The 233361-nt window shown below is 33.7% G+C and overlaps 32 protein-coding genes across 48 annotated transcripts; 20 read left to right on the plus strand and 12 right to left on the minus strand.

Annotated features, from left to right (window-relative positions):
- The first annotated feature begins 412 nt into the window (after window positions 1–412).
- LOC123679268 (hydroxyacid oxidase 1-like) lies at window positions 413–29133 on the plus strand. Of its 3 annotated transcripts, none has more exons than XM_045616769.1 (9): window positions 413–434; window positions 23109–23420; window positions 25163–25314; window positions 25668–25788; window positions 26800–26934; window positions 27081–27342; window positions 27418–27534; window positions 28677–28788; window positions 28850–29133. In XM_045616769.1, exons 2-9 carry the CDS (start codon window positions 23284–23286, stop codon window positions 28906–28908), a joined length of 1095 nt encoding a protein of 364 aa, XP_045472725.1. In that variant the 5' UTR covers window positions 413–434; window positions 23109–23283; the 3' UTR covers window positions 28909–29133. The 3 variants fall into 3 exon arrangements, with proteins under 3 accessions (XP_045472725.1, XP_045472724.1, XP_045472726.1); XM_045616768.1 differs by lacking the exon at window positions 413–434 and adding an exon at window positions 15440–15592; XM_045616770.1 differs by lacking the exon at window positions 413–434 and adding an exon at window positions 15559–15576.
- On the minus strand, window positions 10420–14155 carry LOC123679269 (hydroxyacid oxidase 1-like). The gene is made up of 8 exons (XM_045616771.1): window positions 13903–14155; window positions 13692–13843; window positions 12939–13059; window positions 12751–12885; window positions 11907–12165; window positions 11734–11850; window positions 10579–10690; window positions 10420–10523 (listed from the first exon to the last, which is right to left on the minus strand). Exons 1-8 carry the CDS (start codon window positions 14034–14036, stop codon window positions 10465–10467), a joined length of 1089 nt encoding a protein of 362 aa, XP_045472727.1. The 5' UTR covers window positions 14037–14155; the 3' UTR covers window positions 10420–10464.
- Window positions 29134–32132: 2999 nt separating the features above from the next.
- Window positions 32133–39401, minus strand: LOC123679265 (isocitrate dehydrogenase [NADP] cytoplasmic-like). Its single transcript, XM_045616760.1, has 6 exons — window positions 39158–39401; window positions 36672–36932; window positions 35711–35910; window positions 33888–34126; window positions 33553–33804; window positions 32133–32559 (listed from the first exon to the last, which is right to left on the minus strand). The coding sequence occupies exons 1-6, from the start codon at window positions 39243–39245 to the stop codon at window positions 32271–32273; spliced, it is 1329 nt and encodes a 442-aa protein (XP_045472716.1). The 5' UTR covers window positions 39246–39401; the 3' UTR covers window positions 32133–32270.
- Window positions 39402–43345: 3944 nt separating this feature from the next.
- On the plus strand, window positions 43346–53939 carry LOC123679243 (NAD(P) transhydrogenase, mitochondrial-like). Of its 2 annotated transcripts, none has more exons than XM_045616725.1 (16): window positions 43346–43513; window positions 46539–46781; window positions 47323–47477; window positions 47985–48125; window positions 48181–48303; window positions 48623–48810; window positions 48913–49068; window positions 49122–49326; window positions 49405–49620; window positions 49679–49905; window positions 49959–50246; window positions 50305–50471; window positions 50526–50884; window positions 50945–51096; window positions 51151–51415; window positions 51975–53939. In XM_045616725.1, the coding sequence occupies exons 2-16, from the start codon at window positions 46561–46563 to the stop codon at window positions 52334–52336; spliced, it is 3225 nt and encodes a 1074-aa protein (XP_045472681.1). In that variant the 5' UTR covers window positions 43346–43513; window positions 46539–46560; the 3' UTR covers window positions 52337–53939. The 2 variants fall into 2 exon arrangements, with proteins under 2 accessions (XP_045472681.1, XP_045472682.1); XM_045616726.1 differs by lacking the exon at window positions 43346–43513 and adding an exon at window positions 45529–45732.
- Window positions 53940–54605: 666 nt separating this feature from the next.
- Window positions 54606–57243, plus strand: LOC123679253 (alpha-1,2-mannosyltransferase ALG9). The gene is made up of 8 exons (XM_045616745.1): window positions 54606–54848; window positions 54907–55061; window positions 55120–55312; window positions 55368–55567; window positions 55624–55901; window positions 56052–56206; window positions 56265–56440; window positions 56707–57243. The coding sequence occupies exons 1-8, from the start codon at window positions 54748–54750 to the stop codon at window positions 57240–57242; spliced, it is 1794 nt and encodes a 597-aa protein (XP_045472701.1). The 5' UTR covers window positions 54606–54747; the 3' UTR covers window position 57243.
- Window positions 57244–58163: 920 nt separating this feature from the next.
- Window positions 58164–60681, plus strand: LOC123679273 (L-galactose dehydrogenase-like). The gene is made up of 7 exons (XM_045616777.1): window positions 58164–58386; window positions 59059–59176; window positions 59235–59396; window positions 59542–59775; window positions 60093–60224; window positions 60299–60471; window positions 60534–60681. The coding sequence occupies exons 1-7, from the start codon at window positions 58244–58246 to the stop codon at window positions 60616–60618; spliced, it is 1047 nt and encodes a 348-aa protein (XP_045472733.1). The 5' UTR covers window positions 58164–58243; the 3' UTR covers window positions 60619–60681.
- Window positions 60682–61206: 525 nt separating this feature from the next.
- On the plus strand, window positions 61207–63685 carry LOC123679256 (eukaryotic translation initiation factor 2A). Its single transcript, XM_045616748.1, has 9 exons — window positions 61207–61476; window positions 61535–61679; window positions 61740–61958; window positions 62014–62217; window positions 62273–62484; window positions 62544–62974; window positions 63028–63193; window positions 63252–63427; window positions 63487–63685. The coding sequence occupies exons 1-9, from the start codon at window positions 61452–61454 to the stop codon at window positions 63610–63612; spliced, it is 1704 nt and encodes a 567-aa protein (XP_045472704.1). The 5' UTR covers window positions 61207–61451; the 3' UTR covers window positions 63613–63685.
- A 51-nt stretch (window positions 63686–63736) lies between these two features.
- On the minus strand, window positions 63737–108723 carry LOC123679271. 3 transcript variants are annotated; one of them, XM_045616776.1, is made up of 6 exons: window positions 108601–108723; window positions 69939–70190; window positions 67546–67787; window positions 67196–67349; window positions 67008–67144; window positions 63737–65581 (listed from the first exon to the last, which is right to left on the minus strand). In XM_045616776.1, exons 2-6 carry the CDS (start codon window positions 70099–70101, stop codon window positions 65426–65428), a joined length of 852 nt encoding a protein of 283 aa, XP_045472732.1. In that variant the 5' UTR covers window positions 70102–70190; window positions 108601–108723; the 3' UTR covers window positions 63737–65425. The 3 variants fall into 3 exon arrangements, with proteins under 3 accessions (XP_045472732.1, XP_045472731.1, XP_045472730.1); XM_045616775.1 differs by lacking the exon at window positions 108601–108723 and adding an exon at window positions 92828–93225; XM_045616774.1 differs by lacking the exon at window positions 108601–108723 and adding an exon at window positions 80184–80523.
- LOC123679252 lies at window positions 70990–73591 on the plus strand. The gene is made up of 2 exons (XM_045616744.1): window positions 70990–71180; window positions 71523–73591. The coding sequence occupies exons 1-2, from the start codon at window positions 71089–71091 to the stop codon at window positions 73474–73476; spliced, it is 2046 nt and encodes a 681-aa protein (XP_045472700.1). The 5' UTR covers window positions 70990–71088; the 3' UTR covers window positions 73477–73591.
- Window positions 108724–110655: 1932 nt separating the features above from the next.
- Window positions 110656–115641, minus strand: LOC123679251 (protein spire). The gene is made up of 2 exons (XM_045616743.1): window positions 114506–115641; window positions 110656–113835 (listed from the first exon to the last, which is right to left on the minus strand). Exons 1-2 carry the CDS (start codon window positions 115552–115554, stop codon window positions 112797–112799), a joined length of 2088 nt encoding a protein of 695 aa, XP_045472699.1. The 5' UTR covers window positions 115555–115641; the 3' UTR covers window positions 110656–112796.
- A 1582-nt stretch (window positions 115642–117223) lies between these two features.
- LOC123679288 (translationally-controlled tumor protein homolog) lies at window positions 117224–118560 on the minus strand. Its single transcript, XM_045616796.1, has 3 exons — window positions 118401–118560; window positions 117968–118226; window positions 117224–117649 (listed from the first exon to the last, which is right to left on the minus strand). The coding sequence occupies exons 1-3, from the start codon at window positions 118426–118428 to the stop codon at window positions 117418–117420; spliced, it is 519 nt and encodes a 172-aa protein (XP_045472752.1). The 5' UTR covers window positions 118429–118560; the 3' UTR covers window positions 117224–117417.
- A 229-nt stretch (window positions 118561–118789) lies between these two features.
- Window positions 118790–121071, plus strand: LOC123679274 (dual specificity protein phosphatase MPK-4-like). The gene has a single exon (XM_045616779.1). The coding sequence runs from the start codon at window positions 118896–118898 to the stop codon at window positions 119808–119810; it is 915 nt and encodes a 304-aa protein (XP_045472735.1). The 5' UTR covers window positions 118790–118895; the 3' UTR covers window positions 119811–121071.
- A 1813-nt stretch (window positions 121072–122884) lies between these two features.
- On the plus strand, window positions 122885–124496 carry LOC123679275 (dual specificity protein phosphatase MPK-4-like). Its single transcript, XM_045616780.1, has one exon. The coding sequence runs from the start codon at window positions 123108–123110 to the stop codon at window positions 124017–124019; it is 912 nt and encodes a 303-aa protein (XP_045472736.1). The 5' UTR covers window positions 122885–123107; the 3' UTR covers window positions 124020–124496.
- Window positions 124497–125331: 835 nt separating this feature from the next.
- LOC123679258 (beta-catenin-like protein 1) lies at window positions 125332–127540 on the minus strand. The gene is made up of 5 exons (XM_045616749.1): window positions 127382–127540; window positions 127122–127325; window positions 126809–127063; window positions 126039–126752; window positions 125332–125818 (listed from the first exon to the last, which is right to left on the minus strand). Exons 1-5 carry the CDS (start codon window positions 127409–127411, stop codon window positions 125354–125356), a joined length of 1668 nt encoding a protein of 555 aa, XP_045472705.1. The 5' UTR covers window positions 127412–127540; the 3' UTR covers window positions 125332–125353.
- A 589-nt stretch (window positions 127541–128129) lies between these two features.
- LOC123679264 (phosphatidylinositol 4-kinase type 2-beta) lies at window positions 128130–131378 on the minus strand. The gene is made up of 8 exons (XM_045616759.1): window positions 130879–131378; window positions 130705–130823; window positions 130248–130448; window positions 130065–130196; window positions 129185–129443; window positions 128639–128832; window positions 128405–128577; window positions 128130–128348 (listed from the first exon to the last, which is right to left on the minus strand). The coding sequence occupies exons 1-8, from the start codon at window positions 131084–131086 to the stop codon at window positions 128267–128269; spliced, it is 1368 nt and encodes a 455-aa protein (XP_045472715.1). The 5' UTR covers window positions 131087–131378; the 3' UTR covers window positions 128130–128266.
- A 224-nt stretch (window positions 131379–131602) lies between these two features.
- On the plus strand, window positions 131603–133333 carry LOC123679278 (stromal cell-derived factor 2). Of its 2 annotated transcripts, XM_045616785.1 has the most exons (4): window positions 131603–131766; window positions 131866–132228; window positions 132315–132401; window positions 133046–133333. In XM_045616785.1, exons 1-4 carry the CDS (start codon window positions 131697–131699, stop codon window positions 133264–133266), a joined length of 741 nt encoding a protein of 246 aa, XP_045472741.1. In that variant the 5' UTR covers window positions 131603–131696; the 3' UTR covers window positions 133267–133333. The 2 variants fall into 2 exon arrangements, with proteins under 2 accessions (XP_045472741.1, XP_045472742.1); XM_045616786.1 differs by lacking the exon at window positions 132315–132401.
- A 1906-nt stretch (window positions 133334–135239) lies between these two features.
- LOC123679247 (inter-alpha-trypsin inhibitor heavy chain H4-like) lies at window positions 135240–147139 on the plus strand. Of its 5 annotated transcripts, none has more exons than XM_045616733.1 (16): window positions 135240–135394; window positions 135877–136020; window positions 136077–136316; window positions 136540–136743; window positions 137526–137789; window positions 139153–139410; window positions 139471–139710; window positions 139762–140047; window positions 140357–140683; window positions 141041–141094; window positions 141165–141209; window positions 142404–142454; window positions 143538–143582; window positions 145112–145258; window positions 145319–145487; window positions 147046–147139. In XM_045616733.1, the coding sequence occupies exons 2-16, from the start codon at window positions 135880–135882 to the stop codon at window positions 147092–147094; spliced, it is 2520 nt and encodes an 839-aa protein (XP_045472689.1). In that variant the 5' UTR covers window positions 135240–135394; window positions 135877–135879; the 3' UTR covers window positions 147095–147139. The 5 variants fall into 5 exon arrangements, with proteins under 5 accessions (XP_045472689.1, XP_045472691.1, XP_045472693.1 ...); XM_045616735.1 differs by having other exon boundaries at window positions 139483–139710; XM_045616734.1 differs by having other exon boundaries at window positions 135262–135398.
- A 4956-nt stretch (window positions 147140–152095) lies between these two features.
- On the plus strand, window positions 152096–152755 carry LOC123677812. Its single transcript, XM_045614525.1, has one exon. The coding sequence runs from the start codon at window positions 152096–152098 to the stop codon at window positions 152753–152755; it is 660 nt and encodes a 219-aa protein (XP_045470481.1).
- A 1343-nt stretch (window positions 152756–154098) lies between these two features.
- On the plus strand, window positions 154099–164805 carry LOC123679244 (inter-alpha-trypsin inhibitor heavy chain H4-like). 2 transcript variants are annotated; one of them, XM_045616728.1, is made up of 12 exons: window positions 154099–154283; window positions 159291–159455; window positions 159510–159746; window positions 159912–160115; window positions 160169–160735; window positions 160839–161075; window positions 161337–161622; window positions 161725–162192; window positions 163123–163209; window positions 163929–164162; window positions 164219–164378; window positions 164572–164805. In XM_045616728.1, exons 2-12 carry the CDS (start codon window positions 159294–159296, stop codon window positions 164615–164617), a joined length of 2688 nt encoding a protein of 895 aa, XP_045472684.1. In that variant the 5' UTR covers window positions 154099–154283; window positions 159291–159293; the 3' UTR covers window positions 164618–164805. The 2 variants fall into 2 exon arrangements, with proteins under 2 accessions (XP_045472684.1, XP_045472683.1); XM_045616727.1 differs by lacking the exon at window positions 154099–154283 and adding an exon at window positions 154402–154557.
- LOC123679261 lies at window positions 164797–169757 on the minus strand. The gene is made up of 7 exons (XM_045616754.1): window positions 169179–169757; window positions 168878–169018; window positions 167489–167556; window positions 167191–167349; window positions 166881–167136; window positions 165362–165537; window positions 164797–164983 (listed from the first exon to the last, which is right to left on the minus strand). Exons 1-7 carry the CDS (start codon window positions 169697–169699, stop codon window positions 164838–164840), a joined length of 1467 nt encoding a protein of 488 aa, XP_045472710.1. The 5' UTR covers window positions 169700–169757; the 3' UTR covers window positions 164797–164837.
- Window positions 169758–170537: 780 nt separating this feature from the next.
- Window positions 170538–177039, minus strand: LOC123679246. Of its 3 annotated transcripts, none has more exons than XM_045616729.1 (8): window positions 176718–177039; window positions 175702–175962; window positions 175244–175372; window positions 174979–175184; window positions 174474–174650; window positions 173600–173859; window positions 172737–172860; window positions 170538–171810 (listed from the first exon to the last, which is right to left on the minus strand). In XM_045616729.1, the coding sequence occupies exons 1-8, from the start codon at window positions 176984–176986 to the stop codon at window positions 170609–170611; spliced, it is 2628 nt and encodes an 875-aa protein (XP_045472685.1). In that variant the 5' UTR covers window positions 176987–177039; the 3' UTR covers window positions 170538–170608. The 3 variants fall into 3 exon arrangements, with proteins under 3 accessions (XP_045472685.1, XP_045472687.1, XP_045472686.1); XM_045616731.1 differs by having other exon boundaries at window positions 176696–176860; XM_045616730.1 differs by lacking the exon at window positions 174474–174650.
- Window positions 177040–177469: 430 nt separating this feature from the next.
- Window positions 177470–180212, plus strand: LOC123679262 (BUD13 homolog). Its single transcript, XM_045616755.1, has 7 exons — window positions 177470–177657; window positions 177713–177899; window positions 178033–178218; window positions 178283–178453; window positions 178526–178681; window positions 179268–179718; window positions 179903–180212. Exons 1-7 carry the CDS (start codon window positions 177551–177553, stop codon window positions 180073–180075), a joined length of 1431 nt encoding a protein of 476 aa, XP_045472711.1. The 5' UTR covers window positions 177470–177550; the 3' UTR covers window positions 180076–180212.
- A 775-nt stretch (window positions 180213–180987) lies between these two features.
- LOC123679254 (mRNA-capping enzyme) lies at window positions 180988–187941 on the plus strand. The gene is made up of 8 exons (XM_045616746.1): window positions 180988–181347; window positions 181595–181899; window positions 183201–183389; window positions 183797–184160; window positions 184647–184958; window positions 186476–186576; window positions 186644–186834; window positions 187642–187941. The coding sequence occupies exons 1-8, from the start codon at window positions 181156–181158 to the stop codon at window positions 187752–187754; spliced, it is 1767 nt and encodes a 588-aa protein (XP_045472702.1). The 5' UTR covers window positions 180988–181155; the 3' UTR covers window positions 187755–187941.
- A 357-nt stretch (window positions 187942–188298) lies between these two features.
- Window positions 188299–223152, minus strand: LOC123679277 (endoribonuclease LACTB2). Of its 2 annotated transcripts, none has more exons than XM_045616784.1 (5): window positions 223029–223152; window positions 189963–190151; window positions 189198–189364; window positions 188825–189138; window positions 188299–188741 (listed from the first exon to the last, which is right to left on the minus strand). In XM_045616784.1, the coding sequence occupies exons 2-5, from the start codon at window positions 190082–190084 to the stop codon at window positions 188484–188486; spliced, it is 861 nt and encodes a 286-aa protein (XP_045472740.1). In that variant the 5' UTR covers window positions 190085–190151; window positions 223029–223152; the 3' UTR covers window positions 188299–188483. The 2 variants fall into 2 exon arrangements, with proteins under 2 accessions (XP_045472740.1, XP_045472738.1); XM_045616782.1 differs by lacking the exon at window positions 223029–223152 and adding an exon at window positions 196312–196573.
- LOC123679282 (protein D2-like) lies at window positions 190611–191775 on the plus strand. The gene is made up of 2 exons (XM_045616789.1): window positions 190611–190995; window positions 191172–191775. The coding sequence occupies exons 1-2, from the start codon at window positions 190897–190899 to the stop codon at window positions 191709–191711; spliced, it is 639 nt and encodes a 212-aa protein (XP_045472745.1). The 5' UTR covers window positions 190611–190896; the 3' UTR covers window positions 191712–191775.
- LOC123679284 (protein D2-like) lies at window positions 193856–199026 on the plus strand. The gene is made up of 2 exons (XM_045616792.1): window positions 193856–194375; window positions 198325–199026. Exons 1-2 carry the CDS (start codon window positions 194298–194300, stop codon window positions 198868–198870), a joined length of 624 nt encoding a protein of 207 aa, XP_045472748.1. The 5' UTR covers window positions 193856–194297; the 3' UTR covers window positions 198871–199026.
- Window positions 211611–215263, plus strand: LOC123679242. The gene is made up of 2 exons (XM_045616724.1): window positions 211611–215037; window positions 215121–215263. The coding sequence occupies exons 1-2, from the start codon at window positions 211704–211706 to the stop codon at window positions 215228–215230; spliced, it is 3444 nt and encodes a 1147-aa protein (XP_045472680.1). The 5' UTR covers window positions 211611–211703; the 3' UTR covers window positions 215231–215263.
- On the plus strand, window positions 220169–220839 carry LOC123679285 (protein D2-like). Its single transcript, XM_045616793.1, has one exon. The coding sequence runs from the start codon at window positions 220213–220215 to the stop codon at window positions 220744–220746; it is 534 nt and encodes a 177-aa protein (XP_045472749.1). The 5' UTR covers window positions 220169–220212; the 3' UTR covers window positions 220747–220839.
- On the plus strand, window positions 221722–222388 carry LOC123679283 (protein D2-like). Its single transcript, XM_045616790.1, has one exon. The coding sequence runs from the start codon at window positions 221796–221798 to the stop codon at window positions 222339–222341; it is 546 nt and encodes a 181-aa protein (XP_045472746.1). The 5' UTR covers window positions 221722–221795; the 3' UTR covers window positions 222342–222388.
- Window positions 223153–223883: 731 nt separating the features above from the next.
- Window positions 223884–228289, minus strand: LOC123679259 (major facilitator superfamily domain-containing protein 1-like). 3 transcript variants are annotated; one of them, XR_006747370.1, is made up of 12 exons: window positions 227584–228114; window positions 227380–227530; window positions 227200–227325; window positions 226928–227133; window positions 226665–226875; window positions 226367–226583; window positions 226171–226268; window positions 225943–226058; window positions 225519–225621; window positions 225329–225429; window positions 224142–224265; window positions 223884–224085 (listed from the first exon to the last, which is right to left on the minus strand). XR_006747370.1 is itself a non-coding variant. In XM_045616750.1 (12 exons), the coding sequence occupies exons 2-12, from the start codon at window positions 227723–227725 to the stop codon at window positions 224035–224037; spliced, it is 1545 nt and encodes a 514-aa protein (XP_045472706.1). In that variant the 5' UTR covers window positions 227726–227795; window positions 228139–228289; the 3' UTR covers window positions 223884–224034. The 3 variants fall into 3 exon arrangements, 2 of the variants coding, with proteins under 2 accessions (XP_045472706.1, XP_045472707.1); XM_045616750.1 differs by lacking the exon at window positions 225329–225429 and adding an exon at window positions 228139–228289 and having other exon boundaries at window positions 227584–227795; XM_045616751.1 differs by lacking the exons at window positions 223884–224085; window positions 224142–224265 and having other exon boundaries at window positions 225427–225454.
- A 100-nt stretch (window positions 228290–228389) lies between these two features.
- Window positions 228390–229483, plus strand: LOC123679291 (chromatin complexes subunit BAP18). Its single transcript, XM_045616799.1, has 4 exons — window positions 228390–228661; window positions 228718–228809; window positions 228882–228980; window positions 229165–229483. Exons 1-4 carry the CDS (start codon window positions 228644–228646, stop codon window positions 229394–229396), a joined length of 441 nt encoding a protein of 146 aa, XP_045472755.1. The 5' UTR covers window positions 228390–228643; the 3' UTR covers window positions 229397–229483.
- Window positions 229467–230677, minus strand: LOC123679281 (probable RNA methyltransferase CG11342). The gene is made up of 2 exons (XM_045616788.1): window positions 230339–230677; window positions 229467–230280 (listed from the first exon to the last, which is right to left on the minus strand). Exons 1-2 carry the CDS (start codon window positions 230516–230518, stop codon window positions 229762–229764), a joined length of 699 nt encoding a protein of 232 aa, XP_045472744.1. The 5' UTR covers window positions 230519–230677; the 3' UTR covers window positions 229467–229761.
- Between the last annotated feature and the right edge of the window lie 2684 nt (window positions 230678–233361).

Raw genomic sequence — 233361 nt, forward strand, 5'->3', positions numbered from 1 at the left:
CAAAAAAAAAATTGAACAGCTCCTTCTGGGTGCTGCAGTTTCTTTGTCAGTTAGTGTAATTTACAATTCGCTAATAGTTAATTTCATTATTTCCTTCATTTTTCCATGCAATTTAATTGAATGACGAAAATCTGGATAATTTACTATGAACTGAAAAACTTCTTCTGTGGCACTACAAAGTCGTCGAAGTCATATATCATTACTGTTAATTATTAGTTGCATTAATGAAGTTGACTTTTAATAGCAACATTAGCAATATGAAAACAATGAGTTTATCGATTTTCTATTTATGATACCTCAGTAAAACCCAACCTAAAAATTATTGACGATGTATAAGTCTATTATGATAGGAGTTTGTGTTTTCTTTGAAGCATGCATGAGTTACATTTCTCGACACTTTGTTTTATTGTCGTTTTGTTCGTGAAAGAATAGTGGTAAGGGAATTTCTTAATTAGTAAAATGCATGTAATGATTAGATGTGGTCTACGTGCTCTTCAACACACAAATAGATGTAGTAAGTTACGCAATTTGAAGATTTTATGTAGTTACTTACATAAGTTGAAGAATTTGAATAGCCATTGCAGATTTGACATTGAGATTAAGTACGGATTTCCCTTATTCGTTATGCTAGCAATATATTCGTCATTGATAGTTTTTCATTAATTATTATTGATGTGATTAATACAAAATTTGATACTTCAGTTCCCTGGAGGTTCTTCATAATATACCGGGTGATTTTTTCAAGTTGAATCAATCAAAAATCTTGAAAAGGAAACATCTTACGGGAAAATGTTTCGAATCAAGTTATACAAGGTGATGTAGTAGATGAACTTCAGCATTCCCAGATCTGAATTCGCTTATTCATCCTGTTTGAATAAGTATACTGGAAACTAGGTATATTGGAAACTATGGACGAATTGGTTCCATTCCAAAATAATACGAAGCCAGCTCTTACAGTTTTTCAATAGAAACATGCGGAAAAATCGTTGAAGTTCACGGTTAGCACATTTCCAAGAGTTGCTGTAAACATTTCACTGAAACATCAGATTGTGAAAATTTGTCTATTTCAATTTGAACTTGGGTATATTAGTTGTACCCGAAAAAAACTTTATGATCACGATATCATTTCAATCAATCAATTCTGTCTCGCCACTGATCTATGATGTAATCATCGAAGAATTCTTCGGATATTGATCTACAATTCTCAGGTAACTTATATAATTATATACACTGAGTACTAAGGAGCATCATCTGTTTTGGTTTTTCAATGAATTATTCATAGAACATGTGAATGCCAAAAAACAGGGGTATAATCATTTTATTGAGTAATTGGTTTCAATCCAATTTTTTTGTCCAATCGAATATTATTTCTATACAAACGAAAACTAGAATTGGACATATTTAAGATGGAATTCGATGGAAAAAATCACTGAATACCCACAAGGACATGATTACTTGTTAATCAAAATGAAGTTATGAAGATCAATTCGATTTTTTCATGATTTTATTGAATAATTCATATTTTGTTGAATTATTCATCCACATTATGGCTTCAAAAATGAAATCAATTTATAACTGATCAATTAAAAATTTTTAAATAGAATGAAATGCTATAAATTGTATGTAAAGATTTCTCTCTCTTTTATTCTTTCAACATACTTAACAGTTGCTGTTGTTTTATCAAAATCAGTGGCCATTTTTGAAATTAAAGATGACATTATTCAGTTAATCGATTCAATATTCGACGTATTGTGTAGACGAATTTGAAAGTGGCACCAAGTACGACCCAGTACAGTTTCTCTCAAATTTATCTTGTAAGTATACGACGGATAGTCGTTTAACTGAATGATGTTTTCCATGAATTCTTCCTAAATGTTTCTCAATATTCACAAAGAAGCACTGGTTTTAATAAAACAATTTTACATTTCTAACCGTTGTTGAGTGTGTTTCTTACCATTATTAAATGGCATAACTTACTGAACATAATTTACATAAGAAATGTCAAAAAACATTATATGTACTACCTTGCTTCAGCCGTTTTGCAATAGATGGCTGTAGCGGTAAGTGGTAGTCGAAATAAATAGATCGTAGATGTCATACAATAAGCTTAGGTATAATAATAATAATAATAAACATAACGCCATTGAAATATTAGTCGATTTTTTCTGCATCATAAAGTTACGAACCAAATTCTCGTCATTTGCGGGAGGTTTTAATTTTTTGCTTTGATATGACGAAATCTACGGCTGAGGTTCATCGAATGGTCTGAAATACCTATGGTGAGGCCGCTATTAGCGAAAGAACACGTCGACGCCCAAACCGAACATTCACGGTTCCAAGGTTATGCTCAGTATTTGGTGGGACTAGCTCGGCGTAGTGTATTATGAGTAGTTAAAACCGACTGAAAAAAATTACAGGCAATTAATGCGTTTGAGCCGAGCATTGAAAGACGAAAGTGGTCAAGACATACTTGGAAACTATCACTTGTTTCGATAAATGGCACACATCCTGGCTGACATGCACTTCCGGTCTTATGTTTTAACAACGCGGGATTCATACGCAGCCCGAAAGATGGGATAAAGTAGTGGCCAGCGATGGAAAATACTTTGAAGTAGGTATGAATGTACAAACAGCCTCTAATTTCGGAAAAAAAAGGCGGAAGCAGAGTTGTACACCTATGTATGTTATACACTATGTTGTCATTATAACTGTTTCGAATTCTATAATTCCTATTGGAAATCCCTGTACATTGATTGCTATGTCCCGAAAGTTTTCCAAACAAAAGAATTAGATATTGGTGATGATGAAGGTAAATCCTGAATCGAAAGTATGGTTTTCGAATCTAACAATTATTACACGAAGAATTAAGGAACCATAACTATACATACGGATCTAAAAATAGTCACCTCATAGCATGATGTGTATCTCGTTCAGGGCTATCGCAATAACCATAGGCAAATTGAGCAAAAAACGACCTCAAAATTTTCGATCCGCGTGTCAATTCGAATGCGAGTGTGACTTACATTCGTCTAAACCTACACAAGAAACGCCACGACTTCTGCAGAAAAATGAACGATATAATTTATTTCAACACCCGAAGAATATTAATCAGGAACTAGCCTTCGAAGATGACGCGTGAGTGTACCTAGTCTACGGGAAATCCGGAACTATTTGTTTGACAGCTGTAAGTATTTTGAAGAAGTTTGTTTTAAGAAGAATGGAACATATGTCAATGTAAACAATGAAATCTATGATCCTCGAGAAACAACTGATTACACAGGCCAACAAAATGAGAAAAAAGTTTAGTACCGGTAATCCAACAACTGATTTTGAATGGTTTTAATGTGATGATTTCAAAAAGTTTCTAATTTTTTTCTAAACGCTCTTTGCGATACAGGATAATTGAATCAGGATTCAGGATATAAAAACTTTAGAATTTCGGTATCAAGGACAATGATAGACATGATGAACTGTTGGAGCCTGCAGCGCAACTACACAACTCAACTTCTTGCTAGAATGTCATATGAAGGAAAAAAATATTGTAATAGACACACAAATACAATAAATTCTTGTATTTCTGTTAATAAATCCTTGTTTTTTATTTTAAATTGGCAGTAGTAATCGTTACAAAGTGGAATATACACCAATTGTAAATAAGAAATGCTAAATGTAGCCTAACTCAAAAAATAGTTCGGATAGACAAAATCTGAGGGCTATTTTGTATTCTGTACCCAAAAGTTAACCAAGAACTGTTGAACGCGTTCATCAAAATGTCTGTTGACCTGTGTTATTCATCTACTTACCTGTTACTCCACTTTCAGTATTGAGTCTTGGAGGAATTCAGAGAGGGTTATGTCTTCTATTTTTTTCGTTTATTGTTTCCATCAATAAAATTAAGAATGTCTTGACCCTAAAAATTTCCAGTAAACATGATAACTCTCGAAAGATTAACTGTCACACAAGTTCAATCAATGATTCGACTAATTATTTATTTGTCTATGGTTTCCACAGATGTGCAATCAAGAATAAAATGAAACTGAACACAGAAATGTTTGATTATAACAATGTTTGATTATTAACAATTATTGCAGAATTGTGAGACCTCTCAAAGACATTGAGATTTGACAATTTCAGAAAAGGTTTGATAGATAGGACCATAGAGTAATTATGATTCTTACTTCTGAGGATAGGGTCGATAGCATTATGAAAATTTCCACTTTCAATTACAAAATGCCGAAATCTGGAAGCTAATCGCAAAATAATAAACAAAGCGGAATATTTGTCATCATTTGAATGAAATTCGCTCCAGAATTTGATCAAAGACCAATTTCTAAAGGATCTATATTGTTTATGAGGAATTATTTCAAACAAATGGAACGTCATCGTAAACACTCCATTTCTAGTAAGAAAATCTCTCACGTTGAATTAAATGCTTATATTATTACTGAACATTTCATTTGGTCATGTCATTATAATTGTTTAGGTATAGCATATTCGTGTCTGTTATTGAGAATCGCGACAGCTTAAGTTACTTGAAAATTGAATCAACTTCATAAATTTCCTATGAATAGGGTTACTGCTCATTCGCAAATAGTCGCAGTTATGAATTTATAGCATCATAATATCTCTTTACGTAGGTTTATAACTACTATGAAGTTTATTCAAGTTGTTTTGATACTTCAATTCCATGCGGTTCATATACAGACTGACACTTCTTGTATAGGTATTCATCTTTCATAGGGACATATAAAAAATGTATTATTTAACTATAGCAACGAAATGCCCAGTACTGTTTATAGTAGTTATTTCTCTAATTCTGTGGCTAAAACGTTCATTCTGTTACACCTTGTAGAACAAAATCATGCGAGAATATCTTAGATTCGCAAAGATTTCATGGTTTTATTTTATTATTAATAGGCCAATCGAAAAGTCTCCAGTCTGATGCACAGATAGCAGTGCTAGTATTAAATCCATATGATTTTTAGTTAGTGCCAACTTTCAAACTATACGTGTCCAAATTTGACAGCAGTCCGACCATTAGTTTGTGAGATATTGCGTTGTGAATGTAGCTACTTTTGTTATTTGAAAAAAGATGGAAAAAATAATTTCGTGTGCTGATAAAATATTGCTTTTTGAAGGGAAAAAATACAGTTGAAGCAAAATCTTGGCTTGATGACGGGTTTCCGGGGTTTGCGCCTGGAAAATAAACCATCATTGATTGGTATGCTTTTATTTATTTTTTTAGTTTAAACGAGGTGAAATGAGCACCGAAGACGGCGAACGCAGTGGACGTCCAAAAGAGGCTGTCACCGACAAAAAAATAAAAAAAGTTCACGAAATGATTTTGAATGACCGTAAAGTGAAGTTGATCGAGATAGCAGACATTGTGAAGATATCTTCTGAAGGTATATATCATATCCGAATATTTTTACATGAGAAAGTTGTGTGCAAAATGGGTGCCGTGAGCTCACAATCGATCAAAAGCAACAACGTGTTAACGATTCTGAGCAGTATTTGAAGCTATTTAAGCCCAATAAACCTGAATTTTTGCGTCGATAAGGGTCAATGGATGAAACATGGCTCCATCATTTCACTCCGGAGTCCAATTGACAGTGAGCTGAGTGGACTCCACACGATGAACCGAATCCAAAGCGAGGAAAAACACAACAGTCAGCAGGCAAGGTTATGACATCAGTGTTCTTGGATGCACAAGGTATAATATTCATTGATTACCTCAAAAAGACCCAGACCATCAACAGCGATTATTATATAGCGTCATTGAATCGTTTAAAGGATGAGATCTTTAAAAAACGCCCCCATTTGAAGAAAAAAAAGTTGCTGTTTCATCAAGAAAATGGGCCGTGTCATAAATCAATGAAACAATGGCAAAACTGCATGAATTGGGCTTCGAATTGCTTCTGCATCCACCGTATTCGCCAGATCTGGTCCCCAGTGACTTTTTCCTGTTCGCAGACCTCAAAAGAATGCTCGCTGGAAAAAAATTTAGCGCCAATGAAGAAGTAATCGCCGAAACTGAGGCCTATTTTGAAGCGAAAGACAAATCGTACTACAAAAATGGTATCGAAAAGTTGGAAGATCGCTATAATCGCTGTATCGCCCTCGAAGACAACTATGTTGAATAATAAAATCGAATTTTGCCAAAAAAATGTGTTTTATTTTACTATGATAAACCGACTACTTTTCAATTGACCTGTTATATGTTGGTACTCGGTACTATACTGCCATGAAATTATCTATTATCTGTCAAATTTCTGATACAGAAAACTTTTCTGGTAACCCACATTGTTAAAAATTCAGTGAATTAGGGGAAATAATGTATAATACTCGTATGGAAGTCTTATTCTAACACTCGTTCATTTAAAAACTCGTCGGTTTGTGGATCTTTTTGAATTTTGAACTCATGCAAGGATATCAATGCCTTATGCACTTGCAATAACATTTTTATATTATTTTAATCTTCGTTCATATCAATTTCATTACAATTCAAGAGCCAGATTTACCTACATATGTGTTACTTGAAAATATAATTTTCAGAATTTAGACAATAATGATTGGTTTTCCTTAAATGAAATCTTATGAGAATACTTAAACCTGAATCTGTCTTTCTTCAAAGCGCCGTCCCTGTATAATAGACAGTTTTATTTTCAGCCTAGAGTGTATCAGATAATCCGTTGAGGTGTAACACTTCCAGAAGAACTTTCAAGGACCACAACGTTGAATAATTTTTTTTTAATATAGAGATCGATCGATGGTTTCCGTATTTAGATATGGGAGTGTGACAAATTCTCAATTTGTGACCAATTAACCTTTTAAGGATTCAACATTCAAATTTAAAGCACTTGTAAGTGGATGTAACCTCTATTTAAGAAGTGTAAAACATGTTCATTAGGTGTAATTTTTCAAGTGACAAGAATATTAATATTTTTCCCGATATGGTTTTAATAATTGAGGATTATCATAATAAAATGCGACTGCTTTTTGCTCCCAGTCGATTTCATTGGAATTATTTTTTCGGAAACATACATTAATTTAATTTTTTTTTTGAGAGGGGTATTATCATTATTTGCTCTATAAGTAGGAGGAAACGTTGTAAAAGAGGATAATATTCCTTTCACGGTTCCTTTTTAAGAAAACAAGTGCATATTGTTTTTGTAAATTGAATGACAAGAAATAATGTTTGTTCAATATAGAGTTTTTTAATTAACACCGTTCAACAAGTTCCTCGTAACGTAAAAGGATGTTGATTATTTTAGTGTGAAGAATTCGTGAATGATGTCCATTTGAAATAGTTTGTATCACTTCCGATAGTTCATTGCAAATCGGTAATTAATAACAAGAACACCAGGAAAGGTGTAAGCATTGATATACAGGCTGATTCACCGCGATGTCCTATTAGACTTTTATGGAAAACTAATCATAATTTTGTGCTGAAAATTTGCATGTTGGGGTTGCTCCCTTAATTTTTTTCAGATTTTTACAACTTCTAGGGATTCATCAAGCCGAGTAGTTTGTCATTTCAACCAACTACTTGATTGGAAAATCAAGCTCGTGAAAAATTACATACTTGAGCTTGACTTGACTTGATTTTAGGTATTTTTTGCTTGACTTGAAATCAAGCTTCTTGATATTACTTGAGCTTGATATGCAAGCGTCGCACGGCATATATTTCTGCAATCTCATGCGGTCTTAGACCAAATAAGGGGATTCCTCGAGCGCCGAGAGACTGAAGCATTCGCCAGTGTGACTTCATTAGTAGTTTTCTCACATTTCTATGAAATTTATTGGTAGATTTTGGTATTTTCAGAAATATGTCTCCAAACTTGGCTAAAATGGCCAAGGATTTTTTATCAACGCCAGCATCTTCAGCTCCCGTTGAAAGAAAATTTTCCAGAGCTGCTCTTACAGTTACAAAAACCCTCAATAGGTTAGGCGACAAATCTATAAAATAAAATAAAGTGTCTTAGATCCTGGATGGAATTAATTTATGTTTCTATTTCAAAAAATTTGATATTTTCGGTTCTTGTATACAATAAGTCTAATAAATGAAAGTGTTTTTGCAGGTTCTTTTCTCATTGCATATTGCATTGCTATAACCAATGAAAATTCAAAAAGAATATTGAAAACTGAACCCCAAAACCGACGAAGTTGGGATTTCAAGTGTAGAAGTGAATTAACAGTTTCAAGATTCGAGCAAAATATCAAACTGATCATCAGAATTAAAAAAAATCAAGAAGAATATAATAAAAGAAATACTTCCGTAAACAAAAGAGCAGTTGCTTTAAGTTTAATTTTTCGCAATAAAGAACCAATAAATATGAAATTTCTGGTCTGACAAATATTTCCAGATCAATATCTTAGATAATTCGTTAATTTAATACTCCTACCTTCACTTACTCTCGAACATATTGGCAACACTCAATTATATCGGAGTTGACCTCATATTTTCTCAAAATTTGAAGCGATAATCTCTAAAATTCCATATTTAAAGTGGCTTTTAGTGTCCGAACCAGCGACCCTCAAAATTTTATTACCTTATGACATTCACATGAAGGAAATGGTGAAATCAGAAAAATGAGTCAAAATGCAGGTCTCCAATTTCTTCGACTTGGCACTTTCAAAGACGTCATCAGCGATGCCATCGAAGTCCCGCACAAAGACCAGGAAAGAAACTCAATCGGGCTCAAGGTTGAAGTACCCATTGCTGAATATTGATTGAAATCTGTTACCTCAGTAATCAATCCGGTCATATATTAATTAGTTGGATTAGCACCAAGCGCAAAATATTGCTTTCATTGACAACTGCCATCAACTTAGAGACATTGATGGAGAAGCAGCTTCAGAAAGAATGCATATGAATGTTCTAATTGGCTCTGGTTAATGTGTAGAAACGTGGACCGAAAAAGGACAACATCCATCGGAGATTTATGGATATTTTTGCACTGAGGTCAATCGGTTGACTTACTTATGTTGAATCCATTTCATCGGATGATCTTCCTTCCGGTGTCAGAGGCGGCTTCAGCGGTAAATTACTCGACCACTCAAGTACGGTATTTTTCCCATTCAAAGTTCTTCCTCGATAACTCTTAAAGAATTAAATTTAGCTATATACATAGAATTGACTGAAATAATAGAAAATATAGGTTCTAATTTAAAAATCTTGAGAGTTATGATGAGTTTGAGTTTCAAGTTCATGATCTTCTGATAAACACTCTGTACAATTTTGGTCTAAACCGCAAACAGTCTTATATTATAAGTATTTGCGAATCGAAAATGATAAATATTTTTTCGAAGAAAACTTTTTTTGCAGAAATATTAAAAAAAAGTGAGTCCTGGTCGTAACCATTTTTTTCATAAGAATCCCATTAACCCATAAACCGTTGAGTTTTTACTCAAGGTATAACATATTGCTGAAATTGTCTTAAAAAAAGCTATCTAATGATGCAATAATATACTGGGTGTGCAATTCTAAATAAGGAAGTAGGAGTCTGTTTCGGGTATAACCGGAAGTTGTAGAGATCTGAGAAAGATCATTGCCTCAAACCCCAATATGCACATTTTCAGCTGAAAATTATGATTAATATTTGCACCAGCCTCATTTTCTAATGAGTAAGGTCCAATCACACCACCAGCCCAAAAACTCACCAAACAGTGACACGTTAAGGGTGGAGTGGCTTTTCAAGAATCATTCTTGGATTTTCTGAGTCCAAATGCAACAATTCTGCTTATGAACGTAGCCTCTGATGTGCAAAGGGGTCTCAACACTGCAGATGATATTTTTATGAAAATCTGGATCATTTTAATGCATTTCATGGACCCAATCAGTAAAGATAGTGACTATCACTTTGCGAAGAATTCCATTGCCGAATATCGCTCTCATCTCTCAATCTGGCATCGTTGTTCAAATGATGACCTATTTTTTCTACTAGTGTAGTGTTGAGATCATTCACTAATATAATAAAGCAGATGCACAGTGAATAGTCGTGGTTTAAATTTCCAAGAATTTATTGCATCTGAGTAAGTCCATCGATTGTCTTTTATTATTTTTTAGATTTATGGTTTTTCAATTTCAATGATTCATTACAGGTATACATCTGGATGATATTTTCTCAAGGAAGAGTATTCAAAAACGTCCTCGATAAGACAGAATACTTGGAAAATCAAGATTCAAGTTGATCTCTGTTCTTTCAATTTCACGATTTATTCAATTCTTGTCCATCATCTTACTTCACTCTATATGTGAAGTTTATCTGAGAATATCGGCAATGGCGTGAGCTTGACTTGAATTCAAGTCAAGCTCAAGCCAAATAGCTTGAAAATGAAGCCAAGCCGTGAATCCCTATTATTGATTGACGTATTATAAGTATCAAATTAGGGGTAGGCGAACAAAATTAGTATTTCTTCTATTGGTGATCTCTTTATTTCAATTCGATGAAATCATAAGATTTACAACTTGGAACAATGAACTATCATATTAGAATTGATATCACTGATAGAGCAGCAACCTAAAAAAACAATGTAGATAATTTTTGTATGGGAATCAAAATATGTCCTTCTCACCACAAAGTGCTATTGCAGTATCAAACTCTCGTCTCAAAATCCCTAGAACATTTTTCACGCCATTTTCTCCACCGGCAGCTAGGCCCCATAGAATAGGTCTTCCTACGAAAACCTGGAAAAATGATCTGTATATTTGAATCTTGTAGGATATGAAAGTTAAAATTTAGTGAAAAAGGAGTTTAAGTTCAAAGAATAAATTTCTCTGCTCTAACTGACAATACTGCACATATGATATTGAGAAAATGGGGAAAGCACTGACGTGAAGTCAGGAGCTTTTGAGCGCTCGTTCATCATGCGCCTATTTCACGCTTGAAGACCACAGGACAGTATTATGGTAAATGATAGAGCGATCTATTCAGTGACGAGTGCTCAAAAATAAAGTAAATTACTTCATTAGTTATCTATGTGAATTTTTTCTGAAACAATTCTGACTTTGAACATCAATGTTTCGGAAGTCAGTATTTTTGAATAATAGTTCTAGCTATTTTATTTCAACGGTAAAGTGGGTTGAGAAGATAAACGTTCTCCTTGGTTATCATATTAGGAGAGTGTGGATAATTCTGTTAGGTCGAACACATTGAATTATACTTTCAATTTCCAACCTTTTTCATTCCGTACGAGTCGTTAAAATTTATGGAGAATCACTTGGTTAGATTTTTAAGGACATATTTCTTTCAAATCACACTACTCAACCTTACAATTTAGTTATGGTAAGGAAATTAATTTATAGTTCACACTATGAATGTTTGTATATTTCCAGTAACTGTCTAGACTAATTTGATGAACATTCATCTCAATAAAATTTTATTTTCGAATTCTGGTTTGCACAGGAAAAATTTGATTTTTGTCATCTCTATTTTTCTCTCGAATTGACTACCATTAACAAATTGACCTTAGGAATATGATAGTTTGGACAATAACCCACGATCTGCCTATTATGAAAAAAGTACGAAGAGAGTAGATAACAATGGTATTGTGAAATTTGGAAGAAAAACTCAATTAATTTGTATTCATAATTGAGATTTTAAAGAATCTAACTAAGCTTAAATGTCTATGATTGATAAATAACCAATTCATTTTAGATTTGTTTGATATACTGCTCATTGAAATAATTAATTAAATTTTCACCATAATATGTAATTAAACATACTTTACCATTTTTGCTCCTAAGGCTAAAGCTTTGAAGACGTCAGTCCCATCTCTAATGCCACTATCTAAATAAACTTCTATCTTCTGACCCACTGCTTCAGTTATTTCTTGCAAAACATCGATCTGAAATAGGTTCTTACATAGCATGTCATAATTCTATTAGAATTAAAATATATTACTGTTGCTAAAGTACCATCAAGTTGTCTAGCTCCATGGTTGGATACAATAATACCATCAACATTGGCTTTCGCAGCTAAAACTGCATCTTCAACTGTCATTATTCCTTTGAGAATGATTGGTAATTTTGTTATAGATCTCAACCAGTTTATATCTTCCCATTGCAAAGAAGCATCGCTCAAACCATTAATGAAAGCTGCTAGATCCACTTTGGAGTTCTTATTCTTCAAAATTTGAGAAATTTCACGGAAATTTGCGTACCTAGAGAAAGGAAAACGCATGAAGAATCATTTTTTTTTAAAGAAATTATTGAAGGCCGTCTTCGACGTCAAAATCACCGTTCTTGAAGCGTTGAAACCAATCTCGGCACGTTCTTTCCCTAGTAGTGGCCTCACCATAGGTATTTGAGAGCATTCGATGAGCCTCAGCCGCAGATTTCTTCATATTAAAGCAGAATATTAAAACCTCCCGCAAATGACGAGAATTTGGCTCGTAAGCTGATATATTTAAACGATAATAACTTTAAGATGCAGACACAAATCGACAAATTTTTCTATGGCGTTATGGTTACAAATACCTTAGCTTATTGTATAACATCTACGATTTATTTATTTCGACTACCACTTACCGCTACAGCCATTTATTGCAAAATGGCGGAAGCAAAGTTGTACACCAATTAGTTGTTACATGTAAATTAATATAATTATACTCATACACTTGTAATATCTCGTAGTCGTTTGGATTTTATATCATATTAAACTTCCGTTTTTTTTTTCGGATGTCTTCGTCGCTAGTCTATAAATTTTCGTTCCTCGGATAGTTTAGAATGATATCGATAAAACTTACTCTAAATTTTGTGGAAGTGTAAATTTATTCCTTTTATCAGCCAGTCTGATGCCCATAACTGGCAAATCAACTGTAACTACCAATGCTTTGAAACCAGCTTTTTCAGCTCTTTGGATTAAATTCTTGGTCAAATTCCTATAAGTACACGAAGTTAATATTTCAATAAAATTTATGATCACGTCTATCACCTGTCATTGAAGACATACAACTGAAACCACTTCGCGCATTCAGGAGCTGCTTCTGCAACTTCTTCTATTGTGCTATTCGAAGCTGTGCTCAATATGAATATAGTTCCCAGAGCTTCTGCCGCTAAAATGAATAGAAGATTAATTACTTGTAATCATACAGGCTCGTTCACATAAAATATTACAGCCGTATGAGTTCTTTGGAAAACGCCAGGACAGGTCAATTTTTAATTGCAAATTTTTGGGTGACGAAACTCAAAAGACAATTTGGGTCGAGTGACCTAATTTTGATGGTTTTGCAACTCTTGCTAAAAAAATTTTTGTTTTGATCTGTTTTGTCACACTAAGAAGCTAGTGTACATAGCTCTCTGATAATTATTTGCTCGAGAATTGGATTGGAAGAAGAGATCCTATTGAACGGCACCCATAATCTCCTGATGTGACACCTTCAGAATTTTTTTGGTAACTTGACTTTTTTGATTTCACTCACAAATTCGACATCGATTTTTTGCACTGTATGACACGACAAACATACAATTTTTGCATATTCATGACTAGAATTTCAAAGCCTTCAAAAACATGTATGACTCGCCTCCTATTGTTATTTAGATCTCTTGAAGGGGTTGGCACCCTACTTGAAGGGATCATCTTGAATTCTCGCATTTGCAATAAAAAAATGTCTCCCTCCAACTAAAAATTATATGTTGTGGTATGTATCCAATTGGACTGTTTTATATAGGACACTCTGTATATTACCTTTAGCACTTGCTAACTCGCCATCTGGGTGTGCCATTTTCTGCAAAGAGGTTGGTGCAATTCCTATAGGCATTGAAATTTGTTCACCTAAAATTGTTGTTGACATATCTCTTTGAGAAACATCTCTAAGGATTCTGGGTCTCAGTTTATATCTGAAAAAAAAAATTTGAGTTCAAACGGTCTTAAATTTTTTTTTTTTTGAAGAACTCACCTGGAAAACGCCAATTGGTTATCTTTTAAGGTTGTTTCTCTTCCAGCACCGGATTTGTAAAAATCGAAACTTTTCTTAGGCAAAAACGATTGAGCATATTTCTCGTAATCGTCTATGCAAACCAGAGTATCCATTTTCAATGTATTGTTGCTGAGGATGTTATCAACTACTGAAATGGATTTGCTCGAGTTGATAATTTCTTATTGTTCTTCAGAGACGTATTCGATAATTTGTTCACACCTAATCGATTTATCTGTGAATGAACAACGGAATATCTATGAGTGCAGGAAAAGAATTATGATAGCGATGAGGAGAATATTCATTTAAACACCGATCGAGGCGCCAATTGCTCCTTGCAAATTGCAATTGCAAATATATCTATATAACTTTACGAAGCGCCAAAAGTTCCTGACTAATAGATCTTATGTCGCTTTTAACATGACATTTTAAACGAAATTCGAAATTAGTATTCTATACATTTATACACTACGCCGAGTAGGTTCCACCAAATACTGAGCATGACCTTGGAACTATGAATATTCGGTTTGGCCGTCGAAGTGGAAACATGGCCGGAATATCCCCATGATTTTCTGCGCTTGGAATTATCGTAATGAACTCATTTTTTTTCTCTAGTCTCAATACGATGCAGATTCCCTTCCGTTTTTGCCTTAAAGCAGCTTTTTACAAGCAAACAAACGCCGTTCAACATCTCTCAGCTTCAACTCGTACGGCATCCAATTTTCTTGTTACTGAATCATTCCCATGACTTTCAGGCGTTTTGGAATGGCTTATTACGTCACTCCTAATTATTTTGTCAATTCTTATTGATTTTGACACGAGTCTTGATCAAGTAATGCCTCCAATTCTGCATTTTAAAAAACCTTCTATCTTCCACCGCGACGCTGGTCTTCAACGTCAAAATCACCGTTCTCGAAGCATTTAAACCACTCTTAGCACCTTCTTCCACTAATAGCGGCCTCACTAAAGGCATTTGAGAGAATTCGATGAGCCTCAGCCGCAGGTTTTTTCATATTAAAGCAGATAATTAAAACCTCCCGCAAATGACGAGAATTTGGCTCGTAAGCTGATATGATGCAGACACAAATCGACTAATATTTCGATGGCGTTATGTTTACAAATACATAAGCTTATTGCATGACATCTACGATCTATTTATTTCGACTACCACTTACTGCTACAGCCATCTATTGCAAAAAGGCGGAAGCAAAGTTGTACACCTAATATTCTTATTATTATAACAGTTAAAAGTAGGTTGAAATTTAGTTTGTACATCTAAATGAATTACTCAAAAAAAAAAGTCCATTGAAATGTAATTCAAGAGTTATATACATCAGGTCATCGACGCCAGTAAATCCAATAATCCAAAAATCATACTGCATAATTTGACCAAACATTGAGTTTTTCCTAGATACCAGGAAATAATGCCACTACCATATGTTCGTACTTTTGATTACCAGATCCAACCGTGTTTCATAATATCCATTGAAGAGATAAGCAGAAGTATAAATAAAACACTATCAAGGCTTTGTAAGAACACGAAGCATAGGAACCAGTAGGTGACCAGCTCGAAGTGGTTAACAATAAAAAAGTTCATATCAATGTTTTTTTACGGCAAGTTTTCTGACGGCAACAAACGTGTCTGCTGACTTCCCTGTGCGTATTCTGATGGGTGAGGCTTTTACGATAATTTCTATCCCGAATTCTCTATGATTTCGAGAAAGGGACATTCATAAGATTGGAGGTCACTCCGTATGGCAAATGTCCATTTTCGATTGTATGTTGAGTTTTGAAGTTCAAGGTAGTGACGTATATGAAACATTCGGTTTATCTGAATAATTTTGATTCATTATCTACAATTTGCGACAACTTTAACATAATTTTAATTGTGAAATTGACTAAGCTTTTAAACATAGAAATATATTTTCACTCCTACTTCCTTATTTCAAATGGCACACCCAGTATATTAATGCATCATTAGATAGCTTTTTTGATGGCAATTTCGGCAATATGCCATTCCTTGGGTGAAAACTTAACGGTTCATAAGAATGGGGTCTTATAAAAAAAATGGTGGCGATGAGGACTCACAATTTTTTGAATTTTTCGGCAGAAAAAGATTTTTTCGGAAAAATGTTTTTCTCTTTCGATTCTGCAAATAAGTAGTATTATAAGACTGCTTGCGGTTTGGACCAAAAATGTACAGGGTGTTCATAAGAACATAGTTTTTTTCTGTGTTTTCCGAAAGTCACAGATTACTCCACACAGTCATGAATTGCAGTTTTTCCTCATTTAAAGTTCTTCATCAAACTCTTAAAGTATTCATTTTAGGTATAGGGTATGCTTAAGTAATCCCAAATATATTTGTACGTACAATCGACTGAAATAATAAAAAATATAGGTTCTAATTTGAAAATCTTGAGTTTTGATGAATTTGAATTATCAAAGTTCATGATCTTCTCATGAACACACTATATTTTGATCCAAACCGCAAACAATCTCATAATTTGCGTATTTGCAGAATCGAAAAAAATTTTTTTTTGAAAAAAGTTTTTTCTTCCGAAAAATTCAAAATACTATGAGTACTCATAGCCACAATTTTTTCATAAGAATCCCATTAACTCATGAACCGTTGAGTTTTCACCCAAAGTATATTTATGAAATTGTCGGCAAAAAAAGCTATCTAATGATGCAATAATATACTGGGTGTGCCATTCTAACTAAGGAAGTAGGAGTCTGTTTCGGGTATAACCGGAAGTTGTAGAGATCTGAGAAAGATCATTGTCTCAAACCCCAACATGCACATTTTCAGCTGAAAATTATGATTAATATTTGCACCAGCCTCATTTTCTAATGAGTAAGGTCCAATCACACCACCAGCCCAAAAACGGCACCAAACAGGGGTGGAGTGGCTTTTCAACAATCATTCTTGGATTGTCCCAAATGAGACAATTCTGCTTATTAACGTAGCCTCCGATGTGCAAAAGGGTCTCAACACTGAAGATGATATTTTTATGAAAATCTGGATCATTTTGATGCATTTTCATTCAAGGTTTTTTGTGTTTTTGCGGGCTTATTGTATGAAATAGGTAATTTTGTATTTTTTTTTGTATTTTGTTACTAACAACTAAGATTATTGATGTGCAATTTTTCTATATGAGGAAGAGTGGAAGATCGGCTTTGGCCGAACTCTATTCCTTTTGACTAACCTGACATCATGTAGGATTTAGTCAATAAACATTATTATTATTATTTCATGAGCCCAATCAGTACAGATAGTGAAGATCACTTTGCTAAGAATTCCATTGCCGAATATCGCTCTCATCTCTCAATCTGGCATCGTTGTTCAAATGATGACCTATTTTTTTACTAGTGTAGTGTTGAGATCATTCACTAATATAATAAAGCAGATGCACGGTGAATAGTCGTGGTTTAAATTTCCAAGAATTTATTGCATCTGAGTAAGTCCATCGATTGTCTTTTATTATTTTTTAGATTTATGGTTTTTCAATCTCAATGATTCATTACAGGTAGGTATACATCTGGATGATATTTTCTCAAGGAAGAGTATTCAAAAACGTCCTCGATAAGACGGAATACTTGGAAAATTAAGTTGATCTCTGTTCTTTCAATTTCACGATTTCTTGAATTCTTGTTCATCATCTTACTTCACTCTATATGTGAAGTTTATCTGAGAATATCGACAAATCCCAAATCGTGCAGCACGACTTTCCAATGTCAGCATCATATCAACTATAATTTACTAGATTTCATATCCGACCAATTTTTATAATTTAATTGATGTCAGAACAATGAACTTCCAAGCCTTCCGTATTTCTTTCAACTCGGTTTGTCAAAACATCATTTTAATGGTTGAATTGGGGATTTTCAATATATGCATCCTTTAAAGATCTGAGTACTATTCGCAGAAGAAGAAGAAAAATTATTTTTTAGATTCTGCTGATATTTGTGTCTAAAGTACCTACCTTCCTACTTTAGAGTGATACTTCTTGAAATCAACTGCTATTATGAAACTTGTTCCTTCTGATTTATCCATAGAGTAATAAACATAGGTAGAGGCAGTATACGCAATTTTTACATGTCCCCAACATGGTTAGATTAAGTTTTCAGATTGTGATATATTTTCAAATCCACAATTTTACTATATCATTATGAATGTATATTATATTGAATGAAATATATTTATTTGAGTGATTCCTGATTGAATATGCAAATTTGAATATTTGGAATCCGATATTTTTTCTAATTGTCGAATTTCTAATAAGCAGAATATTTATTATTTTCTGTATCCACCTGCTGAAATCCAAGGTTTGGCAACTTTTGCTCTCCTAGTGTCATCGGTTGTTTCACGTCGTTTGGCGCGCTTGAAGTTTTCTGAATTTCTGATATTTTTAGGTACTTATTTCAATATATTTTGAGTTAATATGAAACATTGATTCACTAGGGGACATAAGAAGTGCGTTCTTTGTGGAAAAACTCGCGAATTGAATGAAATATCTTATCACTGATGATATGTTTTCATTTCCGCGCGCTTCATGTTAAATTTGATAGTTCATGTTGGGGACAAAATTTGCTTACTGAAAATGACATATGCTCCCTCTATCTATGTTTATTACTCTGAGGATTTACCCAATCAATGGTCAATAAAACTTCTAAAATACTGAAATGATATATGCCAAACAAGAAACATTTTTTCAATAACTATATCGTACTGTTGCAAAGTTCACTTATCAAGACAGACAGGTTTTATGTTACATTTTTCCTGAATTCATAGTTCCTTGTCCCTCGATATGAAGCTGAATCATAAAGCTGTTTCAAGGAAATCCTTAGATTTTTGCACGTCTATGTTTTAAATATCATATGGGCACAGCGAAATGCCCATATAATCTTTAAAACATTTAGACTGCTCCACCCAACGAAATCATGAAGTGCTAAATCGTGTTTGATGGAGCTGTTGAAAAATTTCTCAAACTCGTTTGTCTACACAATAAAAGGTTTGTCATCATCTGAAGAATAAGATTGCAATTCTCAACGAAATTGCTTCATTTTTGAACTGTCTGTAAAAAATTAAGCTTGAATGTGAATGTCAATATACCTAAGGTTGAGGATCATTGAACTAAAAATTTCATAATAAGAAAATTTCCACGGATTCTTTTAGTCCCCATACTGATTGCTCTATCATTTTGTAACGATATTTGTAATTTTCGAGTTTTGAGCCGGAAATGGAACCAAACTATAAGCTTCGACTATCTGATGACGAATATGTTCTTTAATTCGATTCTGTCCGTCCGGCCGTATACACTTAAAATGTACCCATATATATTTTTTGATTAATATCGGATTGAATATAATATATTCAATCCGATATTAACAAAAAATCTCTGTCATTCTACATATTATGTAGAATGACAATTCGAAGCCTTATAGAATTTTTTTTAAATATCACATAACCATAGAAAATTCAAGAAGGATATCGACAAAAAAGATCCAATATTTTGACCATGACCACTAAACCAACTGACCAAGATTCTGGGTGATGGTATGAAATAACAATTTCAAGCTCCATGTAAAATTTCAAGTTGGACACATCATCAGACCAAAGAAAATACAAGAAGTATATTGAAAAAAAAATAGCCGATATATCCGTAATTGAAAATTCGATTGGATTGAGATTCTGTAAGTATATAAATCATAACCACGTCAAATTAGTGCGAATTTTGTGTTGATAGCGTCATCAAAAATTATCGTAAAAAAAATTTAACTGACAAGAGATACGAAAAAGATGAAATTCTGCATTTATATCAAGTATTTCAAGATTTTAACAAAAATTCTAGCTGGTATCATAATTATAATATAACCATAAGAAAAATAGAAAAAAAATATTAGGTTCTCACTGGCGTGAAGTCGGGAACTTTTGAGCTCTCGTCATTCATTCGCCAATTGCACCCTCAGTCTTCAAGGGAGCAATTGGTATAGGTATGAATGATGGGCACACAAAAGCACCTTTGCTCTTTTTTTACATTTTCACAGTGTTTACAATTTCTGGCTACCTATCTGGTTTTCGATCCAGTTTGATCTGTAACTAATCACAATTCGAGACATATTTCAGGTACCTAGTCGTTATCACCTTGATAATAATTAATTCTTGATTATTACATCCAACTGTTTGGGAACAAACATGGTTTAGTTACCGCACTTTGCCTTCACCAAAACAATACACATAATATAACGTCAATCAAATTCTGATAACAATATACCAACAGAAATCGAATTAACAATAACTTTTTATCTGATATCAAAAGTAAATCTAATAAAAAAGTAGATCACGCTGCTATATTTTTTTGCGTAATTCACGTATGAATTTTCTGTATTAAGGCGAGTCAATAGGTCGATATGTCTTGTAAATTTTGGGATAGGACGAAATCGAGAGTGCTCAGCGTATAAGAGTTGGCCTGGTGAAACACTATCGGATTCACCTGTATAGTCAAAAATAATTTGAGCTTATGTGCTGAGAACTGTTGATTCCGTCAAAATTCAAATCATTCTCCTAGCCCAAAATTTAGTTATCGATGAATCGAGCACTATTGACTCACCCTATACATATATTATGTTCCATATCATTTCGTTAGTTATGAATAAATGGATATGTTATTTCTGCCTTCAAATAATGAAATGTTAACTGTATCAAGTAATTTTTAGAATAAATTCCAAGCCAAACCAGTATTTTCTTCGAATTTCATTTTATACTTATGTCAACCTAGTCAATTTAAAAGTGATACATGTACTCCAAAGCTTCTTTCACTTTTTATTACCTTTTCTGTGGAAAATTCGTTTTTGCTGTCGAAATAAGCTTCAACCTCAGCAATCACTTCTTCATTAAAACAGATTTCTTTTATAGGAACACTCTTTAACTGTTGTCATCGAGCAGAGCAGATTTTGAATAACACTTATCAAACCATTGTACAGTGTTTTATTCCATCAAAAAACAGTGTTTCATCAATACACAAAACCTGTTTTTGTCCATTGTTTTGCGAATAGGAGAATAGATATCTATCAATTAATTAGTTTTTTTTTAGTTTTTACAACGATATAACTTATTTCTAATTGGAGTAAAATTCCAGATAATATGGAAAATTTTCAATATTATGGCACCAACTTTCATGGCCGTAATATTTTTTAAATTGAAAAAAATCTTCTTTAGTTTAGGTGGGAAGTGCTCTTCTAGGTAGAATAATTCTGTTTTTTGGTATAGAACTATAAAGCCGGAAACTATGACATGTAGGCATTTATTGAATACATTATCATTTTTTCATAATATTCTTTATAATATGAACCATTTTAAATTATCATACCAAGTAATCCTGTGAATGAAAATGGGTTCCATAAGATCGGGAATTTGTTTTTTTATTGCAGTTCATATTTGTGGCAGATAAAATATTACCTTAGTATGTAACAAAAAATGATGATCAGATTACTTGTTTAGCATATATTCTCTTCATATCATGACATTTTCTAACTGCACGAATAATTACTCTCAATGCTAATGCATAAATCTTAGACGGGTTTCATTACAAATTTTTATCCTCGTTGAAGATATATTTCATAGTCAACGCCTACTTAATTGAAAACAAGACAGATCACAGCATGATGCTTTTTTCTATAAACAGAAAAATTAAGGTTAGTGAATTATTGCACTTGATTACCCTGATATGATATAAGCATACTCAAAGGATTTGATCAAGGATGGAGGAATATCAACTTATTTTCATCGATCATTTTCAAAGAAGAATTCATTTTTGATTGGTTGTTTCCCCTAAATATCTGAAATTTTTCAATTTAGAATGCTCTTAAAGGATTTGGTTTAGGTACTCACTATGGAAGAATTGGGGACAAAATATTTCATCATACATGAAAATGAATTATTTAAAATTCTGGTTACTACTAAACGAAAATGAATCAGTCCTATATGTTCATAGAAAAAAAGCTGTTCAGAATGCACACAACTAAAATCTGTCAAAGTTTGTCATAGAGCTTGTAGAATACATTGTATATTGACATATATCGAAAATGAAAAAGCGTTCATATACAGGGCGAGTCAATAGTGCTCGATCGGTCAATAACCCTTATGAATTTTGGAATAGGAAATTTTGACGGAATCGACAGCACTCAGCGCATAAGCAATTATTTTTGACTCTGCAGTCTATAGGCTGGTCCGAAAGTTGTGAAACACGATAGGACCCTGATTTTTTCAATGGAAATACCCAATTTTTATATCATACCTACTCATAATCTCCAGGAAATTCTGATTTCGAAATATCCCACTTGTCATCATTCATCTGTGGTGTTTAATTGATATCACTAGTAGTTAGATTTGAGTAATCTTATGCTTTCGAAATTGTATGTGTTGAAAGTATACAGTCAGCACCAGTACAGAACTACATAGTAGAACTAGGCTATCCAACAAGCAAAAAAAAATCAGGACATGCCATTTGAAAAAATAGACTTATTGACATTTTTTAAAGGTCATTCTTAAAAAAATGCAGTTTCTTTCGGACCACCTGTAGAATTTGCAGAAGACTTGACACTTTTCGGGAATTCAATAAGAATAAATCATAACATAATCTCGAACGTTTTCCAAGATATAATCCTTTAGTTTAAACCATTATCACCATGAAATTTTTCGAAAGAAGTGGCGTACGTCAAAAACTACCACAAATGGGGTATGTTTAAATTAGAATTTCATGAGATTATGAGTCTGATATGAAAATTGGGAATTCCCATTAAAAAAAAACAAGGTGAAGGTTGTATCGTGTTTCCCCACTTTTGGACCAGCCTGTAGAGTCAAAAATAATAATTTAAGCTCATGCCCTGATTCCTGAATGCTTTCGATTCTGTCAAAATTTGAATTCTAGCCCAAAATTCACGAGAGTTCTGAGTTATCGACCGTACGAGCACTATTGACTGACCCTGTGTATTATTTTTGAATGGTTTATTGTTTTCTCAAGTAAATGATGAATGATATTGTGTTTCAGTATCACTTTTTTTGATAGGAAGTTTGATACACATTCACCTACTTGCCAAATTCATTTAAAAAATTGTATGAATACACCTTGAGCAATCGTTTTAATCCTCTTGACGTCACATCAGTGTTTATCTCATTTTTTTTTCAGATTTTGAATCCGCAACATTTGGTCCTAGATCCGGTCCTGACCCTAGGTCACGTTCAAGGTACCAGTCATCCTGATAAGTCTAACAATTTCATCAGTTCTTTCAAGTTTTGTCAATTCGAAGTGAGTGAACCGTTGACTTCTGTGCCGTTTCCTGCGAAAAAAGGACTTAACGAAAATGTGTGAAAATCTGGCTTCAGTCGACGATTTCGAAAAACATGCCTATTCTGTGCTGCCCAAAAATGCCCTGGACTACTACAGGAGCGGTGCTGGTGCGCAAACAACATTAGCAGACAACAAGAGGGCTTTCTCAAGGTGAGAGAGTGAAGTATTAGTTATTTTTAATTCTGAAATTCACATTCACAAGGAACTTCTTATCGCTTTCGTCTCACGGCATTGTCGTTTTTTTCAACACCATATAACAGCGTTCATTAATAGATATTATTAATTAACTTGTACCTCTCTTTCGAGTACACCAATTCATTAAATCTCTTTTCAATCTATCAGATACATATTTTTGAATAATAATTCATCATTTTTGTGTGATTTCAATGTGAATTGATACGTTTAATAAGTATGTTATTAATTGAGTTGTCGTATCCATAATCAATCCTGCCTTATTTTATGCATTTCCTATAATTCAATGTTTTAAAACCTGTAACGGAAGCTTAAAATTTAATAGACTTATAGACATTAATATCCTAAGCTACGAAAAATTTTGAGAAATATTAAACACCACCCTTACCATATTTTCTAAACTATTCAAAATATTCCTGAAGTGGTGTTTGTCTCATAATAAGTCCACTATCTTGATTAAAAACTTACCTAATACTAGATATTGGTAGAGCCGGTTTTTCTAAGATACTGGAATCCCGCAAATTATGAATATCATTGATTAAAATTTCTAGCCCAAAGAGACCTCATGCTTTCATAAACTTTTTAACATAACACGTCACTCCCATCATGAAAGCAGATGGCAATACCAATGCCATGACACTTTTTTCTTATTAGTACCAAACTTCAATATTCGGGATCAGTCCGTATCGAGATATTGAAGGTTAACTGACGCTACATTTGTTGTTGTTTGAAAAATGGATGAAAACGTGTTTCGTAGGTTGATGTTTCCTGATTGGAAAAAATACCGTACAAGCAAAGCAATGGCTTGATAATTGTTATACACACTCTTCACCATCGGCAACAACAGTTAAAAAAAGGTCCAGGAAGAAATTTGGCTCTAATGATGAATTGATCGCCGATTATTTATTATTATAATACATGAATCAATTTAGAAGGTGACTATTCTGACGAATAAAAAACTTTGTGTTTTTACTGGTTTGGCATTTGAGTGAAATGTTAAGACAGAAAGTCCAAAAATGTTTATATACCAGCCTTCTCAGCTAATAAAATTACCTACTTACTTATATGCTATCAACGTACCAACAATGTTCATGTTCTTTTAAAAATTTCAATGAATATTTGTAATTAATAATTGAAAGTAGGTAATTATTTACATATTCAGCCAGAAAATTATCGGAATTTGAACCTTTGAGAACCAGACTAAAAAAAATTATTAAGAGTTTTGCCGCTTAGTTGTCACACCTGCCTTCGATACTCACGCTGAGTTTAAGTTTTACCCGCCTTTCAGTTTTATTACAGTGTTTCAGTTCATTTCGAGTGTGTGCAATTTTTTCAATGAACAAGAATGTTCTACAAAGATTTGTCTCAAATAAAGGGTTTCCTGAGTTCGTTAGTCTATAAGACGTTTCTTGAGGACTGATCTTATTTGAAATCTGAAAATTTGATTTATGAGTCTCTTCTATACTAAAATATTCTCACGATTTGTGTAGGTACCTACTTCTGGTTATACAGGATACATATCGTATTGTGGGTTGTGATTCAATTGCTGATTTAAATTATGAATAATAGCGATATGATAGGTAAAGTTGAAACACAAAATAAATGATACATTAATTTATCAGGAGTGTTTCGAGGTAATTCTGTTGGTTGCGATAACTATTGTTATTGTTTCCAAAATTCATATCGAATTTTTTGTACAGGTATAAATTGAGACCACGTATTTTGAGAGATGTATCGAGAAGAGACCTTTCTACAACTGTACTTGGAGAGAAGGTAGCCATACCTTTTGGTATAGCACCTACAGCTATGCAGAGAATGGCAAATCCAGAAGGAGAACTAGCAAATGTTAGAGGTAAATTTCAATATACATACCTAATTAAAATAAAATTTTCGAATATGAAAATCAGCGTTATTATGGAAAATTCCAATTTTGTCAAGGGTTTTTTAAGAAAAAAAGTAAAGTAATAAAATAGTGATATATTGGAGTTGGTAAACATTGAGTGTTATACGACATAACAGCGTCATGAATTGGATCCATTTAGTCCAAAACCACGTTGAGCAACAAGAATCGCCCAGAGGAAAGACATTTTACTAGACATAAGGCTGAAGGACCTTAGGTCGATGGCCATTTGTTTGTTTATGAACAATAAAGTACTGTTACAACTACTACTTTTACTAGACAAAAATATTTGTTTTGTTTCACAGCCGCACAAGCAATGGGAACTGTATATATTTTGAGTACACTTGCGACCAGCAGCATAGAAGAAGTAGCTCAAGCTGCACCTGACTGTACAAAGTGGTTCCAATTGTATATTTTCAAAGATAGGTGAGCATATTTACTTATTGAATAACTATGCTTCGAACGGTTGGTGTAACTAAAAAAAAATGGACAAATATATTACGCCATAAAATAACACCCAAATATTCAAATTATACTTTATTGCAATGTCCTATAATGTACAACATTTTTGGTTTTCTTTTCTGGAGAGAGAGAGAGATAATAAACAGAGCAGAGCAGAGCATGCATCGTACAACTGCTCATGCGAAAAACAGGGCAATTCAAGGTTTATTTCATATATTTTTAACGATTGACCTGGTGATTTATTCATTTTGACGCTTCAAAGGGTGTATTTTGGGTTGCCTGACAGAAAATATATGATTGAATTTAATTAATAATGATTCTTTCTTATTTTATTATACAAGCATTATTGATATAATGCAGAATCATTTAGGAACACGTAATTCTGTTAATTGCGAGAATAAATTATCGAACACATAGTTGTTCAGGTTTCTCGAAATGGAATCATTTTTGTTTCAATTTAACCATCTTCTTTCTGTCAGGCAACCCAAAATACATCCTTCGAAGTGTCAAATTATACTCTATTATTGTTCGCTCGGCCGGAGGAAGGCTTTACTGCGTCTTCGAAAACCTTCTCTCTTCCACCGCCATGCCTTGCTGGTCTTCGACGTCAAAATCACCGTTCTTGAAGCGTTGAAACTAATCTCGGCACGTTCTTTCATTAATAGCGGCCTCACCATAGGTATTTGAGAGCATTCGATGAGTCTCAGCTACAGATTTCTTCATATTAAAGCGGAAACACCCCCCGCAAATGATGAGAATTTAGTTCGTAAGCTCGTAAATCTAAAATTACTTTCTGATGCAGACACAAATCGACTAATATTTTGATGGCGTTATGTTGACATAAACCTAAGCTTATTGTATGACTATTTATTTCGACTATCCCTCACCGCTACAGCCATTTATTGCAAAACGGTGGAAACAAAGTTGTACACCTTATATAAAGATTATATTTTAATGATAGATCTGAATTTTTAGATCTGTGACAAGAGATTTGGTTTCGAGGGCCGAAAGAGCAGGATTCAAGGCTTTGGTTCTGACAGTAGACGCACCAGTTTTCGGCATTAGGCAGGCGGATGTAAGGAATGGTTTCAATCTACCAGCACACTTAAGGTAAGAATCCTATCATTATCATTGCTGCCATACTTCTATGATTGGAAGTTCGAGTCCTAGTACAGCAAATATTTTTTTCTCTTTTCTAATCATTCGATGTACAAAAAAACTTGGGATAACCGAGCTTATTGAGAGAATGATTCCAGATTAGCCAATTTCACGGGTGCTAGTTTGAACAAATTTGACGATAAAGCTGACGGATCCAAGTTGACTGCTTACGTTGCATCATTATTCGATGCAACACTTAACTGGGATGATATCAAGTGGTTGAAGACAATAACCAAGCTTCCGATCATATTGAAAGGTATCTTAACAGCAGAAGATGCTATCCTAGCTGCAGACGCTCAAATTGATGGGGTCGTTGTATCGAACCATGGGGCACGCCAGTTGGATGGAACGTTTGCTACTGTAGGTATAAAAGATGGCAATTATCTGCTTCGTTATTTTATTTGGGTTCTAAGTATGTGATAATTTTGGTTATAGATCGACGTGCTGGAAGAAATAGTGAGAGCTGTAGATAATAGAGTTGAGGTGTATTTAGATGGAGGAATAAGAAGTGGCACTGATGTATTCAAAGCACTAGCACTTGGTGCTAAAATGGTGAGTGTATTCCACCAAAAATTTTCACTTTTGATGGAAAAGGGATTTATTGTTGTTGTGTTAAACGCATCAAGATTGATTAATTTTAGATCTTTTTGTTGAGAACTACGCATTCAACTGAAATTTCTAAAAATGGGATTCGTAAAATTTTTCTTCCAAAAGAAAAATATCGAAAACAGGGTGTTAGTGAATAAGTGTCTCATTTATTCACTTCAATCGATGACCATTTATTTATTTTTGAGCCATACACATTTGAAATTCAAGTAGATAAATTGAGAAATATTCGATACCTACGAATTGGAATCTTGACTATGCAAATTAGACACATATTTAACTTTCACTAGAAAAATTTTGAAAACTTAATAAAAGATGATTCGATATAGATTGATTCATTTTAGCATTGTTACATATCAAAATCGAAACAATATACAGGGTGTTTCCTAAACATGCGGCAAAAATTCAGGGGGTTGTTCCTTGGACTATTTTAAGCATGTTTTGTCCTTGGATGATTTTTGAAAAACCTCTTTGTTTCGAAGATACAGGGCGAACAACATTTTTCATATTTTTAAAATTAATAATAGTTTAAATAAAAATGCGTACCGCACTGTGTTTACTAAGTAGGTACAATTTATTTTTAAATTTGTTTAACAACATTCCAATTACTAAAAACCCTTAGATTATTTCCTATGGGGCCATCTAAAATCATTAGTTTATACCACTCCAGTAGAAAATGTGGAAGACTTGCGAAATCGGATCATTGCTGGGTGTAACTTAATAAGAAATGATCCTGGTGTTTTTGAAAGGGTTCGGCAGTCAATGAGGAGAAGATTGGATGCTTGTATGCTGGCTAGAGGTGGTCATTTTCAACAGTTTTTGTAGGTTGAGTTGAATTTTCATGTAATTTTTCATAATAAAATGTTATTATCTGAAATTTTGTTTCCCCTATATCTTCGAAACAAATAGGTTTTTCAAAAATCATCAAAGGACAAAATATTCTTAGAATAGTCCAAGGAACAACCCCCTGAATTTTTGCCGCATGTTTAGGAAACACCCTGTATAGGCAAATTTATATAATATACAACTTTAAGTGGAAAATCTTTCTACATACGCTAAATTAATTCGATATTATTTTTTTTTTATAGGTATTTCTAGGAAGGCCTGCCTTATGGGGTTTAGCCCACAGTGGAGAGGAGGGAGTTAAAAAAATGCTGAGAATTGTCAGAAATGAGTTTGACACAGCTCTTGCTTTAAGCGGTGGGTTTATATTTTCTTTATTAATTTGAACAATTATTGAATTTGGAAATATCATTTGCAGGTTGTACAAACATTGGAGAAATAAGAAGATGTATGGTTTATTGTGAATCTAAATTGTAGATTTTTCGCAAAAAAAACTCTTGTGTGCCATACCTAGAGATTTGTTGTATTCACATAATCTCTAAATAATTTGAAGTTCTTCTACGTGCAGTAAATGTAATATTCTAATGAGAATCTATTCAATATTCATGGACTATTTGCCTATTATTAATTAATTTTTTGGAAATTAATTGGTTATGAATTGAATATCTATATTCACAAAAATATACGAGATAATCGACCATTTATTTTAGTTTCATATCATTTAAAATCTATCATTATCCTCAATAGGTAGGTACCATAAATAAAATAATTCGCACATATGGAACGTTCATTTCATTCAGATGTTTCCCTGTTTCTTTTTGTGTTACTTTGATTTTCTTACTTCATTAATCATTGACATAACTTCTCTTTGCTCCTTCTGAATAGTCAAAACCATACTTTTATTCTCAGCAATAGCTCTGGAAAGATCTAATGTCAAGTACTCTCTCATTACGATTTTTTCAATATCAGATTTTATTCCTTCAAATAAAGGCAATGATTCGCTGTCACAAAATTTCCCACTAAGTGTTTCTACAATTTTATTCAATAAGCTTCTTCTTTTCTCACAATTTAGCAAATATACTTTCTTTACGTCATATAATATATTCTTCAACTCGGTCTGCTTCTTACTTTTTTCAACTATTTGCTCTTCGTGAGCTGAAATAAGTGAGAATATTGTTTCAGTTGGAGTGCGATAGAGCTCATCTATGAAAGAGACTTCGTTAGGCATTGAAATTGATAACCTCCTAAAAGCCTCTGATATACCATCATCTTTAGACATTGAAATTGATAACCTCCTAAAAGCCTCTGAAATACCAACATCTTTAGACACTGAAATTGATAACCTCCTCAAAGCCTCTGATATACCATCAACTGGTGAAGTTGATCCCTCAGTCCGTGGATTCTCAGAGTTTGTTTTCCTAACGAGTTGAAAATATTCTGCTTTTTTTTCCTGTATCATCTTATCTAACTCAGATTTGTAAGGCTCTCCCTCCGGGTATGGCAACATACCATCCCTTAAATTAGTTAATTTCGAAAGATTATGTTGCTTTAGTTCAGAATAGTTTTTCATTTTCATACGGTTAACTTCAGCTTCAATTTTAACATCAATGTCATTTTTCAAAGATTCGTTATCAGATATCATGATTGTTGTCACTCAAATTCAGACGAGAGTCTTATTTGATAACCAAATGTCTTAAGAAATTTTGTTGTTGTTCTGATCACTATAAAATTGAAGGAAAACTGTGATCTTCAATGAAGAAATTCCAAGGATATATTGAAGAGATTGCTCAAATGATAATCATAAATGTTTGGTCACTGGTGAAAAAGAGCACGATAGAAATGTTTTTTCTTTTCACTTTTATTCACAATATAGAAATGTTCGATATAACAATCACAATGGCCGATTCACACTCCCATATCAATACGTGGACCGCAAAGTACTAAGTAGGCTATGCTATGATGACATGAATTCACAGATAACAGAGTAGAATTTGAAGATATAATTCTAGGTTCATAGATGTAGCTAGAATGCTTTGTGTTCCAAATCAACACATGCAGTTAAATAGTTTTAACTTTGGATATTGAAATTTTGTTCTTTTCTCGCCTATTAGTATCATTCCTCAGCGTACAAGCTTTGACAACCCCAAAAAAATTAGATATAAAATGAACTTGATAGAAAATCAATATCCTTTTGTAATAGAAACTCTATGTACCTACCTTGTCCGTCTGTCACTCCCCTTGCTTGATACAAAATGGGCCTAACCAGAGGCGTAGGTAGAAATTGGGACAGTGATTCACATCAAGTAGCGCGTTTTCCAATAGGAATAATACAATTTGGAATGGTTTAAATATCCACAGTGTTTGTTATTTTTTCACATTTCTTTTTTTTATTCTTGTTCAGTAGGTTATGCCATTTAATCATGGAACAATACACGCTTCAACAACGTTTAGAAATTTTTGAATTCTTTCAACAAAATCAGTGCTCATTTGTGAATACTGAGAGAAATTTAAGAAAAATTCCATGGACGGCATTATTCAGTTAATCGTTGTAGATAAATTTGAAAGTTTCTCTTCACACATTTGAAAATTTCTCTTCACACGATACCAGTACCAAGTACTGAGCTGTACTTTCAAATTTATCTACAGCTTTAAAAAGGAAAACCAATGTAAAAATGAATTACGAAGTAATGTTGAAATAATTACGGATTCAATATTCTTGATATTTCATTGTCGAAAGTCACTTCAAACCACTTTCAGATATCCAAGTTATGAAAAACTTCACTTTCACGTTGAAAATTAGTGCAGTTAAACTGTCTGCGTGAAAATTTGAAGTACACGTCTCAGTTTAGTTTTTAGTGGTGTTTCCGTATAATAAAACAGATTTTTAAAATTCTGATGTAGAGGGTGTTGTTTCGAGCATTCAAACGATTCGTAATTTTTTGTTAACCCGGACCTGGATTTTTAAGGCGGTTATTACATGATACGTTTGGGCTCTCAATTAGGAACATATTTGACAAATATGAAGAAAATATTCCGGGTGATTCGTTTGTAATGGCCTCAGAAAGAAACGGGCAAAATTCATAAAACACCATGTATCTCGGCTACGAAGACAGTAAGACCCAATAAATGGGGTATCTCCAGAACCGCCTTAGTGCCACCTATGCACCTGTGAAGTATTTTCGTTTCCCAATGAAACACCCTGTATTTTATATGTAGAGCATGTAACGTATATCATAAAACTAAATTTATACCTTCAACGTTTACATTTTTATCGTTAGTGATATTTTATAGAAATTTCATTTTAAAATTTAAATTCTTAATAAGTATCGAGTTTTTGAATGAAATTTCACTACTTTTCGAATGTCATTTGAATATTTTGCCGTGATTTTTACTCTCGCTTGGGTTGGGGTAAAAGCTATAGCTAAAGTATACGCTACTCGCGATTAATTTTTTAGTCAAATTATTTTTTATCATTTATAAAATCTAAACTGCTGAAAATTTTTGAGAACTAAGTCAATTGAATAAAAAGAGTAAGATATTTTGTCAATGTTATGTGAAATATTCATAATTTTTCCATTCGAAACTGTTGGTCAATAAAAATGGCGAAAGTTCTAGCGAAATAACTAACAAAGAGTATTTCCCTTTTTCCACCACTTCCTGTTACTGAACAAAAAAAAACACGATAATAAATAAACAAATCCTTCCTCCAAAATATATTTTATTGTATAAAAATATAAATCTTTTACTGTATTTCATTCATGATTTATTAACAAATCATTGAAATTCATTTACAACTCAAAAGGCTTCAACACGTAATCACAGAATAAGTAAGACACAACTCAATGTTTAATCGTTTTCTCTAATTGTTCAGCAATAGCTTCAAGGAAATCTTGAGTATTAAGGTACATATCTGGTTTCACGTTGCTGAAACCTCCATGAATAGAAGCAGCTAAGTCTTTGGTCAGTTTTCCTGATTCAACACAATCAACGCAAGCCTTTTCCAAGGTTTTAGCGAAATTAACGAGATCGGGGGTTCCGTCAAGAATTCCTCTGTGTTCTAACCCTCTTGTCCAAGCAAAGATAGATGCAATTGGGTTAGTTGATGTCTGGTTTCCTTTTTGGTGTTCCCTAAAAAGCACTAGATGTCAAAAGGTATTCCAAGAAAAAGGATAGTTCAAAAATACTTATTTAACATATGAAAACACTAACATGATTGTTACAAATCAATTGGAAGGAATAAGGAAATATGTTAAGATGTAGTTCTATGGTTAGAAATAGAAAGCATCTCAGAGTAATAAACATAGAGGGAGCATATGTCATTTTCAGTAAGTAAATTTAGTCCCCAACAAGAACTATCAAATTTGACATGAAGCGCGCGGAAATGAAAACATATCAGTTATACGATATTTCACTCAATTCGCGAGTTTCTCCACAGAAAACGCACTTCTTATGTCCCATAGTGAATCAACGCAAAATATATTGAAATAAATAGCTAAACATATCAGAAATTCAGAAAACAAACTTAAAGCGCGCCAAACGACCTTAAACAACCGATGACACTAGGAGAGCAAAAGTTGCCAAACCTTGGATTTCAGCTGGTAGATACAGAAAATAATGAATATTCTGCTTATTATAAATTCGACAATTAGGAGAAATATCGGATTCCAAATATTAAAATTTGCATATTTAATCGGGAATCACTCAAATAAAGATATTTCATTCAAAATAATATACATTCATAATGATATGGTAAAATTGTGGATTTGAAAATATATCACAATCCGACAACGTAATCTAACCATGTTGGGGACATGTAAAAATTGCATATACTCCCTCTATCTATGTTTATTACTCTATGGAAAACACTAATAAGACAGTTACAAATCAAGTGGAAGGAATAAGGAAATATCTTAAGATGAAGTTGTATCATTAGAAATGAAAAGCATCAAATGATGGCGTCGAATACGGAAAAAACAGTCGTGTTTCCTATAGCCATGGAATTTTAGAATGAAGAATCATATTTTTAACCATGCTTTTCTGTCAGTCATGACAGAGAAACGTGTTTTAGGTCAATTATCAATATAAAACTTTGATACTCTTAAGGTTTGCAAAAAAAATTACCTGTAATGCCTGGTTACTGTTCCATGGGCAGCTTCAGATTCAATCGTTTTTCCATCTGGGCACATAAGCACTGACGTCATCATGCCTAAGGATCCGTAACCTTGAGCTACGATATCTGATTGCACATCTCCGTCGTAGTTTTTGCAGGACCATACGAATTTTCCAGAAGATTTGAGAGCTTGTGCAACCATATCATCGATAAGACGATGTTCATACCAAATCTTTTTAGCTTCGAACTGCGGTTTGTACTCTCTGAAAAACATAAATTATAAAGTAGTTCTAGGTTGACATTGAAACATAAAAAGCTATTTCATCCAGGGGTTTCAGAAACTCACTTTTCGTAAATTTCTTGGAAAATGTCCTTGAATCTACCATCGTATCTTTTCAAAATTGTATTTTTTGTCGAAAGGTATAGGGGCCATCCTTTGTTCAAAGCAACTTGGAATGATGAATGAGCGAATGCTTTAATACTTTCGTCTGTGTTGTACATCCCCAAAGCAACACCGGCTCCTTTGAAGGTGTAGACATCATATTTTTGAACTTTGCCATCAGTCGAGGTGTAAGTCATTTCAACCTAGAAGTGTATTAAAATTTGCACTCAATTGGATATACAGATTGAATAAAAGGGAAACTGATCATAAACTTTTCAGTTTAACGAAACAAAAGGTTCAACTGATATTAGGCCAATTGAAAAGTCTCCGGTCTGATGCACAGATGGCGGTGCTAGTATTGAATCCATATGATTTTCAGTTAGTACCAACCTTGAAACGATACGTGTCAAAATTTGACAGCAGTCCGACCATTAGTTTGTGAGATATTGCGTTGTGAGTGTAGCTACTTTTGTTTTTGAAAAAAGATGGAAAAGAACAATTTCGTGTGCTGATAAAATATTACTTTTTGAAGGTAAAAATACAGTTGAAAGCAGAATCTTGGCTTGATGAAGAGTTTCCGGGATCTGCACCAGGAAAATCAACCATCATTGATTGGTATGCTAAGTTTAAACGTGGTGAAATGAGCACCGAAAAAGACGAACGCAGTGGACGACCAAAAAGGGCTGTCACCCCTGGCTGGCACTGTTTAAGTGCAATAAACCTGAACTTTTGCGTCGATATGTGACAATGTATGAAACATGGCTCCATCATTCCACTCTGGAGTCCAATCGACAGTCAGCTGAGTGGACTGCACACGATGAACGGAATTCAAAGCAGAAGAAAAAACACAACAGTCAGCTGGCAAGGTTATGGCATCAGTATTCTGAGATGCGTAAGGTATAATATTCATTGATTACCTCCAAAAGGGCCAGACCATCAACAGCGATTATTCTATAGCGTTTCTGGATCTTGAGTCCTATTTTGAAGCGAAAGACAAATCGTACTACAAAAATGGTATCGAAAAGTTGGAAGATTTGCTACAATCGCTGATTCGCCCTCGAAGGCAACTATGTTGAATAATAAAACCGAATTTCGCCAAAAAAAATGTGTTTTAGTATGGCAGACCGGGGACTCTTCAATTAGCCTGTTACCTACAATCATTTATTTAGTTTCTTTTGTTGTCTACTTCGTGTTTCAATGCCAATCAGTCTTAATTTTGATTTTATGTAATTATTTCTATTGAACAAGGTGTTCTAGAAATACGTCAGAAAATTTCAAGAGGTGTTTCCTGCTACTATTTTAAGAAAAAAGTTGGTAGAATTTCAAACTTCAATTCCCTGTATTTTAAGGTAAGGAAGCAATTGTGGAACATTGTTCATTGAAACTTCTTCCTTAAATTATAGTTTGGAAAAATCACGTTTGCAAGTGTCCGTGTACTATGGATGTATCTTAACCTCAATATAATCGCCCTTTTCAACTAAAAAACAATAATATAATGAATAGAATTCTACTTTTTAAAAATCTTTCGAAGTGAACAGAAGAACGTGACTATTGAAGGTAGTGCTTCGATCTCGCAGATCTTTTTTTTTTTTGAAAATCTAGTGCCTATCACTGTGAAACGAAATTGGAATCATGTTGAACCACCCAGTATAACAATTCCAGAATTGAAAAAAAAAATTTACAGCATATATGCTTTGTGAGCAGGTAGCAGTTTTTTTTATATTATTCAGTTCACATATCTACAGGGTCGCATCAAGAAACATGTAGTGTTATGGTCAGTTCTTTACCTTTCCAGGTCCAGGTACCACGAAATCTGTTGCTTTGTATTGGTCACCAAAAGCATGACGACCAATAACAATAGGATTTATCCAACCAGGCACCAACTTTGGAATGTTTTTACAGAGGATGGGTTCTCTGAAGACGGTACCGCCCAAAATGTTCCTGATCGTGCCATTTGGCGACAGCCACATTTTCTTCAACTTGAATTCTGAAAGTAATTTTCAATGTTATAAGATAAAGCATCTTGGAGATTATTTGAAGAATTGAAGTCAATTCCAAGTTAGTTTGTTAATAAGTGATTGGTATCCTCATGGATTAGACTTTTAAAAACATCAATTTGACAAAAAATGTTATTAAATATTCGAAAAAGCTCTATTTTTAAACGTTATTGAAGCGTTTATCTTTCCATGATTAAATGACATAACCTACTGAACATGAAATGACAGAAGAAACGTCAAAAATTATACACACAGCTGTAATTATAACCATTTTGAATTGTATAATTCCTATCGTAAACCCCTTTACTCCCAAGTGACGTCAGTACTTCGCTCAAATTTCATTTTTGCGGCCTCTTTGAAGTTTACTTTTTGATTGCTATACATGCAAATTATTCGCAAATATTTCTGAATAATTTGAAAAATCTGCGAATAGGCTATTGATTGATATATCAATATAAAAATAATCTCTATTCACAAAGGCATAATGATTTTAGCCCATCAATATTTCACATGGAACGTCAAGAAGAGGTCAGAAAATAAAATATGTCAAAAATCTCAAAAATATAGCCAAATGAGATATTCAGAATGTTATAATAATGAAAGCCAATAAGTATTTTTATTTTATCATGCCCTTGAAAGCAATTTAAATCTGGGCACCTTCAAATCAATTCATTTAAAAATAAAGAAGGGTGAATTTCACATTTGGGTATTTTATATCTCCTAATATCATTTTAGCGAGATTTCATCTTACCTTCTACTCTCTGTTCGTCTGGGGTAATTGTGGCACACTTGATGCCAACATTGTGCTTCAAGATAGCGTGGGCAGCATCAATGGTGACTTGATCATCAGTCTGATCTCTGTAAGGTAGTCCTAAGTCGTAGTACAAACATTCTACCTTAACGTATGGGAAGATTAATCTTTCCTTGATTTTTTCCCAGATGATCCTAGTCATCTCGTCACCGTCCATTTCGACAACAGGGTTCTTGGCCACAACCCTGTGTTCTGTTCCATCTATTAATAAACATTTAGTATAAGACAAATTTTGAATCTTGGAAATCATAAATTTTCAGCCAAAAAAATGGCTAGATGCGAAAGACATGCTAGACGACAATCTCATATAAGAGTATGGCTATCCAGTATTTTTAAATAATCCCAGAAAGTTGAATTTGTCGTTAGACAACTGTTTGAGCTTTTCAACGAGCACTAGAAGGTGATGAATTTCCATAGACTTATATTGTTTTTCAAACCACAGTTAGAAAATTTTTCTTAACGATGAATAATTTCAGCAGGATGATCCCACTTGCCATACCGCCCAAGAAATATTTACACACACACACTGTCATAGTTTAGGTTTCTTGGATTCATTCTAGAAGTCTTATATTGATATTTCTTGGATTAAGATCTCGTCTTGTTATCGTTCAAAATGTTTAAATATTTGAGTCTGAGAATATCATAAGTTATAAAAATTTCATTCAAATGAATCTAATTTTTGCATAAAATGCTAATTTTCAATTCATTACGTCATACCTTCTAAGGAATTTTGGAAAACAACTATGTTTCTAGTTTGAAATAAACATATTACATATTATAAGAGCAAATTTGGACCTTTGAGTTTGGAACTGAACGAAAAAAGACAACTACGTAAATCATTAGGTTATCAGTAGGAATGATGAATTCAATTTATTTACTTGTTCACGCATAACTGATTACATAAAGTTTGCCTGATTTGCATTAGAAATATTGAATATTATATGTATTCCAATTATCAATTGTCTATATGAATAAGGAGATTTTCAAAATATGCTTTTTCTGCTGTCTATAAATTTAAATTTGTAACCTATTCATTATTTGATCAATTTCGTACTTATGTTGACATCTATAAAAATGAGTTGAGCGAAATATTTCACGATTAGAAACGATTAATTAAATTAATAGTTTGAGTCTGATTTTCTATAAATGATTTTTGAAAATCAGATAGAATTTCCAAGGTGAAACTTTTCAAAAAAGAGAAATATACCTAGAACAGAAAACGTACAAGTCATTTTACGATTTCGTGCCAACATTCCCAAACGTACCAAATAGAAAAATAAGTATAAATTTTTCCAAAAAAAAAAAAATTTCTGAAATGCATCGCTTGAAAGATTTACTCGTAAAAGATTTCTTTCTGGAATAGGCTTCTTCTCCTACTTTCATCGAAAATCTCAAAGATTGACTTGTTTTACATACTCCTTTCATTTTTTATACGTCCAAGAAATTTTGATGAACACTTATGGAACACGAGATTGTTCTGTAGATGATATTTTGAATATGAGATCATTTATGTGGAATGAGGACATGAAGAATATGTAGAGAAATTAAACTTAATATTATTTCACAATGTAATCACTTTGGTCCGATTATAACTATATTCTGCAAAATATTGACTATTTTACAATTTTTCAAATATCAAATGAGTTAATGAAGTCTTGAATGGAAAAAATGAAGGAGCTACTGCTTTACTTTCCGAAGAAGTTTTCTAGAAGAAAATTATATCGCAAATTTTCGAAAAAGAAACGAACAAGTGGAAAATGAAGAGGTATCGGATATTCTGAAGGTTTGAACTCGCAAGTGAGCGCAATTTTTATGTTTCAGTGAACGTTTTGGCCAACTTAAATACGTAACATAATTCTGTGGGGAACGAGGTTGAAACATTTATTTTTATTAATGAACCAAGTGAATCAAGAACCTGTTATTCAACTCGATCGTGCAAGTGCATTTCTTCATGGATTGGAAATATTTAACCAACCCGAAAATTGCCCCTTAAGAATTTATGTGATCTCTTTTATTGACGCATATTATGCACAAAACATTTTCCTTGACTTAAATTTCAGGAATGGGCTCAGTCAGTATTGGCTAAATCAAAAGGATCATTTCTTCCGAATAGACCATCAGAGGATTAGGTATTTCAATTTTTTGATATATAACTAATCATCTTATCGTAGTCATAAATGACTTATAATTTGAAAATTTAAAAAAAACATCAAAAAAATTTCGGCTTCAAAGAAAATTTTTTTCATAATTTTCAGTGATATTTTCTTGTCAATTAAAATGTCAATTTAAAAAGAAAATATCAAAACACGAATATAATTCAATGGGCATTCCATTTCAAAAACAGCATTAGTGGTAATGTTTCCACACAACATCAATAAATATTGTAGCACCAAACTGCTGTATAATTTCAAATAAATCCTACTTACAAGAGCAACGCGGTGCATTGTTGATGATTTTCCCATTCCTGCTGATTCTGGCTGTTGCCTTAGTGAATTTCGTCAATACACCTGCCATCGTGTTGATTGTAGCTACTTAACCTCTACCAAGCTAATATAGACAGTGACGTCTTTACTGAAACAACCGGTATGAATTTCAAATTGATGCCACACACTGCAACGTCTCTGCACAAGTGTCTAGACTGGAAAGTCTACCAGCTGTATGACCGCAGGAAAGGCAAAATGTTTCATTTTCTTCCCACTCTGACATCCTCAAAGATAACGACTAGCATGTTGTCAGATTTACCCTGAAACATGACTTTTCCCATGTGGTTGGTATTAAAAGGAATCTTTTGACTTAGCTTTGCCTGAATTTGGAACTTAGGCAGGTATAAAGAGGGTTTTAAAATGAATGCCAGCAGAAATTCGAAACCAAGATAGTTGAACTGAACAATAGTTGACGTGCCATGATGAATGTTTTAGAGTTTTTACACATAATATAGTCCATGTTCATCTATAAGGTAGATGAAACAAAATGATGTAGACCAATGTCGAAATAAGTTCCCCATTTAGAGAAGATCAGTTTTAAAAATTGACTTTCGCAAACTTCAGTTCAATTCCATTTTTAATATCAATTTTTTTTAATGAAAGATTAAAATCAGAGAAGTAATTCCAATAACCAAGAACAAATAGTAGGTAACTTCATCAACTAAAACAAACATTCTGTTGAAAAAATTAAAAGAATTGATTTTCTATTAAGCCCGCCTTAAAGATTGCCAATTTTTTTGTCTGTAAGGTGGTACCTATAACTGTCTTCAATACTCAAGTTCAGTTTGTCATTTAGTTTTTAATAATGTTTAATTATCTCAAGGAACAAAATATCAAAGTATCAGCCCTAAATATCGCATTGCTAAATGAATTTTATAGATCCAAGAGCCGAACATGAACAATTTAAAAAAGAAGAAAAAGATTTCGCACCACGAAAATGAATGATGACGAAGTTTTCAAAAAATCAAGAAACTTTAGTGAACAACTAGCGTATATACAACTCGAAATGCATTTTCAAGGCAACCATTTTCACTCAATAGAAGATATAAAAGAACGACGAGGTGAGTATATTGAAAATCTGAATGACAATTGTTTTTATGATTGGGTTATAGATTGGAGGCAATACGATGAATTCATTAATGACCAATACAAATTTTCTTCGACCCTGTAGCTTACAGAATTACTAAAACTTTTTTGAAATAATCTTCTACTTTCCTAATTTTCTCTTATTATAGATTAATGTAAATTGTTATTGTTTAAAATTGTTTCTATTCTCTCGTACATAAATACCATGGCTTACTGGTGCAAAGATTGAACCAAAAAATTAAATCAACTTATTTACACAATTCTAGAAATTTTGGATACTATAATCATTCATCCATAAAATCAAAATCAAGGAAATTGGAATCATATCAAGTAGAAATCGTGTCAAGCTATTAGAAACAGTTTTGGAATGTTAGATTCGTCCAAAAGATAGGCTTGGTGCGTATCTGGGAATTTCAACCATTTCGCTCTATTATATTGACAAGTAGTTTATCTTATCGACAAGACAACACAACTTATCAACAAGAAAATATTATCCTATTCCGGAATTTAGCCAATAATTCATTTCGTTCGAACAGTATGGAAACAATTTCGAAGTTTCGTTCATTCCTGATATATGCGAATTTTAGTAAATGTTGCAACATCGCCTGGGTCCGTATCTTGAGCGCATTCATATTATGTGGAACCGTTGTAACTGCATGGGCAAGGACGTAAAATATGTGGGTGGTTTCAACATGTGACTTTGTTTATAACAACTGCCCTGGTCACTGTTATTGCAGATACAGATTTTAAACAAACGCTATGCAAGCTTATTTCAGGTAGAAATTGAAGCAGTAAAGTTTACCTATAGTTATTATTTTTCTTAAAATTTTGAGATAATATTTATCGGAGTAATAAGTTGTTGAGATAAGACTTGTTTGATTTCCACTATAAGGGATTCTCCAATACAAGTTTTCAGCGATAAGTATTCAAATGTGTGGAAAAAATATCAGAATTGCATTGAGTTTATCAACTCCAATAGAATATTGAGATTGGAATTAACGAACTGGTACTTACTCTTTGAGGCATATTTAAGACAACTATAGTGCTTTGTTATGGGCTAATTTTTGTCAATCAATTTTTCTAGATGAAATTCGGCATTCGATTGGTTATTTCAAATTCGAAAACTTAACTTCAGCCCAATCGTATCTGATTTTATAGAAATAATCATTATTTCTTCTATATTCTGCTTGAATTTTCTATTGAAGCTTTGGCTTGAGCTTGACTTGATTTCAAGTCATATCCCAAGTCAAGTCAAATATTTATTTATCAAGTACTTGAATCATATCAAGCTACTTGATTTTTAGCAGTTTTATTGTAGTGTCACATCAATAAAAAAATGATGAAATGAGAACCTTGCAAAATACACTTTTATTTATTAAACTTACTGTATGAAAGAACCGTAAATATCAACTTTTTTGAAATAGAATAATAAATTAAATCACTATAACAACAAAATAACAAATAATAAAGAAATAAACTTTCTTAATATTGAGAAACCTCCAGGCTTTGTTTGATTTCATAATTTTTCATCCAGGATCTAAGGCACATGAGGCAGCTTATAGGTTTGTCGCATAACCTATTGCGGGTTTTTGTAACTGTGAGAGCAGCTCTGGAAAATTGTCTTTCAACAGGAGCTGAAGATGCTTTATAAAAAAATCCTTGGCCATTTTGGACAAATTTGAAAAGATATTCCTGAAACTAGGTACCAAATCTACCAATAGATTTCATAGAAATGTGAGGAAACTACTAATAAAGACACATTGACGAATGCTTCAGTCTCTCGGCGCTCGAGGAATCCCCTTATTTAGTCTAAGCGCGCACGAGATTGCAGAAATATATGCTGTGCGACGCGTGCATATCAAGCTCAAGTAATATCAAGTAGCTTGATATTAAGTCAAGCAATAAATATCAAGCTACTTGGCTTAATGAATCCCTAGACGAAACCAACATGAAATTTTGCATCAAGCTTGAATCTCGAAACATGGAAATATTGGGTCGATATTAATATTTCGATTTTCTCTGATTTTGATAATGCGATCAATATGAAACTTCGAACGAGGCTTGAAAGTTTTATTCTTAATGTTAATAATATTTTATCCTGCTCGAAACAGTTATTTTTAAATTACCAGGATAATAAAATTTCGAGCCTCTACTTAGTTTCAGAAGTTATCCTTTTTACGGCAAGACAGACAGACAGATAGAATTCTTTGATCATAAAATTGTAATCAGTCAGATTGAGCAGAACTGTATCTTTTGAGACCATTTCTGTCTCAAAATTCTAAAAAAGACACCCTGAGTGAAAAAAATATCATTTTCGTTCTCCTGAAATGTGAGATATTTTAATCAATTCATTGAGAAATTCTATATTCTTCATCAAAGTTACCGAGAAGAGTTCAATTCAAATGATCGAATGGATTTCTAAACCCAATAATTTTTTTGTACCTATTCAAATTTTAAATATTAGAATTCATTTTTGCTTTGAAAACTCTAATTCTATTTAATTGAATAAAGAAGGCATAATTATTGCATACGAGTTATTCACTTCTAATTCATATCCAACTCATTTTAGCGAAACATTTAATAACTGGCAGTCCACGAAAATAAATGTGCGAATACAGGTCCACAAAAAGAGTTGCCCTTTGTCAACAAAAACCTGCTCCTATTTAAACCATTATCATTTGGTTTGAGGTAGAACAGGTACTTCACAACAAAAGATTTACCTGAAAACTTCTAGAATGCTGCAATACATTAAGGGTCAATCTTCCCTTTTCCTCATGTGCCTTTCGATGTTTCTAGAGTGTGCGTAAATTATAGAAGGGCACTGCTTGACTGCTATCGTTAAAACAAAGTGGAAGGTACAGAAAAGTCGAATTTTGGGTAAAAGTCAAGCGTCTTTTATTATATTTCCCCAGAGATCACCAGAGTCATAAATAAAAAGTTATCCAGCTGCACCAGCTTTGGTCCAAAACCAGCCCATTTCCTTTCAAACCCAGTACCATCTGAAGTCCGGCGCTGTTGTCAAATCTACATCGCGATTCCGTATGTTTTACCACTTGTATTCAGTAGCTCGTGGCGTGTAGTATTAGTTGAAGCTGATGGCTGTGTTTTCTCTATGCAGCTGATTTTGGGATGTTTTGTTTAGTGCCTAATTAAATCTGAAAGAGTTAAAGGACCACTGCTTCCAGTCAGAACTAAATCGCAGCTTTTTTCAAGGTATTTGAAGACGTAACAAATTATGTTCTATTAATTTGGATCGAATAATTTTTTATTTTTATCCTTTCTCGATGTTTTTCGAACGGATATCTGTTTGGTTCGCTTCCAAATATTTGTTGTTATTCGAAATATTTTTTTTGTTAGTTTTACCGCGTGCATACCAATCAAAACAAACAGGTTTAGTTTATAAATCGGTGAGGTGCAAGTACGTTGGCACAGTGATGTGTTTTTGCGGTCCTTTTGCGGTTTCGTTTTATTGATACCGGCTACGAAAACTTTCAAGTTACGATGATGATACGTCTCGAATTGGACGACATAAAAAAAATTGCGAGAAAGTTGATTTATTTTTCTTCGATTGATTGGTTCTTTCAGCTCTCTGTTTGCGACAATATGTTGAGTTTCACGTGCTGCAATTGCTAGTAACCCAATTAGACCTAGACAATTTATAAATAGTTTTGCGGGTGAATTGAACTAAATTTGCGATCTTCTGTTTTGTCTAAGAAGGTCCAATTTGTTGTTTGTGTTATTTTTTACTGGGAATTCATGAAGAGGTTTGCAGTTGATATTGATAATGGTTATTGAAATGAACATATATTACGAATTTGCATTGTTTTTTTACTTCTTCAGAAAATTTTTGAAATGAAATAAATATGAAAACATTATATAATGATTTCAAGCTAATTATCGTCTATATGATTTTTTTTATGACAAAAATCCTAGTTTCAACAGGCCAATTGAAAAGTTCCCGGTCTACCATAGTAAAACAATTTTTTTTTGGCAAAATTCGATTTTATTATTCAACATAGTTGCCTTCGAGGGTGATACAGCGATTATAGCGATCTTCCAACTTTTCGATACCATTTTTGTAGTACGATTTGTCTTTCGCTTCAAAATAGACCTCAGTTTCGGCGATTACTTTTTCATTAGCGCTAAATTTTTTTCCAGAGAGCATTCTTTTGAGGTCTGAGAATAGTAAAAAGTCGCTGTGGCCAGATCTGGCGAATACGGTGGATGCAGAAGCAATTCGAAGCCCAATTCATGCAATTTTGCCATTGTTTTCATTGATTTGTGACACGGTGCATTGTCCTGATGAAACAGCACCTTTTTTTCATCAATAGGGCCGTTTTTTAACGATTTCATCCTTTAAACGATCCAATTAGGTTATATAATAATCGCTGTTGATGGTCTGGCCCTTTTGGAGGTGATCAATGAATATTATACCTTGTGCATCCCAGAATACTGATACCATAACCTTGCTAGCTGACTGTTGTGTTTTTCCTCGCTTTGGATTCGGTTCATCGTGTGCAGTTCACTCAGTCGATTGGACTCCAGAGTGAAATGATGGAGCCATGTTTCATCCATTTTAACTTAGCATACCAATCAATGATGGTTGATTTTCCTGGTGCAGACCCCGGACATTCTTCATCAAGCCAAGATTTTGCTTCAACTGTATTATTTTCCTTCAAAAAGCAATAGTTTATCAGCACACGAAATTCTTTTTTTTTACATCTTTTTTCAAATAACAAAAGTAGCTAGGATATTGCATTCACTACCGATAAGACTAGATTTTCATGTGACTTCTTGATTTTCAACATTTAAAATTTTTTGAACTGAACCAAAATAAAAAAATAAAAATAACATGCAGTTTAATTTTTTTCAATAGCTTCATTATTGTAGATAATCTTTAGGAAATCTGATTAAAACTCCATCGTTTTTGCATTCAAAACATATTACACAGGTCATCCAAATAAATACCTCAAATAGGTTGGCAAACAAATTTGATGAATTCTTATCTAATATATACTTGTTCTCATGGAACATATCAAATATTTATCCTAAGTATCTTGTTGTTGTTGTTAGAATTATTTTGAATTGAATTTCTCAATCAACAATCAAAACCTAGAAGTCTCTCAAGTTAATTCTTTCTTCTTTTATTTATTTGCTAGTAGATTTTGCAAACGTTCGTAATATGGACATATATTGTTCTAAATTTGGTTGGCTTTATCATTGTCTATTTGATTATTCCTTGTTCTGCTCTAATTTATCTCTTGCTTAATAAAATACTGATTATACTATGAAAGCGAAAGCGATTGTTTGTGTTCAAATATTGAACGAATAGATTATTTGTCTAATTGAAAAACAGCAGAAGTGAATTATCCTGAGTGTTTTATATAAAGGACATATGAATTTTGATCGGAGATTTTGCCAAGCATCCATTAGTGAGTACCAACTTACAAAATGAATGTGAACAGAGAATTTTCCATAATAATGAGAGTTCAGTTTATGCTATAGAAAACTAAATAAGCAATTCTCACTATTTTGTTTGAAAAACAAAAATTTTGCTCTGTCTCAATTGAATGAATCGGCTCATATTTCGTTCTCTGTTCACCCAATTATTTGAAAACAATTTAATCAATTGTTTAGCTTCTAAACTTCACTCATTCCTAATCAAGTTAAACCTACAAACAAATATGGTTCGAAATGGTTTTGAATGCGCATAACATCAATTTTTCAACAATTTCAACTAAAATTTCTCAAAAAATTAATTTTAATGTAATAATTAGTTAATCCACATTTTTTAGCAAGTAATATTAATAATATATTGAAAAATTATCAAGAAAACTAAGAGAATAGAAGATGATCAATTAATGAGTATGCAATAGATTGATGAACTGTCTTCACTATAAGATTTCTTTAATTTACTTCCGTTCATTTGAAACCTTATAAATTTTGATTAGTACAATTCAAGTGGACTTTAATTTATAGATGAATTTTGCATCACTTGAATCTGTAATTCTTGTATCGATTTTAAATTCATTGTTGTTCTTTATTTTCGGAGAAATAATTTCATTTTGGTTTTCATTTTTTGAAATGTTAAATTTTTCAAGGTTCCACTCCGTAATGCCAAATTCAAAAATCCTTCAATATATCTAGTTAATTTAATCAGGATATCTCATGAAATAAAAAATTGATACATTTTTTTCAAATTTGGAACATTTTTAATGTATTTGCATATTTTTTCCAGAATTTGAAAACAAATACTAACAATGGCTAAGGGATTATTCCAAGGTGCTATCAAATCCAGAGCTCTGTATAAAATTTACGGAAATCAGTATGGCTATTCCAGTAGAATACATTCCATACATAAACAAAAACCTGAAAGATTTTTAAATAGGAATTTTTCAACTTCGAACCCAGAAACTAGAGGAATAGCAGCAGAAAAATTGACCATTGGTGTCCCCAAAGAAATTTGGAAGAATGAAAGAAGGTACGAAGTTAATAGATTTATCCTAGTATGAAAGAAAAATTAAATTATTCCTAATTTTTGAACAAAAATGATACCGATTCTAATGTAACATAGTAGTGTTTATATATCATACATATAACTATCACATAAAAAAACAAGTGTGGCTCAGTTTTTAATCTTTCATTTCCAAAATTTTCTCAAAATAATCATAAAATTATTACCTTTCTTGAAGGCATCTTATCTTCTGGAGTTCGTATGTAGCTATAGTTCAGAATATGATTGAGTTTAGAATTTAATAAGACGATATTAGGTAATTTGTTGATGCGTCTGTTGTGTGATGATGCTCATTAACAAAATACATGTTTGGTGAATAAATAACAAAATAATTTACATCTTCAGAATGTGTGAAATAAAATCTGCATAATAGAAGCTAATAGTTTTGTTTCTCGCAAATTAAAAAACTAACAATCGAACAGAGTAAAACAAAATATTCATAGTGGAAATTAATGCAAATTAGTTGAATTGTCTGAATATGAAGCATAGTAATGTGAAAATATTACAGAGTGGCCCTTACACCTTCAGCAGCTGCTACACTCATCAAAAAAGGATTCACTATCAATGTAGAAGAAAACGCAGGAGTTGGTGCGACCTTCAGAAATCAAGATTACCAAGGTGTTGGGTGCAATATTAAAGATAGTTCAGCTGCATTTAACTCAGGTAAAATGATACTATCTATCAAAAACATAATATTAACACCGATAGAAGTTTCGTCGTATTGAAAAATATACACTGAACGAACTTAATTCAATCTCTTTAAAGTTGCTGTTACAATATTTCCGTACAAACTATACTAATCCATTTCAATCGAAATATTATTTATTCATCCTAAGTTGCAGAAATAACTAATTGTGGGTAAAAATCCATTGAAACAAAGATGAATTCATGAGAAAAAGTCGAAGATCAAACCACTTATATCCTAGAGACGATTTCAACAAATAGTTTATTCATAAGGTTTAATAATGCGTCCTTGATTCCCAATAAAAAACGTTTCAATATTTATTGAAATTTATTTTGGGATATCTGACTCAGTAGCGGTGAAATCCATCCAAATTGAATTCGATCTGCATTTGTAACTTATTATCTTCCACTTTTCTATGATAAACCAAAGAAAATTTACCATCGAGTACTTTGAACTTCAAACCAAACATTTATTTTTATTTTCAGATATTGTTTTGAAAGTGCGACAGCCACTAGAAAATGAAATCGAAAAATTCAAAGAATATTCAACGCTTATATCATTCCTTTACCCTGGAAATAACACATCCTTGGTTAACCAACTGGCGGAAAAGAAAATAACAGCGTTTGGTAAGTTTCGATTTTACAGTATATTCTGTGAGATTGAAGTTAAAACTTGTTTTAGCTATGGACTGCATTCCTCGTATCACTAGGGCACAAGTTTTCGATGCTTTGAGTTCCATGGCCAATATTTCTGGATATAGGGCAGTTGTAGAAGCGGCAAATCATTTTCCAAGATTTTTCTCAGGTAAGTCCAACATTTTCGAAAAAACAATAACGAATATCAGAAGCCTTCGCATTTTTATCTTCATATTTGCTTGGAAACAAGATGCATAGAATATCTATGCAAGATAGATATTCTATGCATCAGATCATAGAATTTTAAAACATACAGATTTAAAATATTCTAATTTATGGAACAAATTCAAGAAATATGTTAAATAAGAATCGATATCCTGCATTATCGATTCTAACATAATCTTTGATGGTCATTTTCGGCTCATAATATGTAAATTGCAAACATTTAAGTGGCATACCGCAAAAACTGATGGCGATATTTTTTCTAGGACAAATCACAGCTGCAGGTAAAGTACCGCCTGCAAAAGTACTCATCATTGGCGGAGGAGTTGCTGGTTTAGCAGCAGCTGGTCAAGCCAAAGCTATGGGTGCAATAGTCAGAGCTTTTGACACGAGATCAGCTGTTAAAGAACAAATAGAATCGATGGGCGCTGAATTTCTTACCATCAACATCAAAGTGAGTCAATTAGTGTCATGCCTTCTATGCATTATTACTGATATAATCCTCTTCGTGCAAATCCAAAATTGTTTGAAGCCTAATAAGCGTTTATAAATTTAGGAAGAAGGTGGTACTGCTGCTGGATACAGTAAAGAAATGTCCAAAGCATTCATTGATGCTGAGCACGCTCTATTCGCAAAGCAATGTAAGGAAGTTGACATCATAATATCTACAGCTTTAATTCCAGGAAAGAAGGCCCCACTTTTGATTTTGAAAGTAATAAGTTTACTCTTGATAATATTCCCACCACCTAATAAAACTTCTTGTAGGAACATATACTATCCATGAAACCAGGTAGTGTCGTCGTGGATCTAGCTGCAGAAGCTGGCGGTAACATTGAAACAACAAAACCAGGAGAAATCTACGACTTCAACGGCGTTACCCACATAGGACTAACAGATTTGGCTAGTAGATTACCCACTCAGAGCTCTACTTTGTACGCCAACAATGTATCCAAATTTTTCTTGTCGATGTGTGAGTGAAACTCCAATTTTCTTTAATTTCAAGTTCAAATGGAATCGCAGATCTTTTGAAGCTGTTATTATTTCACAGGCGAAAAAGATCATTTCAACGTGAACTTAGAAGACGACGTTGTCAGGGGTAGTATAGTATTGCATGAGGGAAAACTGCTGTGGCCGGCTCCTCCCCTAGCTGTGACTTCAACTCCGCCTCCTTCGGTACCAAAACCCAAAACGGCAAAACTCAAAGAAGAGCAAAATCAAAACCCTCTCTTGGCCAAAGTTCAAGAATCTCTTATTTGCACTTCAGGTAACAAATAATCTAATTTCAAACTTATGCAAGATATTTGACTCTGTCTTATCTTCAGGTGTTGGAACCCTCCTCGGTTTGGGAGTTGTATCACCGAACGCAGCATTCACATCTATGTTGACCACCTTTGGCTTGTCTGGAATCGTAGGATACCATACAGTGTGGGGCGTTACACCAGCTCTACATTCTCCTCTTATGTCTGTAACTAATGCCATCTCTGGAATAACTGCTGTTGGCGGTATCCTCTTGATGAACGGAGGATACTATCCCACCAATTCAGTAGAGGTATTTACTCTCACATATTCCTGAGACAACAGATCATTATGATTTTATTTCAGGCCTTGGCTGCTTCTGCCGCATTCATCTCCTTCATCAACATATCCGGAGGATTCTTGGTCACCAAGCGGATGCTTGACATGTTCAAGAGACCAGGAGATCCAAAAGAATACAATTACCTGTACGGTATACCTGCTGCAGCATTTTTAGGAGGTTATGGTTACGCCGCACTTTCAGGATTACCAGAAATCCATCAAGCAGCCTACTTGGCGGCATCCTTATGTTGCGTTGGAGCTTTAGCTGGTCTCAGCTCTCAGAAGACAGCCAGATGGGGAAATAATATCGGAATGGTTAGTATCAAATCGAATCCACTTAAATTTCGTTTACAAAACCTCTAAATAATTTCAGATTGGTGTAGCTGGTGGTATAGCTGCAACTCTAGGCCAATTGGATCTCACACCTGAAGTATTAGCCCAAATTGCAGGTTGTGCCGTAGGAGGAGGAGCTTTAGGAGCACTTATAGCGAAAAAAATCGAAATTACTGATCTACCTCAATTGGTAGCTGCATTCCACAGGTAGATACCCAATAAAGTGGACCCAGACAAAGTACTATATTCGTTTTTTTGCAGTCTAGTCGGTCTGGCAGCAGTACTAACGTGTGGAGCTACCTTCCTTCATGATTTCCCAACATTCGAAACCGACCCAGCTGCTAATGTTGTAAAAACAGCTTTGTTCCTTGGAACGTACATCGGCGGTGTAACATTCAGTGGTTCTCTTGTAGCTTATGGAAAACTCCAGGGTCTTCTCAATTCATCTCCATTACTTCTACCAGGAAGACACGCTTTGAACAGCGCTATGCTGTTGGGAAGCTTAGGAGCTGGAGGTTACCTCTTCTACGACCCTACTCTTGCAGGTGGTTTGGGCGCTCTTGGTACAACAGCTGCTCTTTCAGCTGCTATGGGAGTTACCTTGACTTCAGCAATTGGAGGTAAGTGCTTCGACCAATATTTTGCTCTATTCATGAATTGACGTCAATGATTTTTTGCAGGTGCTGATATGCCAGTAGTCATAACTGTCTTGAACAGTTACTCTGGCTGGGCTCTATGCGCGGAAGGCTTCATGTTGAATAATAATCTGATGACCATTGTTGGTGCTCTGATTGGATCTTCCGGAGCTATTCTTTCATATATTATGTGCAAGGTGAGTGTATAAACTTCATGCTATATATTCCAGGATGTATTTGAATCGTTTTAGGCCATGAATCGTTCTTTGCCGAATGTTATTCTCGGTGGTTATGGTACCTCGAGTACCGGGGGTGGAAAGCCGATGGAAATCACTGGAACCCACACTGAAGTCAGTGTAGATGGAGCTGTAGAAGCCATAAGAAACGCGAAAAATGTCATTATTGTACCTGGTTATGGTCTTTGCGTGGCTAAGGCTCAGTACCCGATTGCCGAAATGGTTAACACGTTGAAGAGTCAGGGCAAAAATGTCAGATTCGCTATACATCCTGTGGCAGGTGAGTAATCACTTTTCTTTATTGAAGCTATAATGAATACTGTTATATCCAATGCAGACTATGCGAGGAAAGAGTTTGTTTGAAATGTGACGTTTTAAAAATATTCCATTAAAAATACTTAATTTTCGTTTGGAGTAGAATTCCCCATTCTGACTAGTTTAGTTCGAGAGTAATTTATTGCTGGTAACCATCAGACGCTATGAACTATTGGTGTTTTTTCTCTCCTGTTGATGTTATTGTAATGCTTGTATATATTTAGATAGCTTCCATAGTCACCTACCAGCTTGATTCAATCGATAACATCGTTTGTGTTCCTGAACTCTGATTCGGAATACTTCTTTTTGTGAATTTTTCCAAAATAAAGGTATGCTAAGGAAGCGATGAATCAATTTATCCTCAGCACTTCTTTAAACTATACCAGTTCTTGAAAAAGACCTTTGGTCAGCGATCTGAAGCCTAGTACCAAAAGGGTCTTGTAGAGCTAGTTGTCCAATCGCCCATCTTAACCAGTTGGTCTGCCTCTTCTTCCTCTATGTTTATAAGATGGATTTTTCCCCAGGTCGTATGCCAGGACAATTGAACGTGCTCCTTGCAGAAGCTGGAGTTCCTTACGACGACGTATTCGAGATGGAAGAAATCAATGATGATTTCCCATCTACTGACTTGGTTCTAGTCATAGGCGCTAATGACACTGTTAACAGTGCTGCAGAAGACGATCCCAATTCTGCCATCGCAGGCATGCCTGTACTGAAAGTATGGAACTCTGAACACGTGATCGTGATGAAGAGATCCCTAGGAGTGGGTTATGCTGCAGTGGACAACCCTGTATTCTACAAACCTAATACCTCTATGTTGCTGGGAGATGCCAAGAAGACTTGTGATCAGCTCTTGGCCAAGATAAAGGAAGCAAGCGAGGACTAGATTTAGGACGATGAGGATTTTCAAGACTGAAACTCTTAGTTAGGTTCAGAGCTGTTTATTATTATATATTAAGAAGATAATATTTTCGAAGCGTTATAGACTGCCATTGTATTTTATCGTTGATAAGGTCGATTTTATACAAATTTTAAGGAGTAATTTTCTACGAATGTTTTATGGTGTTTAGAAGTTTATGACGTGTTCTGTGATTTTCAAATTTTAGCACGTATATTGATGTGTTGCAATTATTTAGTTTAAAGTTTATCTACAGAGAATTTGTCCTATTAATAAGTTGCTTCTCGATGATGGCTTCATTCATTATTAGCAGTGTTCACCGCAATTAGAATTCTGTAGAAAGGCACGTTTTATGGTGTGAAAAATTCCTACAAGTTGCTGTAATTAATAGGCAATGTTGCCTACACACAAAACGAAGTTGACGAATCTCATTATTTCTAATTGATTGAAATATAAAAAATTGTTCAACTATACTCAGTTTCAGACTTGAGTAAATAAATTCATACCTAGTAGAATTTACAAGTTTTTGTTTAGTTTTTCATTAAAATAAATATTGAAATCGAGTTTCATCACATCCATATTTTCAATGAAAAAAAATTTCGATTTTAATAGCACAATAAGGCATGTGATACCAATTTTAAGCTATTCACAATCAGTTTTGCATTTGATACGTATTTTCTTTTAACAGTAGGTATATTTCCTTCATTAATTCTACTATAATTGGCTTACCTACATCATTTATTTTTCCCTTGTGTAAATATATTAGACAACCAGTATTTTGGTTGAAATTTCATGGCTAATAGAGATAGCTATGAATTAGAATTGAACTTACAAATTAGAAATTGTGATATTCTTATTTCAAACTGGTTAAAATTATTGAATCAATAAAAATCTTATTTTTTTTAGATATTATTCGTATATATCTAGCATAGTTGTTCAATTGTTGATTTCCATGTAGTTTAATTTTTTTTCAATGTAAAATCCAAAAGTTGATAATAATTCAATTCACCAATTTATCCTTAATGTTCCAAAGAAATATGTTTTCTTCATGTGCACTTTTTTGATAACTTGGTAATTTGTATAGGTAGTTGTTCAAAAACATATTGAAAGTTATTTGATTTTATTCATTTCATACATGAATATGAAGTTATTTGGGAATTATCATGACTGCATAGTATTCCAAAAAGACATAGGTATTCAATTATAAAAAATGTTAATACGAATAGGTAATTATTTACCATTGTATATGTATTTGCTTGAAATCATTTTAGAATAGATTCTCCTAATGTGAAAGTATTATACATACTTTTTTTAGCAGTCCTAGATTACTCTACTATCGATAAAGTTTAAAGGTTATTTTATTGATCAAATATTTAATTTTTACCTATTAGATTTTAGCTTATTCTATGCAATGCTTTGTTAAATAATTAACTCACCTTCGTTTGCACTAGAATTGAATATTTTGTTCCAAATACTAGCTCTATCTTTCTTCTCGTCGATTGTTTGTATCCATATTGAAATTTATCCAACTATGTTGGTATATTATAAAATGAATTGAAGTGAATATTAAAAAATATAAATTGAAATTTCATTTTTCATTGCTATTCTCCCGATTCTGATATGATTTTTATATCGATAAATACATCTAAGATGCATCTTAAATACATCCAAATCAATGACTTTATTAATATCATAGATTAACGAAGTTTAGTATCACAGACTAACTAGTGACTAGTAATCTGTGTTAGTATATTCTATAAACCATGAAATATTGTTTTACCTCAATACTCAATGATAAACTAAGAAATCTAAAAACACTGGTGTGTGTACTGATTATATTTTGTTTAGAATGTAGAAGTAGAATGTTTAGATAATTCTGGCGACTTGAACTTGGGAATTCCGATAGTTTCCTTTCCTTCCGTAAGTAGCGCTATTCAATCAAATGGGAACGGCAGCGGATGAGAAACAATGAGGAAATCTAGTAAAGTACCGGAAATATCCGAAAAATCCAAGAAGACTGGTGGGTTTGAAAGTAAGCAAATTCGATAGCTTTATCTCAAACTTTTTCAAGAATGTGGGCACACCAGTATTTCTAGACAAGTTCAACAACAAGAATATCAGTATATATGACGTCATGTATGGTCACAGTTGGAAAAGTCATTAATTCAAACGTACATCGCGGAAAAACGCTAATATACCACAGACAACCATATGAACCATAATATGATGTTCAATTCAAATGGGACATTTAATTTTCAAAACATTGATCATGAGCTGTCAAACCTGACAATCTGATAACAACCTACACAGGCGTGATTAGGAATTGCCATTTATTCAATGTCCACATTCTGAATTAAAATGTGAAAACTTAAATAGAACCAAATTCATAGTTATTTAAAATGGGTCGTGTGACCGCATCTCTAAAACTCCGACAGAATGCAACGAAAACGAGAAAAGAGATTAAGACTAAAGATACAAGGAGAAGTTCCAAGCAGCAAACGTAATACTGATCATTATTACCTTGATCAATTTGAAAAAACGGTGTAAACTTTTTCCAGGAAACCCCCTGAAACTAGTCGTTCTCCACTGCTATTTCCTGCTGGGGATACTGCATTTAAAGCAATATTGTCTGCAAGGTTTAGTGCAGCTATTTGGTCTCATATCACTGACTGTGATGAAACTTTCAACTATTGGGAACCAATGCATTTTTTGAGTAAGCAAGTTACAAAGAAGTCATCAAGTAGTAAAATGCTTACTCATTTTCATTTTAGTATTTGGAAAAGGATTACAAACCTGGGAATATAGCCCAGTTTATGCTCTAAGATCATATACATATATACTTTTCCATGCCGTACCTGCTCTAATATATCAAAAATTATTTCAACCTAATCCATTGCTCATCTTTTACTTCACAAGATGTCTTTTAGGCTTACTTGCTGTATTTTTTGAAGTATATTTCTACAAGTAAGATTCCCATAGATATTTTTAATTCGTCATTCCTTTTTTAATATATTTCCAGAGCTGTTTGTCGAGAATTTGGGATACATATAGGTAGACTGTGTTTAGCATTCTTATTATTCTCACCAGGAATGTTCATTTCTAGTACAGCATTTTTACCATCGTCCTTTGCTATGTATATGTTTATGGGAGCATGCGCAGCATGGTGGGGACGAAAATATAACTTGGCTGTCTTTTTCACAGCTCTAGGTTCTCTCTTAGGTGAGGGTTTATATATTACCTACTTTTAGAGCAATATGTGACTGGTAATTTTTTAGGTTGGCCTTTTGCTGCCTTATTGGGAGTTCCAATTGCATATGATATGCTAGTCAGGCAAAAACTTTACAAAGATTTTGTAATGTGGTCAAGCATTTCAGCTGTAGTTATATTGGTTCCTATGACTATCATAGATTCAATGTATTATGGAAGGCTTGTTATTGCCCCTCTGAATATTGTTAAGTATAATGTCCTAGGTGGTGCGGGACCTGAATTATATGGTACTGAGCCATTTTCATTTTATTTCATAAATGGATTCTTGAACTTCAATTTTGTTTGGGTAAATATATTCATTATTGTTACGAATTGCATTTAATATGTACTCTACAATGGTGTTGAGTCTAATAAAGACTCTTGTGAATTGTTTTGTACTCAGAATAATAATTCCTCAGCTTTAGAGCAGTTGCCATATTTCAATGTGAAATTTCAGGTATTGGCTCTATTGAGTCCTATAGCTATAACTGCCTACTATTTATTTGTACCAACAAAACAGCCAACAACTTTTACTCTACCATACTGGATTTCTTTGAGCCCTATTTTACTATGGATGGTTGTGTTTCTATTACAGCCACATAAAGAAGAAAGGTATTTATTGGAATTTTTATACTTTCATGAGAAAAGCCAAATATATTTTTTTTTTCAGATTTTTATTCCCTATTTATCCCATGATTTGTCTATGTGGTGCCATTGCACTTGATGTTATACAAAAATTGACGTTCAGAGTATGGACAATATTTAACACTATGCCATCCGGTACACATTACCTGGATAAGACAATGTTCATCATGTATTTTACAATAATTATCACCAGTCTAATGGGTGAGTATACATGTATAGCTATATGGCTGAACTATCAAATAAATAATTTTATTGACAAACACAAAGCGAAATTTATTGAAATAACATGTCATTCTCAATCGCTGAAGATATTTAACCGAAAAAGTTTTGGAAAAAAGTATTTTTAAAATAGTTTGAAGGAGGAATTCAGATGATAAAATAAATAACCATCACATTTTGTAGGGGAATTTACATTAAAAAATGAAGAAGAAGAAATAACCAATGTTTTGAAGTAATTTTTTTTTCAGGTATATCAAGGATTTGCGCTCTTTATACATACTATCATGCCCCAATGGATTTACTGATGGAGGTTAACAAATATCCCCTCGATTTCAAAGTACCTGAAAAATCTAATATAAATGTCTGCATTGGAAAAGATTGGCATAGATTTCCTAATTCCTTCTTTTTACCCAACACACAATGGGACATACGTTTTATCAAATCTGAATTTGATGGTATGTTGCCCGCACCTTATGCTACGACAGAAAACGCCACAAGTATCGTTCATGATTATTTTAACGATCAAAACTTGGAAAATCCCAATGTGTATATCAATATCAACAAATGCCATTTCTTGTTGGATCTGGATTTGGGCAAAGAGACTACTTTGGAGCCTAATTATGGTTCTATGAATAATCGATGGAAACTGATTTCTTCTTACACTTTTTTGAATAACGAAAAATCCAGTCAGTTTTTCAGAGCTTTTTATATACCTTATATAAGTTATAAGTATATCGAATTTGGAAACTTTAGTCTCTTGAGAACGAAATATATATGGAAGTGATCTCTTGTGTTTCACTACATATTGCCCTGTTTCAAACCTTTACTTCCTTTGAATAAGTAGGAGTGAACCAGTTCCACAGAAATTATAATTTCTGCTATAGTAAAAGAGTAGTACATACATATAACATACTTTCTAATAGTGGCACTTGTAATTTATCTAGCAAGTGAAAAAACAACTATCAAATTTAAGGGTTATTGCAGCACCACCTCAACTGAGCTAGGCAATCCAGAAACCTGTCAAAAGTATTATTCAATATAGAGGCAATTGGATTACTGGTACGTTATATCCATTAGTTAATGCATATCTTGTAATAGCAGGATTTTTCACCATGTTTAAACACCACTATAGCTATAAACTTAAAAACGGCTACAACAGAAATATATGCACATTGTTTGTGTGTGTGCCAAACAGCACCATTAAAAATCATGAAATTAGAGATCATGTTGATTACAGTAATTATTCTCAAAAAAAAAAAAAATTGATCATAATGTTTGGCAAAGGTGATAATCATCAAAATACTAAAACCAAAATTATTCGATGAGAAGTACAATCTTCAGTTGTGTTGTAATGTTTTTTTAATTTGATGTCTATATTTCATAGCTTTTTGGATATTCGAACACTGCTAAAAATTTTGTATAGGTATAATTATTTGTGAATAATATAAGTTACACTAACGAATCCCAAAAGAGAATTTTAAAGCCTGAGAATAATAGAGATATTTATTTAACATAACATCATGAAATTGAAGAGCAATAATTGATTTTGAAACTAAGATTGAAAAAATATCGTAAAAAACCTATTGAAATCTACTAGAGTTGAAAGAACACAAGGTAAGAAACCACCTTTTATGCATCTTATGCCTATCCTGTTTCTTTATAATTTATTGAATACGGACCTGTACCTTAAAACGATTGACAAATGAAGTTGTTTAAGATACCAACAAGCAAATCGAGATAGCCAATTTCGCTTTAGTTTCTCATTGAGAATCATTATCATTAATAATGTTGGATAATCCACCTACTTTTATATATAGCTTCCATGATGAATATTCATCAAGAAAAATGAAGTACAAAAAATTGGGAAGTACGGACCTGATTGTATCGAATTTATCTTTGGGAACTGGCGGATTTAGTCATTTTTATGGGTAATGTAAAGTTTTATGCATATATTCATGTTATAAAAGTTTTATACAATCCTCGAACATATTTGGTTACCAATAAATTGATTAAATTTCAAGGTCAAGTTCAATTCTGTCTGGGCAGCCTTCGCTCTTTTGTAAAAACAATAGATTATATAGTTCGAAAAAAATCCTATTAACCTGAAATTTTCAGATATTGTAACACACTGACCAAGTTCGTTAATGAGCGAAACACGTCTGATAGTTTCTGAATTTTTATTTTTTCTTCTATTCAAAAATAAAAATTTTACCCATTCGAATGAAAACAAAATTTTTGAAAAATATTTACCGCAAAATTCTAGCCTAAATAGTTTTGAACTTTGAGCCATGCAACTTAAGAATACGATTCATTAATTTCAAAGTATAAATATCAAGAAATTTAATGAAAAAACAGTTTCTCTAGAATTATACAATCATGAGATTGAAACCCAACCGCAAGATATTCGTTATTATATTTCTTTCTTATTGATATTCATTGTAGGGGGAGATATTCTTCAATAAATGAGAAAATGTTAAAACAAAGTACGAATTTTGCAATGTTTTTATTAGTATATATTTATTCTGATCTAGAGAAGATCTTTATAACTATAAAATAGTTTGATATTCTCCATTTTTCAATTAACAAAGATATAATTTTAGAGACTGCTCTCTGGATGAATGCAAATTGTTGGTAGAGGAAGCTTTGAAGTCAGGAATCAACTATATTGACACTGGGCCATGGTACGGTCATGGAACATCAGAAAAAATTTTGGGCGAAGTTAGCATAATAATACTCATTCAGTTAATTTCAGCTCATCAATATTTTTGTGTTTTAGTGCCTCAAAAACGTTCCGAGATCATCCTATTATATTGGAAGTAAAGTTGGTCGGTATGAAGCCGATCCAAAATTAATGTTCGATTTTTCTGCGAAAAAAACTAGAGAAAGTGTTGAAACATCATTGAAAAGGCTCAAATTGGATTACATTGATGTGATGCAGGTACATTTTTTGAACAAACTATTGTTTTTTTTGAAAGGTTGTCATCTTTTAGAAATCGAAGGGAAAACAACCTCTATAAAAAAATAGATCATCTGCCGTAAGAATCAGAAACGTTATGATCTAATTATCGTTAATACTTTTTCAGGTTCACGATGTTGAATTTGCACCATCCTTAGATGTAATCCTCAATGAAACCCTTCCAACATTGCAAGAACTCTTAAATGAAGGAAAGATTCATTATATTGGCATAACCGGATATCCAAACTCAGTTCTGAAAGAAGTTATTGAAAAGAGTTCGGTTAAAATAAGCACAATACTTTCATATACTCGACTTACTATGATTGATCAAAGTTTAAACGATTTTATTCCCTTCTATAAGGTAAGACTCTGTTCTCATGTACAATTTAAAGAGACAACTATGTAATGAATATAATAACAATATTATAGGAGTTGGGGCGTTTGTTAATGATATTTCCACTTCCATTATTTTTTCTATGTCTGCACAGGTCAAAACTACAATTGCACTAATTGCAGTTGATTATTTTTTTTCACCTTTTTTCTAACCTCACAAATGCAGAATCACAGATTTATAAAGGAAGGAATACAGAATAGAGCGAAAATAGGCAACCCAAGTTACACAAACTTGTATATAATATAATATAAAACAAAATTCACATTTTAATAATTTTTTTTTAGTCCCATAATATTGGTGTTATAAACGCTTCTGTGCATGGAATGGGACTGCTTACAAATGACGGTCCTCAGCCATGGCATCCTGCTTCAGAACACTTAAAAAAAACTTGTGAGAAAGCAGCGGATTATTGTAAGGTAGAGATGAGCATCAATTTTCAACGTGTTCATTAAAAACAAACATTTATTACTGAATGTATCTTGTGTTTAAGGAAAATGGTGTTGAGCTAGGAAGATTAGCCCTCTATTTCGGTTTGAAACAAAATGGACCAGATACTATTTTGACCGGAGTTAATAATCGTGTTTTATTACAATCAAATTTGGATGTTGTCCAAAATGGGTTGCAAGAAAAAGAAATGCGAGTCTTTGAGGAAGTTATTAAAAGGTTTGTATTGTGTTACTTTTTCGATTCGATGTCGAATTGATACCTGATTGTTTTTTTTATAGATTTTTCACTGGATTGAAGGAAACCCAGTGGGAAGGAGTAGAATTGAAAAAATTCAAGGAAAATTCTTTTTCTGCTTTTTTGTAGTGGTATCTACAAAAATATAAAGTTCTCATAATTGTACTTCGTTTTTTAATATATCGATATCTTAATTCCTACATTATTTAGAATTCCAGAAATATATGCGGTATGCGAGAATTTTTCTCGGAGAATCAGTATATTTTGATATTAGGACCATGATCAAAGACTAATAATCTTTTTTTTGTTTATGTCTATGGATTTTAACCACTATTGCATTTACCGTGGTTATGAATTATTGTAAAAGGGCCCAAAATTATTTTATAATTCGACAAAATCGGACCGAATATGCAATCTATGCAGGGAGCGGCAAACTAATAAACTGTTTTATAATGTGGTGCCACCTGACATAAACAAAAGCAACTATTTGTTGGTGCTGCCATCTGGCGAATAATCGCAGAACTATGTATTTTAGTACTCCCATCTAGCGGACCGAAGTTGCATTATTCTTTTTAGCTGCCATCTATTAACGAATGGTAGATTATTTATGAATTTGTTGATGATGTCTTCTTTGAATTTATTGTTTCCGCCGCTAGGTTGCACCAAGTGTGGAAAAATACAGAAAACTATTTTGTGATTCGATAGTTCATGGTTCACAAAAAAGATAAAGATTTTCATCAAATATCCTAAGTTTTGTTTTGTGTTATAACGTTTTTTTGTCATGTCCAGTTGGAAAGATATAATTGAATGATGGAGTTGGTGAGATATAGGAAAATGCATAGGACCGTTTGACGAAGTCTCTTCAAAAATTAAACGTTTTTTCCTTGAATAACATCGTTTGTAGATAGAAATATGGAAAAAAGATCAAATTAAAACACGTGTAGAACATATAACCTACAAAGATGTCTGTACCGATACCTCTGACAAGTACGTTATTGCATGAAATTCATGACACATACATGAGGACTACGTTATTAATTTTCAGTTCGAAGCTCCTTTGGTATATCAGCTATAGGAGGACCTCCGTCACTTAAAGCATTAGAAGGATTTCAAACTGTAAAAAGCAAAACTTGTAGGGCTCTACTTTTCACCCCAAATGGAGATATTCTTGCATATTTGAATGATTCTCAGTATGTGAATCTTCAATTTCTTTTCAGTTCCAATATTGTTTAATTATCTAAAAATTTTAGATGTGTATTGCTTGATACAAATAACTGGTCTACCAAAGCTGTAATACAGCCATGTAAGGCCTATCAAATAACTTTCTCTCCAAAGGGAACTTATTTGCTTACATGGGAGCCGTTCACTGTTACTAAGGATAACCCTAATGGCAGTCCAAATCTGCATATTTATGAAACACAGACTGGAAAATTAATCAAAAGTTTTGAACAAAGAAAGCAATCCAACTGGTGAGATAGTATAATAACTCTTGAAGATCAAGAATAACAATAGGAAGAATTTTAGGCAACCACAATGGAGCTCTGATGAGAAATTAGTGACAAGACTTGTCAACACAGATATTGTGTTTTATGAAGATCTAAATTTTGATAAAATCGTTACAAGATTAAAGTGTTTTAAAGTAAGATCTTATTGTATCTCACCTAATCCTGGAAGTTATTTTTTTATATGTCATACCCCAGGAAGTCCTGGCCAACCATCATTTGGGAGGTATGTGTGTGATTTATTTGGAGGACTATAATTTATTGTGAAAGTCCATTTTCAGATTGTTCAAATATCCCCAACTTGAAAGTCAAGATGCTATTGCTAATAAAAGCTTTTTCCAAGCTGATATGGTTGACTATATATGGAATTCTAAGGGAAATAATGCTCTTTTACTTACAAGTACAGAAGTTGATAAAACAGGGGGATCTTACTATGGTAAACAAGGTCTTCATTATATTGGCTTGAATGGGCAAACTATGATGTTAACAATGAGTGAGTATATTTGTAATTTTTATTAAATGAGTTAATTTAAAATTTCCCTTTTAATTTAGGTAAAGAAGGACCAATTTATAGTGTTGTATGGTCTCCAAAAAATACTGAGTTCTGCGTAATATATGGCTTTATGCCACCTAAGGCTACGGTATTCAATTTAAAATGTGAGCCAGTTTTTGAACTTGGTACTGGATCTTTTAACACAATTTATTACAATCCACAAGCCAATTTGTTATTATTGGGAGGATTTGGCAATTTAAGTGGAAACATCTACACATGGGATACAGTCAATTGGAAACAGATAGGTTCTTGCTTAGCCCCAGATACAACATTGCTGGAATGGTCACCAGATGGCGCACATTTTTTTACAGCCACAACTTCACCAAGATTAAGGGTCAACAATGGATTTAAAATATGGCATTTTTCTGGTGCACTTCTCCTTGAGCAACCATGTGTCGTCAATGAAGAATTATATGATCTAGCCTGGAAGGTGATACTTAATTCAGTTTTATCATTTTGTGGGTATTTACTTTTTGTTTTCAGAAATATCCCAAATATACTTTCAAAGAGCCAAAAACTTCGGAAAAGGTTCAAGGCATTGCTTCCTCTCAACCTATAGCTTCAAAGCAAGCTTATGTTCCTCCGTCCCTTAGAAACCGACCAACTAATTCCAAACTTCATAATGTTGGTGAAAAAGCTCATAAACCAGGTTAGTTTGAGTTAATTCTCTTTCAATTGAGGCTTATCAAGCATTAATTCATTTTAAGGTGGTGATTCTGCACCTTCAAAGGCTGCATTAAAACTTAAGAAAAAGAGGGAGGCAAAAAAGGCAAAGAAAGTGGATGACGATGCAGAAAAAGATAGTGTAACTGCAGTCAGCACAGTTCAAATAAATTTAAGTGGAGATCCAGAAAAAGACAAGAAGTTGAAGAATCTGAAAAAGGTAAAAACCTCTTGGTTGTTCATAAATGAGTTGAATTTTATGCAATAATTTTTCAACAGAAACTGGATGCAATTAAGAAGTTGAAAGAACAACAAGCCCAAGGAAAACTTTTGGAAATCAATCAATTGGCTAAAATAAAGGGGGAAGCTGATTTAATCAAAGAATTGCAACAGTTACAAGTGTGATCGTATACATGAAAATTTATTCATTTCTATTGTTGATTTTCTTACAATAAATTATATTTTGATGATTTCCAAATTTGTGTTTACAATTACTCAGAAAAAGGTACTAGATTTAAAATCAAAGACCTTTCACCTCATTAATTGAATTTTAATTTGGTTCATCAGTTTTTATCTAAGATTTGGACTATGGTAAAAAATTCTTTACTTCCAGAGGTTTTTCATAATTTTTATAAAAGTGTATTTTATTTATTGAAGAGTAATAAAACACAATTGAACTGAAAATTTTTTTATTAAATTCAGAACATGCATATCCAAGAATTTTTCAATTCATTTTCATTCACTATTTATAAAACTAAACATCAAACTAATTATATAAATTTTCTATTTTGAAATTATCCTAATAAACCTTCAATCAGCAGTTAAAAATATATTGAAGAATTAATGTGCAATAATCTCATATTCTAGTACATGGATAATCTTCAATTACAGTCTTCTTAAAACATGTGTTTTTCAATACTAATGATATTATAGTTACTGACAATTAAAACCTTACTTCAGTATGTGAATATCACAGTTTTCTCGTTTTTTTCATTCTCACAAATAATTTAAAGTACATTTTATTTTATTATCATGAATTTATTAAATTTAAGGACCGATTGATGTTATATAATTGAAAAAACAAAACAATCAACAAGAGAAATCAATTGAATGATATTCAGTTAATGTTGCAGAATTATTCTTCAAATATCATTTGTGATATTAAAAAACGATAAGTTAATAATTGCTCAAAAATAGAAAATTAAATGAATATATTTATGAGTATAAATATAATATTTATCGATGATTATTCTTCTGAAGTTGAAAAATAATGTTTGACTGAATATTTTCTATACTTCCAAAATTTTTTGGAAAATCCATAACAAGTTAAAATATCACCCTGTATCAAATATAAGAGATATAGAGAAAAAATAGGTACCCACTATAAGAAACTACAACTTATGTAATATAAATAATTTTTAGGCCGATATACCTAAAATGCGACTGCATTATTGATATAAAACTTCCGACAAATTATAGGAAGATAATTTCAGTCTTGTCGGTCTGATTTGAAATTCTTCAATAACATTTCATGCTAATTTTTCTATACTTTTATAAAGTTTCATTTAAGTTAATCAAAGGCACCGAATTTTTACATCAAACCTTCAAAAAAAGAACATTCACTTAATTTTGATTCAAAATAAGAACAGGCGAACAGAATTTTCTAATCTATATGTTCTACTCATATAAACAATGATACGTTTCAGTGCCTTCTACTTCTTGTTGACCTAATAAACATTATGATATGTTAGTCGAAATGTTGAATTTTTGTTTTATATTCTAATTTTGTGAGATATTTTCATTTTCTTTACTGAAGTAAAGTGGACCAATATAACTATTTCCTATAAAAGCTATTGATTTTATTCAATTAATACATATACAAGTGTTACATAAACTGAAAATGAGTTTATAAAATTCAGATTAAAAGTTGTGTGGTTCTTCAAATTCTCAATTAATATTGATCAAGTTAATTAAAATTTAATATTTTTTTGGAATTACTACAAACTTGTGAAAAATATGATGTTTCAGAATCTACGTCATGTTATAACCACATTTAAAATTCAAGAAATCATAGAAAAAAATTAAGGCGTCTCATTTTTATGAGCAAATTTCAATATTTACAAAATTATTTCTTCAACGTTAACATGATATCTAAAATGTCATGGGGGTAATTACCATACCAAATTCTTTATTGTCAAACGAAATATCTTTAGTTTAATTATAGAGCAGTACGTTCATCATAAACGATTACAGCTTCATTATCAACTAATGAGTCAGTATCTTTGTGCAGAAATTGACTTCTGGACTTGCTTAAGGCAATAATAGCTGCCTCATCATTTCTCATGCGGTTTTTTCGCTTCTTACTGAAGTTTACCTGCGAACGAAGAGAAATATTTCCCAATAAATATTTAACCAATAATTATTTTGAAAACTAGCCTTGCTCATTTTTTTCTCTAACTATTAGGTGTACAACTTTGCTTCCGCCGTTTTGCAATAGATGGCTGTAGCGGTAAGTGGTAGTAGAAATAAATAGATTGTAGATGTCATCGAAATATCAGTCGATTTGTGTCTGCATCGTAAACGATCTCGATTAAACATGTCAGCTTACAAGCCAAATTGTCGTCATTTGCGGGAGGTTTCAAATTTCTGCTTGAATATGAAGAAATCTGTGGCTGAGGCTCACCGAATGCTTTCAAATACCTATGGTGAGGCCGCTATTTGTGGATGAACGTGCCGAGAGTAGTTTCCACGCTTCAAGAACAGTGAATTTGACGTCGAAGACCAGCATGGCGGTAGAAGAGAAAAGGTTTTCGAAGATGCAGAATTAGAGGCATTACTTGGTCAAGACTCGTGTCTTTCAACAAAAATTGGCAGGATCATGGTAAGTGACGCAACAAGCCATTTCAAAACGTCTGAAAGTCATGGGAAACAAGGAAATTGGGTGCCGTACGAGTAAGCCAAGAGATATTGAACGACGTTTGTTATTTAAGAACAGCTGCTTGCAAGGCAAAGACGGAAGGGATTTCTGCATCGCATTTTGACTGGAGAGTAAAAATAGGTTTATAACGATAATCCCAAGCGCAGAAAATCATGGGGCTATCCCGAACATGCTTCCACGCCGACGACCAAACCGAATATTCAAGGTTCCAAGGTTAAGCTCAGTATTTGGTAGGACCAGCTAGGCATAGTGTATTATGAGTTGTTAAAACCTACTGAAACAATAACAGGCGATTGTTATGGAACGCAATTGATATGCAATACAACGAGAGACATGATAAAGTGATTTTACAGCAAAGCAATGCTCGACCCCATGTTGCGAAACCGGTCTAGGCATACTTGGAAATGTTGAAGGGTCCACCCACCGTATTTTCCAGACGTTGCTCCCTCTGACTATCAATTGTTTTGATCATTGGCACACCGCCTGGCTGACCAGCACTTCAGGACATATGAAGAAGTAAAAAATTGGATCGATTCGTGGATCGCTTCAAAAGATGACCAGTTATTTCAACGCGGGATTCATACACTGCCAAAGAGAGGGGAAAAAGTATTGGCCAGCGATGGACAATACTCTGAATGATAAATGTATAACCAGTTCTTTCCAATAAAGCCTCGAATTCCGAAAAAAAAACGACGGAAGCAAAGTTGTACGCCTATGTCATTCATTTATATTTGTTCTGAACTGAACTTCCTGGATAGTATTTAAGTATTTTTTCTGTTTTCAGTAGAGAATAAAAACAACCAATCAGCTATTTTTCTGTTATATCTATTATCATTGACGAATAGTTAGTTCATATTATTACCTTGGCATAAAGATCGTTGAGGTCATCTTCTGTGGACAATGGTCTAGGCTTGGATCTGACCCAAGCTGGTAAACTACGTGTTTTGAGCGTTGGTCCAGATGATATGCCATCATCTTTCGTTGAAACTTCATCTAAAACTGAATAAACTTTTATGTGAATCCTTAAGCAATTGATAGAATTCAACTCACTACTACTTGAAGCATACTGGACACCTTGTGGTGAGAATTCACATATTTCTGGCATTGGCAGATGTTTTGGGACTATTTCCCCATCAGATATTAAACTGGAAGCACCTAATTGAACTGGCTGGCTCATAGGTCTTGGCTTTCTAGAGGATTGTGACTGAAATTATGATAATTCAATATATGAATTTTTTCCTTTTACTCATTGTCATGGATATTTTTTTTTTATTTATTGAATCACATATTTATAAAGGTAATATCAATTGTACTCATTACCCATAGGGATTTCGAGTGTTGTTTTCTATTTAGTTTGTTTATAGTGTGAAAGAGGATCAAATATTCGTATAAATGCTTACTTGAGTTGATCCTCCAGGGTTACTATTGCTCCTTGGCACAGGACAAATTCCTGGACATTGTGTACACTGCTGTCCACCTATCCTGGGAATGTACCATGGTCCACCTTGTACAGGAGTTACAATTCTATTACTATATCCCCATCCATTTCCTTTTTGCTCAGCATATATGGCAGCCTGTGAAGGTATGGGTGTTTGTATGTGCGATTGAGCACTCGAGGAATTAGGGTCTAATTTTCTTAAACCTGAAATGAAAAAGATCAAATGACCAACCGAGCCATACCAAGAAGCATCAGATAGGGACTATGACAACTAGCTCTAAGTAACGGTTTTGGTACTACCAGTACACTATATCCAGAGACAATTTACAGGGTGATTTATTATTGAGTTCACCGAAAGGCTTTGCCGCATGAAATATCTTGTAATTTTAACTAAAAAAGCATTATGGAAACATATGTCAAAGTTACTCGGTGAGCTAATAAATCACACTGTCGATTTTCTTCAGGAAGGGCAATACAACATCGCAAGTTGGCTCAATTATAAAAGTATAGCGTTCCCTCCTTTTATTATTATTTTGAATCAAGGTCTTTGCAGCTCGATCAGCCTTCTGGGAACTCCGACCACAAGGATATTTTATTCTTAGCCCTACCCATTCATTAAAACCCAAGGAGGCATTCGATACTGTTAACAAAATTGGCAAATTGGTCTTTAGAGAGTTTTGGCTGTTACCTCGTGAGTATCCAGGACTGACTTTTCCATATGAGTGGTATTTAGGCCAGTCAACCCTGGACATTTGCACACCATGTGTTCAACTGTTTCTTCCTCCCTTCTACAGAGCCTGCAAATCTTATCTGCCGACTTTCCTATATGGCACAAAAGATATTTGCACCAACAGTGGCCTGTCAGCAGTCCTACCATTACCCAAAAATCAGCTAGTGGCAGCTTCAAAAGTTTTCTTCTGGCATAGGACGGTGAAAGCATTTAAAAATTCTTTGCCTGAGCTAGACCTGGAGTGTTCCTCTATTATCCAATTTCCATTGATCGAGACCACAAAAGCTGAGGGCCAACTGTTATTTGTTAGATAGTTTATTGGGATGTTTCTATCATCTATTTGTGTCTCTTTTTGTTCCTTTGTTCTCTCATAACTCTTCTCAACAGCTTCCATGATTCTTTCATAGTCCTCTGCGCTTGTTCTGCCTCGTATGCTTGTCCTGCTGCCCTCACAAGTTTGAATTAGGTTAGCATTGTTGAACCGGTGATAGTTGAGCCTAACTCTTATAAATACTTGGCTTGCTCTATTGGAGATTATGTCTGCCCTTCTGCCCTTGGGAGTTTACTCCGAGACCCTTAGGAACAAGGTTGCGGTATCTGGAAAGGTGTAGAAACGTTAGGTGATTAGCTTCTTTGGCAAGTTTAATTGAGGTTTTCTCATATTTCCTGACCTCTTGATATAATTCGGGCCCATACCGAATTTCTAATTGTTGTCTTGATAAGATGATGAAAACAGCTCAATAAACTATCTAACATATAGTCCATCATCAATATCAAACAGGTATTTACCTGGATGCTCTTTTCGCAAGTTTATCGGCTTTTTCATTTCCTTCAATACCACAAAGCCATGGTAAATTTATTGCACTGAAACGGCCACCAATCACTGTTTCAAAGATAGTTGGCATCACACATGATGATTTTTCCAAGAGGTTTGAGTCTAATTGATTCAATATCCTCATATGCCTAATCCAGTTTCTAGGTAGGAGCTTCCCGTTGCCATATATTCTTAGCTACTTTTTCTCTCATCTAGAAGTAAGGGAGGCAGATGAGAAAGCTTTGCTCAAAATGGGTGCCGCACTGATAAAAAAAAACCCATCTTAGATTCCGAACGCCGTTTAGAGCTCTTTAAGCGGAATAAACAACATTTTTGAGGTCGATATTTAAAAAAGAATTCATTACTACCATTCTAATAAACCAAAACCTCAAACATCAGCTGGCAAGGTTATGGCATCCGTACATTGGGACGTGCATTGTACATTGTTCATTGACTATCTTGACAAAAGTGAAACCATCAACAGTGAATATTACATAACGTTCTCGGATCGATTGAGTGCAGAAGTTAAGAAAAAACGTCCTTAAACGCAAAAGAAAACGAACCCCTGATACCTACATCATCACAGAATATATCTCTTATAATTATATTCTGTGTACATCACAGTCATTGAGTATTACTCTTAGTTGTCACTGTCAGTAATAACCATAGAGTAAATATGTAAGGGATGTTCATTTGAACTACCAAGGTAGATAAAGAGTGCTTGACTAGATATCTGTCGCCATCTAGACTAGGTGTAATTATGCATGCAATAATTTTAAAGAATTATCATTTCTCATCGAGTGTTACTTACAAAAATGCTTCTCTCTACGCGGCATGACGCAGCACTTGTAAAGTACAAAGGCGCAAAGTAGACAGACAACGACAGCAGCACCGCAAAAAACAGCAGCCAACAGTGGTAATCGTTCTGAAGACACTCTCCAGCCCCTGGGCGAGGCCGTTGGCTCCGGCCACATGCTAGCCGTCAACGTGACCCATTGCTGCTGCAGCACCTTACCCCCGTAAGGGTGGTGCACACCGCCACCGACGGAGCCGTCTTCGTCATCTGAAAAATAAGGCAAATCTAAAACACTGCAAATTTTATACTATAAATTGATTATTTTCTGATGAAATATTTCAAATCATTAAAAAAAGGTTGAAAAAATTTTAAAAAATATAGGAACACGGTGGACTCGAACCCAGGTCTTCCTGCTTTTGCTTTTATAGTATATTAAATTTTAGTATACAGGGTTAGAACTATTTAGAGGGCCACTATAGGGATATCAAAAAACGTTAAAAAGGCAGGGTGGCTTAAATTACGAAAAAGTTGCGTTATTTAGGGATGAGTGTGTTGGTGTGAACAGATCCGAAATATCTCCATTGGTTCCCGAGATATCTGGAAAAAACTGAAAATCTAGATTTTCTTTTTTTTTCTGTATCCTTTGTATCATTTGTTTTTGGAGATAATTTCACGAAATTTGATTTATAGCCATTTTCCAATTCGAGATATAGAGGTGTCTTCAGATTTTTTCTGTTTTCCATTGTTTCAGAGACGCGATAGTTGAGTGATGATTTCATATAACACCTCTTCAAATTTGCGTACCTAGACTCTATATTTTTGTAGAGTGTGATACATTGTTGAATTCGTCATTTTTTTGTTTATCACCTCATAAGGAAAACCAATATAGCGCCCATAACAAAAAAATTTACTATCGCGTCTCTGAAACAATGGAAAACAGAGAAATATGACGACACCATTAGAATCTCTATATCAAATAATGATCACAAACCGAATTTCGTCAAGTAATCTCCAAAAACAAATGAGTTATACAGAAAAAAAATCTTGATTTTCAGTTATTTCGAGATAGGGGAGAGCGGGGCTGAAAGTGCCGCGGGTAAATTGTGCCGACGCGAATATCTCGTAAACAGAAAGAGATAGATATAAGATAGCAGTTATTCACGTAATGCCTAACAGTCCGGGACATGCGCATGCCAGTTTAATTCCGTCCGCCGAAGGGACAGGGTGTCAGTGCATGTGTGTGTATTCGAGCTCTACGTAAGTAAATATTTTCGTCTCAATACTTTTTGGTCACAAGCTGGCATTTTTCGTCCTTTTAATATGAAAGTTTTAGTAAAATGTTTGTCGTTTATCCTAGTTTGTTATGCAGTATGATTATAATGCTTAGAGCGCTTTGATATTTATATGTAGGGCAAAATATCACACTCGCATAAACGGGGTAAAATGTGCCGTTCATGGGGGGCTGCTTGTGCCGCGGCACAACCAACCCCACGGCAACCTTCATTGTTTCTGTAATACTTAAGTTTATGCGAGCACTTGTGGAAGATATAAAATACTTTTTGCCATGATACTTCATCCTGTATTTATTGTCTTTGACAGAATGAGGAATTACAAGCGGAAAACTCAAAGGGGAACTACATCCCAAGATCTTCTAAAAAGAGCGGCTGATGCAGTCATCAAGGATGGACGTAAATTAAAAACAGTTGCACGTGAATTGGAAATTTGCCATACAACTCTTCAAAGGTATGTCAAAAAAATTAAAAGTGGACTTACTCCTTCGGTTGGTTTTAAATCTAGAATGGTGTTTAGTGAAGATCAAGAGGCACAACTGTCTGAGTACATTTTGAAAAGTGCCTCTATTTATTTTGGTCTTCTACCAGAAGAAGTACGACAACTTGCTTACCAGTGTGCCGTGAAGTTTAATGTTCAACACATCCCACCATCTTGGCATACCAATGGTAAGGCTGGCAAGGATTGGTTTACAAACTTCCTGAAGAGGAACTCTACTCTTGCAATAAGAACACCAGAAGCTACCAGTGCCGGACGCGCGAGCTCGTTCAACAGATATAATGTAAATCAATTTTTCGAAAAACTTGGCGACTTGATTACAAAATATAATCTTACTCCTTCACGTATATGGAATTTGGACGAGACTGGTGTCACAACTGTGTTAAAACCGAAAAAAATTTTGGCTGAAAAAGGAACAAAGCAAGTAGGAGCAATTGTTTCATCTGAACGTGGAACTTTAGTCACTGTTGAGCTAGCGGTGAGTGCTCTGGGAAACTCGATTCCGCCGATGTTTGTTTTCCCGCGTTTGAAATTTAAGGACCTGTTTATCCGAGGTGGTCCTCCTGAGTGTATTGGGGCTGGTAATCAATCCGGTTGGATGACAAACAAAGAGTTCTTAGTGTTTATGGATCATTTCATAAAGCATACTAAGCCTAGTCCTGATGAACCAGTGTTATTACTACTAGACAATCATTCATCTCATATTGATATTGATGTGATCGAAAAGGCCAAGAAAAACTCTGTTATATTATTATCATTCCCACCACACTGCACCCACCGTCTGCAACCCCTGGATGTTGGTGTCAACGGCCCATTCAAAGCATACTGTTCTAAAGCTCAAAACAACTGGCTGAGAACTAATCCCGGGAAAACTATGAGCATTTATGAAATACCAGGTATTGTAAAATACGCTTTGCCGCTTGCAGCAACTCCTATCAATATAAGCAACGCATTTAAAAAGGCTGGCATTTGGCCCTATGACCCAAATATCTTCACAGACAAAGATTATGCGCCGTCTTCTGTCACTGACCGCCCGATGCCAGAAAATCGACCCTCACAAGATACAGACCACTTTCCTGTCCCTCTAAACAATCAAGAAAGGACTGCTGAATATCTTAATGACTCAAATAATGTCGGCTGCAATATAGAGATTGAGACTACTCCATCAATTCTACAGCAAAGCGACTGCAGCGTTGAACCATCAGGTAATCCAGAACATGTGGGACGTCAATGCTCTCAGGAGACTACCCCTTGTTGCAGCTTCCAACTTCCTCAATCATCAGCTGATAACAACGCGGGAGATGAAAATACAATAATTTTCTCACCAGACCTCATAAGACCACTGCCTAAAGCACCTCCTCGATTAGTTGGACGCAATAAAGGACGTAAAAGAAAGACAGCTGTTCTTACGGACACTCCAGAGAAGGATGCTTTGGCCGAAGAACATGCTAATAAAAAGAAGAAAAAAGAGATTGAAACTACAAAGAAGGGTAAAGGAAAATGCACGGGACAAGGTAAACAAGCAAAAAGAACGACTAAGAACCCCGCTAAGAGAAGAGTCTTGCAAGATGATGACACTTCTGATGAGGAACAAGATTGGTATTGCATCATATGTTGTGACGCATATTCTAATTCTGCCCCTAGAGAAAAATGGATTCAATGCATAGAATGCAAGAATTGGGCCCATTCACAATGTATTGACGATGAAGAAAGCCCAGCATTTGTATGTCCAAATTGCTATTCTGATCAGTCATCTATAGAGTAACTGGTTTTGTTTTCTCTAAAAGACCAAATATAAGTTTTTTAATTTACAATTCGGAAGAAATCTTCTTTATTTTTTTTAATGTAGTCCTGAGAGACTGATATATTCAATAATTGATCTCATTTGTTCAAAAATAAGTTCAAATTGTTGACTGAAATGTGTTTTTATATTTGCAATAGCTAAATAAGTAAAGATATTATGTTTTTCTTTATTATTATGCTTATTGTTATATATAACTGAATTTTAAGTTATGTTGATTAGTTAAAAGTATAAGCAATAAATATATTGTTGAAAAAAATTGTGTTTTTAAATCCTAAATTAATTTTCATTCACGTAAAACACCTTTAATTATCAACGGCACAACCGACCTCAGCTACGGCACAACTCGCCCCAAAGTGGGGTTGGTAGTGCCTTCCCGACTTTGCTTAAAAAAATGACCTTTTCTTGAAAACCATTGAAATTGTGTCAAATCTGTGAGTGAATTCTTATTGTAGATTAAATTTGGCTTATGATGAACTACTTCTTTCAGAAATAGTACTTTTCTTATCCGAATCATATGAGAATTTGTCAAAATCGGCACGTTCAGCCCCGCTCTCCCCTATCTCAGAAACCAATGGGGATATTTTGGATCTGTTAACACCAACACAATAATCCCTAAATAACGCAACTTTTTTGTGATTTAAGCCACCCTGTATCAGAATAGAGGACAGTGGGCAGAAATGAGGGAGGCCTATATCCAGCAGTGGATGCAAAGGGCTGATTGATGATGATGATGTATCTCTAACGGTTTTCGATATCCCTGTGGTGCCCCTCTAAATAGTTCTAACCCTGTACACGTGTTATAATAGTTTACATCATTTGATGTTTCATATTTCAGTAGTTCCTATACATGATTTACCTACAATAAGAATAATTTTTTGGTTGGAGGCCTTTAGATTTGAAGAGATTTTGTTGTTTTTTTTTTTTTGGAATAAGAATTGAAGAACATAACAGATCAATTCTTCAAAATAAGTCAACAACTGGTCTTTGCAATCACTGTATTGCTTCCAATCACGTTATTGATTTCAATCACTTTATTGATTTCAATCACTTTATTGATTTCAATAAGACAAAAATTTCACATAAAGGTGTTAAAGGCAAACTTTTAGACCTCTTGGAGTTTTTGGAAATATCCTCAGCTCAAAAACAAAATCTCCCAATTGTTAACGATCATTTATATTTCCGCCTGTCTCCACCTTTAACATCTGCCACCTATTAATCTACATGTACTTGTGTATATTATTTTACATATATTCATTTTTGAGAATGGGATGAAACCAAAACATGCATGTCCACAAGAAGAAAATGTGAAACGTATAGTTTTTTTATTTTTAATTTTAATTATTTTTTTTATTAAATATTGTAATTATGTTTCACAAAGGAATAAGCGAGGAATCAATTTCGAAAAAATGTATTCTTGATGCAAAATGGCGAATACTCTCGTCTAGTACAACCTTTTCTATCAACCTTCCAGATGTAACAAATATGCAGAAGAATGAAATAAAATATTCTCGTTCTCGGAAGCTCCACAAATTCATTAAATACCCTCCTACAACCAAGGAAAGAATAAGATTACGTAAAGCATCCTACGCTTTGCAGAAGTGGATATTAAATTTCGTTTCCTCACAGTCACCGAATTATCTGAATAAATACGTATTCGATGCAACTGTAATCCATTAATCCTGTTATTAGTTTCAGCAGGGAAGTAAATCCTGTGTAGGAAAACAGACGACATGAAATGGAAGGTTATGTCCTCCGAAATTTGGTTTTGTGCCCACACACAACCAGTTCATGCCTTCCAGTGTAGGATCGTAAAAATAACATAAACACGAGATCTTAAAATTCTGGATTCAAATAGAAACATTTATTATCCGGCACACGTTTTTTTTTTGGGGAAATTGTTCGATGTAGGTCACAGATACGGTTTGATATATTGATAGAGTCTGTGATTGATTCTAGTTGTGTCAGTTGTGACACTGTTTTTAGTGGATTCAATTCAATCAAGTTTAGCTCTTTTCTACCAACCTCGTTCGAATGGTTATATGTTATACAAGGTGTTCCTAAATTGGAGGTACATACGAAAATGACACATTCCTTCAATCATTTAAAAAATTATCATTAGAAACAGGGTGTTAAAATTTGTTTTTTTTATCATAGCATCTTCACAAGATCTTCTAATTTAAATTTGGCATATATCTTCCAATTTAAAGATTTCATCATGTGATATGCATACAGGAAGAGTGTCAGGAAGAGTGCCCACTTCTTTTCTCTAGAACTCTCTAATGGTGAACCACTGGTAGTTTAGAAAAATGTAAAAAGAAACTTTGATCCAGTACTACACTTTTTAGTTTCTTGTAGTTTTGTCGTATCTGCTACCGATTTCGAGTAGTAGTAATTTTCAGGAAAATCCAAATTATTGTAAAAATCCAGTTAGTAAGCTGTGATGAATAAATTAATCTTTAGTTTTGGTATGGTCATCTATATTGTTTTTAATTTTAAGAAACAATATTTAATTTAAAATTTGATAATTCGATATAGACGATCCATAACAATTGGTGCCCCACGTTGGGCGCCAATTGTTATTGGATCGAATTATAGAATTTTAAATTGAATATTCTATTATGAAATTAAAAACAATATAGAGGATCCATAACATTATTTACACGATATAGATATAGACGATTCATAACAATTGGTGCCCCACGTTGGGCGCCAATTGTTATTGGATCGAATTATCAAATTTTGAATTAAATATTCTATTTTGAAATTGAAAACAATATAGAGGATCCATAACATTTATCTACACGCTAAATTTCAACTCGGTCGACTCGATTAAGTCACTGAGATATCGAATATTATTTTTTCGTTATTCTTCCCAAAATTTCTCTGGTTCTGTTGACGCGGTCAACATGAAATTCAGCGTGGAGCTTTAAATCGTTATACAACATTCAACACAGAATTCCATCTCTCAGAAAACAAAATTTCGAACGAACATTTTCAAGGAACCCCTAGTTTGATTCTGACAATAAACTTATTCAACCACAACCACGGCATTAGATACACGAACATACCCTCAAAATTTTGGGTTTATTGGTTGTCTCGTTCGAGAGTTATTGCTTTTACGGACGACTGGACGGACAGAATTGAATTTGAGCACAAATCTGTTATCAGTGAGTGGAACCTCATCTTTTGAGGCCATATTCTGCTTAAAATTCAAAAATTTCAGAGCTTGTGACCCGAGAAAACTATTACTGAACCCTTTTCACAGCTACAGAGCTGCAGATCTTTGACGCCGGCCTCTTTCTTTGACAGCCTGTATAAGAAACCTCTGAATAGGGTTGGTTCATCTAACTTTCAGATAAATCTGTTGGCCCGCATGTATGCGCTTGCCATATGGTGTTTCCCTCCCATACTGCTATAAAATTTAGAGTCATTATAAAATATGCATCAGATCTGAGGAAGCTAGAAACGCACCGCTGGAAACGTGTTTTCCCTGTACCATTACCGAAAGTGTTATGGGTGTAGGTTTTGTCGCTAAAAACGCACAAATGATCGTTGATCTTTTCCAGGATGGAAAATTTATGATAACAGTTTACGGAATTGAACGTCGAATAGGAATTGCAAATTGAAAGATATCTTGCAGACTTTACGATTGTATGTTTTTTATCAGACCGCTTTTAGGTACATGTTCTGGGGTGGAATTGGAATTCAGTATAATAATCCACTTTGATTTATTATTTTGAACTTTCGGTTTCATTCGTCGATAAAAAAATTATTTGGCACGGGATCGAAACGTTATTTCACATTTACAATCTGAATTTCGAACTGATCTCGGCGTTTTTTCAATAATACGCTCTAATTTAATATGGTTTTGGATCACTAGCTAGGGATTCATGGCTTGGCTTGATTTTCAAGCTACTTGGCTTGAGCTTGACTTGATTTCAGGTTAAGCTCAAGTCAAGTAGTAGTTTTTCAATCTCAAGTCAAGTCAAGTATGTATTTATCAAGTACTTGAATCATATCAAGCTACTTGATTTTTAGCAGTTTTATTGTGTAGTGTCACATCAATAAAAAAATGATGAAATGAGAAGGAACCTTGCAAAAAACACTTTTACTTATTAAACTTATTATATAAAAGAACCGATAATATCAACTTTTTTGAAATAGAAACATAAATCAAATCCCTATAAATCGAAACAAAATGAAAAATAATGAAAAAAGATTCTTAATATTGAGAAACCTCCAGGCTTTGTTTGATTTCATAATTTTCGATCCAAGATCTAAGACACATCTTATTGATTTGACGCCTAACCTATTGCGGGTTTTTGTAACTGTAAAAAGAGCTCTGGAAAATTGTCTTTCAACATGAGCTGAAGATGCTGGCTTTGAGGAAAAATCCTTGGCCATTTTGGCCAAGTTTGAAAATATATTTCTCTAATTCTGTGGTTATTCCGTTCATTCTTCCACATCTTGTAGAACAAAATCGTGCGAGAATATATCAGAAACGCACAGTTTTCATGGTTATATTTTATTATTCTATGTTGGTACTCCGAACTTTCCGCCACGGCTTTATCTGTCAATTCATCAATTTGCCTTAAAGAAATCAGTTCTGCCAACCAACATTTTTCAAAGCAAAAATCACTAAAATATATTTATGGAAATATTTCATTAATTTCAATGAAAATGCAATGAATTAGAGAAAATAATGTATAATACTCGTACAGAAGGCTCATTCTACCACTCGTTCATTCCAAAACTCGCCACTTCGTGGCTCGTTTTTGAATTTTGAACTCGTGGAAGAATATCAATGCCTTCTGCACTTGTATTATAAATAACTATTCTGAAACTACCAAAATCTACTAATAGATTCCATAGAAATGTGAGAAAACTACTAATAAAGTCACACTGGCGAATGTATGGAGGAATCCCTTTATTTAGTCTAAGCGTGTACGAGATTGCAGAAATATATGCCGTGCGACGCGTGTACATCAATCTCAAGTAATATCAAGTAGCTTGATATCAAGTCAAGCAATAAATATCTACAATCAAGTCAAGTCGAGCTCAAGTATGTAATTTTTCACGCTTGATTTTCAAGTCAAGTAGTTGGTTAAAATGTCAAGTTACTTGGCTTGATGAATCCCTGATGGTGGGCTTTAGGGCAGCAGTCTCCCCTAGCCCCCAAAAAATACCAAAAATTCAGAGAAAGTTTGTCAATGGAAAGAACTTATGTATTTTCGTTAATATTTTTTAAGACGACGAAGTTACCAAAGGATGGTGGGATTGCTCGGTCCTAAAAAATATGCAATTATACTATATTCTGAAAAGGTTTCGAAGGAATAGAAACATCTGGCTCCAAAATTTCTATTTGAGTAAAAGATTTTTCAAACATCAATCTGTTTTATCATCATTCATCTGTTTGATTGATTGGAGAAATGACTCTTCGCTTGATTTAAAAAAATTAACAAAATTATTTGAAATGGCTTTAAAAACAGCTAACGAAATAACTCTTGAATGTGAATTCAAGATGTGGAAGAAGAAATTATCGAGAATTCCTGATTCAAAATATATGGAATATCGGTACTTTAGATATAATATGATGTGCAATTATTTCCTAACACATCTATATTACGCAAAATATTTTGTACGTTACCAGTACCGACGGTCATGCTGAAAAGTACTCACATTCATTGAGAGTTCAAGAAACGGAAAACATATTTAGAAGTACAATAGGAAGTGAAAGATTGGCTCGCTCTGCTGAGTATTTATTAAAATTTTTAATTCGATATTGAGATTGTATTGATTATCCTTATATTGTCATTTTTGTATGGCACAAATTTAATTGATGCTTTCCACAAATAAATCTGCTGTAGATTCATGTTATTAGCTTGTGTATTATTCAAACTTTTTTTTGATGCATTTTGACATTTTCATGTCAACCAATTCTCTGAAAGAAGAATCGCAAATGGAACACATTAATGAATGGTTTTTTCAATGAGACATTGAATACTACTTAAAATTTTGAATCACACTTATAATTATTTCCAGAGAAGATACAAAAAATACATATATAAAGATACATCACCCACGTGATAAGAGTGTCATATTCAGCAATTAACCATTGGCACTGTACACGATAACAGCAAATCGTAATTACAATGATTAATCTCCAGGAAGCATGCCATGCTAATGGAATATATGCAGTATATGCAGCCAAATACCATGTAAATGAATACTTTAGCAATTAATTACAAGAGGATCAACAATGGCGATAATAATGAACATTGCTCAGATTTCACGAATAATTATAATTTGTTCTTCGAAAGTAAAATGAAAAAAAGGAACCTCGAGAGATTATGTTTCTGCAGTTTCCTTCCTTTGTCTAGAATGCTTTTGCAAATTACACTTGAGGGATTCATAGAAACTTCGTCACATTAAACTGTCGACGCTAAGGCTAGAAGGTAGAAAGGTGCTTAAAAATAACTAGAGATTATCTCCTCGTTTATTACTTGCACTTGAAACTTAGATGATATATACTAACTGACAGAGAAACTGCAACACCCAGAAGGAGCTGTACTTCATGTCTCAGAGCCGCCTATCGTTTGAATTCCTTTAGCAGAAAAAATAGCTTCGACTTCTAGTAAAACAGTATACTATTGTATTTGTATACGTACCATCTTCATGAGTTATCCAATTCTCCTTTTTCCACTTTGTCAGTTGATGTTTGACATTAAATGTCATGTCATTTCGAAATGGATCCTGATATCAAATGCGCAGTGTATCTTTTCATCATGTTGTACGTTTTGAACATGTTTTTAGGACAAAGACACGTACATTATGTGGCTTTCGATTATAACCAGCAGAAGGATGACCAATGTGACGTTGAAGACCCCACTTACTGATTAACAACTATATCTGTCATCATTTTTATAAACGTATCTATGTGCATCTATGGATTGAACAGTTTTCTTCTTTATATTTGTAGTTAATAAACAACCAGAAAATCGCTTTCATTTACTTGAAATATCCTTTGAGAAATGCTTCAAACTGAAGGACTGAAAGGATTGTTACCGAAATATACTAAACTAACAAAGAAACTGCAATACCCAGAAGAAGCTTTATTGGTAAAACATAGATAGTATAGAAAGGAGTAAACGATTTAATTTGGAGAAAGAAATCGTGAAGCTTTTTTCATGTAAACAATTTTTGTTACTTAAATATTGTGGTAGTTTTTCAAATTTTACAAGAAACCAGTTGTTCGAGGAGATCCAAAGTCGATGTTCAGTTGTTGGGGAAATGCCTAGAGCACGTGTACGCGGAATTTAACGCCAGCTAAATGAATTCGAAAGATGTTGAATTATTGGGAGGTGTGGTTGTCATTTCGAGAAATCGCTAACCGTACGAAAAGAAATCCAACTACTGTTATGAGATGTTGTCAAGCGTGGTTTGATAATGCCCAAAATCGAAGAAGAGTTGGCACCGGACGTCTAAAACTTATGGCCATTAGAGACCGATTTTCGACAACTCGATCTTTGGCTGATGGATGGTTAGGAAAACAAGGCTATCGTGTAACTGTCCGAACGGTTTACCACCGGATAAGGTCTTTTGGACTGCAGCATTATCGACCCCATCTTGTGATACCTCTGACGGTTGAGCATCACCGGCAACGATTACAGTGGTGCAGAGAACGTCAACATTGGAATGTGGAATAGCATCAGGTCGTCTTTTCTGATGAATATCGGTTCTCTTTTGGTGTACATGATGGCCGAAGAAGGGTTAGTCGACGTCGGGGAGACAGTGAACCTTAGATTTATGTTGAGCGTCATGTACACCGGACAGTAGGCGTTATGGTATGGGGTGCTTTTGCACATGCAAGTAGGTCACCTTTAGTCTTTATTCGAGGTAACATGACAGCACTGCGCTACCTTCAAGAAATAGTGGAGCCATATGTTCTCCGTTACCTTAACCGCCTCGAGAATCCAATATATCAAGATAATGCCCAACCTCATGTTGCCAGAGTTGGTTTAACTTTTTCGAAGCGACCCATGTGAATCTCTTGCCATGGCCGCCCAGATCCCTTGATCTTTCGCCCATAGAGCATGTTTGGGACATCATGGGTAGAAGGCTTAGAAATTTACCCCAGACCTCACGGAATTTAGCTGCTCTGATAGTATCTCTCAAGAATAAATAGACCATCTTATTGCATCAATGCCAAGACGTGTTGGGGAGTGTATCATCAACAAATTTATCAAAAAAAATTGTAAACCCTGCGATTTTTCTCCAAATTTCAATCCTTTACTCCTTGCTATACTATCTATGTTCTACCAAAAAAAAAATAAAATTTGAACAGCTAGGGTGTTGCAGTTTCTTTGTCAGTTATTATATAATGAAGAGAATATTTGCAAAATAATCCCAGCACAGCTGAAGAATTCAGAAAAATATACAACTACATTTCTATGGTTCTGTGGAAAGAGTAAACTTTTTGAACTGTGCACAAAATTCTGTCGAATCAGTGAATAAAAATCAGGCAGTCTATGGATTTGTGCGGTGCAAACATAAATGATTGTAATTTTACCAAATTACGAAGTCCAACTAATATTTACACTCATTCGACTCACTCTATCTAACTTGAAATGATTCAGTGTTATGAATTCATTTATCGCCACAGCAGGAATATATGAAATTTGCAAGAATAATTCTCTCGTGATATTATTTTAAATGAAAAAAAAAATCACATAAAGCACATTTATAAACAATTTTCCCAGAATGAAAAGCTTTGCAGTTCATTTCCTCTTTCATTTCCCCCATTTTATGACTATTTCAGCAGAACGTATAAAAAATCTCTTAGGTATTTACTCTGAAAATTCGGTGATTCATAGTCAACCATGAAAAATTCTTCAAACGTTCTTCTACACGTTGAATATAGATTGCAGATCTGGATTATACGTCACAAATACATCTATTTTCGGCAATAAATTCGGCGTTAGAAGTTCTGAAAGACGTTTATACCATCAGAAAGAGATATGTTTATGCTCCTACGGTTGAACGAAGTTCAGAGTGAAATTAATGTGAAAAACGTGGAGTCTGAAAATGGCTCCAATGAACTTTCATTAGATTCAAAGGTGAAGGTATAGCTATTTATTTATATCTCACCGAGGAAGATATATTTAAGGCGAATATATCAAATATTACTCACACAGGTCGTTTCACTTGGGATCGTTGAGTTTCAAAAGTTACTCATGAAAGTAAATACATAGTATACTTCTTTCCCAAAAAAGTACCGTGAATTCATCAACAAAACATGAAATATGTAGGTATACAGGGTGTTCCTAAAAAGGAGGTACAAAGGAAAATGAGATTCTTTGGATAATTCAAAGAAAAAAGTCCTATAAACATGGACACGCAAACGCTTTGTATTAAGCCAATTGAAAAGTCCCCGGTCTGATGCACAGATGGTGATGCTAGTATTAAATCCATATGATTTTTAATTAGTAACAACCTTCAAACGATACTTGTCGAAATTCGACAGCAGTTCGACCATAAGTTTGTGAGATATTGCGTTGTGAGTTTAGCTACTTTTGTTATTTGAAAAAAGGTGGAAAAAAATAATTTCTTGTGCTGATAAAATATTGCTTTTTGAGAGGAAAAAATACAATTGAAGCAAAATCTTGGATTGATGGAGAGTTTCCGGGGTCTGCACCAGGAAAATCAACCATCATTGATTGGTATGCTAAGTTTAAACGTGGTGACATGAACACCGAAGACGGCGAACGCAGTGGATGCCCAAAAGAGGCTGTCACCGACGAAAAAATCAAAAAAGTTCACAAAATAATTTTGAATGGCCGTAAAGTGAAGTTGATCGATATAGCAGACATTGTGAATATATCTGAACGTGAACATCATATCATTCACGAATATCTCTACATGAGAGACCTGTGTGCAAAATGGGTGGCGGGCGAGCTCAAAATCGATCAAAAGCAACAACGTGTTAATGATTCTGAGTAGTGTTTGCAGCTGTTTAAGTGCAATAAACTTGAATTTTTGCGTCGATATGTAACAATGGATGAAACATGGCTCCATCATTTCACTCCAGAGTCCAATCGACAGTCAGCTGAGTGGACTGCACACGATGAACTGAATCCAAAGCGAGCAAAAATACAGTCAGCTGGAAAGGTTATGGCATCAGTAATCTGGGATGCGCAAGGTATAATATTCATTGATTACCTCCAAAAGGGCCAGACCATCGACAGCAACTATTATATAGCGATATTGGATCGTTTAAAGGATGAAATGGTTAAAAAACGGCCCCATTTGAAGAAAAAAGGTGCTGTTTCATCAAGGCAATGCGCCGTGTCACAAATCAATGAAAACAATGGCAAAATTGCATGAATTGGGTTTCGAATTGCTTCTGCATACACCGTATTCGCCAGATCTGGCCCCCAGCGACTTTTTCCTGTTCTCAGACCTCAAAAGAATGCTCGCTGGAAAGAAATTTAGCGCCAATGAAGAAGTAATCGCCAAAACTGAGGCCTATTTTGAAGCGAAAACAAATCGTACTACAAAAATGGTATCGAAAAGTTGGAAGATTGCCATAATCGCTGTATTGCCCTCGAAGGCAACTATGTTGAATAACAAAATCGAATTTTCCAAAAAAAAAATGTGTTTCACTATGATAGACCGGAGACTTTTCAATTGGCTTGTTAGATTAGCATATATTATATTATAAGAACTTTTAAATGGAATATCTATGGCAAATTTATGTTGAATGTCTTTTGAAGGGAAGGTGCTATGAGAAAAAAACTTGAAGAAAGAAATCAAACTTTAATACTGGTATAATCGTCACAAACAAGTAGGACTACAAGAAACACCCTATATCTCGAAACCAGGTTCATGTTCTAAGGCCTTTTTTTCTTAAAAAGTTCCAAGGAATCTGTAATTTTTGTTCGTACCCCCAATTTAGGAACAACCTGTATAACTCACATTCTCGAAATGTAGTTCATTTGATTCGTACTATATCCCCTATAAATAACTACTTCAAAACAAAAAGGATGTCATCTTCATAAACACAATTTCCCAATACCTACTCATTTCCTCGCATTAAGATTTCAGTTTTAGGCATAATTTGTCTTCGTCAATTTCAGTGTAACATTCTCGGAAGGAAATAAATTAACGTTTCGTGGATACCTAAAATAGGAAACAAGAGCGCCTTACCCATTAATTATTTTCTTGAGGCAGAGTCATTAACCTCTCGTAATTTAAAATGAGTTCTATTCGACTTGCATACCCAGTTTTCGATGACGACAAAAATTATCGAATATTCTCTTCTACCCCCGAGTTAATCTTAGTCGTAGTAAGCGTAATGCCAAACAGAAATTTCTGGAGTTTGGAGCACACCTGAGACGTGACAGTTTTGATAAACACGACATAATTATTATGAAACAAAGTTTCAAGGTACCCAGACTAGGTACCTGTAATTTATGAGTCGATTGGAAACAGAGAAATAGGTGGATTTGTCTTTTGTAAAATATGAAATTCTAATCTATGGTTGGTACCTAAAACGATATATGCAAAAAAGATACACAAAAGAGTCGATATTTTGTATGTGAAGAGAAATTTAACACAAGGCCTAGAATACTATTAACATAGGGTTTTCCAATAAGAGGTTTCATTTTGGATAGCCCGCTATCTGAGCAGCTGTCACTCTTGAAGCTGTCAACTTGTGACATTTGACATGTTAAAATTATGCCATTACTGGAAATGGAAAGATGCATGCTTCCACAATGCATTGAAATGGTAAAAATTGACTACAAAGAAGGTGAAAATGTTGCAGACACAGATCGCAAAACTAAAACACTTTTTGGTCGTCGTAAAGCACCTTCTCAAACGGCAATGGTGAAACTGGTAGAGAAATTTGAGCTGTGGGGACAAGTTAGTGATGTGAAAGATTGAAACCATGTGCGTCGCCCAAGAACAACTGAGAATATTGCTGCCATAACCCGTAGTGTTGACGAGAACTCAGGTTTGTCGATCTTCCGTATTCTGCATAAAAATTTAAGGCTTCTGAAGTTCAGTCAACTAAATAACGTCAATAGTAACGTCGTATCTTCGCTGATTGGGTATTCAAAATGCATCGAAAAAATTATATTCGATGAAGAGATCCATTTTCACCTCGGAAGCTATATGTTAATAAGCAGAATTGTAGCATTTGAGGCTCTGAAAATCCATAAATAATTATTGAAAAGCCTCTTCATCAACAACGTGTCATTGTTTGATGCGGTTTTTGGGTTTCTATGATTTATGATTTTTTTATGGCGGGAATTGGAAGGTATAGATGTGTACGACGTTTATTATCAACAAGACGGCACTACATGCCATAGAAGCAACGAAACAATCGCAATTTCGCAAGAAAAGTTTTCTGGTCGTGTTATTTCTCGAAGAGGTGATTATAATTGGCCACCAAGATCTTATGATTTATCACCTTTAGACTTTTTCCTTTGGGGCCATGTGACAGGGTGTATGCCAATGCTCCACAATATTTTAGATTTGTGCAAAACTCACAGACTTTTGAATTAATATTTTTTAGAGAATTCAATTGGATGTTTAATGCTACTGGGGAAGCATAAAAGTATCATCTGAATTTTAAACATCAACCAGTCTATGCGTATTTCATCTTTAAAGAAACATTATCATCAAAAAGGACTATATCAATTTTTAATTGGACCAATCGTCTTAATGATACAAAAATATTATTATACTGACTGGTCCAAAGAATAAATCCAAAGTTATTTAATGAAGACATTAATTCAATGCTAGTTTGGGATTCTATTCAGCAGCACTTATCAACCTGGTCACCAAATTTATATCTACCATTTCCATATTTTATCTTCTAAACGACCAGATGAAAAATTGTGATAGAAAGAAACGAATGGTTGGCCAAGAGACATAATCCTATAGACATAAACGAATGGCGGTGTTGGCTCAATACAGTTAAAACTATTCAGGAGAATCATGCATCTGACATTTTAATGTATCTTCCCAAGCATCAGGAAGCTTTGATGGGGTCTCCTGAAATATATTCATACAAAGCGGATTTATATTCCCCAATACCACATGGCTTTATAAGGGTGAAGAATAGTGTGTGGAATGAAAAACTAACCAAGGAAATTATTTTAGATTTGTGCAAGCCTTTTGAATTAATATTTGTTAGAGATTTCAAGTAGGAATTTAATGATACTGAGGAAGCCTAAAAATTCTCTTCTGAGTCTTAAACATCAACAACTCTATGCGTATTTCATCTTAAAAGAAACATTATCATGAGAAAGCCCTTTATCAATTTTTAATTGGACTAATCGTTTTAATGGTAGAAAAATCTCATTATATTTACTGGTCCAAAGAATAAATCCAAAGTAAAATACGATAGACATTAATTAAATGCAAGTTTGGGATTATATTCAGAATTCAGCTCTTATCAATCTATTCGCCAAATTAATATCTACCATTTCTATATTATATCTTCCGAACGTCCAGATGAAAAATTGTGATAGATATTAGGCCAATTGAAAAGTCCCCGGTCTGATGCACAGATGGTGGTGCTAGTATTAAATCCATATGATTTTTAGTTAGTACCAAACTTCAAACGATACGTGACAAAACTTGACGTGTCAAAATTTGACAGCAGTCCGACCATTAATTTGTGAGATATTGCGTTATGAGTGTAGCTACTTTGGTTATATGGAAAAAAATTTTCGTGTACTGATAAAATATTGCTTTCTGGAGGCAAAAAATTAAGTTGAAGCAAAATATTGGCTTGATGAAGAGTTTCCGCGGTCTGCACCAGGAAAATCAACCATCATTGATTGGTATGCTAGTTTAACCGTGATGAAATGAGCATCGAAGACGGCGAACGCAGTGGACGCCCAAAAGAGGCTGTCAACGACGAAAAAATCAAAAAAGTTTACAAAATAATTTTGAACGATCGTAAAGTGAAGTTGATCGAGATAGAAGACATTGTGAAGATATCATCTGAACGAGTACATCATATCATTCACGAATATTTGTACATGAGAAAGCTGTGTGCAAAATGGGTGCCGCGCGAGCTTACAATCGATTAAAAGCACCAACGTGTTGATGATTCTGTGTTTAAGTGCAATAAACCTGAATTTTTGCGTCGATATGTGACAATGGATGAAACATGGCTCCATCATTTCACTCCGGAGTCCAATCGACAATCAGCTGAATGGACTGCACACGATGAACCGAAGCCAAAGCGAGGAAAAATACAACAGTCAGCTGGCAAGGTTATGCCATTAGTATTCTGGGATGCGCAAGGTATAATATTCATTGATTACTCCAAAAGGGCCAGAACATCAACAGCGATTATTATATAGTGCTATTGGATCGTTTGAAGGATGAAATCGTTAAAAAACGGCCCCATTTGAAGAAAAAAAAGTGGTGTTTCATCAAGACAATGCGCCGTGTCACAAATCAATGAAAACAATGGTAAAATTGCATGAATTGAGCTTCGAATTGCTTCTGCATCCACTGTATTCGCCAGATCTGGCCCCCAGCGACTTTTTCCTGTTCTCAGACCTCAAAAGAATGCTCGCTGGAAAAAAATTTAGTGCCAATGAAGAAGTAATCGCCGAAACTGAGGCCTATTTTGAAGCGAAAGACAAATCATACTACAAAAATAGTATCGAAAAGTTGGAAGATCGCTATAATCGCTGTATCGCCCTCGAAGTCAACTATGTTGTATAATAAAATCGAATTTTGCCAAAAAAATGTGTTTTACTATGGTAGACCGGTGACTTTTCAATTGGCCTGTTAAAATCAAATGGTAAACCAAGGGATATAATCCTATAGACATAAACGAACGGCAGTGTTGGCTCAATACAGTTCAAACTATTCAGGAGAATCATGCATCTGACATTTTAATGTATCTTCCCAAGCATCAGGAAGCTTTGGTGGGGTATTCTGAAATATATTCATACAAAACGGATTTATATTCCTCAATACCACACGGCATTATAAGGGTGAAGAATTCTGGGTGGAATAATAAACTTGGCAAGGCGTTTGCTAGCTGCAGATATGAGAATGAAATTTAAAAACCCACGTAGCTATGTGCACGTCTACGCGGAAGACTGCTAATGATGAGGGCTCATATTTTCCCCTTCCAAAAGGCCAATTCAACCTACCCCACATTGGACCTTCTTGAATTATGAGTTATAATAATTTCCTGTTCTCCCCCCACCTTTTAATGGTACTCTGGAGTATCTACGTTAATCGAGGAATTTTATTAGCATAATACAAGGGGTTGTTGATTTATCGGATAAAGGGGGACATACCACTTCGGAGTTATTCGCGAAATTTGATCTTTGCTATTTTGGAAAATGCCTCGTAGAAGTTGAGAGGAGTTGATGCACATCCGGTGAAACATAAGAGTTTAATTGATGATGGTTTATATTTACTACTCTTCCATATAATTTTCCAAGTAATATTATACTGTTGGGTTATTAGGTTATTTGTTTCCGAATTTCGGTTGAAACGTCTGAAAACTCTCAAACTCTGCTTGAGTACATAGGCGTACAACTTTGATTTCGCCCTTTTTTCCGAAATTCGAGGCTTTATTGTGAAAAATTGGTTACACATTTATGATTCAAAGTATTCTCTATCGCTGGACACTACTTTCTCCTATCTTTCGAACAGCGTATGAATTCCGCGTTGAAAAAAGTGGTCATCTTTTGACGATCCACGAATCGATCCAAATTTTTACTTCTTCATAAGACCGAAAATGCTGGTCAGCCAGGCCGTGTGCCATTGATCGAAACAAGTGATAGTGCGAGGGAACAACGTCTGGAGAATAAGGCGGGTGGGGTAGGACTTCTCATTTCAACGTTTCCAAGTATATCTTAACTACTTTCCCAACATGGGGTCGAGCATCGTCATGCTGTAAAATCACTTTATCATGTCTCTCGCTATATTGCGGCCGTTTGCTTTCAAATCTCGGCTCAAACGAATTACTTGCGTTCGATAACGAGCACCTGTGATTGTTTCAATCGGTTTTAACAACTCATAGTACACTTCGCTGAGCTGGTCCCACCAAACACTGAGCGCGACATTGGAATCGTGAATATTCGGTTTGGCCTTCGACGTGCAAGCATGACTGGGATGTCTCCATGATTTATTGCGCTTGGGATCATTTTAATGAACCCATTTTTCGTCTCACGTCATTCACAATTCGATGCAGAAATCTCTTCCGTTTTTGCCTTGCAAGCAGCTGTTCACAAGCACCTAATTTCCTTGTTTCTGAATAATTCCTCTGACTTTCAGGCGTTTTGAAATGGCTTGTTGCATCACTTCCAATGATCCTTCAATTTTTTGTTGCGTTTGACACGAGTCTTGATCAAGTAACGCCTTCAATTCTGCACCTTCGAAAACTTTCTCTCTTCCACTGATCTTCGACACAACATCACCTTTCTAGAAGTGTTAAAACTACTCTCGGTGCATTCTTCAACTAATAGCAGTCTCACCAGAGGTATTCGAGAGCATTCGATGAGCCTCAGCCGCAGATTTGTTCAGATTAAAGTAAGTTCGTTAGGTGACATAGTTATAATGGCAACTATTATTTTTTGACATTGCTTATGTCATTTGTGTTCAAGAGGTCATGTCATTTAATCATGGTAAGATACCTGCTTGAAGCGTTAAAAAAAATTGTGTCTCACTGAAAAATATGTTTTTTTTTTTATTTTTGAATTGTATTATTGCTATTGGAGAACCCATTTATATAGCCTTATTTACTATTGATTTATCAATTCGTGATTTCAAATGAAAAATTGTATTTATCAATAACATTGAAATTGTATGTAAATACAATTCAAATTCTGTTATTGAAGAAGGAGAGGGAGTAAATTCGAGTTATCTCATGTTATTATTATTCCCTGAAGGAATAACATGTAGAAATTAAATATAAATTTATAGTAAATCTATAAACATAGATGAGAAATTGAAATTAAATCAGACCAGTGTTATTTCTGAATTTTTGGTGAAAAGTATGAGATATACTATGACGCAATATTTTAATTTCATTCCCTCACTCTGTTATGTTGGATTTTTAACCTTTTGTTCAATTATCAACTTTATGCAACTTTTTTCCAAGGGAGCCAAGTAATATAATTCAGGGGATTATGCTCTACTGCTTCTCCCACAATGGGGAAGGGTTTTCTGCAGAAAAACCAGCTGAGACTCTATTGTTTCTATATCCATTTCTCATAACGAATGGTTCCATAATTTTGAATAGTTATTCAACACAACGACATTGTATACCAAGTTATGTCTGCAGGCAGGTCCTATTGGGGATGATAGACTTGCAGCCTACTTTTTTGTTTCAGTTATAAATGAAACAAAAAAAGCTGGCATTCTGTATATATTCTTCAAATTGATTCGTCTTTTTCTGATCGAAGCGTATGCTTCGCTTGTTGCATGGAAATCATGATGAAGGTAGAGTATTTATTTCAAATAAATCCTGTAGAAAATTGATACTTTTACTCCTACGTATCATCCAAACATCGTTTGAACGAATTTTCAGAAACTGCTTTCCCATCAATTATCTTTTATGTGTCCTATCTGTTTAGAACGGTTACCTCCAGGTGGTAATTTGAGATTTGGATAGACGAAATAGTCGACTGGAGTCATATCATGGGAATATTGTGGTTATTCGATAAGATTTGATGACTTTTTGGCTAGAAATTTCATATTATGTCTTATTTGTGTGATATGCTTGAGGTTTTTCCACATATCTGATGTTTTCAGACGACTTATAGAAAATTTTCAGCTTTGGCATACAAGAATCTATTTCCAATTTGTTCGATATTTCATACAATGTCGAAATCGTAAAATTTACTCTAGCGGAATTGACAAAATAAGGCTCTGGTACAAACGAACTACATATAGCTCCCATGTGAGTATAGAAGACGGTAGTGACTGAGAATGGAAATCTTGATAATATTTAAGAAATAGAAAAAAAAATGTTTTGAAAATTTTTTTTCATATCTTGTATAACCGGAAGTGCCGGAGCTTCGAAAATATTTAGAGAAATCGCGAATAATAGATATACTCCCATTTTTCAGATCTCAAATAGGCCCCATTCTGCATCAGAAATGTCTTATAGGCATGCAAACTTGAAACACCCTGTGTATAAATATTTTTCATGTATTTCGAAATTTAATTCATTTTGGTATGATTGTAATCAAGCCCATGTAGGGAGCCAATTCAAAAAACACCAATACACTCTATATCTGTGGGACAACCTATATATAAATTGATTAGAATTATACAATGAACACAAAATTAATTAAATCTCGAAATAAATGTACAATATTTATATAAAAGGTGTCCCATGAAAACAACAAAGTCGAAAAACTCAATATCTATGAAACGGATGACATTTTTGAACAAACTTTTCGACAAATCAGTGGCTAAAATACTGCGTTGAAAAATATAGGGTGTCCCATTTGATAAACACCAACTCTCCGCTTTATCTCTTAATCTTCCATCAATTTCTATGATCTATTATGAGTATCATATAAACAATAAAAATTACTGAAAAAAACTTTTTAGAATTTTTTGAATATCTCAAACAAAAACCAAGATATAGCGAAAAATTTGAAACATTTTTCAGGAACGTTTTGTAACTCGATATCGAATCAAGATATCTATGAGCTGATTGCTGCTAACTTATTATTTTGAAAAATTAAATCGGGGGTTCTTGAAAATGTTTTTTTTAAGTCTTATAGTTCTCGAGATGCTTTCAGTGAGCATCGAAAATGGGACACCCAGATGTACATATTGGGTAGTTTATTTTCGATATTTTCGAATTTCTTCAGTTTGAATTCCTGTTCCTGAAAATACAAATTCAAATAGAATTCTGATTATTGAAGCGCCAAAAATAATTTTCAGTCACCTATATTCTTTGAAAAAAACCTGGTACTTTTCAACATAGCAGTTCGTTCAATTTCATTTGAAAATAACATCAGTTGAAGCGATGATGAAACACATTTAAATGAGCCCGTAGAAATCCTTGTCAAGGTTGAAAATTGATAAACAACAATTTTCCAAGAACATTCCGAACGTTTATAGTCGCTTTCCCCACGATTATTTTTAATAGACTCCTATTGTCATTCTGAACCCGAAGAACCCACAATTAACATACCAATACACGTGACAAGACTAACATAAATACATTAATCGCGCCAATAACAACGCAAAATAACTTCACCGATAAAAACACACAAAACCCATTAGTGCAAAATTTTCTTTTCACCTTCAAATCGGAGAATATTCTGCCTGGAAGCCATAGAAAGTTATAAACCGACGACCATTAAGTCCTAATGACAGTCAGTTCCACAAACACATCAAACCATCGAGTCACATAATACGCTATCACAAAACCACGGTATCCCAACAGCTCAAACTTCGAAATCGCGTGCCACTGTTTACAAATCTAATTTTTCCTTGGAACAACCATTCGGCATTGGCCTTTTCCACCGCTGACACACATAATAGAACCCAAAAATTACAAGCGCTGTTCTATTTTCATCCTTTATCAAAATTCGTATCGCGAAAACTGGGGCGGCCGTGAAACGATGCACTAGCGCGCTATACCCGCGAACAATTGAACGACGATGCGGTGCCGAGCGAACGAGCGCAAAGAGTGGGTGACCACACACTAGCGTCTCGACGTCCGACGTCGCTGAATCACGCCGATGACGTACGGAGGCCAGGGGAGTGCGTCCAGAGGGATATTAATTATCTAAGGAAGAGGAAGACTGATCTATCTTTGGAGCGTGAAGAGCTTGTGGATGTTCCAAGCGGTGGAGAAAATGAGATAACAATCATGTTGATAGATTTCGGGTATTCGGCTGCCCTTCTCCTTGAGACAACTGCGTTGAGGCTTTGTGTTCACCCTCTCAATAACGCTTCAAAGGATTGTTTATGTCTTGATGGAAGTTTATGGTATTCTAGGAATGCTTATGGGGCTATTATTTGAGTTTGGAATGAAGCTACCTAAAATATTCTGCACGCTGAACGCCCTACTGAAGGTCTTTTTTATCCTGATTATCGGGCCGTAAACAGCGGCGTCTGGCCTGTTGAATATACATACATAGACGTGCAACTCTGCTCCCGTCGTTTTTATTGTAAAAAACTGGTTATACATTTATGATTCAAAGTATTGTCCATCGCTGGCAACTACTTTCTTCCATCTTTCGGGTAGCGTACGAATCTCGCGTTGAAATCTTTTAAAGCGATCCACGAATCGATACAATTTTTACTTCTTCAGAAGTGCTGGTCAGCCAGGCCGTGTGCCATTGATCGAAACAAGTCATAGTCCGAGGGATCAACGTCTAGAGAATACGGCTGGTGGGGTAGGACTACCCATTTCAACGTTTCCAAGTCTTGACCACTTTCGCAAATTGGAGTCGAGCACTGTAAAATCCTTTTTTCATGTCTCTCGTTGTATTGCGGCCGTTTGTCTCTCAATGCTCGGCTCGAAGGCATTAATTGCGTTGGATAACGATCGCCTGTGATTGTTTCAGTCGGTTTTAACAACACATAATACATAATACACTACGCCGAGCTGGTCCCACCAAATACTGAGCATGACCTTGGAACCGTGAATATTCGGTTTGGCCGTCGTAGTGGAAGCATAGCCGGGGTATCCCCATGATTTTCTGGCCTTGGGATTATCGTAATGACTCAATTTCTCGTCTCCAGTCATAATGCGATGCAGATATCCCTTCCGTCTTTGCCTTGCAAGCAGCTGTTCATAAACAAACGCCGTTCAACATCTCTCGACTTCAACTCGTACATCACCCAATTACCTTTGTTTCTGAATCATTCCCATGACTTTCAGGCGTTTTGAAATGCTTGTTGCGTCACTTCCAATGATCCTGCCAATTCTTATTGCGTTTGACACGAATCTTGTTCAAGTAATGCCTCCAATTCTGCATCGTCGAAAACCTTCTCTCTTCCACCGCAATGCTAGCCTTCGAATTAAAAAAATGTGCTGTTACTCATACGGCTTCACATCACTAATAAATAGTTACACAAGTCCTGACAGTCGACCATGTTTGTATCATCTGTTTATAAAAAGTATTCATCCTGTGGACTCGAACATCAGAGTCATTATTCTGCCGAATTCAATCACTGATCACTATCCAATATTGTTATGTACAGATCTGAAAGTAACAAAAAATATACCAAAAAACGAAATGAAAGGAAATATACAAATTATGCAGAACTGAAAAAAGCGCTGAGAGATGAAAATTGGACACCATTATATGAAAATGAAGATGTAAATGTCGGAACTGAATACTTCACAACCATTATTCCTTAAAAGAAGAATGAAGAAATCAGAAAAGAATGGATTACTCCAAAAATATTGCATGATATAAATGAAAAACAGAATCTCTATGAAAAACGCGAAAATTACTCAGATAATAATGAACTAAAAAAAATATATATTCTGATTATTGTTGCGTCACTCTCAATGATCCTGGCAATTCTTGTTGCGTTTGACACGAGTCTTGTTCAAGTAATGCCTCCAATTCTGCATCTTCGCAAACCTTCTCTCTTCCACCGCCATGCTGGCCTTCGAATTCAAAAAATGTGCAGTTATTTTTTTCGTGGTGAACTAATTTAATCACATGGTGCGATATGGTACCATTCACATGTTAGGAACCCGTTGTACGGATCCCTAAGATTTTTTTTACTTTCAACACTCATTAGATATGAATGTATCTAACGTTAAGGTATATGTTCTAAGTACTAACGAAAAAAAGATGTACGGTACTGGCAGGGCAATCTGCGCGCCAGGCCCGTAACTTATTAATCGACTCATTACTTATCGTTCTACCATTATCAATTTTTACTTGTCAAAATATATTAAGTAGAACTAGTACAGAAAAACTGACAGGGATCACTCCTCAAAGCACAAAAAAAAAATATTGGCATCAAACGATTTCAACTTCCAGAATGATATCAGTTCGGGCCCTTTCTCGAGCATATTGCGGGCGAAAAAGTCATAAGAAATTACGTTCGAAATACTCCTCAGGGTAAAAACATCCCAACCAAGCGACTATCAATTTTAGGGAGATATGACACAATTCGAGGCGACACAATTTTCTTTTTATTTGCCAAAAAGATTGATGCTGCCGCTTTCCCTAATAATTTTCGCATCCATTTGAAGAAAGTTTTGACGTGGGGTTGGTTTGGTTAACCCCGTAACATATTTCAGCAACGATTTACGATACTCTTAAAATCAATTCGATCTCAGATATAAATTGAAGAGGCGTACATTTCTACTACAAATATAAGGAGTGAGTTTATAAATATTTACCTTATGAGGTGAAGTAATTGAATTACGAGGGCTAATCTCAGTTGGTTCTGATCACCAGCTGAACAGACGCGGAGCGGATTGCCCCCAATGTTGCGAGTGTCTCAAAGGGACTTTTACGCGTGTTTTGTACTCTATTTTTGAACAGTTTTTACCCAAACATTACTATTTCATCATGATGTCTGTGTATTTTTTGAGCCGAAAATGTTCTCAACGATAAGGTTCGACTTATGGATGATTCACTCTGTCCGGTCATATACGATAACTCTCGAAAGGAAGAACTTAGAAATATGAATTTCCAGGGTAGGTTCGGATTTCCAAAGCCGCGTTGGAATTCGTTAACGCTCGACCAAAAATACTGCTGCTCTAAGTGAAAGTGTGGAAGATCCTGATTTACCCATTCCTCGGCGCGCACAACATTTAGGCCTTTCTTACGGCACGCTATGGAGTATTTTGCACCTGGATTTGCATCTTTATCCTTCAGGTGGCAAATAACAGATGCCACCTCATGGTAAAAAACTGTTTCTTTTTTGAACTTTAATACCTTTTTATCTCGAAAACGAAGCTAGTTAGGATATATGTTTGTGCAATTTTTTTAAAAATAGTTGTCCCTTCCGATGCTTAAGTTATTGCACTAAAATCTGGCCCAACTTGTATATATACATAGGCGTACAACTTTGCTGTCGTCGTTTATTCCGAAATTCGGGGCATTATTGTAAAAAACTGGTTATATATTTATGATTCAAAAAATTATCCATCGCTGGCCACTACTTTTTCTCGTCTTTCGGGCAGCGTACGAATCCCGCGTTGAAAAAGCCGGTCATCTTTTGAAGCGAGCCACGAATCTATCCAATTTTTTACTTCTTCATAGGATCGGAAGTGATATGGTCAGCCAGGCCGTGTGCCATTGATCAAAACAAGTGATATTCCGACGAAGCAGAAACGGTTTGGGGGGTAGGACTTCCCATTTCAACGTTTCCAAGTATGTCTTAACCACTTTAGCAACATGGGGTCGAGCATTATCATGCTATAATCACTTTATCTTGTCTCTCGTTATATTGTCGCCGTTTGTCTTTCAATGCTCGGCTCAAAGGCATTAATTGCGTTGGATAACGATCACCTGTGATTTTTTCAGTCGGTTTTAACAACACATGATACACTACGCCGAGCTGGTCCCACCATATACTGAGCATGACTTCGGAACCATGAATATTCGGTTTGGCCGTCGAAGTGGAAGCATGGCCGGGGTATCCCTATGATTTTCTGCGCTTGAGATTATCGTAATGAACCCATTTTTCGTCTCTAGTCACAATGCGATGCAGAAATCCCTTCCTTCTTTGCCTTGCAAGCAGATGTTCGCAAACAAACGTCGTTCAAATATCTCGGCTTCAACTCGTACTGCACCCAATTTCCTTGTTTCTGAATCATTCCCATGACTTTCAGGCGTTTTGAGACGGTTTGTAGCGCCACTCCCAATCATCTTGCCATTTCTTGTTGCGTTTGACACGAGTCATGATCAAGTAATCCCTCCAATTCTGCATCTTCAAAAACCTTATTTCTTTCACTGCCATGATGGTCTTCGACGTCAAAATCACCGTTCTTGAAGCGATGAAACCACTCTCGGCACGTCCTTCCACTAATAGCGGCCTCACCATAGGTATTTGAGATAATTCGATGAGCCTCAGCAGCAGATTTCTTCATATTAAAGCAGAAAATTAAAACCTCCCGTAAATGAGGAGAATTTAGCTGACATATTTAACTTTATGATGCAGACACAAATCTACTGATATTTCGATGGCGTTATGTTTACAAATACCTAAGCTTATTGTATGACATTCACGATCTATTTATTTTGACTACCCCTTACCGCTACAGCCATCCATTGCAAAACGGGGGAAGCAAAGTTGTACACCTAATATATCTTGATAATTATGCCAACAGTGCAGTTGAACTTCAGGAATTTTGGCTAACTATCAAAGTAATGTAGAATGAAAGCAAAGTTGTACACCTAATACATATCGTACTTGCATACTGGGCTAATAACCTAAGGCTACCGCCCATGACACGGTGCACTCAGGTTCAAAACCTTCACCATGTCTAATAACCTTTTTTTTTATTTAAGATTCTTCATAAAACAGGAAGAATTATAAAACCATAATATGTATAAAAATGTCAAGATGTTACATTTTATTTTTACAGCTTCATCTAAAACAACAAACCAAAAACAGCAATCCAACACACGTCACAAAAAATATGCATCAACAGTACGAACAAAATCGAGTTCTTCTAGACGACAAACGTCATCGCTTAATGAAGTGAGAATGACACTTTGAGGGAGGAACTATCAAACTCCTAACAGTTCGTGTAGGAGTTGGCTTGGGGGGGTCTATCTAGACAAACCTCCCACATCTAAACTTCCAGGGGCAAGATTAAAAGGGCGTGAACGAACGGTTGGATGAGCAGCTGGGATGTAGGAAGGATTAATTAATGCGGAAACACTGTGTAGAGTCCAGAAAAGGGATCGTAAAAGGTTGACTTTGAAGGAACCCCCAGCATTTTATGTAGTTTTCCTAAGTTATTCGGTATTGTCCAACGTTGTGCTAAGCGACTTTGAATTTCGTATACTCAGCCACTCAATATGCTTTTAACGCTGAATTTTTATGTGGTTTAACGGAAACTGGATATTAGTGGAAGGTTTTTAGGACATAAGAGAGATATTCGAGGGTTTTCTGAGCTTTACGGTGATTCTTATCTAATTCTGTAACTTTAACATCGCAGACAATTTTTTACTGATTATAATCTTAAATTGTAGCAAATTTCGACTTAAATACCCATACCTAATTTCAACAACATCAGACTTATAAAACAGGAAATTTTCATGAAAAAACCTACAACCTGATTCAATCTTCATACCAAAGAATTCCGAACACTCTATAAGGGAAAGTTGCCTCCTGTCAAATTGGCTGGATTTTTTAGTCCAAGTTAGTTTGACTTGATATTCAAGCTACTTGACATTGGCTCGACTTGAAATCAACTCAAGTTCAAGTCAAGTTGTAGTTTTGCAATGTCGAGTCAAGAAAATTACTACTTGACTTGAACATGACTTGATTTCAAGTCAAGTAGCTTGAATATCAAGTAAAGTAACTTGAATATCAAGTTAAGTAGTTTGAATATCAAGTAAAGCCGTGAATCCCTAGTCCAAGTCTTTCCAAACAAAAAGTTTCATACGCAAAAGTTTTTCTATAGGCTAGTTTTGACGTTAGAGGCCCCTGTTAACTCTCATTTGTTCTCAAATACAAAACGTTAACCTGGATGATCATCACTATTCTCAGTAATCAAGATATGAACAGCCATTGATATGAGATATTATTAAAAGCATTGTTCTTTGATTTAATTACATTTGGTCAATTAAACAGTGTATCTAATGACGTGCTGACTGATTTTCTGTTTTTTTGTTGTTTTCAGAAATTAATCAGCTAAACATTGACGACTTTTGGTTCCAACAAGACGGCACAACTTGCCATATAGCGCACGTAACCATCAATTTATTACAAAATCAATTTGGTGACAATTTTGTTTCCAGAAGTGGTCCTGACCCCATCTTAAGTGCGACTTACCACCTCTCTATTATTTTTAAAGTCGCTTGAGCTTGACTTGAAATCAACTAAAGTTCAAGTCAAGTAGCAGTTCTTCAATGTTAAGTCAAGTACCTAATAAACGAAAAATTGACTTGATATTGAAAAACTACTACTTGACTTGATCTTGACTTTATTTCAAGTCAAGCTCAAGCCAAATAGTTCGAATATCAAGCCAAGCCGTGAATCCCTACCAAAACCAGCAACTCTTGAAGCATTGAAAGTAGAGATTCACGACTTGACTTGAAATTAATTCAAGTTCAAGTCAATAGAAGTTTTTCAATGTCAAGTCAACTACTTAATAAATAAATACTTGACTTGATATTGAAAAACTACTATTGACTTGAACTTGAGTTGATTTCAAGTCAAATAGCTTGAATATCAAGTCAAGTCGTGAATCCCTACTTTCAACTTTACTATTCAAGCTATTTGGATTGAAAGTCAAGTAGTAGTTTTTCAATGTAAGTCAAGTACCTATTAAAGGAATGATTGACTTACATTGAAAAACTACTACTTGACTTGAATATTCAAGCTATTTGGCTTGAGATTGACTTGAAATAAGGTCAAGTTCAAGTCAAGTAGTAGTTTTTCAATATCAAGTCAATGATTCCTTTATTAGGAACCTTAACTTGACATTGAAGAACTACTACTTGACTTGAACTTGAGTTGATTTTAGGTCAAACTCAAGTCAAGTAGCTTGAATATCAAATCAAGCCGTGAATCCCTAATTGGAAGCCACCATTGACGGCATAGGGCCAGATTTATTGGAAAAAGTAGTGAAAAATTGGACTGATCGAATGAACTCGTAGCCGAGGACGACATATGCCAGAAATCATATTTAAAAAAAAATGCCATATAATTATCTACCAGATTAAAACAAACAAAAAATTCATTCCAACAATATTTCTTTCTTACTTAAAGCTCTCAACCTCTTGAAAAAACACCCATTGCATATGCTGAATTATTTTGAAATTTTTTTCGTTGAATTTATTGCTCTGAATTTGTATTTATCAACTTGATAATCTGAGCCATGTTTCCGTGAGGGTAAAATCTACGAAAATCTCGCACAAAATATCACATCGAGATTCAGCGCAATATCCTCACTGATTCCGGAAAAAATTGCTATTACCCATTCTATAAAATAGATTTATTACCCTCATGGGATTTAGCTTATCTTCCCCTATATTTTAAAAGATTCCTGATCTCTACGGACCTGGTGAGACTGATAGGGACGATTCATTTCAATACAAAAAAAATATTTTGTTATTTTCGTCCAATTTTTGGTAATGCCCAGAGGTTCCTATCAATTAATTATTACATGAAATTCTAAAGTAATTTTCATCGTTTCAATTAATACAAAGACGTGAAAGCAACAAACGGTTTACCTCATAGTTAAAACTATAATGTGGTTGGGCATTATCTTAATTGTTGAAAGTTGGAAAAGTGGTTTGCGTACTGTGGTTTTTGCAGTGACATTCTGTGTTACTTGTTCTTGTTATTCGGCCTTCTCAGAACTAAACTTGACAATCACAGCCACAGGATTCAGAATTCTATTCGTCCTGAAAGATTTTCCAATTACATAGGTACTCTGAAAAAAAACTAGTGACTCAAATCCACTATCCTAACTTCACCAAATTCAAGTTGTTTTATCTACTGTGAATTAATTTTAACAAGCCCATATCAATTTTGAAAGGAAAAACATTTTGAGGTATCCTTATACGATATAATGGTTACGTGTTGCAATAAGGCGAATGCGCCAGTTTCAGATTTCAACCATGCCACAAACTTTATGAGAATATACTCAACAATTTTCCAAGTTTTCATAACAAGAGGAATGGTGAAAGAACACATAAATGGGGAACAGACGTAAATTCATGGTACGTTGTTCATTTTTTAATAATTATTTTTTTTTTAATTTTGATTATAGGCTTTGAATCTTCAAAATTTAGTCGGTTTCTCAAAATATACAGGATGTGCCACGACTGGATGTGACCCTCTATTACGGTTCAGCGTTGAAATTTTGGAATTTTTTTTTACACAATAACATAAGGCTCCATTACAGCTTTCTGGAATTGTTTGGAAATATATTGTACAGGATATACGAAAAAGGATAAACCAAAAATATGTTTTTTGTAATAGCCTGTTTTTATTGAATTTTTAGATTGCTTGGAATGAACCCAAGTTTGTTCGAAGTTTCATATACTGTTTTTGAAATATTTCTATTTTTCATAAATTGAAGGGGATTTGGAGGAACCTAATAACTTCGGAATGAATGAATTTATTTGAATGAGATTTTGAAAGTGAATACTAGAAAAACGAAGGTAAGAAGTATTGACTTTTTGATAATCATTAGGAACTCTTCTTCCAAATTGATGACTCATTCAAACGTTAATATCGGGCCAGCGGGCCTATTTGGTAGAGGATATTTCGAATATAATAAATTTACTATCCAATAAAAATATAAAATATAGGGTGTGCAATTTGGAATGAGGCCGATATTAACGTTCGAAATAGTCATCAATTAATTTTGTCGATTGGAACACCCAATAGAGTTCTTAAAAATTAAATAAAAGTCAGTACCTACTAACCACCATTCTTCTAGTATTCACTTTCAAAATCTCATTCAAATGAATTCATTCATTTCAAAGTTATTAGGTTTTTCCAAATGCCCTCCATTTTATGAATCGAAATATCTCAAAAACGATAGGTTTTAAGCTATGAAACTTCAAACAAACTCGGGTTCATTTATTCCATGCGATCTGATAATTAAACTGAACAGGGTGTTCCACAATAAAAAAAAATTTGGTCATTCACTCTTTTTTGGTACATCCCGTGTATTTCCAAACAATTTGAGGAAGCTCTAATGGAGCCTAGAAAAAATTCGAAAATTTCAGAGCCTAACCGTAATAGGTTGAACAGCCTGTGTAACAACAGATTTTTTTATGTATTTAGTTCTTGAAATAAATCGAAATTGAGTAGCCAAACATTGAACTCACTACTCTAACCAAATAATGATAGATATTAATCAAATATTTTATTAGTTCTCATTTGAATATCAAAGAATTATTCTAGCAGGAATAGTATGAAATGAATTATTGGAAAATTTACAAATAATTTGATCTTTCTATAAAATCGACCAAATCAATTTGAAAACATCCTCAAACAAAAAAAAAAATGATTGCGAATTCAGAAATTGCTCACATTTCCAGGCAATCAACCTAATTGCAATATGTAGTTAGGTGATAAATTGAGTGTCTACATTAGCAATTACTCGTCAGATGTTCATTAAAATTAGAGGGATTTCGATTTCGAGCTATAGCCTCCCTTGATTTACAACCCCTGACGAAATCAGTTAATCGTAATGAACCAGAAATTGAATCCAAAGTCCCTCAATGAAAATTCTTCGTAAAGTTCATCGTTCGTAAATGGAAATTGATTGGATGAGTGTAAAATGAATACAGGTGGTCCACATTTAACATCCCAACTGAATATTTACCGTAAGGTGGAAAATCCCTAGAGAGGTCAACTTTTTTTCTTGGTCGATTTCAAAGGTGGAAATAATGAACAAAAATTGACCTCATTTTTCAAAAAAATTGTATTTATGAAAATATTCGGCTAGATTGTTTTATATGGGTCACTCTGTATGGAGACATCACATATAGTAAAGTGTTTTCCAATGAAAGGTTTCATTTTGTTATTATAAAAAATGTTTGGATAACTAAATTTTACATTTCATGAATTATAATTAACTTTTCGTTGGGATAGTTGAGAAATCCATAAACAAATACAATTTTCAATTACAAATAATTCATTACAATTTTCGAAATGTCAAATTTAGTTATGGAAACATCGAATTTTAGTTACTTTCTGTGTTCCGGAAGTCACAGACTACTCCACACAGTTATAAATTGCGGTTTTTCCTCATTTAAAGTTCTTCCTCGATAACTCTTGAAGTATTCATTTTAGGTATAGGATTTGCTCAAGTAACCCCCACTATTTTTGTACGTAGATCGACTGAAATAATAAAAAATATAGGTTCTAATTTGAAAATCTTGAGTTTTGATGAATTTGAGTTGTCCAAGTTCATGATCTTCTTATGAACACCCTGTACATTTTCGGTCCAAACCGCAAACAGTCTTATAATACTGCGTATTTGCAGAATCGAAAAAGAAAAAATGTTTTTCGAAAAAAGCTTTTTCTGCCGAAATTATCTCAAAAATGTTAGCTCTAATTACAAAATCTTGATTTTTGATGAATTTGAGTTGACCAAGTTCATGATCTTCTTATGAACACCTTTTACTTTTTTGGTCCAAACCGCAAACAGTCTTATAATACTACGTATTTGCAGAATCGAAAAAGAAAGAACTTTTTTCGAAAAAAGCTTTTTCTGCCGAAATATTCAAAAAAATGTGAATCTTCATCACCACCATTTTTTTCAGGAGAATCCAATCAACTTATGAACCGTTAAAATTTAACCCAAGGTATGGCATATTGCCGAAATTTTGGTCGAAAATGCTATTTGATAATTCAAATTATATACTGGGTGTGCCATTTGAAATGAGAAAATAGTAGTCTGTAGACATCTGAAAATATTTTAGGGAGAAAGATCATTGTCTCAAACCCCAACATGCAAATTTTCAGCTCAAAAGTATGATTAGTTTTCCATAAACGTCTACTAGGCCATCCCGGTGAATCACCCTGTTTTATTCATTAAATATAATAATAGAGAAATAGTTTGTCACAAAGTATATTAGATACAAAATCACAATACAGAAAGTTATAAATTAAATAGAATTAATATAAAACACACTGCATATCGCCATCAACGGTTTGAAATTGTGAAAAATGGTATTTCGAAGTATGGAATCATCTTACGATGCCTGGCTATTACGAGTATCTCAAGTCAACATTGAATTGTACTTGTAAAAAAACTTCGGCCGTTTTCTAGAAAATTAATATTACAAAGATGAGTGAATCACCCTGTACTGTAATCAACAGAGTTGAGATCTAGTGTGTTTTTCTATAGTTTGGAAGTAGAGACGAGTAAACTTAGTATAACATTCAAATATTATACAGGGTGGCCATTTGAAAACGAAACAGACGAGATTACAGACTAAATAAAGTTTTTAGATAGAAATGCTCGGACAGGTCGATTTCTGTTTCGAGGGGGGCAACTTAAGATGTAGGTTACGGACGCATAGCGCTTCAACCCTTGCTGCTACAACCCCCACCCCCAATTTTTGAATAGGGAAGATGGGGTGAGTGATACCTCAATTTAAAGGTATTTTCATACTGATTTCAGCACAGTAATTGTTTTTTCATTTTATGCATTAGTTCTCGAAATATTCATGCGTTAGTTAGTTAGGAAGGAAACCACAGTCATGGTTGTTTTGAAGCTCAAAATGTCGATTTTTCACAAAACACTACAAGTGCCATGAAAACACCACTTCATTTTCAAATACTTAGTTAAGAATATTTCGAGAACTAATGCATAAAATGAAAAAACAATTACTGTGCTGAAATCAGTATAAAAATACCTTTCAAATGAGGTATCACTCACCCCATCTTCCCTATTCAAAATTTGGGGGTGAGGGTTGTAGTAGCAAGGGTTGAAGCGCTATGCGTCCGTAACCTACATCTTAAGTTGTCCCCCTCGAAACAGAAATCGACCTGTCCGAGCATTTCTATCGAAAAACTTTATTTCGTCTGTAATCTCGTCTGTTTCGTTTTCAAATGGCCACCCTGTATATGAATATCAAAGTTTCTCCATTTTCAGCTCATCCGAATATCAAACCTATAGAATAGCGTCGAACAAGAATTCGAAACGAAAATCTGCAGTGTAATTAGAAATGTCGGAGAATTCACAATGGAAACGAAAGAATAGAGAGATGTACAATGTTTGGTTCAATTTAGAAGCGTCTTTTCGCCTTTGTAGAGTTTTCCAGCAACTGTTAGAGAGAGATCCACTCTCATATTTTCTATTATGTTCCTAAATTCTTATCGTGTTTAGAGTGCTTTTACAGTTATTGAAAACGTTACAACATAAAAATTGGAATGTTCTGATATATTTCTGCACGAAAACCAAACCAAAACCATATTTGAATTAATCTTAATCTACCGAAATTGGGTTTCCTGAATAATTTTCAAACATCGTTATATTATTCTCTAAATTAAATTTACCACATCCTTCCTCAAACAAAAGTTCATTGGACCATAAGAAAAATAAACTCAAATTGCGTGGTTGTGGATTTCATCAAGTATTTTAGGGTCAACAATCCACCGATCGCCCCCCACAAAAAGATTTAATTATCTTTGTAGGCAATAATTTACCGAAGATAAATTTCTACATGATTCAGCAGAGTGGTGAACCTGAGGGTTTTGTCGATATCAGGAGGAGGGTGTTGCTATAAAATGGACATTTTCGCAAGTTTCAGCAAACTTTCTAGTGGAAAAAGAAGACATTGCATGTTTTACTCTAACCCATTATTTGTTTTTTTTATAATCACATATACTAAGTGACAAAAAAACTGCAACACCCAGAAGAAGCTGTTTAAATTTTAATTTTTTTTTTTTGGAAAAACAAATAGTATAGCAAGGAGTCAATGATTGAAATTTGGGGAACAAACGAAGGGTTCACAATTTTTTTTTGATTAGTTATTAATGTGTTTGTCCAAAGCGAATACCTATACACTCCCAAACACGTCTCGGCATTGATGCAATTTACAATATCAGTCTTATGATTCTTACAATATCTGAAACGATAGTATATTACAAAAAATCACTTCAAAAATGACAAATTTATCAACATTCTATAGCTCTCTGCAAATCTGGCATACAACTCTTTCCTCACAGGGGCAGAGAACTTCATAGAAACACACAGCATCGAACTAGCAGCAAATAAAACGTTGTATGCAACAACAACATATAACTCATCCAGCCATTCAATTCTTCCAAAATCACCCAGCAGATCAAAATTGGTTATTCCTAAAATCTTCAATAAAACTGGGAGTGCTGAACTGAGGATAAGCACCAAGGCACAGTTACCTATTACAAGAATAAAATATGTGCTTTTGGGGGTTGGTCTGATTCTCCTCATCAAGGGCGTGGTATATAATCCAATGAAGGAAGTAGCCACATTAAGATGGTCTATTTCTTCTTGAGGGATACTATCCCAAACTATCTGTACTTCATGTCTCAGAGCCGCCAAAGTCCGTGGGGACTGGAGTTAATTTCCAAGCCTTCTACCCATGATGTCCCAAACATGCTCTATGGGTGAAAGATCAGGAGATCTGGGCGGCCATGGCAAAAGATTCACATGGGTCGCTTCGAAAAACTTTAAACTAACTCTGGCAACATGAGGTCGGTCATTATTTTCTAAATATTGGATTCTCGAGCTAGTTAAGGTAAGGGAGAACATATGGCTCCACTATTCCTTGAAGGTAACACAGCGCTCTCATGTTACCTCGAATAAATACTAAAAGTGGCCTACTTGCATATGCAATAGCACCCTATACCATAACTCCTATTGTCCGGTGTACATGACGCTCAACATCAAACTGAGGTTCACGTCTTTCTCCCCTACGTCGTCTAACCCTGTTTCGGCCATCATGTGCACCCAAGGAGAATCGAGATTCATCAGAAAGATGACCTGATGCCATCCCACATTCCAATGTTGACGTTCTCTGCACCACTGTAATCGTTGCAGGCGTTGCTCAACCGCCTGAGGTAACACAAGGTGGGGTCGATAATGCTGCAGTCCAAAAGACCTTATTCGGCGGTAAACCGCAGGATGGCCTTGTTCTCCTAACCACTCATCAGCCAAAGATCGAGTTGTCGCAATCGGTCTTCAATGGCCATAAGTCTTAGACGTCGATCTTGAACTTCATTTGTTCCTCTTCGACGTCTGGTGCCTACTCTTCTTCGATTTTGGACATTATCAAACCTCGCTTGACAACATCTCATAACTCATAATTCACTTAGCTGGCGATAAATTCCGCGTACATGTGCTCTAGGCATTTTGACAACAACTCAACATCGACTTTGGATCTCCTCAAGCAGCTGGTTTGTTGTAAAATTTAAAAAATTTCCAAAAAAGGACTACAATATTTAAGTACCAAAAATTGTTTCGCCGAAAAAACCTTAAAGAGGTGAGATGCTGACTTTAAAAGAATCAACCAACAAATCTGATCGCTCGATTTAGGCAATTGTTTCATCAGAAAACATCAAAAAATTCCACGATCTAGTTTTGAGCGATCGTAAATTGAAATTGAGTGAATTGAAGATATTAGCAACCAGTGTATTCATTATTTTGCATAAAGATTTGGCCAAAAGAAAGTTTTGATCGAAATTTTCCTTCAAAAAGGAAATAATAAAAACATCATAATGAAATTTGTATTGTTTTAATTCAATTTTTTCATTCAACACATTCGAAAACTAAACTGTGAAATTTTAAGAGGGTTCAAATTTTTTTTAATGAATCATTATTGGAAATATATATATATATATATATATTATCAAAAAACCCAATTACCATGAAAATGGTGTAGGGTATTATTGGAAATAATGAACCCAAAATTCATATAATGCACTAAGTTAATTATGACTTTTGAAAATATTACAGATTTGTGAGGTTTTTTTATTGTCATGAGACGATTTTCGTTTGGTATGGAAACGTATATATGACACTGGAAAAATCGATAAATTGAGTAAGGGTATGGTTCTGGAATAATGGAATTCCTTGAAAGGACTGAAACTGTTGATTTCGATATCTAAGCATCAATTTGTTTTCCTACAGAATTAAATCATAGGAATTAATAATCAACCTATACCCGTACGCTTTGAGATATTTAATAAAAATAATGGAACCAGAAATGACTGACCTATTATTAATTGTCTATTGATATCCCCAAAACATTCACCACATTAGAATGTTCCATAAAACTTCCTTCTGTGCATTTAATAACATGAACGATTTAAACATATTTTTACTTCCTTCTAATTAATATAGAAAAATAAATATTTTCCCCTTTTAACCATGCACTTATAACCTCATAAATAAACACTCACCTCTTCAGAAGAGCTTTCAGGGTGAGAGAAATCGAAGGAAAACCTTCCTGACACGTTTTCTAATTCAGAAAATCAAAAATGATCGGGATGTTTTCAAAACTCAAAGAAACGAGAAATATGGGTATATATAAACCACAGAGGAGATGTATTGTGCCGAAAATAATAAGAAGAGGAGAGGGATTATCACAGACGGCAATTGTGGAAAACGTCAATAACGGTTTCGTTATATGTAACGGGGTAGTTCGACAAGGAACCAAACCGATTATCTTTATAGAAATTATGAAAAATCGTTTATATATACACTATGCGATGTCATATGATCGTTTCATCGATGAATGAATATTGAATAATCTACTGTCCGTTAGGTTTCCGAATTTACCGAAGTTGAAGAAAGATTGTTCTCCAATCTTAAGATTTCTGTAATGAACAACTTTAGGTTCGTGTCTATCTCTTTAGTAAAATTTAGTTCACTTTATATTAATAAAATACTAGCTGCCCGCCCCCGCTTCGCATGTTTTGTCAGGGAACCCAAGATACATCCTTGGAAATGTCAAATTATACTCTATGATTGTTCGCTCGGTCGGAGGAAAAAGGAAAGCCTTTTTCTTTTTTTTCTCTAATTCTGTGGTTATTCCGTTCATTCTTCCACATCTTGTAGAACAAAATCGTGCGAGAATATATCAGAAACGCACAGTTTTCATGGTTATATTTCATTATTCTATGTTGGCACTCCGAACTTTCCGCCACGGCTTTATCTGTTAATTCATCAATTTGCCTTAAAGAAATCAGTTCTGCCAACCAACATTTTTCAATGCAAAAATCACTAAAATATATATATGGAAATATTTCATTAATTTCAATGAAAATGCAATGAATTAGAGAAAATAATGTATAATACTCGTACAGAAGGCTCATTCTACCACTCGTTCATTCCAAAACTCGCCACTTCGTGGCTCGTTTTTGAATTTTGAACTCGTGGAAGAATATCAATGCCTTCTGCACTTGTATTATAAATAACTATTCCGTACGTTTTTTCAGAAGTCTTTTGTTGTATAAACCTTCTCATAACAGAGTAATGAACACAAAAAAAAATATCCAATTTGGTGCATTCGTTTGATCGTGATGCCCTTACATAATATCCACAGATCCTTTTTTTTATATATATATATATATATATATATATACATAGATACAAGTATAGAGTTGACAGTGCGCAAACAATGTAAATGATTCCGTAGAAATAGCTCTCTCAGTCATGCTCATGCGCAAATGTGTAATTCCCGGGAACTCGATATTTCGAGATCAACTTGTCCGATGTTGATAAAATTTAGAGTGGGTATTCAGATAGATTTAGAATTAGATTTGAGTGGGGTTTCCTCGCACCTCGATCTTATGGTCTATTTGTGCCCCCATCACAGAGGTTCTATTCGTCGTAGTTTACTGGGCGCCCTCCAGTTCCAGAATTCTAATGAACTCCAGTATCTGGGATGGCTTCAAGAAGGTTACTTTCTCACTTCTACATGTCTCTTGTCCAAAGCTTTTTTTGGGTTGACTAGTGCTGACGAGGCATTCCGTCTCCAAGTGATCCAGAGTTTCTTCCTCCTCCCCACAGAATCTGCACTTATCTTTTTCTGCTAGACTCATTCTTATGAGGTGTAAGGAATCTAGTGAGGAGGTGTAGCATATTCTTGCTATGATCCAGATACTTCTTAGATCTCGCAGTATCAAAGTATTGAAGAAACTTTTTGGAATAATTCAACCCAGGAATATTCTGCTAGAGTGTTCTTCTTTCGTTATTTTCTTCTTCCGAAACTCTCTCTTCACCTAAACCACAGAAAGGTTCTGGGCCAATGAAAGCATTTTGTGCTCCTTTTCAGGCAAGTGTGTTGGCCTCTTCATTTCCCATCTTCTTTTCTACTTTTTTTTCAGTATCTTTGAAAGATATTTCAATTATTTGTATTAATTTCAACGCATTTATTCTGTATAGAACTAAGTTACTCTTCAAATTTTTGAGAAATCAGGTTTCAGTACAACACTAATTGAAATGAAAAACAATATGATATATTTGCTTTATTCTTCGTTTCTTGATGAATTCACATGATACCTTTGCAGAATCATTGAAATTAAACAAAAAAATACAAGTAAAAACATTAACATATGGTAAACATTCAACCTTAGCTAATTTCAAAATTTTCTCCTTGTGACAACCATCGGTCCTCATATCAACTTTTTTCCTTATATTTGACAATTAACACAGAAACATTTTGTAAAACTCACATACAATACAAAGTACATGATACTCCAATAGTCAATAAACTAATTCACTTAATTATAGGCGTTGCTGCATTTCAATTCAATTTCACTATTTAATATCTTTGGTAAATAAGGAATGGTTTAAAATATTTTCAGTCTAGGTACTGAGAAATGGTTAAAAATAGTGAATGAAAGTCAAAGAAGTAAAACTAAATAACATTAGAAGTCGTTCACAAGAGGTTAATTCAAGAAAAATTGTGCAGATCCAAATTTTAATACAATTTAAAAAAATTAATGTCAGGACTTCCTTGTTGAGAAAATATATTCACTATAAGACTTTTAGTTGATAGTAATTAATTATAACTAAATATTTAGGTGAATATATCCTTCAAATTATAAAAATTTCAAGGATGTATGTTAGTATAACTTTATTGATTAAGATACAAGTGGAACAATTGTAGCTTAGAACTGAAAAAACTGATGAGAAGTGTTTAGTAAATTCAAATGGCATTTCAATGAGATGCCTATTCAAAACTATCTAATAAATTCATTTACATAGCAAAAATAAAGAAAATGTCGATGAATAATGTTCCATACTTAAACTGAACTTAACTCCAATTTTTTTGTAGCTTTGTGTGAAACTCTCAGAAACCAAAAACTACTTATTTAATACAGAAAGAACTAGTATCAGGAAGCTATTTGACAGTGTGAAAAATATTAACATCCCCATAAATTAGGCAGAAAATTTGAGAAAAAATATGCTGTTAGATAACTAAAAAGATCTGAAAAACTCAAAAAACCACGTTATGAGAAACGTGTTATTTGCCATCTTGTATCATTGGCTTCTGGTCAATTTCTCGAATTTTGACATTTTATAAATATGCTAGTTATGTTGTGCCTGAACAGGTTTTTCTCTATAGAAAGTTCAATGAAACCTTAGGCCATTTAAAACAACATTGAATTCTAACCTCAAACTAATTTCTAAATTAAGAATATAAGAAATCAAAGTAATATTTAAAATTACTTACATCAAACTGATTTTCCCAGAAGAAAACGAGAAAATGGTCGAATCAATAATGAAAACAAACACTTTCTTATATGCCTCTTTAAATTTTTACTATTTGATTGCTATTTACTTGAAATGAATGAGTCTTTACTTTTTATGTACCCAATAAGCATCACTGGATAATTTGAGAGGATTTGAAAAATTTGTCAAATAGCCTATTCTGCGTTCAGAAGTTGATATTTAATTGGCCGCCCATTGTAGATTAACAATGAAAAATAAATACTCGATACTAAACAGTTTAGTTTCGAATTGAAAGGAAAATATTATTTCTATATCATAAGTTAGCTAGGCATGAAATGGAAGTCCTGGATGATACAAAATTCTATTAGAATTCATAAATTGTCATCAATAATTCAATTTAAGTAGAATTGTTAGGAAAATTCAAGAGAAGATGTTAAGTTACGTCTTTTTTCTACTTTTAAACATCTGATATAATAACAATGGTCCTATCAATCACTATTCAATTCTCAATATATACGTTATGAACAAAGAACTTCAGCTTAAGATACAAGTCAATAACAAAAATAGGAACCCTTTACTGAGGTTTGAAAATCATTATATACAATTTGTTTACTTTTTAAAACTTTTGCAGAGAAATTTATAACTGAATTACAGTATAAATAGAAGTAACACAATTACTGCAAATATTGTTCTACAAAGCAAACACAAACAAAAAATCAATATGCAAATACTAAAAATCTGAAAATATTCAAAGTAGAGGTAAATTGTGCTGTCCTCAACATTTAATTACTTAATAATATAATATCATTTTTCCTATGTTTAGTGCTAAAATGTACAATAATCGATATCACAAATAATTAATTAAAATAAGAAATGGAATGTTACTTACGATTTTATTGATTCGAAAATGAATAATTCAGAAAACTGGTGATAAATTCAATGTCATGTTTTGAATTGTTTTATTACGAATAGCTGAGCGATTGACCCGAGCAGACTGTATTATCTGTAGGACCATCCTCTTACAATCGTGACATACCACCATTTGGTTCCCCGTTTTCAATTTACTCATTACTCTAGCAGCTCGACTGGCAGTTGTAGATTTAGCTTCAAACATACCGCTTTCTTTATTTTCCTCATTACTGACACTAGTACTTGGACTATCTTTATTCAAAATACCCTCAGCCTCTTTCATTTTGATTACTAAAGATCTAGTGAAACTATTATTAAGCTCATCTTCAGGAGTTGCCATAATGCTAGGACTTAACAACACCACAGGTACAGTGGAAAAGTATTCCATAGGTATATTCATTTTAGAATAACATTTGGAACATATTGTGCGTTTGCATAGTGTGCATCTCTGTCCCCAGGGACCAAAAATTCCAAATCTGGTCTTGAGACAGAGAAAACAAACTTTTCGAGCTTCAACATCATGTCTTATCCGTCCTTCAGAAGGTAAAGCGTCCAGTTCAGCCTTAGTAAGAACTGAACGAATGTGAACAATTTCAGATAAAGTTAAAGACAATCTATCATCTAGAGATAGGCTTTCTTCCCATTTCTTCATATCCATCAACCCTTCTTGGATTAGTTTTGCCATCTCTGGTTCTAATTGTACAGATTCCGCTTCTGAACTATTACATGACTGTCTGGAGCATGGTCGAGACTGGGGTACAGAGTAACACCCCAAGTTACTGTTCAAGACACCCAAAGTATGTCTACGTACATTTGTTCTAGAACCCACATCCTGAGTTGCTAGATCATACGGTTCTAAAGCAGCATCTGTTGTATCGCAGATTTGTGAATATTCAGAAGACCATAAACCAGGTTCTGAGATATCTGGACTATCAGAATCATCATCATCAAAATCCTCCAATTGACTGAAGTCGACTTTGATCAGTTTTCTAGGTCTAGGGAACCCTTCTTTAGACCCTTCTGCAGTAGACAATGTGCGGCTTATTCTGAAAATAATGGGAAAAAATAAGAAAAGCGAAATAGATCCTAAGATTGCGGTGCTATGTAACCCTTTACACAATCTATCAAACAACGCACACTTAAGTAAGGAGCTTATTGATGTTTGTTCAAATTCATATTCATGTAAATATTTCAAGAAATTTCTCATGCACCTTTTACTCATTTCAGTCCTTTGAACTCAAACCAAAATCACTTTCTTGGAACTTTTTTATTGAGGAAACGAATATAACATTAATAATTGCCTGTTTTGAGAGGTTCAATTTTCATTCTTATTGTAAATCAGTCATTATAAATCGGTATCAAATCATCAAAGAAGAAAATTCTATATGCAATTTTGTCGTTTCTGGATGAATTAGATCTTTCAATTGAAATTTGCAGACAAGAGTGTTCATGGCTTTCTAGCCATGGTCTAGTTGATTGAGCATCTTTTAATAATTGAGAAACTCCAAATCATTAATACCCTTATCTGCTCAAATTTAAACATTAATAGACATTTGGGCGAAAAGTTCCATTGGATTAAGCACAAAATATATTTGAAATAAACAAACTCAGCTTACTCATTGACCAATATATATTTTGGGATCATTTAATATCATTCTGAATAAAATACAAAGATCAGAAGTTCATAAAACTGGAGACACATTTTTTACAACATACCTTGGAGATGGAGTTGGCCTGAGTTTCTTTCCCAGTCTTATGGAATTGAGTAGTTTTTCACGTGGTGTGAAGCATTGTGGTTGATCAGGTAATTTTCTTTCTGAAGCTTTTTTAAGAGGCGGACGAGATCTAATGAATTCTAAGATAATAGCATGAGCATCTTTTGTTACTCTTGAAGGAACATTCCCATTAATCATTATTTTTCTTAAATTATATCTACAACTTCTGATGTCTTTCATTAATATTTCATAAGGTGTCAGCTCATATTCAATTGGTGCTTTGCTATAGTTCACTTTCTTCAATTTAACACCTGTTCTTAATTCACTCATAACCTGAACCCAAAACTTGGCCCAGTCAGAGAAATTTAACTGAGTTAAATTTGGATTCATAGCACTATTTGTTTGTAATGAAATACTTCCTTGTTTTACCTTTTGAAGAAACATTGTCAACTCAAGTGCTTCAGTTACAAATGCTCTAACTACAGCTTTATAGTGGGCTTCCACTTGATTTTTTGTTAGAGTACCAAGATGAACTTCACAACGTTTCAGAATTTCTTCTAATGTTATTTGAGTATTGACCCTTGAGGGCCCAGCTTCATCTGCCTCTTCTGAGTCCCTTTCAATACCTTCATCATCAGTTTCATGATGAGCAGTATCGTCAGGTATCATATCACTAATTAGAGACTCCAAATCTTGACTTATCAACCTTTCTTCTCCATTTTCTGTACCCTGACTCAGTGTTGTGTATATAACAACTCCTAAAGAACCAATTATGTCATGTTCATTTTGTAATAATTTTCTAGATTCACCCAATGGTTTCGTAGTGTTTTCGTGTACATTACCATCGGTTTGAAGATACACATGTTCAACTTCTTTTATAACGAATAAATCTCGTCTTCTAGAAGAAAGACATTCAGTAAAATATTTTGCACATTGATAACACAAAGCCCAAGCATGTTCTTCACGTATGGGGGAGTTGAAGGAATTGATAATTTCTTTCAAACATACACTGCCGTCCGAGTTCACTTTACAATTTGTTTGATTAGACATTGTTTATATTTTATGTTCTACTTCGAAAGTCCCATGACATAACTTAACCTAAAATCAATGTCTTGTTAGAAATGAAATTTTAACTGACATAACCGACATAACTTAGACAGGCGCGTTTACGTTGACATTTGAATTTCATTGATTTTTTAAAAGTAGGTCATTTGATTCAGATATCTAATATCTATTACTATTTTACTTGATCTCTTCATCATGATGGAAACATTAAAATCGTTAAAAAAGAATTGAGACCTCACATTTAGATGATTATTTCTCTTGAAAATATGGATGAATAGAAAAAATTAACGTTGATGGTTTCTTGTAAGAAAACTGCAATAGGGCTTTAGTGCTATTCTTAAGTATTTACTTAATCCCTTTTTCTCCGAAGCTTTCCATAAGCTCATATTATGTAAGGTAAAGGTACTGTGTAGGAGTTGTTACTGTGACCTAATATCCTTTCGGAGATCAGACTGTTGTTTTGTTTCCCTGTCTATAGCTTTGAGGAGACGATGATTGGTTGGACAGTTCCATCAAACCAGTACATTTCTTTCCTGCCTGAGACTAGTAGCTAATAATCACATAATAGTAATAATAAAATCCATATTATGATCTTTGTAAAGATTAGTGGATATTACTTTGTTATATTATTTTCTCTATACTGAATTTCCGTCAAGTAGGGACAGAATTCATTAAATAATATTATCCATAGTCTGAGCGTGATAGGAGTACAAAACCTCCTAGACCATAGTATAAGAAACTATTCTTTATATAATGTCAATCAAGAATTCAAGGTATTACTCTCTATGAACTCCATGAGTCCATGCAGCCAAAGCAAATTTGGCATACATGGAATATTCTAAAAAAAAAATCACTACCGAAATACTATTGAAACGTTCGTTATCAGCTGAAGAAACATTAAGAGACGCTCTTGAACATTTACTATATGAACTAAAAAACAGTCCTGAAGGTTACCTTGCTAAAAACGCTCTTGGTTATTTAAAAAAGCTAAGAGAATCAATACGTAATATAAAAGAACAATTAATAATGGAAAATAATGTTGATACTTCTTCATCAAAAAAGAAAAATAGGAAACATTTAGTTCAAAAGTAAAGTAAATTTCTTTAATCAATGTGAAGGCCACCTTTAATGGAGACAAAATGATTCATTCTGAAGATAAGACGATGTATTCATTACTTCTACGAATGGCAGAATTCCCACATTCAATTGGAAATATTTCTATTCCATTTCAACGAGAATGAATTCATTGTATTCAATAAGAATTTTGTAGACTGAAAGTGATTTTGCAGATTTGATGCAACCCTCAATTTCAAAGCACCTCTTTAATTATTCACAGATGTGAAGTAAAACTTCTAAATATAGATTGAGTAAACAATCTGAGTATCTTGTTGAATAATTTTAAATAATTAAAATTGTTTTGAATATCTCAAATTTATATCAACTACTGAAATAGAAATGAACAAAGGAAGTTGCTCAATAGAGGCTCATTCAAAGCTCAGGAAAAATGTATTTATTCCTATCTAGAGCACTACAAGAAAGATAAGCTTTTTAGAGTAATTCTCATATTAATAGTAGCTATTACCTGTTATTTCAATTTTTTAAATCTTATTCATGATAATCTTCTTCCCTTTAAAAAGCATAAGTAAAAGATCCATTCAATTATTCATTATTTATTTCCGCACAGCAGGAATATCAAATAAAATTCATAAATTAATTCGAAAAACCAGGCGTATTTCGATTTATTCTTTAAATATATAAATATATTTCCGGTGGTTTAAAAAATAATGAGCATTTCACAATTGAAAAAAGATGGAATTGTCATAAATAATATTTTGCTGCTAAAATCATCTAGAACTTTTCTTCCTCCAATCCATGTTTGAATGCCATTAAAACTGGGACAGAATCTCCATCAATATCACGATATTCCAACATAGCCACCATGCCTTCAATTTCCATCGATTCTCCAGTGAAGAATTGGAGTTCCTTGAATCTGCCTAATATATCCTTCATTACTTTATTCATATTTGATTTGAAAACTTCTACTTGGTCTGGGGCAGTTTCTTGTAATTTAGCTACAAGTCTGAGAAAAAAATATTCATTAAATAATTATATTTATAAATAGATAGTTGAAAAATTAATAAATGGATATGTTGATAATTTCAATAATTTGCGACAAATAATTGATCTCAAATATTGTATGAAATATACAGTTCATTTTGCATGTATTGCTCTGAATGAAATTTAAACATGTCATTCAGTATTAGATCATGCGAAAAGAGTATAATAAACAGAACGTACTGTTAACTAAGAATTGCAATATGGATTACATTCCATAAGACATAACTAAGTCGTACTTGCCATACAACTGATTTAGAATCAATTAATTTCTAGTACTCACTTTTTCATGTAATCCTTAAGGTAGGAAGTGTAAGATTTCTTATCATGGAAGGCAAATGTTTCACACAATCGGTGGTTCAAGACAACGTCAACACCTGACTCGACAGTCGATTCACAATCATCGGAAGCTTCCTCAGCAGATGGATTTGCACCATCAATGGTAATGTCATCTGATTTACGTTGTACAAGTTTACCGTAAACCTCATATAGTACCTCATCGACCAATTTAATTTTATAAGAGTCAGAGAAGATCTCGTCACCTGAAAACCAAATATGATGTCAAATATTTATAAAGAGAATGACTTAAGGTTCATGAACCTAGAAAATAGCGATGACAGATCTGAAAATTTCATGAATATTGTAAAATATTTCTACCTAATAAGATAAAACTATGACGAAAATTTGATACTAGAGGCAAAATAAAATTTACATACCGGTGAAAATATCTTTGTAAATCCTCATTTTGGTAGATAAATTTGGATTTTTATAGTTTTATAACCCTAAAACGTCCAACCTATGCGGAGGAAACTGTAAAAAGGAAGATCAACTTTCTGACATAAACGACGGAGTGACTCTAAATTCAAATGCCATAGAAAAAAAATTATTGAAGAAGAAGAAAAAATGTTAGTCACAAAATTTCGAATGTTTTAAGATATCAATAAATAATTGACCATGTAATTAAAACGGCTGGTACTTGTTTGATTAACCAGTTGTTAAAAGTGATATGGTTTCACTACATCTTGTATCAGTCTTGTCAAATTAAAATAACTTGGCAAGTTACAAGTTATAATTTTATTCTGTGTTTGGCAATCGTCGAAATTTAATTAAATAAACAACAACTGAGAGATTTTAGCCATTCAGTTTTGCCTAGCTTCTTATTTGATATAATTCTTAACTGCTCAGTTTGTGATTCAAAAGCACGTTAAACAATGCTTCAAGTGTGTGATACAACTGTTGGTCCAATCAGTGTTGATTTGATTGAACCTAACCTCTATCTTGGGGGCTTAGCCGCAGCCAAAGACAAGGATACGTTAAAAAAGTTGAAGATAAGTCATATTATAACCATTGATACAGACCCTCTTCCTAGACAAATTGTTGAAATGAAGTGCTTAACTATCAAATTTATACAGTTATTGGATCAACCCAAGGAGAATATATTGAGCTATTTTGATGAAACACATAGTTTCATCGAGGAAGGTGTTTCAAAAGGAAATGTCCTTGTACACTGTTATTTTGGAGTTTCTAGAAGTGCTACTTTGGTTATTGCTTATTTAATGAAGAAATTTAATTTGAAATTTTCCGATGCATTTGAGAGGGTTAAATTGAAAAGAAGTATTGTATATCCTAATCCAGGATTCGTTTCACAGCTCCTTCTTTTTGAAAAAATGAAATACATTATTGATAAAAATAACATGGGATATAAAATATTTCGTTTATCATTGGCAGCTGAGGAATTTAAAATTATTAAAATTTTACCACAGAATTTTCTTGAATGTATAAGAAATGATCCTGATTCAGAAAGAAGCCTACTTGGGCCCAATATATTCAAATGTAAAAAGTGCAGAACGGTAGTGGCAGGATTCTCAAACTTGATAACTCATGAAAATGAGAATCAAGTATGTAAGAAGAGTTTTTTTATTGAACCATTGGAATGGATGAATGTCACCCAAGTACCTAAGGGTAAACTATACTGTCCCAAATGCCAAAACAAATTAGGTTCCTTCAGTTGGATTGAGAGTTGCCAATGTCCATGTGGCAAACAAATTATTCCAGCATTCTACATCAGTCCTTCTAAAGTTGATTTTTCAAATTTACAATTAAAAAATTATCTTTTGAATGTTTAACCAGTAAAATTGATTTTGATAAATGAATTTACTTTATAGATATTGAGATGTCGTTTACTGGTATAACTTCACATGTTCCAACACATTGGATTCAGGTTTCTTTTTAAAACAGGATTACTCTTTATATATTCAATAAAATTTTATGTGCTATGAAATGAGTTCTGAATTAGGATAAATGATACTCCGTTTGTGTATGTTTAGACTCTCCTGCCAATATTGTGCATTTGTATAATTATTATAGGAAACAATTGATTTTTCACCTTAAATATTTTCAGGATTAATCCACTCCAATTCTTCAGCCACTCATAGAAACTTCAAAATAGTAGCAGACAAAACGATTCACCTTGGAAACTTCGTTTTCAATGAAAGATTTTGAGTCAATGGTTAATAGACGACTTTTCCAAATTTTTTTAGAATAATTTTCTTTTTGGAAGTAACTAAATCACCAATATAGAGGAACAGCATAGAGAAAAGTAAACTGGAGCCATACTCCTCCCAAATATTTTTGTAGTTCATTTATCAACTTAAATGTTTTTTTGAGTATTTTCACAAGTTGGATGCTTCCCATGCTTTCTTAAATTTAGCAAGAGTTAGTTTGGTTGTGTTTGCTTTATTTCAAAAACTTTATACATCAAGTGAAAAAAAAAGATTTTATAGTCTTGTGTCTAGATGTATAAATTGTAAAAGGGACATGAAAACTTCCAATCTTCTGGGTACCAAAAGGAATTTGAAAGGTACAAAAAAGTTTCTAGGTCGTTGCTTACAATTCCAATAATTTCATTTTTCAGAACAAATTATTGTTTGATTGACTGTTATTGTGTGTTCCGCTCAGGTGCAAGGATTTGGATATGTCTAACACATTTTGGGAATGAAATAATTGAAAATAAAACAAAAATTGCTATTGTCTGGAGCATTACTGTCCATTTTTTCCTTCATTGAAAGGAGATATAAAGATTTAGAGTAGAATGAGTAGAAATATGTCCTGAAAATATTTATATAATAGTTCATATTAATCTAATTGTTTTTAACAAGTCGCTCAATAAGCCCCAGGCCTGGCGCGGCCACAGCATTACTATTTTTATGTCTCCTTGGTACCAACATTCAAAATATGCGTGATAGAGTTGAAAAGCTATTGTTATAAGCTTTCATATAAGATATAACATGGTTAATCTTCCCTTCTTAAAATTTGAGAGTGAATGTCCATTAAGCTATAGTTGGGTAGAATGGTGCAAGTGGTCATTAAAATTCCATCTTAATTTTTAATATACAGTCCATTCAGGAATTATTGACATCCCGGGTGGCTTTGGAAAATCGAAATTAAGTTGGTACTGGCTCATTGAGTAACATTTTGAATTGCAGATTTCGGGTTGGCATTGGAAATGTCATTGACAAGAGGTTAGATTTCAGTTTGTGTTATTGGTTTTGATCGAAGAAATTTTGAAACTTAAAAGTTGTATCAATTTCAAACACACATTGATTAGTTTATTTGAGTATTTCTCACAGTACTGTTTGAAAAAAGAAGAAGGCAAGTCATTACAACCTGGATTATTAGTGGAAGAAAACCTGTGCAATACGATTTCACCTTCAAAGAATCATTGAATGATTTGATTGTTATCAAAAGCCGAGCCAAAAGCAACCAATATATCAGTCTGGATGAAATTTGACCAAAAAGCATCTGGATTTTAATCAATCAAAGACAACATTACATAAACTTAATTGGTTACAAGTTCAAAACAGTTAACAACAAAATTGCAGTTGCAACAAAATGTGAAATTCATTAATCTGGAGGAAACTTGGTTATTTGAAAATGCCAGCATTATTCAACAGTGGACTCTAGAAAGAAAACAAAATGTTTTCCAAGTATATTCAAGGGTAAAATTAGAAGGAGCACTATTTTGAATGCTGGATATTTGGATTTTTACCTGGATGTTTTATTTTGACAGTGGTGATCATAAGGATTATATAAATCTATGAAGAGAGAATTATTTTATGATTGGATTGCTAAACAAAGTCTTGGCATTGCATCTATAGTTAATTTATATTCAATATTGAAATTAAGTATTGTTATATCTGTTTTTTGTTCTTCAATGAGTAATTCAAAAATCTAATAAATTCCAATTGCTCTCTAGAATTTTTACTGAGTATTTAATTGAAAAATATATTCAGAAGAGTAACTTCAAGAATTTCTTCACCTCTTACCCCCTTGTAGATAATAATAGAATGCAATAAAATTTTAAAATTCACAAATTAAAAATAATTTCATGCAAAAATGCTTTAAGTGAGGGAGTTAAAGCTGTTATGGGCAAAATAATTTATGTAATTTAATAGAAACTAGTATAAAAGCATTTCAATAAAAAACAGAAAACTCGAGTACAGATAGTACCTATATTTTTCATACAAGTTTAATCAATCATTCATGTCATGAACAGTTTCAATAAATAGTGACTTTAGAAAGTAATTTACACATCGGCTGATAAATTGGTTCCAATTTTGAAAGAACAACTGTGATGTCAAAATTTTTCATATACTAAATGGGTTCTTTGAATTTTATTTCTGTCCTATTATGATATGGCTCTTCCATTCACTAAGCTACACTATTTAAATTTATCAACCAGTTTTTTCTGTTTTCTTCATCAGTTTAGAAACCACAGTTAAAATGATCCATAAGAGTTATTTGATAAGAATTTTGCAAGCAGAGCCTTTGGTGAAAAGGAATATGCATATTTTAATGATCTTCAATGGGATCTTTCATGAGCGACTCTTAAATGAATAGATATCTCTTCATTGGATTTCCTTGAAATGAGATAGCATTTCACTATATTTTCACGTTATATAATCTGAATTTCAATTTATGAAATCATGACTGTATGCGTCCCTTCGTAATGATCGTAATTTCGAAAATTCAGGATCTTCCGGATACAAAAATGATGAAAATAATTTAAACTGGTCATTTCTATGATGAACCATAGCAATTTTTAGTGATATTTTTGTAACCAGAAATAAAGCCGTGACTAGACGTTCATGGCCTACTTCGATGTCAATAATTCCTGAATGGACTGTAACTGCAGATTTAGTTCATATTTTGAAACATTTTTCAGTAGTTTCACCCTAATTTTTAGGCATATCTTATACATCTATGCTTTTAGGTAGGAATTTTTTATTTTGTAAATAATTCTATGGGTTAACATCATAGGTAATCTGACATTGTGATTATGAAACAGGTCGTTTGAATTGAGTTTGTTATTCTCCATTGATTCAGCACACAAAGAAATCGATTTCTGAAGCCTTGAAAGTAATATGCATAAAGTGTGTGATACAACTATTGGCCCAATAAGTGTTGATTTAATTGAACCTAACCTCTATCTTGGTGGTTTAGCTGCTGCCAAAGACAAGGATACATTAAAAAGGTTGAATATAAGTCATATTATAACCATTGATACATGCCCTCTTCCTAGACAAATTGTTGAGTTGAAATGCTTAACTATCAAATTTATACAGCTATCGGATCAACCGAAAGAGGACATATTGAGTTACTTTGATGAAACACAAAGTTTCATCGAGGAAGGTATTTCAAAGGGAAATGTCCTTGTGCACTGCTATTTTGGAGTTTCTAGAAGTGCCACTGTGGTTATTGGTTATGTAATGAAGAAATATAATTTGAATTTTTCAGATGCATTTCAGAGGGTAAAATTAAAAAGAAGCATTGTTTATCCTAATCCAGGATTCATCTCACAGCTCCTTCTTTATGAGAAAATGAACTATGTTGTGGATAAAAATTACATGGAATACAAAATATTTCGTTTATCATTGGCAGCTGACCGATTCAAAAAAATTAAAATTCTACCACAGAATTTTCTTCAATGTATAAAAAGTGATCCTGGTTTAGAAAGAAGCCTACCTGAACCAAATGTTTACAAATGCAAAAAGTGCCGAAGGGTACTGGCATGTTTTTCAAATTTGATTACCCATGATAATGAGAATCAAGTGTGTAAGAAGAGTTTTTTTATTGAACCATTGGAATGGATGAATGTTACCCAAGTACCTGAAGGCAAATTATACTGTCCTAAATGCAAAAATAAATTGGGTTCTTTCAGTTGGATTAAGAGTTGTCAATGTCCATGTGGCAGACAAATTACCCCAGCATTCTACATCAATCCCTCTAAAGTGGATTTTACTGATGTTGTCAAAAATGTAGAAGTAACATTTTGAATTTTAAACTTGTAAATGACCAAACTAAGCAGGGTGTTAAATATTCTTCACTAGTTGAAGTTTTATTCTTGTTTGTGTTCATAGTGATAGTGGAGATTTTATTATTAATTATTTTTTGAAGATATTGTTTTGTTATGTATAAATTGTTTTAAGTTTAAATTATTCTACATTTAATTTTTAATGTGCCAAAATAAGTTGATGATTTGTTGATAATTTCCACTTGTAGAGATGTTATAAATAGACTTATATAATGTGTGTGTGTCTATAATGGTGTACAGGTAACTCAAAAATATCGCATTAAATATTTATTGGGCGACTGTATTAAAATAAAAAAGTAATATTTTACTCTAATTTTCAATTTTGTGATATGTACTTTCATGTGATTAATAAGCTATGTGTATAAATGTATATTTTTTCAACGTAAAATTAGTTTGTATTTCAATTAAATATTGTTTCAATAAATGACTATTAGACTTATTGTTCTCTGATTTGAAGAGTAAAATAACATTTATTCTTCTTAGAAACCTTAATAATAATTTCTGAGTACAATTATTACTGGGATGAGTAACAAATTTTCGGAATAATCAGTAAACTGATGATAGAAAAGAATGTTTTATAACACTGCATTAGGTCACCAAAAATATTCCATCGAATGAGATGGCTGAAATCATATTTAAACATTAACGTCATGGAATTTTCTATCCAATAAAGACTATTTCATTGATATCAAAAATATATTCGTTTTTTTATGATTTAAACTTGACTAAATGTGAAAACTCTTGTTATTAGTAAGCTGGATTCGAGGTGATATAAACATCTGCAGCGTTTTCCTTCGGAAATAACGAGAGAAAGATCAGTGGTTTAACTTACAGTAAAGTAAAAGCCATTCGAAAAATGTTGATTTATTTACACTCACCATATTTTGTTGGGACACTGTTAGTGATAATTAGGTTAAAAACTAATAATTCAAATTGTGGAAACTACTGATGTGTCCACATCAGATCTTTATGGAGTCGCTCTGTATTAAAAAAAATCATATTCTATTCTGATTTTGGTTAATTATATCTAAATAAACTTTTGAAATCGTTGAAAAAAAAAATTTCTTTTCAGTTCACATACATGAAAAAAAAGAATGAAAAAATCCGTCTATCTGCCGTACAAAAATTTGTCATACCTCATTAAAAAAAAGTCAAAGGAACAATTAAAAAAAAATCATTTCACGGAACATTAACACAATACTATCATGAAATTGAAAATATGTGTTTAATACACTGCTCAAGATCTTAGGATTATTTTCAAATATTTAACAAAAAACTTCTTACATTTTATTTAACTTAAAACTTATCAACAAGATTCAAGATATGTTGTTGTTCTTGATTTTTCGATTCTGGTCCCGCTTCATCTCCTAGATTTCCAGCATATTCTCTCATGACATGTCTTATAGTTTTTAAAGATGCTCCTCTAAGGTTCAAAATTTGCATCACCCTTTGTTTTATCGAAGCAGGTCCTGCGGCACAAACTTCAACAATGATGAAATCTATCAGTTGTAAAGTGAAGAGTCCAGCATTCAACCTTTTTAAGTAATTGGTATTTTCATCTTCATTCTCGTCTAGAATATCATCTATGGCTTCAACTTTTTCTAAATATTTAAAATGGAGCTCTAATAAACGATCTACTTTTTCATGATCATTTTCTGTGAATTTACTGATCAGCCTTTGTCTTTGGGAGCCTCGACAATTTTTCAACATTGAAGCTATAATTGAGGTTACATGCTCTTCATGTTCCTCTGTTGATAACACCTAGAAAGTAAAACTTAAAATTATTAACTTCTCATACATACATATGTTGTCAAAAATTATCCATAAATAATCAAAATATTTGCCTTTGTATTGGAAATATTTAACCAAAATTGTCCAACTTAAACGATAATAAAACTAAGAACTACATCAGCAAAGGCAAATATAGATAAAAATTAAAGTGGATATAGAGTATCATTACTTTTCTCCAATTAAGGATTACCTTTTTTCTGTTTTTACTTGGAGTCTTCATAAATAAGGGAAATATAGTCCTCAAACCCAGAATATCCACAAATTTATTGCAATTGTCCTTTCCATGAGGGCCGGACATTGCATAATCTAGAACCTTCAATGATCCATTCCTGGAAGTCTTTTTTTCTCTTAGCATCAAGTTCATCAATTGCAAACCTTCACCCTTTAAGAAACGATCCCTATTTTGTACGACCATCAAGGCATTACACAAACAATCAAATAAATTCTCCATCAATTCATGTTCATCTGCACATCCCGGGTCATGACGTTTATAAAAAGCTAATTGTTGAAGTAAGGTATCAATTCCTTCTATTTCTCCTAATAAAAGTCTATTTTTATCGTTATCATGCAGTAATATTGCTAAAATTTCACTTGCATATAATTTATTGCCATCAAATGGTGCTTTTAACTTTAATCTTTTCAGCAACCAATGTAATAAACCTTGTTTAGCTGCTTCACTACATATATCTGGATTTATTTCTGTTAAGTTTTCAATAATTGCTAAAGTATTATGAACTCCCTCTGCTTCCTCTTTCACAGTTTCATCAAGACGGTCTAAATTTTGAATTAGGAGTGCAATAACTTGATGCTCCAAAAGTGATGCAATTAAAGCTTCCGCTCCTTCTTCTGATTCATTGAGGATATCTACATCACTGAGTTCTTGTAGTAATTCTACAGTGGCAACCTGAAAAATTCACCTTAAAATTTTTAAGCCTTTATGTCATTTGGTGCAATACTCACTGCAATATCTGTATTATCATGTGACAATAATTCTAATAAACTAGATATAACATTTAGTTTGACGAGAAGGGGATAAAAATCAGGAGCAGTTGCAAGAACTCTCATCTCCTGTAGTACTTCATGAAGTTCCAGTTCACTTTCCATAAACTTTTCAGGAGCATCTGGGAATTTTATTCTCATTTCTCTATTCTTCAAAATCCTCTTCTCAAAATTTAAAATAATTTTTTTAATTCCAGCTTCATCAAGTACCTCTCCCTGCCAAAAATGTAGAATTAGTAATATATGTAAAAATTATCAACTAGTGTTTTTTTACCTGTGTTTGTTCAACTTCTACATATTTAATGATTTCTTGTCGTTCTTCTTCGCTTATTTCATCAAGAGTATGTACAAGGGAACTTGTCGATGCAGGTTTTGACATCTGATCAGCTTTTGCCCTAGCTAATCTCCTCATTTTTCGCTGTTTTTCAACACTCGAATCCAAATCATCCTCAGTTACTCTCTTGAGTGCTTGTGGAGGCTAGAAAAAAAATGAAAAACCAATGTGCGGAATTTGTATATTCAGTTTTAATTTACCTTATAATCGAGCAATTCGACTATATCCATGGTGATTTGAAATATTTCCCTTTTTCTTCAGAAATAGGATTATTATTATTGAAAAAGTAATAAAAAATCCTAGTGTTGACAGTTACTTTGATTATTGTTATTCATTAGACCTACTCATAGACAAACTAATCTAATTTATCTTTAGATCTACTATAGCTGAAAAATCTTAGAGAATTAATTTCTATGATATGTTCTAATTCTAAGAAAAAATGGATATCCTATAATTAAAAGAAAAAATATATGATATACGATTTTATCGAGAAGATTACATGAATTATTTTTATCCCAAATCAAATAAGATGACACAGATGTCAAGGTTATGTACAGAGAAAATGTTTTCAAATTTTGTCATAGAAATTATTGTCTCTGTTTTCTGTCATAAAGAGCATTAAGGTTATGCAATAAAATAAGCGAATTGAGCAAAATGGCATCAAAGGTTGGATGGTTGAGAAAATTATGGAATGAAAAACCAGAATTAGTAGGCAGCTCTTTCATGGCACTCGTAGGTGTTGCAATAATGGCGGAAACATGTAGAATTTATTTTCGAGATAATAAGGATAATCGTAGATATCGAGAGAAGTACACAGTAATAAGACATGATGATCCCAGAGCAAGTACCCTACGACAAGATTATTATGGCAATATGTGAATAAATCTATCAACTGGTTCAAATGTTAAAATATCCTTGTAGCTTATAATAGAAGAAAGAAAGATTGGATTAAATAAATAAATTATCCATTTAATTAACGTGTTTGTTTTCAACTGTATACAATAAAATTATAATAACTTTATTTCATGATCACAAATTAAATTTTAAAATTATAATTAAAAGGAAATGTAGAGCAGATAGTCATCTCAACACCACGAGAAAAATGGACTCTTATCTTGGAAGCGTTGGGTGAAGTTGAAAAATCTAGAAGTATGCTGACTCTGAGACCTGAAAAAACAAAATATAAGTAAATTTAAGAATAAAATCAATGTGTATAATCATACTTTTCAACAACAACAGCAGGCATTTGTACTAATTGTACCGGTGATTTTCCATCTTTGAGAGCTTGGGTTAGATTCAAAATTTGGCCCCTCATAACAGACATCTGTCTTTCATAAAAACTTCGATCAAACCCTTTATCTTGTTTAAACAGTAGGTACAAATCATCACACAAGTCCTAAAATTAATTTTAAATAACAAAATAAATAAATTCAACTCTGATAAAAAAGGTAAATTACCTGCACAAAATTCATATCGGAGAGCAATGGTAACACCAAGTCTTTAGTTTCTTTGCTGAAAGGAACTTTTGCTTGAGATAACCAGGCCCAATGATAAGGATAGGCTCTCCAACTATCTGGGTGTTTATATGGGAAGGCAAGACCATTATCTATAGCAGCAATGCTAATTTCAGGTAATTGAACCAAATTCCATTCTGAAAATAATGATTATATTACAAATTGACACTATTTTGAATAATTTAATTATTTTCCCATGTTGATTATGAATGAAAATCAATAAACAACTTGAAAATCTGAACTAAAAATTTTACATTTTCTATTGGCGATATTTTGAATTTAATAATAATAAATGACAGCGTCCGTCCATGCTCATATTTAGCAATTACTAAACGGCACCTTTACCAAGTGAACTCCAAAACACTTGAATCATTTTTTTCTTGAGTTCCAACAAAATACTTTGAAGTGATTCAGACTATGCATTAAAAATATGACTATGAGTAATGTGTATTTTAAAAATTTCTGGAAATATTTAAATTTCATATTCACCTGTTGTATCAATCAATTCAACTTGGGCACTAACAGTGTTCGCAGAAGTTCCATTGGCTAATGTTGGACAGTCATATTTTATGAGCCAATTATCGTTACCGCGGTCAGTGTTACGTATAATATAATCTAAAACCACCAATCTTTCGAACTGCAATTGGAACTTTTGGGCTAACTTAGGAGGTAGGGGCTCCTGTTCGAATCTCCTAAGCCAGTAATCTGCATCTTTGTAACCATCAACGAATAATTGAAATGATCCATTCTAAAAAAATTAAATTATTCCCATGTTGTTTGACCATTCCAATATATCTTCTGAGTGAAGGAAGACTTATACTAAAATCTCGAATTTCCATTCTATGTAGCATAACGGATTTCAATAAGAATACTGACTGCATTTAAAAATAAATTTTGGAAATTGTGAAGAATCAGTAAATCAAAGGAAAAACAATATCCTTTCCACTTCCATAAAATTGAATTTCTGGCAAATTTGAAACATTTTTTAAGTTTGATCATTAAAAATACACATCTAGTTTCATTAAGTATCTTGTTGATACAAACTATCAAGATATTAACTTTAAAACTTTTTTCTATTCCATGAAACTCATGCATTTGTTGTCTAGATAATCCATTGAAAGAATTAAAGGGACATTGGAAATGAATGATTTTTTTTCAGGAATAATTTGATACAATAACATTGATAACCCTGCTTATCATAGAATGACAAAAATTTCGTAAACACCGCATTTTATTCAAATAATAGAAAAATACTTATTATGTAGAAGAAAAAAATGTAATATTATTTGAAGAATTTTCAAGTGCATATATTTTTATCGTATGAAAATAGTTTGTGTAGAATATGATTTCTTTTTCAAATTAAACTTACTTTGGGAGGTAGGCCTATTCTATTGAATCTCAACCCAACATTTGGAAATTGTTCCATGATAGCCCTTTTCATTCTCGCTTTTTGTCGATCAAACCTGGGATAATTGAATGTTGCTGACACTAACTTAACAACCTGAAAACATTCAATTAAAAGATGAAAACATTAAAATTTACATCATATTACCTTTGTTTTTGGTACGATATCTAGCTTGAGCTTGGCATCAACTAAATAAGCTGCTGCCTCTGATAGATACCCTTGATTAGGTATCAAACAAGACCTGCCAAAACAGCATGGACAACATAATTTATGCATCCATTTTGTCCATTTAGGATTGAGACGACCATATGGCTCTTCATCTTTTGGTTTAAAAACTCCAATGCTCTTCTAATGAAAAAAATGTTCATTTAGAGATTTTGATACATTAAAATGTTTATTTAAAGATTTTGGTACATTATTGTTACAAATTTAGTAATGTACAAACTAGAACAAAGAACCTTTTGGTTTTCTTAGAAGAAAGTTCTCCCCTCCAAATAGTTTGATATGTTTTATGCTTCTTGATAAACATTCTCTAATCTGTAGAGCATGTGCTCAACAAGGAAGCAATCATGAAAAAAATTAAATTATTCTTATTCTTACTAACCCCTGCTGGATTTTTGACAAAATAAGATCCACTGGAGCCTTGAGATATTCTTTCTGGGAAAATTCCATTGTCAATGGCCACTTCTGCTTGCCATACCAAATCGGCAAACGAGGGATCATCTAAAAATTTTAGCAATACACTTTAAAGCTTAACAATATTTCTCACAATGAATACCTGGAAAACTATTGTAAGAGACATCAAGCCCTCCCAGAAGTGGCTGTGACTCTCTTAACCCTGGGGAATCCAACGTAGATTCGAAAATGACTTCAGGAACTAAAGGAATGTCTTCGGCTGAAATATCACTACCAGTAATGGATAAAGCACCATGTACTTCGTTTTCGCAACAGGTGTTTACCAAAGTTGCAGTTTCATTGGCACTCATCACCTAATTTCACAATTAATTTCTGCTGTACATGCTAAGATGGTGATATGATTATCCTCTTATTTTATCGAACCTTCAACTACAGGCTCATGTTTAATTGACTAGAATTTTGTGTTTATCAAAATAAGATATATAATATGCTACGAATTATGACCTAACATTACACTCAAATGAAAATGATAAATTTTTGTTCAATAAACGAAGTCACATTGCAATAAAATTTGCTTTATTGAAACACTATATTTTTGTTGAGTATCACAGCCACACAAAAAGCAATGTCAGATGCTTGTCATTACTAATATGATTTTGCGTCGGAGGTTATTTTGCAGAAATGAAATTTTGCTAAATAATGAAAAATAATATTCTGCTTTTTCCAACTCAAATTTATACATAAGCATTGGATTAATAATTGGATGCCATTATCAATAATTGCTAAATATTAATGCCAAATTGTGGAACACATCCGCAGTAAAGTGACGTTTTTATGGTAAACGTGTACTTTGACGATTCAGGTTTATTTGAACTACTAATATCAATTTACGATAGTGATCAAGTCAGAAATATTCTGAATATACAATAAATATTCCAATTTTTTTGAGTACATGTTAAAATGAATTTTCCCTTTGATATTTATTTGACAACTTTTTTATTAATTTCTCTTAATTTAGTTATTGTGTTTGGTAAGTTTGACTATAAGTTCATGTTGTGGATTTTGTTTGAATTGAAATGGTTATATGCCGGTGGGAGTTTATAGTATTATATTACATTGCATATTCCAGGTGCGAAAGAAAGATATGTAACCTGTGGCTCGGTAATAAAATTACTTAATACAGATCACAGAGTAAGATTACATTCTCACGATGTAAAATATGGTACGGGTAGCGGACAGCAATCAGTTACTGGTATCGAAATTAAAGAAGATGTTGGTAGTCATTGGGTAGTGAAGGCTGCTAATGGTAAAATATGTCCGAGGGGTCAACCAATTAAATGCGGCTCCTTGATAAGACTTGAACATTTAGAGAGCAAAAGAAATTTGCATTCACATATATTCTCAAGTCCACTGAGTAGCCAACAGGAAATAAGTTGCTATGGAGAAAATGGAGAAGGGGATACTGGAGATCATTGGAAAGTTATTTGTTCGGGTAAGTTGAAAGAGAGAACTGGTTCCGAAGCCTGGTTAAAAAAAAGAAATAATATATGTATATATATTCTATTTTATTTATTAAAGGATATGAAGCAGAAAGTCTATTTGAAAAAGTATCAAATTTTGCACAAGGAGTGCTGGGTACACCTAAAGAGCAAAAAGTCAGGGAAGGTTTGTATATTTGGTGAAAATTTGTCAACTTAGATGTGATACACGTCAGGGTTTTGCTTCATGCTTTGTTCTGTTCAGATGTGTCTTTAGAAAAATATTTCAATTTTCTTGCATTCTGCAAGCCTCAAGGGAATACAGTATGATCACAATTTTCATTATCATTGAATTCCACACTTTGTGCTGTATGTTACACATACAATTATTTTGTACTTTTTTGTTATTTGTATGGATTCTTACCATCACGTGAAATTATTTTTTGATATGCAGGAAAGTTGATTATAATTAAAGGTAATGGGGTAGTGATTTATTTAAAATTTAGCCATAGGTTATTCCCTATTTTTTATTTCTTGGAATAAAGGTGAACACATTAAAATATCAATTACTTCAACATAAAAACCAATTCTCATAAAACTACCAAAAGTCTGGAAGTACATGAACATTTGTTGAGATGTTCATGCTGGCTGCAGATAATTTGAATTGAATTATCTGCAATCTTGAAGAGGTTGAATTTAATTCAATAAAAAACCAGCTCACAAGTAGCCCATTTATCAAACAAGTAGACTAGAATATTTTAAATTTGGGTATACAGAGTGTAGATATATTAAATAATAAAGGTACCTGGAACATTATTTTTCTTTTCTCAGGTGAAAATTGGCTCAGAGATGATCCGGTTATGTTGAAACATGACGACACAAGTGCCTACTTGGCAACATCGGGACGCACTTTCGGAAGACCAATTAATGGGCAAGTGGAAGTTGTGGGCATGAGCTCTTCAACAGGCCCAGTGCACTGGCAAGCCATGGAGGGTGTCTTTTTACACAATCCAGATATATCGGCATCCCATCATGTTCATACCGAACTTTAGGTTCAAGTCCTATTTTGTATTTATTTATGTGTATATTTGTGGAAGAAGAAAGTTGATTTGTTATTAATTTAGAGTTTTATTCAAGATCAAGCTGGCATTAGAAAAATACTCAGGAAATAATGTATTAATATCAGATAAGTTCTCAAAATATTAGTTCATATAGATTCATAGAAAATGGTGAGGAATATTGAGCAATGTTACACACTTAATTATTTTTTCTGAACTTGAGCACTTATTGTGAATTTAATAAAGACTGAAAATTATCAACTTCAATATGGTGATTTGTATAAATGCTTGTAGTTTTGTCTCTTGTATTTGGAAGAAAAAATTACCAGTTAATCAAGATTATCTTGATTTTGGATTTGATAGCCATCTTCAGTGGAAGGCAACAAATGATTATTTTAATGCAATAGTAGTGTTCTAATATAGCAAACACATTGCAGTGTGAGACTGACTTCAAAGATTGGTTTCTACCATTGGACAAAATTATGATGAAAAAATTTGAGTGTAAAGAGGACAATATGTTTATGATTTAATAAACTATATTATTATTATTATCCATAGAGTATAGCGTCAAGTGAGTAGAAAGCAATCGTTAGAAGACGTCTGAAGCGACCTAAATCTTAAACATTAGCTGACAAGCTTATAACGTCCATATTTTGAGGCATGTATTGTATATTGTTCATTGACTATCTTCAGTTCCGTCGCTATCGAAACTGGCAAACTTAGCAGAAGAAGAACCTTATGGCGATTAGGTTTTCAGGATTGAAGAGTTTTTGTAATAAAAAATTTTGAAGCTGATTAGAAACTTTTCGTAAAGTATTATCGTATTATCAAATGCTCTTTGGGCGGATGCGCTCAAATATAGCGCATCCACCAGATTTATCTAGTGACATCTAGAAAGAGTAGCTCGAACCAAACTTTGGTAGTAACGTTAACATGACAGGATTCTACTCCTGATTGGCTACGGAAAGAATAAGTTCAAAATATTTTGTATAGATGGCTTACGAGCAAATTCTCTACAAAATTGAATTTTTGAATTTTAAAGAAAAACTGACATAATTGATGTGCCATCACTTCTGTTTAAGGCCTGAGTGCATACACCTATTCAAGGTGATAATTAATTTTTCTCTGGACCTTGAGGATTAATGAGGTTCATCGGTAAAATAATTTTCCAATCAAAACCCCTTGAAAATTTTCCTACAACACTCGAAAAGTCGAAATTGTCAGTCACCTTTTAGGAGTAAACTGGTTGCAGATTATGATATTTGTATTCGGTGTGATCAAATTTTCAGGCCAAAAAAATGTGTTATCAGAATTTATCAAAATTTTCTGAAAAAATCGGCTGATCGAATTTGAACATATTTTGCTATAATTAAGGGGTTTCAAAACGTGGATTCTGAATTAGGCATCGACTTGTCTTATATCATGCAAATGATCGATTGGACTCATAAATTTTATTTTTATATTATTTTTATTCTCACTAGAACAATGTTTCTACCTATAAAAACGACTAAAAAATATTATACTTCTTATATTCCTTTTAAATGATAATATGGAAATGAAATTGAACCGTTTCTCTAATATTTTGCATTCTTCTGATGAATCAAACCTAGCAATATTTGACTCGTAGATATTTATTGAATAAACTTGACTGAAAAACCACATAATATAATATTTTTTTTTTATTACGAAACATTCTTATCAAAAAAATGATGAATTATGTTTATAATTTAGGCTAATGCGATATTGCCGATTCCTTGAACAAGTATCACTCGTGTTAGAGATGAGTGTCGAATAACATCCCAATAAAAAAAATCCTTGATTTTTGCCAAAGAATAACTCCTGTAATTATGACATCCCACCTTTTTTCTTGTTTTGGAAAACATAATGATTCAGCAGGCGAAAAAGGTCAACTCTTATCATTCTCAAAAGTAATAAATCCTGGAAATACCACCATGATTAACTAGGAGAAATTATCTGGAAGGAGTTGTTTATCGAAAATCTGTAATTTATTATATAAATATGCAACCAATATAATAATTTTGATTATTAATATTTGAATCTTATAAATGTCCCTTAAGAAGTAAACCTGAGTTTTGTTGGTGCATCTTTTCCCCAGGAACACGTAGGTATTTTTCAGTGATGTGAAATAATCATTAATCATGAATTAAATTCAAACCTATTGAGATAACTCTACCTTTTATTAATTATGTTATCCATATAAGTCTTATCAAATCATCTTGCAATCAATTAATTCGATTTCAAACCCTGTTGCTGGACAATTTATTCAGTCTTTCATAAATTGCTGATTTTCAGTCGATTACTCCAGCCTTTTACTTGATAGAAATTGATCTTGAAATTATGAATGAAAACATTATAGGAAAAAATTTGCTCCGTCGAATGATAGTGTATCGACAAAAAGGTTTTCAAACATGTTTTTCTCACTAGTGGTGATTTTTAAGGGAAGTCGTATTTTTTTTTATACATAATCATGTTGTTTTAGATTAAGTATATTCCTTTTTTTTTGTATTTAAGTACTACTATCTAGTGTTAAGTAGGTACTATTCGAGGTGGGTATTTCAAAACATACTTCTATCTCATTTTCAGATAATGAAGTTTCTAACGACTCTACTTATACCCTTTTTACACTTAACATATGTATTTGGAGCTCCATCATCGACAGAAAGTTGGGTAGCCACATCCACCAAGTCTCCATCTACAAATAATTTTATTGGAAGAGATGAATGCCAGGTATATAATTAAATAGTTTTTCTTAGTAAGTTTACAATAATTGTCGATTGTTCTAGAATGCTCCGGATGTGCCAAAAATTTATTCCATGAAAGTTAACAGCAATGTGACCAATCGTTTTGCCACAACTCGCATCGTGAGTAAGGTAAAAAATTGCGATGTTAAGCCTCATGAAGCCACATTTTCCGTGGTTCTACCAGATACAGCCTATATTAATGGTTTCATTATGGAAATAGACGGCAAAAAGTATGAAGCTTATATAAAGGAAAAAGAAGAGGCTAAAAAAGTATACGATCAGGTAAAGTAAAGCCAGAATCGTTTCATTCTTAGAATAGATAAAATGTTTTACTGAAACACTTGTTCAACAACCTATTTTAGTTAGATCATGTCCCCTAAATGTTGTACTTGGATATTCTGGTCTTTTCCATGCAGATTTTTTCGAAGGAAAACTTAGAAATAAAACTCCTGATTTCTCGTCAGTGTTTTCCTAGAATTTTTTAACGTTAAGTTTTTTTTTTAAGGCTGTTTCCAGAGGACTTGCAGCAGGCCATGTAGCCATCAATGCAAGGGATTCCAACAAATTTACGGTTTCTATCAATATAATGCCAGAAAGTAAAGCAATATTTTATTTGACATATGAAGAGTTATTATCAAGACAGAAAGGGTTGTATGATATTGTGATCAACTTGCGTCCAGGACAACCAGTGGATGAAATGGAAGCCCAGGTATAAAATATTTTTTAAATTAAGGGATTTCCAATAATTTCAATCAAATCAAATCAAAAAAAGAGTATATTTCATGAAAATTCAGTGAAGGTTTATTTCTTTGTGAAAAGGGAGGTATGACATCAAAGATGGAAACATTTCGCACATTTGCTGTGTTATGTTTTTGATAACTTCACGAATTCCATCTTTGAGGTTTTGAACCGATTGTGGAGCATTGGTGGGTACCTTCTTCTTTATGTGACCCCCCCAAAAAATGTCTGAAGGTATTAAATCCCAAGATCTCGTTGGCCAATTATGGTCTTCTCTTCGAGAAATAACGTGGTCATGAGACTTTATCCAGATCGACTAGGAATCGACAATCTGGGTTTTCGTCAACAATACGAGCTACAGTATCAAAATTATCAATTGTTCTTGAGAGACGCACACGGTTTCGATTCTTCACATCACTAAATTGTCCCAACAGCTCAAAATTTTTCCACCAGATTCACTATTGCGGACCGAGAAGTTGTTTCATTATACCCAAAAGTGTTTAACTTCTATGAACTGTGACTGCAAAATTTTCACCATTTTCATGGTGAATTTTAACAATTTCTAGAAGTATATTTCCATTTTTAGCAATGGCGTAGGTTTTGCTTATCAAATGTCAAAATATGCCAGCTTCAAAATATGATAGCTGCCCAATTATAGCGGTCTATTCAAAATGAAACGTCTTATTGGAAAACCCTTTTCCTAAGCCATTAGTTTGTGTTTTTTTATCATAAATCGTTGAAATTCCATTTCAGGTGAACATAAATGAAACTAGGCCATTAACTACAGTTATAACTCCTTCTTTAAGATCTGGTAACGAGTTAACCAAAAACAACGAAATAGTTGAACCAAAAGCGGAAATTAAATACATAGGAAAGAATTCAGCAAAAGTTATATTCAAGCCTGATATAATACAGCAAAAGGAATTTGCGAAAGAATTGGGAACAGAAGAAGAAAATGGGTTCGTAGGACAATTTGTTGTTCAGTATGATGTTGAGAGAGATGCACAGGGTGGAGAGGTAAATAAAATTTGTTATTTTTAAGCATTTTTCGGCTGAAATGGTCTCAAACAATGTCATCTCATGACTCATTATAGTTATCATTGAAATTTAATTAAGAGGCTCTTTTCCACAGCGACCTAATGGTCTATTGTGCCCCCTATCAGAGCTATTATCGCGATAGCGTGATCTATAGCTCTTCTTCCAGTTCCAGAGTTCTAATGAACTCCAATATCTGGGATGGCTTCCAAGAAGCTACTTCATCACTTCTACATATTTTTTATCCAAAGTAGATTTTGCGTTGACCAGTGATGGCGAGGCATTCCGTCACCAGGTGATCTGAAGTTTTCTCCTCCTCCTCCACACAGAATCTTCACTAGTCATTTTCTGCTTTACCATTCTCATGAGGCGTTTTCGATGGTAACAATGACTTGTGAGGAATCTTGTGAGGAGGTGTAGTATATTCTTGATAAGGTCCAGGTTTTTCCTACACCTGAAACTTTTTCTTGTATGTAAATTTGCCTATATCATAGAAAGGTTTCTGACAATGAAAGAAGTTTGTGGTCTTTTTCGCGAGTATGTTGGCCTCTTTATCCCTTTAATTCCCGAGTGGCCAGGAACCCAGACTAAGAAGACCTTGTTATTCTTGCCTATTTCTTCGTGTTTTCTTCGGCACTCTAAAATCATCTCAGAATCGATGATATGTGAGCTCAGTGCTTTGATTGAAGCCTGGCTATCAGAATGTATCGCTATATGACATTTCTGTTAGTTTCTTGCTACATTAGTTTCCACACATCTTTCTATTGCAAGTATCTCTGCCTGAAAGACACTTAGACAGCGTCCTAACGTCCCGAAAACTCCAGCGCCAGTCCCCGTCCTGGATTAAGAACCATCCCTGGATAGTCTTAGAGTGTCCTCATAAGCTACTCTATCTATCACAAGAGAAAGAGGTGTGAGATCTGTAATGATCTTTAATGTTCTACAGTTGGGCACGTTCTGATATTGTATTATGTCAAGGGCTCCCCTCAGCATTTTCTGACCTGCTCTGGCATGCTTCATAGGTTATCATCACAATCATGACGTAAATCCATCGCAGTATCTTTGGGTTACATCCCCAAGTCTTACCAGCCAGAATTCTGCACGCCCTCAAGGCCTTTGTTGCTTTATTAACAGTAAGCTCAAAGTGCTTCTTTCACAGAAGCTTACTATTCCCAGATATTTGACTTCAGAATCCATTTAGAGAGAGGGATTTCATAGCTGGAAGTTTCCTTTTCCAAATGAATGGGATTATAGTGAACTTGGATGAGTTAATATTAAGCCCCACTGACCAGCACCATTGTTCAATAATTTGATAGTTATAATAGTGATTCACAATCTTTTTCAGCTTCTATTTGCAGATGGTTACTTCGTTCACTTCTTTGCTCCCAAAGATGTAAAACCAGAACCGAAAAATATAATATTTGTCTTGGATACTAGCGGAAGTATGTGGGGTACTCCAATAAATCAACTGAAAGAAGCTATGAACGGTATTTTGAATGAACTACATGCTGAAGATTCCTTCAATATAATCCAATTCAGTAGTGGGGTCACCGTATGGGATGTAAGCAATTCGAAGAGCCAATATCTGAATTTTCCTGAGGAGGTAAGTTCTTCTACCTTCCAGCATAATAATTAAGACTTACTCTTACTCGATTCGATCTAGATTCTGTATAAGGCTGAAACTTTACCTGGAACTTTCGAGGCGTCCGAGGAAAACATTAGGAAAGCTAAACAAAGTGTTAATTCATTTTCTGCCTCAGGACTAACTAATATAGATGCAGCTTTAAGAATAGCTCTGAAATTACACTCAAATAACAAGGAAAAAGACGAAAGACAACCTATCATAATGTTTTTGACAGACGGCCAAGGAACAGGTGTTCGATCTGATGTCACCCTATCTAGAGTATGATTTCGATTATGTAGACATCGACACTTGATAATATGTCCATTTAAGGTTAGCGAAGAGAACACTGACGGTATACCAATAATTTGTGTTGCATTTGGGGAAAGAGCTGATATGGATTTCTTAGAAAAACTGTCTCTCAGAAATCATGGTTTCACCAGGCATATTTATACAGGAGCAGATGCAGCCATCCAACTCAAATCATTTTACGAAATCATTTCTACTCTTCTACTCAACAAGATAACTTTCAAATATGCCTCAGGAAACGTTTCAGAAGTTACAAAATCGATTTTCCCAACCTTGTTCAAGGGAGCAGAGCTTGTGGTTGCTGGCAAATGTAAGTGAATCAAAGAGCATTCTATTTGGACAATGCTTCTTAATACTTGTCTCATTTCATTATTATTATTAACGGCAATTGATGCGTACCAAGTTTTGTCTACAATAGTTCTCAAATTCAACTACTGATGACTTTTTCTCAGCCTGTAGGATGGCGCCACATGCTGCGTAATACTCGGGAGTATAGAGCCGCACGGAATATATAGAATCATCCACGAAATGTTATAGATTCACCTTTTAAACATCTATTTTCATGTTGACATCATGCTGAACTTTTATAGGAAACACATTTTGAATGCAATAATTTCAGATAGGACACCAGCGATAGATCCAGGATTTTATCCAGGAAAATCTGTGTTAGATTTGTCACCCATGGTGAATTGCTTTTCCAAATCAGTACCAAGAGAATTCAAACCTTTGCCAGCAAGATCTTTGGGAAGCTTGGAAAAACACTGGGCTTATTTGACTCTGAAACAGATTTTGAAAGAAAGAGATGTTAGTGATAAAAAAGAAGAATTGACCAAAAGAGCTCTTGATTTGGCACTCAAGTATTCATTCGTAACCCCCGTTAGTTCTTTGGTTGTAGTGAAGCCGAATGGGACAAAATCTGAAGCAGATTTGAAAGATGCCTACAAAAGTGAGTCAATTATTTTTCTTGTTTTTTTCAGCGTTTTATTTTATTGTATGTATTTTTATCAAAATTAATTCAATAACTCTCGAGATGAATTATTGAATTGACATAACTAACATTAGCGAAATAAGATGATGACTATCAAACTCCGTATGAGTATTCAGTATTCGCAAAGATACGTCTCGATAGAGCAGACATCTAATGCTAAGACCAGATTAAAAAATCCCATTAGTTACATAAAGAAAGTATGATGCAGTCATTTGAACAATTTATACAATTGCAATAGATTGGAATTCTGTTTGGAAAAACAAATCTAGAGGTTTCTATAAAATAATACTAACATATAGCTGTATCTTATTATAGCACCACATTGGGGAACATCTTCATATTCAACATCTGGAGTCAAATTTTCTCCGAGTAAGTGGAAAAAAACATAAAATTAGTCGAATTTTTTTCATCAACTTATAATGAACTATATTTTTCACAGGTTCATACGGGACAAACTTTTTGTACACTAGGTATTATGATTCACGTAAGTAGAAAAACCCATGAATTCATGAATATTGGATCATTTCTGAATGTGTTCTTATAAGGTTCTTTATAAGAGGTATCATTTTGAATAGCCCGCTATCTAGACAGCTGTCACTAGAAATTGTAATCATTTGCCATTGACATTTTGACATCTGAAAAGTAAAACTACACCATCACTAAAAATGGAACTATACACGCTTCAACAACGCATTGAAATTGGTGAAATTTACTGAAAAAATGTTGAAAACTTTGCAATCATAGTAATTTGGGTCATCGTGAAGCACCTTCTTGGCTGGTCGTAGTAAAGCTGGTGGATAAAATTGAGTTGTTGAGAAAAGTTTGCGATTTAAAGACTGGTAACCATGTGAGTCTCTCAATAACAACTGAGAATATTGCTGCTGACGCCATTAGTGTTAATGAAAACACAACTTTGTCGATTCCCCGAAAATCTTGGGAATTAGCTATGATTATATATTCTTTTGAGAAAGAGCAACACAAAAAATTGTTAACTTTAAACGATAAAGCATGTGTAGATAGAAAGTTATTGACCCATTCTAAAGAAGAATTCGAAATTGAATGGACAGCTTGAAATTCATAAACTGAACAACTATTGATGTGGACGACGTTTATTGTCAACAAAATGGAGGTACATGCAGAACAAGCAACGAAAAAATCTAAATTTTGCAAGAAAAATTTTCTGGCCTTTTCATATCTAGAATAGGTGATCTCAATTGGCCACCGAGATCATGTGATTTAACACCTTCAGACTTTTTTCTTTGGGACCTCGTGAGAGGTAAGGTTCATCGATTCAAGACCTTAATGATGGAATTCATGAAGTTATTGAAGACATCCAGCCGCAAAGTACTATATCCTGGCGTCCATGAGGCTGATATCGGTTGCCATAATTAATGGCATAGCTTCCTCTTTCTTCTTCTTCTTAGTGTGCCCCTTCCTCTTTAGAAAGAAATAAACATTCATCGATTTCTCTTGAAATATATTTCATTATCGAAATAAAACATCTTATTGGAAAATCATTCATTAAGTTACTTCCTATATAAAGCTTCATACATGAGAACATTCATTCGACAATTTTTGCCCAAATTTATCTTCGATTAAGTTGAAAAATTGTTGAATTCCATGATATTTAGCCTGTATCTTCATGCTAACATTTAGTACCTATACAATTTTATTACAGCTTCACGCAGAAGAATATCTCCGTCCAACTATGTTCCACAATTATCTTCAAGTAAGTAGAGGTGACATAAAATTCGAAGATATTGAGCTACTTATGAATATGTATTTCTATATCAACATACTCACATTCAGTTAATAATAAAAGTGAAAAATACAATTCCGTTACAGCTCAATACTTATAAAGGGTGTTTTTTTCAGAGCTATAGAACTTTAAATTGCAATAAAACAACGATGGATTATTCTATTGATATGAATTTTATTTATCCGCAAGATAATCTTGTGGCATTACATTTTAAATATGATTTCTGGCATATGCCGCCACGGCTGGCTCGGATGTAGTCCAATCTGAACGTCCAATTTTCGATGACTTTTGCCAATATTTGTGGCCGTATATCGGCAATAACACGGCGAATGTTGTCTTCCAAATGGTCAAAGGTTTGTGGCTTATCCGCATAGACCAATGACTTTACATAGCCCCACAGAAAGTAGTCTAGCGGTGTTAAATCACAAGATCTTGGAGGCCAATTCACAGGTCCAAAACGTGAAATTAGGGGGTCACCAAACGTGCCTTTCAATAAATCGATTGTGGCACGAGCTGTGTGACATGTTGCGCCGTCTTGTTGGAACCACAGCTCCTGAACATCATGGTTGTTCAATTCAGGAATGAAAAAGTTAGTAATCATGGCTCTATACCGATCACCATTGACTGTAACGTTCTGGCCATCTTCGTTTTTGAAGAAGTACAGACCAATGATTCCATCAGCGCGTAAAGCGCACCAAACAGTCAGTTTTTCTGGATGTAACGGTGTTTCGACATACACTTGAGGATTAGCTTCACTCCAAATGCGGCAGTTTTGTTTGTTGACGTAGTCATTCAACCAGAAGTGCGCTTCATCGGTAAACAAAATAAAATGGACGTAGTGCGCGATACGTATTCCGCACAGAATCATTATTTTCGAAATAAAATTGCACTATTAGCAAGCGTTGTTCAGGCTATTCATGATGAATTGTCAAACCAAACTGAGAATAAATCACTTGACAGCTGTTAAATCTTGAACAGTAATTCCAACTTAAAGTTATATACCTCGAAAAAAAACACCCTTTACATACAGTTAACACATATATTCTATTACAGCATTGTACCTGAGAAACTATGATCTGCACATGACAACCCCAGCATGTACGTATGAAACCCTTGAACTTTCAAATGTGTTAACCTTAACTGACATAAAGCTATATTTGTTACATCTTTATTCATCTTTAATCATAAGTTAAAAAAAATCGTAAAATTCAAATTGCAATTTTTCGTTGAATTACATTTGTTATGTCATTTTGCCTTGCAATGCTGCCATTGGGTACTCAATTCACAACGACGGTAAAGGTCCAATGTTAAGGAAGCACTAATGGTGGAAGATATACAAGGACTTAATTGATCACAGGTCTATAACTCGACAATGAATTTCTCTGAACTCTCTTCAATAAAACGAACGCTCAGTGTTAAATCTACCTTATAACCATTAATCGACTTGACGCATAATAGATAAACATTCTCGTAGAGCTAGTTGTCTGAAATGCCATCAAGGAATCTAAGTAGACAGACCGATGTATATAATATAACCCAAAATATGCCCAGCAAACATTGAGTCACTTGTGACAAACCTTCTTACCAATGGTTATACATAGGCGTACAACTTTGCTTCCGCCGTTTTTTTTTTGAAATTCGAGGCTTCATTGTAACTAATTGGTGATACATTTATGATTCAAAGTATTGTCCACCGCTGGTTACTACTTCTTCCCATCTTTCGGACAGCGTACGAATCCCGCGTTGAAAAAACTGGTCATCTTTTGAAGCGATCAACGAATCGATCCAATTTTTTACTTCTTCATAAGACCGGTAGTGCTGGTCAGACAGATCGTGTGCCATTAATCGAAACAAGTGATTGCCCGAGGGAGCAACGTCTGGAGAATACGGTGGGTTGGGTAGGACTTCCCATTTCAACGTTTCCAAATATGTCTTGAGCACTTTCGCTACATGGGGTCGAGAATTGTTATGTTGTAAAATCACTTTATCATGTCTCACGTTGTATTGCGGCTATTTGTCTATCAATGCCCAGCTCAAACCAATACCTCCTAGACTAGTCCTCGTTTTCTAGGAGGTATTGCTCAAACGCATTGATTTCGTTCGATAACGATCGCCTGTGATTGGTCATAATACACTAAGCCGAGCTGGTCCCACCAAATACTGAGAATAACCTTGGAACCGTGAATATTCGGTTTGGCCGTCGACGTGAAAGCATGGCCGGAAAACCCCCATGATTTTCTGCGCTTGGGATTATCATAATGAACCCATTTTGGTTTCCAGCCACAATGCGATGCAGAAATCCCTTCCGTCTCTGCCTTGCAAGCAGCTGTTCACAAGCAAACAAAATCTCGGCTTTATCTAGTAGGACACACAATGTCCCCGTTTCTGAATCATTTCCAAGACTTTCAGGCGTTTTGAAATGGCTTGTTGCATCACCCCCAATAATCCTGTCAATTCTTGTTGCGTTTGACACAACCATTGATCAAGTAATGCCTCTAATTCTGCATATTCAAAAACCTTCTCTCTAGCACCACACTAAATACATTATATTAATCATGGTAGCCTTAGGCATGATAATTCCTCATGATATTTAAGGACATACGAAAATGATTTGTTTAATTTATTAGACAGAAATTCCATTATTGATGGACTGCCAATCCTAAGTAATTCCAATACTGATTTCCTAAAAAAAGTTGAAAAAATGAAGAAGGAACTAACCTGGTTCAACGATGCGTACAATGCTGAAAATGCAACGATTGATTTGAAGACTCTAGGTAATACCTCCATAATGAAAAATATATTGTTATACTTTCTCCATTCTTGTTTTTTTAAAGGAAAATTCTCAATTGGAAATGAACACCAAATCACGAAACCATATGCGGAATGTCCAAAAACACCGCTGAATGGAAAAGGACATTGTGTTCTTCTGGGTGACTGTCCACAAGTTTATCCCCTACTCGATTCCTTGACATCCTATATTCAATTCTTCTGTCCACTTGAAAAGTGAGTATAAAATTTCAATCTATGTAGTTCAATTACATTTCTTAAAAAGATTTATGGATAACACTTTCAGATGATTCTGAACAAATTTATCCAATGAAGGTAGGGATTCACGGTTTGGCTTGATTTCCAAGCTACTTGGCTTGAGCTTGACTTGATTTCAAGTCAATCAAGCTCAAGTCAAATAGTAGTTTTTCAAACTCAAATCCAGTCAAGTATTTATTCATCAAATACTTGAATCATATCAAGCTATTTGATTTTCAGCAGTTTTATTGTGTAGTGTCATATCAATAATAATAAATGATGAAATGAGAGGGAGCCTTGCAAACAACACTTTTATTTATTAAACTTATTGTATAAAAGAACCGAAAATATCAACTTTTTTTAAATAGAAACATAAATTAATTCACTATAAATCAAAACAAAATAAAAAATTATAAAAAAAAATAAGTTTCTTAATATTGAGAGACCTCCAGGCTTTGTTTGATTTCATAATTTTCCATCCAGGATCTGAGACACATGAGGTATCTTATGGATTTGTCGCCTAACCTATTGCGGGTTTTTGTAATTGTAAGAGCAGCTCTGGAAAATTGTCTTTCAGCAGGAGCTGAAGATGCTGGCGTTGATAAAAAAATCCTTGGCTATTTTGGCCAAGTTTGGAAAGATATTTCTGAAACTACCAAAATTTACTAATAGAAATGTAGAAAACTACTAATAAAGTCACACTGGCGAATGCTTCAGTCTCTCGGCGCTCGAGGAATCTCATGTTTTAGTGTGAGCGCGAACGAGATTGCAGAAATATACGTGCGACGCGTGCATATCAAGCTCAAGTAATATCAAGTAGCTTGATATCAAGTCAAGCAATAAATTTCTAGAATCAAGTCAAGTCAAGCTCAAGTTTGTAATTTTTTTTTTTTTTTCAAGTCAAGTAGTTGGTCAAGCTACTTGGCTTGATGGGTCCCTAGATATAGGCATCATATATTGCGCTAAATCACCCAAAACTCCAAATATCTTAAAAACATAAAAACCATAACAACACATATTTCAGACTTTTTAGAATTTTAAATTTCATGGTTGAATTCACTGATGGAGAGTTTTGGGTTCAAATCAAATCTGTCCTGCCGGCCGTGCATGCACATAATAAATTTTGAAACAAAAAACGATAGTATATTTTTGAATGAATCTGATATTTTCGCCAAATTACATGAGGATAGTGAAAAATTGACATATTTTTCTTTCTCACCAAAAATGATCGATATCGATAAGTTTTGTTAATTTTAGCTTTTATTGGTCCCTTATCAGAAAGGAATATGAGATTAGCTTTTCTGGGCCTGGCCCCACTTTTTGAGACTTCGCAGAGTGTTCCTCCTAATTCCCAGAAAATCTGAGGTTTTGATAATGATCCAATAATAAGGGCACATCTATGTGTAATCAAATCTTTGAACATTGAAGTTGGCAACAAACTTCTATGGAATTTGATATAAGAGATTCTTAAATTCTGAACTACTTTATGTGCTCTAGATTAATTCGTGTGATTTAAAATATTTTTTTCTTTTTACAGATTCGCAGGGGTATGTTGTCCTACAACAAATACGACGAAGAAAACCTAGTAACTATTATACTTTTTACCAATCTGAAATACATAGTTTTTTCTAGTTTATGTTTTATTTCAAATTATTATCCATAATTGTTATAAATCATCACCCTGAAATATTCCATTTTTCTCGACACAGTGTCACTAGTACTTTTAGAGCTACAGTCTCACATTGTTTGGAAATACATATGGCTAAAAGTGTAAATGTTTCATTGAATTTTCAGATTGCATGGAATAAATGAACTCAAGTTTGTTTCATATTCTCAAAACATACCGTTTTTGAGATATTTCGATTTTTCATAATTTGAAACCTAATGACTTAATGAAATTATTCAAATGAGATTTTGAAAGTTAATCCTAGACGAATGAAGGTGAGTACCTATTGACTTTTTGATAATCATTGAGAACTCTACGAGGTGTTCAAAATAGACCGTCGCGTCAATGGTGGAAGACCCTGTAGAATAAGCCGTCGAATATAGGTAATTATGTCAGTTCACCAGCGTAGAATAGTTTTTTCAACTTTTTGTAGATATCACTAATAATTGATCTAATGATCTAATCATTTCATTAGATTATTTCTGTTAACCATCCAATAATACCAATTGATTATGACGATTTCAATGTTCTATATCATTCTGATTGGCTCTTAAAATTATTATTAGTCAGTATTCAATTGATTGAAAGAATTGAAATTAAAACCGATTCATTTGAAATTGTAACGCATACTCAATATCTTTAATATTACTTATTTTGTACAGTAATGTACAATGTACCTACTAAATGTTGATTCTGAAATTTTTCTGTCTATGAAGAAAATGTTGATAGTGTAGGTAATTCAGTTTAAATGATCCTAACATGTGAATTGAAAAAGTTTAAATCAGATGTAGGTAAGTACAATTCTCGTCAAAACATAATTTCAATGAATGCAAATCTAAAATTCTATCCACTTATAAATATACATATGGTATAGTTCACAATTGTGGAAGTGGTGTACTGGCAACAAACATTGACAATCAGAATGAATGACAACATCGGTAATTCCAGCATGACATACTTCCATAAAGATCGGGTAATAATTTATTTCCTCCTTTTGTTCGATTTTCCTAGTGTATTCTAATGAATTTCTATAGAGTATATCTACTATAATTTATGAAGATACATACGATTTATGAATGAATTATGAAAAAGAGTTAAGGTTTTCAAATGATTATTTCGTTCAGAATTTGCATTATGAGCAGGGCCGTCTTTAAACTATTTGAGGCCCTGGGCACATTAGGATCATGGGGCCCCTATGACCTTGAGAAAACACTATTTAGTTATAATATATAAAGAAAATAGACAAACAAGGTTCTAAATTTATTTTTATTTAGTTACTAACTATAAAAAAATAGGATATATAAAAAATAATCTACAAAAGTAACTCGCTTAGCATAAAATCCTTAGATTAATTCTATGTTGATTGCAAAGGTACCCTTCTAGATTTAAGATGAGCAAAATCGTTAATCACTTCTTCAAAATCTATGGTATTGAGAATATCACATTCTATGGACATCAGCGACAAACTAGTTAATCTCTCTTGAAGCATTGTACTTCTTAATTCATTTTTTATTCGTTTCAATTTGGAGAAGGAGCGTTCTCCGCTGCAGTTAGTTATCATCATGCTTAAAAATATTCTCAATGCAATACATACAGCCACATATTTTTTACACCAATAGATATTTTGTGTTTCCCATCACTGACCCATCTGTCAAAAAGTTCAAGCTATGTTGTACAAGGTATAGCTATGCGCATGCGACAAACTAAAGCTAATAAGCGTAGGTATTGAAGTAGGTCATTATCATCAGATTTTTCAAAATTAATGTTTTTCGGTAATACCTAAATATCGGTTATCATTTGGTAATCTGGCAGGAACTAGGGGGCCCCATTCGATCGCGGGGCCCTGGGCACGTGCCCATAGTGCCCAGTGGAGAAGAGGGGCCTGATTATGAGATATAAAATTCATTCGATTTTGATTCGGAGTCTACCGGAAGAATAGTGGAAAAAATTACAAAAATTCCACTGACATGTTTTTCAAACCATTCTGAACAATTTGGTTTCGGGTCTATATAATCTATACCAATGATTTAATTCATGTAACATCCAATGATATGGTTATGTTTGCTGATGATGTGTCAATGATTTTGTCTCGTAAGACTGTGACTGAATGCAAGGATCAGCTTGAATGTGACTTGAAAAATCTTGAAGAATGGTTTAAAAGAAATGAATTGGTAATAAACATCGACAAAACAAAATTGCTTGTCTTTAGGGAAAGAAATAAAGATGCCATAAGCTTGACATACCATGGTAAAACGATCAAGACAGAGGATGCAGTACCTTTCCTGGGGATATATATCGATAGGGATTTGAGTTGGAAAACACAAATTGAAAATCTGTCTACAAGTATTGCAAGATATTGCTATGCTTTGAGGATATTGACCAATACAATTAGTGAAGAGGCGGCCCTGACAGCTTATTATGCCTATGTTCAGTCCAAGCTCAGGTACGGAATAATTTTCTGGGGTAATTCTGTTGAGGCTGAGAGAATATTCATAATGCAGAAGAGATGCTTGAGAACTATCTTCAAAATGAAATACAATGAGAGCTGTAGAAATATATTTATTGGTAATAACTTATTGACATTGTACAGTCTGTTTATTTATGAATGTGTTATGTATGTAAGCAACAACTTCAATGATTTTAAAGAATTACTGTTAAGTCATGAATACAATACCAGAGGAAAAAATTATCTCAGTAGAGAAAAAACAAATTTTAGTTATATACAAAGGAATGCTGTATATTTTATAATCACAGTATGGAATAAATTTCCTCAAAATTTTAAATGCATGCCTATTGCAATTCAAAGAAAAAGATTAAAAATGTTTTTGGTTAGTAAATGTTATTATAGTGTTAAGGATTTTTTAAGTGAAAAGGATTTTGATTCATTATAGTGTTCATATGTATTGATATGTATTGACGTGATCTACATCTGTTGATATTTGATCAAATAAAGGATATTATTATTATTATTATTATTATTATATCTTTGTCTGTCTGTGTGCACATCCTTGTATCAGCCATAACTCTTACAATTTTTATCCGATTTTAATGAAATTTGGAACGATATTCAGTTTGACTTGTGGATAAACCTATAAAATTCAGCTTTCGCAGAGGAAGGGTGGACGTTCAGAATAGAGAATTCTCCTCAATTATTGATTTCATTCATGCATTTTTTCAAATTATTTGCAGGAACTATTTGAATTCAGTTTTCAAAAGTGGTTGCTTGTACAACCAATCAAATGCAAAATATGATATGACATATATGAAGTATCCTATTTTTTTTTCTATTCTTTGGTCATTGGCTTCTACTGTAATCTTGATCTTGAATGAAATTTATTATGAAACGATAATAATCTAGGAATGCTGACTTTTCATCAGAAAAATATTAAGAAGCATATTGCCACACCCATTGAAAGATAATTTCTTAGTTCCAAATTTGTATTTCGTCAATATACTTTTCAAACAAATTTCAAAAGAATGCATTCAGGGAGATTTTATCTTGTCTTCTACAAGATTGACTTGTGGTTAGGTTGGTACTTATATCTTCTGATACGCGAAGAAGTAGAGCTATATCAATATCTCTAACCATGTGTGGTGATGAAACTTCCGGAACAAATGCAATTTTTCGGTTTTTTCCATAATCGATAGTTTTTATAAATATAAATATTGTTGAGTTCATTTCCTACCACAGTTTCCTTTTCATGACACTTGATCACATTCGATCTTCGTCTTTTTTCGAATACCATCCTTCTAAATCTAAAGTGATGCAAAATCCACGATCGATGAAGATAATATATACCCAAGAGACTGTTCAAGTTCAATATGAATGACAGCCCAATTGCCCAAATTAATATCTAACACTTCACTCCACAAGTCCCGGATCTAAACAGAAAAAATACATTTTTTCTTGAAAGTTCGACATTCAGGAGTAATACATGTACCCCAAGGTTCCTCTAACATTTCAATAATTTTTCTGCAGAAAGATTCATATTTGCAATCACTTCTTCATTAAAGATGATATAGTTGGAGCAGAGTCTAATAAAACATACCAAGCTATTGCTTTGCTTGCACAGTATTTTTTCTCATCAAAAAACAGTACCATATTCCGAAATGTTGACGCCACTTCTGAAGCTTGACACTAACAGAAAAAAATATGTGGTATGGTACTGGCGCTGGTATTCGATCTCTTGATCACTGGAGATGCTAACTGCAGATGAGTATCACCTTAATGAAAGACAAGTTTAATGAAAAAACTTGTAAAAAATCAATGATGTTAAATCATGAGCGTTCGAGCGCTTGGCATTCATGCGCCAATTGCACCATTGGAAAACTACCACAAATATGGCGGTGTGGTACCAGTTTGGGTGCATAAAAGGTGGTGGACGTGGTGGGGAATTTTGGCTAACAACCATATACATACTTCGTAATTGTAAAATTTATCTTGAGTCCAAACTCTTCACTGATCTGGTTTGTCAGTTCCATAAAGAATTCAAGTTCTTCTTATACTTGCTAATACCATCGAGCTATCTGATATTGTTACCATTTACTTTGATCCCGATTTTCTTTTCTTGTTATTGCTGTCCTGAATATCTCACCAGTGTAGATGTTGAAATATGTAGGCGAGAGGTCGCAGCCCTTTAAAACACTAAATTCCTATATTGTCAGAAGATGTCAGAATCCTAATCTCCGCTGTTTGTCTACAATAGTAATATCCTTTCAATATCTTACAGTTTTTCCGAGTATTCTCATGGATTTATTATCAAAGGCTTTTGGGTAATCAAGGAAACAAGAGATTGTGAAACAACTCAACACTGATACCTCTACATATATATCTGTAAACCAACATCTAACTGAAGAAATTCGAACCCCTACGGGTATAAGACAGGGAGATTCACTAAGCCCCTTTCTCTTCAATATCAAAATGGACCAAATAATACATCGCGTCAAGAATTCTGGAATGGGTATTAGACTAAGCACAGGAGCTATAAAGATCGTTTGCTACGCCGATGATGCGATGATCTTGGCAGAATGCGAGGATGACCTACAGAGACTGTTATATTCATTCTTCCTAGAAGCATGCAAATTCAACATGCAAATATCGATCCCAAAAACAAAATCAATGGCCACAAGCGAAGAACCAAAACGATGCAAACTTGTCTTTGCAGACCAACCTATAGAACAAGTTATGTCGTTCAGTTATCTTGGCGTGGAGATATCCTCGAACCAAGATAGAACACACGAGGTTCGTAAGCAGGCAGATAAAGCATGCAGGGTTGCTGGTGCACTCCGCGACGTCATATTCAACAACAAACATATAAGTAAACATTCGAGAGCTAGGATCTACAACACTTGTGTTCGACCCATAGAAACTCGAGCAGATAAAAAGAGAACAAAGTCCATCTTAAGAACGACGGAAATGAAGATACTGAGAACCATATCTGGGTACACGCTGAGAGATAGGAAGGGGAACACAGCCATCCGAGAGGAATGCCAGACTCAGGTCATAGTAAAGTGGGGAAGAAAACGACGACGATATTGGAACGACCACGTCAGCAGAATTGCTAGGATAGCCCGAGACTGAATCCCAGGTACCAGAAGACCAGTCGGCAGACCTCCTAAGCGCTGGAAAGACTCCTGGATATCTACATCCACCGAGGAATAAAGTGGAATATACAAGCCCTAGGCTTAAATTGAGAAGAAGAAGAAGGTAATACATGTACACATCCTTGCATTTATGTAGCAGCAATGTAGTGCGAAGGTTTGTACCATATATAAGATATTTGGGCACGAAAATACGATAGGGTTTCTAAGAAAATCAATGACCTCCGGAGGTTAGATTAGATTTAATTAAGTAGGTTCTTTTTCACTGTACCCTAATGGTCTATTGTGACCCCCCCCCCCCCCATCAAAGCTATCCACTCCAAAATGTGAACTACAACTGGCCTTTCAGTTCCAGAGTTCTAATGGACTCCAGTATCTGGGATGGCTTCAATGAGGCTAATTCTTCACTTCTACAAGTTTCGTGTCCAAAGCAAATTTTGCTTTGGACAACTGGGAGAGTGTACTACTTTTTCCAATCTTCTTCTCTACTTAGTATCGTAATGAAGATTTTTTCGATGCTAATTTTCTTTATCATCTCGTCACTGGGAAGGTTAGCTGATGGTTTGTTATTAGTCAGGGAGGATCAGGCTCTCTTATTCCTAATTCCTTCATTGTCGGTACTTTGCCTATAGATAGTCTTAGGACCTCCGGAGGTTAATACTTTCTTCAAGTGTCAGATGGTAGTGTTGGTTTATTAGATGATTGCCTCATCTCAACCTCCGTCTTTGAGGTGCACGATGTTCCTGTGAGACTAAATGTTGTCTAGTTTCAGAGCAGTCATGTTTCAGCTATCATTTACTTTTAATGTAGTCACTATTTTCAAAAGCATTCAGTATATTTCGAATGGCAGTTCTCTAAACGAATTGAAGAAAAAGTTTCGTAGGCAACTGCTGTTGACTCAGCTCAGTTAATTCAATTTTAGTTGGTGCTTGGCCTGTTGTGGGATTGATACGTTTATTGAATACAAATCTTTTATTTGAGTTGATTATTCGAGTATGTTGACTCATTATCTCATGTGTTATGAATGATTTTTATTTTCTGAAGTCAAGCTAGACTTCGCCTCGATACTGTTCGTAGTAATACGGGCACTCTATTATTATTATTATTTTCATTGTTGCAGGAAATGTTTTTCAATTCAAATTCACCGAATGAATACAGTTCTGATGAGAATTCCCAAATCCGATCATCAGCTTCTTTCAATCCAGACGTCACAGTTATGACATGGACGATCATCGAATGTTTTTATCGGTAGATGTGACCGGAATACGTATTTTACAGATCTTAGCCTGCTTTCTTAACGAGCACGTCAATTCTGTAGAACTTCGTCTGGTAATTCCCTGAAAATTCAGATTAGTACTCTGGGATAAGCGAGGTCATCAATATTTTGATGATGGTGGGAGATAACTTAATACCGGTTCAACACTGTTAAGAGACATTCAGACCATAGACATTGAGGCATAGCAGGAATTTGTTGAGTTTGTGTTCAGTGGCGAAGCTTATCTCTTTTGGTGAGTTTCGGTGAATCATTTTGTTATTCTACGAATTTTCAATATCATGTGATCTTTTTTGTTTATGTGATTCGGCTTGGAAGTTGAAATACTCAACTTACCGCTCGGTCTTTGCCTGAAAAAAGAATAGATGTAATTTGTGAATTCATAGAATATGTTTTGACGAATATACCTAAGTTGATATGTTTCTTTTTATGTATTTAAACTATCACTATTATATTCAAGTTTTGCAAGTATCTTACATGGAGAACTTACGAAAACTATGATCTTTAAAGTGAGTTAACATATAAAATTGATTCAAAATCTGATCATTTTACATGCATTTGGAGATTCATCAGACCATCAAAATGTTTCTAGTGTTTTTATTCACTTAGGCTTATGTAGTCCTGTATGACCTCTCAGAAATGATGATTTCGTTGTTTATAGTAATAACACTTTTAAAACATCTTTCAACGTCGTAACATTCTTTTTAGCCTTTCATGATTATATGGACTGTTTATTTATGAAAGAATCTTAATCATAAAGGAGTCAAAAATTCAAATCAATATCGATCTGATACGCTTCTGAACTATATCAGTTTGAACGAATGGTGACACAACATGATAATAAATACTATAAACAAAAATAAAATAACTCTTCAATAAATTAGACCCGGACTTAACCAGTAATTTCTCAAAAATAATTTCATTCGTCAACAAAGTCACCTTCAAAAGTGATAGATGTACTCCAATTTTTAATCCTTTTTCTGTAGAAAGTCTTTGCTTTCGAAATAGGCTTCAAGATCTGCAATTATTCCTTCAATAGTGCCGAAGATCTTTTCCTGGAGCACCTTTTAACCGTTTATGTCTAAGGAGCAGTCTGAATAACACTTATCAAGCGATTGCATAGGTAGCTTGCACAGTATTTTTTCCCATCAAAAAACAATTTTTCTATCATCAATATACGGTTTTTATCCATTTTCCAAACAATAACAAATGTAGCGTCACTTAACCTTCAATATCTCGATTCATGCTCAAATTCATGTTCCAAAATTTTGACACGCTATACAGGGTGAGTTTTTGACTTCATTTCAACCGAAGATTTCTGTGATCACAGGAAACACTTTGTTCCTTTGCAATTTTTTCCGATTCGGCTGGATTGAAAAGATACTGGCTGTTGAAAATCCATAAAAAATTGAATTTTTAGTTATATTTCCCAAATAGGATGGAATCGAAAGAAATGATTTTCGGAATATAGTTTTTTATTGATGTGATGAATCTTTTCCTAACATAAAATTCCATCAAACTCCAAAATGCCCGCTACACTAAGTGAGAAAAAAAAATCGAAAAGAAGAAAATGGTAAAGAAAAAAAGTGTTTCTTTTGACCTCAGGAATTTTCGGTTGAAATATATGAACAAGTCAAAGACTCACCCTGCATATACCCTGCAGCATTACAGATTTAACGAGAAATATCAAATTTGAATTATATCGAATTTTTAGAATGAGTAAAATCTGGAATGAAAAAAAATTGAGACATTTTCATTTCAATATTCGGAAATAACAAACAACTCCATATATACAAGAATAAGCGCGCAAAAAAATTAATATAGGTTTGTGTAATACGCAATATTTAATAACAATAGTTCTTGTTAAAGAGTATTAATCGAAAACGACATGCCTAGTTCTTGTATTTGAGATCTGATAAGAAACAAGATCCATTACTATCGCTGCAAAATCCGTTTGAATATTCCACGAAAACAAGAAAAATAAGATCCATTCATCGTTAAATTAACACGTTGAGCATTTAATAGTAATTTGCCAATTAACTTTGTTTACCATTGTTACATAATCTACGTTTCTAAGAACTTCCACAGTTCATTAGCTGCCGTTGGCTTTATTGAACCATTCAAAGGAAGGCTTTGTCGGATAATAATATTGATTCATTATCAGCTAAATTCTGTCGAATTACTGGTCGAAAGAATTTCGATGAATTGATTCTTTATCGATTGTCGAAGATGTTGTTTTTCGTGAGGTATCGAATTGCTTATGCAATATCGGGTTTGGAGGTCAATAACTATTCGAAATCCTTGATCAACTCAATTAATTTATACGAATAGAAGTATAAAAAATATTCGCGAGCGATCTTCTTCAGTTGATGTGGATAACAGGTCAATTGGAAAGACCCCGGTCTATCATAGTAAAACACATTTTTTTGGCGAAATTCGATTTTATTATTCAACATAGTTGCCTTCGAGGGCGATACAGCGATTATAGCGATCTTCAAACTTTTCGATACCATTTTTTTAGTATGATACAATATCTCTTTCGCTTAAATAAAGGCCTCAGTTTCGGCGAATACTTCTTAATTGGCTTAATTGGTCTGAGAACAGGAACAAGTCGCTGGGGGCCAGATCTGGAGAATACGGTGGCTGCAGAAATAATTCGAAGTCACATTCATGCAATTTTGCCATTGTTACCGTTGATGTGTGGCACGGCGCATTGTCTTGATGAAACAGCACCTTTTTTTCTCCAAATGGGGCCGTTTTTTAACGATTTCATCCTTTAAACGAACTAATGACGCAATATAATAATCGCTGTTGATGGTCTGGCTCTTTTGGAGGTAATCAATGAATATTATACCTTGCGCATCCCAGAATACTGATGCCATAACCTTGCCAGCAGACTATTTTTCCTCGCTTTGGATTCGGTTCATCGTGTGAAGTCCACTCAGCTGACTGTCGATTGGACTCCGGAGTGAAATGATAGAGCCATGTTTTTTCAATTGTCACATATCGACACAAAAATTCAGGTTTATAGCACTTAAACAGCTCCAAACACTGCTCAGAATCATTAACACGTTGTTGCTATTGAGCTCACGCGACACCCATTTTGCACACAGCTTTTGAACAAATATTCGTGAATGATATAATGTCCACGTTCAGATGATATCTTCACAATATCTGCTATCTCGATCAACTTCACTTTACGGTCATTCAAAATTATTTTGTGAACTTTTTTGATTTTTTCGTCGGTGACAGCCTCTTTTGGGCGTCAGGTGCGTTCGCTGTCTTCGGTGCTCATTTCACCACGTTTAAACTCAGCATACCAATCAATGATGGTTGATTTTCTTGGTGCAGATCCCAGAAGGAATCTTCAATCCAAGATTTTGTTTCAACTGTATTTTTCCCTTCAGAAATCCATATTTTATCAGCATTTTAGGCACATAAATTCAGAGAATGTTTCGAAATAAAATTGACCATATAAGATAGGCATATACTGGGTGAGTCTTTGACTTTTACATTCATTTCGACCGAAGATTCCTGAGGTCAAAAGAAACCCTTTTTGCCTTTACTCATACATTAAACATTTTTTTATGGATTTTCTACAGCTTGTGTCTTTTCAACCGAGCCGAATCGGAAAAATTGGTAAACGTAAGTGTGAACATAAAACCGGAATTTTGGGTGTTGATCTGAAGTTCCAAGTTGGTCACAACATCGAAACCATAGAAATTTCAAGAAGAATATTGAAAAAGAATAACCCAATATTTCTGTGATTCTTTCATTCTAGCGCCAAATGCAATCTTGGAGACCACATAAGTTACAGTTCTGGGTTCTCAAAGGAAGCAATTAGTGTATGAATAAACGAGCGTTCAAAAGCGCCTAAATTTATGTCAGTACTTTCCCCATTTTTGTATTATTCATAGGGGAAAACTGATATTTTACTATTTAATGCGCCTAAGGATTTGATCAGCATAAGAAAAGCTCCAAAAACTTAATTTAAAAACCTCCGAATTTAGGTGATTCTATAAAATACTCTGAGCTCATATGTTGACAATAACAACAGAATGCGATTTCGCAAAATACTGCAAACAAAATGACTAATGTCACTAAGAGTTGAATGACACATGTGATTAAGTCCATGGAATCAATGCATCCGTTAATTTAGATCTGAATCAGGTTCATGAAATTATTGCCGTTAATGTTTGTGAAGAAATTATGTAACATATAATAATTTAACGGTAAATAACAAGCACGCATAATTTAACGAACGAAATTTGCATATTTTATCGATTTTTTATGATTCCTTTAGCAGTCGTCACTTTTTTATGGTGATAAAGTGAAAATTCGCACTTGTGAAGTTATCATCACATAAAATGTATAATATAAGAATAAACCTTGTACATTTTTCAAGGAAATTTTCACATTGAAAATCAACACTTCATTTAAAATATTTTCTATGTCATACCAGTTTGTTATTTTGAGTTTATTGTTTACTTACCTATGCCATTATGCCCTTGGGAGTGAACTAAATACTTTATTACCCTTGGCCATGGTTTTATTGACAACAATATAACAAATTTTAAACACCATCAAGTATTCCGTTAATGTTAGATTGCCTTCAGCAAACTTTTTTGGTTATCAACTTTCTGTAGAGAAACACTAGACTCAGAAGGTATGCTTGCAAGCATTCTTGAAGCCTCATTTTTTGAATATATACTGTCCTCTATATCTTTCAGAGCTGTCATACTGGCGCCAGCTACTACCAGAAGAGTTGCTGATGTTTTTGAAGACAAATATCTGAATATTTTTCTTGATCGCACAAACCTAAATACAAGGAAATTTTCCAAATGTGATTTTTCCAATTTATTTTATAGAACAATGGCCACGTCTATGGGTCAGAAAAATCCTTTTTTCTGGACAATCCCGTAAACATGAATACATTTATTCTCTTATCTATAAACGATTGTATTCGTCTTCTTTATTACTTGTGATAATTGGCTTTTCATCCGTTTTTGTCTCTGGTATATTTCCAAAAAAAGTGATTTATTTAACATTTTTACAAGTTCTTGCCGTCATGATTAAATTCTCTAGCCGGAACTATTTTGGCTGTTATCCTTCTGGTCTTTGCTTCAAATCAACAATTTGTAATTATCGATGTTCGGAATTGTATTCTGTTATAAAATGTATACTTGTATTTACTTCGTTTCGAACTGTTGAATATTATATTAATGCTTTTATGTTGTTACAGATAATGGGGACTACATCAAGGTCCATCTTGATATTTATACAAGCTGCTGTTTTAACATGCAGCGTTCTTGCCGCCCCTCCTATTTCCTCTACTGAGAGCTTTGTCTTTGTATCACCAGAAGTACCGAAAAGTACAAATGTTTCACAAAATGCTGAGCAACCAAAGGTATAACCGAATTATCATCTAATGATCCATTTCATTACAACCATTATATTTCAGGTTCCTAAAATCCCGAAGATATATTCAATGAGAGTTGACACGAACGTCACAAATCGTTTTGCAAAAACTCTAGTCACCAGTAAATTTAAGAACCTAGATGAGAAATCTCAAGAAGCTATTTTCGCTGTAGTTCTACCAGAAAGCGCTTATATTTCTGGGTTTATCATGGAGATAGATGGCAAAAAGTATGAGGCTTATATCAAGGAGAAAGAAGAAGCCAAGAAGATTTATGATAACGTAAGTGGAATTCGATATAACTAATGTACTCAAAAAAAGCCTCAACAAAAGTTAGATCAACAAGATCTATATCCAAACAATGGTCATCAATCAGGCCAGATTTCACCTCGACAGACATTTTACTCTGATACCTCAAATTCAAATAATTGATCATATGGTTTTTAGGCCGTTTCTAGTGGAATTGCAGCTGGTCATGTTGAAGCCAACGCAAGAGATTCTAATAGGTTTACTGTCTCCGTTAACATTGAACCTCAAAGTAAGGCTATATTCTACTTAACTTATGAAGAACTCCTAAGAAGGCAAAATAGTGCTTACGATATCGTTGTCAACTTACACCCTGGTCATCCTGTTAAAAATTTAGAAGTTCAAGTGAGTGAAAACCTTTCTTCTGTCGATTGGTGTATTTATAAGATTTTTTTCAGGTCAATATTAACGAATCCAGACCATTGTCTTTCGTTAGAGCTCCATCCATGAGATCTGGAAATGAGATAGCCAAGAATGATGAAAAACGCGATCCAAAGGCCACCATTAAGAATATTGATATAAACAGCGCTGTGGTGACATTCAAACCAGACCTGGAATTCCAGAAAGAACTAGGACAAAACCTTGGAAGCAAAGAAGGAACAGGCTTGGCTGGACAGTTCGTTGTTCAATATGACGTAGAAAGAGACCCACAAGGTGGGGAAGTATTAGTTTCTGATGGTTATTTCGTGCATTTCTTTGCTCCCAGCAGTTTGAAACCATTGGAAAAACACGTGGTGTTCGTTTTGGATACCAGTGGTAGTATGACTGGAACAAGGATAAGTCAGCTTAAACAAGCTATTAAGAGCATTCTTGGACAACTCGGGGACAAAGATCTTTTCAACATAATCGATTTTAACTCTGTAGTCAATGTTTGGAATGTATCAAAGGTTGAGATACAATATGTGGAAGGAGATAGTTATAACTACTACTATGACGAGATTTCCACAACACCAAAAAATAAGATAGTAAGTAAAAAATTAGATCTATCCTGGAAGTTTCTGAATACCCTGAAGGGTTTTTCATTTTCTTGTGATAGACTCCCAATAATATCATCAATTTAATTTTCAGACTCAGAATATACCGGGGGCTTTCCAAGTAGAACCAACTAATATCGAAAAAGCCAAGGAAGTTATAGAAAAACTAGATGCAAATGGAGGAACAGACATAAAATCTTCACTGGTTGTAGCTCTTCAACTCCTCAATGAAACAAAGGCACAAAGAGGTGAAAGCAAGCAACCAATTGTTATATTTTTAACTGACGGTGAAGCAACTGTTGGAGAATACGGGGATCAAGCAATCAATTCTGTAAGTATATAATTTATTGGAATATCAATGCATCAACATTTTCAGCGTGTGATTTTGAAGTATGATGAAAATTGCATTCAAAAAGTTCACCGTTTTATTTTTGTATTTTAATATATTCTTCGATATAAAAATTCAACATCATTTGTGTGGTATTTTTTTATGGCAAAGATACATCTCAGATATACATCAACAACCAAATGAAATCACTCTGAACATCTTCATTTTGGACTTGGAAGATTAAAACCAATTTAAATTTTTCAGATCACTTCTGCTAACGTAGATGAGGTACCAATATTCTCCCTCTCTTTTGGTGATGGTGCCGACAGAGATTTCCTAGAGAAGTTGTCCTTGAAGAACCAAGGATTCGCTAGACACATATACGAGGGTGCAGATGCTTCTCTTCAACTAGAAGAATTCTACAAATATGTTTCATCCCCACTACTCACCAAAGTCAATTTCAAATACGTCTCCAAGGCTGTTTCTAAACTCACCAAAACCAAATTTCCAATCATGTTCGATGGATCTGAAATTGTAATCGCAGGTCAAAGTAAGTGAAATAATTTTCTTTGAATTTATCATATGAATTCACTTGGTAAGCAACAATTCCAAACCCCAGTACTAACATCAATATTCTTTTCTTCTTCCCCAGTTGATCCTGATTTCAGCAGACCACCAAGGGAACAGTTGAATAGCAAGTCCACAACAGAAACTCCTATTAAAATCGACGACGATGGTCTCACCAACGCCAACTACACTGGTAATCCAGATGATTTCGTCATGGAAACCACTACAGAACCCCTAATCATGATTGACGAAGGTGGTCTCATAGACCCATATTACAACTTTGATCCTGAGGTTATTGCTTTGGGTGCCGATGGTGCAGTAGACTTGATACCCAAGTATGCAAAATCAGTAGGAAGTTTGGAAAAACACTGGGCTTATCTCACTCTTAAACAGCTTTTGGATGAAAGAGATGCAGCTGAAAACAAGACTCAGTACACGAAAAAGGCTTTAGATATTGCTCTTAAGTACTCATTTGTGACACCTGTGAGTTCTTTGGTTGTTGTAAAACCGAATGACACTAAGAGCGAAGCAGTTCCAGAAGATGCTTCCAAAAGTGAGTTGAAGATTTTTAACTATGAAGTTTGATATTAAAACAGGTTTTTTCCTAAATTTCTGTAATTTTGTCTAAATATGGAACGAGAATTGTGTTGAATGGTTCATTAGACTGACTGATGGAGAATTTTGTAGATTTCAGGGGGTTTCATTACACCACGACCTTAAGGTCTATTGTGCTTTTATCAGAGCTGTTCTGGCAATTAGTCATCATAGTCTTCAGCTCTCCCTCCAGTTCCAGAGTTCTGATGAATTCCAGTATCTGGGATGGCTTCATGAATTACTTCTTCACTTCTACATGTCTTTTGTCTAAAGCATTTGTCACCAGGTGATCTGTCATCTTCCTCCTCCCCATAGGATCTGCATCTGTGTACCATTTGATGGTATTCTTTTTGAGAACTGAAATTGTGGACTTCCTCTCCTAATCTTCTTTTCTACCCAGCATCGTAGTGAAAGTTTTCTCGATGCTAGTTTTCTTTATCATCTCTTCGCTGTGAAGGTCTATTGATGGTATGAATTGGTCAAAGAGGTCCAGGCTCTCTGATTCCTAATTATCTCATTGAGAATTATGTCTGTACGTTTGGTCAATGTGAAATTTGATTTGATTTGTGAAGAAATATAGAAGAGGGATGGATTTGACTTAAGGTATCGAGACATCGAGTTCATATCAAGACGCAATTAATTCTAATAGAAGAAAAGATTTCATATCAATTGACAAATTTGAATGCGGAATATCCTTTTTAATTTTGGTATCGCTATATAAGAAAATAGAAAAAACGAGTGCTTCTTCAACTTCTAAAGGAAATTGTTCCAAAAAAAAGATAATTTCGTGAAGAACTTATATGAACACGAATTTGAACAAGCGTAGATAAGTTCTTGACCTCACGTCAGTGCTTTTTCAACTAATAAATCGACATTTAATATTTTGCAGGTCAAGACAACTTCCCATCATATGCCTTCGCTTCAGCTTCAGTTCCTGGTTCCGTGCAATACATGTCAGTTATTCCATTATCGTTAGGTGAGTAATGGTTAATTTGATAATTGCAACACTTTTTTTTAAAAAGCCGTAAGTATTCAAAATGAAACTTGCTTACACATTATGCTTTGATAAGTTTTCTCAACAAATAGAAAGCTACATACTGGCGAATGCGCCGCGCCCATTTAAGATTTCTTCCAGATTGTGTTTCTGTTTTATATGTTTATGTTGTACAAACTACTCCAGAACCTTTGCGGTAGTGCCCTCAACAACTACCCAAAGTTTCATGGCAATTAAACCAATGGTATAGTAATGCTAAATGGACAAACATACGTACTTTTCTTTTTGAGTGCTCGTGCCTGAGCAGATCGTTCTACCACTTCCTTACAATTTCGAATTTTGAGTCAAGAGTGAATTCAAACGATAAGCTCCGACTTATTGATGAAGAATTCGTCCTCAAATTCGATTCTGTCTATCCGTAAACACGATAACTCTCGAACGGAAAGTTTTCATATCGTTAATATGATCAAGTCCTAAAATTAACATCCTAACATATTAATGGATTATTTATTCAGTTGTGAGTGAAATGTCCTCACAATATATATTATTTTTTTCACTGTACAAAACAGATACAGACAGATACGGGACATTTCACTATATATAGTGTGTTATAATATAGTTTAAAAAATAATTAGGTTTTTTCAATCATCAGAAAACACTTCCATAATGTTCACCTTAAACATTTCTCAATTTTTTTTTAGGTGAAAGCAATCAAGCCTTCGCTGATTACGATTCAGTAAACAGTTATGCAGCTCTGTCAACTCCATTCGTGGATAGAATCTTCACAACAAAATCTCAGACTACAGCGCTTGGAGCAGGATTTTCTTCATTTAACAGCCCTGCCAATGAAACTGAATCTTTAGCATTACTCAAATCAAAGCTACCTTGGTTGAAAGACATTTTGGAAGAAGATGAAACTTTGAATCTGCCCAACGGTAAGACAACAACGTTTATAATAGGTATTGAAAGTAAACTAATGTTTCATTTTTAGGAACTTTCAAATTGGGTTCATCAGCTAATGTTAATGCAACATTGGAATGTTCAACAAATAAAACAACAGGAGTCTGTACTTTGATCAAGGATTGCCCACAGTTGTTCGATGTATTGACAGATGTCAATATTTACAAGGATTATTTCTGTTCTTTGACAGAGTGAGTATGACTTGTTGATAAAATTCGGTATCCATTACACCTCTTAAGTCGAATTTTTCGTCACTTAATAGAATATTAGTTGAAAAAAATGTTTATTTTTATTGGATTTTTTGACATATAGAAAAGCATTCTGATGTTTAAATGAAAAAGCTATCGATGAAGAAGAGGAATCATTTCGTTTAATTTTTTTCAGATACGCTGGAGTTTGCTGTCCAAAAAAGCAGGAAACAACCCCCTAATTTATTTTAGAGAATCTATTTTGTAAATACTTTACCTAGTTCCAGAATATTTATGATATTAGAAGAGTAGAATAGGCTTAAAATGAATTCATTTTACGATGTTCTGAAATATACAATTTTGTGATATGTGAGACTTCAATAGCTTGTTTTGATATCATTTTTATATGAATAAAAAACAATTTTTATAATTGACATTTTATTTCTCAATATTTTTATACATTCACTTATTTTCAAAAAACTTGGGGACACTGTCGACGGGAGAAAACTTTACTTTCCTTTCTACTGGAGGTTCAGTTAATTGTGTTTTCAACATTTCATCACATACTTTATCTTTAGTGGGGTTCACATCACCGTCAGTTCCTTTTTCTAAAAATAGTTTCATTGTATGAATAGAAAAAATTCACTATAGTGAGATATACCGCTAATGAAAACTTTACACTTCTCTTCAACATATTACTGCATACATCATAGGCAGATGTACGATGTTTTTTCTATAGGAAAAATCATGTGCAAGCAAAGTGAAAATGTCTTGAAAATTGTTATTCAGCCACTGCTTCATCGACGGTTAAAAAGTTGGCTGATTTTAAACTTGGTAAAAAACAGCTTGGTGCTTAGTGTTATGTAACAGAGAGAGAAAAATCGACGGGTGCGACCTATTTTCCATATTTCCATTTTGAATATGTGCATAAAGTTTTCTTTGGCTCATACTGTATCTAACCATTCAATAAGATAATTTTTACTCACCATCCTTCTTTTCTTCGATCTCATTTTTTGGCTCTTCTACACCATAGATTGCACGTGTGACACAAAATTCCGAAGTGTCTACAATTATTCCGACAATATGATTCGCAATATTTTCCAACGATAAGGATTCATTGCCCAGAGGAAAAGTACATGGCTTCTTCATAGACCTATGTGAACTGAAACACGATACTTCAAGGTAATCTTGGTATGAAATCATTCCAACCTATTAGGCCAATTGAAAAGCCCCCGGTCCGATGCACAGATGGCGGTGCTAGTATTGAATCCATATGATTTTTAGTTAGTACCAACCTTCAAACAATACGTGTCAAAATTTGACAGCAGTCCGAGCATTAGTTTGTGAGATATTGCGTTGTGAGTGTATCTACTTTTGTGAGAAAAAGAAGAATTTCGTGTCCTGATAAAATTTTGCTTTTTGAAGGGAAAAAATACAGTTGAAGCAAAATCTTGGCTTGATAAAGAGTTTCCGGGGTCTGCACCAGGAGAATCAACTATCATTGATTGGTATGCTGAGTTTGAACGTGATGAAATGAGCATCAAAGATTGGACGCCCAAAAGAGGCTGTCACTAACAAAAAAATCAAAAAAGTTCACAAAATAATTTTGAATGACCGTAAAGTGAATAGTTGATCGAGATAGCAGACATTGTGAAGATATCATCTCAAAGTGTACATCATATCATTCAGGAATATTTGTACATGAGAAAGCTGTGTGCAAAATGGGTGCCGCGCGAGCTCACAATCGATCAAAAGGAACAACGTGTTAATAATTCTGAGCAGTGTTTGAAGCTGTTTAAGTAAAATAAACCTGAAATTTTGCGTCGATATGTGACAATGGATGAAACATGGCTCCATAATTCCACTCCGGAGTCCAATCGATAGTCAACTGAGTGGACTGCACACGATGAACCGAATCCAAAGCGAGGAAAAACACAACAGCCAGCTGACAAGGTTATGGCATCAGTATTCTGGGATGCGCAAGGTTTAATAATCATTGATTACCTCCAAAAGGACCATCAATAGTGGTTATTATATAGCGTTATTGAATCGTTTAAAGAATGAAATCGTTAAAAAAACGGCACCATTCTAAGAAAAAAAGGTGATGTTTCATCAAGACACTGCGCCGTGTCACAAATCAATGAAAACAATGGCAAAATTGCATGAATTGGACTTCGAATTGCTTTTGCATTCATCGTATTCGCCAGATCTGACCCCCAGCGACGTTTTCCTGTTCTCAGACCTCAAAAGAATGCTCGCTGGAAAGGAATTTAGAGCCAGTGAAGATGAAATCGCCGAAACTGAGGCCTGTTTTGAAGCGAAAGACAAATCGTACTACAAAAATGGTATCGAAAAGTTGGAAGATCGCTACAATCGCTGCATCGCCCTCGAAGGAAACTATGTTGAATAATAAAATCGAATTTTGCCAAAAAAATGTGTTTTACTATGGTAGACCGGGGCCTCTCCAATTGACCTGTTAATCTAACCAAACCTAACCTAACCTACCTGAAGTATGTCCCACAAGGAAGAACGATCGTGTCTTCATCACATATAATATGGAATTTTTTGTTAGCCACTTCAATCATACATTTCCCCTTGGGAACAGCCTCGCAAACTATACTTTGAGTTTGGGTACTCTTGCACAACTGGCACGTGGTGTTGAATTCTTTGTCGCTCAGCATCTCTAGGACGAGTTTGGCGCTAGGCTTGGTGGCGCAAACTGTGGCCGGTACACCGGGCGTATGTCTGGAAGCTGAGAAGGCTGAAACGAATGGTTATCAAGTTGATATCTGCAGGAACGTCATTGGTCACTTACGTTTTTGTACTATAGTCACGTGTATACAGGGTGAATTCGATGTGGGATCATTCACATTTATCACCTCGCAGTTAGGGATGAAATTTTGTTCTTGTAGCCTTGCGACAGACTTGTCGAGCTCTTCATTTGTCTCCACTGTGTCTATTGCTCTATCTGAATCTGTACAAAAGAAAGTGAAAAGTGATCATTTGAATCAGTAACGATATTGATATTTTCCATCATTTTTATAAAATATTTTTATTATCTTGTTCGAAATCATTGCAGCATTTGATTTAATTAATGAGTTGTAACAGCTCACCTTGTTCAATTGGTAGAGATCTTTCTTCTAAAACAGATACCGTCTGTTGTGTTGTCTGTTTGAATCTCCTAGGAAAATAGCACATATGTGATGAAGATGATTTATCTATTTTATGGAAATTTATTACAAATGGAAAATATCAAAACACTCCTCTCGCATTTACAGGAATACTTTATTTTCATTAATTATAACCGGTTTCGACTGCTTAGTAATTTTCAAGTAGGGATACAGACTGTGTTTAGTGGAATATCAGGACCGTCTTAAGGGGTGAAACAGTGAAGCGACCATTTCAGGCACCTCTATTTGAGGGGCGGCAATTCGGCACAGTTTTCTGGCCACCATTTCATATTTCATCTTTGATTTTCAATTTACTGCGTTTGTCAATATTGTCTGCAATAAAAATCTCCAAACCGCCTTTACTAAGCCGCCTCTATAATAAATAACACATGGCGGCCCAATCAATACAAAGAGAATTCCCGATTACCCTCATTGAAAGAGGGATAAAATCATTGTGTATTTCACGAAGACGAAAAACACTACCTTCGGTTTAAAATTCTTTGGAAGCCGATATTGACATTTTCAATTCGAAAAACGTTACTGTTGAATGACAAATATGTTCAGCGGAACACATATTTGTAATCCCAATTCATCAAAGAAAAAAGTTCTGTGTTATTGGAGCAGAAGCTATTTTTTTGGGGTGGTTATAAGGGAGATCATTGTTATTGATGCTTTTTCAGCAGGGGGGCTACTTAGTTCATTGATTTCCAAAAGGTTCGTTTTGTCCCTTTGTCATAGGTGTGAAGGATTTCGAGATTGTTGCTAAGGGTAAGCACACTACAACCATGAACAATCTGGAAATCTTTAACACAGATGACAAAGGGCGAAAAATTAGCCTTTTTGGAAAGCTTGAAATCAACAAACTGCAAAAAGGGTCAAATGTTCAAATAACCAATTCAATCTAGCACACAACTCTTCAAAATCTGTAATACCAAAACCCGATAGGATATATTATATTTCTATGAACAGTCTGTATTAGTACCTGAAGATGACTTAACAGTGAAACCGGTTGTAATTACTGAACATAAATTATTATTGGTAATTATACAAGAGGGTTTCAATATTTCTAATTAAAAATGTACATATTCCTCTATTTGTCAACGAATGAACATGAACTGAGATGAAAATTATCACTTTTTTCCTTGCAGTTTTCTAGCATTGATTTTTCTCCGAACAAAAATATATAATGCTGCTGACCATATTATTTTGACTTGTCATATACATACATTGTGACGTCCCAAAGGATCAATAAAATTATTATTATTATTTTTTATATTCTCTTTTCACGTTTTTCTTCGATATAATTACCTCATAGGTTTTTTTATGACTTACACTTTTCTCTGCTTTTTTGCTGAAAAGATTGAAAGATACGATACGTCATCAAATGATTTTCCATCTGGTAAAGCAACGTAGAAACCCCTATGGTGAATTTCAGAAGAATTTTTCACTTTTTCTCCGAATATAGTGTAGAGGCTGTAAAAATTAAATCCTCTTTTCACTTACATATAAGAATTCCTTAAAATATGTATGCATTTATGCAATCTTTATACATGATGTATCAATTTTATGTATTGATTCAGATGTAAGATATTATTGAACTTGTTTTTTCAAAGGTGAAAATAGAATTACTTACCTCTTCACACTAGTATTAATTTGTTTTGAAACTATAGTAAGGATAGTGCTCCAATGTTCCAAATCGGTTTTCAACAAACTGATTTTATTTGGTTTGGTCCTTTGTCCATTCATAAACACATAAATAGTAATTACATCCATCTGATTCGTATCAGTAAGATATTGAATGTTACTTCCTATGGCTGTCATTATCTCAGATGAAGAAGTCTCCTTTAGATCTTCTCTGATCTCTATTTCTGAGTCTGTTCGATACCCTTCAGGTAGTGATATAAGATGTTCCTTTCCACAAGCTACATATTTTCCATTGTCCTCAAGTTCTTCGTATGAATTAACAAGACAGCCATCTGTTCTCCTCAGTACTTTAATTGGGCCGTGCTGAGGTTTCAGAAGATCAGCAATAAAATTCATTATGGAGGACCAGCTCAGTCTGCATTTTGGATGTATGAAGAATATCCTTTCTGTTGAGTTGCCATTAACAAAAACATGTATACGCTTCGGTTTGAGCATATAATCTGAGCCCATGGTCAAAGATACGGAAAATTTTGATGTTATAATTATTTGTCATAATAATCAATTAGACAATTAGTAGAATATTGACAATCAGTCATAGATTCAAAATTTGCAAAAACAAATAAAGAAGCTTCATTATGTTGAAGCCACTGAAACTTTCATTCAATTCATAGCAGAAAAAAATATATTCCCATGATTTTCTGCGCTTGAGATTATCGTAATGGACCCATATTTCGTCTCCAGTCACAATACGGTACAGAAATCCCTGCCGTCTATGCCTTGCAAGTAGCTGTTCACAAGCAAACAGACGCCGATCAACATCTCTCGGCTTCAACTTGTACGGCACCCAATTTCCTTGTTTCTGAATCATTCCCATGACTTTCAGGTGTTTTGAAATAGCTTGTTGCGTCACTCTCAATGATCCTGCCAATTCTTTGTTGCGTTTGACACGAGTCTTCCACCGCCATGCTGGTCTTCGACGTCAAAATTCACCGTTCTCGAAGCGTTGAAACCACTCTCGACATGTTCTTTCACTAATAACGGCCTCATCATAGGAATATGAGAGCATTCGATGGGCCTCAGCCGCAGATTTCTTCATATTAAAGCATAAAATTCAAACCACCCGCAAATGACGAAGATTTGGCTCGTAAGATGACATGTTTAATCGAGAATAACTTTATGATGCAGACACAAATCGACTAATATTTCAATTGCGTTATATTTGCGAACACCTTAGCTTTTTGTATGACATCTACGATCTGTTTATTTCGACTACCACTTACCGCTACCATCTATTGCAAAACGGTGGAAGCAAAGTTCTAACACCTAATATCAGTCAAAATAATACAAACACTAATGAAATATTTTTATTAAGTGAAAACTGTATGAAATCCAGATATTAAATTAGCCAGAACTGAATAATTACAGTTGAATTGCAAAATCACCCTTCAATTGGTTCAAACTAGTATTTAGAGCAATCTCAATTTTCATCCTCAAAAAACTCATCAAAGATTTTCTATCTTCTTCAATATCCCTCTGTCTAGATGAAGGAACTACACTCTCAATCCTAATACCTCTATTCTCTTCACCAAGATCCAAAGTAATTGGATTTTTGACTACCGACTCATTTTCGAAGATACTATCAAGAATTGTTTCTAGCGGATTAAACCAAGTGCTCATTGTTTCAATACTTGACGGATTTGAACAGGAAACTCCAGCGACTTTAGACTCTAGGTCATCTGTTGGCATCTCATTTAAAACAGGAATATTGACTAAAGACTGTATTTTTTCATTGACGCTTTGTCTTTCACTCTTAATGGTAGATTCCTCACTTCCAGTTCCGATAGATTCTGTATTTTTTGTGAAATCTTCGATTTGAGACTGTTGACTACTAGCAGTTTCAATGTGCTCATTTTGATAATGGTCTTTCACGAAATCTTCACCTTCAACATCTTCTTCATCTTTTTCGCTCAAAACTGATCCAGAATAATTTCCTTCTTCATCCAAGCTTTCTTCTCCTCTATCGGAATAAACATGGTCTTCAGAGAAAATCCCGCTTCCTAAATTTTCATCAGTGCCCATTTCCTCATCTTCCATTTCCTGTTCTTCCATTTCTTGTTCTTCCATTTCCTGTTCTTCTATTGCCTCTTCTTCCATTATGCCCAAATCCTCTAGAATATCCAGTTTTTTCCATCCTTCCGAATCCTCTTCCACATCTCCTTTCTCTGAAATAAGATGCTTAGTCCCAATCTCATTTTGTTCGGTTGGTATACTGTTTTCCTCCGGATATATTCCAAGGCTATCCTTCTTGAGGTGTCTCAACAGGGTGCTTTCTTGCCTTGTCAGATCGGAATAGTCTTCAACACCCTGCAAATACATTATCTCCTCATTATTGTGAACGGGTGTTAAAGGTGTAAATTCTCTGTCTAAAGCGTGAAGCTGAATTTCTCCGTCTCCCAATTCAGGATTTGGATCTTCGTAATAATCTTCAGAATACAGTCTTCCTATAGGAACAGATAGTCGGAGTGATCTATCCTTGGATGAGAATGAAGAATACAATTCACGGTTTTGTGAAGCAGTCGGTTGATCTGTATCATATTGGTGCCTCTTAGGTTGAAGGGTATCTGAAAAAAAATTGCATCAATGCAGGCTGTCCCGATTTAATTTTAAAATATTTTGGGGAGTGGTCTTGTGCAATATCTAAACCATACAAGGTGACCTTCATTATACCGTGCAAACGAATTCCACATCACTTAAAAAGTCCCAAAATCTACCTCTCTTTTTTCGGTAGTACCAAGCTCTAAAAGATGCGCGTCAAAATTTCAGAACTTATACTTAAGTCTGGACTCTGGATTGAGTAGAAAGCAGTCTTTGGAAGTCGTTCAGAGGGGCCAAAATCTAAAACTTCAGCTGGTATGGTTATGGCGTGCGTATTTTGGGATATTGTTCATGGACGATATTGACAAAGATAAAACCGACAGCAGTGGATATCACATGACTTTATTGGATAATTTGAGTGCAGGAATTGAGAAAATCATCCACAAATGCAAAAGAAAAAATCTCTTTCACCAAGACAATGCTTCTTGTAACAAATCTACTTCCAACTGCTTGACCACCCAGCTTATTCTTCAGATCTGGCTCTAGTGATTACATGCTTTTGAAGACCTCAAAAGAATGCTCTAAGAAAAAAAAAATTGGTTCTAATGAAGAAGTGATTGCTGAAGATGAAGTCCAGATTAAATTCGGAAAATTGAAATCTCCACATACTAGAACAGATTCACCCGCCAGAGATACATGATTTTTCTGAAATTTTTCAGAGAAGTAAAACCTAGCTTTATCATTTCTCCATTCCATTAGCATTATCAATTTCTCCTGGTTTATCTGATAAACCAAAATTGACCTATCTCGGTATGTTGTCTTTTCATGTGGGCCACCCTGTATATTCGCTGTTCTGTGTGTTCAGGCTAAGGTTAATGAATTGAATTTACAAATGATGAAATTTAATGCATTCTGAAAAAATTGTTATAGTCGTTTTCAGATATTTTCTCACCAGGTATAAGCGATACTTTGCCATCGCCCAATTCCTCCATATGATCTCCGAAAACTGATCTGTTAGCAATTTTTTCTGACATATTGATAATCACTCCAACTACAGCACCAGCTACCCATTCGATCTGAAATGAGTGTGCATAAAATACAAGTTTAAATATAACTGTCTGCCCGAGAGGTGGCGTTAGGAGTATCGCCGCGTTGTAGCAGAGTCACCTCTCCACGATGGAGCGAAAGGGTGTCTTGGGCAGAGATCGCTGGATAACCAAACTGTGATTTCGGGATGAAACACCACAATCCCTAGAGACGCACCTACGACATTTGGCTCGACAAAAACTGGACAAAATGTTTTTCTCGAGTTGCTTTTAGGAAATAATAAATTGTTCCTATGTAGAAATTAGTAAATTTTTTTTTCGGCAACCGTCCGGGAAGTGCTCACTTCCCGGACGCTTTTTCTCTGAGAAAGTAGCATTTCCCGGCCTAGTCCGGAAAGTACGTACTTCCCGGACTAGGCCGGAAAAGAATCATAGAATCCATAGCAACCGAGATAACGGCTGACAGTTCATATGAAATTAGTTGTCAAAAATTTGCATGTTTTTTGATCGCAATCGCAATAAAATATTGAAAGCAGCAGCGATAGTGTTATTTTACATGGTTGCCGAAAAAATATTGTACGCAACACGCCCGAAAATGGTTTTTTTGGACTCACAGACTTCCAGGACTCGCTTACGCTCGTCCTGGAATTTTGTCTATTCGTCCAAAAAAACCCTATTTTCCGGACTTGTTACGTAAATTACTATTTTTATGATTTTATCGATATCCAACCCCTAGGCTGCTGAAAAAAATTCCCTTGAAAATACGTACCTCGTCCTTATTTTCCTCATAGATCTCAGTTTGTTTCTCTTTCAACAAATCCGGCAGTATTTCCAAATACCATTTGGATTTATCAATATCGCCTAATTTCTCTAGTTCACTTTCAGATACCAGAAAGTATTTTTTCTGCTTCAAGATCAGAGCGTTGTCTTCATCGTGGGTTGCTTCGAGAAAGATGCCACTCGTCTGTGTGTGCTTCTCTTTTTGCATATAATTTGTTATAAGTATTTCGTTTTCTTCCATATCAACATCTGAAATGAGTTTTTTTTTTATATTTCTAATCCGAATCCTAAAGTACTATTGCATCATCTCTTGATGGGCAGATTCGAATTCTTAGAAGAATTGAGAATTTGTTCTCGGAAACTTTCAATAATCGAATGATCACTCGATTACTTACAATACGTATTATGAATGGTATTATTTCTGCTATAATTTTATCAAATTGTCCCGAGTGAAGTTGATGCGTTCCTACTTAATTTTTTTTAGGTTCACGAGGAATTTCTTTTAATATGTCATTTGTTTTTTGGCTCATCCCTCTCTCGAGGGATAGCGCTTTCTTTCCAGGATCAATGATGGAATCATTAGAATGGCAACTCAGTAGTACCTGCCTATACACCTCTACATAGCGAGAATGGTTTTTGTCTCAAACGGTGTTGTTCTGCCGAGAATAACGTAGGGTGCGGTGCCATCTCTTGAGCTAGCAAAGAGTCATCACAGCTTGATCAAACCATGTTACCGAGGTACGACTGAAAATCAGAAGTTCTCGAGATCATATGAGAATCGAATGATCTCGAGAAATGGTATTCGATTCTCCCCATCAGTGATTGGTAGCAATTTATGAATATTCAAGGAAAAATTAACAGACCTGTGTATTTTTCTGTGTACTGGTTATCTTGAATAACCGAATCAAAATCGTGCTGGTTCAACGTTTCTGGCGTTTCTGCTCTTTGGGCAGCTCCGAAGAACAGTGTGCCAGGGTAACCTGTGACACGTTTTTTCAAGAAATTCTTATATTTCTCATTGTGTTCCCATTTTTGTTTGCCTGCACAAAAACGCTAGCTGGAGGAAAATAATGTCATATAGGTTTTTCTATTTTCAAAATTGGTATAACTACGAGGTGCTTCTGTATTTCATTCGAAACTAGTGTTTATTCAGAATATATTTAGCCACCGAAAAGTCCTGAGAGAAATACTGCAAGGTGTCTCAGGTCCAGAAATGCAATGGGAAAATATGTCGGTCTGTCAGTTGATAGATAAGTCTGTTGTCTAATATGAAGTTTTGTTATTACCAAAAGGCAAGAGAAGTTTCTTTACGATATAATATGGCAGTTACACGTGCTTCAAGTATATTTTTTTAAAACCCAGACAGACCTTCCTTTCTTTTTATAGCACTTCTGCTGATAGTGACATGGTGATAATTTTCATCCTGAGTATCTTGAGTTTCCTCTTCTTTGATATCTTTCACTTTCATCGGCTTCAATTTGATTCGTTTACCTTGTATTCCATCCAAAGTTGTACAGTGTTTAGCTGCAGATATATACACGTCTTTTGTAACCATTGGACTAGATTCGTGATAACTGAAGAATAAGGAGTTTTTTGACAAAAATCGAACAAGTTAAATCGACAATAAAATCACCTCTTGCTCCTTTGGAGTATGTGGTACTTTATCTGTTTGAAATTTGAGCCAAAAGGAATAGCGACATAGAATCCTCCATGTTGGACCTCATAAGGACTGCATAGGGGTTGACCAAATACAGTATACATCCTGAAAACATCAGACGCAATCAGGAAAGTAGATTGGTCGTTTTGGTAGGAAATTCTATTATCTTTCGGCAATTCTGAAATCTGGTTAAGAAGATATACATAGGTGAAGCCAATAGCGTTGAAAGAGTAAGAATTGCCAATGGAATTCGGTAGGGTAAGCCTTGCTTTTTCGCTCTCACAGCTCGCTAGTGCTTTCTCCTCAGGGGCGTATTCGGTACTGGCAGGCGAGTGTGTGGTAACCCAAATTAGCTGAGAAGGCCTCATCAAAGAGTTAACAATAGTTGAGTGAATGATTTTGATGTTGTCATCTTCAGGAAACAATGATCTTACCCTTTGACTCCCTCTGGGATATCCAAAATGATTCCAATGTGCTTGAGAATGCTATCCCAAGCCTTATAGTCGGATCTGATCAGCACAATCTTTTTCGGATCAGATCTTTTGCCATTCGCGAACACGTATATGATGGTCCTGCCTTTTCTCATTGTTTCTATCAAGCAAGGATATTTCCTTCGTTCATCTGGACTCAAAAATTCCGCTGGATAATATTCACTTGTCTTGACTTTCTTGGTAAGTTCTGAACTTGTGAGATAGCTGAAAACATTGAAACTTAAAAAGTTACGATTATTTCGAAGTTTTCATTTAATAGTAAAGTCATTTGAGCTGTTGCAACAAATTAGTGATGTGCAGAATCGAAACCGAGTGCGACGCTCAAGAAAAATTGAGCATATTGTTGCTGTAACCCTTAGTGTTGACGATTTCACGTCGATCTTGGGAATCAGGCATTCAACAAACGACATTATTGGACTGTATTTTGCATAAAGACTCAGTTCTTAAGGTTTTTTTCAACAATCACAATTTTGCAAAAAAAGTTTACTGGTCGTGTTCTCTCGAAGAGGTGACCACAATTGGCAACTGAGATCTTGGAATTTAACATCTTTAAACTTTTTTCTTTGGGGACACATGAAAGATGAAAATCTCCAAAAAAAGGAATACGTGGAATTATCGCAAATGTGCGAATTTCATCAAAAGGATATGGTTCTGCAACCGTAGCCGTGGCAGCCATTTGGCTGAAATTTTTCTATTGTTAATAGCATATCTTCCTCTTTACAATGAAATAAACATCCATTGATTTCTGTTGTTTCTTGGGTTTCCAGACCCAACTCCACTCAACTGTATCTATTGAGGAAATTGTAACTTATTTTTTGCGCTGAATCACAGGACTGCATAGGAGAAAGTCCATTCCCAACCATAAAAATATTTCACAAATGTACGAATAGCTAGATACTTATAATAGCAGAATCTCTAATGTTGTGTAACAAATTACCTAAATACGAAAAGATTCCTACCCTCCTTTGATAGGTCTGAAGGCCTCGATTCCACAAGCTACATATTTCCCTTCGTGTTGCAAATCGTTGAAACCTTCGATGACTTTGCGACCATCTACAGTTTTTATTACGCGTATAGCCCCGAAATATGGCTTTAATGTTCTGGAAAAACAGTCCAGAATGGCGTTCCAACCTAGTCGACATCTTGGGTGAATATAGAAGGCTTTAGATTCGGGATGTCCATTGACAAAAATGTGAACCCTTTTCGTTTTAAAATATACACTTTGCATTTTGAACTTTTCTGAATGGAGACTTTAATTTTGAGTCATTACTTGATCATTGATTTTTCAATGTCAAGACTATGATCAGAAGAAAATAGATTCTGTGGTTGATGATTTTGTATTGTACATGAGCTGTGTCCAATTGTTCCTCGCACCCGAGGAAATATATTGAATTAAAAGAGTATACAATCTACAATCCGGAGAAAGTCGCCGTTACATGATACACAGAGGTGAATAGAAAATATAATGAGATACAGGAGCTGTTAACTTCATTAGGTGTTCGCATAGAGTAATAAACTCTGAGGGTTTTCCTTAAATATGGTAGTTCAAAACTGCATGATATAAGGTCTATGGTTCTAATAAGAAGACTCAATCCATAGATAAATACAAAAGTAGGACTCCTTGTCTATGATTTAACCATAGACTTAATATTATTTGATACGCATAGACCTAATATGGATATTAGGTCTATGGTCTATGGCATAGAGAAATGTCTATGGTCTATGGACTTAACCTTTACATGATATATCCTCCAAATAATTTTCAGTTTTGGTAAATGAAAAGTTCTCAAAAATGGCTGCAATCAAGCAAAAAGAATATTTAAAGAAATATTTAAGTATTGGTAAAGATAAATCTGACAGGAAAAAAAAGAAAAAATCTAAATCAAATAATGTAGCTAGGTGAGAAAATTTTTGAAATGTTTTGAACATATATGCAATATGTTTTCATTTGCAGATTAACAATTATCGATGATAATGCTGATACATTTGAAAATGCAGTTAAAGAGGACTTATTGGAAGATGAAGATGCTCCCCAAATTGTTGCTGTGATTGATGATAGACCACCGTCCTTACAGATTGATGAGAAAAGCAAATCGAATTTATGGATACCCATAGGAAGCAATAATGATGACTCAACTGAGGTTCATAATTTTTATTTGCAATATGATATAACGAATCGGTTCTAGATAATCCCTAAATACATTAATAATTTTACTACTACGATTATTGGACTAACTATTTTGTATATTATAAATCAACTAGATGTTTTTTCAGTTATATATGAAGAGTGAACACACAGAAGATTTATCTCCACCTAGATCAAAAATAAAATTCAAGACAAAAAAGACAGAAGCAACAATATCTTCCTCTAGTAAAAACAATTATCCAGATAAGGAAATTAAGATTGAAAAAGATATATCACCACCAAGAAATAGAAATGAATTCAGCCCTCCTAGAACAGTAAGTTGTGGAGAAATCACAATTTATCAGAAAAATTACTTGATCTCACTCTTTATTATTTCAGGTTGATGCAGTGCAAGTAAAAGTTGAAACTGTAGATTCAGATGTATCTCCTCCAAGACAGCGATCATTGAAAGAGGTTACTGTTGATAGTGAAAAACATTATAAGAAATATAATGATGATGATGATTTCTCGCCCCCACGACCAAGAAAAAAGAGTTTAGCGTCAGAAATGGTATGTTTGCAAAAATTTTATTTTCAGTTATTGTTGTTGAAAAATTTTTTTCATAGTTCATATAATTTTCAGCCTCGTAAAAAAAGAAGTAGATGGGAAAACGAAAATGTTCATGAGTCTCCTCCAAGCCATCATCATAAACAAAAAGAAAAACATGATAAACGAATTGAAAGGGATGATGATATTTCCCCTTTAAGAAAGAGAAATAAGTCAACACATCCAAAAATTGTATGTAAAAAACAATTTATATATCTAACCTTCATTCTAATTTTCTAATACCTATAGCGTATTCAACTGGCTGCACCAGTTCGAATTAATTCAAGCTAATTATGTCATTTAGCACTACAATAACTCGAATTAATTCGCACTGCTGCAGCCAGTGTAGTTGCTTATTATAACTAAAAATTATTAAAATTGTCAATGTGTTATTCATATTTGAAATTTCATAAGCTAGCTCATTCGAAATAGATATACTTAGTCTAAAATCCAATTGCAAGTTAGTACGGTCATCGAATATTTAATTAAAGTGCAATTTTAAGTAAGTACATTAATTTGTAATTTCTGCTTGCTTAGTTTTCGAAAAGTGTCTTAAACTCTTATTGAAAATTACAACCATAATCATCTAAGATCATCGTAAAGGATATAATCATCGGCAAAGAATAGAATAAAGAAATGATTAACCGTTTTTTTTAGTAAAGATCTAACTCTGAGATTGTGTGTAAATTTGCTGTTATTTCTGAATAAACTATATTATTATTAAGAAGAAGCTCCTTTATTCTGTGGTTTATTCTTTGCATACATTTCTTCTTTACAGATGAAAACTACACTAGACGGAAAAACTGCAGGCTTACAGAATGCTAAGCAATTGGCTGCTGAAAGTATAATTCTCAAAGAGAAAGAGATGGAACTTTTCAATAAGATGTCCAGTGAAATTTCTGGAGCCAATGCTGCCACCATAATTCGAGATAAAAAAACAGGAAGGGTTAGAAATCTGGAAGAAGAAGCAGCCAGACAAGAAGAGAAGAAAAAGAAGGAGCATGTCAACAAAGAGAAATATTCAAGGTGGGGAAGAGGTCTCAAACAATGTGAAGATCAAACTAAAAAAAGGGAAGAAGCGCTAAATGAGATGAGCAAACCACTTGCGAGGTATGCAGATGACGAAGATTTGGAGAGATATCTTAAAGAGCAAGAAAGAGAAGGAGATCCCATGTTGGCCTATTTAAGGAAAAAAAAGAAGAAGAAGGATGTAGAAGAAGGAAAGCCAAGTGAGTTGATCATCAATTATCAACTTTATATACAAAAATTTAGATTGATATTTGGTTATGAGAGGTTATTTTGAAATGTCAAATGTTGATAATTTTATGTCAGTTCTCAGAATGATTTTTTTGATTATTTTATTGTCCTCACTCTTAAAAATTCTCATATTTATAATATCCTTTTTTCTCCTAGTGAAACCTGAGTATATGGGAGAGTTTATGCCAAACCGGTTTGGAATAAGACCAGGCCATCGTTGGGATGGTGTTGACAGGTCAAATGGATATGAAAAAAAATGGTTTGAAATTCAAAATTCCAAAATGGCCCAACAAGAAGAAGCCTACAGATGGGGAATTGAAGATATGTGAGGAGAGATATGTTTTTGAAATTTTGTAAATATTGTAAATAGAATATTCATAAGATTTGTTGTTGATTATAGCAAAATATCATGAAAATCCATAGAATTTTCTATAAGCGTGTAAAGAATAAATAATTTCATATTAAATATCGTTTTAATTGAATGCAATATTCATATTAGAATAAAGATTTTTTTGATCAATGAATTAGATTGGAATGTAATTATTTCTCCATTAAAGAAGTAATGAGATCTAGTTTTAAAACTGAACAATATGTGACCATTAATTTTTTCTAAACCAATGACATAATTCAAGAATATTTTTATCAATTTAAGGCACATTTAATTCTAGCATTTCTTGAATTTAGCAATAAGAAGATATACAATGGATTATAATAATTTGTAAATGTGATCTACCACAAATTCAACCTCATTATTCGTGGATCTGGCAACGTCCATCCAATTCCAAATAAATATATAATCCAAAGAACTTCTATGTTTAACATTGGGATTCCGCTCAGGTAAAAACTAAAAAGTTATAAGCATTAATGGTTTAGTTTCACAATGGGCTAATACAATCCTGTCTTTTCGATGTTAGCACCACAGAACTCCATCATTAAGTTCTATGGTTCAAACACCGAAAGGGCAGGAGTGCATTAGCTCAATCTGTAAAAGAAAAGAATACATGTAGGGCTGAGTAAAAATATGATTTCTAGGACTACTCTATTTGGAAAATACATCTGCAAAATTTCATTTATTCATCTTGGCCCCGCTAAGCTTGCTGCAAATGTGAATTTCATATTTTAAACCTCATAATTAATATATCGTTGTCCAAAAACTAAATTCACAAAGAAGATAATTTCCAGAAGAAGAAGAAAAAATGAATTTTTAGGTTACTGGAAAATATCTTTCAGTTGTCAGTGACAGTCGACAGATCAAAGACTAGAAAGAAGTCTGTGAACAGATATTGTTGAATTAATAATTAATGTATTTTAATCTTTGGACAACATTGGCCGTATAAAATAAATCAATGGGTAGAGTATAGATAAAGTTTCATCTATTTCATATCCTGTTCGCAAATCCTCATTAAACAATGAGTAAGTACGGAAATAGTCCAGGTCCTGTACCAGATCGATGGATGTATTGCCCTAGAAAAGCAGATCAATTGATTATAAAGAAATTTATGGCATTCAAGACACCATTATCTTCAAGATTTGATGATGATGTACCTCCAAAATGTAGATTTGCTCCAAGCATGGTATTTGATGCATGTCGAACAAATAAGGTATTGATTATATCTACATATGAACCATTATAGTTCTCTTCGTCCATTATAATATAATAGAAAAGCAAATGTAGGGAATAGGACAATATTTTTCTCCTTTACAAACTCCTTCAAGCCAACATTGTAGAACAAAACTGTTCCTTTTTTAAGGCTTTCGAAATTTCATATACGAAATTTATACATACAAGTTACAATTATTTTTATTTTCATTTCATGTTTGATATTCTTATGAATAATTTTTTCTTAGGTTAAACTTGGATTATGGATAGATCTAACAAATACTAAGAGGTTTTATGATAAGAAGGAGATAGAATCAAGAGACTGTAAATATATGAAGCTTAATTGCCGAGGGCATGGTGAATGTCCCTCACCTGAGCAAACTACAACTTTTGTTAACATAGTTCATGATTTCATATCTAAAAAACCCTTGGAAATTATTGGAGTTCATTGTACACATGGGTTTAATAGAACTGGATTTTTGATAGCTTCATATTTGGTATTAAAATGTGACTGCAGTGTAGAAATTGCCCTAGATATGTTTGCAAAAGCTAGGTAAGTATTTTAAAATTCTATAAAAATTTATTCCACCTACATAGGAAAATTTGGAGGACAATAATTTTCTATGAATATTCCCAAATTCAATAAATTTCGCTAATTACATTTTATGTAATGTCAACTTGAAATTGACAAGTGCCAATTTGATTTTGTTTTTTGTCAATTTGAAGTCGACTGCCAATATGATTTTGAATAATACCAGTTGGAGATTTTGACTTACGCCATTATGATTAGCACCAAATTGGACTTGAAATCGTCTAAATCATCTGAATTTTGTATCAGACCACTTAGAATGTACTTATACAAAATTTCATTATAATTAGATAAGTATTTCAGAAGTTTTACAAGTATTTGCAAAGAGAAAGACATGGCACCAAAAGAAGAGTCTATCTTCGTTAGACTTGGAAACAATTATGTCTTCTTGAATAAATCGATCTTCTTTGTTGATGTTATTTTCATTTGAAACCTCGGGATATTTTTTAATTTATTCAAGAGTCAAACAAATATTTGCCACAACTTAGTTAATATTAAATGATTTCAAAATAGTATATTCTAAAACAAGTTGCAGAATGGGCTCCTATCCCAACACGAATGCGAAATTCGAAAACGAGCGATGAAGGAGCGAGTTTTCGAACGCAAGAGTGTTGGAATTGCCTTCCGCAACGAGTATTAGACGATATTTTCTCTATTTCAGTCAAGCTTTGTGAAATATTGTCGAAATTCAATGAAAAATTCAAATTTTACATCCTAGTGACTTTTGTATTGTATCTTGGCAGTTGGTGACTGTTACGAAAATTGACAGATTACGGAATTTGAATCGTACATTTTGAATTTTCAAATAATTGAAAATAACGCATTAAATTCATGAATTATGGGAGAGGAAATCGATTTAACACCACCTGAATTAAGAGAAATTGCGAATAATGCTGCAAATCATTTGACTATATCCAAATTATACATTATGTTGACAATTATTGACGTTTGTTGAAATTTGATAGGATTGGAAGGCAGTAGAGACAACCACAAAAAAAGAAAAATATAACTTGATAACGATGGTGTAATGAGTTAATTACAGCACTGTTTTTAGAACTGTAATGACCTCATTACGATACTGAAATAGAGAAATAAAGTTCTCAAAATATCAGTTTGATTCAACTGGAATTTTTAAATGTTTTGTACATATCTGTATTCAGAAGGATCCAGATTGTTATAGAAATGAATAAAGTATTATGAATATTTAATTTTTTATTTGATTATAGTTGTTCATTCTTGTGAATCATAACTCCCAATTTTTCCAGACCACCTGGTATATATAAAGCCGATTATATTGAAGAATTATATAGGAGATATGACAGCATTGAAGATGCTCCTCCACCACCAGACCGACCTGATTGGGAAGCTGAAGAAGAAAACGATACAAATGGAACAGAATTTAGCGATAACAGAACAGAACAAGGCAACAACATGGCATCTACTTCATCTGGAAGGTGAGTTTTTGACATACAAGTAAAAATACAATCATAATTCAGAGGGGTAACTCCAAATAGAGTATTAAGGCAAAGACACACTTATATGTGTTAAGTTGCCAATGCGCTATCGAATTGCCAGGTTGAGTTCTGCTTTGTGGCATGGCGACAGAAAAGTGTGTTTGAAAAAGTTGCCTTTGAACTGTACTCAATGATTCTGAGCATGTTGGGGCACTTTGTTTGAAACCGAACTGATAATGAATCTATCCCTGTTTGCATTGCAATAATAAAAAACTCTTGTGCTTTTATTTTTGATAGATTTTATGCATTATATATTGAGAAATTTCATTTATACAGGTGTACATATTGTAATAATAATAATTTGAATGGTGTTGTTTTGTATTCAATTGTTCCCTCTCGATTTGAAGGTCGAGTAACAAGAAAAAACAAGAGCCCAAATTTATGGAAGGTGTCCCAGGAGTTACTGTATTCAGGGAATACCCTAAAATGTTAGATCTCCAGAAGAAGGTCCAAAGAATGTGCGAATGGAAAAGAAATGAATTTCCTGGTTCCCAACCGGTAACAATGAGTAATGAAAACCTTCATTTATTGAAGGAAAAACCATATATGGTGTCTTGGAAAGCGGATGGGATGAGGTATTTGATGCTGATTGATGGTAAAGATGAGGTGTACTTCTTTGACAGAGACAACAATGTCTACAAAGTGTCAGATTTGTCATTCCCGTTTCGCAAAAATTTGAGGGATCATTTGCGAGACACTTTGGTCGATGGGGTAAGTCAACATTCATAGTAAAGAATTGTTTATCGAATTATCAATTGAAAATGCAACTGGCATTCGCTAACGATGATCCTCAAGAAGTAAGATTTTTTTATCCACTTTGATTTTTGTTCCGAAACAAGACACGTTTTCAACAACCAGAGCTTTTAATATTCCCAAAAATAGTTTTGCCAACACTGGTTCTTCAGGTTTATTTAAAATTTAAAATTAATCTGAAAAAGGCGAAACAATTGTTGTTGAGATTGAAATGTTTGTGGAAATTAATGAAGTTTCATTTGATATTGAATTTCCATCATTTACATGTTCTTATCGTTTTGATAGATGAATCCAAAAAATAAAAAAAAATTAAAATTCAACTGCTCTTGATTTATAAATTTATGTAACTGACCGGACTTTGTTTCATGTAGAATAATTGATAATTTGTATAACGCTTGTGCTCCTTGAGATGGCTAAAAGTATCTAATTTGTGTTGTTTCTCAGGAAATGGTAATTGACAAAGTGAATGGAGAAGACATACCTAGATATTTGGTGTATGATATTATTCAATTCATGGGTCAGGAGGTTGGCAAGACTTCTTTTCGCTCAGTTAGATTGCTTTGTATTGAGAAAGAGATTATTATTTCAAGAAAAACTGCAATGGAAAAAGGTTTGATAAATAGAGCCAATGAACCATTTAGTGTTAGAAAAAAGGAATTCTGGGAAATATTCCAAGCTGAAAATTTGTTAGGTCCAAAATTCGCAGCCTCTCTATCTCATGAACCTGACGGACTGATTTTCCAACCTGCAGAAGATGTGAGTACATGCATTATTTGTATTAATGGATTGTATGCATAGTTAAAAAATATTTTTATATACGATAAATGATGATGAGATCTATGTGTAGAAATTAAGTGACTTTTTAAAGGTTTTTCCTTACAGAACTAACTTGTTTGAAAACAAGACTAGTTTCATCTTTATCTTCATCAGGGCTCTAAAATTGAAAGAACGAGAACTAAAACACATCATTTCCAAAATTCGAATTCCTGTCTACGAAACCAAACAAAGAAAAAATGTTAGTTGAGTTTTCTATTTTGAGAAATCATAATGCAGAAAGTGTTTAGTCACTTGTGAATTTATCTGTTTTTTTATTTTTGAATCATATTTTGGTAGTTTGAGTCCTGATTAAGATTACAAAATAAAACTGAAACTGGTTTTGTAAAAAAAAACATGAACTATAAGCCTGTGAAATGTCACTTAATTTCTACATCTAGGTCTCAACTTAATTTCCATCTAGAATTGAAAGTAACGGGTGTTTTTTTTTCGAGGTATGTAACTTTAAGTTGGCATTACTGTTCAAGATGGCGACCGATTTAACAGCTGCCAAGTGATTTATTCTCAGTTTGGTTTTGCAATTCATCATGAATAGACTCACGCCTGAACAACGCTTGCAAATAGTGCAATTTTATTTCTAAAATAATGGTTCTGTGCGGAATACGTATCGCGCACTACGTCCATTTTATGTTGTTTAGCGATGAAGCGCACTTCTGGTTGAATGACTACGTCAACAAACAAAACTGCCGCATTTGGAGTGAAGCTTATCCTCAAGTGTATGTCGAAACACCGTTACATCCAGAAAAACTGACTGTTTGGTGCGCTTTATGGGCTGGTGGAGTCATTGGTCTCTACTTCTTCAAAAACAATGATGGCCAGAACGTTACAGTCAATGGTGATCAGTATAGAGCCATGATTACTAACTTTTTCATTCCTGAATTGAACAACCATAATGTCCAGGAGCTGTGGTTCCAACAAGACGGCGCAACATGTCACACAGCTCGTGCCACAATCGATTTATTGAAAGACACGTTTGTTGGCAGCCTAAAATCACGTTTTGGACCTGTGAAATGGCCTCCAAGATCTTGTGATTTAACACCGCTAGACTACTTTCTGTGGGGCTATGTAAAGTCATTGGTCTATGCGGATAAGCCACAAACCCTTGACCATTTGGAAGACAACATTCGCCGTGTTATTGCCGATATAAGGCCACAAATGTTGGAAAAAGTCATCGAAAATTGGACGTCCAGATTGGACTACATCCGAGTCAGCTGTGGCGGTCATATGCCAAAAATCATATTTAAAATGTAATGCCACAAGATTATCTTGCGGATAAATAAAATTCATGTCAGTCGAATGATCCATCGTTGTTTTATTGAAATTTAAAGTTCTATAGCTCTAAAAAAAATACCCTTCATTGATTTTCTTAAATTTTGAATGGAAGATCTTCATTACATAAAATGAATCAATATTATTTCTAATGAGCAATATTTTTTCAGCCCTATGTTGCTGGTCGATGTGATAGTGTGTTGAAATGGAAACCAACTGAGTTGAATTCTGTTGACTTTAAGATGAAAATTGTTAGAGAACAAAGAGAAGGGTAAGTGTGAAGATTCATGTTTTTTTCGTGAATTTCATTGAATAACTTTTATTTTTCATTTTCACAGCTGTGTACCCTGCAGAAAAATTCAGCTTTTTGTAGGACAATTGAGTGAACCTTTCGACAGTATGAAGTATAATAAGGAATTGAAAGATCTCGATGGTAAAATTATTGAATGCAAATATCAGAACAATCAATGGGTGTTTATGAGAGAGAGAACTGATAAATCATTTCCAAACAGCTATGATACTGCTTATTGTAAGTATAATATTGCTATTTTTGCTCGCTTGTTTCTGAAAAAGGGTGGTCTTTTATCGGAATGTTGGTAACTTTCGAATTTTGAGCCGAGAAGAGTCTCAAACGATTAGATTCAATTCACTGATTTAGAATTCGAGGCCAAAATCGATTATGTCCAGGTATCGGAAATATAATAAACAAAATTCAATTCAATATTTTTATGTGATTGTAGATTTGAAAAAATCAGATAATACAATTTATGTCAGAATTCACTAATATTTTGTGTGTAAATAAAAATCATCAAAAAGGAAATTATCCAAAAATTCAGCTTCTGCTCGAGAAAACAATAATACAAATTTCCTGATCTGCTTTCTATCTGAATATCTTTCGTAGAACTAAGTTGTGTAAAAATTTTTCGGTTATTTTGAGGAAATAAAAGAGAAATGCCAGGATGCAAGAAGATATAAAAAGGACAGAGTTCACAAAGAAAACAGCATTTATTAGAAAACTTGTAAATTTCAACAGTGAGATCAATTGATTCCACAATGGACAGATTTGAATGCAAACTGCTTTTCTTCTATGATCAAGAAGTTTTGACTTTATTAAGTTTCTTCTTCTTCATGTGCCTTGTCCTTTTCGAACGTTGGCTATCATCACAGCAATTTTAACTTTTTTGGCTGAATTTCGGAACCTAGTATAGTGAAGCTAAAATCTGCATGCTAAATTTCCGGAAAAATTACATGAATATTAATTTAACAAGCGCGCAATTTTTCTTGATTTACGAGCCTTTCTCAACTTTTTTTTTATAATAAAATATTTTCATTTCAGCTGTTTGTCAGAGTATACGAAAACCTCTCACTAAAGAAGCTTTATTGGAATACATCCATTATTTGTATGATAGGAAAATTATGCCACCTCCAAATAAAAAGATAAAGAGATGACCAGGTCATGTCATCAAAACTTATTTATTCCTTTACTCTTCATACAAATCATCTGTATATATTATTTCTTTTTGTCATTACCTTTTACAATTATTATTGTAGAAGGTAAGACATTGAATTGTACAAAGCTTGCATGATGTAATAATTAATTATCATTAAGAAGAAGAAGAATAAATTGTCATTCGAAGTTATAGTTTTATTATTGATCTATGATAGATTCTGTCAAGAATTGATCTGTGCTCTCTTCAAGTTTCTGTGCCTCTTCTGGATCCATAGAATTTTGAAGAAGACTGCTTCCTGTTATTGATCAATGAATTACTCTCAATCTGATCAAAATTTTGTATTTCATATGAAATTTGGTGCGTTGAAAAAGTTTGTGAAAAAAACATTATTTTACTTCACGATAATCACTTTCTAGTGAAAAACTCAACAAATCCTATAGAACAATGTCATTCTTTGATACCAAAATATAATTACAGAAATCCTCAAACAGATAAGTTGGGTAAATGTATCTTTCAATTAGGAACAAAAGAAATGAACTCGATTATTAAATTTAAATATTTAATATAAAAAAGCAGTTAAAAAATCACTGCATTATGTAAATACTCCTAACAAATATAACTAAACTCATAACAGTAGACACCTTAAAGCCATAATCTTACAATATAAATTAAAATACTTAATAAAGTTATTCAGCAGCCTTATTTAAATCACAATGGGATTATACTCTCAATCAAGAAAATTATCATTTAGTCTCCATTTGTTGTCTTCCATTACGACTTTGTTTTCTTGCAAAAGCTTCTGCAAATGATGTTTTAAGGTTTGTTCAGCAGCTTTGTGGAGTTTTTCGGGAGTATCCATGTAAATGATTTTGACTAATTCACTTTCAGAAAATGCTTTCTGTCTATTGTTATTGAGTGTTTCCATTATTTGAGTTTCTCTCTCCATTCTATGAGAAATATAGTACTCAATAGTTTGTGAGGGATTCTGAAATTAAAAAATATTTTTTTATATTCTACGAGTATGTACTCTGATTGAAAAAAAATAGCATTTTGTTCATTATTACTTACATGGATAACATTTCCATGTCCAGGGTAAATTACGGCTGGTTTTAATTCTAACAACTTATTCAACGATCTCATGAAATCATACAAATTTTCGAAGACGGTAGTTCCCTCTCCTAATATACAATCTCCACTGAAGATGGCATTATCTTCAAGAAGGTGGAGCACAACATGGTCTGCAGTGTGTCCTGGTGTGTGAACCACACGCAAAGTTGCGCCCTCAACACTAAATTCTTGGTTTTCAGTTAAATTTTCGATTTCTATGTTAGTATTTAAGTCTTTCTCTTCAGTTGTAGGAAATTTCCATACTTGGGTGTTAGCTGCAAAATCGTCAAATTGGAATATATTTATATTAAGCATTTCAACCAAATAATATTACCTGTTTTACCCTCGATAGACATTACATCGCATAGACCACCAATATGGTCATGATGCCAATGAGTTATCAAAATATGAGCTAAATCAATCTTTTCATGTTTTAGAACACTCTTCAAATGGTTCAAGTATTGTGGAACATCAGAATCTCCAGTATCGATAAGGATGCGCCTGAAAAATCAAATAATTGAAACATTTATTGTCACTATTGGTTTGTTTAAAGTGTGTATACAGTTTTTGCAACAAAACGTTTTGATTTTATAGATTTCCAATGCCAGGAATAGATATATAAGATATCATTAGTTAAATAAATATGTTAGATCCGGTAATTAGGACAATTCTCCTTTCAACATCGCTTTGAGAGAAGGGAAGTAGACGTAGGGCGGCCCCCCCAGATAAATTTTTGCTAATTGGACCCATATTTATGGAAGGGAAATGGGGAAAACGTTTTCGTTCTCCGTTTGACATTCGGCTACTATATGCATCTTTTTCTAACACATTGATATTACAGCTTAAGGTATCAACTTGCCAGCACTCTAATATATGTCCAAAATATATTTATTTACTGGTTAGCTATTTGAATGCGCAAGGTAAATTAGCTAGTATTTTGGAATGACTATATTCTTTATATATGCTTTTTATGTTTGTCTGTTTCGATTAATAAAAATATAGTGGTTCAATTCTAAATCTGTCCTTTAAGATATCCTACTATAATGTCAAATTTAGAATATTTTATCGCTTATTCTCATCTCTTAGTTACTGAAAGTACCTTTTTCCTGTTCCAACGATGTAAGTATTGGTTCCTTGCAATGTCATTGTGCCAGGGTTGCATCCTAGAATTCTTATGATCCTTGGAGATATTTTAGTTACTGCTGGTATGACTGCTGCCATTTTTACTTTGTGTCAATTCCGCGTATGACACTGACACCTTGATCACGAGGACACTCCAATTATCAGACTGTAAAATATTATATTATCAGAAAACAAATAAATGAAAGTATGCATGAGTTAGAGAATGAACAGAACCACAAATGTACTTGATATTTATCTTTACTGCTTTTCTCCGCTTCACGGAGAAATACAAAGAGCGTTTTTAATTTTCTCAGGCTTATGTGGATTATTCAATTTCAAAGTACTATCCATTACAATGTTGGTATAGATAGTTAAAATTTTTTATAAAACCAGCACTTGAACAAAATTACCAATCGAAAAACTTTGTAAATGTATTGGAAATCCCGTGAAATTTAGATAGGAGAAGAAAGGATCATGATATGTGAAATTGCATACGATAACCTTTTCGGAAATCCGATATTCCGAGATTGTCAAATTGGAAAAATAGATGAAAGAAACATATTTTTTATCAATCAGAATTCAAAAGTGTTTTTGAGCGGTCGTTCTCCTAACAGATATTGCTCTATTTTATTTCATATTCCTTGAAAAAATTGTTCTGATTCATTGCTCACATTGATGACACTTACACTTGATCTCATATATGACCAATTTTAATAAAAATTGCAGGAAGCTATTAATTTGCATTTGCAATGTAGGTATGAAAAAGGTTTCAACGAATTAGTTATATCCCACGGAATTTCAAAATAAAAATGGTATCTAAAAAACTAATGATGATTTAATAGTATGCTTGAACTTTTCCTATAAATCATGGATCGAAAGAATATTTGTATCAGTGAAATTGCTGTGGTGAAATGAAGGTTATAATTTTTATATCAATTTTTGGGGTGGCTTTCGCTAATCTTGTAGAAAATGGATTGGATAACAAGGAAAACCTAACAGCAGTGCAAGAAGTAGGTAAATCTTTACAAGTAACAAAGCAAATGGAAATTCAGCTATCATTTTTTTTTAAAGCAACAAAACTTTTTCGTTTTTTTTCTATTCGATTTTCGTATTTTGAAGAATAATAATAAACTGTGGAGTGGTAAAAAATAGTAGAAACACATCTACAATCAATTTTTTTTTTCAGGCGTTCATAAACCACGGAATAGACACAAAGTTGCCACATCTACCACCAAACAAACTCATCGTGCATTATGATACAGACACCAAAGTAAATTTGGGAACGGAATTGAGCTTTGATAAGGTTCTCAAAGCTCCAAATGTGATCTTTGAGGCGGAACCTGAAGCGCATTACACTCTGATTATGATCGACGTAGATTCCCCAACCAGGGAAAAACCGTTTTTCGGGGAACTACTGATTTGGAAAGTGGTGAACATCCCTGGATCGAAATTACAGAAAGGAGAGACTATTGCTGAGTATTCTGCGCACGCGCCTTGGAAAAAAGGTAGCTCGCACAGATATGTAGTACTTTTGTTCAAGCAACATCAGAAGCAGGTTTTCAGCGATAGATTCCAATCAGCCTTTCACAGTTTTCACCACAGAATAGGATTTTCATCAGTGAAATTCTCCATGAAGTACAGACTTGGCAGGCCTATCGCTGGGAATTTTTTCCAGTTGAAGCACGACGATAGTTTCAGAAATGAACTTTTAAGGCATCATCACTAAGCAATAGTAGTGACAATCTTATTTTCTATGTAGTTTGATTAGATTAAAATATACTGAATTGAAACGTATTGTTTTTATTTCATCATCAACATACAGGTAATCAATTGCCGAATAGTCTTTCAAGAAATTAAAATGGTATTAAAAATGTCGATGTGTTAGACATAACTAATTTTTTTTTATTATGAAGATATTGAGTAAAAATTTATTGGCATAAGCCTACTTTAAAAAACCCCAAAGCCCACAGGTGTCAAATTGCAAGAATATTGCTGCCAATTTATGACAACAAAAGGAAATTGTGCTACGTCTCAATTGTTTCATCAATATTTCTCGGGCGGTATGAAAAGTGTTGCCGTCCTGCTGATATCACTTGTTGTGGAGAATAATACCTTCCAACCGAGGCACAAAAAACAGGTTTTTCATGCAATAAACATTGGCCATTCATTATTACTGATTCATCATAAGGAATAAAAAAAACAAAGGAAATTCATGATATTGATAATCAATTTTCCCCATTGTAGTGAAGTGAAATATTTATATTTACGAATTCTGCTTCTTACAAACATTTAGCCCAATATTGAATCGAAGTTTAATCTTTCTCGATAATTCTAGCTATATGTGAATATTATCAACATTTTCCTCTCAAATACTGTATAATATGTTGTGAATAGCAATCACTCAATGTTGATAATTATTCAGCGTCATTTTTTTTTAACAATGTGTGGTAGTCACCTGCGTTCTATATTGGAATTGTTATCTTATCGTTATACTGTGGCGGCAATACTTTGATTAGGAACGAAGAGCATTTTCTGGATTATGTTAATTTGTCAGGTGTTATCGACTTCCTAGGAAAATTTTTGGGGATTTGGAATAATTCGAAAGAGTAAACTTTTTGATATAAAAAATCCTATAGTTTAATGATTCAAATTTAATCTTATCTCATTATTACATTAAAACATATCTACCTTCTACAGCACAAATAGAGGATTAACATCGGCTTTATAAATAAGAGAATTAAAATGGTAATTAGAAATAATCTCCACATTTTCTTGAAAGGCGGTGAATTCAAGAATAGAAAATTTAATTTATGGAAATCTCAATTGATTACTATCGGCAATTGGCAGAATAATAATTAAGATAAGAAATTCCCATCTGAGTATGTTTATATAACACTTTTTCTATCAATGATATTAATGAGGGTCATGTGAATCCTTGACATTCAATGCGAAAACAGGAAAATCATTATTATCTTGATTCCGTTTAGACAGGCAATTCTGCACTAGATACATCCAGAATGGTAATTGAAAATATAGTTATGGTAATTGTTATTAATCATGACTTTGTGGTATGCACCACACTTTGAATATAATTGTCTAAGAAGTTTATTAATTAAAAACATCGTTTACACTATTTTATTCTGGATTAAAATATCCTAAATTTCAGAACTGAAAAACTTTTAGGAGTAGAACTTTAATTTTTTTAATTTATTGCTTTTGAAATCTATGAATCGGATTAACAGACTGGAATTTAGGAACAAACATAGATGTACCTATTAGGTACTTCAAAAACACAATCGATAATTTGTATTTCAGAATAGCAATACGTAATTCAGAAAAAAAAAATTTCAGAAAACATAAATTGGAATTTGCCAATTTGGAATTCAGAATTAGTTACATATACTTCAGAATTACCTAATAAAAATGAATAGCCATATCTATGTATAATGTAATACCTGGGTTGCTTATTGTACAGGTACTGTTCTGAATTATATATTACATTATCTGAAATTGAATAAATAACCTCTGAAATACAATTTTGATTTTCTGAAATAAGTTTATTGTTTCTGAAATTCAATTCACTAAACTGTATTACAACTTCGATTTCCTGATTTCTAATTTTCTAATTTGAATTTCCATTTCGTTTTTCTAAAATTGAACTAACTATTCTGAAATCCAATTATTCTTTCCTGAATTATATTCTCCTATAATTTTTTTGATTTTCTGAACTATAATTGGAAAAGATGTGGAAATCTAAAAAAGTTTTTTTGGAGAGATCAATATCTCAGAAACTATTGATCAGACAAATAGAATTTGTCGCGAATGTCAATAAAGCAATCCCTTAAACTTCTATGTTCCATTAATCGAAATATGTCAGATAAAATATTTTCATTTGGTGACTTCACGTCAGTGTTCTTCTAAAATTTTTTCGAATCAAACAGTCTACCGCATTAAGATTAATTATTTACAACTCCAATATCACAAAACGATTAAAATTAGTTATCGGCCACAACCAAAAAAACATCCGTTACTTCGATCAATCTTAATAGCTGTCACGTTTTCTTCCCAATCAATGCATCAGCTACCTTGCAGGTGTTTGGAGATCTTTAGGCGAAGGCTACTTTAAGGTTAAAGCCCCTGAACTCAAGAAACCGCAATTTTTTTACGGTGTTCTTTTGAAGCGCAGAAAAATCTTTTGAACACAACAGGTGGTGGGATTTAAGAGCTGGTGCAAGCGCGTTATATAACGATAGTGAAAAGTTCGGACCAACAGAGTGAGTGCTAACTCATATCAAACAGGTGAACCACAACGATGAAAACATTGGTGTACTTCGCGGTTATCGCAGCCTACCTGATTTCGCTCAGTTATGCTGAGGAAGATGTTGAGAAGGTTAGTAACAATTCAACAATTCAATGAACTTTAGAATTGTAAAAAATTACACTTACATGATCGAAATGTAAGTTCGAAAATTTTTCGAATCATTTGTTTAATTTATTGTCCGTCTTACTACGAATGAGAATAACTTTGAGGTCAGAAAACAACGTAGGAATACCAATTCGAGATTTAATGTTCGATGACTAATGCATGTCTAGTTGTTGGTTGTTATTGTAAGATTTAATTTCCTTTATTTGGAATAATAAGTCGATAATGTTGTGTTTACAGACATAATTATTCAATTTTTTTTGGGCAATTTCCTGAATGGATTATTCATGCAATTTTAAAGTAAAATTTAGAAGCAACATAGTATGATCAAAATAAGGGAAAAAGTATATTCATATTTAATGTTAGTGGCGTTAGTGCTTTTTATATCATCGCATTTTCTATATCGTTTTTTTGGGTAATAAAGGGTTTTCCAATGAAAGGTTTCATTTTGATAGTGGATTTCAAGAGAAATCAACGAATATTTGTTTCATTGTAGAGAGGAAGCTATGCGATCAATGGTAGAAAACGATATAAGCCAAATGACCACCATGGCTATAGTTACATCACCATATCTTTTTCATGGAATTTTCTGTGAACAATTATGTAGTATATTTGCGGCTGTATGTCCTCGATAACTTCACGAATTCCATCTTTGAGTTTTTGAATCGTAGTGGAGCATTGCCATAGACCATATCTCTCACGTACCTCCAAGAAAAAATTCCAAAGGTGTTAAATCACCAAACCTCGGTGGCCAATTGTGATCACCTCTTCGAAGAATACCAAGGCCAGGAAATTTTTTCTTGAAAATAGCGATTGTTTCGTTGCTTATGTGGCACGTAGCGCCGTCTTGTTGAAATTAAATATCAACCACATGAATATCTTCCAATTCCGGCCATAAAAAAATGATTAATCATAGCCTACTTCCTAAGATCCACGAGAAATCGACAAACCTGAGTTTTCGTCAACACTACTGACTACTGTAGCAATATTCTCAATTGTTCTAAGCGACGCACACGGTTTCGATTCTTTACATCACTAACTTGTCCCAACAGTTTGAATTTTCCCCCAGTTTACTACGCAAAAGTGCTTTAGTTTTGCGAACTGTGACTCCAAACTTTGTATTTTTGTGGGAATTTCAAAAATTTCAATGTTGTTGAAGCGCGTATCGTTCCATTTTTAATAATGTCGTAATTTTTATTTGTCAAATTTAAAAAGTGACAGCTGCATAGAAAGCGGTTATTCAAAATAAAACCCCTTATTGGAAAATCGTTTAGAGTTAATGTCGAATTAATCTAGTTACCTCTAGATCATTCGATTTTTCGAATTCTTAAAACAAATTCGTTTCCTATTCTTCTTCTTTATTTTTGAGCTATCCCAAGATCTGGCCACCTCGGAGACCATGATCTAGTTCTACCATAGTAAAAAAAATTCTTGTTTTTTATACTATGGTACTACATACTTACTATCCATTTAAAAAAACCCATAAAATTGCAAAAGCCTGCCAATGCAAAAATTTGTTCGAAAATTTTATTCTGAGTAAAGAATATGGAATACGACTTTTGACGATTGAATTTTCTCACCAAAAAATTATTTATGTTATTTTTAGTTTAGCTTGCATTAATATTTTCAAAAAACTAATTTTTCCAAAAAATGAATTCACGTTTTTTATTGATTAATATTTTAAGAATCTAATATCACACACCGTATTGTGTAATAAATTCTATTTAAAAAAAAATTGTTTATACGATCACTTTTTTACACGTAGCGTACCTATACACTTCATTTATTCATACGATTCAGAATTCGCGAACAATACATTTCTAATGAAATCTTTATTAATTCAACAACACTTCCACATATCTGCGAATTGGAAACTTCAAACATACACAAAATATAAACTTACATCTGAAGATCAACTCGAAAAAAAAGTTGAACACAAAACACTATAAAAACGGTTAGGAGCTTCTTGAAGCAACACAGATTATGAAATGTGCAACTCACAAATTTGATTTTATATAAAATTCGAGACTATAGCCTAAATAAAAACATGACAGATCATCCGCGATCGCGAAGTCTATTGGCTGATCTCCGATAGCTCTTGGAATTAACAATCACACATGATAAGAAGCTAAAGGTCGATACACTAAAGGTCGCGTCTCGTTATAATCTTGGGCTGCATCTTGCGCGAAGCGAGCCACTATATCCGTATATTGTTTTGTGTCTTTTTCTAGTTTACAAAAAATCACGACCTGAAGATAGTGTCTTAACCGGATTGATCCGGTTGATATATGATTTTTGATATGGGTTTTGGTGCAGGCGCACTTCACCAGGATCACGAGTAGAGTTGGCGGTATTTTGAAATAGGAGATTATAAATTTAGCGAGGAAATCTTTCGAGAAAAATACTACCCTACAACAAGGTAGTATAAGCTATAGGCTTATCCAATGAAAATGCAGAACTACTAGGGATTCACCAAGCCAAGTAGCTTGACATTTTTACCAACTACTTTACTTGAATATCAAGCTTGTAAAAAAGTACATACTTGAGCTTGACTTGACTTTAGATATTTATTGCTTGACTTGATATCAAGCTACTTGATATGAGCTTGATATGCACGCGTCGCAGTCGCACGGCATATATTTCTGCGCGCTTAGACTAAATAAGGGGGTACCCCGAGCGCCGAGAGACTGAAGCATTCGCCAGTGTGACTTTATTAGTAGTTTTCTCACATTTTTATGAAATTTATTGGTAGATTTTGGTAGTTTCAAAATAGTTATTTATAATACAAGTGCAGAAGGCATTGAATGAGCCTTCTGTACGAGTATTATACATTATTTTCTCTAATTCATTGCATTTTCATTGAAATTAATGAAATATTTCCATAAATATATTTTAGTGATTTTTGCATTGAAAAATTTTGGTTGGCAGAACTGATTTCTTTAAGGCAAATTGATGAATTGACAGATAAAGCCGTAGCGGAAAGTTCGGAGTACCAACATAGAATAATAAAATATAACCATGAAAACTGTGCGTTTCTGATATATTCTCGCACGATTTTGTTCTACAAGATGTGGAAGAATGAACGGAATAACCACAGAATTAGAGAAATATCTTTCTCTAATTCTGTGGTTATTCCATTCATTCTTCCACATCGTGCGAGAATATATCAGAAACGTTATATTCATGGTTATATTTTATTATTATATGTTGGTACTCTGAACTTTCCGCCACGGCTTCATCTGTCAATTCATCAATTCGCCTTAAAGAAATCAGTTCTGCCAACCATCATTTTTCAATGCAAAAATCACTAAATGATATTTATGGAAATATTTCATTAATTTCAATTAAAATGCAATGAATTAGAGAAAATAATACTCGTACAGAAGGCTCATTCTACCACTCGTTCATTCAACAACTCGCCACTTCGTGGCTCGTTTTTGAATTTTGAACTCGTGGAAGAATATCAATGCCTTCTGCACTTGTTTTATAAATAACTATTCCAAGCTGGGCCAAAATGGCCAAGGATTTTTCATGAACACCAGAATCCTCAGCTCCTGTTGAAAGACAATTTTCCAGAGCTGTTCTTACAGTTACAAAAACTCGCAATGGGTTAAGCGACAAATCTATAAGATGCCTCATGTGTCTTAGATCCTGGATGGAAAATTATGAAATCAAATAAAGCCTGAAGGTTTCCCAATATTCAGAAAAAAAATGTTTCATTATTTTTTATTTCATGCTTTATGATTTATAGTGATTTAATTTATGTCTCTTTATCAAAAAAATTGAGCTTTGAAAAATTGTCTTTCTACAGGAGCTGAAGATGCTGGCGTTGTTAAAAATCCTTGGCTATTTTGGCCAAGTTTGGGACGATATTTCTCGAGTCTCCCAGTATTAATATAGCTGCTTCTCTTTACAGGCATTCAGCAGCAACGAAATCGACAAGGATGTTATAAAACCCTTACCCAAACAGAAACTCCAGATCCACTATCCAAAAACCAAACAGATAGTCAACCTTGGCAACGAGCTGACGCCCAAGAACGTAAGGGAAGTCCCAGAAGTCACCTACGAATCGGATCCCAAAGCCTTCTACACCCTATCCATGTCAGATCCAGACGCTCCGAGCAGGAAGAACCCAACTCATAGGGAATTCCAACATTGGTTGGTGGTGAATATTCCCGGTTCTGATTTATCCAAAGGGGAAGTATTGAACGAGTACGTGGGATCAGGGCCACCTAAGAACACCGGTCTTCACAGGTATATCTTCCTGCTGTTCAAACAGCCTGGTAAGGTCGACTTCAAGGAAACGAAGCACTCCAAGACCGATGGGAATAGAGGTAATTTTTCGGTGAAAAAATTCGCTGAAAAGTACAATTTGGGGAATGCAGTAGCTGGTAACTTTTTCCAAGCCCAGTATGATGATTCAGTTCCAGAATTACACAAGCAGTTTAAGGGTAGAGCTTAGATTAATGTCTAATGTGTTATCTTAATTTATTTTGATTGTTGAAGTAGGGCTGTAGTTGGATGGAGTTTCCAATTGTTGAGAAGAGCTATTAAGATGTTTAGTATCATATAACAAAATGTTCCATTTTTGTTCTGAATAAATGCAACATTATGCCTATTTTTTGTTTGTTTTTGACTTATGAATGTCGCTTCATAAGGTGGTTCATTATTCATTTCTTTAAAATGTCTCAAATCATCAACAAGGGGGTTTACTTAATGAAAAAACCCTGCCAATGGATGTGGCACTAATTTTCCTAATTTTTCCCCCTCAAAAAGTCAGCATTTCACAATACAGGGTGTCCCAATTTAAAAACACCAACTCTCCTCTATACAGGGTGATCTAATCATAACTAATCATAATTTTGTGCTGAAAATTTGCATGTTTGGTTTTAATACAATGATCTCTCTCCCTAAAATATGTTCATACTCTACAACTGCTGGTTAAAGCGGAAACAGACTACCACTTCCTTATTTTAAATGGCACACCCAGTTATTATTGAATTATCAGAAAGCTTAGTTGATGACAATTTCAGCAATTTGCCATAACTTGGGTAAAAACTCAACCGTTCATGAGTTAATGGGATTCTTATGGAAAAAATGTTGGCGACGAGGACTCACATTTTTTTAAATATTTCTAGAGAAATTTTTTTTTTGAGAAAAACTTTTTTTTATTTTCGATTCTGGGAAAACGTATATCATTATGAGACTGTTTGCGGTTTGAGCCAAAAATGTATAAAGTGTTAATCAGAAGATCATGAACCTGAACAACTCGAATTCTTCAAAACTGAAGATTCTCAAATTAGAACCTATTTTTTTTTATTGTTTTAGTCAATTCTACTTATAAAAACAAGGGTAGTTACTTGAGCAAACCCTTTAACTAAAATTGATACTTCTAGAGTTGTCGAGGAAGAACTTTAAATGAGGAAAAACCGCAATTTCTAACTGTTTGGAGTAGTCTGTGACTTCCGGAAAAAGAAAAAACTAAAATTCGATGTTTCTATAACGAAATTTGACATTTCATGAATGAATTGTAATCAATTATTTGTAATTAAAATTTTAATTGGTTTAAGGATTTCTCAACAATTCTAACGAACAATTAATCACAATTCATGACACATCAAATTTAGTTATCGAAACATCGAATTTGAATTTCTTTCTGTGTTTTCCGGGAGGTGGAAGGTGTATACAGCAGGGACCACCGAGTTGCCACTCGAATGATTTCATCAGTGATCCCAGGATGAACCACCGGAAACAGCCGAAAGAGGTCTCACTATAAAAATTGGTTGAGAACGCTTCACCAAAATAATATAATACTATAATATATACAAAACTTCAACTCATTTTTTTTTGCTTTCATAATTAATCGATTGTGCTGACTTCTGTATCGAATTTCATGCGAATTCTAGCTACATTATTTAAACAAACTCACAAGGATCTTAATAATTATGTAATAGATCTCTTCATATTTGACACTTCAGAATGAAGATCATCCCGAGACGGAATGAACTGAAAAGAGGAAATACAAATTGATAGACGAACCAATAACGATTTATATTTGTCGCATTATGAGATAACGGATCGAGTTGAAAGATAATAATAAAAAAACAAAAACAAAGACATGCTTTCGGTCACATTGTATCTTGCAATGCGACCTTGTGTTCTCCGTTACTGCTATGCTTCTGAAAACGTGATCAAATGGTCAAAGAGAGAACAGAGGATGAGATGATATTTCGTTATTTTTTTTAGAACAGGCTAATCATAAAAAGAATGTGAGGTTCAATAACAAAATAAGCGTTTACTAAGGTACTTAGTTTTGAAACTTTGAACCCGGTGTTATTTGTTAAACGAATTCCGATTAAAATTTTCAAAATTGTTCTACTCCTGCAGAATCTAGTCACAATGTTAGTATTTTGTGGGATTTTAAAATATACAATGTCTGTGGTGCCGTAACTCATTCGGTAAACATAGTAACATTAGAGACTTGATTTTTCAAGGTGAGTAGTCTGAATGCTATGTAATGGTTTCGAAGTTATGGTCACCCTAAATATCAGTTTTCCGATAACTCGAAAAATACTGATTTGATTGAATTAAAACTTCAATTGTGAAAGAACAACTAGAAACCTAGAAAAAATATTGTTTAGAATGAGTTTTGAAAAGTCTGAAGCTTTTGAGACACCACTTAACTGTGTAACAGTAGATATTGGGTGTCCAAGAATGCAATTGGAGCTTGAATGATATAGCGTTCAAAAGCTCCTTACTTCACTCCAACGCTTTCTTTGATTCTACGTGAAATATTGCATAAAACTTAAAATTTATATCTACTTGCAAAAAAAAACTCAGTGGAATATGAAATATAAGTCTTTTTTAATATTAAGTATATTCTTCTTCAACGTTCAATGTTCTTGGCTTGAAATTTTGTTAAAAATTGTTATTTCGTATAAACACCGAAAACCCCGAAAGCTTTCAATTATCATTTTATATCCAAAACCATATTTCCATTCAGATCAAAACTGCAATTTTCAAATTAACAGAAAAATATATTTTGCACGACCAAAAATTGTTAGTATAGGTATGAAATGAAATCAAAAATGAAATGTCTAGTGAGACTATAGTACCAACTAAAAACTTCTTGTTATTTCTAGAATCTTTTACAAATCTACTTGCTCCACTATTGCCATCAATGCACGGTGTTTCCGATGTGTCATTCTTATTGTAATTCAAATCATTTAATTGTTTGAGAATTGGTTTGGTTTGTAGTTCGAATTATATAACATTATGCAATACTATGCAAATTCGATAGTTTTTCTAAATCGAAGACAAAATTTCAAAAATCAAATCCTGAGTGTATTTCAAAAAATATAGGGTGTTCCAAGAGGTTTCATTTTGATATTGAAAAAAAAGAATATGATTTGAGAGAATGGATGTTCATTTAATTGTAGAGAGGAAGGTATGCCACTAACGATGGAAAAATATCAGCAAAATTTTTCACGTGGTCCCAAAAAAAAAGTTCTAGATCTAGAGATTCTTGATGGCCAATTTTGACCACATCTTCGAGAAATAACACTACCAGAAAACTTTTCAGCATAATTGTGATTGTTTCGTTGCTTGTGTGGCACGTAGCACCGTTTTGTTGAAAATAAATGTCACCCACATCAATATCTTCCAATTCCAGCCATAAAAAATTATTAACCATAACCAAAGCCTAATCCCCAAGATCGACTTTTTCTCGAGTAAAAATACGTATTCAATAAATTTCAATCTGCAATAGAATATCAACCATACCGAGATTTCTACAGCTGTTGAAAAAAACGCCTTGTGACTTATAACAAAGATTTCAACATCTTGTCCAAGACACAGTTTTATCCAACTCTAGGAAATGATTCACAATTACTTATAATCAAAGAAATTGTTGTTATTATCAGATGAAGGCTAGTCTCATGGCTCAGGAATGTGCTTAATGATGAGAGAGATTAAGTTTTCCCCATTTCAGTGAATGAAGTATGAGAATTATCGTCTGTACTTGTAATACTTGAAAAAAAGTGCGATAACACTGAATCGAATACAATACAATATTAATAATCTCTCGATACAGAAAAGAATTATCCAGTTTTTGCTGGATCCAAATTATCTGGAAAATTTCACACGCAAATCCACTTTTAAGTGTTCATGATTCAAGGAAACGGAAAATCGATTTCAATTGATATCTCGACAACAATTGGATGTACCCTATTGATTTTTTTCAAGTATGCTTGAAAATGGAATGAATATTATCTACAATGAAACGACAAATTAGAAATGTATAATTAAAAAATTATATCTTGAACTTTAGATGTTTCTACAGTTTTATTATTCAATCTTTGAAAACAAATATTTTATGTGGGTGTGTCTATTTTAGTTGAATGAATCCTTGATTCCTTTTGTTTTCCACAAAAAAGATATTTTTGAAAGAATTCAATAATAAATAACAGAATACAATACAAGGTGTTACCAAATAGGGTTTTAGAGGATGAATTTTTGTCAAAAATTAAAGAAATTCTATGGCCTTATATCGAAAATGTTTTTATTCTTGAAATTGCAGAGGGTTGAAGGAATGGAATTTTGAAGGCAAGTTAAAATAATTCAAAGGCTACTTTAAAATATAATTTCAATTTAGTTGTTTTTTTAAAGGTGTGAAACATACAACCCCCATTTCATTTTTCAATTTAAAAATGTGTTGAAAATAACATCACGCATGAACTGATCTTCTGTAAATGGAATTGCAAAAATCAGGATTTTTTCACGTTCTTTATCATTGTTATACATGAATCATGATCACAAAATACTATGGACTCCATGGTATGGATTCGTATGAAAATTGATTGTGAGAATTTTGTTTCACTATTGAAAACATATTTCATTTGCATACTTCTTACTTATAAATATCCACCAATCTGTTTTGTTTCTGAATTATTTAACACGAAATGGATTTTTCTTTAAAGTATCTTGAAAATAATTTCATTCAATTCGAAGCAGCGTAATTCACGATATTTGTGAATACTCTGAACTGTTTATCTATAATTTGGATATTTAAAATATGGATTACTCATCTTGTGAAAATTATGTTCAAAACAAATAGTATATAAATGAGTAAAAACATCCGCCTAATTGATATGAGTTTGATTAGCGATCATTATTAAATCACAAACATGAAAATTTAGTATAGTCTGATATGATTTAATACCTTGTTTTGAATACTTGAAATGCGACTTTTTAATGCCGAAATTTCATACCAAAATTATAATTTTCATCTTTCGAATGCAGAACAATTTTTTTGGTTCAATTGCAATTCCATCCTATTATTTGATCGGCATCCAACATGTCTGTCAAATAATATTCTGCAACTTGAAATCGATTCTTAAAGTTGGAAATTGGTTTTCCAATAAGAGGTTTCATTTTGAATGGTCCGCTATCTGTGCAGCTGTCATCTTTTGATATTTGACAATTAAAAACTACACCATTACTAAAAATGGAACGATAGATGCTTCAACAACGAATTGAAATTGTTAAAATTCGCTACAAAAATGGAAAAATGTGTTGAAATTAACACATTGTGTGAATAATAAGGTTGAATTATTAACACATAATTGTTTTTTGCACAGGGTATAAATTATTTATTATCTCTTAAATGTTGAAGCGGAAAGTTGATACCAAATGTATACACGAATACTATCATTATTCATTATCCATATCCATTATAAATTCGGCTCTCACTTGATTTGAATTCATTTGAAGTCGAAAAGAACTTAATTCCAACAAAATTATAATATAAGAATAGGAAATTAGTTTCGTCATTAAGGCTTTAACAGGTGGGTATTTATAAAGGGTGTTTTTTTCAGAGCTATAGAACTTTAAATTGCAATAAAACAACGATTGACATTTATTTATCCGCAAGATAATCTTGTGGCATTACATTTTAAATATGATTTCTGGCATATGACCGCCACGGCTGGCTCGGATGTAGTCCAACCTGGACGTCCAATTTTCGATGACTTTTTCCAACATTTGTGGCCGTATATCGGCAATAACACGGCGAATGTTGTCTTCCAAATGGTCAAGGGTTTGTGGCTTATCCGCATAGACCAATGACTTTACATAGCCCCACAGAAAGTAGTCTAGCGGTGTTAAATCACAAGATCTTGGATGCCAATTCACAGGTCCAAAACGTGAAATTAGGCGGTCACCAAACGTGTCTTTCAATAAATCGATCGTGGCACGAGTTGTGTGACATGTTGGGCCGTCTTGTTGGAACCACAGCTCCTGGACATCATGGTTGTTCAATTCAGGAATGAAAAAGTTAGTAATCATGGCTCTATACCGATCACCATTGACTGTAACGTTCTGGCCATCATCATTTTTGAAGAAGTACGGACCAATGATTCCACCAGCCCATAAAGCGCACCAAACAGTCAGTTTTTCTGGATGTAACGGTGTTTCGACATACACTTGAGGATTAGCTTCACTCCAAATGCGGCAGTTTTGTTTGTTGACATAGCCATTCAACCAGAAGTGCGTCCATTTTATTTTGTTTAGCGATGAACGCTAAACAAAATGCGCGATACGTATTCCGCACAGAACCATTATTTTCGAAATGAAATTGCACTATTTGCAAGCGTTGTTCAGGCGTGAATCTATGCATGATGAATTGCCAAACCAAACTGAGAATAAATCACTTGACAGCTGTTAAATCGGTCGCCATATTGAACAGTAATGCCAACTTAAAGTTATATACCTCGAAAAAAAACACCCTTTATTACAACTCATAACCAACAAGGAATTGCACCTAAACTATACTTACTAATAAAGATACAAACAGGCAATTGATATTGAAAAGAGATATAATAAAATTATTTCATTGAATTTTTTCGATGTTTTGTTAATTATTGCTATTAACGACGTAAGCAAATCCATGCAAAGATCATGCAAAAAAATTCCAGGATTCCTTGAAGGAATTAACCTAATTTATATACCTTATATATAGATTATATTATAGATATGCTTTACTGCAACAAAAATCCTGACCACAATTCTATTAATGCGCAGTAATGATAAAATGATTGTTCCAATTGTAAATAATGAACCTTCAATTGAGATATGCATTTTTTTCTACTAAGAAAATCTGATTACACGTCCCAGATAAACCAGATTGTTCAGTTGACGTCCTTCTTAAAATAAGTCGTTCATAAAAATGTTTTCATTCTATGATAAATTTAGTTTTTATTTACAAACTCTTTGTTCGATATTGAGATTGAATGGTCACTAACAATATGCGTGACTTTCAATAATGCGTACCTAATATCCAGTTTCTTCGAAAAAACACATGTTTCAATTTTATGATTGTACCTATATAATTGTAATCGGTATATTCAGAACAGATAACCTAGATTTCAAATCAAACTCGTCATACTTACATACTGACAGAATTTTAGGTAATTTGAGACAGTTTTTCAATAGTCAAATGGTGAAAAAAATTTTTGAAGGAAATAATTATATTCCAAACTAAAAATCATTTTTTAAATGCTCGTTCAATTTGTTAAGAAAAATCTTTGCCTTTCTTTGATATTTATTCAAAAAATAAAAAATCTTATTAGGCCAATTGAAAAGTTCCCGGTCTGATGCACAGCTGGCGGGGCTAGTATTAAATCCATATGATTTTTAGTTAGTACCAACCTTCAAACGATACGTGTCAAAATTTGACATCAGTATGACAATTAGTTCGTGAGATATTGAGTTATGAGTGTATATACTTTTGTTATTTGAAAAAAGATAGAAAATAAAGAATTTCGTGTGCTGATAAAATAATGCTTTTTGAAGGGAAAGAATACAGTTGAAGCAGAATCTTGGCTTGATGAAGAGTTTCCGGGGTTTGCACCAGGAAAATCAACCATCATTGATTGGTATGCTAAGTTTGAACGTGGTGAAATGAGCACCAAAGACGGCAAACGCAGTGGACGCCCAAAAGAGGATGTCGCCGACGAAAAAATCAAAAAAGTTCACAAAATAATTTTGAATGACCGTAAAGTGAAGTTGATCGAGATAGCAGACATTCAGTGACGGCTCGTCAGGGTCGGCAGGGTCGGCCGGGCCGACCCAAAAATTATCGGGAAATAGAAAATAATTCTAGCTATTCAATTCATTCAAACTCAATCGGAGTTATCGATTTCGATATCCAAATTCCCTCGGTAATGAATATTTCCACTCAGAACAGGAAAATATAACTTATACCGGCCAATATTTTCTTTCGGACCCACCTAATATTCGATTTCCAAAGCATCCAGCGTTGTTATTCCCTTTCATAAATTGTAACAAACCACAATCGTAAATGGTTACTTTTCGTAACATCACCCCAAACAAGTTATTCCAGAATTGTACGTAACACCGTAACATTAGGTCTGAAATGTAACACAAATGTTACAATTATACAATTGCAACTCCTGGAATGTCACTGAAAGCATCTCATCACGTTAGGTCGGCCAAGAGCCGATGGCGGAACCAGCGCTACCGAGAGCGCTACGTAAAGGAAAAGATACTACGACATACGCCCAGAATACGACCACTCAGTAGAACGGCACAACAACTCGATGTTAGGTCGCTTCCCAATACACAGGGTCGGCTGGCCGGTTATCCTATTGCAGAGCGTCAAGCAGCAACGTTTTTCACTAAATCAAGTAAACGCACTAATATTCTAGACGAAATTTGCAAAAAAAGATTACCCTCTAGCTCGGAAACTTGTTGGAATTTCAAATCTCGCGCTGTAAAAACAATATTCGATAAGAGAGAAGAATTAATTGAAGTATTTGATCATATCAACGACAATTTAGATGAATGGGATGATATTACAATACGTGAAGCTACCGGTCTGAAGAAAATGTTGAATGATTTCGAATTTTTGTTCATTCTCCACTCTTTTAATTTGATTTTTACATACACAGATCCCGTTTTTTCTATAATCCAGCATAAGTTATCAGATATAACTTATTGCAACGCCAGAATCACTTCTTTATCATCGACTCTGAAAAAATTTCGCACAGAAGATGAGTATTTCATTCGCTTATATTCAGAAGTAGAAAAACTCCCAGAAGTAATGCCACCGAGTGCTAGACGTCGAAAACGTAAAATAGATTCCGAAATTCAGCTCACGGATAATTCCTCAATGAAACGGCTTTTTTGTGAAATTCTGGATTTAATTATAACTCAAATTGAAATAAGGTTTAAAGACATTTCATCACTTCATTTTTTGGAACTAATGAATTTTAATAAATTTGATATATACGTTCGTAATTTTCCGGAAATACCTTTCAAATCTTTGATCGATAATTACAGAAACTTTTTCGATAAGGATAAACTCAAACGTGAATTACAAATTTTGTACTCGGACAATGCTATCTTCGGCAATTCAAATACGCTGAATGGTATTACGGAATTCATTTTCTCAAATAAATTTGTTTCCGATGTGTGGCCGACCCACATCTCGAGGGCACGAGCCGTCACTGCAGACATTGTAAAGATATCATCCAAACGTGTACATCATATCATTCACGAATATTTTTACATGAGAAAGCTGTTTGAAAAATGGGTGCCGCGCGAGCTCACAATCGATCAAAAGCAATAACGTGTTAATGATTCTGAGCAGCGTTTGAAGCTGTTTAAGTTCAATAAACCTGAATTTTTGCGTCGATATGTGACGATGGATGAAACATAGCTCCATCATTTCACTCCGGAGTCCAATCAACAGTCAGCTGAGTGGACTGCACACGATATGAACCGAATCCAAAACGAGGAAGAACACAACAGTCAGCTGGCAAGGTTGTGACATCAGTATTTTGGGATGCGCAAGGTATAATATTCATTGATTACCCCCCAAAAGGGTCCCATTTGAAGGAAAAAAAGGTGCTGTTTCATCAAGACAACGCGCCGTGTCACAAATCAATGAAAACAATGGCAAAATTGCATGAATTGAGCTACGAATTGCATCTGCATCCACCGTATTCGCCAGATCTGGCCCCCAGCGACTTTTTCCTGTTCTTAGACCACAAAAGAATGCTCGCTGTAAAGAAATTTAGCGCCAATGAAGAAGTAATCGCTGAAACTGAGGCCTATTTTGAAACGAAAGACAAATCATACTACAAAAATGGTATCGAAAAGTTGGAAGATCGCTATAATCGCTGTATCGCCCTCGATGGCAACTATGTTGAATAATAAAATCGAATTTTGCCAAAAAATGTGTTTTACTATGGTAGACCGAGGACTTTTCAATTGGCCTGTTAGCTCTCTGTTCGAGGAACGAGTGCATAAAAACAAATGTACACCGTGAAATTGAAACTGTGGCAGACTGCGCCTTAATTATTTTCACGAAGTTTTCATTTAATCGTTGAAAAACATTTTCCATAAAAATTTAAACCCAAATTGAACTCCAGGAAATGAGATAGCCCGTTTTTGAGATTATTCCAGCGAATCCGATTAATGTATAGATAGGCGCCAACTTCCACAAAATGCATTGCACAATAATTCGTATCAGTGAACGGTTTGGTTGTTGAATTTTGTCCAGATGAAAATCTAATCTAAGGAAAAAATTGATTATCAATAAGTTGCCTGTTCCGATATTAATGAATTTAACAATGTGAATTTTAAAATATGGAAATGGCGATAAAGTCAAGGTTTATTTTCAATAATAATTATCGTAAACAGTCCTTGATTTCTGAGATACGCGATGCATCGTAAATCGAAGAAAGTGAGGGAAAACTTCAAGTTCATTGAAGGTTAGCGAAAGATAAATAAATCTGGGAATTTCATATTACTCGTTCTCGGAGATGAAAGAGAAAAATGTGAGTTATTATTCATAGTTCAAGAGAGAAATTTCCACTTAAATTTAGGAGAAATTTCCGCTTAAATTCAAGAGGAGAACAATTAAAAAAAATCTGAATAGCAGATAGAGATTGATAAGTATAACAAGTTTCAAAAAATGAATTTTTTCCGGCATAAAATTCGAAAATTACCGACATTGTAACAAAATGCTAAAGCAATCGGTTGGAAGAAAAAAAGCTTAAGATCCTACCTTTTACTTAATTAAAAAATCTATCACAAAAATACCTGAAAAATAAAGAATGCCTATTCTTGAAAAGCAAATCTTATGCTAGAAAAATACATACAGGGTGGCCATTTGAAAACGAAACAGACGAGATTATAGAGCAAGAGCCCGTGAGTGCCAGACCTTCGGATTTTCATAAAAGCTGAAAATTTTTCTATGTGTGTCCCTAGTACAGGTAAGAATGATCCCCACCCATGAAGCTGAGGCAGCGGTGGCTTTGGCAGGTAACAGGTAACAAAGGTGTATAAAATTCCATCTCAAATTTATCATAAAATAAAACTTAATTTTTTTATATTTGATTCATAATAATATCAAAACTCGCGTCGCTCATTGCCAGACAGTTAGTATGGTTGCAACCCTCTGCCGGACACCCTTAAACTATTATAATTTATAATTATACTTACGTTATATTATAAAATCTCAATTTTATATATAATTTTTTGGGGGCCTATTAATCTATGTTTACATGATAGCCGGACAGTTTCGACGGTTCTATCATCTTGCTAGACGCATTCAAAGTGAGCATTAGTTCGGGGAGCAAGGAGCGTATACAGTAACTAGTGCGAGTGAGACAGAGCGCTTGGTCTATTGCGGCCCTTTACTGCGCATCAGCTGTTGTTTATTGTAACTATCTGGTGAACGGCTATGCTCATAATAAATGTATTATTTTTCTGTGCAGTTTATAAAATAAATGTGATCAGTTGTAATAAAGTGCTATCATGAGTGACGAAAAAATAGTTTGCTTTGTTTGTAAGAAAAGTGATGAACACATAATATTATTTTCTGAAGAAACTTTAAAAAAATGCCAGACTATTCTTAAATTACGAAAAATACATAAGCTAAAATACAGAGACATTACTTTACCTAGTGAATACACCGAGAGTGGTTATCACAGAGTATGTTACAAGGTATTTACAGGTCTTATGAAAAAATATTTCACCTCTCAACCATTAAGTGCTGAAAAACAAAAAGGAAAAAAACAAGAGAGTTGTGTAATTACAAGCAACTCATCTTCAACCTTGTCGTCGATACGAGATTTGAGTTCCGAACTACCTGATCTACAATCTTCGTCAACAGAATCTTCATCTCAACTAATTTTACTATCCCAGTCCACAGAAACACAACCTTCGACATCTGAAAATGAATCTCATTTACAGTCTGTACCCTCAGAATCTCCCACGACATCTCAGCCAGCTCCAATTTGTGAATCAATAGGTCTACAATCTGCAACTCTTCGAGATATTGCTGACGTTTTCGAACCAGAAGTTATTGATAATAATTTTGTAACTCAAGATGTTAATATTTCGACTGATAATATTGCTGGTAAAAATGATAATGAAGTTGTTTGTATATTTTGTAATAAAAAGAAGAAAAAAGTGCGATCGAGAATGATTCTGCTTCATGCAGCTGATGTTCAGCAATTTAAAGATAGTGTCAAACCTAATATTGAAAGTCATGAAGAGTTTACAGATTTTTCTAATAAATTGGATAATTTTTCTGGCTCAAAAATCTATTATCATACTGAATGCCGAGTTGATTTTAATAATAAGTTATCTTCATTAAAAGCAACGCCTAGCAAAACGGAGTGGCATTATCACCGGGAGTATCATCAAACAGTTTTTAACGAAATTAGTACAATCATTAAAGAAGATGTGATTAAAAAAGGGCGGTGTTTTTTATTAGTGTATTTACATGAATCATATATCGATTTATTAGAAAAAATTTTTCAAGAAAATTCTATTCAAATGACAGCTACTTTCACAGCACACCACCTTGAAGAAAAAATTTTAAAAGTATTCTCTAAGGATATAAAATTCTTTACTGTTCGTAATAAAAAAATACTAGCTCCAAAATATCTAGAAGCCATCGATGATTCAGTACTGGATAATTTACAACAAGAAAACATTTTACAAAAATCTGCATTGATTCTGAGAAAAATAATACTCCAAATAGAAAAAAAAAAATTATCAACAAAAAATATAACATCACAGCATTTAATATCCGGAGAAGTTTCAATACCAGAAGAATTATCAGACTTTTATTCTACCCTTCTTGGTGGATGTAACCAAAAACGAAAGACTGGCCAAAAATGTTCTCGTCTAGTTCGTTCTTATTGTCAAGATGTTATTTTCGGAGTTCATGATGGTCGAGTTAAAACGTCAAAGCATATCATGTTAGGTATGACTCTAAAAAGCTTAACAAGCAGCAGAAAAATAATTGACATTATAAACAGATATGGACACTGTATTAGTTATCAAGGCGTTGAAGAATTAGAAACTGAAACTACATTTACATCAATGAAAAAGTCTAGCTTATGTCCAGAAAAAATAAAAAAAAAACCAGAGCTTTTTACTGGTGTGGCATACGATAATTTTGATCGTTTTGTTGAAACTTCTAGTGGTAAGGATACTTTACACGACACAGTCGGAATAATATACCAAAATATCGATGCAGATACAACTGACGAGCCTGAAATGTCCGAAGTTTCAAGTGAAAATACTTCGCCGAATAAAAAAAGAAGAAGAAGAACATTTGATGAAATAAATATAGATGAAATGCCATACCCTAAGAAACCCAAAATGACAAGTGAGTTACAATTATCAGTCGATGATATAGAATGTATAGACTCTCAAATAAACACGGAAATTGACAACATATGGATGATTAGTCACGCTTTAGAATTACCTGATGTACCTATGTGGGTTGGTTTCAATAGTCAGATTGATGATCAGGATAGTCCACAACAACATATATCTTACTTGACGCCGATAAATGCATCTCCAACCAGTACACCAATCGTATTAGAAACTATGAAACAAAGCCAAAAAATAGCTGAAGATTTACAGCAACCCTACATACAGGTAACCTACGATCTAGCTATAGCTAAAGTAGCGTTACAAATACAAGCTACAGAAAAACCAACATTTGATAATTTATTCATTCATTTAGGACCATTTCATATAATGATGGCTTACTTCAAAGCTATCGGTAAAGTAATTAATGATTGTGGGTTGACTACTGTAATGGTTGAGAGTAATTTGCTGGCAAACGGTTCAGTTAATGGGTTTTTAGAGGGAAAACACTTTAATCGCTGCAAAAGATTGCATCCTTTAGTAGCATTAGGACTAGAAATACTACATTTTAAATCATTTTTACAAAATGATAACATTACCTTAACTGAGGATATAATAGATGAAGTTAAAAGACTCCAAAATTGCAAAATTTCTTTGTTTGAAATTGAAAATGATGGCCTTAAAGAGCTGATAAATAACTACGGTATCTACAAACAACAAACCCTTAACGGGGAGCATGGTAAAACGTCACAATTTTATCTAATTTATATAAATCTTATACATCATTACTTGGACTTGTCTCGAAGTATTCGTGCTGGAAATTTTCAACTCTTTAAATCAGTGTTACCTAAAATTACAAGCATTTTTTTTATATTGAATCAACAAAACTATGCTAGGTGGAGCGTCAAATATTATGATAATCTACTGCAAGTTGACAAAACTCATCCTGATTTGTATGAAGGATTCCTAAAAGGCTGTTTTGGAATTAAAAGAACTACCAAGCCATTTTCAAGACAACCTATTGACCTGGTTCTAGAGCAAACTATAAATGCAGAAGCTGCAAGAAGGCTGACAGGTGTTATACACTTCACTAACTCAATTTCGGCGCGACAACGGTGGGCTCGAAACCATGATGTGAGATCTACAATTATAAGTCAAGTTTATCTTGAACTTGGACTACAAAAACATCAAGATATTTCAGCAGATTTGAATCCCCATAATATCAGGAAAAACGCCAAACAATTACAACAATTTGTCGCAACTTTCGATCAATTTATCAATCCTTTCAGTTTAGAAGTTCCCAAAGACCAATTAGTAAATATTTCATCAGGAAAGTCCGCATCACTGCCAGTAGAAGAATTTCTATTAAATTTAGAAGCTAACGGCGATAGCCTTCGAAAAACATTCATTTCTGAATGCCAATCTGATATTACGCGATTTGAAAAAGCTATTAAAAAAAAATCTATTAATAATTTTTCTAAAGATTATGAAAAAAAAAAAATTAAAGTCGGTGGACAAATTCAAGAAGTTAAAATTCAAAGGGATTTATTTGGACGTATGCTGGGAATCTCAATGGATTACAGCATTGACATTTCAAAAATCTTATCCTACCCGATTACTTCAGTACCGTTGTCAATGTGTCATTTGGATGGGACCGTTTGCAAGACCGATAAATCTGCTTTGATGAAATGTTTAGAGAAAGAGGCCGAGCATGAACAGCCATCTCAAATTGATATTCTAATAATTGACGGTTTTTTTTTGTTACATACAATGAAAAATGTTCCTAGAAAATTCGGAGACATTTCTAAAAAAATGTTGCAGATGGTAACTCAATTAAAAGCGTCAAGAATTGATGTCGTTTTCGACCAGTATTTTACCCCATCGATAAAAGGATACGAACGTTCTCTGCGATTTGAATCTGCACAATTGGAGTATACTATTGCTGGTCCTGAACAAGTCCGTCCTAGTGACTTTGTCAAAGAATTAAAAAATTCTAATTTTAAAGAAGCTCTAGTTGATTTTTTTATTTTACACTGGGCTTCTGACGAAATGGCGCCGTTTATTGGCAATAAAATGATACATATAAATTTCAGAAAATGTCATTCGTTTACTGTTAATGAGGCCAAAAAAGTGATGTCAGGTGTAAATGAGGAATTGTCTTGCCCAGAGCATGAAGAAGCAGACACCAAAATAGTGTACCACGCGTGTAAAATTAACCATGAAGCAAACATTGTGATTCGAACTGTTGACACCGATGTTGCTGCTATAATGCTAAGTCACATGCATCGTCTTAATGATGGATCACATGTTTGGATGCTTACAGGAGCTGGAAATAATTTAAGATATGTGGACCTAACTAATATACACGCCAAATTAGGAGAATCTATTTGCAGAAGTTTACCTGGACTACACGCTTTCACAGGATGTGATTACAATCCTGCATTTTACAGAAAAGCAAAATTAAAACCGTTTAAATTGTTAAAAAAATATGTAGAGTTTCAACAAGCATTCATGAAGTTTGGTGACAGCAAAATCATCGAAAATAACAATGAACAAGTATTAATCTTCGATATAATTCAAAGTTTTGTATGCTATCTATACAATATGAATGATATCAATGATGTTGATGCTGCTAGGCTACAAATGTTTATTAATTCGTATACAGTATCTGATGTGAACGAAGCTTTTAATCGAAAAAAGTTGCAAAATTTCGATGCTAGCTGTTTACCACCTTGCAAAAGTGAGCTATGGCAGCAATTTTTGCGAGCGAATTACATATGTAGCATATGGAACAACGCTCACTTACAAAAGCCAACAGCATATAAACCAGTAAATAATGGTTGGATACTGGAAAATGACCACTACTATTTTAAATGGTTTGAAGGAGATCAATTACCGACTTATGTCAGCGAATCTCTAAAAACAGTTCCAGGTATTTGATAATTATGTTAAATTATTATACATTAATTTTGGACTATTTGTAATTAAATTAACTTGGTTTTTTTACTATTGCAGAAAACAATGAAGAAGGCGATATTGAAGACGATCAATCCACAGAATGGAATAATAGTGACGAGGAATATGGATGTATTGACGACGACGATGAAAATGATGAAAATGTTTAAAGATTTTATTAAAATAAATATATTTTTCTGTAACTTTTTTATTTTAAAAAAAATTTGCCCTTTGATATAATAAACAATAAAATTTGATTTACTTTATTTAATTTCATTCATTTAATTCATTGGCTTTACAATTTTGATAGAATTGAAAATAATAAACTTCGTAAAAATGAAAAATAATATAAATAAAATTATTAGAGTTTCGATATGATTGGAGTTGTATTAGAACAATTTTACTGAGTACTGTTTTAAATATTTGTTATTCAAACTGTAAAAATTTATTTAATGAAATTTCTTGACTAAGAAAAAAATAAGCTGCACAATTTGAACTTGATAACAGTGGATGCGCAGTGAAGGACCGCAATAGACCAAGCACTCTGTCTCACTCGCACTAGTTACTGTATACGTTCCTTGCTCCCCGAACTACTGCTCACTTTGAATGCGTCTAGCAAGATGATAGAACCGTCGAAACTGTCCGGCTATCATGTAAACATAGATTAATAGGCCCCCAAAAAATTATATATAAAATTGAGATTTTATAATATAACGTAAGTATAATTATAAATTATAATAGTTTAAGGGTGTCCGGCAGAGGGTTGCAACCATACTAACTGTCTGGCAATGAGCAACGCGAGTTTTGATATTATTATGAATCAAATATAAAAAAATTAAGTTTTATTTTATGATAAATTTGAGATGGAATTTTATACACCTTTGTTACCTGTTACCTGCCAAAGCCACCGCTGCCTCAGCTTCATGGGTGGGGATCATTCTTACCTGTACTAGGGACACACATAGAAAAATTTTCAGCTTTTATGAAAATCCGAAGGTCTGGCACTCACGGGCTCTTGGACTATTACAGACGAAATAAAGTTTTTCGATAGAAATGCTCGGACAGGTCGATTTCTGTTTCGAGGGGGACAACTTAAGATGTAGGTTACGGACGCATAGCGCTTCAACCCTTGCTACTACAACCCTCACCCCCAAATTTTGAATAGGGAAGATGGGGTGAGTGATACCTCATTTGAAAGGTATTTTTATACTGATTTCAGCACAGTAATTGTTTTTTCATTTTATGCATTAGTTCTCGAAATATTCTTAACTAAGTATTTGAAAATGAAGTGGTGTTTTCATGGCACTTGTAGTGTTTTGTGAAAAATCGACATTTTGAGCTTCAAAACAACCATGACTGTGGCTTCCTTCCTAACTAACTAACGCATGAATATTTCGAGAACTAATGCATAAAATGAAAAAACAATTACTGTGCTGAAATCAGTATAAAAATACCTTCAAATTGAGGTATCACTCACCCCATCTTCCCTATTCAAAAATTGGGGGTGGGGGTTGTAGCAGCAAGGGTTGAAGCGCTATGCGTCCGTAACCTACATCTTAAGTTGTCCCCCTCGAAACAGAAATCGACCTGTCCGAGCATTTCTACCGAAAAACTTTATTTCGTCTGTAATATCGTCTGTTTCGTTTTCAAATGGCCACCCTGTATATTGAAATCTAATGAACTGATGTACCTAGTGTAACGGCGTCATTGATTAACATTAAGCAGTATACAGTAATATCTACACTGTGTCCGTAAAGTATGGAACAAATTCATTTTTAGCTAAACAGGCCATTTTAAGAAGAATCCTGAAACACGTCGATTTTTTATTTCAATTTACCGTATTTTAAAATAATAATCTAATAACAGGGTGAATTACTTTCGAGTAATGACGTCACCGTAATTTTTTTAAATGGAACACCCCCTTTTCGTCTCAATTTTCCGATTACTTTAGCTGAGCTGATTCCAAAAATGGATCACATGTTGATTCCAATTGGTACAGGGTGGACAAAAATACAATAGTTTTGTGTGTGCTCATAAAGTAACGCGTAACATTTTTTTATTTTTTTTATTAGTTAAATTAACAATATTATCAAAAATACTTATTGTCTAGCGGCAATTGGTTTGACTGTAACACCCTGTAGTTTGTTACATTTTTAAATTAATAAAAATGTATAAAAATAAGAAATAATTTCTTTCATATTCTGCCTGCTAGACCACAAGTACCAAACATGTTTGGAAACAGCTCATTTTTATTGATCTAAAAATGTAACAAACTACAGGGTGTTACATTCAAACCAATTGCGCCTAGACAATAAGTATTTTTTATAATATTGTTAATTTAACTAATGAAGAATGTTACTCGTTACTTTATGAGCACACAAAACTATTGTATTTTTGTCCACCCTGCACTGCACCAATTGGAATCAGCTCAGTTAGAGTAATCGGAAAATTGAGACAAAATTATAAAAAAAAAATGGCGGTGACGTCATTACTCGAAAGTAGTTCACCCTGTATATTAGATTATTATTTTGAAATACGGTAAATTAAAATCAAAAATCGACGTGTTTCAAGATTATTTCTTAAAATGGTCTGTTTAGCTAAAAATGAATTTGTTCCATACTTTACGGACACAGTGTATAAATATCAAGAAATGAGATTTGTGTATAAATATCAAGAAATGAGATTGCAGAAAGGTGCTCTAACCATTTCAAGCAATTTGAATTTCTTGGACTATTCGATATGAGCGATTTGACTGTTGTGACTGAAAGGTCTCATAGAGCTTGTTGTTCACTCACAAACAAAATCTTAATAATTAACCTCTAAATTAGAAGTAAAAAAAAACCGCCAATGGGTCTGGGAAAAATTTAAAAAGTGAAGACTTTTAAGAGGATTTGCGAACACATAGAACGATGAACTGACACAAAACCAGAGTTGAAGGCCAAAATTTTGTTCAAAACTGATTACAAAACTTCGGCAATGCACCAAGATTTTTATAGTAACATTTATTATTAAATTATTGGTATATTGCGGAATCATTTCTCATATGAGACATTATTTATCCACTTCATTTATGTATGTTACATAATTCCAAATGGCTGACTAGACTAAACATTATCCGTTTACACAAATTTGTCGCAATACATGAGCATTTTGCTCCAGATTCAGGCTTTACAAGGAAAACATTGCAATTTTTAAACAATAGAAAGATTTTGATTTTCCAAAATGTGGGTATCTACCCTCCCCATGAGTCGACTTTAGTTAACCCACTAGTAGGATTTGAAGCCGAGGTTATTTGTCCGGAATTCAGAATGACATATGCAAAATTCCATAAAAGATGGTAATAGGAAATTTCGATAAAAAATATTTCACTTAGAACTATCATAGATGAGTCATTTTTATTTCACTATTTTTCAATAACGATTCTTTGATTTTTAAAAGCTGTGAAATAGCAAAAATATCAACTTATGAATTTGATTATTGTTGCAAATTATGAATCAAAATTGTAAAAAATTTGAGGCTCTAAGTCTGTTAGAAACAACGTTATTATGACTAAGCGTTTTGAAATAATTCATCGTATTAATCCAGTGGCTCTTATAATCAATGTAATCAGGGCAGAGCATGATATAATTTTTCATGAAAGGCATTTTTTATTGGGGACAGAGCAACGTTCGATTTATACTTCCTTATAACATTTTTATCTAAGGCAACCTCGTTATCTAACTCAAGAGAGGTTAGGATTGTGATATCCTCTAGAAAACGCTCAATAACATTCGGAAACGGCAAAAGGTCTGTAATCAGTATCATTCAGATATGCAGATGGTACTCGAAACTAATCGTTCTGAAAACATTTGTGCAAACTCGGATTTTCCAATTTACCTCCTAGTTTATAATTTTCAGAATTTTTCAACAATTTGTTGGTCTAAATTCTATTGATTTGAATCCAATTATCAAAACTTGTTCATGAATTCACTCTAGGTATATCCAGAAATTGACTCCAGTACTCGTGACAATTTTTTGTCCGCCGGAGCCATATCAGGTGAATACGGTGGTTGTTCAATAGAGATAGACGATTCCTTGTCAATCTTGTGAATTAAGCTATAATCAATTATTTTTATGGTAGGAATTGAAAGATATTGACGTCCCACAAAAGCAACGAAACAATCGCAATTTTACAAGAAAATTTTTCTATTCTTGAAACAATCGCAATTTTACAAGAAAATTTTTCTAGTCTTGTTATTTCTCGAAGAGGTGATCACAATGGTCCACCGAGATCTTTTGATTTGACACCTTTAGCCTTTTTTCTTTGAGGCCACGTAAAAGATAATCTTAACAAAAGGAAACGGTTGTATCAATAACTGAAAAAAAACCTTTCAATACCTTGTGGTTCAAAGGTCTGGAAACGGTGGATTTATTTCGCGCATAGGTGGAAAATCGGAATTCTGATACTGGGGTCTTTCGATTTCAATCAATTCGGATGTTTCCCGCTGAATCCGAATCTGCAATAAAAAAGATGGGTTTGCATTTGAAATTTCAAAGTTGGGCCCCATATCTCTTATAAGGCCCTTTTGGGTCCAAAATCTGATGGGCCCATTCGATTCCTCGGGCGAAATTACTAAAGACCCCAGTATCTGCGCAAAATAATTTCTAGACATTTGAACCACCAGGTATATCACTTGAATGTTTACACTTTGAAGTGATCTTAAAGAAACTACGTTGGTTTAAATTTTTTGACTGCTATTATTTTGAGAAATATTTTTGCGAATTGAAAATATTCACTTTTTATGTGCTCAATAAACATAAGTGAATATTATGAGGGGATTTGAGAAGCCTACTTTGCAACATAATTAGTCCCTTGAAAAGTCACCTTATTAACAAGCACTTAAAAAAATTTCAGAACTGAATACTTTTTTTTTCTTTATGTTGATCACCCTATATATCAGTTATAAAGCGAAATAGTAGACTATTGCGTTTACGATGAATTCCCTACAAATTTTAAAAACTTCGTAAAGTTTGACCGCTAAAAGTTGAATCACTATAAATATATACTATAAATTCAATAAACTCGTTATTAGATGCGATTGCTACTGATAAATCGATGCAATTCTACAAGGTACCTGCGCTCAAACAACATTCCGTCAATCAAAATTTCAAAATGGACAAGAACGCAGTTGTTCCCGACGTAATAGAAAAACTTCCCGAAAAAAACCTGAAAGTGAAGTATGGTACGATCCAATTCACTACTGGTGACACCTTGAAGCCGGCGCAAGTAAAAAACCCACCAGAACTAGACTGGGAGTCCGATGCGAACGCCCTGTACACAGTTTGTATGACAGACCCAGACGCGCCAAGCAGAAAAGACCCCAAATTCAGAGAGTGGCACCACTGGTTGGTGGTCAACATACCGGGGAAGAACATCAAGGATGGAGAAACTTTGACAGAGTACGTTGGGGCAGGACCTCCCAAAGGTACGGGGTTACATCGCTATGTCCTGCTGGTTTATAAACAGGACGCTAAAATAAAATGCGATGAGAAACGATTGGGCAATAATTCTGGAGCTGGCAGGGGAAAGTTCTCAATCAAGAATTTCGCTAAGAAATATAATTTGGGTAATCCTATAGCTGGCAATGTTTTTTTGGCTGAGTGGGATGAGTATGTCCCAAAGCTACAGAAGCAATTATCTGGATAATTTTTAAACACTTAGATTATAGTTTTGAAATACTCATTCACCTGAGATGTAATGATAATAATTAACAATAAAGAGATTACAAAATGCAATCAACAAACCGTGTAATCTAACAGGTTTTCAAACTATCAATTCTTGAATATAAAACTCATTGTATCAGTTGGTCTTCTTATCTTCATTTTCTAATCGAATTCCGTGATATAAAAATAAATTACACAATTCCCAATAAAATCATGAAGATCTATTGTGAAAAGCGAATCATTGTGAAACGTAGAAATAGTTTTTTTTTCTCTGAAACTTGATAGATTTCGTTCTTACAGGAAAGTAAGTATCAGGTTTCAGATCACATATGCAGAATCTTAAAATACTACCTTCTTGATTGCATTTTGGTGATCTGAAATTAGTTTCTTAAAGCTATAAGAACGAATCTATAGCACATGCAATTTAAATACTTTGTCACCACATAACGTTTATTTTTCGATCTCCCGAAGAGTTCTAATTTTATAATGCGCAACACGCACCACATAATCAAAAGAATTCCTATGGAACCATTTTTATTTTTCACATTTACGCATGCTCAAGCGCACACTATGGCTTGAAAAGTTGAAATTCAAATGGTAAATCAGATACCTATACCAAATTCCTTTAAAATCAGATGAGAATTGGAGAAGTTGTGGCTGTTACATGGATTTGCGGACACAAAGGCAGACAGACACGACAACAAATATGTTCAGAATGGTCTGAAATACGAACATATTAATATACATAGAAAACTTTCTATGTATATTACTTATGTATGTAATATTACTTATTTCATTCGGTTTTAACAACCCCGGGTTCAAATCATGCAATAAATATACCGCTGCATATTTATTGCATGATTTTTCAAAAATGTGGACACTGGTGGAGTGTTCAAAACTAAAAATTGGTTTTGACTTTTCCTCAAAATTTTGGTTCTAGTGACAAAAATGTCACAACAAATTTCTTGTGACTCACTTCCAGTCCGAAGAAACTTTATAAAACACCTAAATAAAATAAACTCAATTTTACGAATGGATAAGTTAGATTTGATACCCGAAGTATTGGACGAGGAACCTATAAGTGTTCTAAAAGTTAAGTTTCAAGGACGCTTATTGAAACCTGGCGACGTTTTGAGGCCAAAAACTGTTAAGTTGGTTCCTGAATTGGAATGGTTGAATGATGAAACAGCCTTATACACAGTTTGTATGATCGACCCTGATGCCCCAAGTAGGAACGACCACAGGTTCAGAGAGTTCTTGCACTGGTTGGTTATAAATGCACCTATCAATAGGGTCAAAGGTGGAACAACTGTAGCTGGTTACATAGGAGCAGGTCCTCCCAAAGGAACAGGATTGCATCGTTATGTCATTCTGGTTTTTAAACAAAGAGAAAAAATAAAGGTGGAGGAAGCGAAAATATCCAGATATAGCGCTTTTGGAAGGGCCAGATTCTCCAACAAGGCTTTTGCAAGAAAATACAATCTAGGACAAGCGGTTGCAGGAAATATATTTTTATCTGAATGGGACGATTATGTTCCAAAATTGTACAGAAGGTTGGAGTTTTGTCCTAATCATTGATTTGGTTTTTCAATCATTTTCTTAAGGAATAAAGTGCTAAATACGTTTGCTTTTATTTCAATGAGTAAACTCAAACTGAAATTCTGATTCTATCTTAGACTATATCAACATAACTGGTGCTATATCTATGGATTCTATCAAGGTCTAGGTGCTTTGACTTTGGAGTTCCTAAAATCACTCACTATTATAAAAAATATGTGCTTTATATAATATTAATTAATCCTGTCCCTTTAGAAGGCTTCAATCCCAAGTACTTTCTCTCGTCTACATCTCATTTCACTAATCTCGGTATACCATAATCTCTGCTGGAGCATCAAGATCAACCACAAGAAGATAGTTTTTGATAGAATCAATTTCCCGACTAGCTAAGTGTTCGTCATCAATTCTCTAGGTGTTAATCACTTCTCAAAATTGAATTATTTATCACTGCGGCATTTTAAATACTTATCAGATGTACACATTAACGATAAATAGTTCTCATTTTGTGTCGGTAAAACAAAAAATGTGTATATCCATTAATGCTAATCTCAATATATGAGGATAATACCCAGAGTAATTTCATAATCTTGCCATTCGTACCTACTAAAACCAGATTAATAGTGGTGATGCTATTTGATATTGATAATACGATTGTCTGCCTTCAACTTAGTTAGGTAAATCATAGCTTTTTTGACAAATCAAACTCACCAAGAAATCTGGAAAATTAACAAGAAAATTGGAAACTTAAACAAAATAACAACTTTTTCATACAGGCAAATCAGCTGACAAAAATGACAACCGTCATGTGACTGGGATAAATACAGGAACGGACCGAAAGCATTTTACGTTCAATTTTGGTTTATTTCCGATGATGAACACTTCATTCAAGTAAAAAATATTCAACCCTCCTCGATAATTTCAGTTTACATTTTGGAACGTATATAACCCAAATATCGATCTTTCCCAATTGTTTTGAAGGCAAAAAATCAAATTAAAAAATTATTTCTGTAAAAATTGGCAACACATATATTTATGAAATTGGGGAAATTTATCGCTATTAGGTATGTCCTTGATCTTATAGTTTCGGAGTTGAATTTTTGAAATTTTATTGTGATTTCAGAAGGAAATACAAGGTTTTCTAATGCCGTCCATAGATATTCATTAAATTCTTATTGATGAGAAGATATTTTAATCTCACCTGATACGTATGATAAAAACTGTTAAATTTTGTTAAAAATGTATATTTCATTTTTATTTTTAGTATTTGCAAGTTGCACGATCAATGTAAAGAAATTCGAAATATTCTGTTTTTTTTTTTAATATTACGAAAAGGTTCGTGAATAACTAAAACTTTTTTCATTTAAAATTCACTAAATTTATTTTAAACATATTTTTCTAAAATCCGATAAAAGAATAGTATACAAAAACCATCTCTTTTAGGCCCCATAATTAGATGAAATAAATATTTTTCATTTGAAAAATTAGGGGATGAATTATATTCCTAATATATACATACCAAAAATATTTTACATATGACATCACACAAAATAAATTACATATTAATATATTCAAGAGATCTATTGAATAAATTGAGCATAATTCAAAAAGAGCAATTGACATCATATTCTTAAAAAAATAGTCTAAAGTATAAAATTGCCTTAAATCTAGATATCACGATTTTGTACAGATCAATATCACGACAGAGTATTCCAGGTTATCTCAGATATGTAAGTGTCCTTGGAATTGGATTATAGGATGGTGGTAACTGAAAAAAAATTATTTATTAATTTAAATTTTTGAGGATTAGGAATTCATTCTTACCTGAGCTCCTATTCTTGACAGGTACCTATTTCTTATATAAAAATTGGAATTTTCACCAAGTTCACTACTAGTATCCTGGGAACTCTGTACATTTAATTTTTCCCTTTCTAAAACCTGGGCGGCCCTAGAAATAAATTAATATTTGAAATATAAGACATAATTTGAAATGAAGTTCCATTATTTTATGTAGATTCTGTCAAGAAAGTACCAGAAATAAATTATTAAAGGACGTAAGTTTAGGAACTGCTACATGCTTGTTCAAATCTGTATTAATGTAATTCGCACTGTTTTTGAGGATCATGTTATTCAATTGGAAATTCTCCTCAAAATGACTGTTAAAGCAAATTTAAACTCTTTCATAATAGGTTTCATTGATGAGTTTCTCAAATTACCTACAGAAACTATTTGAATTAAGTTTTTAAAAATACCTTAGTTTAAAACAAGTTCTCGGTTATAGGAAATACATGTAAATTTTCAAACATATTATAACTAAAAATGGTTGAATCCCTTCGTTACGGCTACACAAAGTGACAACAGCGCCTAAGTTGGGAGCTTGTACAACCAATCCAATGCAAAATATGATATGACAGCTGAAGTTAACCTAATTAATCAACGTAACAGTTTTGATATCCTTCTCTATCCAGGTAATCTGCAGTCGTTGTTGCCATATAGTGCAATGGAAACTAAACGCATTAAATTTTAAATGCCCATTTCCATTTTTATTTTAGGTAATTAAAATTTTATTGTAATGAAAAGTTTAAATGTGGCATTTTGACGATATTCTAAAACAAATTTCCTATACTAATTGTTTTTTAAGTGTGTTTGCGATTTTTAATTAATTCATTGACATGAAATGGATTATCTTGCATTTCATTGACCATTTCATAGTACTTTTTTGACATATCATGTAGTGACATAGATAAAATGCATATTAATTGTAAAAAGCTATTTTGAATGCTATTTTACTTATAATTACAAGCATGAAAATGGTATGGACGATATTTTATGAGATTTTTTTTACCCTTCACCTGGACCCAATATTAAATTATTTCATGCTGTTATTACATTTGATAATTTTTAAATGTATAAATGAAAGAAATGGTAATGGAGCTGTGAAAATTCGAAGTGGATTTTCCATGATAAGTTTGTTGAAGCAGGAACAATTTGATCACTTCCTTTGAACTTACCCTTATCACTAATCGAGGAATCTACAACCACACTTTTCAAAAAAATCAAATTAGAAAAAGCTGAAGGACTCCTCCATACCAATTCCCCACTTGAGCCATTACTAATGATAATATTAAAATAATAAACTGTTAGATTCATGCAAGTTATTCTTAAGATTAAGGACCACCATTTTTCTACTGAAATACTTACACCATCCTTTGTTGATGTCTCAATCTAGCTTTCGGAGTCATATTCAATACATCATTCTGCCAGAAGTCCCATACAAGCAACACCAGCGCAGCTAGTAATGCAACTAAAAAATCATAAACAAATTAAAATTTAATTATCAAATTAACAAAAACACATTGACTAAAATTATTCAAGACTACTCTTGACTCGAAATTAAAGAATCACAGACTATTGGCCCAATATTCAGAACAAGTGTGCAAAAAATGTAGGTACAAAAAAGTCAATAAACATTGTTGAATTTGTATCATCACAAATATGCATTATCATTTAAATCATGAACTTTATCTCAAGTTCACTTTTCAATGTCAGGTAATATCAATTGGCGTTCACTGATTTGGGTCACAACTGCAAACAATAAATGGGATAAATAGCTTTGAATTCTTACCTGATAAACAACCAATAAAGAACAGTTCCGACCACAGGTATGAAGGGTCAGCATCAACAATGATACCAACAACAGTTGTGAATATTGCAAGTCCTGAGTTTTGTAGTGCAGAACAACTAAAAAAAAAGAATTGATGAGATAAGCAGGTTTATTTATTGATATCCTAAAAAAATAAACAACACATTTTGAGATGAGATTCTCGCTACTTCAGAATAATTTGCTACTTACACTCCATATGCAGTTCCCAACTGATTTTCAGGAATAACAAGAGATATCAAAGGCCACAAACTGCTGGCTAGAATGGAATATGATGCACCCATACAAGCCTAAAAGTATGAATTGGGAATTAGATTAGCACAACTTTGAAATATAACTTTTTGCAAATCTTCTCACTTAAATAACCCAATACTAAAAAATTTCATACCATACTAATGTAAGGATTTATCCAAGTGAAAAAGGAAAGACAGCAGTGAGCAGCAATTGTATATGAGATTCCTACAGTAATCCATAAAAGATTTCTTCCCGTTAGATCGATCATGAATCCTAAAAGTGGTGACACAATACCAGAAATTAAATATACTATACTACAAATGAAGTTAGCATCTGATTCATTCATGTGGTATTTCTTCATGAAAAACGATCTGAAAAAACATGATATCAAATAAATTACATTATATTACACGTGAAAATAAATGATAATATGAAAAATTCTTCGAACTTACTTTCCAATAGTGAAGAACGGGAATATTGCAACATAGAAAAATATGATGACTACATTCAGTAACCAAAACTTCCCACTGAAATATCTCACATCAGACATTCTCACTGGGTCAGCTATTACAGCGTCATTCACTCTTAAAGTACGTTCCGCTTTTTTATCCATAATACCCAAAATTAATGAGCATACAAAAGAAAACACACAGGTGATCGTAGCTAAAAAAAAGTTTTATCAGCATATGAATTCAGTAAAATTTTCTATACTAACCCAAATAGAAGGTAATAGCAAGTCCGTCTATGCCTTTAAATTTTTCCTCAACTTTGTTGTAAATACCTTCCATAACCATAAAATTAACTGTGCTTCCAACTCTTGCAAAACTCAATTGTAGTCCGAATACCATATTCAGTGCTTTTCCTTTGAACCACAAAACAGCATAATTATTTTGAGCTACAGCAAGAGATTCAGCACCAATTCTAGAAAAAGGAACTTGAAACTTGTGTTTCTTTCATTCATTACTTTAGGGTTGAAAGAAAACATACCCAAAAATAAAACGTCCAAGAAGCATCATCCAATAAGCTTTCAACCAGACACCTGTTGAGAAACATAGTTGGCCTAATAGTGTTAAACCCATATATATGTTAGTTCCCATACGAATGCCAAAAACTCTGAAATTCTGAATTTGTAACATATTCTTTTTCAAAATTCAATAAGTGTAATACCTATCAATTAAAAACCCTCCAATGAAACCTAAGAAGACATTTGGCCATGAATAAACTGAATACAACCAGACATATTCGGATGTTGAAATGTTGAGTGCATTTTCAATTTTATCTTGTAAAGCTGCAGGGTTGTCATAGCAAAAGTAAGAACCTAGAACAACATTCAGTAAGAACACAAAACAAATTTTGTCTTTACTATCTCACCAAAGCCAACGAAACAAAGTAAGGCTAAACCAATTAACCGAAAAACGAGACCAGATGGATGAGTAACTGAATGAAGAAGACTTGTTGTAGAGCCATGGTAGGATACATTTTCATTTTCTTGCTCAGAGTGTTCACCCTCCATTTCACCATTAATTTCGTTTAACTTTCAGGAGTGTTTTCCACTTTTCACCATACACCACTGTATCCACCCACTAAATGTATTTGATATCAGAATACCATATATATTATATTTGCTATCAATATAACGAGAAAAGATCAAACTCGTAATCAGATAATTCAAATATCTTTGAATGAGATAAAAGTCTTTGGCAGATTTAAACAAAAGGATTCAATGATAATGCTATTCACAAAATAGAAGAAGATTGGACAAAGTATTTCAGGAAATCTTATCGGAAATAGGTAGATTTAATAATGATAGAGCGTTTTGAAATTAATTTCTTTGCTAATTTCTCCGATTAAAGTTCATGCTATTTTAACTTTGAATCAATTATAGTATATCTATTTCATTGATGACAAATTTGTTTCTTTATTTACCTTAATTGACATATCAATAATATTTACATTCACTGTGGATCAATCATGTTTCACTCAATTGTATGGTTAAAAAAATATTTTCCCATGAAAAATGTAAATATGGGCAGAAAATGTTTATGATTGAATCAATTCAATTCAAACAATTCTTCAAAAAAGCACCAAAAGCCGCTGAAGGAATCATAAATAACTATGGGTGTTTCTACAAGAACAACAAAAATGTCAATAATGTCAATGAAACTATGATCTATGGTTACAATAAACGTTATTCTGCTCAGATGTTCACAAATATTTTTTATTTAATTTTAATATCCACTCCTTCACAGAATATTGATTATTGAACATATAATAAAAAAATAGTAATCGTGATATTATTCACAGTAAATAATCCGCTGATTACAGAGGCTCTTCTGGCTTGTAAATCACGTTTTTATTGTTTATATTATTTGTGCTTAAGATCTCTATCCTGAACCCTGAATTGTTTTTGTTTATTATCTAAAAATTCAAAATGAGTTCAGCTAGTAAGGTAACATTTATCATGATCTAGTTTTGTAAATTATATTTAAAAACGACTCATTTCAGGTTGGAGAAATTTTTACTGCAGCTGGCCAAGCTTTCACCAAATTGGGAGACTTGACTATGCAGTTGCATCCAAATGCAGATTCTCCAACAGGGTAGGTGAAGTGGTTTTTTTTACTTGATGACATTATTATACTATCATCTTTTCATATAACAATTCTGTCTAGCAAATGGACCGATGAAGAAATTGAGATGTTACGTCAAGTAGTTAAACAGTTTTCAGATGGTTTACATCAGCTCAGTGAGCATATCAAAAGAAGAACAGTGTAAGTTGTATTTCTTACAAAATTGAAGAGAATTTTCATATTCCTCAATTGATTTCTTATTTTGCACATTTCTATGCAGACATAACATGTATTTTTATTAGAAGAATTATAACAAAATCAACATTCTCTTGTCAAAGGCTATCCCAATTTCTTCATTGTCTTAATTTTTTTTTATTAATGTTAGAACCCAAATTAGAACAGCTCTAAAGAAGAAAGCTTTTGAAGATGCAGGCCTACCAGTTAGGCAAATCTCTGTTCCAACATCCCAGTTACAGTTGCAACAAGTTCCACAGACTCATAAATCAGAAGTTACTCTGAATATGCTGAATGCAGCAGAATCGGAAGTTGATGTGGAAGGTTTACATGAAGAAGTTAAACTAGAGTTTGAAGGAGGAGATGAAAATGTAGCTTCTTAATTTGTCAATGTATTTTATTTTGTTTTTGTGATATATTTCTTATTGTACAAATTACTCTCTTTGATAAGAATAAATTTTATAACTTTATTATGTGCATTCATGGAAACTTATGTCCCAATAGATAATACAATACAGTCAGTATTTATTAATTTTTAGACGACTTATTATTCCTAATAATAATTAAGCCTCAACTTTACATTTGAGATGGTAAAGAAACGGACTGTAAATTATAAAAATATCTCAACACTTTGGAAATTTTGTTCATATTACGAAGGAAATAAACAATCTTTGTGTATATTTTGAGAGCAAATTCCAATTATGCAGTTAGCATATTCACAATTCCAAATGAGAACTATGCCATTTTATCACCTGAAGAATAGCGTCTTTCTACCCCACTTAGTATCTTCAGTTTCTGTGATTTTGATTCTTTTACATTGTTGTATTAAGATATCTTCTATATCTTTAACTATATTTTCTCTATATTTAAGGAACTGGAAATGCTGGAAATTATTTTTGCTCTTCTTCATTCGTTTCACAGCACTCTTATAGCATTTCCAAGGTTGTGCTTCAATAACTAAAACTTCTGCAAGATTTGACATACGTTCAAGGAAGGTTTTCAGTCCTGCATCACCATGGTTTAAATGAATCCACATTGTTACTGAGAAACATGTTACTATTTGAAATTTTTTCAAACCAATATTATTCAGATATGTTTGGATAAAGTCGTACCCATCAGAACTCATTATATCAATACAGACAAATTTTATATCTGTAGTATTTTGTTCTTTAGCTCGATCTATTAGTGTTGGATCTATATCTATTCCTAGAATTTTATTTTGATTTCCATATCTGCATAAGAAAGAACTGAAAGCTTGAGTCAAATCCTGGAAGAGAAATAATTTTCATAGTGATACAATATGATAAATGAGAATATTGACTTACACCTGTATTGCAACCGACATCCAAGCAGTGGTATATTATATCTTCTGTTTTCCAGATGTTTTTTGGCAAACGTTCTATCCGTTCGTTAGGCGGATAGAAACTGTAATAGTTAATAAAATTTCCGAAACGTACAGCTCCAGGGTCATTTCCTTGGAATTTTAAGTCTTTTTCTAAATTCATATTTTAGGCTACTTGTAACTTTGGATTCCTTTGGAAGGAAATGAGGTGCAAATATGCCACTGAACCTAAGGGAGAGTATAAACATTTATTATTTTTCTGAATACGGAACACTGATACAGAACAGAACCACTCTCTAAAAAATGTCACTATTGTTTTTGAATGCACTGTTTATTATTGTTACGCTCATTTTGTATAATGTGTTGCATACATCAAGGCGTTAAAACTCGTACTTTTAGACATTTTATCCAAAAAATTTCGAAAGTTTTTATTTTATTTTTTACCAAAGACAAGCAGATATATCTAAAATTCCGTGAGATTCATCACATGGCAATATTTAGTTGTATAGTTCGAGCCATGAGATTCTGTCAATGAGCAAATAAAAAAAATAACGCAACTTGCCCCCGACCTAATTTTCAACGAATATATGACGCATTTTTATTCATTTCAACGATTACATCACCAAACCCACTGCTTATTATTAATGGAATTCAATAGTTTTGGTTTCGTTGTGATATATCTGTTGCTCTCTACGAAAATAACTGCGTCATCAGAATTATCAAATTTCAGTTTGATATGGTGTAGTTATAGTATCAACTGATGAAATGAGAAAATCAAAAGGAAACGAATATCTGGAATAAACGAATAAAACATGAAATTAAAAATCTCTTAAGATACGATTATGCTAAATATACAATTTTTCACCATAGTTTAGGAATTTTGATTATATTCGAAATCTACAACACAACTTTTTTGGCGCCTTGGCGGTTAACATGGATTATCGTCACCTCTTGATAGATTGCTCTTTACGCTAGTATGCCTTGAAATATGGATAGTACAAATTTTTTTTCATCACAATATTTTCTTATGAAAGAAAACTGGAAATTTTCACTTTTTATTATGGGGTACCTATAAAGCCAATTGAAAAGTCCCCGGTTTGATGCATAGATGGCGGTGCTAGTATTAAATCCATATGATTTTCAGTTAGTATCAACCTTCAAACGATACATGAAAAAATTTGACAGCGGTCCGAACATTAGTTTATGAGATATTTCGTCGTGACTGTAGCTACTTTTGTTATTTGAAACCGAATCCAAAGCGAGGAAAAATACAACAGTCAGCTAGCAAGTACGGCATCAGTATTCTGGGATATTCATTGATTACCTCCAAAAGGGCCAGATCATTAACAGCGATTATTATATAGCGTTAGTGGATCGTTTGAAGGATGAAATTGTTAAAAAACGGCCCCATTTGAAGAAAAAAAATGGTGCTGCTTCATCAAGATATTAATGTGTCACAAATCAATGAGAACAATGGGAAAATATCATGAATTGGGCTTCGACTTGCTTCTGCATCCACAGTATTCGCCAGATCTGGCCCCCAGCGACTTTTTCTTGTTTTCAGACCTCAAAAGAATGCTCGCTGGAAAAAATTTAGCGCCAATGAAGAAGTAATCGCCGAAACTGAGGCCTATTTAATAGCGAAAGACAAATCGTACTACAAAAACGGTATCGAAAAGTTGAAAGATCGCTATAATCGCTGTAGCTCCCTCGAAGGCAACTATGTAGAATATTAAAATCGAATTATGCCAGAAAAATGTGTTTTACTATGGTAGACCGGGAACTTTTCACTTGGCCTGTTACATAAGAAAAGTTCTTAATTTAATCATAGTTGAAAGATAAGGGAAATGAACTTTTTTCGGCAACCGTCCGGGAAGTGTTCACTTCCCGGACCCTTTTTCTCTGAGAAAGTAGCATTTCCCGGCCTAGTCCGGAAAATACGTACTTCCCGGACTAGGCCGGAAAAGAATCACGTCGTTCGTGTCATTGTGAATATGAAAATCTTGGTAGGTATATTTTTAATTAATATAGTTGATCATAGCAACCGAGATAACGGCTGACAGTTCATATAGAATAGAAAACATTTTATTGATTTCAACATTTACAGAGTTAATATAAATTTTCAATGATAATTTATTGCACCTAACTCCTGGAAGAGTTGTTTTGTGCCCGATTTGTACAATTTTGTTGGTTCAGATGAAATTAGTTGTCAAAAATTAGCTGGTTTTTTTATCTCAATCGCAATAAAATAAGAAAAGCAGCAGCGATAGTGTTATTCTACACGGTTGCCGAAAAAATATTGTACGCAACACGCCCGAAAATGTTTTTTTTGGACTCACAGACTTCCAAGACTCGCTTACGCTCGTCCTGGAATTTTGTCTGTTCGTCCAAAAAAAACCTATTTTCCGGACTTGTTACGTAAATTACTATTTCCACAGAAAAAAAAAAAAACAGAAGTCGTTTCCCCAGAAAATTGATGTACCTACCTAATAAAAATTGTATATGAAAAGGCTTGAGCAGAGGCTTTTTAGCGCTCGTTCATTTGAAATTCAATTCTTTGGTTCTGATACTTCTGATGACAAAATCTTCCTGAAATTTGGGATGAACATTTCAGTTGATATATTTCATATACTACCTATAATAAATAATATTTGAACTAAAAAAGTCTAAAAAAATCCATACACCTCAAAAACGGAAGTAGTTATTATAGTATATGAAATTTCGAACAAACTCATTTATTCCATGCAATCTGAAAATTCAATATAAAACATATGGTAATTTACACTTCTTCGGTACATCCTGTGTATTTACAAACAATTCATGAATGTAGCTTTGATGGAGCCTAATGGTTCTGTATCGAAAAAATCGAAAATTTCAGCGCTTCACCGTAATAAAGCGTAACAGCAACGGTAAAACACCCTGTACATTGTACAGTTGTAAAGATAGGACATATCTATGGATTTATTTTAAAATTTACCGCTTTGTCGATGATGTCTTCCGCTTACC

The sequence above is a fragment of the Harmonia axyridis genome, chromosome 4 (genome assembly GCF_914767665.1).
Source record: "Harmonia axyridis chromosome 4, icHarAxyr1.1, whole genome shotgun sequence".
NCBI classification, from domain to species: domain Eukaryota; kingdom Metazoa; phylum Arthropoda; class Insecta; order Coleoptera; family Coccinellidae; genus Harmonia; species Harmonia axyridis.

What these genes read in the sequence shown, in the direction of transcription:
- LOC123679269 (XM_045616771.1), bottom strand. Translation starts at nt 14,036, where the DNA reads ATGGATACTCTGGTTTGCATAGACGATTACGAGAAATATGCTCAATCG. An exon ending in TTGTATGTCTTCAATGACAG is followed by an intron (nt 12,886 to 12,938) that starts GTGATAGACGTG and finishes GTGTACTTATAG; the next exon opens with GAATTTGACCAAGAATTTAA. An exon ending in TTGATGGTACTTTAGCAACA is followed by an intron (nt 11,851 to 11,906) that starts GTAATATATTTT and finishes AACCTATTTCAG; the next exon opens with ATCGATGTTTTGCAAGAAAT.
- LOC123679268 (XM_045616769.1), top strand. Translation starts at nt 23,284, where the DNA reads ATGTGTGAAAATCTGGCTTCAGTCGACGATTTCGAAAAACATGCCTAT. An exon ending in AGAACTAGCAAATGTTAGAG is followed by an intron (nt 25,315 to 25,667) that starts GTAAATTTCAAT and finishes TTTGTTTCACAG; the next exon opens with CCGCACAAGCAATGGGAACT. An exon ending in TGGATGGAACGTTTGCTACT is followed by an intron (nt 27,343 to 27,417) that starts GTAGGTATAAAA and finishes TTTTGGTTATAG; the next exon opens with ATCGACGTGCTGGAAGAAAT.
- LOC123679265 (XM_045616760.1), bottom strand. Translation starts at nt 39,245, where the DNA reads ATGGCAGGTGTATTGACGAAATTCACTAAGGCAACAGCCAGAATCAGC. An exon ending in CAATGCACCGCGTTGCTCTT is followed by an intron (nt 36,933 to 39,157) that starts GTAAGTAGGATT and finishes GTTTATTAATAG; the next exon opens with ATGGAACAGAACACAGGGTT. An exon ending in TGGTACCTGGACCTGGAAAG is followed by an intron (nt 34,127 to 35,710) that starts GTAAAGAACTGA and finishes ATACACTTCTAG; the next exon opens with GTTGAAATGACTTACACCTC.
- LOC123679243 (XM_045616725.1), top strand. Translation starts at nt 46,561, where the DNA reads ATGGCTAAGGGATTATTCCAAGGTGCTATCAAATCCAGAGCTCTGTAT. An exon ending in ATCCCACCAATTCAGTAGAG is followed by an intron (nt 49,906 to 49,958) that starts GTATTTACTCTC and finishes ATTTTATTTCAG; the next exon opens with GCCTTGGCTGCTTCTGCCGC. An exon ending in CGCTATACATCCTGTGGCAG is followed by an intron (nt 51,416 to 51,974) that starts GTGAGTAATCAC and finishes ATTTTTCCCCAG; the next exon opens with GTCGTATGCCAGGACAATTG.
- LOC123679253 (XM_045616745.1), top strand. Translation starts at nt 54,748, where the DNA reads ATGGGTCGTGTGACCGCATCTCTAAAACTCCGACAGAATGCAACGAAA. An exon ending in AGAAGTTCCAAGCAGCAAAC is followed by an intron (nt 54,849 to 54,906) that starts GTAATACTGATC and finishes AACTTTTTCCAG; the next exon opens with GAAACCCCCTGAAACTAGTC. An exon ending in AATTATCACCAGTCTAATGG is followed by an intron (nt 56,441 to 56,706) that starts GTGAGTATACAT and finishes TTTTTTTTTCAG; the next exon opens with GTATATCAAGGATTTGCGCT.
- LOC123679273 (XM_045616777.1), top strand. Translation starts at nt 58,244, where the DNA reads ATGTTGGATAATCCACCTACTTTTATATATAGCTTCCATGATGAATAT. An exon ending in AAGCAGCGGATTATTGTAAG is followed by an intron (nt 60,225 to 60,298) that starts GTAGAGATGAGC and finishes CTTGTGTTTAAG; the next exon opens with GAAAATGGTGTTGAGCTAGG. An exon ending in TTTGAGGAAGTTATTAAAAG is followed by an intron (nt 60,472 to 60,533) that starts GTTTGTATTGTG and finishes TTTTTTTTATAG; the next exon opens with ATTTTTCACTGGATTGAAGG.
- LOC123679256 (XM_045616748.1), top strand. Translation starts at nt 61,452, where the DNA reads ATGTCTGTACCGATACCTCTGACAA. An exon ending in GGCCAACCATCATTTGGGAG is followed by an intron (nt 62,218 to 62,272) that starts GTATGTGTGTGA and finishes GTCCATTTTCAG; the next exon opens with ATTGTTCAAATATCCCCAAC. An exon ending in TATATGATCTAGCCTGGAAG is followed by an intron (nt 62,975 to 63,027) that starts GTGATACTTAAT and finishes TTTTGTTTTCAG; the next exon opens with AAATATCCCAAATATACTTT.
- LOC123679252 (XM_045616744.1), top strand. Translation starts at nt 71,089, where the DNA reads ATGCCTAACAGTCCGGGACATGCGCATGCCAGTTTAATTCCGTCCGCC. An exon ending in TGTGTGTATTCGAGCTCTAC is followed by an intron (nt 71,181 to 71,522) that starts GTAAGTAAATAT and finishes TGTCTTTGACAG; the next exon opens with AATGAGGAATTACAAGCGGA.
- LOC123679271 (XM_045616774.1), bottom strand. Translation starts at nt 80,250, where the DNA reads ATGACATTTAATGTCAAACATCAACTGACAAAGTGGAAAAAGGAGAAT. An exon ending in ACCCTGGAGGATCAACTCAA is followed by an intron (nt 67,350 to 67,545) that starts GTAAGCATTTAT and finishes TCATAATTTCAG; the next exon opens with TCACAATCCTCTAGAAAGCC. An exon ending in CCAGTATGCTTCAAGTAGTA is followed by an intron (nt 67,145 to 67,195) that starts GTGAGTTGAATT and finishes AAGTTTATTCAG; the next exon opens with TTTTAGATGAAGTTTCAACG.
- LOC123679251 (XM_045616743.1), bottom strand. Translation starts at nt 115,554, where the DNA reads ATGTCTAATCAAACAAATTGTAAAGTGAACTCGGACGGCAGTGTATGT. An exon ending in AGGCCAACTCCATCTCCAAG is followed by an intron (nt 113,836 to 114,505) that starts GTATGTTGTAAA and finishes CATTATTTTCAG; the next exon opens with AATAAGCCGCACATTGTCTA.
- LOC123679288 (XM_045616796.1), bottom strand. Translation starts at nt 118,428, where the DNA reads ATGAGGATTTACAAAGATATTTTCACCG. An exon ending in TTACAAAGATATTTTCACCG is followed by an intron (nt 118,227 to 118,400) that starts GTATGTAAATTT and finishes TTTGGTTTTCAG; the next exon opens with GTGACGAGATCTTCTCTGAC. An exon ending in CTTAAGGATTACATGAAAAA is followed by an intron (nt 117,650 to 117,967) that starts GTGAGTACTAGA and finishes TTTTTTTCTCAG; the next exon opens with ACTTGTAGCTAAATTACAAG.
- LOC123679274 (XM_045616779.1), top strand. Translation starts at nt 118,896, where the DNA reads ATGCTTCAAGTGTGTGATACAACTGTTGGTCCAATCAGTGTTGATTTG.
- LOC123679275 (XM_045616780.1), top strand. Translation starts at nt 123,108, where the DNA reads ATGCATAAAGTGTGTGATACAACTATTGGCCCAATAAGTGTTGATTTA.
- LOC123679258 (XM_045616749.1), bottom strand. Translation starts at nt 127,411, where the DNA reads ATGGATATAGTCGAATTGCTCGATTATAAG. An exon ending in TCGAATTGCTCGATTATAAG is followed by an intron (nt 127,326 to 127,381) that starts GTAAATTAAAAC and finishes TTTTTTTTCTAG; the next exon opens with CCTCCACAAGCACTCAAGAG. An exon ending in CAAGTAAAAACAGAAAAAAG is followed by an intron (nt 125,819 to 126,038) that starts GTAATCCTTAAT and finishes TTTACTTTCTAG; the next exon opens with GTGTTATCAACAGAGGAACA.
- LOC123679264 (XM_045616759.1), bottom strand. Translation starts at nt 131,086, where the DNA reads ATGAGTGCCAATGAAACTGCAACTTTGGTAAACACCTGTTGCGAAAAC. An exon ending in TTGTCAAAAATCCAGCAGGG is followed by an intron (nt 130,449 to 130,704) that starts GTTAGTAAGAAT and finishes TTTTTTCATTAG; the next exon opens with AAGAGCATTGGAGTTTTTAA. An exon ending in CCTGCTGTTGTTGTTGAAAA is followed by an intron (nt 128,349 to 128,404) that starts GTATGATTATAC and finishes TTGTTTTTTCAG; the next exon opens with GTCTCAGAGTCAGCATACTT.
- LOC123679278 (XM_045616785.1), top strand. Translation starts at nt 131,697, where the DNA reads ATGAATTTTCCCTTTGATATTTATTTGACAACTTTTTTATTAATTTCT. An exon ending in TAATTTAGTTATTGTGTTTG is followed by an intron (nt 131,767 to 131,865) that starts GTAAGTTTGACT and finishes TGCATATTCCAG; the next exon opens with GTGCGAAAGAAAGATATGTA. An exon ending in AGAGCAAAAAGTCAGGGAAG is followed by an intron (nt 132,402 to 133,045) that starts GTTTGTATATTT and finishes TTCTTTTCTCAG; the next exon opens with GTGAAAATTGGCTCAGAGAT.
- LOC123679247 (XM_045616733.1), top strand. Translation starts at nt 135,880, where the DNA reads ATGAAGTTTCTAACGACTCTACTTATACCCTTTTTACACTTAACATAT. An exon ending in GATTGATTTGAAGACTCTAG is followed by an intron (nt 145,259 to 145,318) that starts GTAATACCTCCA and finishes GTTTTTTTAAAG; the next exon opens with GAAAATTCTCAATTGGAAAT. An exon ending in TTCTTCTGTCCACTTGAAAA is followed by an intron (nt 145,488 to 147,045) that starts GTGAGTATAAAA and finishes TTCTTTTTACAG; the next exon opens with ATTCGCAGGGGTATGTTGTC.
- LOC123677812 (XM_045614525.1), top strand. Translation starts at nt 152,096, where the DNA reads ATGGACCAAATAATACATCGCGTCAAGAATTCTGGAATGGGTATTAGA.
- LOC123679244 (XM_045616727.1), top strand. An exon ending in AAAATGCTGAGCAACCAAAG is followed by an intron (nt 159,456 to 159,509) that starts GTATAACCGAAT and finishes ATTATATTTCAG; the next exon opens with GTTCCTAAAATCCCGAAGAT. An exon ending in AATTGTAATCGCAGGTCAAA is followed by an intron (nt 161,623 to 161,724) that starts GTAAGTGAAATA and finishes CTTCTTCCCCAG; the next exon opens with TTGATCCTGATTTCAGCAGA.
- LOC123679261 (XM_045616754.1), bottom strand. Translation starts at nt 169,699, where the DNA reads ATGGGCTCAGATTATATGCTCAAACCGAAGCGTATACATGTTTTTGTT. An exon ending in ATCTCTACCAATTGAACAAG is followed by an intron (nt 167,350 to 167,488) that starts GTGAGCTGTTAC and finishes TCTTTTGTACAG; the next exon opens with ATTCAGATAGAGCAATAGAC. An exon ending in CCTTGTGGGACATACTTCAG is followed by an intron (nt 165,538 to 166,880) that starts GTAGGTTAGGTT and finishes ATCGTGTTTCAG; the next exon opens with TTCACATAGGTCTATGAAGA.
- LOC123679246 (XM_045616729.1), bottom strand. Translation starts at nt 176,986, where the DNA reads ATGCAAAGTGTATATTTTAAAACGAAAAGGGTTCACATTTTTGTCAAT. An exon ending in ATGAGGAAAATAAGGACGAG is followed by an intron (nt 172,861 to 173,599) that starts GTACGTATTTTC and finishes CACTCATTTCAG; the next exon opens with ATCGAATGGGTAGCTGGTGC. An exon ending in CAAAGTATCGCTTATACCTG is followed by an intron (nt 171,811 to 172,736) that starts GTGAGAAAATAT and finishes ATTTTTTTTCAG; the next exon opens with ATACCCTTCAACCTAAGAGG.
- LOC123679262 (XM_045616755.1), top strand. Translation starts at nt 177,551, where the DNA reads ATGGCTGCAATCAAGCAAAAAGAATATTTAAAGAAATATTTAAGTATT. An exon ending in AAATCAAATAATGTAGCTAG is followed by an intron (nt 177,658 to 177,712) that starts GTGAGAAAATTT and finishes TTTCATTTGCAG; the next exon opens with ATTAACAATTATCGATGATA. An exon ending in TGTAGAAGAAGGAAAGCCAA is followed by an intron (nt 179,719 to 179,902) that starts GTGAGTTGATCA and finishes TTTTTCTCCTAG; the next exon opens with TGAAACCTGAGTATATGGGA.
- LOC123679254 (XM_045616746.1), top strand. Translation starts at nt 181,156, where the DNA reads ATGAGTAAGTACGGAAATAGTCCAGGTCCTGTACCAGATCGATGGATG. An exon ending in ATGCATGTCGAACAAATAAG is followed by an intron (nt 181,348 to 181,594) that starts GTATTGATTATA and finishes ATTTTTTCTTAG; the next exon opens with GTTAAACTTGGATTATGGAT. An exon ending in GAGACACTTTGGTCGATGGG is followed by an intron (nt 184,161 to 184,646) that starts GTAAGTCAACAT and finishes GTTGTTTCTCAG; the next exon opens with GAAATGGTAATTGACAAAGT.
- LOC123679277 (XM_045616784.1), bottom strand. Translation starts at nt 190,084, where the DNA reads ATGGCAGCAGTCATACCAGCAGTAACTAAAATATCTCCAAGGATCATA. An exon ending in GTCTATCGAGGGTAAAACAG is followed by an intron (nt 189,139 to 189,197) that starts GTAATATTATTT and finishes ACGATTTTGCAG; the next exon opens with CTAACACCCAAGTATGGAAA. An exon ending in GACATGGAAATGTTATCCAT is followed by an intron (nt 188,742 to 188,824) that starts GTAAGTAATAAT and finishes TTTTAATTTCAG; the next exon opens with AATCCCTCACAAACTATTGA.
- LOC123679282 (XM_045616789.1), top strand. Translation starts at nt 190,897, where the DNA reads ATGAAGGTTATAATTTTTATATCAATTTTTGGGGTGGCTTTCGCTAAT. An exon ending in ACCTAACAGCAGTGCAAGAA is followed by an intron (nt 190,996 to 191,171) that starts GTAGGTAAATCT and finishes TTTTTTTTTCAG; the next exon opens with GCGTTCATAAACCACGGAAT.
- LOC123679284 (XM_045616792.1), top strand. Translation starts at nt 194,298, where the DNA reads ATGAAAACATTGGTGTACTTCGCGGTTATCGCAGCCTACCTGATTTCG. An exon ending in CTGAGGAAGATGTTGAGAAG is followed by an intron (nt 194,376 to 198,324) that starts GTTAGTAACAAT and finishes TTCTCTTTACAG; the next exon opens with GCATTCAGCAGCAACGAAAT.
- LOC123679242 (XM_045616724.1), top strand. Translation starts at nt 211,704, where the DNA reads ATGTTAGGTATGACTCTAAAAAGCTTAACAAGCAGCAGAAAAATAATT. An exon ending in ATCTCTAAAAACAGTTCCAG is followed by an intron (nt 215,038 to 215,120) that starts GTATTTGATAAT and finishes TTACTATTGCAG; the next exon opens with AAAACAATGAAGAAGGCGAT.
- LOC123679285 (XM_045616793.1), top strand. Translation starts at nt 220,213, where the DNA reads ATGGACAAGAACGCAGTTGTTCCCGACGTAATAGAAAAACTTCCCGAA.
- LOC123679283 (XM_045616790.1), top strand. Translation starts at nt 221,796, where the DNA reads ATGGATAAGTTAGATTTGATACCCGAAGTATTGGACGAGGAACCTATA.
- LOC123679259 (XM_045616750.1), bottom strand. Translation starts at nt 227,725, where the DNA reads ATGGAGGGTGAACACTCTGAGCAAGAAAATGAAAATGTATCCTACCAT. An exon ending in ACTTTGTTTCGTTGGCTTTG is followed by an intron (nt 227,531 to 227,583) that starts GTGAGATAGTAA and finishes ATGTTGTTCTAG; the next exon opens with GTTCTTACTTTTGCTATGAC. An exon ending in CCGTTCTTCACTATTGGAAA is followed by an intron (nt 226,584 to 226,664) that starts GTAAGTTCGAAG and finishes ATGTTTTTTCAG; the next exon opens with ATCGTTTTTCATGAAGAAAT.
- LOC123679291 (XM_045616799.1), top strand. An exon ending in AATGCAGATTCTCCAACAGG is followed by an intron (nt 228,810 to 228,881) that starts GTAGGTGAAGTG and finishes AATTCTGTCTAG; the next exon opens with CAAATGGACCGATGAAGAAA. An exon ending in CATATCAAAAGAAGAACAGT is followed by an intron (nt 228,981 to 229,164) that starts GTAAGTTGTATT and finishes TATTAATGTTAG; the next exon opens with AACCCAAATTAGAACAGCTC.
- LOC123679281 (XM_045616788.1), bottom strand. Translation starts at nt 230,518, where the DNA reads ATGAATTTAGAAAAAGACTTAAAATTCCAAGGAAATGACCCTGGAGCT. An exon ending in ATGTCGGTTGCAATACAGGT is followed by an intron (nt 230,281 to 230,338) that starts GTAAGTCAATAT and finishes TTTCTCTTCCAG; the next exon opens with GATTTGACTCAAGCTTTCAG.